Source organism: Hemiscyllium ocellatum, chromosome 15 (genome assembly GCF_020745735.1).
Source record: "Hemiscyllium ocellatum isolate sHemOce1 chromosome 15, sHemOce1.pat.X.cur, whole genome shotgun sequence".
Lineage (NCBI taxonomy): Eukaryota > Metazoa > Chordata > Chondrichthyes > Orectolobiformes > Hemiscylliidae > Hemiscyllium > Hemiscyllium ocellatum.
This window is the reverse complement of record NC_083415.1, coordinates 68,402,722-68,619,668: the sequence shown is the minus strand read 5'-3', so window position 1 is coordinate 68,619,668 and position 216,947 is coordinate 68,402,722. Positions and strand designations below refer to the sequence as shown.

The window sequence follows — 216,947 nt, the reverse complement described above, 5'->3', positions numbered from 1 at the left end:
CTCACCCCCTCCCCACCCCATTCCCCAATCCCCACCCTCACACCCCCTTCATCACCCCCTACCCTCAACACCCCACCTGACCCCGATTCTCCCCCCCGTGGGGACTGTGATGTCCTGCCCCACGGGGGCTCTGTCTGGCTCTGAGGATGCTGTTAGAGATGGGGGGGCGGTTGGCAGTGAGAGATGTTGTGGATTTTGGAGCCCCCCCCCGCCCCGGAAATTGCTGCTGATTCTCCGCTTTTGATCGAATCCATTCAGCAGGCAGCTATAAATAGCAGGAGGAGTGATGGGCCGGGCGGGCGGGGGGGCTGTGTCTGCAGTTGATGCTGCACACTGTGATGCTCTTTTACACAGGGATGTGTTCAATGTGGCGATTCTGTGAATGAAAGGTGGGAGTGTGCGAGCTGGTTACAAAAACACCAGCCTCAGATCCCTGTTTGCTATCCGGAGCTGATCGCAGATCCCAGCCTGATCCCGACTCATTGCAATAGAGTAATCTCTCTCACATAGAGTAAATTACTGTGTTTAATGCAGATCTACAACAGCGGGCTCGGAGATCCTCAGCGAGAGAACCATGTTGGACAATAGCCGCATGTTGGTGTTTATAGTGACGCTGAGCCTGTAATGATGGCTGTGTGTACACCCACTTCAGCACTGACCCTCTCAGCTCCAATGACGATCAACGTTGTCCCGGTGACTAATTGATGGGCGTGTCCTAGTGGGTGTTTTGGGGGTGGAGGTGGGGGGGGGGGGGGGAGATGCTAGAGCATTTCCAGGCTGGCTTCTACAGTTGAACCACATTTGACCTTGATACTTTGATAAATTTCCAAACCCACCAGACCGCTTCCATCTGGAAAGACAAGAGCAGCAGCTACTTGGGAACACCACCACCTGCAAGTTCCCCTCCAAGCCACTGAGCATCCTGACTTGGAAATATATCTCTGTTCCATCAGTGTCACTGGGTCAAATTCCTGGAATTATCTCCCTAAGGGCATTGTGAGTCTGATTTTGCTGCTCCTCGGATGCTGCCTGAACTGCTGTGCTCTTCCAGCACCACTAATCCAAAATCAGGTTTCCAGCATCTGCAGTCGTTGTTTTTACCTACAGCACATGGGCTACAGCGGTTCAAGAAGGCAGCTCACCCCCACCTTCTCAAGGGGCAACTAGGGACGGGTAATAAACGCTAGCCCAGCCAGTGATACCCACATTCTATGAATGACTGAAGAAAACGCTACGTCCTGACGATACTAGAATCAATTGTTACATTACCTCAAAACTGTCTGTAGTCTTTCATCTCGTCACCCACACCATCCTCTTGTCTTTCTGGCTGGGACTGCTGTCATGTGCTTTCTATCTCAGCTATCCATTTACATCAAAGGGGTCTCCACATAGGGCTTAGGTTCCTGCATTCTCACCTGGTGATTCCTCAAAGATTACTGTGAATTCCATCTTCCTAATGACAAAGTTGTCAACAAGAGTAGCTTTAGACATTGAGACACACTCCACCTATACACTGACAAAACCCAGCTCTCCCTGTTTATTACCAATTTCTCTGTTGTCTTTAATGAATCTGGCTTTGAATATATTGAGTACCACGGTCTCTCCAGCCACAAACTCAGTATCAGTAACACAAATCCCTGTCTCAGGGAGAGCTGGTACTGCTACAGCCTTACTATTGTTAAAGCTTTGAATATCTACAGATCTCAATTTTCCCAATTTTACTAGACAATTCCCATTTACTTCACCAGATCACTGCTGCCCAAATCTAATCTTATTCCTTTGATCTTCCTTGAATCTGCTGCTCACTATCTTCCCTTCCTGTAGCTTATTAGAGCTGATGTAATTAATGGTTTTCTCTCTCTAGCTATTGGTCTTCCCTTTAAATCTGTAATTCACACAGTGCGGTCCCATCTCAATGCCTCTTCTTCCTCTAAAATCCTTCAACGCGTTGTTGCCTCCCAAATCTATTCCCCTCTTTCCTGAACTCCATGTTTGAATCCTTCCAACAAGTCTCTGCTGTACCCCAGTACTCTTCTCAAAATCTGCTCCTGTCTGACTGTGGAACAGGATCACTTTTCCTCCATGTCCTCCTGACTTGTCTGTAGCCTTTGACAAGATTGACACTATCCACCCTCTCCACGGTCATCCAGGTGTGTGTGTGTGTGTTGTCACCCAGTTCCATTCTTATCTGTCCAATGTAGCCAGAGAATCATTTGTGATGATTTCTTTTCCTGTTCCCACACCGTTACCTCTGATGTTCCCCAAGGATTTATCCTTGATCCTTCCTATTTCTCACCCACATCCGAACCCTGTGACATCATCCAAACTCAGTGTTAGTTTCCACGGGTACGCTGACACTCTCCAGTTCTCCCTCATTCCTCCACTCTCTGGGAACTATCAGAAAACTATTAGCTTTCAGATAAATATTTGCTGTTTGAGCAAATATTTTTGGAAATTAAATATTAGGAAAACTGAAACCATTGGTTTTGGTCTCCATCACAAACTCTGTTCCTTAATGACAGACTCCATTCCTCTCCCTGGTGATGGTTTAGGCTGGACCAGAATTGTTCAAATCCTTCTCATTTTTGACTTGGTGAGCTTCCAATCAGATATTCACATCTAAGACCACTAAGTCAATATCCCCTCCCCACTACCACCACTCCATCCAGTCTCATGTCATCTGCTGTTAAAGTCATCTTGATACCTTGATCTCCTCTGGATATGTCTACAATCTAGCTGGTTTCTATCTGCTATCCAAGTCTCATTGCTGTGCTTTAACTCAGTGCCATTTCCCTGTAGCCCTTCCGTTCACTGACCCAAATCCACACCAGTTCAACAAAGTTCAATTTCTTCCAGTCTCTTCAGGGCCTAGCCTCACCCTTCATGATTTTACCTGAGCTGCCATTGGGTGCCATTCCTTCAGTTACCTGAGCGCTCAGCTCTCAAATCCCAGTCACTCAGACTCTCCTTCCTTATATAAGATGGTCCTAAAAACTTGCACTTTTGACTAAGCTTTCAGATATCTGGCCTAGTTTCATTAAATAATTTCTGATTTATTCTCCATTTCTGCTCCTTTAAAGTACCTTAGGACATTGTGTTATGTTTAAAAGCATCACATAGGAACCTAGGAGCAGGAGGAATTCTATTCAGCCCTTTGAGCCTGTTCTATCTTTTGAGATCACGGCTGATCATTTGCCTGAACACCACACTTGTCCTCATATCCCTTAGCCATTAGTAACCAGAATGTACTCAATCCAGAATGTACTCACTGGTAGACCCTCCACATCCTCTGGGATAGAGAATTCCAAGCGTTCCTGAAGAAGGGCTGATGCCCGAAACATCGAATCTCCTGTTCCTTGGATGCTGCCTGACCTGCGCTTTTCCAGCAACACATTTTCAATTCCAAGCGTTCACCAACCTCTGAGTGAAGATGTTCCTCTTCATCTGAGCCCTAAATAATGTGCTTGTATTCTTGCAATCCTCTTCCTGACCTCTCCGCCCCCACCCCACTCCGGCCTATCACCCTCACCTTGACCTCCTTCCACCTATCCTACCTCCATCGCCCCTCCCCCTAGTCCCTCCTCCCTACCTTTTATCTTAGCCTGCTTGGCTCTCTCTCTTATTCCTGATGAAGGGCTTATGCTCGAAACGTCGAATTCTCTATTCCTGAGATGCTGCCTGGCCTGCTGTGCTTTGACCAGCAACACATTTGCAGCTGTGATCTCCAGCATCTGCAGACCTCATTTTTTATTCTACAAGCCACAGCTGAGAGAAATATCCTTTTTATATCTAACCTACCTTTTCAAGAATTTTGCAAGTTTCTATGAGATCATCTCAGTTTTCTAAATTCCAGAGAATCATTGACTCCTCATTGGACAGTCCCACCGTCCCAGGAACCATTCAGGTGAACCTCCACCGAATTCCCTCTTTGGCAAGTCCATCTTTCATTAGGCAAGGGATCAAGCTGGACAGAGTGCTCTGGGTGCTCTCTAACTAGTGTTCCATACAACTGAAGCAAGACTTCATTGCATCAGTCTTCACAATAGAAGACACCAGCACTATACTAGATAAGAGTGGTGCTGGAAAATCGAATCCTGTATTCCTGATGAAGGGCTTTTGCCCGAAACGTTGATTTTACTGCTCATCGGATGCTGCCTGAACTGCTGTGCTTTTCCAGCACCACTCTAATCTAGACTCTGGTTTCCAGCATCTGCAGTCATTGTTTTTACCCTGTTTTAACCAGCAGTATACCAGAACTTCAAGAGAGTTGGGTTAAGAAGTGTGTATAGAGCCATCATTAAGGAGAAGGTGCTGGGGAAGTTGAAAGATCTGAAGGCAGATACATCACCCAGACTGGATGGATTACACACCCGAGTTCTAAAGGCGAGAGCTGAGGAGATTGTACACACATTGGTGATCTTTGGAGTTAAGGAGTACTGAAAAATGGCTAATGTAACCCTCCCCACCCCACCCCAGTTTAAGTAGGGAAGGCAGCAAGTTTTTGGCCAGTTAGCTTGACCTTAGTAAGATTTCCGAGACCGTTATTAAGGATGAGATTGTGGAAGACTTGGAGGTGCATGGTAAAATAAGGCTGGGTCAGCATGGCTTCGTCAAGGGGAAGTCACACCAGACAGATCTGTTAAAATTCTTTGAGGAGTTTCAATGATGCAACTCTGAAGGGAGTACGGGGGCAGAGGGATCTTGGGGTTCACATGCGTGATCCTCTAAAGGTGACCAGGAAGTTGGAATAGCTGTTAAGAAGGCTTGTAGGATCTTTGGGTTTATAAATAGAGGCATAAAGTATAAAAGCAAGGAAGTGATGCTAGACCTCTACAAATCAGTGGTGAGACCACATTTGGAGGATTGTGTTCAGTCTAGGCACCTTATTTAAGGGAGGATGTTAAAGTCTTGGAAAGAGTTCAAAGGTGATGCCAGGAATGGAGAATTTTAAATACAAGGAAAGATTAGAGAGATTGAGTTTGTTCTCCTTGGAGCAGAGAAGATTAAGAGGTGACCTTATGAGGTGTTCAAAATTATGAATAATTTTGACAGAGTAAAGAAAGACATTCTGTTTCCACTAGTTGGTTTGTCAGTAATTGGGATCACAATTTCAAGATTGTCAACAAGAGAACCAGGTGTGAGATGAGAGAAACTTCTTTACTCAGAGAGTTGTTTGAATTTGGAATGTGCTGCCTGGGAGAGGGGTGGAGGAAGATTCCATCGGAAGTATCAGAGAGCTGGAGATATATTAGAAAGTGATGAAGTTAGACAGATATGGAGATAGGGCTGGAGAATGGGTCTAGCTGGATAGCTCTTTTGGGAGCCAGTATAGAATGGTGACTTGAATGGCCTACTTTTTCACTGTAAAATTCTATGATTCTAAAAGGATTGGTTTAATAACAAGAAACAAAGTACAAATATCAGTGGCTTCCTTTACAGTTATGTTGTGGAATGCTACAGTGGTCATTTTGGGACCTCACATATTTATAATCTCCCCCAGTAATTTGGACAAATGGGAGCTTCATTCATCAATGACACAGATTGGCAGGAAAATCAGTTTTGAGGAGGACACAAGGAGTTTGCAAAGAGATATAGACAGGTTAAGCAATTGTAGTGGTTGGTGTGTATCATGGGTTAATATGAATGTCCCCACTTTGGCAGGACAAATAAATACACAGACTATTTAAATAGGGTGAGTACAGTACTATCTTGGTGGTACAGAGGGATCTGGGTATCGCAGGAAATTAGTATGCAGATGTAGCAGATGATTAGGAAGACAAATGGAATATTGTCAATTATTGCAAAGACAGTGGAATATAAAAGCAGAACACTTGGTGAGACCACACCTGGTGTACCATGTACAGTTATAGTTTCATTTGAAAATCAATATAATTACTTTTGATGTAGTTCAGAAAAGGTTCACTTGACTCATTCCTGGGATGAAGGACTTTACTTGTGAAGAATATTTGAACATGTCGTAGGCCAGTATCTACTGGAGTTTAGAAAGATAAGGAGTGGATCTTATTGAAACATGAAAGGTGCTGAGGGGACAGGAACCGGGGGGGGGGGGGGGGAACTAAAACCAGGACACACGGTTTAAGAATAAGAGATTCCCTCTTAAGGCTGAGGTGAGAGTGTTAGTTTTTGGTGTTTGGAAGCATTGTTATTCTGTGGAATTCATTTACTCAGAAGGTGCTCAAGGCTGGCCTTTTAAATCCAGTCAAGATCAAGTTGAATAGATTCATGATCGACACGAGAGTCCAGGGTTAATGGGGGCCAGGCAGGAAAGTGGAGCTGACACCACAACCACATCCGCTGTGATCTTTAATAAATAGCAGAGCAGGCCCAGAGAGCTGAATGGCTACCTCTTGCTCCTGAGTCTGATGTTCTTTTACATGTGAGACAGTCTAGCTACATGTTACAATCATGGCTTATACCTTGGTCAGAATGGGTAGCAGTCTCCGTCATAGTGAAGTCTGTCAGTTACAATGGCCAGCCACAATGATCCCATTAACAAAACAGAAATCATATATTTTTCCCAACTCCTGATGGGGAACGAGTGATTGAATGAATGTTTGTTCCTATTGGATTTGAATAGGATCCAGTAAGCAGTTGGGAATCTGAGCCTAGTCCCGGACATGAGGAATGGAATCTAGAGACTGACAGGAGCCTGTGGGAACACAGCCAATTGGAAACTGTATCAGAATTCTACTCCTGCGCCCCCTTCCCCACCCTCCCATCCCCAAACAACTTGAGCAGAAATGCTGTCCTTTCTATGCTTCATGTCAACTCTGATGACGAATCATCTAGAATGTTAGCTTGCTCTCTGTCTCCATGGATGCTGTCTGACCCACTGTGATCACCAGCGTTTGTTGTTTTAAGTCCAGATTGCAGCTTCTTTAGTAATTTGTTCTGACTAGTCTCACTGTCCCACACTAGGCCCAAAGCTTGAGTGTTGGGACATTTCAAGTGACATTTCCAGGTACTTTTTAAAGATTGTGAGATTTCCAGCTCAGATACCCTCCCAGGGAGCACATTCCAGACCCCCCACCACCCTCTGAGTGAAAAACAAATTCTTTAAATCCACTCTAAACCTCCTTTCACCTTAAAATTAAGCCTCTTTGTTATTGACCCTTCAACTTAAGGAATTATCTGCTTCCTATCCACCCTGTCCATGCCCCTCATAACCTGAGAGACCTCTCTCAGGTCTTCCCTCTGTTAAAAAGAACATAACCCAAGTTATCCAGCCTCCCTTCATCGCTGAAATGCTCCATTCCATATAACATCCTGGTGAATCTCCTCTGCATACCCTCAAGTGCAATTGCATCCTTCCTACAGTGTGGGGACCAGAACGGCACACAGTGCTCCAGCTGAGGCCTAATCAAAGTTCTGTACGGCTCCAACAAAACCCCCTCTGCTCTTATCTGTGCCTTCACTGATAAAAGTAAGTGTCCTGTAAGACTACTTAATCACCCTATTAATCTATCTATCACTGTCAGAGATCTGTGGACAAGCATCCAAGATTCAAAGAGTCTTACAGCACGGAAACAGTGCTGTAGTCAACTAGTCAATGCCAACAATCTTCCCAAACTAAACTAGTGCCACCTGCCTGCACTTGGCCCATATCCCCTCAAACATTTCCTATCCAAATGTCTTTTAAACATTGTAAGTGTACCCATATCCACCACTTCCTTTGGCAGCTCCTTCCATGCATCAACCACACACTGAGTGAAAAAAAAAGTTGCTCTTCATGTCCTTTTTAAATCTTTTTCCTCTTACCTTTAAAAATATGCCTCCGAGTTTTGAACTCTCCTACCCTAGGTAAAAGACCCTTGTTATTCACTTATCTGTGCCCCTTGTGATTTTATACACCTCAATCTCATATTCTTCTGTTTCTCTGAGCTTCCTAATGTCCTGCCAGTCACTGAGCCATTAAATGGAGAGAAACTACAGGGAGCTGCAACACAGAGACTTGGGGTGGGGTGGGGTGGGAGAACCGGAATTGTGCACACAACACAGAAAGCTAGTACACGGGGCAGCAGGGAATCTGGAAGGGTCATGGAATGTTGGCCCTTTATTTCAAGGGGGTATAAGAGCTGACCAAGGTGCTGGTGAGACTGCATCCGGAGGGCTGTGAGCAGGTTTGGTCCCTTATTTTAAGAGAAAGATATCAATTAATTGGAGGCAGTTCAGAGAAGGTTCGCGAGGATAATGCCCTGGATAGAGGGCTTGTCTTATGAGCAGAGGTTAAACAGGTTGGAACTCTAATCCCTGGAGTTTAGAATAATGAGAGGTGATCTCATTGAAACATTCACGGGCTTGACAGGGTCAATGCTGAGAGGACATGAGAGAGTCTAGGAACTGAGGGCACAGTCTCAGAATAACGGGGCACCCATTTAAAACTGAGATGAAGAGGAATTTCTTGTCTGAAGTTTGAGAGTCTTTACAACTCCTTGTCACAGGGAGCTGTGGGGGCATAGTCCTTGTGTATTGTTAAACCGAAGATAGATCGTTGGTCAGGTGGGCTTATGGTGAAAGGGGCAAGAAAATGGATGTGAGAAATGTTGGCTCAGCCACGATCCTGTTGAATGGCAGAGTAGGCTGGAGGGGCTGAGTGGCCTCCTCCTCTTCCTACTTCTTGTGATCTTGTTGAGTTGTTGTGTCACCATAGCCTTACCAGGTCATAGGGATGTTCTCTCATTAGAGAGAATGTGCAAGGATTGAACTCAGAGTGTTGGCATCATTCTGTGTCACAAACCAGCTATCCAGCCAACTGAATAAATGGAGTACTCCCTTGTCATGTTCCTTCTTACAAAGTTGCCGTGGTTGTGGGAATGGTTCCAAAGTGCATCATCTCACATTTATCACAGTTAAATTCAATCTGCCACTAATCAGCCCATCTGACCAAGCCATCTATATCCTTCTGTAACCTATGACCTTTCACATTTGCTGTCCTCCAGTACTCTGGCTCCTCCCCTGTGGCCAGAAATCATTTGAAACTTTGGGTCAGGGCCTCTGTAATTTCCTGTCTTGTCTCCCACTACAGTCTGTGATGCAACTCCTCCTGACTTGGGGATCTGTCCACTTGTAAATCCGACAAAATCGCCAACTCCTTCTCACTTCTGATAACAATCTGCTCAAGGACCTTTCAGTCCATCTTCCTGAATTCTGTACCTCCAATGTGAAGGCAGATGGGAAGTACTTGTTTAACTCCTACCAACGTTCTCTGGAGCCACACCCACATTACCCTCTTCATGTCCAATGGGCTCTCTTCCTGGTTCTCCTCTTCCCCTCGACATATTTACAGAACATTTACAAATTCTCCCTAATCTTACACACCAGTGTTTTCTCACGCCTCCTCTTTGTTTCCCTAATTACTGTCTGAAGATCCGCGCTGTACTTCCTGTCAGACTTCCGTGCATTTGCTCCCCTTGTACCTGTTATACCTGTCTCTCTTTACCTTGTTATCTAATCCTGAATATTCCTGGACATCCACAGCTCTCTGAGCTTGTTGTTGCTACATTTCACCCTAAAGGGAACATATTGGATGTGTCCTTTCCCCAATTCCTTTTTGAATGCCCCTCTCTATTCTGCTGCGCTTTCCCCCTCCGGTCGTTGTTCCCAGTCTACTTTGTGCAGACCCTGCCTTATTTTAATAAGATCTGCCTTTCCCCAATCCAAAACCCTTTTCTTGCAGAGCCTCTTTCTCCTTTTCTATAACACACATTGTGGTGATCGCTGTCACTAAAATGCTCCGTCCTTGTCACCTCAGACTCCTCAAGTGGGGCTTCACTCCCCAGAATGAGGTCCTGCACTGCACTGTCCCATGTTGGACCATCTACATGTTGATAGGAAACGCTGTCCTGAATACATTTCAAGAAATCGGCTCCCTGTTAACCCTTTACACTATGACAGCACCAGTTAATGTTGGGGAAGTTGACAGCACTTAATGTAATTATATATGATCGTGTTTCCACACCTCAGTGAATTGCTGCATATCTGCTCCTCCACTGCCCACTGACTGTTTTGGGGGTGGGCTATAATACACCAGGCAGGAGTGGGTACTGCGGATGCTGGACATTAGACTCAAGATTAGAGTGGTGCTGGAAAAGCATAGCAGGTCAGGCAGCATCCGAGGAGCAGGAAATCGACGTTTCTTCATCAGGAAGAGCTTTTGGCCAAAATGTCAATTTTCCTGCTCCTTGGATGCTGCCTGACCTGCTATGCTTTTCCAGCATCACTCTCTAATCTTGGGCTATAAACACCCCTAACAGTGTGACTGCCCCCTTTTCATTCCTAAATTCTCCCACAAAAACTCATCTGATGACCCTTTCTAAATATCTTTGCTCTTTACTGCAGTAACTCGGCCCTCAATTAATATTGTGACATTGCCACCTCTTTTATACCCTCCCCTGATGATGCTGTACCCTGGAATGTTGAGTTTCTGGTCCTCGCTCTCCCTCAACCATGTCTCTGTGATCCCAACAAAATCTCTATTCTGTGTGTTAATCCAAATCTTTAATGCCTCTGTCTTACTTTTAATATTCCTCACAATAAAGTAGGAGCATCCAGCCTGACCTTTCTCCCTTTGAAATCCAATATGGCTGAACTCCCTCTGCCTGGGCTCCTTATCTGAGGTATAACTAATGCCAGGCCATTGATGTACATCAAAAAGAAAAATGAATCCAAAACCAAACCCAGGGAACGTTACTGTAAGCATTCCTCCTATCTGAAGAACAGTCGTTCACTGCTTGCAGCTACCTTCTGCAGGTTTCTATGCATCTACAGTCTTTCAGTTTTAAAAATGAATCTGATTTGTGGTTCTTTGTCAGTTTGGAAGTCTATAAACACAACATTGAGCACAGTCACCTGACCGATCATCTCCATTCCTTCAGCATAGTGTTGCACCTTACTTGTGAAATATCAGTAAACGTGCTGGCTTTCACTTATTAACACATTTCTCCAAACATCAATGATATTTCCCTCAGATTAAAGTCTCTCAGGCATTTACCCACCACAGACATCAGGTACAAAAACACAAAAGCAAAACACTGAAGATGCTGGAAGCTGCCAGGTTCAGATGTGGATCCACAATGCCATTAGGTAGGGAATTCCAGGATAAAGACTCCGCAACAGTGTAGGAGCAGTGTGATATATTTCCAAATCAAAATGGTGAATGGCTTGAAGGAGAACTTGCAGGGGCTGGTGTTCCCATGTATCTTCTGCCCTTGTCCTTCTAGATGGAAGTGGTTGTGGGTTTGGAAGGTGCTGTCTGATGATCTTGTGTATTTCTGCAGTGCATCTTGTAGATAATCCACACTGCTGCTACTGAGTGTCGGTGGTGGAGGGAGTGGATGAATGTGGATGTGGTGCTAATCTAATGGGCTGCTTTATCTGAGATGATGTCAATGCAAATGTTTCGTGCTTCTTGTCAACTCAAGTCTGGATATCGTCCAGCTATTGTTGCATTTGAACATGGGCTGCTTCAGTATCTGAGGAGTTGTGAATGAAGTTCTGGCTAAAGATTACTGCGAATGCTTTAGCATTATGTTTTGCCCTGGTGTGCTGAGTTCTTCCATCATTGAGGATGGGAATGTTTGTGGGGCCTCCTCCTGCAGTGAGTTGCTAAAACATCCACCAACATTAGCGACTGGATGGGGCAGGACCGCTTAATTCAGATCCAATCCATTTGTTGTGGGATCGCTTAGTTCTCTCTCTTACTTGTTGCTTATGATGTTTTTTATGCAAGTCGTCTTGTTTGGTGGCTTCACCAGGTTGACTCCTCATCTTCAGGTGCTGGTGCTGGTGCTGCTCCTGATACCCCCTCCTGCACTCTCCATTGACCCAGGGTTGATCCCCTGGCCTGATGGTAGTGGTTGAGTGGGGGATGTGCTGGGCCATGAGGTTACAGATTGTGCTGGAGTACAGTTCTGCTGCTGTTGATGGCCCACAGCGCCTCATGGATGCCCAGTCTGGAGTTGCTAGATCTGTTTGAAGTCGGTCCCATTTAGCACAGTGATAGTGCCACACAACACGATGGAGGGTATTCTCACTGTGAAGGTGGGACTTTGTATCCAAAAGGACAGTGCGGTGGTCACTCTTCCCGATACTGTCATGGACAGATACATCTGCAGTCAACAGATTGGTCAGTATGGGGGTCAGGTATGTTTTTCCCTCTTGTTGGTTCCCTCACCACCTGCTGCAGACCCAGTTGAGGACCATGGCAGCAATATTGCTGCTGGGGAATTATAAAGTTTTGCTTATGGCTTTTTACAAATTTGTCTCTAACTAAAATAAATGTGAAGGTTGTGGTGTGCTACTATAAGACATAGGAGCAGTGTAGACCATTTGCTAATATTAATCACATCTTCTCTGGTTATGTCCAGCGCCTCAAATGGCTTTGGTTAGGCCCCATCTGGAGTCAAATGTAAGGTCTTGTTCCCAGTGGGGTCACTCAGGGCCTGGTGAGGGGTTACACTGGGGTCACAATGAGTTCTGAGTTCCTTTTGTTTTGTTTCAAGTGGGCTAAAATGAAGAGCAGAGATGTGCTGTTGAGGCTGTATAAGGCTCTGGTCAGACCACATTTGGAATATTGTGAGCAGTTATGGGCTCTGTATCTAAGGAAGGACCTGCTGGTGTTGGAGGTGGTCCAGAGGAGGTTTACAAGAATGATCCTGGAGGTGAAGGGCTTGTCATATGAGGAGTGGTTGAGGACTGTGGGTCTGTACTCGATGGAGTTTAGAAGGATGAGGGGGCATCTGATTGAAACTTACAGAAAACAGAGAGGCCTGGATAGAGGGAACATGGAGAAGATGTATCCGAGTAGGAGAGACTGGGATCCAAGGGCACAGCCTCCGAATGAAGGGATGACCCTTCAGAATGGAGATGAGGAGGAATCTCTTCAGCCAGAGAGTGGGGTCTCTGTGGAACTTATTGTGACAGAGGGCTGTGCAGGCCAAGTCATTGAGTGTGTTGTAAGAGAGAGATAGATGTGTTGATTAGTAAGCTGGGTCAAGGGTTTACAGGGAGAAGACAGGAGAATGGGGTTGAGAAACATATCAGCCATGATCAAATAGCAGAGCAGACTCAGTGGGACAAATGGCCTAATTCTTCTCCTATATCTCATGGTCTTATGGTGTTTCAGTTATTTGGACTTGAATGTAGGTGTCCGGACAATCACAAACATGACTGGTTGGTGGGGCTGGGTTAACAGTTAACTGGATGAAAATATCAGTGACTGGTCACATCGGCAGAAAAGTAGCAAATGGAATTCAATCTGGAGAAGTGTGACGTGATGCATCTGGGGAGGTCAAACAGTGCAATGGATTATAGAAAATAAAAGGGAGAATACGGTGAAATGCACAGGAAGTGATGGAACTTGGAGTGAATGTTCACAGGTCCTGGAGGACAGCTGAATAGGTTGATAAAATGGTTAAGACAGCATATGGGAATCTTTCCTTTCTTAGCTGAGCTATAGAATGTAAGAGCAGGAAGATTACGCTGCAAATGAATAATCGATCACAGCTGAAGGCTGGTCAACTCCTGAGGGAATAGCTATAACAACACAAGATGGAGGAGGTTGTGAAGATGTCCCAGGACTGGAGAATCCCACTGATTAGGAAAGATTAGAGAAGCTGAAATTGTTTCACTTCGGAGAGAGAAGGCTGAGGGGAACAAAGTTAAGTGTGTAACATTCGGGCAGCTCGAGTGTGTGTGTGTGTGAGAGAGAGAGAGAGAGAGAGGTCTTCTTGTGAGAGGTGGGGTCTGCCCTGTAGATTGAGGAGGAAAGCAGCAGGGAGCCCTTTCCATGGCACACCCCCCACCAAAATTCAAACACCCAATACAGTATAGCCAATGACAGCCTTGTTGAGGTGTAGTCACTGTTGTAAGTGGATAAAATGTGGCTGCTAGTGGTGCACAGCAAGATTCCAATAACAGCAATGTGATGACCAGATCAATCTTTACTTTCCCCAAGTAACCAACAAATAGTCACAAGGGAAGACAGCTCACCTCTTTAAACGTTTACAAAGAGACTCAATATATTCACCCATCACAGATTAATATCGCAACTGAAAGGTAACGCATCGGACAGTCCGATGCTCTCTCAGCTCCCTCCTGGTAGCCATGTTTGCAGATGGCACAATGGTAGGTTGGAAATATGTTGTAAAGAGGCCCTGAGCAACATAGAGACAGATCTCAAGAGATTGTGTGAATGGCAAAACTCTGACTAATGGAGTATAATGTGGGAAATGTGAAATTATTCAAGAAGAACATAAAAACCGAATATATTTAAATGGAGAAAGACTACAGAATTCTGATGTGCAAAAGCATCTAGAAGTTCTAGTGATGGGTTGCTAAAAGAGTTGGCCAGAAGTACAGCAAATAATCAAGAAGTTTAATGCAATGCTATCTTTTATTCTGAGAGAAATTGAACATAAACGTTCAGATGTTATGCTTCTGTTATACAGGACATTGGTGAGACCACATTGTGAACACTGTGTGCAGTGTTCGTCTCATTGTTTAAGGAAAGATGTAAATGATTTGGAGTTGCTTCAGAGGAGGTTTATGGGATAGGTCCCTGGAGTGAGTGGGCTGCCTGATGGGGAGAGGTTGGGTGGACTGGGCTTGTTTCCCCTGGAGTTTTGAAGAGTGAGGGGAGACTGGATTGAAGTGTCTAAGATCCTGAATGGACAAGGTGGATGTGGGAAGGAGGTTTCCTCTTGGGCAGTCAGTCCAGAACCAGGGAATGCTGTTTTAAAACTAAATCACATTTTCTCTGAGGGACATGCGACTTGGGAACTCTCTGCCTTGGAGGTGCTTCTAGAATATTTTTCAAATGGAGGCAGATGGATTCTTGTTAGGCAGGGACTCGAAATCAAAACTCAAATAAATCAGCTGTGGTTTTCACAATGGCAGACAAGGCTGGAAAAGGAAAGGTAGACAGGCAGAAGAATGGAAGAACACAGCAGGCCAGGCAGCATCAGGAGGGGGAAATGTCAATGTTTTGGGTGTAACCCTTCTTCAGGTGGGGTAAGGGGAGCTGCAGATAAAGGGGGTGGGGAGTGGGGATAGGTGAAGACAGGTAGAGGGTACGACCTGGTTTAGATTACTTACAATGTGGAAACAGGCCCTTTGGCCCAACAAGTCCACACCGACCCGCCGAAGCGCAACCCACCCAGACCCCCTATATTTACCCCTTACCTAACACTACGGGCAATTTAGCATGGCCAATTCACCTGACCAGCACATCTTTGGACTGTGGGAGGAAACCGGAGCACCCGGAGGAAACCCATGCAGACACGGGGAGAACATGCAAACTCCACACAGTCAGTCGCCTGAGTCGGGAATTGAACCCAGGTCCCTGGCACTGTGAGGCAGCAGTGCTAACCACTGTGCCACCGTGCCGCCCACTGGTTGGTCGATGGGAGGAATGAATCCAGTTGGAGGAGAGGCAGGTGAACCTCTGTCTCACCTGGAAGCACTGTTGGGGCCCTGGATGGAGGTGGGGGAGCGGTGTACTGGCAGGTTTTGCATCTTTTCCAGTTGCAAGGGAAGGTACCTGAAGGTTTGGGGGCATCGGTGGGGAGAGTGGAATGAATCAAAGATTGGCGAAGGGAATGGTCCTTGCAACGTAGCCAACAAAGAGGGAGGTGAGGCTGTTGCCCATCCTGGGTACCAGTGGCCACCCTCTGGATTTGGAGGAAATGGGAGGAGCTAAAGGAAAAGTGCAGTCCTTGTACATGACTACACCCCACAAGGATGGCCTCCAGGCCCTCTGCTTCTTCCTCTCCAACAGACCCATCCAGTCCCCCTCCACTAACACTCTCCTCTGCCTCACCAAACTGGTCCTCACCCTCAATAACTTTTCCTTTAACTCCTCCCATTTCCTCCAAATCAAGGGTGTGGCCATGGGCACCCAGATGGGCCCCAGCTACACCTGTCTCTTTGTCAGTTATGTTGAACAGTCCCTCTTCAGTACCTACACTGGCACTGTGCCCCACCTCGTCCGCCATTATATTGATGACAGCATTGGTGCAGCGTCCTGGACCCAGGCTGAAATGGAGCAGTTCATCGACTTTACCCACAATTTCCACCCTGCCCTCAAATTCACTTGGTCCATCTCGAATACCTCCCTCCCCTTTCTTGACCTCACCACTTCCATCTCCAGTGACAGTCCCCAGACGGGTGTTTACTACAAACCCACAGACACACATAACTACCTGGACTACACCACATCCTATCTGGTATACTGCAGGAACTCCATCCCATTCTCCTGATTCCTCTGCATCTGCTCAGACAGGGAGACTTTCCAATCGCGAGCATCCCAGATGTCCACCTATTTTGAACAGAGTTTTTTTCCCTCTTCTGTCATCCAGAGAACCCTCTGCCACACCATCTCCATTCCCCACTCCACTGCTCTAAACCAACCCTCCCCCCACCTTTAAACACAACAGAGACAGGGTCCTCCTTGTCCTCACCTACCAACCCACCAGTCTCCGCATCCAAAGCATCATCCTTAAACACTTCCACCAACTCCAACTAGACCCCACCACCAAGAGCATCTTCCCCTCCCCACCCACTCTCCCCACCAACCCTCCCTGAACCCCTAAGTACCTTCACCGCGACCATCCAGGGCCCCAAACAGTCCTTCCAGGTTTTTCACCTGGTTCACCTGCCTCTCCTCCAATCTGGTTTGCTGTATCCGGTACTCCCGATGTGGTCTTCTCTACATCGGGAGACCGAACATAAACTCAGGGCACGTATTGCTGAGCATCTCAGCCGAGCCCACAGGGGCCGACCTGACCTCCAGTTACCACCCATTTTTATCCCCTTTCCGACATGACCATCCTTGGCCTCCTCCACTGCCACAGCGAATCAGACCGCAAATTGGAGGAACAACACCTCATCTTCTGCCTGGGCCTGCAGCCCAGAAGAATCAACATTGAGTTCTTCAATTTCAAATAACCTCCCTTCCCATCCCCCAACTCCCTTCCCAGCCTTGCCCCTCCCTTCCATTCCTTTCACTGACCCCTCCTTCCAACTAATAACTGGACTCATTCCTCCCATTGACCAACTAGGTTGTACCCTTTACCTGTCTTCACCTATCCCACCTTGCTACCCTGCCCCGCCACCCCCTTTATCTGCAGCTCCCCCCACACCCAAAATGTCGACCTCTCCACCACCTGATGCTGCCTGGCTTGATGGTTCTTCGCGCCTCCTGCTTATTGACCTTGGATTCCAGCATCTGCCGTTTTGTTTTATCTCAGACCAGGTTAAAGGGGCCGAATGGCATGCTCCATGTTTCTTCCGGAATCTCAGAGCTGCCTTTCCCAAAACAGGAGGAGCAACATTTGACATATGTGCAACAGGTTGTGTTTAATATTTTGACAGAGGCGGTGACCTCAGGTAACATTTACAAACTTTTAACACATTAAAAATATAGCATTGTCTCAGCTGTTGCCTGTGAGTTCAGTACAAACACACATGAGGAATAGGTTACCAGGAGTGACTGAGAGTCTGGAAACTCTGGCTCTGACCCTGTGTTTTTACTAAAGTGAGTTTGTCACTAACAGACCTGTCAACATCAATCACGTCACATTCTCACTGTCTCCCTGGAAAGCTGATGTCATGGAGGTAAAACCCATTTCACCAATAACAATGCTGTATCCATTTTTAACAACAACGTTCACCCAAAACAGCACCAAAGCAAAATGCTGTAGATGCCAGAAATCTGAAAACAAAGTTGAAAATGCTGGAAATATTCAGCAGGCCAAGCAGCACCGACAGAGACAGAGACAACTGTTTAGGGCTTTGAGCTTTCACTGCGGAAAGGGAAGAGAAGGGCAGACTGAGGATGATGGTCATCGATGACACTGGGGGTGGGATGGGTTAGGGAATAATGTGATGGAATGTGGAGTGAGAGCAGGGTTGGTGCTCTCACTGGGGCGATTAAATCCTGATTGGGTGACCAATTAGTGTACAACTCTGTCCAATCATTGCCACTCCAAGTTTCAGGTCCCAGTTATTTTCATTCTCTGTCCCTCTGAGCCTGGTGTCTCCATCCTTTGTCGGTGGCACAATGCAGTGCTCCTCATGTCACACCCTCCACATCAACATCAACAATTCCAGGCTCTAACCTCAGAGTCTTCCATTTTTAGGACAGCAAATTTTGTTAATGATTCACCTCCTTGAACCAATCTTCTGTTTTTAACCTGTTGCTTGACCCTCCTCTTTTCCCAGGTATCAATTTTCCTTTCGTTATTTAATCTCCCTGATCTTAATTCCACCTCCTCTGATCCATGCAGAGACTGATAACTTGTGGAAAACAAAGGTATTCTAGAAATTCGATGGGAGGAAAACTGCTTGATGGGATTTTACTTGAACAAAGTAAACAAACATCTTTACTAGAACAAAGGGATTAAATCAGCAAAAGTTTTGAACAGTTGAAGATTATTTGAAGCAAAAAATGTTAATTTTAAACAGTTAATAAATCAAAGCTTTTACATAGTTACAAGGGCGCATTACTTTCTGCACCAGTCTAGGACTGTGGCAATTTAGCAATCTCTCTGATTTCCTGCTCAGCTGCTGCTGTGCAGGGTCCCTGACCTGCTGCTGAATTGTATCAGTTCCTGAGTCTCATTCAGAAGCAGTTGTATTCCAATTAAAAATCCAGACACTGTTAAAACTGACAAGGCCTACGCCTGTAACCCCCTCTCCTTAAATCATAACAGTCTTGATGGCACAGAATCCCCAGAGGCTTCCTTTAAGTAGATCCAGTCATCTCTGACCATACAGAATCAGCAGCAAAGTATATTAATGATCCACAAAACGTTGTACTTCCTGTCATCAGTTCTATGGCTGGCATTCAAAATGGAATCAGGGTCAGTATGGGCTCAACATGCCCCCTTTTGAGGGAAATGTAGGAGCAACATGTCCAGAAAATCCTAGATGTCCAGAAATATTCAGGATTGGATAAGAAGGAAAGGAGAGGTTTATAACAACAGATACAAGGGCAGCTGATCAACAGAGATCCTGGTGGAGATGGAGGTGGGGAGTCCTGGGTGGGAGCAGGAAGCTTACGAAATGAATTAGGAGAGCAAACGGTTGACTTGGGAAACACTGATACATAGGATTAGGGAGACTTCAAAACTGTTCTGTAAATTTGTCAAGGGGAAGAGGATAAACCAGGACAAGAGCCCATAGGGGACAATCTGTGTATGTGTATCTGAATAATATTGATTAGCTGTTAAACAAGAAGTCCATCTGTCTTCAGTTTGGAGAAGGAGGATATAGGAACAGAAATCAGGAAGAGCGACTGAGGGATTCTTGAGCAGCTTGAACAGAGGATTGTGGAGGTTTTGGCAAGGATTAAAACTAGACAAATCCCCAGGTCGGGATGGCTTATATCTCAGGTTGTTTTGAAGATGAAACAGGAAGTCACTGGGATCCTGACTGGCCATGGGAGGTGAAAGGGGACTGGAGGATGCAGATGTGGTTCCACTTTTCAAGAAGAGAAATCCAGGAAATTACAGGCCAGTGAGCAGGGAAACTATTGTAGAAAACTCTAAAAGAAAGGCAAGGTTTGATCTGGCTTTGTCAGAGGGAGGTTGCGACTAAGAAATTCAATTGAATTGAATATTTCAAGGAAGTAACTAGGGGTGTGTAGACGAGGGGAATGCAGTTGATGTAGTTTATAGGGATTTCAGTAAAGCCATTGACGCAGTCCCACGTGGGAGATTGATAAAGAAGTTAGAAGCTCATGAGATCCAGGTAACTTGGCAGGTTAGATCCAGAATTAACTTAGTAGGAGGAGACAGATTGTACTGCAGTGGATTCATCAGGATGTTGCCTGGGATATCACCTTTAGTCAAGGGTGTTAGTAAGAAAGGAGCATAATTTTAAGGCGAAAGACAGGAGGTTTAGTGTGGATTTGATTAAAAATATTTCTACCCAGAGAGTGGTGGGATCTGGATTGCATTCCCTGGGACGGTAGTTGAGGCAGGGAACCTCGCAACCTATAAAATGGAGTTTGGTCAGAACTTAAAATGTCATAAAGGCTAGAGACTAGTGCAGATTTAGAGCAGATTTTGTCAGAGTCGACTCAATGGACTAAATGGCCTTATCTATGCAGAATGATTCTGTAACCTGTTTAAAGACCAGGTTATATTCAAAACTGTCAAACAGAAAATGTGTTATTTGTAAACATCGCTCTTGCTCTTGCGCTCTCTTTCTCGCTCCCTCTCTCTCTTGCGCGCGCTCTCTGTCTCTCTCCCCCTCTCGAGTGCACACTCTCTGTCTCTCACACACACTTCCTCAGCCACAGGTGCTTCCTGACCTTGCTGAAAAGGGAATGGTCTTTGACTAATTTATTGGGGTTATTGGAGCATGTAATGGATAATTGGGAACGTATTGATATGGTGTACTTGGATTTCCAGAAGGTATTTGATAAAATTGCACATCCAAGATGACTGCACAGAATGAGCTGATGATATGAGCTCCACTGGGTGGGGAGACCCTGGGTGGGGAGACCCTGGGTGGGGAGACCCTGGGTGGGGAGAGAATTGGTTAGCAAACCGGAAACAAAGGAGAGTTAAATGGGGAGTGATTGGGTTGTTGAGTTGTGATGACTGGAGTGCCACAGCAATTGGAGCTGGAACCTCAGTTATTTGTGTTTGATGTTAGTAACTGTGATGAAAGAACTGAAGTGATTAGGAAGGCAAATGGAACTTTACTATGGGTAGGCAATGGCCTTGTGGTGTTATCACTTAATCCGGGGACCTGGGTTCAAATCCTGCCACAGCAGATGGGGGAATTTCAATTCAATAAATGACAAGTCTAATGATGACTATAAATCAATTGGCAGAAAACCCACCTGTTTCACTGATGTCCTTTAAGGAAAAAGTCTGCCATCCTTACCTGGTCCGGCCTACATGTGACTCCAGACCCACAGCAATGTGGTTGACTCTTAACTAACCCCTGAACAGTTAGGATGAGTAATAAATGCAGGCCTAGCCAGAGATTTCCACATCCTGTTAATGAATTATTTTTAAAAATTGAGAGGGGAATGAAAAATAAAAGTTGGAATGTTTTGCTTTAGCTGGACAGGTGCTATTGAGATTACATTTGAAGTCCAGGGGACAGTCTAAGTTCCTTTATTTAGTAAAGGTCAGAATTGCATTAGAGAAGGTTAACTCAACTGATTGCTGGTTTTGTGTGTGGGCCAGGGGTCTATCTGTGAGAGAGTCTGAATCTATTGATTGGAGCTGAGAAGAATGAGTGTGATCTGATTGAACCTTATCAGCTCCTGAGGGAACTGAACAAAGTGGATGCCAAGTGGATATTCCCCCTCATGGGAGAGACTGGGAACTAGGGAACACCATTTAAAAATAAGCAATTACCCCCATCAAGACAAAATTGAGGTGTATTTTAAGGGTTGTTAGTCTGTGGAATTCTTTTCTCCAGAGAGTGGTGCAGGCAGGGAATTGCATATTATAAAAACAAAAGTTTGTATAGTCTTGACTAACAATGGAGTCAAAGAGAGGGAACAGTGCTGCACTCTGGCCTAGACTCCAATCCAGACAGGCAGGCCTGTACCTTTAAGGCAGCTACATAACATCACAGCATTTGATGTTCTAGCATAAAGGCATTCACCTCACTTTCAATTTCTTTGTCTCTTATTTTCTCTCTCTCTCTCTCTCTCTCTCTCTCTCTCTCTCTCTCTCTGTCTCTGTCTCTCCCTCGGGTCTGTGTACTGTGTTCAGCCAGTCAGTTTTGTCTGTGAATGTATAATAACATCAGAAAGCACAGAACCTGGATTAGATGTGTCTATCTGTCAATTGTTAGTTTGGTAAATGAAAGTAAAGATATCTGACTCAAAATAAACTAAGTATTTCTATAATTTATGTTGGCTAAAATATAGAAAACCACACAAATGACTCCTGGTAGCAGTAGGACGGGGTGATAATATTGAAGTTCACAATTACAGGATGGTGAAGCATCTGGATGTAGGTTTGCTCACTGAGCTGGAAGGTTTATTTTCAAATGTTTTGTCACCATACTAGGTAACGTCTTCAGTGAGCCTCCGGATGAAGCACTGGTGGTGTAGCCTGCTTTCTATTTATATGTTTGGGTTTCCTTGGGTTGGTGATGTCATTTCCTATAATGATGTCATTTCCAATTCTTTGTCTCAGGGAGTTGTAAATGGCAGCTGAAAATGTGTTGCTGGAAAAGCACAGCAGGTCAGGCAGCATCCAAGGAGCAGGAGAGCCGACGTTTCGGGCATGAACCCTTCTTCAGCAACACAATTTCAGCTCTGATCTCTAGCATCTGCAGTCCTCACTTTCTCCTAGAACGTTGTAAATGGCATCTAAGTCAGTGTGTTTGTTGGTAGAATGGGCTCAAAGGGCTGAATTGCCTATTCCTGGTTCTAATTTCTATGTTCCTGTGATTGTAACAGGGAGCACACTGACAGATTCCTGAAGACAGCAGGCTGGTTGAAGAGGTAATTGGAAACCAAGTAATATACAAACAGAACATTGAATATACGAACAAACATTCTGTAAACCTTTCCAAATCGCTGGCCATTTCTCAGAGGGAACACAGTATCTTGTTCTCAGCTGCATACTTTCGGAAAGATATCAAGGCCCCTGAGAAGATGTGGATCATATCCAGAATAAAGCAGGACTAAGGGGCTTCACGGTTTAGCAAGTTTAGAGAAACTTGAATTGTTTTCTTTAAATTAAAATGAAGTTAAACAGAGGTTTAGGAACTCAAAATTATTTGCCATTTGAGACCAATCAGGAGAAACCTTCCCTGGCAAGTGAGTCAGTGACCAGAGGGTCAGGGTTTAAAATATTGACAAAAGGAATGAAAGGGAGAATGAGGAGAATAATGTTTTTGACCCAGAGAGTGGTTATGTCTGGGCCGCAGTGATGGAAGAGGTGTACGTGGAAGTCTGATCTTTCAGGTTATGGTGAGCAAGCTGGGAGTTTCAAACTAACCTGAAGGGACAGTACGATGGTCATTTCAAAAGCTGTGAAATTGACAGATTGGCTGAGTTCAGATTTGGAGATGCTGGTGTTGGACTGGGGTGTACAAAGTTAAAAATCACACAACTCCAGGTTATATTTGGGTTATTTTGAAGCACTAACTTTGGGAGCGCTGCTCCTTCATTAGGTCGTAACTCAAGGAGTATAAGGTCGTAACTCAACAGAATTTATAACAAAAGTTTACAGTGTGATGTAACTGAAATTATATGTTGAAAAAGACCTGGATTGTTTAAGTCTCTCATCTTTTAGAATGGCCGTGTTGGTTTCAATTCTCTCATATGTAAATTGTAACTTTTAAAAAAGTTTTACATTCTCAAGTGACCTTTAATGACAGGTGCCATGTCGGCCCAGATACTGCATTGAAGGTGTGAGCTGCCCTGTGTGAGGCTGTCTGTGCCCAATGGGCAGACTGATTCTCATCTAAACAACGGATTTACAGAATCTTACATGAACTCATGCAGTTTGTGAGCAAAATAAAATGTAACTCTGCATTACAAATTCACCCCAACCTTGTGTGGGTCGGGGGAGGGAGGGAGGGATGGTTGGTGGTGGCGGGGGTTATTAACTTGGCTGAGTTAAAAACAGTTTTGAAATGTTAAACATTTCTTTTGAGCTCAGGAAATGGGTTGGTAGGCACCTTTTGACCATTTCTGGCCAGAATTTCAACTCTGAAATCACTGTGTATACAAAGCAAAAATCTGGCTTTTGTACTTCGCATTTTCTAATGTAAATGTGTGATGAGTGTAAATACAACACTGGGCGACTTAGCACAATCAAGCCTCCAGGAATACCCCAAACCACAGTGACACCACCTCTCTTGTCTCTGTCTCTGCCACAGCTGTTACCAAGGTCACAAATAACTTGCCCAGCGCGGTGGTTCAGAAGTTAGCACTGCTGCCTCACACTGCCCTCTCCGTTGTCACCAGTTCGGGACAGGGGGATGGGGGGCTGCGTACGGTGGTGGATGCTGTCCTGAAACTGTCCTTCGTGAGCACAGAATGCAAGTTTGTATTCAGTGGGTTTCCCTTTTTCCTTTGTCCCCTAATTCTGTTTCTGACTGTAAGGGACCTATATTTGTTTTCAACAAACCTTTTCTTCTCTCATACCTTTAGAAACCTTCTAGTCAGTTTGTATGTTCCACAAAAACTTATGCTCAAGTTGAATTCTAAACTGTTTCCATTTCCTTGGTCTGATGGGTTTTTTTTTGGCCAATTTGTGTTCCTCATCTTTGGATGTGATATTATCTGTAATTTCCTTGTAAGGTGTGGTTAGGCCAACTTTCCCATTTTATTTTTTATCCTTTGAGATGTTTAACTCTGCACTCTTTGAGAAGATTTGTAGCTCAGGTTGTGAGTCAAGTTGTAAGTTTTCTCACTGAGTTGGAAGGTTTGTTCTCAGACGTTTCGTCACCATGCTAGGTAACATCATCAGTGAGCCTCCAGTGCAGCGCTGGTGTTCTGTCCCGCTTGCTATTTGTGTGTCTTGGTCTGTTGATGTGGGTGATATCATTTAGAATCCATAGAAGCCCTACAGTGTGGCAACAGGCCCTTCGGCCCAATGAGTTGTTTTTCAGACTGGAGGCCTGTGACCAATGGAGTGCCACAAGAATCGGTGCTGGGTCCTCTACTTTTTGTCATTCACCTAAATTATTTGGATGTGAGCATAAGAGGTACAGTTAGTAAGTTTGCAGATGACACCAAAATTGGAGGGGTAGTGGACAGCGAAGAGGGTTACCTCCGATTACAACAGGATCTTGATCAGATGGGCCAATGGGCTGAGAAGTGGCAGATGGAGTTTAATTCAGATAAATGTGAGGTGCTGCATTTTGGGAAAGCAAATCTTAGCAGGACTTATACACTTAATGGTAAGGTCCTAGGGAGTGTTGCTGAACAAAGAGACCTTGGAGTGCAGGTTCATAGCTCCTTGAAAGTGGAGTCACAGGTAGATAGGATAGTGAAGAAGGCGTTTGGTATGCTTTCCTTCAACGGTGAGAGTATTGAGTACAGGAGTTGGGAGATCATGTTGCAGCTGTACAGGACATTGTTTTAGGCCATTGTCGGAACATTGCTTGCAGTTCTGGTCTCCTCCCTATCGGGAGGATGTTGCGATACTTGAAAGGGTTGAGAAAAGTTTTACAAGGATGTTGCCAGGGTTGGAGGATTTGAGCTATAGGGAGAGGCTGAACAGGCTGGGGCTGTTTTCCCTGGAGCATCAGAGGCTGAAGGGTGACCTTTATAGAGGTTTACAAAATTATAAGGGGCATGGATAGGGTAAACAGACAAAGTCTTTTCCCTGGGGTGGTAGAGTCCAGAACTAGAGAGCATAGGTTTAGGGTGAGAGGGGAAAGATATAAAAGAGACCTAAGGGGCATCTTTTTCACGCAGAGAGTGGAACGTGTATGTAATGAGCTGCCAGAGGATGTGGTGGAGGCTGGTACAATTGCAACATTTAAGAGGCATTTGGGTGGGTATATGAATAGGAAGGGTTTGGAGGGGTATGGGCCGGATGCTGGCAGATGGGACTAGATTGGGTTGGGATATCTGGTCGGCATGGACAGATTGAAATATGCTGTACATCTCTATGATTCTAAGTCCTTACTGACCCTCTTAAGAGTAACCCACCCAAACCCATTCTCCCACCCTGTTACTCAACATTTCCCCTGATTAATGCAGTTAATCTACACATCCCTGAATTTCATGGGCAATTTAGCACGGCCAATTCAACTAACCAGCACATCTTTGGACTGTGGGAGGAAACCACAGCACCCACAGGAAACCCCCGCAGACACTGGGTGAATGTACAAGCTCCATATAGTCACCCAAGATTGGAATCGAACCTGAGTCCCTGACGCTGTGAGGCAACAGTGCTAACCACTGAGCCACCGTTTTTCTCCAGTTCTTTTGTCAGAGGTTGATATATAGGGTCCAAATCAATGTGGAGTTCCAGTTTGAATGCCAGGCCTCTAGGAATTTCTCTGTGTGTCTCTTTGATCCTAAGATGGATGTGTTGTCCCAGCCGAAGTGGTGTTCTTCCTCATCTGTTCAGGATCAACAGATCAGTTGTGGATTTGGGTGAGCGCAGATGATACTCTTAAATTTTGTATTTGTTCAGTTGTGTGTAAGAGCACTTCTGGATATAAAGAACAGCTAGGTTCTACAGGGTTTCTGTGGTGTAGTATCCCTACTTCTGAGCCAGGAGGCCTGCATTTTGCAGAGATGTGTAATACAGACTGTGAACAATTGGAAATTTGAAGTGAGCTGGGTTCTTGCATGGCCTCAGGGATTGGGGATTTGTCCAGAGAGGTGAGTTAGCTCCTGGACAGGGCAAGCATTGGAAAGGGAAGGATTAAAACTGGTGGTTATGCTAAACTACAGACTCACAATGGCCCCCTTCTAAATCTCTACTTGTATTGTTCTACTGAAAGTTATTTATTGCCCATCGTGCCTGGTCTGCCTGGTGTTGACCCACAGTACCCAGAGCATTCTAGAGGGAAGCAGCTCTAGAGTCCCAGCTGCTTCCTGACACATCACCCCTTTTGTGCTCACTCTGAGTTTCCAAGAGACCAGTAACTCTTTCCTGAGGTTCAGGAGCCTAGTTCCTCCTGATGGACTCTAACCAGAGCTGTTTGTAACAGTAGTGAAGTCTCCTGCCCTTTGTGTTTTCACCCCCTAAGACCAGAGCAGCTTTTGTACTTGATTTTTTAGAGTCTGTGAAATGACTGCTGTATGTGGATTGCCAAACTTCGCCAGGGCACCTCACACCACCTGAGTCCCCTCTGCTTCCTCACAAACTTCCTGCAGCTTCTACCCCTCGTACGGGGATTGGGGAGGGAGCAGAATGATGAGGCTTCACAGCTTTTAGTGCAGTAAGTCCTGAGGCAGTAGGTTGCACAGTTGTTGTTCCGAGATTTGGAATGAATGTGGTTGTTAGTAACGCTGCTGTTGGATCCATGGGTATCAACAGAAAATATGTCAAATGCCAAAGTAACTGAGAGGCCATTCAGTCAGCCAGAGCAAGGGGTCACATCACTGAAGTTCAAAAAGTGGTGACAAGTTATTGAGTGATAGTCTGTGTGTTCATGTGAAGGGGTCTGGGGGAGAGGGGAGGTGATGGAAAGGGAGAGGAGGAGAGGTGGGGTGGGGCAAATGCATGATGAGTCAGTCTATCTCCAAAACCTGATTGTATTTCGTGAACAGCGACTCTAACCCTGCAGTGGGCGCCATGACTTGGATGAACCCAACAGTTTTTGCATGCACAGTAAGATCCCACAAATAGAAGTGAAATGGAGTATGCACCAAACACTTATTTCTGATATAGACTGACATAGGACTTAGCAAATTTTCAAAAGATTACCAATCACTTTCTTGTCAGTGAAGTAGTGTTGAAGTGTAGCCATTGTTCATATTAGATGCTGAATGTTTGAAGACCTTCCCGGGATGTGGGCATTGCTAGGGGTCAGTATTTCTTGCCAATCCTGAATTACCCCTGCAGAGGATGGAGGTGAGCTGCTGCTGCTGTCTTTGGGATGTTGGGAAACCCAGTCAGGGCTGTTTACAAGGGATTTGGAACATTATCCAGTGATCACACTGAGATGTTTGTTTGGGGATGAATATTGACTGAGGAGAGCATTCCTGCTTTTTTATATTGAATCATGGGATCATCTCTGGAACAGTATAACCCAAACCCAGGGAAGTAATTACCCCAACCTTCTTCCTTCATCCTTGGAAAGCCTCCTGGGGTTTTAATTTACAATTGGATGTTGAAATAAAATCAAAAACTAATTTCTCAATTCATTACCATTTGAATTTTCAAAACAGAAAGAGCAAGAAACAAATTTGATGTCGTCAGAATTCTATGAGAGAATTTGTTTCTCTTCTCAAGACTGATGTAAAAATAATCCTGAATATTGCTTTATCCTTTTCCATTGGTGTTTCTTGCAAATCTCCTGAAGAGTGAATGACAAAGAGCTTCAAGAAAGTGTTTTTATTTTCAGTAAATGCTCGTGTCCTGCACAACCAAACAACTAAAAATAATCTGATTGTAAAGATATCTGCTGTAAACGCAGCATCGATTCATGCCCCTCTGGAGATGTCCTTTCTCAAGGTCATTCCCTCTCAGAGGCGAGGGATGTTGGGAAGAATTGCTGAGATCTGCTTTGGTTCATTCTGCTGCGACGGGAGGGATACAGTTGACACATAGGTTCCGCCAGTTAGACACTCTCTCACACAAACACACAGGCTCTCTCTCTCTCTCTCTCTCATGCACACAAGCAGATCCCTCTCTCTCTCTTACATGTGCACACACATAAATGCAGACACTCACACAGACGCTGTCTCTCTCATGTCCATACGCATGTGCAGTCACAAACACACACAATTTTACACGCACACACTCACACATACAAGTTCACACAAAGACAAAGTGCTGGAGAATGTCAGTAGGTCTGGCAGCATCTTTGGAGAAAAAAGCAAGGTTAATGCTTTGGGTCTTCAGTTCTGAAGAATGATTACTGGACTCTAAATGTTGACTCTGCTTTCTCTCCACAAATGCTGCCAGACCTGCTGAGTTTTTTCCAGCAGTTTCTGATTTTGTTTCTGATTTTCAGCATGTGCAGTTCTTTGTGTGTTTTTTTTATTGTCAAGTTCTCACTCAGACTGTGGCTGAGTTGAGGAGGAATTTCACCCAAAGGGTTATGAATCTGTGGAATTCCCTGGCCAGTGAAGCATACCTTATGGAATGTTTTTAAGGCAAAGATTTTTTTTGGAACCATGAAGGGATACAGCAAGAGGACGGGTAAGTGGAGCTAAGCCCACGAAAAGATCAGCCATGATCTTATTGAATGGTGGAGCAGGCTGGAAGGGCCAGACGGCCTACTCCTGACCCTGGTTCCTATGTTCTTATTTCTGTGTTATCCCACCTATTTTTGTGTCATCCACAAACTTGATAGCACATTCAGCTTCATCATCCGTCAGTGATATAAATTTTAAATAATTGTAGCCCCAGCACTGATCCCTGCGCCCACACCATTAGTTACAGGTAGTCATCCTGAAAATGACCCCCTTTATCCCAGCTCTGTCTTTTATTGATTAGCTAATCCTCTATCCTTGCTAATATACCTAACATCACAGGCTCTTATCTTATTAAGCAGCCTGATGTGTGGTACCTTATCAAACATTTTCTGCCAATCCTAATACACTACAACCACTGCTTCCCCTTTCTCTGTCCTACTGGTTAGCTCCTGGAGGAAAGCAGTGTTTGAAGGAGCTCCAGTCTGCTGAGTGTCTTTCTGGACGAGAGACAGGAGGCAAAGCTAACACCATCTGGCTGCTTTATCTGACAGCCGCCCATCTTTGTCCTTGTGTGATTTTTATTAAAATGGGTTTTTAGTGGAGTCAGGTTCACATTCTCTCTGATGAAGGAGTCTTTGCTGAAGACTGTGTCTGAATGCAGCAACCAATTGAGAAAATTAATTTGCGAGTCATAAGTTGCAGATGATAAATTCAGTAAAAATACAATGTGATGAAAGGCGATAAGTGGAGGAATTCCGAATCTCTCTTGATATCAGGATGACCTGAATGTACTGATGGTGTGAATTGAAGGGAGCAGAAAGAGTGAAATCTGATATCACTAAGATATTTGAGAAAGTGGAGATGTGCGCGCCCCTCTCCCCGGAGAGTGGGATTACTGTGGGTCAGCAGAGGGACAGTAGACATCAAGAGAGAGAGGGAGAGAGAGCGATAATTGCAATGGTCCCCTTCAGCACCATGCACTCATAGAGACCACCTACCGTAGCACAGAGACCGATTGATTGGAGTTACAGTCAGACAGCTTAGAGACAGTGAAGTTAAAAATCACACAACACCAGATTATAGTCCAACAGGTTTAATTGGAAGCACTAGCTTTCGGAGCACTGCCTGATGGAGGAGCGGCGCTCCGTAAGCTAATGCTTCCACTTAAACCTGTTGGACCATAACCTGGTGTTGTGTGAGTTGTAACTTTGTACACCCCAGTCCAACACCAGCATCTCCAAATAGAGACAGTGAGTGTACCTTCAGGAGAAAAGCAGCAGCCCTGCCAACTCTCTGATACACATACGCTGCCGTGTCTCTCTGTTGCAGTCAGTCAGTGTAATACCATCTGGAGAGAGGTTGAACTGAAAATTAATGCAAATGTGATGCAATAAATTGATCTGTGTTTCCATAGCAACAGATCGGAAGGCAGGTTACTCAATGCAGGCAGTTCTCACACACAGGGCTGAATGTTGTTAGTTGTGTTCTATCGGCCTGCAGCTTCAATACTAGGCTGCACGATCACTGGCGCTTGTTGGTGCCTCAGTGATTCAGGAAACCCTGTGTTCACAGCTCAGAAACTCTGCTCCATAAGGAGTGGACAGTAAGCTTCAGGCCAGTTACTATCGCTTCTCCTGGAACACAATATTACATTCGATTATTATCGATTATGGTGACAGGACACTTGGAAAATCACAACAGGATTAGCCAAAGTTGACACTAATGAATGAAAGAGAATTAGTGTTTGTGAAATCCACTGAATATTTTTAAGGTTGTAACTAGCAGCAGGATGGATGACGGGGCCAGGGCATAGGATTTAGGTTTTCAAAAAGCATCGGAAAATCTGACACACAAGAGAATTTGACACAATATCAGAGGGCATGGCACTGGGGGAGAGAGAGGAGTGTGGAGAGAGGATTGGTTAATGTGCACTAACAGAGCAGAGGAAGCAAATGTTCTCCAGAACCAAACCAAACCAAACACACAGAATGCTGGAGAAATTCAGCAGGTTCTGGCAGTGTCTGTGCAGAGAGAAACAGTTCACATTTGGAGTGTGCAGACTATTCTTCATGTTGTCGGATTGTGAAGGTTGGAGTGCAGTAATGATCAGTACTCCACAGTGAGTGAGTGACATAGAGTCTAAATGCAGGTAGTTGAGGTTCCAACACTGATCGCTGAGGCACACCACAGGTTACAACTTAGCAGGCTGGAAATGAGCTACTGATACCTAAACGTTTTTTTTTGTCATTAAATTGATCCTTTATCCCCTCCATCACTTGACAGTGAGTTGACCGACTGAGTTAGAGGAGAAGGAAGCTGGGAGGAGGGATGTGGTCAGATCGAGAATGTTGTACCTGGACTGCAGTATCACCAAGAGGGAGGTTATTTACTTCAGGAGGGAGAATGGAAAAGCAGAACCTTCCTAAAGAATGTGAAACCATAAAATGTCAGGGTTTATAAAGATTTGGTCATTGTGCACACACCACAGAAACTTAACGTAGGCATAGCAAGCAATAAGGAAGCAAAAACAGGTTAGTGAGGATTGTAAGGTGGAGACAGGATGTCGTGAAGAGACCATACCAAGGGATAGTGAAAGGTTCGGTGATGGTAACACCATTGAATGTCATAGGGCGATGGTTAGATGCTCTCTAATTGATGAGATTCTCTACAGTATGGAAACAAGTCCACACTGACCTTCCTTATGGACATTACCTGGCATTGAAATAGCATGAATGAAACTTGTCAGCCCAAATCTGGGTATTGTGCAGATCTTGTTGCACTTGGACACAGACTGTTTCAGTATTGTCTTGATTGCCCCCTGAAAGGAGGATTTATTTGCTTTCAAAGTTCTTTAGTCATGATCCAGATGGATTCCTGAAATGAGAAGCTTTTATGAACAGAAATGAAGTAGATAGAATGTGCAGTGCTGTCTGAAATTGAGAGGACCAGTAGATGAACTCAGTGAAACAGATTTATAATCTGGTCATATTCTCAAAGACCAGGAGAGACTGCTGCTGAAGATTCCAGAGCAGAGTCCCAGATTCCGAATGAAGAGGTCAGTCATTTCAGATAGAGACAAGGAGGACCTTGTTCAGCCAGTGGGTGATGAATCTTCAGGATTGTGTCCCCAGAGACCCCCGGAGACTCTGTCAGAGCTCAACATTAGGCTGTTGGATGGTTAGGTTTCAGGAGAATTGAGGGACACAGGGATAGTGTAGGCTGGGGAGGATCAGCTGGGATCTCATTGAAAGGTGAATGTCCTCCTCTGCTCCAATTTTAATTCAACACATTGATTCTGATGGGGTGGGGTGGGGGTTGCGATCACTGCCACAAAACTCCCCTGAGCAGGTGCTGTCCTCCCAGCTTCGAAACAGTAGGCCAGCCCCAGGTGGGACACAGGAAGTGCTTCAGGGATACCCTCAGGACCTCACTGGGGAAGTGCAGCATTCCCACAGACACCTGGGAATCACTGACCCCAGACCGTCCCAATGGAGGAGGAACATTGGGAAGGCGCTGAGCGCCTCAAGACTTGCTGTTGGGAAAAAGTGGAAGCCAGAGGGAACAGGAAAAGGAACACACTGCCTCACCAATGCTCCACACACCCCCCTCCTACGACCACCTTCTGCACCAAGTGTAACAGCCTGTGATAATCCCATCGGTCTGTATTTGGACTTACAGACTCGCCCTGAGGGTGGGAGAGAGTCATCCTCGTCTGTGAGGGACCACTGATAGATGGATGGATGAATGAATGAATGAATAAATAACTGTAATCCAGAGTAGGTCCTGACTCAGTTTCAGTGGGAAGCCTGTCCCAGTTGAGAATTCAGAGACGGATCTGTTGGTGCTTGGAGCTGGAGTCACACAGTGCTTATCCCGACTTTTTAAACAGCTCACTGCCTAGGTCAAAGTTAAATCCATTTTATTAAGTATTCATAATATCACCAGGAGCTTTCTCCTCATAAGATCTTTCCATTGGTTAGTGTTTGTGATCCAGTAAATACAGAAGGAGTACCACGCTGTCGGAGGGTCAGTGCTGAGGGAGCGCCGCACTGTCGGAGGGTCAGTGCTGAGGGAGCGCCGCACTGTCGGAGGGTCAGTGCTGAGGGAGCGCCGCACTGTCGGAGGGTCAGTGCTGAGGGAGCGCCGCGCTGTCGGAGGGTCAGTGCTGAGGGAGCGCCGCGCTGTCGGAGGGTCAGTGCTGAGGGAGCGCCGCGCTGTCGGAGGGTCAGTGCTGAGGGAGCGCCGCGCTGTCGGAGGGTCAGTGCTGAGGGAGCGCCGCGCTGTCGGAGGGTCAGTGCTGAGGGAGTGCCACGCTGTCGGAGGGTCAGTGCTGAGGGAGTGGGCACATTCGGAGGATCAGTGCTGAGGGAGTGTCAAACTGTCAGAGGGTCAATTCCTAGAGAGCTTCTTCCTGGCATACAGGGATCAATTGTTATCCTTGAGTCAACATCACTGAGCTTGCTGGTTGTTGTATTTCAGCACTGCTTTTGGGATCTTGGATATAGTTTGACAGTTGTGGCTTCTTATTTATGATAGTGAGTGTGTTTCAGGAATATTTAAATAAGATATTTTAGGACACAGTTTCCCATCATGATGTTGTCTGGGATTGAGTGGAATGACTTTTTTTTTGGAGAGTCACAGTTGTGGCACTGGGATCTGGTAAGTTGTTGGATTTTGCTGTTAGTTCAAGATTCTCACTTACACCACATTTTGGAGTTTTGTTAAAGTTAAATATGGTTTTGGGAATCTGGTCTTGATTTGGAATTCTCAGTCAAGACTCTACCTTCTTTGTGAACTCCAGATTGGTGTCTGCCTTGTGACTTTAGAATATAGAACCCAGATCAGTACAACACAGCAACAGGCCCTTCAGCCCATCATGTCTGTGCTGACCATGATGCCATTCTAAACTATTCCCATCTGTCTATGCATGGTCCGTATCCCTCTGTTCTCTGCCTGTACATGTATCTGTCTAAATGTCTCTTAAATGCTGCTACTGTATCTGCTTCTATCACCTCCCCTGGCAGCCTGGTCCAGGCACCAGTCACCCTTGCTGTGAAAAAAAAAGTTTTCCTCCCACTTTTTCTTTTAAATTGCCCCCTCCTCCCCTTAAACCTATGCCCCCTAGTGTTTGACATTTTCACCCTGGGGAAAAGACTCCCACTTTCCATTCTATCTATGCCTCTCAATTTTATATTCTATCAGCTCACCCCTCAGCCTATGACGCTCTCACGAGAACATTCCAAGTTTGTCCAACTTCTCCTGATAGCTATTACCCTCTAATCCAAGCAACATCCTGGTAAACCTCTGTGTTGCCTCTCCAAAACCTCCACTTACTTCCTATAGTGTAGTGACCAGAACTGCACACAATACTCCAAATATGGCCTGACACAGCTGCAACATGACTTGCCAACTTTTATACTCAATGCCCTGACCGATGAAGATAAGCATGCTATCTGCCTCTTTACCACCTCATCCCCTTGTGTTACCTTTTTCAGGAAGCTATGGACTTGGTCCCCAAGATCCCACTGTATATCAATGTTCCTAAGGGTCCTGCCACTTGCTGTATATTTTCCTCTTTGCATTTGACTTCCCGAAATGCATCATCTCACGTTTTGCCTGGATTAAACTTCATCTGCCATTTCTATAGAACATTATAGTGCAGTACAGGCCCTTCGGCCCTCAATGTTGTGCCGACCTATCATACCAATCTGAAGCCCATCTAACCTACACTATTCCATGTACATCATATGCTTGTCCAATGATGACTTAAATGTACTTAAAGTTCTCTGCCCAACTTTTCAACTGATCTTCATCCTGCTGCATTTTTGACAACATAGAACATAGAACAATACAGCACAGAACAGGCCCTTCGGCCCACGATGTTGTGCCGAACATCTATCCTAGATTAAGCATCCATCCATGTACCTATCCAATTGCCGCTTAAAGGTCGCCAATGATTCTGACTCTACCACTCCCACGGGCAGCGCATCCCATGCCCCCACCACTCTCTGGGTAAAGAATCTACCCCTGACATCTCCCCTATACCTTCCACCCTTCACCTTAAATTTATGTCCCCTTGTAACACTCTGTTGTACCCGGGGAAAAAGTTTCTGACTGTCTACTCTATCTATTCCTCTGATCATCTTATAAACCTCTATCAAGTCACCCCTCATCCTTCGCCGTTCCAACGAGAAAAGGCCGAGAACTCTCAACCTATCCTCATACGACCTATTCTCCATTCCAGGCAACATCCTGGTAAATCTTCTCTGCACCCTCTCCAAAGCTTCCACATCTTTCCTAAAGTGAGGCGACCAGAACTGCACACAGTACACCAAATGTGGCCTAACCAAAGTCCTGTACAGTTGCAACATCACTTCACGACTCTTGAATTCAATCCCTCTGCTAATGAACGCTAATACACCATAGGCCTTCTTACAAGCTCTATCCACCTGAGTGGCAACTTTCAAAGATCTATGTACATAGACCCCAAGATCCCTCTGTTCCTCCACCTGACTAAGAACCCTACCGTTAACCCTGTATTCCGCATTCTTATTTGTTCTTCCAAAATGGACAACCTCACACTTGGCAGGGTTGAACTCCATCTGCCACTCCTCAGCCCAGCTCTGCATCATATCTAAGTCCCTTTGCAGCCGACAACAGCCCTCCTCACTGTCCACAACTCCACCAATCTTCATATCATCTGCAAATTTACTGACCCACCCTTCGACTCCGTCATCCAAGTCATTAATAAAAATTACAAACAGCAGAGGACCCAGAACTGATCCCTGCGGAACTCCACTTGTAACTGGGCTCCAGGCTGAATATTTACCATCTACCACCACTCTCTGACTTCGACTGGTTAGCCAGTTTTCTATCCAATTGGCCAAATTTCCCTCTATCCCATGCCTCCTGACTTTCCGCATAAGCCTACCATGGGGAACCTTATCAAATGCCTTACTAAAATCCATGTACACCACATCCACTGCTCTACCCTCGTCCACATGCTTGGTCACCTCCTCAAAGAATTCAAAAAGACTTGTAAGGCAAGACCTACCCTTCACAAATCCGTGCTGGCTGTCCCTAATCAAGCAGTGTCTTTCCAGATACTCATAAATCCTATCCCTCAGTACCCTTTCCATTATTTTGCCTACCACAGAAGTAAGACTAACTGGCCTGTAATTCCCAGGGTTATCCCTATTCCCTTTTTTGAACAGGGGCACAACATTCGCTACTCTCCAGTCCCCTGGTACCACCCCCGTTGACAGTGAAGACGAAAAGATCATTGCCAACGGTACTGCAATTTCCTCTCTTGCTTCCCACATAATCCTAGGATATATCCCGTCAGGCCGGGGGACTTGTCTATCCTCAAGTTGTTCAAAATGTCCAACACATCTTCCTTCCTAACAAGTATCTCTTCTAGCTTACCAGTCCGTTTCACACTCTCCTCTTCAACAATACGGTCCCTCTCGTTCGTAAATACTGAAGAAAAGTACTCATTCAAGACCTCTCCTATCTCTTCCGACTCAATACACAATCTCCCACTACTGTCCTTGATCGGACCTACCCTCGTTCTCGTCATTCTCATGTTTCTCACATACGCATAAAAGGCCTTGGGGTTATCCTTGATCCTATCCGCCAAGGATTTTTCATACCCTCTCTTAGCTCTCCTAATCCCTTTCTTCAGGTCCCTTCTGGCTATCCTGTATCCCTCCACTGCTCTGTCTGAACCTGTTTCCTCAACCTTATGTAAGCCTCCTTCTTCCTCTTTACTAGACATTCAACCTCCCTCGTCAACCAAGGCTCCCTCACACGACCATTTCTTTCCTGCCTGATAGGTACATACATATCAAGGACAAGTCGTATCTGTTCATTGAAAAAGTTCCACATTTCCACCACATCCTTCCCTGACAGCCTATGCTCCCAACTTATGCTCCTCAAATCCTGTCTTACAGCATCGTAATTTCCCTTTCCCCCAATTGTAAAATCTACCCTGTTGTGCGCACCTATCTCTCTCCATAACCAAGGTGAAAGTCACAGAATTGTGGTCACCATCACCAAAATGTTCACCCACTAACAAGCCCATCACTTGTCCCGGTTCGTTATCGAGTACCAAATCCAATATGGCCTCCCCTCTGGTTAGACAATCTACATACTGAGTTAGAAAAGCTTCCTGGACACACTGCACAAACACCGCCCCATCCAATCTACTTGATCTAAAGAGCTTCCAATCAATATTTGGGAAGTTGAAGTCGCCCATGACTACGACCCTGTGGCTTCTGCACCTTTCCAAAATCTGTTTCCCAATCTGTTTCTCCACATCTCCAAAACCTTCCAAACTATCTACAACTCCACCAATTTACATATCATCTGCAAATTTACTCATCAGATTTTCATTCAAATCTACATGGCTTTGTCTGTGGGAAATTATGTCTCACTAACTTGATTGAGTTTTTTGAAGAAGTTACAAAGAGGATTGATGAGGGCAGAGCAGTGGATGTGATCTCCACGGTCCTCAGTAAGGTATTTGACAAGGTTCCTCATGGTGGACTGGTTATCAAGGTTAGATCACGTGGAATACAGGGAGAGCTAGCCATTTGGATACAGAACTAGCTTGAAGATAGAAGACAGAGGGTGGTGGTGGAGGGTTGTTTTTCAGACTGGAGGCCTGTGACCAGGGGTGTGCCTCACGGATCGGTGCTGGGTCCACTGCTTTTCATCATTCATAAAAATGATTTGGATGTGAACATAAGAGGTACAGTTAGTAAGTTTGTAGGTGACACCAAAATTGGAGATGTAGTGGATAGCGAAGAGGGTTACTTCAGATTACAACAGGATCTGGACCAGTTGGGCTAATGGGCTGAGAAGTGGCAGATGGAGTTTAATTCAGATAAATGTGAGGTGCTGTGTTTTGGGAAAGCAAATCTTAGCAGGGCTTATACACTTAATGGTAATGTCCTAGGGAGTGTTGCTGAACAAAGAGACCTTGGAGTGCAGCTTCATAGCTCCTTGAAAGTGGAGTCGTAGGTAGATAGGATAGTGAAGAAGGCTTGTATGCTTTCCTGTATTGGTCAGTGCATTGAGTATTGGATTGGGAGGTCATGTTGCAGCTGTACAGGATATTGGTTAGGCCACTTTTGTAATACTACATGCAATTCTGGTTACCCTGCTATAGGAAGGATGTTGTGAAACTTGAATGGGTTCAGAAAAGATTTACAAGGATGTTGCCAGGGTTGGAGGATTTGAGCTACAGGGAGAGGCTGAGTAGTCTGGGACTATTTTCTCTGGAGTGTTAGATGCTAAGGGGTTTTAAAAACCTACAGAGGTTTGTAAAATCATGATGGGCATGGATAGGGTAAATAGATAAGGTATTTTCCAGGGGCGGGGAAGTCCAAAGCTAGAGGGCATTGATTTAGGGTGAGAGGGGAAAGATATAAAAGGGATCTAAGGGGCAACATTTTCATGCAGAGGGTGGTACATATATGGAATGAGTTGTCAGAGAAAGTGGTGGAGGCTGGTATGATTGCAACATTTAAAAGCAACTGGATGGGTATCTAATTAGGAAAGGTTTGGAAGGATATGGGCCAAATGCTAGCAAATGTGACTAGATTTATTTAGGATGTCTGGTCGGCATTGACAAGTTGGACTGAAGGGTCTGTTTCCATGCTGTACGACTCTGACTGTACTCAAATTGGCAGGATGACCAGTGGTGTCCCCTGGGATCTCTTAAGGCTTCAATTATTTCAATGATTTACTATTGACTTCAATAATGGCAGTGTGATGTCATTTATCCAAACTTGCTGATGACACAAAGTTAGGCAGCAAAACATACAGTGTGGATGATAGCATAAAATTATAAAGAAATATTGACAGATTAGGTGAATGGACAAAGCTGTGGCAGATGGAGTTTAATTATGTAGGAGGTTATCCATTTTGGATGAAAAAAGGGTAGATCAGGGGAGTTTCTAGATGGTATGAAGTTAAATACAATGGATATGCAAAGAGACTTGAGGATTCAGGTGCATAGATCTTTAAAACCTTTACAAACAGGTGCAGAAAATAATCAAGAAAGCTAATGGAATGCAGGAGTATAAAGATACAGATGTTATGCTGCAGTTGTACCAAAGTCTGGTTAGACCCCACTAGGAGTACAATGAGCAGATCTGGGCACCATATCTTGGGGAAGGGTAGATTGGCCTCAGAGAAAGTACAACATAGGTCTACAAGAATGACACTTGGACTTCAGGTATTAAGCTTTGAGATGAGATTATTCAAATTAGGTGTGTTTTGCCTAGAATTTAGAAGGCTAAAGGGTGATCTGACTGAAGTCTTCAAAATATCAACAGGAAAAGACAGATTAGAGAAACTATTTTCACTGGTTGGAGATTCTAGAACCAGGAGGAGATTACTTAAGAATTAGAATCAGACCATTTCAGGAGAGAAATTAGTCAGCACTTTTCCCCACAAAGGGTGGTAGATGTTTGGAACTCTCTCCCATAAACAGCAGTGAATGCTGGATCAGTTGTTAACTTTGAGATAAATGCATTTTTGTTCAGCAAATATATTCGGGGATATGGGCCAAAGGCAGGGATATGGAGTTAAACCACAGGTTAGCCATGATCTCAATGAATGATAGAACAGGTGTGAGGGGCTGAATGGCCACCTCCTGTTCCTAAATGCGAGCCAACCTTGTGACTTCTGTAATCAGAAATAGCATTCTGATCAGCACAGGAACCAGCTCCTCAGACCCTGGAATGTGGACCACTCGACTGCTTTCCCAGTTTCCCTCCATCCATAACATCTACGTTTTTTACCCCCTGTGTGTGTCTGTCTGTCTGAGTAAAGCAGAATTTCTAAAGGGATTAACCGTTTTACAAATCTTTACCGCTGGCTACACTCTAATTATTTCTAATGAATAATAATTCTTAAATACGGAAACTTGGTCTGTGCTTTTAGTTTGCAAATGAGGTAAATTGAGGAATTTTGTGTAGTTTTGTAAAATCTTTAACTTTTTTTAAACTCTGGGAATAGCGAGATTTGATTTTCAGTGTGAAAAGTGACAGCATCCAGTCCTTAGTTCAGCCAGCTCTCTGTTATTGTCACAACACTCTGTGACTCCTTGATGTTGTTCTCCATACTCTCCACATTCACTCTGTACAGTGTAACTAGGATTCAATTTCTTTACTTACTCCCTTGCTCCAAATTCACTCCAATATTCAACATTAATTTACTGTTCTGTGCTGCTGCTCTCTGCTTTCTAAACATGTTGTGTACCTGGTATTCTTCTCAAATACTCTGTCTTGGTTCCCACCCCTTGCCAGATTAGAATAAAGCCCTCCTAATGCCACCAGTAAAATGCCCACAAGGACCTCAGTACCAGCTCTAAATGGGTATAGGTTGTCTGGCTTGGAGAAAAACCAGCTTCCCCAGAGGACGCCTGGTGTTCCAGGAATCCACAGTCTCCCACTGCATCATCTTTCCAGCCACACCTTCACCAGGATGACCTTTTTATTTCCATACTCCCTGACCTTTGGTAGTTTTCCAGAGGTTGCTACTCTTTGAAGTCCTGCTTCTCATTTTCTACCAGCACAATGAGCCAGCAGCAAACCAGACTATTCAGCCAACCAGGTCTGCTCTGCCACTCATTGAGATTACTGCTGATCTGATCATCCTCCACTCCATTTTCTTAGCTTTTCCTCAACCCTCGATTTCCTCCTTGATTAAAATATCAGGTTATCTCAACTTTGAATACACAAAATGAATCGGCCTCAACAGTCCTCTGTTGTACAGAATTTGATAGATTCACTCCCCTCTGAGAGAAGACATTTCTCCTCACCTCTGTCCTCAATGGGCAAACCCTTGTTCTGAGATGACAGGCCGCCTACTTGAGGAACGTTTCAGAGAACACCTCTGGGACACCCGGACCAACCAACCCAACCGCCCTGTGGCTCAACACTTCAACTCCCCCTCCCACTCCACCAAGGACATGCAGGTCCTTGGATTCCTCTATCGCCAGACCATAGCAACACGACGGCTGGAGGAAGAGCGCCTCATCTTCCGCCTAGGAACCCTCCAACCACAAGGGATGAACTCAGATTTCTCCAGTTTCCTCATTTCCCCTCCCCCCACCTTGTCTCAGTCGAATCCCTCAAACTCAGCACCGCCCTCCTAACCTGCATTTCAGCTCTGAGATGGCACTGTCTGGTCTGAGACTGTCCCACACAAGGGGGAAACTACCTTGTGTCAAGTTGCCTCAGAATCTAGTGTGTTTCAAAAGGGTCTCCTCTAAGTCTTCTAATTCCCTGAATGACAGTACAATTTTCATTAGGTAAGGGATCTTGAGCTGTGGTGTGACCAGCTGTCTGAGCAGGGCCTTCTCAGCTGTACAGATGTACCACAGTAACGCCAGCTGCTGCTCAAGCTCTGAAAACCAGAGATGAAGTTTCTGCAGCTGGTGGTCATCTGGAACACTGAGAGGCACATACCTTCCCACATATTACAGGCCTCAGTTTCCTCTGGACTGAACTGTGCTGCCATGTCTTTGCTTTACTTCCCTTAATTAACTTTATTCTGTTTTGGATTGCTTATGTTACTTTATTGTATTAACTTCCCTATATTCCTGGTGCTTCTCAATTAAATCCAAGTGTAACTACTTCATTAAAAAATACACTTTTCTAGTTCACACCAATTTAAAGACAGTCCCTAATACCAGTTTCTGACCAGCTAATGAATTTAATAAAGAAAGACAAGAACAGAAAAGTACCTTCTTTCTGCCATTCACCAAATTCCCCACTTGACCCACCCTCGGCCCACCCATGGCACACTGCCTCCGCACACTACTTCTGCACACTTTACATCTTGTAAATGTAAACTAAACAGAGGAACCTTGATTTTCCAACATTCAGTTATCTAAATATCGGATTATCTGGCAAGATCGCAAGGTCCTGATGCTTGGCTAAACTATGTTATGTGGCATTTGATTCATCGAGCAACATACTGCCTGCCCGTATCTTTCAGATAATCCTCTGTATTTCAATGTGAGCGACAGCTCGTGTTTGGGGCGAAGTGCTGCCATAATCCTGCTTCCTACCCTAATAAACTAAAACTGAAACAGCGGAGATTTGAAGAGACCGCTCTATCATCATCCTGAGAGCAAGCTGCGTGGGAGAGTGCATCATCATCAGCTGATAGTAACATTTTGACAGGTTTCTGTTGACTGTGTGAGTTTTGTCCTTGCTGAAAACAACAAACGTTGAAGATCACAGCGGGTCAGGCAGCATCCACGGAGAGAGAGCAAACCATCATCTAGACTCCAAACATTAGCTTGCTCTCTCTCCACAGATACTGCCTGTCATCCTCAGCATTTTTTGTTTTCAGTCCAGATTCTAGCTTCTGCAGTAACGTGTTCCTGCCCCCTGATATTTGTCCTTGTTACAGTGCTGTCTAATCTGTTTAAGGTTTAGTTTTAAAATCTTCACTATTTTAATCATTGTGTTTAGGCATGTTATGACACACGCTGGGGCAGGTTGGACTTGAACCTGGAGCCCCTAGGCCAGAGATAGGGACAGTACCTTATAAGATTCTCTTGTACGTGATCTAGAGTAAAACATTGCTGAGATTCAGTGCTGACTCTGATACTGATCTGAGACTAGATTAGAGTGATGCTGGTAAAGCACAGCAGGTCAGGCAGCATCCAAGGAGCAGGAAAATCGATGCTTCGGGCAAAAGCCCTTCATCAGGAATAGAGGCAGGGAGCCTCCAGGGTGGAGAGAGAAATGGAGGAGGGTGGGGCTGGAGCTGGGCTGGGGGGAGGTAGCAATGAGCACAATAGGTGGATGGAGGTGGGGATGGAGGTGAAGCAGATAAGTGGGAAGGAAGATTGCCAGGTAGGACAGGTCATGAGGATGGTGCTGAACTGGAAGGTTGGAATTGGGGTAAGATGGGGGGAGTGGAAATGAGGAAGAGTTTCAGGGCAGAGGAGATGACCTGGGGGTTGCAGTGAGAGAGAAACTCACTGAGATTCTTGTAGAGAGAGGAGGAGATCTATATTGATCTGTTTATTCGTGTGGAAGACAAAGCAGCATAATTGAATCTTAATGAGAAGAATTGAAAAGTGTGCTGCTGGACAAACAGCAGGCCAGGCAGCATCTGAGGAGCAGGAGAATCGACATTTCGGGCATAGGCTCTTCTTCAGGAATGAGGCTGGTGTGCCAAGCGGGCTGAGATAAAATGTAGGGGGGCGGGGTGCTGGGAATACGATAGGTGGAAGGTGGTGAGGGTGAGGGTGATAGGCCAGAAAGGAGGTGGGGGCAGAGAGGTCGGGATGAAGATTGCAGTTCAAGAGGGTGGTGCTGAATCTGGGGGTTGGGACTGAGACAAGGTGGGGGGAGAGGAAATGAGGAAGCTGGAGAAATCTACATTCATCCTGTGTGGTTGGAGGGTTCCGAGGCGGAAGATGAGGCGCTCTTCCTCCAGGCATCGTGTGGGCAGGATCTGGCGATGGAGGAGGCCAAGGACCTGCATGGCCTTGGTAGAGTGGGAGGGGGATTAAGGTGTTCAGCTACGCGGCGGTTGAGTTGGTTGGTGAGGGTGCCCCAGAGGTGTTCTCTGAAACGTTCCTCAAGTAGGCGGCCTGTCTCCCCAATGTACAGGAGACCACATCGGGTGCAGCGAATATAGTAAGTGATGTGTGTGGAGGTGCAGATGAATATGCGACAGATATAGAAGGATCCCTTGGGGTCTTGGAGGGAAGTGAGTGGGGAGGTGTGGGCGCAAGTTTTACACTTCTTGCAGTTGCAGGGGAAGGTGCCGGGAGTGGAGGTTGAGTTGGTGGGGGGTGTGGACCTGACGAGGGAGTCACGGAGGGAGTGGTCTCTCCGGAATGCTGATAGGGGTAGGGAGGGAGAAGAGGTAATTGTCTCAATGACAAGGTGTAGTTTACTGGAAGGTAGATTCCAGTAGACTCCTGAAGAAGGGCTCATGCCCGAAACATTGATTCTCCTGCTCCTTGGATGCTGCCTGACCTGCTGCGCTTTTTCAGCAACACATTTTCAGCTCCGATCTCCAGCATCTGCAGTCCTCACTTTCTCCTGGAAGGTAGATTACACTGACTAGTTCAGCATTGTTACAGACAGGAGCCGGGAATGGTCTGTCTGTTTCCATTAGGGAGCCTTCTCCACCCACGGTCTGTCGTCATCAGATTGGGTGGAGCTTTCAGAACAATTGACATTTACAACAGAGTGGTAGGGTCAGTATCTGAGGGGCTCATTATTTTTCAGGGTGGTGCCAGTATTTAAAAACTGAAAGAACAGCAGATGCTAGAAATCAGATACAAAAACAGAAATTGCTGGAAAAGCTCAACAGGTCTGGCAGCATCTGTGGAAAAAAAAAGCAGAGTTAATGTTTCAGGCCAAGTGTACTTCCTCAGAACTTGGCCTGAAACATTAACGTTTTTTCCCACAAATGCTGCCAGACCTGCTGAGCTTTTCCAGCAATTTCTGTTTTTATTTGGGGGGTCAGTATTTAATATGCTCAGTATTTGGCAGGGTGAGGTTAGTTTTTTTTCTATCACTCATGGGATGTGGGTGTCACTGGCTGGTCAGCATTCATTGCTCATCCCTAATGGCCACTTGAGAAGGTGGGGGTGAGCTGCCTTCTTGAACCGCTGCGTCCACGTGTTGTAGGTCTCCCCACAATGCCCTTAGGAATTTGACCCAGTGACAGTGAAGGAACAGTGATATATTTCCAAGATGGTGAGTAGCTTGGAGCAGAACTTGCAGTGGTGGTGAGGGGGGTTCCTTCTTATCTGCTGCCCTCGTCCTTCTAGATGGAACTGGTTGTGGGTTTGGAGGGTGATGCCTGTGGATCTTTGGTGAGTTTCTGCAGTGCATTTTGTAGATGGTACACACTGCTGCTGGAGTGGAGGGAGTGGTGTTTGTGAGTGTGGTGCCAATCAAGAGGGCTACTTTGTCCTGGATGGTGTCGAGCTTCTTGAGTTGTTGTTGGAGCTGCCCCCATCCAGGGCAAGTGGGGAGCATTCCATCACACTCCTGACTTGTGCCTTGTAGATGGTGGATAGATTTTGGGCAGTCAGGATGTGAGTTACTCACCCCAGCCTCTGACCTGTTCTTGTAGCCACTGTGTTTATGTGACCAGTCCAGTTCAGTTTCTAGTCAATGGTAACCTCAGATTTTTGACACGAGTGGGAATTCAGTGATGATAACACTATTGGATATCACGGGGCAATGGTTAGATTGTCCCTTATTGGAGATGTTCATTGCCTGGTATTTGTGTGTTGTGAATGTTACTTCCCACTTGTCAGCCAAAGCCTGGATATTGTTCAGATCTTGTTGTATTTGAACATGGACTGCTTCATTATCTGAGGAGTCTGAATGACACTGAACATTGAGCAATCATCAGTGAACATCCCCACTTCTGACCTTATGATGGAGGGAAGGTTATTGATGAAGTAGCTGAAGATGGTTGGGTCTAGATCACTACCCTGAGGAACTTCTGGAGCTGAGATGACTGACCTCCAACAACCACACCCATTTTCCTGTGTGCCAGGTATGACTCCAACCAGCAGAGAGTTTGCCCTGATGCCCTCTGATTCCAGTTTTGTCAGGGATCCTTGATTTCCCACTTGATGAAATGCAGCCTTGATGTTTAGGGCTGTCCCTCTCCCCTCCCCTCTGGGATTCAGCTCTTTTGTCCATGTTTGAACCAAGGCTGTAATGAGGTCAGGAGCTGAGTGGCCCTGACAGAACCCAAACTGGGCGTCGCTGAGCAGGTGCTGCTTGATAGCCCTGTTGATGACCCCTTCCATCACTTTACTGATGATGGAGAGTAGACTGATTGGGCAGTAATTGACCGGGTTGGATTTGTCCTCTTTTTATGTACAGGATATACCTGGGCAATTTTCCACATTGTCAGGGAGATGCCAATGTTGTAACTGTACTGGAACAGCTTGGCCAGGGGAGCGGCACGTTCTGGAGAACAAGTCTTCAGTACTATTGCTGAAATGTTGTCAGGGTCCGTAGCATTTGCAGTATCTGGTGTCTTTGACTGTATCTTGATATCATGTGGAGTGAATCGAACTGGCTGAAGACTGGTATCTGTGACGCTGGGGACCATTGGAGGAGGCCTGGATGGGTCATCCACTTGGCACTCCTGGCTGAAGATTTGATGTGCTCAGTTATTTGACAGGTGGGGGTCATTATTTAATATTCTCAGTATTTGGTTAGTATTTGGCTGGATGAGGTCAGTATTTGGATGGGGTCAGTATTTAGCAGGGTTGTTGGGTGAGGGGGGGGGAGGGGACTGTCATTCTGCTGAGTGACAGACCATATCTGGCAGGATCAGTTTTTGTCACTGAGTTAAGGTCTGTATCTCTGCCATACTGTCCCTCATTCAAATGATTGGACACTGTAGAAAGTTGGGAATCTGCTGATTTGTACTTGGGACAGGGAGATGGTGCTCTTTGAAACAGGAAGTTATTTTCCCAGGAAAGGTCCAGGAGCTGTCAACTTCATACAACATTGAAACATCTGTTAGTGTGGGACTGTAGTTGCTGTGAGACTCAACTCACTGACACAGCTTCCCATGTTTACAGACGTGCCTGGGAATGTGGAATAGGGAGGACAGAGTCTGGAATATTCACCTCCTGGGCCCAGTTGCGATTTTAAAAATGAGAATGCACAGCAACAGGGGATGGAGACTTGGTTTCCTTTCCCACTTGTTACTCAGGACCATCCTGGACTTGCTGGGACCCCTGTCTCAGAGAGTTACTCTGAGTAACCATTGGCTGTGATTACTCCTGGAGCAATGATGCTTCATATTTGCTGCTTTACATTGGTTTATTAATTTATGCTGTTCCATTAGTTTTTTAAATTCATCAATTTTTACTCTTTTGACACAACCCTTTTGAGCCCCACATCTCCACAGAACATTGTGTGGTGTCCATGCCCAATTCCTGGGAAAAAAAAATCAAAGGACTGTGAGGGAACAGGCAGGAAATCATGGATTCAGTGGGAAGGTTACCCAGTCTCGATCTAACAGTGACCTACAATATCACCAGCTGTTCAGCAGCACCAAGCTCCAACCTGAAACCTGTCCTCATCTGAGTTAACCCAACTCTCAGCCGGACATCATCCTCTCCGTATAAATGTAGCCAGTGCCAGAGAGACCTTTAGATTAATAGCATTGGCAGAGTATCTATTCTGGGCGAGTGTGTGTGTGAGGGTGTATAGGTGGGGGGGTGTGTGTGTGTGAATGGGTGGTGATGTATGTGGGGATGTCGGTGGGTATTGCTGAAGGATTATTTTCCTGTTGTTTTTCTCCTGCATTACTTTAATCTCAGGCAGTAACTGCTGCAGGATCGATGTTTGATCTTTCAGAGAGCCAGCCGAATGTGAGCACTCCGTTACCTGCTGGAATCTCACTCAACTGTCACAATTGCACCTTAATAATAATTGTGAGAATTGGAGTGTGAACTGCACATTGCAGCTTTGGACAACAGAGAGTACTGCCCACAACAACTCTCCCTTTGATCTGAACACTCCCATCACTCAGTGACAAGACATCAAAAAATAGAGAGCTCCTGGAGCTAAGGAGTGACATTATATTCTTCTCAGCCTTTTCCAGTCTTTCTGTTCCCAGGTCACGTGGTCCACTGAAGCTTTCCCATCACTAGTTTATGATAAACAGGGTCCAGATAGTAAGCCCCAGTTCCTATGAACCTCTGACCCTCCCAGTTTGCCTTCGGCTCATTTCAGCTGCAAGTTGTAATTGTTGCAGAAAGAGAGCACATGAGCTACAGGATGAGACTGAGCTGAGCGGGTCCTCTCTCAGTCTCACTGACTCATGATGTGGGCGTGCTGGTATTGGACTGGGGTGAGCAAGGCCAGAACAACAGGTTATCATCCAACAGGTTTATTTGAAATCACAAGCTTTCGGAGCACTGCCCTTTCATCAGGTGACGTGAAGAAAAGCACAGGCAGAGAGATCAAAAGATCATGCAAATGGTGAGAGTGGAGTGTTGAACAATAAGTCTCTGCAGGTGATCAAAAGTGTCAGATGGTGTGTGTAAAGTGTCAACAGCTGAATAGTAAATGAAGGGGATGGTCTATAATCTGATTAAATTGAGGCAGCGAGGTGATTACAAAAAATTTAAAATAAAGTGGTGATGGAGGCAAACCAAACAGCTGGAATAATATGTTAGGTATAAGAGTCACATGCCAAGGGTCTAACCAAAGTGACAAGTAATCCAAAACTGTACAAACTAATTAAGGCAGAGAGATCATAACAATTTATCAAGGTGATGGTGTTAAAACAACAGGTGAGGAAGATTTTACAGATACAGAAGTGTGGTGGGGTCCCATGGAACACAATATGAACCCAGATCACAGTTAAGGCTGTTTTCATGGATATAGAACTTGGCTATCAGTTTCTACTTGGTGATTCTGCGTTGTTGTGTATCTCAAAGGCTGCCTTGGAGGATGCTTACCCGAAGATCTGAGGCTGAATGTCCCTGCCCGCTGAAGTGTTCCCCTACGGGGAGCGAATGTTCCTGTCTGGCAGTGGTTGCATGGTATCCATTCATCCATTGTCATAGTGTCTGCTTGGTCTCACCAACGTACCATGCCTCGGGGCATCCTTGCCTGCAGCGTATGAGGGCGACAAACACTGGCGGAGTCCCATCAGTACCTGCCGTGTACATGGTGGGTGGTGTCCCCACGTGTCATGGTGATATCCACGTTGATGATCTGACATGTCTTACAGAGGTTGCTGTGGTAGGGTTGTGTGGTGTTGTGGTTGATGTTGTCCTGAAGGCTGGGTAAACGATGCGAACAATGGTCTGTTTAAGATTTGGTGGTTGTTTGAAGGTGAGAAGTGGAGGCCTAGGGATGATCTTGGCAGGATGTTTGTCATCATCAATGACATGTTGAAGGCGTGGTGTAGTTTCTCCACTCCAGGGAAGTACTGGATGATGAAGGGTGCCTTACCAATCATGTCCTGTGTCTGTCTTCTGAGGAGGTCATTGTGGTTTTTCGCTGTGGAATGTTGGAACTGGCGATCGATGGGTTGAGCATCGTACCCTATTCTTATGAGGACATCTTTCAGCACCTTCAACGTCCATCATATTCTTCTTCATCTGAGCAGATCCTGTGTATCCACAGAGCTTGTCCCTGGGGTGGCTGCTTTAACATATTTAGGGTAGAAGTTAGAGAAGTGCAGCATCGTGAGGTTATCCGTGGGTTAGTGGTGGAGTAAGATACTTGAATTGTCCTACCTGTCCAGCTTCCTTGCCATCTATCCGCTTCACCCTCTGCCCCAACCTATCGCCATCACACCCTGCATCTACCTATCACCTTCCCATCTACCTTCACCCCATCCCCACCCCCTCCCATTTATCTCTCAGCCCCCTTGCCCCCCTGCCCACATTCTTGATGAAGGGCTAATGCCCGAAACATCGATTCTCCTGCTCCTCTGATGCTGCCTGACCTGCTGTGCTTTTCCAGCACCACACTTTTTGACTCTGATCTCCAACATCTGCAGCTCTCACTTTCTCGTGATATCATTGTGTAGTCATTTCAGTGGGTCCTTGCCATGAAACAAGATGAAGAAAATTTTATCAACTTATCTGGTGTATAGTATTAGTCGGAGGTCCTGTGTAGCAAAGAAGTCTTGCTTGAACTTATGCATGAAAACGTTATATTGGGTGCAAATTCGGTCCCCATAGCGGTTCCCTGTGTCTGTATGAAGAACTGATTGTCAAAGGTGAAGGTGTTGTGGTTGATGATGAAGTGGATGAGCTGTAGGATGGTGCTTGGAGATTGGCAGTTGGTGGTATTGAGTACTGTGGCTGTTGCAGTGATGCTGTTGTCGTGGGGAATGTTGGTGTAGAGTGATGTGAAATGTTTGGGGCGGCATGGTGGCACAGTGGTTAGCACTGCTGCCTCACAGCGCCAGGGACCCGGGTTCAATTCCAGCCTTGGGCAACTGTAATGTGTGGAGTTTGCACATTCTCTCCCCGTGTCTGTGTGGGTTTCCTCTGTGTGCTCTGGTTTCCTCCCACAGTCCAAAGATGTGCAGGTCAGGTGAATTGGCCAAGCTAAATTGCCCGTAGTGTTAGATGCATTAGTCAGGAGTGAATGTAGAGGAATGGATCTGGGTGGGTTGCTCTTCAGAGGGTCAGTGTGGACTTGTTGGGCCGAAGGGTCTGTTTCCACACTGTTAGGGAATCTAATTTGACTGGTCTGTGGATGCTGTTTTTTATTTGTAAGGACTCTGTAATGTCATGACAGAAGCTGCCGGGGGGGGGGTGGAATTCCCTGTACAATTTCAGGATGATGTCATCATCTTGATAAATTGTTATGATCTCTCTATCTTAATTAGTTTGTACAGTTTTTTGGATTACTTGTCACTTTGGTTAGATCCTCGACATGCGAATCTTCTATCTATCATGTTATTCCAGTTGTTTGGTTTGTCCCCAGCACCACGTTATTTTAAGTTTTTGTAATTATCTCTCTGCCTCAATTAATCAGATTATAGGCCATCCCCTTCAATTACCATTCAGCTGTTGACACTTTACTGACACCGTCTGACACTTTTGATCACCTGCAGAAACATAGTATTCAACCGTTCACACCATCTCTCTGCCTGTAAATTCTGTGCCTGTGCTTTTCTTCACTTCACCTGGCGAAGGGGCAGCACTCCGGAAGCTTGTGATTTCAAGTAAACCTGTTGGAGTGTAACCTGGTGTCATGTGACATCTGACCTTGTCACTGGGTCCCTGCACAGAACCCAGACTATCTTGAGCTTTCGGGATTGGGTGCTATACAGTTCAGGAGCTGCCTCAAAGAAGGGTTCATATTGTGCTGTTTATCTCCAGTTTTATAAAGACACATTTGAGGTAATATTTGTTCTGTCTTTGCAGAATTGGTTGAAGACCTATGGTTATTTCCTTCCCGGCGACCTTCGTACGTCAGCTGTGCGTTCTGCCCATTCTATGCAAGCTGCTATTGCAGCAATGCAGCGATTCTACAGGCTGCCCGTCACAGGAGTGCTGGATGAGACCACCGTAGAGTAAGTCTGACCGATCTCCTCCCTGTCCAGCGAGACAATGTTCACTCAGACATACTGAGTTGTTGGACAAGGGCAACACTGAGTTTGGGACCTGTCACAGCTGCTTGAGGCACAGAGGGAGCAGAGGATGACAGATAGGAACATGGCAACTGGCCCTGATCTACTGCTTGCATGAAAGATTCTGAACTGCATGCACCCATCGGATAGCTCTTTAATTCTAGGAATAGAGGCAGCACGGTAGCTCATAGCACCAGGGACCTGGGTTCAATTCCAGCCTCAAGCAACTGTCTATGTGAAGTTTGCACATTCTCCCCGTGTCTGCGTGGGTCTCCTTCGGGTAGTTCGGTTCCCTCCCACAGTATAAAGACAGGAGATTAGGGTAGATTGGCCACGGGAAATGCAGGATTGCAGGTAGGAGGTGGGTCTGGTTAGGATGCTCGTTAGATGGGTGGTATGGACTTGATGGGCCAAATGGCCTGCTTCCACACTGAAGGGATTCTACCCTATGATAGGAGTAGGACACTCAGCCCCTCCAGCCTGTCTGACCAATCAGTAAGCACATGGCTGATCTGTGGCCTAACTCCATAGACCTACCTTTGGTCCATATCCCTTAAGGCTTTTGCTAAACAAAAATTTATCTCAGATTTAAAATTAACAACTCAGCCAGCATCCACTGCCATTTGCTCAGTTCGAGGACAAAGAGTGAAAGATGAAGGGACCAGACTAGGAACAGCCTAATTCACCAACTGACATGATGTGGTTCTGAATGAACAGAACAGAAAGCTGCCTTCTGGGATTGGCAAGGTGCTGTCAGCCATTGTATGGCCCAATACACACGCAGGCTATTCAGCCCATTGTCAGTGCTGGGTTTTGGGAAGAGCTTTCCGATTAGTTCCACTACCCCTCCATTACAGGGGAGACAATGGCCCAAAGGTATTATTGCTGGAGTGTTAATCAGAGATCCAGGTGATGTTGAAGGATCTGGGTTCAAATCTCACCATGGCAAATGGAGGAATTTGTATTCAATTTTTTAAAAGCCTGGAATTAGGGATTTAATGATGACCATGTATCCTTTGCTGATTGTTGGAAAAACACACCTGGTTCACAAATGTCCTTCAGGGAAGGAAATCTGCCATCTTTACCTGGTCTGGCCTACATGTGACTCCAGACCCACAGCAATGCGGCTGACTCTTAACTACCCCCTGGGTAATTAAGAATGAGCAATAAATGCTGCCTGGCCAGTGTTGCCCTCATCCTATGAACAAATAATAATTAATGAACCCCGATATTTTACGATAAAACATTTCTCTTTTGGGTATTTATGTAATTTCCTCTTTAACCTGTGTCAACTGTCAACTCACTGTCTCTGCTTTACAAAGTACAATCCCAACCTCCTCAGTCTCTGTCTGTAATTAAAATAGCTCATTCCTGCTTCCATTCGAATAAAACCCTCCCTGCAGCTTGTTAGAGAGCCTGACACCTTTACTAATTGAACACTGGCCTAACCAGGGTTTGTAAAGCACAAGACAAATAAACTGAAACATCTGCAGATGCTGGAAAGCTGAAACAAAACAGAAATTCCTGGACAATCTCAGCTGGTCCTGCAGCATCCATGGAGAGAAATCCGAGTTAACATTTCAGGTGCAGTGACCCTTCCTCAGAACTGGTTATGAAGAATGGTTGCTGGACCTGAGACAATAATTCTGTTTTATGTCCAGGGATGCTGTCAGACCTGCTGAGATTTTCGGGCAATTTCTGTTTTTGTTTCCGGGTTTGTAACGGTTTAAAATTATTTTTTTTTACTCTGGACCTCGCTTTAAAAATGGAAGGATCCCATAATCATTTTTCACCACTTTCCCAACCCGTCCTCAGACATTCGGGTGTGTTCACCTCCTGGTCTCTTTGTTTCTGCTCTATCTTTACAAGTGTAACGTTTGGTTTATATTGTCCCTGTCTTGCAACCAAAAGGAATCCATCTGCATTCACTCTGTTAATCCCACCTGCTGTGTCTGTCCATTTCACCAGCCTGTTTGTGTTCCCTGGAATCTGCTACTCTTCCCCTCACTGTTTACTACATTTCAGACTTGTATATCAACTACAAACTGTGAAACGATACCCCATATATCCAAATCCAGGCAAAGGTATCAAAACAAGCAGCAATGTAACTGCAGCCTCTGAGACTTCCCTCCACTCTGAGAAATAACCATTCGTTGTAAATCTCGGCTTTCTGTCCCTTTGCCAACTCCATATTCAGGTTTCCACTCTCTTTACATCCGTAGGCTTCAGTTTTGCTCATCAGACTGATCACAATCTCCAAGCGGTTAGGAGGCCTTTCCATCCATTGTGTTTTTTCCTCTATTCATTCACGGGGATGAGGGTGTTGCTGGCCAGGCAGCATTTATTGCCCATCCCTAATTGCCCAGAGGGCAGTTAAGAGTCAGCCACATTGCTGTGGGTCTGGAGTCACATGTAGACCAGACCAGGTAAAGATGGCAGATTTCCTTCCCTAAAGGACATCAGTGAACCAGATGAGTTTTTTCCAACAATCATCAAAGGATACATGGTCATCATTAGATTCTTAATTTCAGATTTTTATTGAATTCAAAATTTGCCACCAGCTGTGGTAAGATTTGAACCTGGGTCCCTGGAATGTAATCAGGATCTATCACCTTTATCTCCACCTCCATCCACCTACTGCACTCTTAGCTACCTTCTTCTCAGTCCCACACCCTCCTATTTATTTCTCCACCCCGGAGGCTCCCACCTTCATTCCTGATGAAGGGCTCCTGCCTGAAACGTCGCTTTTCCTGCTCCTCGGACGCTCCCTGACCTGCTGTGCCTTTCCAGCACCACTCTAATCTAGACTTTAAATTAACAGTCCGGCAATAATACCACTAGGACATAGCCTCCCCAGATGGTGTCTGTGCCATCTCTCAAGTCTGATGTGATACTACTGTCAAATATATTTTGATCATCAAACTCACCATCCCCATTCGCGGCTTTGTCAAAGCCAACAAAGGGACAGCAGCCTCTTCTCCCCGGCTTCACTCTCAATAACTGCCTCATAACGATTTTCCTGCTCCTCGGATACTGCCTGAACTGCTGTGCTCTTGCAGCACCACTGATCCAGAATCTGGTTTCCAGCGTCTGCAGGCATTGTTTTTAACCTATAACTTCCAAACAGTCAGTGGGTCCCAATTCTGAAAACTTTCCTTCTTTATCCAATTGTTCTTGACCAAGTCCTAACATTTACCTCTTCAAAACCCGGTCAGTGATATATCACAAGAACAAATTCAAATAAATAATCAAATATGAAATGGGTGGTAGAATTCCCATTGTGTGGACACGTGGCACATGAAAGGAGCAAGGTTCTGTGGACCATTAGATTCAAACTAAAGAGAGCCCTGTGTTAATCGCACTGACCACGAGTGCAGGATGTTTAACAGTCTGTTACAACCAATAAACACAGTCACTGATGTAGAAACCTTTAAAAATTAAAAAAAAATGTTCTTATTATGATCTACTATTTGCCCACAACACCTGGTCCACATTCCCCTTCTGTTGCAGCAACGTTCTCCATTTGAGGTTCTTCTAGAAATAGGAAAATTAGAGAGAAAAATGGGAAAGGATTAGCGCTGGATATTAACATTGTTATCGAGTAGGGTTTGATACACATCAAAAATGAAGTTAAAAATCTCACAACACCAGGTTATAGTCCAACAGGTTTAATTGGAAGCACTAGCTTTCAGAGTGACGCCCCTTCATCAGGTGATGAAGGAGCGTCGCTCCGAAAGCCAGTGTGCTTCCAATTAAACCTGTTGGACTATAACCTAGTGTTGTGTGATTTTTAACTTTGTCCACCCCAGTCCAACACCGGCATTTCCAAATTATGATCAAAAATGAAAGGATGGTTAAGGGGAGGAGTATTTAGAATCTTTTTAATGCATTCCTGCTACACAGACATCACTGGCTGGGCCAGCAATTATTGCTAACTGTTATTATCCCTAACTGTTAAGAGTTGGTACCATTGCTGTGGGTCTGGAGTCACAGGTAGACAATGGACAATAGATGCAGGAATAGACCATTCGGCCCTTCGAGCCAGCACCACCATTCATTGTGATCATGGCTGATCATCCTCAATCAGTATCCTGTTCCTGCCTAATACCCATAACCCTTGATTCCACTATCCTTAAGAGCTCTATCCATCTCTTTCTTGAAAGTATCCAGAGACTGGGCCTCCACTGCCCTCTGGGGCAGGGCATTCCACACAGCCACCACACTCTGGGTGAAGAAGTTTCTCCTGAACTCTGTTCTAAATGGTCTACCCCGTATTTTTAAACTGTGTCCTCTGGTTCGGCACTCACCCATCAGCGGAAACATGCTTCCTGCCTCCAGAGTGTGCAATCCTTTAATAATCTTATACGTCTCACTCAGATTCCCTCTCATTCTTCTAAACTCAAGCGTATACAAGCCCAGTTGCTCCAATCTTTCAGCATATGATAGTCCCACCATTCTGGGAATTGACCTTGTGAACCTACGCTGCACTCCCTCAATAGCCAGAATATCCTTCCTCAAATTTGGAGACCAAAACTGCACACAATACTCCAGGTCCCTGGTGAGACCTCTTTGCTTCTATAGGTCAGGCAGCATCCAAGGAGCAGGAGAATCGACGTTTCGTGCATGAGCCCTTCTTCAGGCATGAGCCATTCCTGAAGAAGGGCTCATCCCGAAACGTCGATTCTCCCGCTCCTTGGATGCTTCCTGATCTGCTGCGCTTTTCCAGCAACACATTTTCAGCTCTGATCTCCAGCATCTGCAGTCCTCACTTTCTCCTCTTTGCCCCTATATTCAATTCCTTTTGTTATGAAGGCCAGCGTGCCATTAGCTTTCTTCACTGCCTGCTGTACCTGCATGCTGGCTTTCATTGACTAATGTACAAGAACACCCAGATCTCACTGTACTGCCCCTTTACATAACTTGACTCCATCTAGATAGTAAGAGAAAGTGAGGACTGCAGATGCTGGAGAAGAAGGGCTCATGCCCGAAACGTCGATTCTCCTGCTCCTTGGATGTTGCCTGATCTGCTGTGCTTTTCCAGCAACACATTTTCAGTTCCATTTAGATAGTAATCTGCCTTCCTGTTCTTGCCACCAAAGTGGATAACCATACATTTATCCACATTAAACTGCATCTGCCATGCATCATCCACCCACTTAACTTGTCCAAGTCACCCTGTATTCTCATAACATCTTCCTCACATTTCACCCTGCCACCCAGCTTTGTGTCATCAGTAAATTTGCTGTTATTACTTTTAACACCTTCATCTATATCATTAATGTATATTGTAAACACTGCGGTCCCAGCACCGAACCTTGTGGTACCCCACTGGTCACCACCTGCCATTCCGAAAGGGACCCGTTTATCACTATTCTCTGCTTCCTGTCAGCCAGCCAATTTTGAATCCAAGTCAATATTTTGCCCCAATACCATGTGCCCTAATTTTGCTCACTGATCTCCTACCTGGGATCTTATCAATGTGGGTAGATAAAGGCAGAGGATGTCCTTCCCTAAAGAACATTTGTGGCCTAGATCAGAGTGTTTATTTTAATGATTATATGAACAAAGGCTTTAATTCCTGATTTTTGTTAAATTTAAATAATGTCATCTTTCTTGGTGGGTTTTGATGCCCACCTTCATTGGCCTGGGATTCTGGATTACTGGGAACAGTGACATTATCACCAAGTATTGCCTCCCCCAAGGGAAAGACAATTGCATTGTTTGAGGGAAAGTTAAATAAATACTTGTAGTGGAAGCAGATACAGAATGATGACTGGAATAGGAGCGCTGACACACACAGTGGACCGAATGGCCTCCTGAGCAGCAAATGAGAAATTGCACTTGTCTGATATTAAATTACAGGAGATTTCTCAAACATTGTTGTCTCCCCACATTGACATTGGATTAAAACCCCAGTTTCATCCCTTAAACCAGAGACGCACACATTCAACAATTAGTGAGTGGGGGGATGGGGTCCTGTACCCCTTAGGGTGAGGTGGGGTGTGGGGGGTCACTGTGAGTATGGTGCTGCCCCACCAGGGGCTGACCAAGTGGGGTACACGTTACAGATAGTCCCTCTGTCAATGCCAGATGCACGGGAAAATTGAGAGAGGAATTTGTTTGAGGTGGTGCTTTGGAAAGCAGTGAGTGAGTTGATCCTGGTTGGAAGGGGAGTATTCCTGTACTAACTTCCTTTTCTCACTGTTAGGTGGATGAAGAAACCTCGGTGTGGTGTCCCTGATCAGCCTCGGGTCACTCGCAGACAGAGGAGTAAACGCTATGCACTCACTGGCCAGAAATGGAGGCAGAAGCACATCACCTACAGGTACCGGCCCCTCCACCCACTGCCAATCTGAGGTTTGCTGCTCCTCCTCTGGGTCACAGGCCTAGCTCCACCTTACAGTGATTTCCAAAAGGCAATTGTTTCCTGTGACACAGAACAAGTGTTTCAAAATGAGACATTAAACATGAGCCAGTCTACAGAGTCACCCAGCCTCTGGGAAAAGTCAACCATTAAAGGAAAATCAAGTTTAACTTAAGCAATAATTTTCATTGGCCATTATGGAATTTTAACTGTGAGGAAGTTGGTAAATCTGGTCAATCATTTGTAATTATAACACCCTTTAGTTGTAATGTTACATCCTTTTTCTTGAATTAATTTATGGGATTTGGGTGTCGCTGGCTGGGCCTAGGATTTATTGCCCATCCCTAGTTGACCCCCTTGAGAAGGTGGGGGTGAACTGCCTTCTTGAACCACTGTAGCCCATGTGCTGTAGGTAGACCCACAATGCCCTTAGGGAGCGAATTCAGGATTTTGACCCAGTGACAGTGAAAGGACAGCGATATATTTCCAAGTCGGGTATAGTGAGTGGCTTGGAGGGGAACTTTCAGGGGTGGTGTTCCCATGTACCTGCTGCCCTTGTCCTTCTAGATGGAAGTGGTCGTGGGTTTGGAAGGTGCTGACTGAGGATCATTGGTGAATTTCTGCAGTGCATCTTGTTGATACTGAGTGTCAGTGATAGAGCATTTCAACACGGTGTTCCAATAGGGCTACAGTATGGGAATAACAGCTCTAGTAACATGAGGACCCATCACCACCATAATAACACATCTGCTGAGGAGACATTAGGACAGAGGTCCAAATGCTTGAACAAAGCGATTTGCAGGAGCATCCTGAAGGAGGGAGTGAAGTTGAGAGATTTAGGAAGAAGCTTCCAAGGCCTCAGGCTCAGCCTCCACCTGGTCCAGCAGTTCAATGGGGCCTCAATAGCCCAGATGAGATGAGTGCTGAGACCTCAGAGGTTTAAAGGGCTGTGGGAGATTACAGAGAGAGGGAACAATGAGGTGATGAAGGCTTTTAAAACAAAGATAAAATTTGTGGCATTGTGCAACAGAAAGCTCAGGTCGGTGGGTGCTGGAATGATGGACGTGAGGTCGGACCTGGGGGCAATGGCCCAGGTTTATGTTAGTAGAACATGGAAGTGTGTGAAATAATGAGGTTCGAGAGATTAGCGATGAGCAGATTGGCTGAGAGAGGAGCACACTTGAGCAATGATGGAGAAGTTTAGGGCTTGGTTCGGTGATTACGGAGAGGGACATTTCCCTTTTCAGAGAATCCGGATCCAGGAGGTACAAATTAAAAATAATGGTCTCCCAGATGTGACAGAAATAAGGAGAAATTCTCCTCTGGGAGCTATTGCCGTGTGGAATTCATTTTATTTAAGAGAGCAACAGAGAATGGGTCTTTGTCTACCCCAACCTTGAATATATTCAAAATATATCGAGGGGAGTCATGGCGTGTGGGGGCTGACAGGAGAGGAGTTGAGGCCATAATCAGATTGGTTAAGAATTTACTGACTGCTGGAGCAGATTCGAGAGGCTGAATGGTCCAGAAAGTGATCTTAGTGGCAGAGTGTAGCTCTCATCTCCAAATCAAACAGCATTTGATATGATTTGATTTATTATTGTCACATGTACAGAGATACAGTGAAAAGTATTGTTTTGCGTGTACCAGACAAGCCATACCTTATATACCTCCGGGTAATAGAACAGAATGCAGAAAATAGTGTTACAGCTATAGAGAAGGTGCAGAGAAAGATCAACTCTAATATACAAGAGGTCCGTTCATAAATCTGGTAACAGCAGGGAACAAACTATTCTTAAATATATTGGTACGTGTTTTCAAACTTTTGTATCTTCTGCCCGATGGAAGAGGGTGGAAGGGAATATAACTGGGAAGGGAGATGTCTTTGCCTCTGGAAGGCAGCCAATATGATCAGCGGGAAGTGTAAACCGAGTCAGTGGATGGAAGGGTGGTTTGTTTGAAGGACTGGGCTGTGTAATGTCTAGACTCTTGGGCTGAACAGTTGCCGAACCAAGCTGTGATGCACTTGGATAGGATGCTTTCTATGGTGTATCTATAAAAATTGGGAAGAGTATTTGTGGACATTCTGCATTTCTTTAGCCTTCTGAAGAGGTAGAGGTGTTAGTGTGTTTTCCTGACCATAGCATCGATGTGGACCAGGACAGATTGTTGGGGATATTTAGTCCTAGGAGCTCTCAATCACCTCCACCTCAGCAACGTTGATCCAGACAGGGGCGTGTCCACTGCACTTCCTGAAGTCGATGACCAGCTCCTTGGTTTTGCTGACATTGAGGGAGAGATTGTTGTTTTTACATTGACCTGGTTGGGAATAGTCTGGTCCAGGTGTAGTCATTAGGGATAGGGAGGGAGTCACAAGTAAGGGAATGGAGTTTGTGGCAAAGGCTGAAGCCCAGGGAGGTTGAGGTCAGAGAAGCTGAAGAAAAATTCCTCTGGCTGCAGTCACAAACTGACAGAAAGAAAGTTGGCAGTGATTTTCAGAGACTTTTCATTGGAACCCATTGACATATCTCAGGTAACGACTTCCCCTGCTACTGAGGAAAAACCTGAGCAGAATCTTCACCATTTTGTCAAAGTTCCCTTTGTATCCTGTGTCTCACCACGACCCACACCATAACGGTGACCATTCCAACAGGGTACAGCTGATAGCCCCTCATAAACTGCAGTGTGTCCTTTTCACTCCCCCCACCCTGAGGTCTCCCACCCTCTGTCCTTATCAAACGAGTAACAACAGTGGGTTTGAATGAGCTTTGTCTGTCAGTGAGTTTTGAGAAGATTTGTAGCTCAGGTTGAGGTTCTGGATGTAGGTTTGTTTGCTGAACTGGAAGGTTCGTTTCCCTCTGTCTCCAGTTAGGTCAGTGTTCACTGGGGCTTGGTGTGTTCTTAAATCAAGTGTTGATTTAGGTCAGGTCATCTGATGTTATGTCAGTTATTCTTTAATGGTGTTTGTAGAAACTGTTGACTAAGAAATTGGTTCCTATCATTTGTTATTAAATATTATAATTAATACAGTGCCCAGTTTGTGACAAACTCTCTGAAACCTTAGTCTGTAAGGGCCTGAACTCCCTCTGCCAATTGGTCAATGATAGCTTTTGCTGAGTCAGCTGTTTGTACAGCGGATTAACTTAATCTTGGTCACAGCCAATAATTGGTTGGGTATTACAAAAATACTCGTAAGTGTCAGCAGGGTTGTAATTTCTCAGCTGAATCTTTTGTGTCCCTGTCAGTGGAGTGGGCTGGGATGGTCAGGTGATAGTTGCTGGACTGCGTTAACGATGCTGGAATCAATTTCGTGAAGGGTTAATTTTTTTAAAAATCTGCTTCCAATGAATCATTTGTTCCTTTCTCGAACAGCATTCACAACTACACCCCAAAGGTGGGAGAGTACGAAACTCGGAGAGCTATTCGCCGAGCATTTGATGTCTGGCAGAAGGTCACCCCATTGACTTTTGAGGAAATTCCTTATCATGAGATTAAGAGTAACAGAAAGGAAGCGGACATTATGATTTTCTTTGCCTCTGGTTTCCATGGCGACAGCTCCCCGTTTGATGGAGAAGGTGGATTCTTGGCACATGCTTACTTCCCAGGGCCAGGAATTGGAGGTGATACTCATTTTGACTCAGACGAACCCTGGACATTGGGCAATTCCAATCACGATGGTGAGTACTCGTTCATTTAACTCCTCGTTACACTGAGCGATTATATTCAAATAATGAACAAATCACAAGATGTGCACCAAACGATGCAAAAGGCTGTACACATAAACCCATTGTATGTCATGTCAACATTCATTGGGCTTTGTCTTCATTCATAGGAAACACAGGAACCGCTGTTTGAGTCAAGTATAAGAAAAGGGATTGAGGAAAATCCTCAGATCCATTATGTACCGGAGAGCTGGTCCAACATTAGCCAAAGCTCAAACTTGATGCTATGTTTCAGAGTAGGGAGAGAACAATGAGATGTGCTTCATTCATTAAAAATGCAAACTTCCTTTTAATTCCAGCCAGCAGCATGTTGTTGGCGGCTGGAGTAAAGGAATGACAGGTCTCAGAGACTTGGGAAAATGTTCCCGCCTCTCATCGCTTGCAAACTCAATAGTTTTAATCTTTATTTCAAATTTCGATTCTAAAAATGTCAACACAGATTCAGAGACAGCGTGTGATTGAGTTACAACAAGTTGACAGCAGCAAATGAACCAGTTGGTTGAACTGAGTTCCTGCTGTGCAGCAGCCCCTTTCAGCCTCCTCTTCCTCTGTCAGCCTAACCCCTTCTGTTCCTCCCCTCTTCCCCGCCTGTATCTCCAGCTTCTCCTGAAGTATGCCAATTTGATTCTCCTTAACGATTTCCTGTGGGACCCAGTTCCAATTCTGTCCACTCTCTGGATAAAGACAATCCTGATTGAGTTTATATATCACCACCTTGTAGTGATGTGTTCTAGTTTAATACTCCCAGATAGTAACATTTTCTCTCCATCTTCCATATCTAACTCCTCTGTAATTTTAAGTACCATGATACCATAAGGAATAGGAGGAGGCCTTTCAGCCCCTCGTGCCAGCTTTGACATTCAATAGGATCATTGGCTGATCCAACACTCCTCACATCTACTTTCCTGCCCTTTTCCCATAACCCTTGATTCCCCGACTGATCAACAATCTTTCTCTCTCAGCCTTAAATGTACACAAAGTCTCTGCCCCCACAGCTGTCTTTGATAAGGAGTTCCAAAGTCTCCCAACACTCTGAGGGAAGAAATTCCCCTTCATCTCAGTCTTGATTTGATGCCCCTTTAATCTGAGACTGTGCCCTCTGGCCCTAGACTCTGTCATGAGGGGAAACACCCTCGCAGCATTGACCCTGTCAAACCCTTAAGGGAGAAAGTGAGGTCTGCAGATGCTGGAGATCAGAGCTGAAAATGTGTTGCTGGAAAAGCGCAGCAGGTCAGGCAGCATCCAAGGAGCAGGAGATTCGATGTTTCGGGCATAAGCCCTTCTTCAGGAATGCATTCCTGATGAAGGGCTTATGCCCGAAACATCGAATTTCCTGTTCCTTGGATGCTGCCTGACCTGCTGTGCTTTTCCAGCAACACATTTTCAGCCGCTTTCCTACTCTTATACTCCACCCTGACCTTCAAATAAAGACCAACATTCCATGAGCTTTCCTGACTACTTGCGGCACCCTGTGGCTTTCCCTTTGTCATGTACAAGTCCCCTGAAGTCCCTTTGTGTTGCAGCTTTGTTTGTTTCCTTTCCAAAATGAACAACTTCATATTTTCCCAAATTATATTCTATTTGCTAACTTTTGTCCACTTTCTCAAACTATTAATTTCTTTGTAAACTGCTAGTATCTCTCTCACAACCTGTGTTTTCATGACATCTGTAAATTTGGCGACAGTACATTCACTTCCTTCCTCTAAGTCATTAATATGTACACATTGCCAGCCTTGATCCTGATAGAACCCACTGGTTACAGTGACCAACCGGAGAAAAAGCCCCTTCTCCCCACTCGCCGCTCGTTAGGATCGGGAGACAGTCTCACATTGTGGGGGTTTTGGTCATGATCAGGATTTTGCCGGTTATTAACAAACTCCAAATCTAATCCGTTTCATTGAGGGGAGTTTGTGGAGATGAAGATTTGTTTGGCCGTGGTTAGTGCAGGTCGGGGGATGGACCTGGGAGCTGCATTGGCTCTGTGTGTGTGGGGGGGTGGGGGTAAGGTGTGTGTGGGGCTGCGTGTGTGTGGGGGGGGTGGGGCTACCTGTGTGTGGGGGGGGTGGGGCCGCGTGTGCATGTGTGGGGTGGGGCCGCCTGGGTGTGGGGGGGACAAGGTGTGGGTCGGGCCGTGTATGTGTGGGGTGGGGCTGTCTGTGTGGGTGGGTGGGGTGGGGGCAAGGTGTGGGTGGGTCCACGTGTGTATGTGTGGGGTGGGGCTGCCTGTGTGGGTGGGGGGGGGTGAGGTTTCTCCTATCTTGCTGCTTTAATTGTTGACTTCGGCTGCTCCACCGATGATGTCATTGCTGCTAATAGCTTAAATAAAAAATATTCCATAAACACATTAACGGAACAACAGAGAGAAATAGGGACTGAAATTTGACCAGAAATCAGAGCAGTAATTCAGTGTTGTTTTTAGAGAGACAGAGAGGAATAATGCTGAGTGACATCATCATTAAAAATAAAGCTGTGGCCTGGGCACCAGCTGGGAATCTGCAAAAACACACCGCTCCCTATCGAGGGGTTGCACTGGGCCCTGGGTAACTCCCTATCGAGGGGCTGCACTGGGCGCTGGGTAACTCTGGGACAGGACAGCTCCCTATCGAGGGGCTGCACTGGGTCCTGGGTAACTCCCTATCGAGGGGCTGCACTGCGCCCTGGGTAACTCCCTATCGAGGGGCTGCACTGGGCGCTGGGTAACTCCCTATCGAGGGTCTGCACTGGGCTCTGGGTATCTCTGGGACAGACAGCTCCCTATCGAGAGACTGCACAGGGCCCTGGGTAACTCTGGGACAGACAGCCCCCTATCGAGGGTCTGCACTGGGCGCTGGGTACTCTCTGGGACCGGACAGCAGCTCAATACCAACAACAATACATGGAATACACACACCAAACAAAGCTCCCACCCTACACTGCTTCTCCAATCACAGTGAAACAAATACTGACTTTTCAGGCATGGTGTGTCTGAGCTTTAGCCACTGAGCTTAGCAAAATGGATGGCACGGTGGCACAGTGGTTAGCACTGCTGCCTCACAGCGCCTGGGACCTGGGTTCAATTCCAGCATTGGGCGACTGTCTGTGTGGAGTTTGCACATTCTCCCCATGTCTGTGTGGGTTTCCTCCGGGTGATCTGATTTCCCCTCTCAATCCAAAGATGTGCAGGTTAGGTGAATAGGCCAGAGTGTTGGTTGCATTAGTCAGGGGTAAATGTGGGCCGGGGAATGGGTCTGGGTGGGTTATACTTTGGAGGGTCAGTGTGGACATGTTGGAGTAAATGGCCTGTTTCCACATTGTAGGGAATCTAATATAATCAGATCAGCTGAGTGGGCACCTGCACTAACCACGGCCAAACAAATCTTCAAACTCCACATCAGTGAAACACATTCGATTTATGGATAATCAGCAAAATTCTGATCACGAGCAAAACCCCCCGAAACGTGAGACTGCCTCCCGATCAAGACGCCTCCTCTGGGAGTGAACGGCGAGTGGGGAGAAGGGGCTCTTTCTCAGGTTGGTCACTGCAACCAGTGGGTTCCATCAGGATCAAGGCTGGCACTGGATCCAGTAAATCAGTGTATTCAATAGGCCTGAAGGGGAGGGTGTACACTGTGTGTGTGGGATGGTGGGGGCTTAGTGTACATGGGGCTGTGGTCATTCCCTATTGAGTTTGGGCTTGAGGAACACGGGCTGGAGAGAAGCTGCTTCTGGAAAGGTCCTTGTTCTTGATCTGAGTCCATCTGTCTGCCTGAGCCCCATCTCCTCTCTCTAACTAAGTGGTAGGTTGTGCCTCATTTGCACACATTGTGCCTGGCTGAGTTGGAGCTGTGCTGGCTGAGATAGTGAGCTGCTGTCTTGTTTGTGTGATGTTGCCAGGCAGAGTGAGTCACACACAGTCTCAGGTGTGTGTCTCTGACTGGGAGATACCTGGGGACTTGGCATGCTGCCACCTCGTTGGAAGGAGGTGAGGTCAGGGTTTATTTCTGTTGTGATGTTTGTTTACCTCCACCTCCTTGTCTGAAAAACAGCAGAACACAGGCTGGAGCTAAATCCATTTCCCCCAATCCTCCTGACACTCTCAGCAAACCCCTCATTGGCCAAATCCACCCATTACCACAAGGAGCTTTTAGTTTTAACTATTTCTTCCTGAACCAATCCTGGCAAATGTATGTAATATTCTTCACATCCTCTGCTCATTTTCTACTGATCATTTAATCTTGTTCCTCTCTAACTCCAACTGCTCTTTCTCAATGGAGAGAGCTTCAGGTTTCAACAAAATTGGGGAAGTTAAAGAGATGAAACAGACTTTCAGAAGCCTAGAACTGGGAACGTGGAAGATGGAGATGGAAGTTCTGTAATAGGCTGGATGCCAGGAAAATTAACTTACTGAAAAGGGGTGGTTGGTGCATAGGAAAAGAAGCGGGTGAGGGGACTGGTCAAAACCAAAAAGAAGGTGAATCATTAACTAAAGCAGCGGTCCTAAAAATGAAGGAGTCCGAGTTTAAGGCCTGAAATTGGTGTTGGTGCAGAGGGCTGTGATATGAGGAGTCAGACTGGGAACCTGTCTGACAGATCCTGCAGTGAAAAGGTGGTCGAGGACACTGTGTGAGTGAGGTCAATTAAACTGGGGTACCACCAGAAGACCATGGTCATCTTTAGAGACTGGGTAGGAGTGTTCCCCAGGACAGTCTGCATTTGAGGAACACCATGACATGGAGGAGACCAGATAGTGAGCAGCCAATCAAATGAAAGTAGCTGTAAATCATTTTTCAGCCCAGAAGGAGAGTTTGTGGTCTCAGTCAGTCAGGAGATTTGTCAGAGCCCATTCTTCTGAAGGGCTGGAGACTTTTAGAAACCGATTGATTCTCAAACAATTCTGATTGTCTTTTCTTGACAGGAAATGACCTGTTCCTGGTGGCTGTGCACGAATTAGGCCATGCCCTAGGCCTAGAACATTCCAATGATCCCAGTGCTATCATGGCTCCTTTTTATCAGTACATGGATACCGAAAACTTCAAACTACCGCAGGATGATTTACAGGGCATCCAGAAGATTTATGGTTTGTATTCTAAACATTCACCTTTCCATCTCTCTCCATCAGTCTGCATTAAAGCACCTACCTATAGTGTCATGTAACTGTGTAGGGCACTATCCGGCTGACTGTGGGAGGCATCACACTGTGCTCCTGTGTGACTGGTTTCTACATTGACACTGAAAAATGTGTTGCTGGAAAAGCGCAGCATGTTAGGCAGCATCAAAGGAGCAGGAGGTTCGATGTTTCAGGCATAAGCCCTGCTTCAGGAATGAGGAAGGTGTGCCAAGCAGGCTAAGATAAAAGTTAGGGAGGAGGGACTTGGGAGGGGCGATAGGTGGAAGCAGGTGAGGGTGATAGGCCGGAGAGGGGGTGGGGGCGGAGAGGTCAGGAAGAAGATTGCAGGTCAAGAAGGCGGTGCTGAGTCTGAGGGTTGGGATGGAGTTAAGGTGGGGGGAGGGGAAATGAGGAAGCTGGAGAAATCTGCAATCATCCATTGTGTTTGGAGAGTTCCTAGGCGGAAGATGAGGCGCTCTTCCTCCAGGCGTAGTGTTGCCATGGTCTGGCGATAGAGGAGGCCTGAAGAAGGGCTTATGCTCGAAACGTCGATTCTCCTGCTCCTTGGATGTTGCCTGACCTGCTGCGCTTTTCCAGCAACACATTTTTCAGCTCTGATCTCCAGCATTTGCAGTCCTTACTTTCTCCTCCTGCATTGACACATCTAGTCTGTGGCTTGGGTTGTGTGAGGATTTTTTTTGCAGAGATTCGATCTATTTCTGAACTTGATGCTCTGACAATTTCTCTCCACCTGAGAATACCTTCCCTTTGTAAATCACTGTCGCCCGGTTGTCTAAATCTCCTCCTTCACTGTGACACCGTGTGTCAGACTTCCCAAAGAAAACACAACATAATGAGGCCATTCAGTCCTTAAGCCTGTTCTGAATTTTAATGAGATCAGATTAATTTGTGGTCAAACTTCCTGAATAGCTACAATCAGAGAAGAAGGAAGAACTAACCATCTATAACTGGGGGGAGGGCATTGCTGGCCAGGCAGGGGAGAAGTGTGTGTGTGTGTGTGTGTGTGTGTGCTGGGGGGGGGTCTGAAGAGGGAGGGGTCGGAAAACGATCTGTGCCATCTGCTCCTGAATTTCTATTTGGCGCCCCATCTTCAGCCACAAACCCCCCAACAGCTCCTCCAGCTTCACTCTCCGCTTTGAAGTTGAGTTTCATCATCGCTGCGCTGAAGTTACAGGAATTAGACTTGACTTTACTCCAAGTTTGTACAGACACAGACAGACAGTTAGCAATGTAGTTTAATTGCAGCAATGATTCTCTATCTCATGATCATCAGGTCCCCCAACTGAGATCCTGGAACCCACAAGACCCTTGCCGACCATCTCCGCTCGCAGGATCCACTCCACCTCTGAAAGGAAGCATGACCGACAATCCCGACCCCCCCGGCCCCCCTCTGGGGAGAGACCTTCCTACCCCGGCTCTAAACCCAACATCTGCGACGGACATTTCAACACGGTGGCTTTGTTCCGAGGGGAAATGTTTGTCTTCAAGGTGAGTGCTCTGAAATAGTCATGAGTTTAAAAAAGGTAGGAATTTTGTTCAGGTGATTGTTTGGGCCGTGAGGGAGGAATGTGCTTCCAATCCAGCCCCATTTCCCCACCATTAGTGAGGCTTCAGTCACCAAAATAGCCAGTGGTTTGTCCTCTGTCGCACAGTCCAGGGTAAGAGACTTTAACTTGGGTTAATTGTTTTAATGAGCCTAGAATAATCGGTTTGTTTTATTCTTAAAACAAGTGGCTAACTCTGGTTGACATTGGAAACCTGGAATTAAAACTGTATCAATTAGTCACACACAGACACACTCTCGCAGCATAAAGACACACGTTTCCACAGAGACAATGTTTTGCTTTAGAAAAAGAGGCGAAAGGGAACAAACTGCTCTCTTGGCCAAAGGTCCGGAAACAAAAGGATAAAATAAATGTGACAACCTCCCACATCGCTGCCGCCTTGCTGATGAGGCTGATTGCTGTCAACTCGAGATGAAAGCCCAGTTCTGATTCTGATCAGCTTGGATTTGAGTTTCTAAAATGTGGTTGCAGTCCAACTTTTCAGGTTTTGCCAGGCAGACAGAATAACGGTATTTGAAAACTCTATTAGATTCTCTGAAACTTCAGGTGAGAACAGGATTTCATGAGAGTCTGGCAGATTCCGAGGATCCTCCTCACTCTGACACCCCCATCCCTGGTCTGGAACAGAATGTTTAAATCCAGAGAGAGTTACTTACAACTATTAGTATATGGACCCTCAACTTGAGGTTTTTCAGTAATTGAGACAATAAACCATCTCTTATCACCTTGAAAGCTTTGCTTCGCTGTTTCTCCAAAGATACTTGATTTTCAGTAAACAGCAGGAAGCACAGGATGGTTTCATTTCTAAGAAATCATACGGTAAAACCAATTTCAATCCCACACATGTCCAAACAGTTAAAAATTCTCTCTCTCTTTTTTCACATAATCCTTAAAGATGTATTCCCAACATCAACTGCAGACATTCAGGATGTATGAGGCAAAACTGAAGCATCAGACATTGGCTGTTCCTCTTAAGAAGAGTACCACACCTTCTGCCTCAAGTTTGCTGCAATCTCAGATGGAATTGAAAATGTGAACAGTTCCTGAGTGAAGGAGTAAATGTTGAACAGCTGAAGTGTGGATAAAGAGTTTGGTGTGGGCAAGAATGGAAGTGTTGGACCTTGCACAGGAGCTGGAGTTGGAAAGGGATTGCTTTATTGATGTTGCTGGGGTAGGAATGGGATTGAGCTGAGGTGTTCCCAGCGTGGAGACTTGTGACTAGGCTTATGCTTACCATCTGACAGTGTCCCCAAACTAAGACGAAGGTCATTGAGAAAAGAACTCCTTGGGGTTTTCTGAACACAGGGTTGTAACTGTAATTTTCTTTCCACAGGATCGTTGGTTCTGGCGCCTTCGTAATAACCGAGTACAGGAGGGTTACCCGATGCAGATCGAGCAATTCTGGAAAGGACTCCCTACCCGTATCGATGCAGCGTATGAAAGATCAGATGGAAAATTTGTTTTCTTTAAAGGTAAGATTGATTTATGATAACATTGGCCCAATGTACCCATCGGTCTGCACTAGCTCATCTGCTTCAATCATAGCGATTGTAATTGAAAACAGAAATGGTGACGGTCCTGAAGATCTACAGTATTAACTGAGAAGTGAAGAAAATTAATGTGAATGTAGGATGATTAATATGAAATAGGAGCAGAGGGACATGGAGAAGGAGCAGCATATTTTCTCATTCATCCCTCAGAACAGATTGGTTGAGGTTTACTCCAGTAAGAGTCACTGCCAAGTTATGGCTTGCCGCTTGGAGACTGGGTCACCTTTGTCTGTCCAGGGACTACACTTCAAATTCTATTTTCACTGACACCAGCTCAAATATAATGGAGTTCAGTGATCTGGGACTCGGTGGATGCTGAGGCAATATGAGGCCTGGACAAATAACAAGTCCAATATTTGCGGACAGGCATTTTGATGGAAGAGTTGGCCATTGATTCAAGAAAAGGGAATGATCAAGGAATTCCTGGGCTAGTGGGACAATGAATGACTTATGCACTCACTTGAGAAATGATGTCCAAACCTGGTGTTCCCAATTAAAAATGAGTCAGATCAGACAGATAGGAGCAAAATTAGGCCATTTGGCCCTTCAAGTCTAAGCCACTTATTCTCATTCTAATGCTCTCTCCTTGATCCGTTTACCAGTCAAGAATCTATCCATCTCAGTCTTAAAGACACTCAGTGAGTTGGTCTCTGCAGCCCTGTGAAGCAATGAGTCCCACACAGTCCCCAGCATCTGGCTGAAGAAATTCCTCCTCATCTCAATTCTAAAGGGTCATCCCTTCACTCTGAGGCTGTGCTCTCGGGTCCTAGTCTATCCTACTCAGCAACATCTTCTCCGTGTCCACACTATCCAGGCCTCTCCGTATTCTGTAAGTTTCAATCAGATCCCGCCTCCCCTCCCCCCCCAGCCTTCTAAACTCATTACATACAGACCCAGAGTCCTCGATCGCTGCGTGTATGACAAGCCTTTCATCCTCAGGATCATTCTTGTAAGCCTCCTCGAGACCCCCTCCAACACCAACACGTTCTTCCTGAGCCTTATACAGCCTCAGCAGGACATCCCTGCACTTGTATTCTAACGCTCTTGAAATGAATGCTAACATTGCATTTACCTTCCTAATCACCAACTGAACCTACATGCTAACCTGAAGAAAATTCTAAGTCCTAAGTCCTTTTGTGTTTCAGATTGCTGAAGCCTCTCCCCATTTAGAACAAATTCTGCATCTCTATTCTTCATAACCTCACACTTTCCCACATTGTATTCTAGCTGACGTTTGTTGCCCAGTCTCCTAACCTGTTCAAGTTCTTCTGCAACCTCCCCATTTCCATGACACTACCTGTCCCTCCACCTATCTTTGTGTCATCTGCAAACTTGCATCAGTGCCCTCAGTTCCTTTGTCTAGATTGTGAATGTATAAAGTGAATCGTTGTGGTTCCCATCATGGACGCTTGCAGAATTCCACTAGACACCGGCGGCCATTCTGAAAAAGGCCCCTTTATTCGTGCCCCCTGCCTTTTGTCAGTCAGTCAGTCAATCCTCTGTCCATGCCAACACCATGGGCTCTTACCTTAGTTAACAGCCTTCTGTATGGAATATTGACAAAGACCTGGAAATCCAAATAGACATTCTCTGGCTTTCCTTTGTCTAACTTGCTCACTATCTCCTCTCAAAGAATTCTAATAGATTTGTCAGGCACAACCTCCTCTTGACAAAGCCGTACTGACCCAGCCTGATTTTCCCAGTCCACCTGCAGATTGAAATCCCAATGATTATTGTACTTCAGTTGGTTCTGAAATAACACAATAGTTCAGTTCTTGTACAATCCTGTGTTACAAAAAGATCGCGCAATAGCCACACCATTTAAACTGATGGGGCCAGAATTGCGTTATAGCTAATACAGGTAAGGAAAGTTCGTGTTCTAGAAATAATAGTCTAAATTCTTCGACTGAGTTAAAGCCAATTTGTGTTGAAGAAACGCACATTATAGCAGAACAGACTGTCGTGCCTTTATTACATGCCTTTTCTATCTCCTAATTTAATTTCTTCCTAAATCCTGATTACTGCTAGGAGGCCTGTACATCATTTCCATTAGGATATTTTCCTTTTGTGTTACCTTACCTTTACCCACACCGATTCTATGCCTTGACTCTAATTACTATTTCCTGTTGACCTAATTTCATTTCTTACTAACCAGGCAATCTCTCACCCTCTGCACATCTGCCTGTCCTCTCAACAGGATGTGTATTTTTGGATAGATTCCCTACAGTGTGGAAACAGGCCCTTCGGCCCAACAAGTCCACACCAACCCTTCAGAGACTAACCCACCCAGACCCATTTCCCTCTGACTAATGCACCTAACACTACGGGCAATTTAACATGGCCACTTCACCTGACCTGCACATCTTTTGACTGTTGGAGGAAACTGGAGCACCAGAGGAAACCCACACAGACACAGGGAGAATGTGCAAACTCCACACAGACAGTCGCCCAAGGCTGGAATTGAACCAGGGTCCCTGGCACTGTAAGACAGCAGTACTAATCACTGAGTCACCATGGTGCCCTTGTTCCCAGCTTTGATCCCCTTGCAACCATGTCTCTGTGATACTCACAACGTCGTACCTGCCAATTTCAATCTGTGCTACAAGCTCATTCACCTTGTTTTGTTTACTGTGTGTATTTAATTACAACACCCTCAGTCCTGTGTTGACTGCACTGCCACACCCCTTCTCATAGTTGTCCCCTTTTCTGCTGTGCCGAAAGTTAGATTCCTGCTGCTTCCCATACTCTCTGTCCTATTACCTGTTCTGGAAACTTTAATAATCGCTGCTCAGTCCTTCTCCCCTTTAACTTATTCCCTAACTTTTTGTGCCACTGAACTTGGTTGTACACTTTATCCTGTTTTGGTTCCAAATCTTCCCTGGACATTTAGATGTTTGTAGTTCAGAGAGTCAATAAAATGTGGACCCTTCGAGGGTCCTGCCCGAAACGTCGGCTCTCCTACTCTTCTGATGTTGCCTGACCTGCTGTGCTTTTTCTAGCTCCACGTTTTGTCGACTCTGACTCTCCCAGCATCAGTGGTCCTCACTATCTCCTAGTTCAGATAGAGACACTGATTTTTAACGCCTCTGCCAAGATCAGTTCCATTAAAGCCTCTCCGACTCTCGTGCACGTGTCTGTGAGTGCGTGTGTACATGTCTGTGTGTGTATGTGAGTATGCACGTGTGTGTGTTTTGGGAGGGTGGGGGAATGGGTGCATGTACCATCATTGGGCCAAACCCCTCGAGTCTTGAATATGAAGAACCGTGACGCTGAGGACCCTCCGTTCCCACGTGAATCTGGGGTCCTTCAGCTGAGCAGAGAGTTTACATTGATGACCATAATGGGGATGGAATTGTCTCCATTCTCTAAATCCAGTTGGGAATAGGATGGGATTGGCTGGACCTGACCAGGGTCATTGACAAAACATGTGCAAAGTGTAAAGAAAAGAGGAGAAACTCACCAAAGGAACAGCCCATTGTGAGGGTGTCTTCAGGCAGCATGCCTCATGGCCGTTCCTTGTCCAGTAGCTGAGCTGCTGCGTGGACCCTCTCTCCCGTTTCACTGAGCTGTGGAATCTCCCTGAGCCAGCTCAGAGAGAAAGGGCATTTCATCACATTGGCATTGCACCAGTTTTCCTCTTTGCTAGATTTTTTTTTAAAAAGGAGGTTTATCATTATTGAAACAGCTCTGTTAGGCTTTCATTAAAACGAATGATCTAATTAATATTCAATGTTCCTGGTTTGCAGGAGATAAGTATTGGGTGTTCAAGGAGGTTACAGCTGAACCTGGATATCCTCATGGGTTGGTGCAACTAGGAAAAGGCCTCCCTCGAGAAGGAATTGACATGGCCCTGCGCTGGGAACCTGTGGGAAAAACCTATTTCTTCAAAGGAAACAAGTAATCTAATTTTGTTTGTGTTCTGTAACAACAATAATGTTGTAACTATACTGTTCCAAAGTATGATAAGCACGTAAAAATGGTTAGAGTTTAATTTTCATGGAGAATAATCCTTGCATTATACATATGTCTGTTTCATTTCTGGTCTGAGCTGGACTCAGCTGTTCACAACCCTGGCTAAACCAGAAGGTTAAAATCGAAGGTTTAACTGGAGATCCGAGCTCCCCCTCTCCACTGACACTCCTTCCCAGGCAGCACACACTCCTTCACACACAGCTTGTGGGCCTCATGTCAAATCTGAATTCTGCCCGTCCCATTACTGCAGGACAGACAGTGCCCTGAGTATTGAGGTCAATCCTCCACCTCCAATCCAAACCATCAAGAGCACATCTCATTGCTGTCTTATTAAGCAGTGTGGCTGAGCAGGGAGCAGTCATTTATTGTTAGCTTACTCCTGGGAGAAACTGCTGAAATTCATGTGAAGGTGCTATGTAAATGCAGCTTTGCCTTTAACCCATTAGAAGCTGATCACAGGGTTTCAGGTGTCTCAGTGGACATGGGCATCAAGACCAGGCCAGCATTCACTGCCCATCCCTAGTTCATATAATCATAGAAACCCTACAATGCGGAAAGAGGCCATTTGGCCCATTGATTCTACACTGACCCTCCGAAGAGCATCCCACCCAAACTATTTAGGGAAGGAATCTTACCACCCTCACCTGGGTCTGGCCTACATGTATCTCCAGACCTACAGCAATGTGGTTAACACTTAAAGACAATAAATCCTGGGCCTAACTAGTGATGCCCTCGTCCTGTAAGTGAACTTTTAAAAAAAGACATAACCTCTCAACATCGGGGTTTGCTGTGTGTGTGTGTGTGTGAGACTGATGATGGATGCTGGGAATTCAGTGAGGGGATAGTGAAATGATGATGTTTGTTTCATAGATACTGGAGGTATAACGAGGAGAAGCAAGCATCAGATCCTGGCTACCCGAAACCCATCACCATCTGGAAGGGAATTCCAGAGGCACCTCAGGGTGCCTTTGTGAGCAAAGAAGGAAGTGAGTATATAGATGGGAAACTGAAGTGGTTCTACCATTCGGTGAGTTGGTTACTGGAATCTGTTGGGCAATTATCCAGAGGTCTAATTCCACCAGGATATTGAATTCTGGAAACTGGCACAAGGAGAAAAGCAACAGAATGCAATGAAAACACAGAGGGCAGGTGTGCCACTGAGGGCCAACATTGGATCAACTGTCAACCTCTCAAGGAGCAGGATTTGATTCAGTCACATCTGTCCGTGTCTGAGTGAGACCTTGAGGCAGTCTGCAGAAAGGAGATGTGCAGAGAGATGCTGTCTGTCGTTAATTGTTACACTAGGGTTTCTGCTGTTGAATAAACAACAGAGATATCCGTTCACTACTGAGTGTATCCTGCACAGTTCAAACAGCAGGAAAGGCAGAGAGGAACCAATTTTCAGGGAAATTACAGAGAGGTACAAAAACTGTACAGAAGTTAATGAGGACTTGAACTGGTCCAGGAATATTGCGAAGTTTGTTCAGGAGAATTTACTAGATCAAAATATTTATAGTCCAATCAGAAAGTGGATGTTTCTGGATGCATCAGTGTCTGTTTGGAGGTTGGAGGGTCAAAGTGCTGGGGTATGGAGGCCATTGATGACTGTATCGTAAAGTTCAGGGTTAGTTATGGAAAAGGACAAGGAACAATCTACAGTAAAAATAATGAATTGGAGGAATGCTAACTTCATTGGGAGTGAGAATGGATCTAACCCAACTAAACTAAAATAAAAAAACCCAAAGAACTGCAGATGCTGGAAATCAAAACCAAAAGCAGATCTTGCTAGAAAATCTCAGCAGGTCTGGCAGCATCTGTGAAGAGAAAGCAGAGTTAATGTTTTGGGTCCTGTGACACTTCCTCGGAAATGGAATCAAAGGTCAGTAATAAAATTATAACTGATCAATGCACTGCCTTTAAAGAAGTGATAGTTTGAGTACACAGAACATAGAGCAGTACAGCACAGTCCAGGCCCTTCGGCCCATGATTTTGTGCCAAGCATTTATCTTAATCTAAGATCAACCAAACCTACACACCCCTCAATTTACTGCCGTCCATGTACTTGTCCAGCAGTCACTTTAAATGCCCCAATGTCTCTGACTCTATACCACTACTGGCAGTGCATTCCATGCAACCACCACTCTGTGTAAAGAACCTATTTCTGACATCCCCTATAACCTTCCTCCTATCACCTTAAAATTATGACCCTTCATGATAGCCATTTCTGCCCTGGGGAAAATTCTCTGGTTATCGACTCTATCTATATCTCTCATTACCTTGTACACCTCTATCAAGTCACCTCTCTTCCTCCTCCTCTCCAGTGTGAAAAGCCCGAGCTCACTCAACCTCTATCATAAGACAAACCCTCCAATCCAGGGACCATCCTGGTAAATCTTCTCTACACCCTCCCTAAAGCATTTACATCCTTCCTATAATGAGGCGACCAGAACTGGACACAATATTCCAAGTATAGTCTAACCAGGGTTTTATAGACCTGCAGCAAAACCTCGTGGCTCTTAAACTCACTCCCCCTGTTAATGAAAGCCAAAACATCATACACCTTCTTAACAACCCTACCATCTTGAATAGCAACTCTGGGGGATCTATGTATGTGGATCCCAAGAATCCACTATTCCTCCACACTGCCAAGAATCCTGTCTTTAACCCTGTATTCAGCATTCAAATTGGACCTTCCAAAATGAATCACTTCACATTTATCAAGGTTGAACACCATCTGCTGTTTTTCAGCCCAGCTCTGCATCCTATCAATGTCATGTTGTAGCGTGCAACAGCCCTTGACACTATCTATACCTTTGTATCACCGGCAAACTTACTAACCCACCCTTCCACTTCTTCATCCAAGTAAGTTATAAAAACTTCAAAGAGTAGAGGCCCAACTACAGATCCCTGTGGGACACCACTGGTCACCGAGCTCCAGGTGGAATACTTTCCATCCACTACCACCTGCTGTCTTCTTTCGGCCAGCCATATTTTCCTGTATCCCAGAACCTCCTAACCTCCCATACCTACCTACAGTTAAGGTATATTCTCACCAGTGTCGTGGATCAGACCAAATCCCCTTCAATACATCAAGGAGATAGCCCAAACTTTAACTTTTATCTTATTTAAAGGCAAGTATAAGATGCTGTGATCCAGATGTACTTCGATTGGTTACACAACTTTGCTTGAAGCAAAACATGCTTTATTCTTATTCTACAATTAAAATACAAACAAAAGAAAGAAGAATTGCTTAATTTAAACTGTGTTGGAAACTTAACTGAATAATAGATTATTTAACTACTAAACAGCAACTGTTCCAGTGTAGTAATATCCTATAAGCACACCTTTGGCGAAGGCAAATTCAGTAAAACAGATTGTCTCGCATGTGATTCTGGCAGCAGGAAGAGAGCCCCAGCTTTTAGCTGTAACAGAGAGAGGAATAAGGGCTTCCACATCCAGCTTCAAAGCCCCAGCAAAGGCTACTGAAAGCTAAACTAAAACCCTGGTTCTGGAGGAGACTAATTCCACCCATTCGGGCTGATCCTATTGTTCCAACTTTTAAAAAATACACGGCCTCACAAGCTGTTTACTTTATTGGCTTGGAATAGACCTCTCAGTACCTCTATCTCTCCACTCTTCATAAAAAATAAGCAGGACAAAATGCACCTCTTAAAGCCATAGTATTGTCACACCAGGGGGAAAGTTAGAGCTAACAAGTCCTGAGTCTGAAAAATGATGAGAATTATAGAGGCGAAGCTGGAGAAGAGCAAGTTCTTCTTCAGGGATTGGAAAAGCTGCAGTTGCCCTGCTAAATTTATTAGAATTGCTTGAGGATGTAACGAGCAGGATGGACAAAGGGGGAAAAGTGGATGTAGTATATTTGGACTTTCAATAAGGTACCAGATATTAAGCTACTTATTAAGTGCTGGATGTAGTATGTTAGCATGAATAATGATTTGTAACTAATAGATAATTGGGATAAGGGGAGTTTTTCAGGATTACAACCTGTAACTAGTGGACTGCCACATGAATCGGTGCTGGGGCCACAGTTATTTAGAATAGATATTAATGAAGTGGAAGTACAATCACCAAGTTTGCGGCTGACACACATCGGTGAGAAGGCAAGTAGTGAAAATGACACCAAGATTGTGCAGAGGGATATCGACAGGTTACAAGACTGGGAGAAAACTTGACAGATGGAATATAGTATGGGAAAAATGGGAGGTCGTGCATTTTGATAGAACGAAGAGCTGAATATTATTTAAATGGAAAAAGACTGAAGAAAGCTACCGTACGGAAGAGTTTGGGAGTCCTTGTGTATAAATCACAAAACGTTAGCATCTAATTTCAGAAGGTAATTACAGAGATAAATGGAATGTTGCCTTTATTTCAAAGGGAATAGAATATGAAAGTAGGGAGGTTTTGCTAAAAATTATACAAGGCACAGGCAGACCACAGCTAGAATAATGTGAATGGTTTTGGACCCTTCACCCAAGGAAATATATACTGGCAGTGGAGGCTGTCCAATGCTGTTCTTGGGTACGGAGGGAGTGTCTTAAGAGGGGAGGTTGAGTAGGTTGGGCTTATACTTATTGGATCTTAGGGAAAAACCGACCTTATTGAAACATACAAGAGTCTGATGGGATTTGGCAGGGCTAATGCTGAAAGGTTGTTTCCCATTTTGGGCGAGGCTAGGAGCATAGGTCACCATTTCAGATTAAGGGTTGACCATTTAAGACACAAAGAGGAGTTTATTCTCAGAGGGACTGAATCTGTATAATTATTTTCTTACCACAGAGGGATGTTGAAGCTGAGCTATTAAGTATGTTCAAGGCTATGACAAGATGTTTAATCAATAAGGGAATCTAGAACAATGGGGAAAAGGCAGGAAACTGGAGTTGAGAATTATTATATAGAGTCACAGTGTCGTTGAGATGTACAGCACGGAAACAGACCCTTTGGTCCAATTTGTCCACACCGACCAGATATCCTAAATTAATCTAGTCTCATTTACCAGCACTTGGCCCATATCCCTCCAAACCCTTCCTATTCATATACCCATCCAAATGTCTTTTAAATGTTGTAATTGTACCAAACTCCTCCACTTCCTCTGGCAGCTCATTCCATACACTCACTACCCTTTGTGTGAAAACGTTGCCCCATAGATCTCTTTTATATGTTCCCCCTCTCACCCTAAACCTATGCCCTCTAGTTCTGGACTCCCCCACCCTCAGGAAAAGACCTTGTTTGTTTACCCTGTCCATGCCTCTCATGTTGGGCCATGATATCATTGAATGGGGGAGCAGATTCGATGGGCTGTATAGCCTATTGCTGCTCCTACACCATGGTCTCATGTTGTCCTTAGAGAAATTTAAGAGGAGATTTAGTGGAGTGTTTCAAAATCATTAGGGGCAAGACAGAGTAGGTAGGGAAAGTTGTTCTCATTGGTGAAAGAATTGAAGTCAAGAGAGCACTGATTGATTGGCTGAAGGTGTAACATTTTCTTTAGGATCTCTCTGCTGCCTGAGAGTGTGCTGAAGGCAGATTCAATTACAGCTTTCAAAAGGTTACTTAATAATGAACTCTTGGAAGGAAAATTCCTTTGGGGATAGGGAACTGACGAGTCGGTGTCACTGTCTGAGCTGCTTGTGCAGTGAGCCAGTGTGAATTCAGCAGGCTGAATGGCTTTCTTCTGTACTATAATGCAGCTCTATGGTAATAAGAAGTGACATTCATGACAATGATCCAGAGAAACATCCAGTAACTGTGGCTGTTTTAGCTCAATGTGCCTGTGCAACTACCTGGCTCAAGCAATCCTGGGCTAATCCTACTGTGCTACCCATTCCATTCAACCTTGTACCTTAATCTCCTCTTTACCTCAACCAGTCCCAGTAGCAAAACTCTATATTCCAAACACCATTAAAAATTTGAAGCTGCAGATGCAAAGATCTTCCTATTGGTTTAACTTTTTTTCTTTCCTTTTCAATTAGCTTATACATATTTTTACAAAGGGAAGCAGTACTGGAAATTTGACAATCAGAAGTTGCTTGTGGAGCCTGGCTATCCCCGCTCCATTGTCAAGGACTGGATGGGATGCAATCACAAAGATGTCAACACGAGCAAAGACCGTCGTCGACCTAATGACGATGTGGACATCATGGTCCAGATCAATGATGTGCCCAGCACAGTAAATGCCATCGCTGTAGTCATCCCTTGTATCCTGTCCCTCTGTATCCTGGTATTGGTTTACACCATCTTCCAGTTCAAGCAGAAAGGGTCACAGCAGAACCTGGTGTCCTGCAAACGCTCAGTGCAAGAGTGGGTTTGAAGATCTGAGCACAACAGGACAGGCATTTTTAAAATGTCATTGGTTCAAATGAGGGCTATTTGTGAATGAGGCAGGAATCTTCCAACCGTGGGAAAGATGACTCGAGAGCCTAGAATCTCTGAACCTTGGGGTATTTGTGGTGTTTCTACCGACTGAACAAGGGAACCGACAGGGAACTGGGAGCCTCCTGCAACACGCACATCACGTCTTTACTACAATGCCTCATTCATGTTTTCAGTGTGCCATTCTGTGTAGGCCCAGTCTGTGTGTGTGCTTTAACACATGGATAGACCTTCTGTCATGAAGAGGGAAAACCGCACAGGAGAAATGAGAACAAACTCCATATTTTTAATTCTTCATTCTACAAATCAACATCTTCAGTGGAGTTGAAAGTTTTCTTGTTTGGGATAAAGCTACACCACAAAATATTCCTGGAAAACTAATACCATCAAAAGAAGAAATGTTGAATAAGAAAGGATTTTGCTGGTCATGATGAGAGACCGTATAACGTTACTTGAACAGAGATTTTGAGTCTTAAACAAGAGTGTAATTATATTACACATTAACTGGAACAATCGGAATAAGCGAAAATGTGGATTCATGAATCCGCAGGGGATTTTAAAAATTTCAATGTATTTTGAAATAAGTGGGGGCCAAAATATCTACAATAGTTAAACAGCCTTAAAACATTTTCTTTTTGTTAGTTGTTTGGTCAAGTCTTTGAATGTCAACATTAACGAGTCCTTGTGAACCTTCATCAGTATGTCATTATGAAACTGTGACTATGGCAACAAGAGGCCTGATTACATTCAGGACTAGGCCGAGCATGCAAAGCAGTCAGTGTTAGCAATACCTGTCTTGTGTACTGGTAGATCCAGATCCAGATGGTGCCACATATCCAGTGTCCTCAAGTCATTGAACAAACAGAAGTACCATTTGATGGTCCCGGAAGGAAGCTGGAGGAGTTACTATCTGAAAGAAAGAACAATGACTTGGAAATGACCAGGATTTGATGGCTGATCTAAATCACAGTATTATTATACAGTTACCACTTAGTCTTTGTGAAAATTGACTGAGTGACTGATAGTCAGTTAATGACTTAATATAGATAGAGCTTTTAAACAGCATTTCAGAGGAAGCTGATTTGCCAGTTGTTAAAAGTTTGTGTAGTTGAGCTGCTGTTGCTGTTGACTGTCAGTCACAATGCTGCTCCATTGCACTGAGTCTGGTAAATGTAAATGTTTTGAAAGAGGTTTGCAATAGGACATTAATTGAAAGCATAGTAAAAAGTTCTGATGTACAGTTAATCTTTTACTAAACAGGTTTGCCATTTCATAGAAAGTTTTTTTTTATCTAGTCAAACCATACTTGGGAAAGAAAGAAAATGACGTTTTACATCAGACATTTTAAAGTTTGTTTTTGTGACCAAAATTCCAATTGGCCCATCTGAACTTGGTCATGCAGTTTAGACAGTGTTTCTTTGAGACTCGGAAGGTTCAGTGTCAAGTGATTAGAAATGGATTGTGACTGACTGTTCTCACCCAACAATAGTAACGTGCTTAATGGAGGAAAATGGCTGGCCATTAAACCATTGCTGATTAATCAGAGTAGTCAGTGTTACCTGGCTCCATTTAAAATTTACTGTCCCCACAGACTCCAACTGCAACAACCGTCTTTTATTGGGTTTATAGGAGCTACAGAATGAAAGGTGCCAGCTATTTTGTCAGAGGTGGCCAAGATTATTAAAACATCACTTCATGTCTCCTGACAATATTGTCCAATGCTTTTAAAATCTGTATTGATTGTATAATTGAGTTTTTAAATATCTCCCTACAAAACTGATAGAAACACATTCAAAACCATGGATCAAAGGCGTCTATTGATTTTTGTAAGTTTTTGGGATGAAATTATGGATCTTCTTATGAAAGTGTTTAAGATAATTGTCGACAATGACACCTAATTGTACAAATATATTGGTACCGCGGTCGGGTATACATGACAGTAACTGGATAGAGAGAGTCTTGCTGCATTGAAGCTGCAATCATCGATAAGCATTTGGAAGGTTTAAATAATAACCAATTGTCATTTATTTTGTAAATGTTCTCCCATTTCTCTGACCTTTTTGTCTTCCTCTGGAGACTGTACTGTATCAGTAAATACTTTAGCAGCTAGACAAAGGACTATTTCAATTGTTGCTGTCCTGATGGTCAAGAGGAACAAGTCAATATTTCTGTAACTTCTCAATTAATTTAAGATTTATTTTTGCATCAACTGATTTTTGTATTGGTTTTGAGTGATCCAATGACACTGATTTAGATACTTCCTCTGTTTGTTTACACAGACCAGCCTTCAGGTGTTACACAATATATCCAGGTGGTTATCAGCTGTAGCTGAATTTTAAGTTTTAAATTGTTCAATTTTTAAGTGCTTATTTGTTAAATCCATTCATGTTCATTTGTGACACAGTTTCTGTTTTAAACATTCCACACTCTGTAGCAGCCACTTTCACACTCAACATGGCTGCCAAAGCTGCTGATCAATCAATATGGTGGTTGGCCTAAAGTTTGTTTGTTTGTATTGAAAGAATCTGATTAATCGGTAATGTTCAATGCAATCTAATGTTTTGTGCTCCAGTGGAAACATTGAGCTGAGCCTGAGGCTTACACAGATGTAAAAGATGATGTAGGAATTCTTTGCAAAGTTTAACAAAAATCATGGAAAGTTTCACTTAAGATTGTCAGGTTTTTATTCCCTCAACTTTCCAGTTGTTGTTATCATGTAAGGAGAATGTTAAATAGTTATGCAAAGTTTCCTTCGAGAAGAAATGAAAAACTTGATATTTTGGGGTTTATTTATTGTGTAATTTGGCAAAAGAAATTACTCAATGGAGGAGAATCTCAGCTGAGCCCAAGACATCTTGTTTGTACCCAACAAGAGTCCTGGCTAAATCCACTCCCCACACTGTCAAATAAAACTCAGGAACCTGCTACTCCAAAAGCAACACCTTTTAAGAACTTTGTCTCAGTATCAGGACCAGTTGAGAGGTTGTTAAATCAAATTAAATCCTTGCATTTATTTATTAATACAGTACAAAAGCAAGGGAGTAATGCTAAACTTTTATAAACCTCTAGTTAGGCCCCAGTTGGAAAATTATATCTAATTCTAATTGTAGACACTACACTTTTGGGAAGGTGAAAAGGTCTTGGACATTTGAATGAGGAACTTCAGTTAATGAGATGAGACTGGAGAAGCTGGAACTGATCTCCATAGAATAAAGATGATTTAAGAATGATTGAATTTATTATTTGTTGAAAGGGTTTTGAGATAATAAATCAGGAGGATAGGTAACCAGAGGAACACAGATTGACAGTGATTGAGAAACACCAGCGGAGACAAAAGGATAACTTACTTTACGAGGCTAGATGCTGTGATCTGGAATATAATGTCTGAAAGGATAATGGTAACAGATTCAATCAGAACTTTCAAAAGGGAAATTGGATACATACTGGATTAGGAAACATTTCAGACACACGGGAAAAAACAGCGCTGAGTGCGATTCATTGGATAGCACTTTCTAATAGCTGCCACAGAAACATTAATGACTTCATTTATGTAGCACCTTCTAATATAGGAAACCACCTCCTCATGGCATTTCAAAGACATAGCAGAGAAAAATGTACAGTCAACTAACAACTTGGGTAAAGGAGTGAGATTTATGGGGAAATGCTTGAATTTAGGGTTGTGGGTAACTGAAGGTATGGCCACTATTTGGAGTTTTACAGATTAGGATTACTCCAGAGATTAAAACTGGAGAACTTTATTTAGATTGCAGAAGAGTATGGGACTTGGAAGGGACTGCAAACAATTAAACGGAATTTTAAAATTGTAGTTCACGAAGTATGAGGATTTCAGCAGCAGAGGGAGATGGCAGGGGGAAGATAGATGCCTTGACAGAAGGGAAAATAAAGCGTATGGTCAAAATGTAGGAAATATGGTTTTAGAAGATCAGCTCAGGGTCGAATGGAACACAGAGACTGTGGACAGTGGCTCAGCTTGATTCAAAAGCTGTTACATTCCTAGAACCCACTCATAAACCTGTGGCAGAACTTGTACAATAGGATATAACCATATTCATGCCATTATCTGAACAAGTTTAAAAAATGAAATGAAATTCCCTTTTCCATTTTGGTGTGAGGATCAGCTCCTCCAGTTTCTGGTCTCAATATCCTTTCATTTTCTCTGTAAATGTTGTTTGGCCAGGTGCAGTTTTCAGTGTCAAACTGAGTTCTTTCTTTCACTTTGAGCCTGGCAAACTGTTAGTTGCTCTGAAAGTGCTTGGATTAAGGAGATTAAAGTCAGTACTGGTTCACTCTCTGTTTCAGGATTTACATTTTTACTGATATGAAAACAGACTGACTCTCCATAATGTGTACGAACAAACCATACAGAATCAGGACAGGCAATAAGAACTCAATGGTACAATTTAAAAAAGGTGTATGTACTCAAATTGTTAAAGATGATAACACAAGCTGAGAAGGCTGTTTGAAAAAGTAGACTGGTTCCTTGCCTTTATTAAATGAATACTGGAGTACAAAAAAGCAAGGAGAGTATGCTAAATCTTTTTCAAATGGTATAGGCCCTAGCTGAGGTATTATTGTCCACTTCTGGCACTGCACTTCAGGCAGGATGTTCAGGCCCTCAATAGCAGGAATGGAGACTTCAGTTACGTGGAAAGACCAGAAAAGCTGGGATTGTTCTCCTCCAAGCAAAACCATTTGAGGAGACTAAAGCAGAGTGTTCAGATAGGATCTACCAATCCTTCCTTTGGTATACAGTAAATCCTCACAAAGTATTGGTTGCGTTTGTGAAACTGAGACCTTAACATGAAAAAAAATCAGAGGTTCCCAATGACATCTGGGTTAAAGCCAGCATTGGGTTCCTTCAGATATTTCTCACCTGGAGAAAAGAATGTAAAACTTGAAATACTATACGTGTACAGTGCTGTGCATTCTCAACTGAAATAACTTACAAGATAAAATACATCACTAAATAAAAAAGGAATACTTAAAAATTGCTAAAAGGAGACAAAATGTTGAAGCTTTTGTCATATTCTACACGTTCATCAAGACCCACATACAACATTCAGACGCGCAACCCCACAGCATGGCCACGAGCTCTTTCAAAATCACTATCTTTTTCCAACATATTCCTCATAGAAGCCATTGACATTTGAACTATGACACTATACAACAGAGATCGAGATGTGGACTGGTGTGCAATTCTGTGTTCATCAAAGTCATGAACGTCAAAATGAATGCAACTGTATTAGTTTCAATAATACCATGCACTCAAGTAGCTGAGATTGTTCCATGGTCCCCTTCGGGCCCAGCACTTGCTAACAATTTTATTGGTTACCAAATCAAGCAAAGCTGTGGTGAATGATCCCTTAACCCTTACATATTTCTGATTTAAACATTGGCAATACTTGAAGAATCTGTAGCTGCATCAAATAATTTTTTTTACCTTTATAAAGTCCATGATGTACTCAAATTTCCAACTGAGATGGAGCAATCAAACGGGCTCGCTTTCCTCAATGTTGAGCAATCTCGAACTGAGTTCTATCTATCCGCTGTCTGCTGAGAGCCTATGTTATAGGGTCATACAGCATTGAAACAGGTCCCTCAGCCAACGTGTCTATGCCAACCAAAAAAACACCAAACTACACTAAACACATTTACCTACACTTGGTCCATAGCCCACTGTGTCATGGCATTTTAAGTGCTCATCCATGTTGTGAAAGGAAGCACTTCCACCACCCTCTCAGGCAGAGTGTCCCATGTTTCCACTATCCTCTCAGGTAGAGTGTCCCATGTTTCCACTATCCTCTCAGGCAGAGTGTCCCATGTTTCCACCATCCTCTCAGGCAGAGTGTCCCATGTTTCCACTATCCTCTCAGGCAGAGTGTCCCATGTTTCCACTATCCTCTCAGGCAGAGTGTCCCATGTTTCCACCATCCTCTCAGGTAGAGTGTCCCATGTTTCCACTATCCTCTCAGGCAGAGTGTCCCATGTTTCCACCATCCTCTCAGGCAGAGTGTCCCATGTTTCCACTATCCTCTCAGGTAGAGTGTCCCATGTTTCCACTATCCTCTCAGGCAGAGTGTCCCATGTTTCCACCATCCTCTCAGGCAGAGTGTCCCATGTTTCCACCATCCTCTCAGGCAGAGTGTCCCATGTTTCCACTATCCTCTCAGGCAGAGTGTCCCATGTTTCCACCATCCTCTCAGGCAGAGTGTCCCATGTTTCCACCATCCTCTCAGGTAGTGTCCCATGTTTCCACCATCCTCTCAGGCAGTGTGTCTCATGTTTCTACCACCTCTGGGTGAAAAATGTTTTTCTCAGATCTTTGCTAAACCATTTGCTTCTCACTTTAAAGACATGGTGTTTGGTCTTAGACGCATCTGCCACAGGGAAAAGGTTCTCATGATTTACTTTGCCTATGCCTCTCATAACTTTGTATCCCTCAATCATAGCCCCCTTAGCCTCCTCTGCTCCAGGGAAAACCAAAATCAGCCTATCCAGTCTCTCCTCATCCCTGAGACTTTCCATCCCAGTCAACGTCCTGGTGCATGACCTCTGCATTCTCTCCGGGTCAGTCATGTCCTCCCAATAGCGTGGTGACCAGAACTGCACACAGTATTCCAGGTGTGGCCTAGTCAATGTTTTATTGATCAACACTTGCTTCTATATTCCATGTCCCAGGCAATGAAGGCAAGCATCCTGCATGTCTTCTTCACCACCCTCTCTACCTGTGCTGACACCTTCAAGGATCTCCAGATTTTCAAAGTTTGGGAGAAGATTTGTAGCTCGGGTGCTCGTTGTTGTGGTTCTGTTCGCCGAGCTGGGAATTTGTGTTGCAGACGTTTCGTCTCCTGTCTAAGTGACATCCTCAGTGCTTGGAAGCCTCCTGTGAAGGGCTTCTATGATCTTTCCTCCGGCATTTGTAGTGGTTTGTATCTACCGCTTCCATTTGTCAGTTCCAGCTGTCCGCTGCAGTGGTCGGTATATTGGGTCCAGGGACGGACCCAAAGGACAGCTGGAACTGACAACTGGAAGCAACAGATTCAAACCACTATAAATGCCGGAGGAAACATCACAGAAGTGCTTCACAGGAGGCTCCCAAGTACTGAGGATGTCACCTAGACAGGGACGAAACGTCTGCAACACAAATTCCCAGCTCGGCGAACAGAACCACAACATCTCCAGATTTGTACATCAAGGCCCCTTTTTTGCCTCAGTACTGTCTAGGGACCTACCATTCATTATGTACATCATTTCCTTATTACGTCTCCCAAAATACATCACCTCCCAATTCACAGGATTAAATTCCAACTGCCATTGCTCTGCTCAATTTACCAGGTGGTCGATATTAGACTGTAGCCTGAGAACATTTTCTTCATGATCAACAATGCCCCCAATTTTCATGTCATCTGCAAGCTTACTAATATCTTCTACCTGCACACTGAAGTAGTTAATACATATGAAAAACAGCAAAGGGCCCAGCACCGATCCCTGTGGTATACCAGTGGTCACAGGCTTCCAATTACAAAAACAACTCCCCAACATCACTCTTTGTCTCCTATTTGTTAAGCAGTTTTGGATCCAGTTTGCAAACTTGCCTTGGATTCCATGGGCCCTTACCGTTCGGAACAGCTTCCATGTGGGACCTTGTCAAAAGCCTTTTACTGAATGCCATATACACCACATCGACTGCATAACGATCATCAATAGATTTAGTCGTCATCTCAAAGAACTCAATTAGCCAGACAGGATCTCCTTCTAACAAATCAATGCTGCTTTTCAAGTATTGATTAATCCTGTCCTTCAAGGTATTTTACAATGATTTCCCTCTCACTGACATCAGATTATCGGCTCTGTAATTACCTGGCCTATCCCTGCTCCCTTCTTGGACAAAGGAATCACACCAACTATCCTCCAGTCATCTGGCACTTCACCTGTGATCAGTGAGATATTAAATATCCCTTGCCAGGGCACCAGCTCTCCACCCTTGCCTCCCATAATAGCCTGACATACATCACATCAAGCCCTGGGGATATATGCAACTTTATGTGCACCAAAATTTCTAACACTCCTGCTTATTAATGTTCATTTGTTTGAGAACCTCACCATCCAAACTGAAATCCCTGCTATAATGTCTTTCTCCTTTGTGACTATAGAAGTATTTAAGATCTCATTGATGTCCTCTGACTCCATGCAGAGGTTGCCCCATTTGTCTCTAATAGATCCCACTCTTTCCCTGGTAATTCTCTTACTCTTAATGTACTTATAAAAAGTCCTGGGGTTTTCCTTTATCCCAAATGCCAAAGATATTTTGTGGTCCCTCTTTTCCCTCCTAATTTCATTTTTAAGCACCATCCCTTCCCCCAAACACACTCTATGCTTTTGAAGTTCATCCCTTATTTAATGGAGAGGTGTCAGTCTAATCTCATTATCTCTGGACTAAACAGATATAATGTCCTGGGGATCTGGATTCAAATTCCACAATGACAATAAAAATAAATAAATTTGGTATTAAGAGTCTATTGATGGCCATGAATTCATAGCTAATTTCAGGAAAATTCCACCCTGTTCACTAATGTCCTTTGGGGAGGGAAACTGTCATCTTACCTGGTCTGGCCTACATGTGACACAAGACCCACAGCAATGTGGTTAATTAGGGATGGGCATTAATGCTGGCCTGGTCAATGATGTGCACATCCTATTAATGAATTTTTAAAAAACATGCTGTGCTTGACACCTCTCAAGAAACATGTTTGTGTTCCTACATTCCCACATGATACAAGATTAATCTTATTGACAACCTCGTGAACAGGACTGTGGCTATCTGCTCACTGTTACGCTTGATGTTGTGATTGGGCATATCAAGACTGTCCTGCATGATTACCCTGCTCTAACCATCACTCATTGTAAATGGTGAAAACTCAAGGGCCTATGTCCACTGCTTTTGATGTTGACCTGAACCCAATCTACCTCAGATTAGTCTGGAAGGGGAAGGTGCTTCAACAATTGGAACAACAGGCAAAGCAAGCTGTGTCACCTGTGACCAAGTGGTTTTCCCCCATAACAGGATACTGATTTCCCCTCCACATAAATGAGTGGTGTGATTTGAGTCTCACTGATGGTGCGGTCACAGTATCTAGGCCATAGGTCCCAACAGCTGGCAGACCTTATTGAGCAACACGTCCTGTGGATCATTCACAGCGAGCCAGTCATGCTCACCCAGACCCTGCTTGTAAACCTCTGGAAAGCATGCCCACCATGAGATGTGAACCTGCTATTGGGAGCAGTTTATTGAATGATGTGAACTCTGCCTGGAGTTACACAAGAATCAATTAAAGACCATCAGTAGAGCAGTGGGATGTATTTGTACCTGCTGGAAGTTAAATATATGCAAACCCAGGATCCTCTTTTAATAAAGTAAAGGAATTTGTAAATAATTGCACCTTTTCCATGAGAAATATCCTGGGGACAAGCAATTGCTGCTGCATCCCCATGGTAATACCCTGACCAATCAGAATCTCAGTGACTAGACTGAGATTGAAGACTGACAGTTAACTGCTGCCTCTGAAACCCCACGTCAATGATGACTCAACCAATCAACACACTCTTCTCATGCTGTTTAAAATGATATTCATTAGCGAATTTCAAGAAAACTGATGTTCATTTTTACATCTGTTTCTCTGTCCTCATTTTGATGAATACAAGACAAAAAGCTTCAACTTCATGACTCCTTTTTAGCAATGTTTAGGTTCTGAACTATCAGGTATTTATGAATATATAAACATTAAAAGTATGTATTATACAGTACTATACTTTTAGACTAACTGGGCTCCATCTAGTGACACTAACTGGTCAGTGCAGGTATCAGCTGAAATCCTAGGATGACCAGCACTGACCAGCTCCTCCCACTAACTGGCACCCAGGATGTCAGTGTGAGCTCAGGAGAGGGCCCCCAGACAGAGGGAAGGAGACTAGGCCTGGTGAAACAATACTGGGGAGCAAGTTCCGAAGAAAAGGCAAAGCCTGGGAGGAATGCCCAGGGCAGGAAACTGAGGCAAGGCTGGAGGGAGACCAAGGGTAGCGGGGAGGAAGAGAGACTGAGGGCCAGAACAGAGGTGGCAGGGGCGAGATTGTGAGACAGGACAGTCCATAGAAGAGGATTCTGTCAGAAAGTAACATAAGCAGCATTCAATGAATATACTGTCACTACTTTATGAATGACATTCAGCAGGATGACTTTAAATCAACAGTTCCTGTAAAATGAGGAGGTGTTAGCCAAGTAGTATTATCTGACTATTAATCCAGAGAGGAAGTGAGGACTGCAGATGCTGGAGACAAGAATTGAAAAATGTGGTGCTGGAAAAACACAGCAGGCCAGGCAGCATCAAAGGAGCAGGAGAATCGACATTTCGGGCATAAGCCCTTCTTCAGGAATGAGGCTGGTGTGCCAAGCGGGCTGAGATAAAAGGGGGGGGGGAAGGGAATTTGGGGGAGGGACGTTGGGAATACGATAGGTGGAAGGAGGTGAGGGTGATAGGCCGGAGAGGGGGTGGGGGCGGAGAGGTCGGGAAGAAGATTGCAGGTCAAGAGGGCGGTGCTGAATCCTGGGGTTGGGACTGAGATAAGGTGGGGGTAGAGGAAATGAGGAAGCTGGAGAAATCTACATTCATCCTGTGTGGTTGGCGGGTTCCTAGGCGGAAGATGAGGCACACATCCTCCAGGCGTCATGTGGTCAGGGTCTGGCAATGGAGGAGGCCAAGGATCTGCATGTCCTTGGTGGAGCGGAGGGGGAGTTAAAGTGTTCAGCCACAGGACGGTTGGGTTGATTGGTGAGGGTGTCCCAGAGGTGTTTCCTGAAATGTTCTGCTTCATTGGGGAGACAGGCCGCCTACTTGCGGAATGCTTCAGGGAACACCTCTGGGACACCCTCACCAACCAACCCAACCGCCCTGTGGCGGAACACTCTAACTCCCCCTCCCACTCCACCAGTGAAATGCAAGTCCTCAGCCTCCTCCATCGCCCGACCCTGACTACACGATGCTTGGAGGAAGAGTGCCTCATCTTCCACCTAGGAATGCTCCAACCACACAGGATGAATGTAGATTTCTCCAGCTTCTTCATTTCCCCTCCCCCCACCTTATCTCAACCCCCGGATTCAGCACCGCCCTCTTGACCTACAATCTTCTTCCCGACCTCTCCGGCCTATCACCCTCACCCTCACCTCCTCCACTTATTGTATTCCCAGCACCCCTCCCCCAAATTCCCTCCGCCTACCCTTTATCTTAGCCTGCATGGCACACCAGCCTCATTCCTGAAGAAGGGCTTATGCCCAAAACGTCATTCTCCTGCTCCTTGGATGCTGCCTGGACTGCTGTGTTTTTCCAGCACTACATTTTTCTGTTAATCCAGAGACCCAGGTAATGTTCTGGAGACTTGGGTTCAAATCCCACCATGACAGATGGTGAAATTTGAATTCAATAAAAATCTGGAATTAGGAGTTTAACAGTGACCATGAAACCTCTGTTGAAAAACCCTTTGTGTTCACTCACGCTGTTTAGAGAAGGAAACTGCAATCCTTACTCCAGACCACAGCAATGTGGTTGACTGTAAACAGCCCTTTGGGCAATTAGGGACGGACAATAAATGATGGCCCAGCCAGTGACCCCCACATCCTATGAATGATTCTAAACAAAATTGTTTTTCAACATACAGTAACCACATTCAGAACTCACTCAAAATCCAGAGGATTGAAAAGAATGTAAAGATGAGCCCAGCATCCACGGGGAAATTAGTTTTATTTCAGGACTAAGTAAACTTCTCAAAATAATAATTGGGGACAAAACTTTATAGTTACTTGGGATGAATGCAGGTTAATTGAGGGAAGCAGCATGGAATTGTTGAGACCAAACTGTGTTTTAATAATTGGGGAGTTGTGTGTTTTTTGAAAAGGTAGCAGACTGGATTGATCAGGGTAATACTGTTGGGTACTATTGCACACAGACCTCCTCAAGGCACTTGATAAAATACTGCACAACAAACGTGGAATCAAAGAGACAGTGACTGACTCAGTGACAGAAACCAGAGTAATGGTAAATGTAGTTTTGGGCTGGAGATTGGTTTGTAATGGAGTTCCCAAAGAGATGGTTTTATACCTTCTGCTTTTCCTGATATACACAGGACTTGCTTACAAAGTTCAGCTGACACAAAGACTGGAAGCACTGTGAACATGATGGGGATTGTGGAGGAGATGAAGAATGTGGGGAAAATCCAGAGCAGAAAGCCATAACCTTAAAATCTGAGCCAGGCCTTTCAAACGTCCCCAAAGTGGAATTGGAGTCTCTATCTCTCAATAAGCAACTGAGACCAAGTATACATTTCAAACCTGAGATTGAGAGATTGTTGATTAAGGGGGACTAAGGGTTACAGAATCAAGGTGGGTGAATGGAGTTACAAGACATCCACCATGATTGATCTGAATGACAGAAGATGTTAAAGGGCCCGAACAGCCTCCGTTTCCCCTTGTGTTCAAGTCTCTGGTTCTTTCTGAAGGGGATCAAAGGTTATGGGGAGAAGATAGGAGAATGGGGTTAATGAACCTATCAGTGATGATCAAACAGAACAGCAGGTCTGATGTTTCTACCTATACCTTATGGTTGAATTCCTTGATGGATGAGGATCTGTGTTCTCAGGCAAAGAACAGGTCATTCCATCCAAATATAATCAAACCATGCAGCAAACTGCCATTTCATTTATTTATGAATGATGTAGTGCTATTAGAGTACAGACAGTTGTCTGTTATGAGCAATGTTGTTGTTGAAAATGACACTGGGGCTCCACTTGTCCTCCAGAAGTCACCTGTGAAGTCTCCTCTTTATGAACAGATTGGTACAAGGTATCAATGCTGTGACATGATGGTATCCAAACCCAATCCACTGATGACACTCACAGGTTGCACTCTATCACCTCCTCGCTCACCCTCAACTTGATTCCTGCTGCAGCCCAAGGCTCAGTACCAGTTCGTGCAAGTTATCATGAAACGCATGTCATCCACCATCTTGCCCCCGAGGGGTATTTGGGGAATGTTGCCAGGCTCGGTTTGGCCTTGCGAACGGAGGGGAGCAGCTGGCTCTGGTGTCGTCATTTCCATTTCTCTACCCCGTGTTCCCTGGCTTGGATTGGCAGCTTCTTTGTGTTCGTTGCTCTGCTCTCCACCCATTGGCTGTTAAGGAATTATGTCAAACCACAACATTAGTTAAAATCAATAAACATTGGACAATAATTAGCCAAATTTATTTCTGCCAGTCACGAAGGTTGCTCTCTCCTACTGCTGACAGTGCATGGTCCCGACAGCTTTTAAACTGTTTCTTCAGGTTTCCCACTCAAAACACAAGGCTGGCTCGTAACAGAGAGTAGTGGAGGGAAGAAGCAGCTAGTGACATCTTTGAAGGTCTAATTTGGGGTTGCGTAGGATTAAAGAGGAATGGAGGGGAGAGACAGCTAGAGATGGTGTAGTTGTAGGACCACATGTGGTTTGGAAGATCGTAGCGGTGGGGGGCAGGTAAGAGACTGGGAGTTAGGGTGAGCAATTCCACTGGCAATAGGTTGGCTTGGGGCAGTGGGGAAGCACTTTGTTCCTCTTAGTCCACAGCAGTGCTATAAAGGCATTTTCCCAACAGACTGGCATTTCTCAGCTACTTTTACCTCCCAGGTTTCCCCAAGATCACAAAAACACATCTTATGGAGGCAATCTCCTGAACAGCTTCTACCAATAATTCCACAACATGCAAATAATTGTTCTCCCAACCCATGGCAGTCCTTTTGGTTTCCAGGGAGTAAGTCCTCTGCACGTCCCCCTATCTTAGAACATATACAATGCTGCAAATTGTGGGCAGGAGTGGATAAAGAAGAGGAGGGCTTGATTCTGATTCTATGAGATAATGGTGTAAAGGTGTGTGTATGAGATGAGATGCCATTGGTGGAAGCACATTGGGAACATTTGGGGATATTGAGGTTCTCAGCCTGGACTGATAACTAAGTCAGAAGAAATCAGAGCTGGACTGTTCGAATTTAACGTGACTTTGGTTATGAGACAGGGTAAACCTCCCTGTTCAATTTAACCCAGCAACACAGAAAAGATTTATCCCGCATAGTAATCTGAAAATTCGATAGGACAAGAACTAGTTAAAGTAAAAATTAATAACTTTATTTCTTAAAGTATAAAAGAGAATTATTAACTAACAACTATTTACAACTCGTTCCTCTAACCTATCTTTTACCTTCCCCTTGGACAATACTGGTCCGATAAAAATCCCGACTAAGATTTACAAAACTTCTTATCTCAAAACCAGGCAGCTTTTGCTTCTTCTCTGTATTCCTGTCTTCTTTTCTTCTTCTTGGGGATTCTGCTTCACCGGTTACTGATCAAGAAAGGTAGCTTCAAGAAAGGTACATTATTCTAACATACAGCTAGCTTTAATATAAAGGTGCCTAGGTTCAAGGTGTCTCATCTAGGCTACACAGGAACTTGGAGTAGGAGGAGAAAGATCCAGTTGTCATAGTCTACCTACATATGAATGATGTAGGTGAAAACAGGCTCTTCTGAGGGAGTGTGAACAGCAAAGAGCTGGGGGAGCACAGAGGTTCAGTTGTATAGAAAAATCACGGGAAAATGTAAAGGGGAAGACGGCTCAGCAGAGGTTATTAAAGTTTCTTAAACAAGTAATAGGATGCAATATGGAAAGGATCAGGAATCTAACGTCAGGCACAGCAGATAAAGGGACAACTATGAGAAGGGGGTGGGGGGGTCGGCGGTCTGCAGGACTGAGGGTGTTGTACTTCAATACACACAGTACAAACAAGGTAAATGAGCTTGTAGCGCAGATTGTGATTGGCAGGTACGACGTTGTGGGTATCACAGAGACATGGCTGCAAGGGGACCAAAGCTGGGAACTGAATATTCGAAAGTACACGTCCTAGTGAGAGGACAGGCAGATGGGGAGAAGGGGGTAAAGATTCCTTGTTAGTAAGAACTGAAACTAAATCAATAGCAAGAAGTGATTTAGGGTCAGAAGGTGTAGATTCTGTGTGAGTAGGTAAGTATGATGAAGCTGCTCTTTTAACAAGGTTATGTTGTCCTTTGATTTTTTTTCAGGGAAGTCATAAAAGACACAGAGTGTGAACAGTCAGGGAATTTAAGGGTTTATGGGCCAGTTTGATAATAGCTAACAGATATTGCCCTGGGCAGAAGGCTTTCAAATTTAAATAAAACACACTTCTGCAATGAAAGGGGAGTGGCCAGTTCTCCCAGCTCAACTTTTCTCTGTTTTGGTTTGGTTTTTATGACTGGTGTCATTCTGTATTCTGCTTTCTTGTTTGTGTTCATTACTGAATGAAGCAGACGCTGATGGGAGTTGTATACAGCCTTCCTTGGATATGGGGCAGAAAATAAAGCAGGAGGTAGAAATGACATGTAAGAAAGGCATTATTACAATAATGATGGGGGACTTCAATATGCAGGAGGACTGGGAAAGTCACGTTGGTAGCAGATGTCAAGAAAAATAACTGAAAACAACAGATGCTGGAGATCACAGTGGTTGGCCAGCAACCATGAAGAGGGAGCAAGCTAACATTTCAAGTCTAGATGACTCTTCATCAGCTCTGAAGAGTAGTCTAGGATCAAAACTTTAGCTTGCTTTCTATCTCCATGGATGTTACCTGACCTGGTGTGATCTCCAGCGTTTTCTGTTTTCAGTACAGATTCCAGCTTCGGCAGTAATTTGCTCCAAGAAAAGAAATTTCTGGAATGTCTACAAGGTGGTTTTTTTGGAGCAGCTTGTGGTTTAGCCAACTAGAAAATAGGCGATTCTGGATTTGGTAATGAGTAATGAGGGAGCCTTCATTAGTGGACTTGAGATAAAGGTGTAGCTAGGGACTGGTGACCTTACATGATAGAATTCACACCTTCTTAACCACCATATTTATATATGAACCACTGGGTCTCTCTGTTCGTGAACACGACCCAAGGTCCTACGTTTAAGTGTATGTCTTGTCTTTATTTCTTTTACCAAAATGCAGTACCTCACATTTATCCAAATTAAACTCCATTTGTCACTCTTTAGCATATTGTCACAATTAATCAAGATCTCTTTGTAATCTCAGATTACCTTTTTCACTGTCCACGATACCACCAATCTTGGTGTCATCCACAAACTTACTAACTATGCTTTCTATATTCTCATTTAAATCATTTATATAGATGACAAACAAAAGTGGAAGCAGCACTGATCCCTGTGGAACATCGCTGGTCACAGGCTCCAGTCCATAAAACAACCCTCCACCATCACACTCAACCTCCTGCATTAAGCCAATTTTGTATCCAATTGGCAAACTCACCCTGAATCCCATGTGATCTAACGTTACTAATTAGTCTACCGTGCGGAACCACGTCAAAGGCTTTCCTAAAATCCAAGTAAACAATGCGTACCAGCTTCACCCTCATCAATCTTCTTGGTTACTTCCTCAAAAAACTCAATCAAGTTTGTGAGACATGATTTCCCACGCACACAACCATGCTGCCTATCCCTAATCATTCCTGGCCTCTCCAAATGCATATAAATCCTATCTTTCAGAATCACTTCCAACAACTTACCCTCCACCGATATCAGACTGACAAGGTCAATAGTTCCTAGGCTGCTCCTTACATCCTTTCTGAAAAAAACATTTGCCACTCTCCAGTCATTCGGGATCTCATCTGTCGTTACAGACGATATACATATAGACGATATATAGATGACATATAGACGATATACATCTGCCATTACAGACCATATACATATAGACGATATACAGACGATATATAGACAATATACATTTGTCATTACAGACGATATACAGACGACATATAGATGATATACATCTGTCATTACAGATGATATACATATAGACGATATACAGACGACATATAGATGATATACATTTGTCATTATAGACAATATACATATTTCTGCAAGGAGCCCTGCAATTTCCTCCCTAACTTCCTACAAAATCCTGTGATACACCAGATCACATCCTGGAGATTTATCCAACTTCATATTTTTGAAGACCATCAGCTCTTCCTCCTCTGTAATGTCAACTGATTTCAAAACATCAATATTTACTTCCCCAGTTTTCGACCATCGATTTCTTTCTCCGCAGTAAAACTGATGCAAAACATTCATTTAATATCTCTCCCATCTCCTAAGATTCAACACAAAGGTGACCTCTTTGATCTTTAAGGGGACCTACTCTCTCTCTTGCTTTTAATGTACTTGTAGAATCTCTTTGGATTATCCTTAGCTTCACTTACCAAGGCTACCTCATGTCCCCCTTCTGCCTCCTGACCTCCTCTTAAGAATGCCCCTATATTTTTTATACTCTTCAAGATATTAATTTGAACATCGTTGTTTGTATCTAATATATGATTCTTCTTATTCTTGACTAGAACCTCAATAAATGCAGGGAAATTTGGAAAATTATAATGTTCCATCTCTCAAACCAAACTAATTAACGGCTATTGATCTTTTTATGATTTGTTTGATCACATTTCCTAACCCAGGTCATCAAGACCAACTGAAGAACCATTAATGCTGCTCCCCTAAGACATAACAGAGCACAGACTGAGGACTGAAGATGAGGCTGACTACGGTGGTCTGTCTGGCTCAGTTCCAAGTGAATAAAAGCAATGAGAAGCCAAGATCACATTCTGCACTAACAATTGAGAGGCTATGGATGTGTGTGGAGGTAGCCCCAGCATGATCCTCCAGCCTTAGTAAGAATCTTATTGCAGCTTGAGGTAGGATTTTTCAGGAAGACAGTGGGGTAATTTTACTTCTCAGATGGAAGGATGTAATCTATTCCCCCCAGCAGTTCTTCAGTAATGGGAGTTGCCATCTACCGGAACCGAAAGCTTTCTTGTACATCACACCAGACTAAGTGACCTGTGCCTGACGTCCTTGAAACAGAACCTGAAACAAGGAGAAGGGCACTGAACCAGGTCTTTATTTTTATTCCAGACATTCTTTTTGGGAAGAGGATAATTACTCACCATTAGATCCCTTAGGTCTGGATGTAACAAAAGCAAAAGTCTAAAGTCACCAGAAACTAAGTTAGATTTGTCTGAAACCAGATCTGTACAGACAGTACAGATTTCATTCTGGAGTTGAGTTTATTCCCAGATCCCAGAGATAAAAAGACAGTGTTTAACCAGCTGCACAGGCAAATCCCCTTACTCCAGCTTTCCTCAATCAGTCAAAACAATGCCTTATGTGACAGCAACAAGCTCGCAGTCCGCTAACAAATTATATCAAACCTTCAACAGAAAAGCTGCATTGAACACCATGCCAAAAATATTGGTTTCTCAGCATCCGTCTGCTGCTGTCAATATCACTGGGATTACAGTTATCAACAGACTTCACTGATATTCATCCTCACACAGTCCCTTTTCTCTCCAAAATGGAATGATTATTTGGTGTCCGGTACAACTTCCTGGTCACTCTTCCTGATGTCCAGTTCAATGAAAACTGGTCACTGGAAAATCTAGTTCAACAGGGACCGGTCATTCTCTCCGAAGTCTTGTTTAATGAATGCTCGTCAGTCTCTCAGACCATTCTGAAGTGGCAACAATCATTTGGAAAAGTGGTCATATTGTAATGGATCCCTCATTGCCATCCAGAAAACCTGGTTATGGCCAAACTCTTAGAGTGGACAAAAAGCTCTATTTGGCAGCAGCCAGTCGAGCTATTGTGTAGTGTGAGTGGGTTGATCTTAACATAATACAAAATGAGAAATTCTCAGAGATACATCGGTTATATTCTAGGGCAGGTCACACACATAGGACTTGTGTTCCACTGAGTTGCAAAGATTAAGGGATGGTCTAATTGAGGTGTTTAAGATGATTAACGGATTTGACAGAATAGACGGAGATATGTGTGTGTGTGTGTGTATGGGATGTGGGGAGTTTGTGTGTGTGTGAGTATCTATCTGTCTATGTCTGTGATGTGGGGGTGTTTGTGTGAGTGTTGGGGCGTGTGTACCTGTCTATCTGTGTGTGTGATGTGGGGGTGTTTATGTGAGTGTTGAGGTGTAGGTATGTGTGTGTATCTGTCTATCTATGTGTATGATGTGGGGGTGTTTGTGAGAGTTTTGGGATGTGTGAGTGTGTGTGTGTGTATCTTTCTATCTGTGCATGTGATGTGGGGGTGTCGGTGTGAGTGTTGGGGTACGTGTGTGTATGTCTATCTATGTGTGTGATGTGGGGGTGTCTGTGTGAGTGTTGGGGTACGTGTGTGTATGTCTATCTATGTGTGTGATGTGGGGGTGTTTGTGTGTATCTGTGTGTCTATGTGTGATGTGGGGGTGTTTGTGTGAGTGTTGGGGTGTGGAGTGTGTATCTGTCCATCTACGTGCGTGATGTGGGGGTATGTGTGTAAGTGTTGGGGTGTGTATGAGAGTGTTGGGGGGTGTGTGTGTATGTGTGGAAGGTGGGGGGGGGGGGGGGGGGGCGCATGGAGTGATGTAGCATTTCCTTACATACAAGAGAATAGAAATCAGGAAGTCTCTACCACAAAGTCTCTGCTGAGGCTGGATATGGAGGAAATTCCATAGCTTGGGATCCATGCAGCTCAAGGTTTGACTGTCAAAGGAAGAGAAGTTAAAATCAGGAATGCTGAGGCACCAGACTCAGAGGGATATATGTATTGTAAAAGGTAATGATGCTTGAGATGATAGCAAGGTGCAATGGCTAGTGGGATTTGCTGGTCACACAACAGCTCAATGAGGAGCCAGTGTAGATTAGTGAATACTTTCCTGTCCACTCCATCAAGCTTCTCTCTCTCTCTCTCTCCAAGTTTATGTCTATCTCTTTTACTACTTTCCAGGCTTTGAATCCTTTGCAAGTTTTGAACTTGTGCCATGTAGCAAGTCTGAATCACTAATATTTATTAAAAACAACAGGATTGTGAAGTCGAGTGTATACCCTCCTTCCCCGGTCACTAAACCAGTCAATGACACAATGGTTACTTTCTTCATTCTTCAGATAATTTTGCAATAGTCACACAGCCAACAGTATTAGAATGGCTCCAGATACCCTGCAATTCCCTGTCAAATTACTCAAACATATTGTTCTCGTTTAGTAATCCATGATTGTCCAAGTGGGTAAATTTGGAGGACAGTACAAAATTCCAGTTTTCAGATGACACACAATAGTAGCAACTGGTAAGGAAGGCATTAACAGACTGTCTGTGCACAGGGACAGATGGGAAGACAGATGGCAACTGAAATTTAAGATGAAGCAGTATGAACTCAGGGATTTTGGACTGCAGAAACTATGTGGTGTAAGACTGTAGAATGGTATTGCTTCTCTGACAATTAGTCAATTCCTCAGCACTGCCTCCCCAGAAATGCAGCACTCCCTCAACACTGACCCTCTGGCAGCACGATGTTCCCTCAGTACTGACTCTGCGACAGTGCGTACTCCTTCAGCACTGACCCACCGACATTGTGGTGCTCCGTCACTACTGACCCTCCAACAGCGAGGCACTTTCTCAGTACTGACCCTCTGGCAGTGCGATGTTCCCTCAGTACTGACCCTCCGACATTGTGGCACTCCCTCAGTACTGACCCTCCAACAGTGCAGTGCTCCCTCAGTGCCGACCCTCCGACAGTGCAGCACTCCCTCAGCACCGACTCTCCGACAGTGTGGCACCCCCTCAGTACTGACTCTCTGAAAGCGCAGCACTCCTTCAGCACTGACCCTCCGACAGTGGGGTACTCCCTCAGCACTGACCCTCCAACAGAGCCCGTTCCCTCAGCACTGACCCTCCAACAGTGCCTGTTCCCTCAGCACTGACCCAACTACAGTGCAGTGCTCCCTCAGTACTGACCCACTGACAGTGCAGCACTCCCTCAGCACCGACTCTCCGACAGTGTGGCACTCCCTCAGTACTGACTCTCTGAAAGCGCAGCACTCCTTCAGCACTGACCCTCCGACAGTGGGGTACTCCCTCAGCACTGACCCTCCGACATTGCACCGCTCCCTCAGTAGTGACCTTCCGACAGTGTGGAGCTCCCTCAGTACTGACCCACCAACAGTGCGGCGCTCCCTCAGTACTGACCCTCCGACATTGTGGCACTCCTTTAATAGTGACCCTCTGACGGTGTGGCATCCCCTCAGTACTGACCCTCTTAAAGTGCAGCATTCCTTCAGCACTGACCCTCCGACAGTGCGGCACTCCCTCAGCACTGACCCTCCGACAGTGCGGCACTCCCTCAGCACTGACCCTCCCACAGTGCGGCACTCCCTCAGCACTGACCCTCCGACAGTGCGGCACTCCCTCAGCACTGACCCTCCGACAGTGCGGCACTCCCTCAGCACTGACCCTCCCACAGTGCGGCACTCCCTCAGCACTGACCCTCCGACAGTGCGGCACTCCCTCAGCACTGACCCACTGACAGTGCGGTGTGCCCTAACTCTCGTTAGTGCAGCAATCTCTAAAGTATCGAGTGTATCTCTGGTATATGTGGTCCTCTTTCTGCAGTTAAACCAGGAGAAGCTAGACTGAGAAGGTGTTATGTGATCCTTCCTTTCCATACAATTTTAAATGAAGATGGAGTGAGTTCCCTCAAAAACACATCGGTAGGTGCGACAAAGAAATAATAGGAACATCACACGGGAGCTGGGATTTGTGCAATATTGGGATCAGTGTGATTTTCACAGAATTATAGAAAAGTGCAAATCTGGTGGAGGCCATTGAGCCCTTCATCTCATGCTGGTTCTTTGATAAATCTCTCCAGTTAGGCCGACTGCCCTATTTATTTTAAGTTACTCTTTTTCAACATTGAATACAGAACCTAGATAAGTCCAAAACAGGAACAGGCCCTTCGGCCCACCATATCTGGTGCTGACCATGATACAACCCTAAACTCATCCCACCTGCCTGCACATGGGTCGTATCCCTCTATTTCCTGCCTGTTGGTGTGTCCAACTAAATGTCTCTTAAATGTGGCTGTCACCTCCCCTGGCAGTGCTTTCCAGCTACCTACCACCCTCTGTGTCAAAACCCTGCTTCACTGTTGGTTTACTCTCAAACAGAGCCACACTCCATATCATCTCTCCAGTTCCTGCCTAATACTGTTGTAATGAGTGTTTCCCCATTTAGCACTTTTATCTGAGGACTACTCTTATCCTTATCCATACCTATTTTAAAACTTATGGAATTATGACCACTGTTCCCATAATGCTCCCTGACTGAAACCTTGAACACATGGTCAGCCTCAATCCCAGTACAAGGTCCAATAGGGCCTTTCCCTAGTTGGACTACCTACAAGTTGTTTCAAGAAACCCTCCTGGATGCACCTAACTAATTCTGCCCCATCTATGCCACTGACTAAAGGAGTCCCTGTCAGTATTTGTGAAGTTAAAATCACCCACACCACAACCCTGTTTTTGTTTCATCTTTCAATAATCTGCTTACATATCTATTTCTCTAATTCCTGCTGGCTATTGGGAGGCCTATAGTATAACCCCATCATAGTGACTAGATGAACCCTCCAAAATTTCCTCTCTCAGTACATCTGTGACATCACCTTAATTAGTAATGCATTTCCCTCAGCCCTTTTACATCCCTCTCTATCACCCTGAAACATCTAATCCCTGGATCGTTAAGCTGCTAGTCCTGCCCTTCTCTCAGCCAAGTTTCTGTAATGGGTACAACATCATGGTCCCATGTACTAATCCAGGCTCTATACTCATCTCCTTTATTTGTTACACTCCTTGCATTAAAATAAGTAAACTTAAGATTGCCAGTCCCACTGTGTGTATTAACCTGGCCTTGCTGGTTCTTCCTATTAGACTAAATTGATTTAACCTTTACTTTCTCCTCAATCAGATCATACATCAACCACCTTTCATAACTGGATGTGACAGGTGAGTAGTCCTGTTTGGTGGCTTCACCAGGTTGACACCTCATCTTCAGGTCTGCCTGGTTGCTGCTCCTGGTGTGCCCTCCTGCACTCTCCATTGAACAGGGTTGATCCCCTGGCTTGATGGTCATGGTAGAGTGGGGGCAGGGGTATGCTGGGCCAAGAGGTTATATTATGATTCTGCACCTTATGGACACCCAGGCATAATTTGTTTGAAATCTATCCTATTTAGCACAGTGATAGTGCCACATAACACGATGGAGGATATTCACTCATCCCGATACTATCTTCAACAGATATATCTGTGGTAGACAGGTTGATGAGGATAAGGTCAAGTATGTTTTTCCCTCTTATTGATTCCCTTGCCACCTGCTACAGACACAGTCTAGCAGTTATGTCCTTTAGGACCCATCCAGTTTGATCAGGAGTGCTGGTGCTGGGCCACTCTTGGTAATAGACTTTGAAATCCTCCACCCAGACTACATTCTGTGCCCTTGTCCTCCTCAGTGCTTCCTCCAAGTTTTGTACAACATGGAGCACTGATTTATTAGCTGAGGGGGAGTGAGAAGGCTATATGTGGTAATCAGCAGGTTTCCTTACTTGTCTTTGATCTGAAGCCATGAGAATTCAGGGGGTCCAGAGCCAATGTTGAGAACTCCCAGAATTACTCTCTCTTGACTGTATATCATGGTGCTGCTACCTCTGCTGGGGTGTGTCCTACCAGTGGGACAGGTCACAACAGGGATGGTGATGCTGGTGCTGATATGACTGTGTGAGTATGCCAGGTTGTTGCTTGACCAGTCTGTGAGACTGCTCTCCCAACTTAGACATTTGCTCCCAGCTGTAGGTAAAGATGTTGATACCCTCAACATCCTCACCAATATAAACTTCACCAAAGAAGAGAACAACCGACTTCCCTTCCTGGACATTATAGTTGAACACAAGGCCAACGGTAAGCTCCACCCCAGTGTATACAGGAAGATCACCCACACAGATCAAATACACAATTACAACTGCAACCATCCCAACACCCACAAACAAAGTTGCATTAGAACACTGTTTAAGTGAGCTGTAACACACTACAGCACCCCAGAGCTGCACGAAGCCGAAGAAAAACACCTATACAGCGTCTTCAAAAACAATGGCGACCCAAAAAGCATAGTCCACCAGTACCTACACAACAGGAAGACACATGTCCAGATACACTGGTTATCCTGCCATACATCAAGGACATATTGGAAATGACCACCTGACCCCTAGGTATCATGATAGCCCACAAACCAACAACTACACTATAACAACTACTAACGAGTATAAAAGACCAGGTTGTAAGTTTGCTCTCTGAGCTGGAAGGTTGTTCTCAGAAGGTTTGGGCGGCACGGTGGCACAGTGGTTAGCACTGCTGCCTCACAGCGCCTGAGACCTGGGTTCAATTCCCGACTCAGGCGACTGACTGTGTGGAGTTTGCGCATTCTCCCCGTGTCTGCGTGGGTTTCCTCCGGGTGCTCCGGTTTCCTCCCACAGTCCAAAGATGTGCGGGTCAGGTGAATTGGCCATGCTAAATTGCCCGTAGTGTTAGGTAAGGGGTAAATGTAGGGGTTTGGGTGGGTTGCGCTTCGGCGGGTCGGTGTGGACTTGTTGGGCTGAAGGGCCTGTTTCCACACTGTAAGTAATCTAATCTAATCTACTGCTACTGAGTATGTTTTGTCACCATGCTAGATAACATCATCAGTGAGCCTCCAATGAAGCGCTGGTGTTCTGTCCCATTTGTTATTTATGTGTCTGGGTCTGTGGTGGTGAATGATATCATTTCCAGTTCTTTTTATGAGAGATTGGTAAATGGGGTCCAAATCTACATGATTGTTACTGGAGTTTTGGTTTGAATGCTCGAGTGAAATTAATTTTGTATCTTTCACCAATCTACAAAATTTTATCGATTGGTTTTCAGGCTATCCAATATAATAAATATCACAGAAGAGGGAAGTTATCATCTAATGTTTTAGCTTGCATTTCTTTACAAGAGCTTAACGCTGAAATATTAACCAATCCACAGACACAGAGTGTTTGCTTCATTTTCTGCTGACTTATGTCACGGAGGCTCCACATCAATTTCAGAATCCTGTAGATTTCTGATGCGTCCGGTTTTAAACACAGAACTGTTCTTATACAAGGCAAAAATCACACAACACCAGCTTATAGTCAAAATGCTTGACATCAATAGTGGAAAAACTGATGGAGGCCATAATATGAGATAAGGTAAATATATACTTACAGAAAAATAAATTAATACTAGATAGTTAACATGACTTTGTCATGGTAGGTCATGTTTGACAAATTTAATTGAGTTCTTTGATGAAGTAACACAGAAAGTGGATGAAGGTAGTGCTGTGGATGTTGTATATTTGAACCTTCAGAAAACATTTGATACACAACCATATGGCAGGTTGGGCAGCAAATTCGAAATGTTTGGAATTGATGGATTGTTGACAGCAAAGATTAGAAGTTGGCTACAAGACAGGAAACAGAGGGTTGGCATAGACAGGCATTTCTGGGATTGGACACAAGTTGAAAGTGGTGGGACCTTTGGTTTTTCTGATTTATATAAACGATTTGGAGATGGGTATTGAGGGGAAAATCTCTACATTTGAAGAGGATACTAAGCTAGAGAGAATAATGAACTGTGAGGATGTTGCTGAGCGACTTCAGATGGACATTGACATCTGAAGTAAGTCATATGAACTAATGCATTTTGGTAGAAGAAACACAGATAGACAATACAGGCTCAATGGTACAGCTCTGAGGGGTGGGAACAATAGGTCATGTTGGTAAGAATAGGGAAGATGGATGAATAAAGATATTGAGGTTCTAGTCAAGAATAAGGAAGAGTCATATAAGGAAGCGATCTAAACAACTGGGATCATATGAATCTCTTGAAGAGTATAAAGTGTGTAGGGGTATTGTTAAGAGGGAATTCAGGAGGCAGAGAAAGGATATGAGGTAGCCTTGGCAGATAAGGTTATGGATAATCCAAAGAGATTCTATAAATACATTAAGAGCAAAAGAACAAGTCAAGAGAGAGAGAATAGGGCCCCTAAAAGATCAACAAATTTGTCAGTGTGTTTAACTTCAGGTGATGAGCATTTCATATCTGTTTCTCCTGTGGACAAAGAAATATGTTGTGTGAAACTTGAAAGGGTTCAAAAAAAGATTTACAAAGATGTTACCAGGGTTGGACGGCTTGAGCTATAGAGAAAGGCTGAATAGGCTGGGGCTTTTTTCCCTGGGGTGTCAGAGGCTGAGGAGTGACCTAATAGAAGTTTATGAAATCATGAGGGGCATGGATAGGGTGAATAGCCAAGGTCTTTTCCCCAGGTAGGGAATTCCCAAAACTAGAGACTATGAGTTTAAGGTGAAGGGGGAAAGATTTAAAAGGGACTGAAGGGGCAACATTTTCACACAGAGGGAGGTGCATATATGGAATGAGCTGCCAGAGGAAATGGTGGAGACTAGTCCAATTACAGCATTTAAAAGGCATCTGGATGGGTAGATGAATAGAAGAGTTTAGAAGGATAAGTGCTGGCAAACGGGACTAGATTAATTTAGGATATCTGATCAGAATGGATGAGTTGGACTGAAGAGCTGAAAAGCATGCAAACAGACCCTATGACTCTATAAATGGGGGCTAGAGAACTCGGGGAAATAAATATTGATGTTTTGAAAATAATTCACATTATAGAACAGGTGGTGTTAGAAATCTTAGAAAACATAAAGGTGAATAAATGTCTGAGACTTGATTAAGTCTATTCCAGGACATCGTGGAAAGTCATGGAAAAAAAATGCAGGCCCCCTAATACCAATATTTGTATATCTATAATCACGGGTAAGGTGCTGGGGGACTGGAGGGGAGCTAATGTTGTGCCTTTATTTAAGTAAGGCTGTAAGGAGAAGCCTGGGAACTGTAGAACTAGTGAGTCTGACATCGATGGTGGGTAAGTTGTTGCAGATGATTCTGAAAGATAGGACTTACATGCATTTGGAGAGGCAAAGACTGATTATGGATAGTCAACATGGTTTTGTGAAAGGGAAATCCTGTTTGACATGGTCTGAATGAAGGCAAATGTGCTAAATGCTTTTTGACCAACCTATCTACCTGTCACGCAAATTTCAAAGAATTAAGTACCTGTTGTTGACAATACTGCCCAGGGCCCTACCATTACTTGTATACATTCTACCCTTGTTTGATTTACCAAAATGCAAGACCTCTCATTCATCACCACCCTGTCTTCAATTAAGGAAGTGACAAAAAACATTACAAGTGCTGAGTGGTAGGTGTTGTCTACGTGGTCTTTCCTAAAGTGGGATGTAGATTTGCTCACTGAGCTGGAAGGTTCATTTTCAGATATTTCATCTTCAGTGAGCCTCCAGATGAAGCGCTGGTGGCCTGGCCCTCAACCTGAGCTACAAATCTTCTCAAAACTCGCTAACTTTAGTAAAGCCTTTGACAAGGTTCCACAAGGTAAACTAATTAGTAAAGTTAGATCACATGGGATTCAGGGAGAGCTTGCTAATTGGATGCAAAATTGACTTGATGGCAGAAGACAGAGGGTAGTAATGCACATTTGTTTTGGACTAAAGGCCTGTGACCAGCAGTATTCCACAAGGATCAGTACTGGTTCCGCTTTTGTTTGTCATTTATATAACTGATTTGGATGAGAATATAGGAGGCATGTTTAGTAAGTTTGCAGATTACATCAACATTGGTGGCATAATGGACAGTGAAGAAGCTTATCTAGTATTACAAAGAGATCTTGCTCAATTGGGGCAATGGGCTGAGGAGTAGCAGATGGAATTTAATTTGGATACATGTGAGTTATTGCATTTGGTAAATCAAACAAGGGTCGTACTTATACTACCTTTGTGGGCGGCATGGTGGCACAGTGATTAGCACTGCTGCCTCACAGCGCCAGAGACCCGGGTTCAATTCCCGACTCAGGTGACTGACTGTGTGGAGTTTGCACGTTGTGTCAGTGTGGGTTTCCTCCGGGTGCTCCAGTTTCCTCCCACAGTCCAAAGATGTGCGGGTCAGGTGAATTGGCCATGCTAAATTGCCCGTAGTGTTAGATATGGGGTAAATGTAGGGGAATGGGTGGGTGGCGGGTTGGTGTGGACTTGTTGGGCCGAAGGGCCTGTTTCCACACTGTCAGTAATCTAATCTTATATAATTAATGGTAAGGCCTTGGGTAATGTTGTTGATTAGAGAGACCCAGATGTTTGGGAGCATAATTCTGTGAAGTTCACATCACAGGTAGACAGGCTGGTTAAGAAGGCAGTTAGCACACTTGCCTTCATTCAGACCTTTGAGTATAGAGTTGGAACATCATGTTGAGGACATTGGTGAGGCCTCTTCTAGGGGACTGTGTGCAGTTCTGATCACCCTGTAATAGGAAGGACATTATTAACTGGACAGGGTTCAGGAAGATTTACCAGGATATTGCTGGGAAGGCAGGTTTTGAGTTATAAATAGTTTGGGGCTTTTTTCATTGGAATGTAGATTGAGAGGTGACCTTATCCAGGTTTACAAAATCATGAGGGGCATACATCAGGCGAATAAAAAAAGGTATTTTCCCCAGAGTAGGGAGTTCAAGACTAGGGAACATATGTTGAAGGTAAGAGAAGCACATTTTTAAAAGCACACGAGGGGTATTTTATATCACACACACAGAGTGGTGTGTGAGGGCATTCACTGACGGCTCTTGCCTGACTCTGAAGCAGCTCAACCCGCGACTCCTCACGCCGGAAGCTCAATGCGGCCACTTCCGGTTTGTGTCGGGGCGGGGCCGTTTGTGAGGAAACGGAAGTGAGATATCGGAAGTGCGGACCACGTTGCCGGGAGAATTCAGTGTGACCCTTGACCTTGCGTGATGGCGGTCAGAGCATCTTTCGAGAACAACAACGAGGTCGGCTGCTTCGTCAAACTCACCAACACATACTGCCTGGTGGCGGTGGGAGGGTCCGAGAACTTCTACGGGTGAGCGCGGGGGAGGGGAGCGGGAAGAGGGGGAGCCGGGGGTGGGGGAGGGGAGACGGGAACCCGGGGGTGGGGGGGGGGGTGGGGGAGGGGAGACGGGAACCCGGGGGTGGGGGGGGGGGTGGGGGAGGGGAGACGGGAAGAGGGAGGCCTGGGGGTGGGGGAGGGGAGACGGGAGAGGGGGACCCGGGGGTGGGGGAGGAGTGAGAAGAGGGGAGCCCGAGCCCGAGCCCGAGCCCGAGCCCGAGCCCGAGCCCGAGCCCGAGCCCGAGGGTGGGGGACGGGGGACGGGGAACGGGGAAGGGAGACCCGGGGGTGGGGGAAGGGGAAGAGGGGGGGCCCGGGAATGGGGGAAGAGGAAAAGTAGAGGGGGCCCGGGGGGGAGGGGAAGGGGGGAAGTAGAGAGGGCCCGGGGGTGGGGGAGGGGAAACGGGAAGAGGAGGGCCCGGGGGTGGGGGAGGGGAGACGGGAGGGGGAGAAGAGAGGAGGGGGAGGAGGGAGGGGAAGAGGGGTACCCGGGGGTGGGGGAAGGAGAAGAGGGGGGCCCGGCCAGCTGGATGTTTCCGTTCCCTCTTTACAGTTCTTAAATGCTTTCTGCAGGGTTTTGCAAAGCCTCGAGTCTGTACTGGCTATAGTGATGGTGATGAAAGGTATTGGAATGGTCAATAGCCCTATCAGGTGTGCTAAGGTTTGAAAAAAAACCAAATAAAACTAAATTGAAACAAAAACAGAAGTTATTGGAAAAGCTCAGCAGGACAAACAACTTCTGTGAAGAGAAATCAGTTAATGTTTCAGATTCGGTGACCCTTTCTCAGATGAGGGTCATTTGATCTGAAACATTAACTCTGATTTCTCTTCACAGATGCTGCCAGACCCTGCTGTGCTTTGACTTTTGTCTTGGAGAACAGATTAGTTCGTAGATAAGCCTGATGCCTGTTGATTATATTGCAAAGCCATGTTGTGCAAGCTACAGTCTACCGACTTATCTCATGGCACCTGATTTTCATCTTAGTGATGACACTTTTGATGTACCTGACAGTTCTTGACTCCATTTAAACTTGAAGCCAGGGTACACATGGAAATGATTGATTTTCTCAGTGTCACAGTACTGGCCAAAGGAAACACAGGAGCAAAAGCTTTTTCAAAATCAATGACCCACAAAAAGCCATCACCTGAAATACACCTTTGAGATTAATCAAGTCACGGCTGATTTGTTTCCTTCACATTTTACTATGCCGTTTTACTGCTTCCCAGATCTTGATCTTGGATTGAAATTTAGTAATTGATGCAATGTTCCTTACAAAATTGACTGCCTCCTCTGATAGCTCTCACGTAGTCTGACGCTGGAGATCCCATGTCCAATTACAATGGGCTGAAGGGGTTCCTCTCTTGAAAGTCTTGTGATTTGTGAAAATTTGTTACCTCAGTGATTTCAAGTGTTCCAAGTTTACTTACAATTAGGAACTGTCAACAGTTCCTTTGTTGACAGGCTTGACACTGTTTTCCCTTTCTTTTATTCCCTCGAGGAACATAGGTGTTGCTGGCTGGACTAGCATTTATTGCCAGTTCCTAATTGTAGTTGAAAAGATGTGCTGTTTAGGTGGATTGGACATGCTAAATTGCCCACAGTGCAGGGGTGCCTAGGTTAAGTGCATTGGCCAGGGGTAAATGTAGGGTAGGGAAATGGTCTAGGTGGGTTACTGTTCGGAGGGTCGGTGTGGACTTGTTGGGTTGACGAGCTTGTTTGCAAACTGTAGGGATTCTATTCTTTAAAAAAAAAGATGGTGGTGAGCTGTCGCCTTGAACTGACAGAGTCTCGCGTACAGACAATGCCTTTAGGGAGGGAGTTCCAGGATTTTGACCCACTGAGTCTGAAGGAACAGCAAGATATTTCCAAGTCAGGATTGTGATTCGTTTGTAGGGAAACTTGCTGTTGCCATGCACCTGCTGCCATTATCCTTCTCATTGGAATTGATCATGGGTTTGGAAGGTGCTGTCAAATGCTCTTTGGTGAATTTCTGCGGTGCATCTTGTAGATAGCACACACTGCTGCGACTGAGTGTCCGTGGTGGAGGGAGTGGATGTGGTGCCAATAAAGTTAACTGCTGTGTCCTGACTGGCTAACTCTCATTCAGGCAGTTGAGAGTACTCCGCATACACATTGATAACTTGTGGTTTTAGATGGTGGACAGGGTTTGAGGAGTCAGGAGGTGAATTACTCACTGTATTAATCCTAGCCTCTGGCCAGGAATAGGAGGATAGAGCAGATGAATGCATGGCTGAGGAGCTGGTGTATGGGAGAAGGATTCACATTTTGTGATCATTGGAATCTCTTGTGGTAGAAGTGAGCTGGACAAGAAGGACGGATTGCACCTAAATTGGAAGGGGACTAATATAATGGCAGGGAAATTTGCTATAGTTGCTTGGGAGGTTGGGGGGTGGGACCTGGGGAGATGGTGAGGAAAGAGATCGATCTGAGACAGGTACAGCTGAGTACAGAAGTGAGTCAAACAGTCAGGGACAAGGCAGGACTAATAAATTAAACTGCATTTATTTCAATGCAAGGGGCCTAACAGGGAAGGCAGATGAACTCAGGGCATGGTTAGGAACATGGGACCGGGATATCAAAGCAATTACGGAAACATGGCTCAGGGATGGGCAGGACTGGCAGCTTAATGTTCCAGGATACAAATGTGACAGGAAGGATAGAAAGGGAGGCAAAAGAGGAGGGGTGGGGGGGGTGGCATTTTTGATAAGGGATAGCATTACAGCTGTGCTGAGGGAGGATATTCCCGGAAATACATCCAGGGAAGTTATTTGGGTGGAACTGAGAAATAAGAAAGGGATGATCACCTTATTGGGATTGTATTATAGACCCCTGTAATAGTCAGAGGGAAATTGAGAAACAAACTTGTAAGGAGATCTCAGCCATCTGTAAGAATAATAGGGTGGTTATGGTAGGGGATTTTAACTTTCCAGCCATCAACTGGGACTATCATAGTGTTAAGGGTTTAAATGGAGAGGAATTTTTTTAAGTATGTACAAGTCAATTTTCTGATTCAGTATGTGGATGTACCTACTAGAGAAGGTGTAAAACATGACCTACTCTTGGGAAATAAGGCAGGGCAGGTGACAGTGGGGGAGCACTTTGAGGCCAGTGACCATCATTCTATTAGATTTAAAATAATGATGGAAAGGGATAGACCAGATGTAAAAGTTGAAGTTCTAATTTGGAGAAAGGCCAATTTTGACAGTATTAAGCAAGAACTTTCAAAAGTTGATTGGGAGCAGATGTTCGCAGGTAAAGGGATGGCTGGAAAATGGGAAGCCTTCAGAAATGAGATAACGAGAGTCCAGAGACAGTATATTCCTGTCAGGATGAAAGGAAAGGCTGGTAGGTATAGGGAATGCTGGATGACGAAAGAAATTGGGGATTTTATTAAGAAAAAGAAGGAAGCATATGTCAGGTGTAGACAGGATCGATCAAGTGAATCCTTAGAGTATAAAGGAAGTAGGAGTATACTTAAGAGGGAAATCAGGAGGGCAAAAAGAGGACATGAGATAGCTTTGGCAAATAGAATTAAGGAGAATCCAAAGGATTTTTACAAATACATTAAGAATAAAAGAGTAACTGGGGAGAGAATAGGGCCCCTCGAAGATCAGCAAGACGGCCTTTGTGTAGAGCTGCAGGAGATGGGGGAAATACTAAATGAGTTTTGTATCGGTATTTACTGTGAAAAAGGATATGGAAGATAGCCTGTAGGAAAATAGATGGTGACATCTTGCAAAATGTCCAGACTACAGAGGAGGAAGTTCTGGATGTCTTGAAACTCATAAAGGTGGATAAATCTCCAGGACCTGATCAGGTGTACCCTAGAACTCTGTGGGAAGCTAGAGAAGTGATCTCTTGCTGGGATATTTATATCATCGATAGTCACAGTTGAGATGCCAGAAGACTGGAGGTTGGCTAATGTGGTGCCACTGTTTAAGAAGAGTGATAAGAACAAGCCCAGGAACTATAGACCAGTGAACCTGACGGTGGTGGGCAAGTTGTTGGAGGGAATCCTGAGGGACAGGATGTACATGCATTTGGGAAGACAAGGACTGATTAGGGATAGTCATCATGGCTTTGTGCGTGGGAAATTATGTCTCTCAAATTTGATTTAGTTTTTTGAGGAAGTAACAGAGGATTGATGAGGGCAGAGCGGTGATCTATATGGACTTCAGTAAGGCGTTCGACAAGGTTCCCCATGGGAGACTGATGAGCAAGGTTAGATCTCACAGAATACAGGGAGAACTCGCCATTTAGGTGCAGAACTGGCTCAAAGGTAGAAGACAGAGGGTGGTGGTGGAGGGTTGTTTTTCCTCTACATTTTGTCATTTGCATAAATGAATTGGATGCGAGCATAAGAGGTTCGGTTAGTAAGTTTGTAGATGACATCAAAATTGGAGGTGTTGTGGACAGCGAAGAGGGTTACCTCAGATTACAACAGGATCTGGACCAGATGGGCCAATGGGCTTGGAAGTGGCAGATGGAGTTTAATTCCGATAAATGCGAGGTGCTGCATTTTGGGAAAGCAAATCTTAGCAGGACTTATACACTTAATGGTAAGGTCCTAGGGAGTGTTGCTGAACAAAGAGACCTTGGAGTGCAGGTTTATAGCTTCTTGAAAGTGGAGTCGCAGGTAGATAGGATAATGAGGAAGGTGTTTGGTATGCTTTCCTTTATTGGTCAGAGTATTGAGTACAGGAGTTGGGAGGTCTTGTTGCAGCTGTACAGGACATTGGTTAGGCCACTGTTGGAATATTGCATGCAATTCTGGTCTCCTTCCGATCGGAAAGATGTTGTGAAACTTGAAAGGGTTCAGACAAGATTTACAGGGATGTTGCCAGGGTTGGAGGATTTGAGCTATAGGGAGAGGCTGAATGGGCTGGAGTGTCGGAGGCTGAGGGGTGACCTTATAGAGGTTTACAAAATTGAGGAGCATGGATAGGATAAATAGATCAAGTCTTTTCCCTGGGGTGGTAGAGTCCAGAGCCAGAGGGCATAGGTTTAAGGTGAGAGGGGAAAGATATAAAAGATACCTATGGGGCAACGTTTTCACACAGAGGGTGGTACGTGTATGGAATGAGCTACCATGGGAAGTGGTGGAGACTAGTACAATTGCAACATTTAAGAGGATGGGTATATGAATAGGAAGGGTTTGGAGGGATATGGGCTGGGTGCTGGCAGATGGGACTAGATTGGGTTGGACCGAAGGGTCTGTTTCCATGCTGTACATCTCTATGACTCTATTGTCCATGTTTGAACCAAGGCTGTAATGAAGTCAGGAGCTGAGCGGCCCTGGGAGTACCGAACCTGAGTCTCACTGAGCAGGGTATTGTTAAGCTGCTTGATAACACTGTTGATGACATGATGGTCAAGAGTTGACTGGAGCAGCAATTGAACAAACTGGATTTGTCCTCTTTGTGTAGAGGACATATCTGAGCAACTTTTCACTTTATTGGAAGATGTCAATGTTGTAGCTGTACTGGAACAGCTTGGCTAGGGAAGTGACACGTTCTGGAGCACAAGTCTTCGTACGATTATTGGAATTTTGTCAGGGCCCATCGCCTCCAACTGTTAACTTGATTTCACGTGGAGTGAATCAAATTGGCTGCAGAGTGGCCTGTGTGATGCTGGGAATCACTGGAGGAGGTTTCCCTGAATACAATAGGAAATAGCCCTGGAAATATTGGATTCATTGGTGATCATCTTCTAAAATTCTGTAGACTCTGGAGCTGTTTTTTATTCATTTGTGATAGTGTCATTTGCTGGATCAGCATTTATTGCTGATCCCTAGTTGTCCAGAGAGCGTTTAAAGTGTCAAATACTTTGCTTTAGGTCTGGAGTCACACATGAGCCAGGCCAAGTTAAGACAGCATGTTCTTCTGAACCATATTAGTGCATCTGATCAATTCCTATAGATGACGGGTTAACATATGTAACCCGACAATTTAAAAGAGGGAGAGAAGAAACAGAATTTAAGTCGAGTTCGCCTAGCATCGTGGAGAAAATGCTCAAGCCTTATTGGTTCCATGATAACAGAACACTTAGAAAACATAAATGGATTAGACAAAGGCAGTGTGGGTTTATGAAAGGGAAATCAGCTTAACTGATCAAATGGAAACACAAGAATGTAACTAGTAGAATTGATATGGTGTATTTGGATTTTAAGAGCCTAATGGGCAAAGTAAGAACACTTGGGCAGGTGTGATATACTGGCATGGATTGAGAATTGGTTGACAAGTTAGACACGGATGAGGAGTAAGTGTTCTTGTTCCCGTGGTGACCAATGGTGTACCACAGGGATTAGTGCTTAGGCCCCAGCAATTCATAATATATATAAATGTGTATATATATATAAATATAGATATAGATGAGGGAACCAAATGTGATATTTCCAACTTTGCTGATGACACAAACCAAGGTGGGATTCTGAGTTGTGAGCAGGATACAAGGAGGCTTCAGATGATTTAGACAAGTTATCATGAATCTGCAAACTGGCCCTCTGTTTTAGGCTTCAATGTAAAAGGTTCAAAGGTGGCTCGGTGGAGTTAGGTATAGATCAGTCATGATCTGGTTAATTAGAAGCAAAAAGAACTGCAGGGGCTGGAATCCAAAATAGACAGGCAGGAGTCTCCACCTCATGATCTGATTGATTGGCAGTATATCTGTCAGGGTTAAATGGCCTCCTGGTCATCATTCTTTGACAGTCTGAGCTGAGTATAATCCCAGGGACCATAAATCAATGTCTAATCTTCTCCATCATCTGAATATACCCAAAACCTTGATTTTCCTGTTCATCAGATGCTGCCTGACCGGCTGTGCTTTTCCAGCAACACACTGTCGACACTGGAACTTTTCATGGCCTACCATGTGCAACAGAAACTGCATGTAGGAAGAGGCTGAGTGAAGTGAGAACTACTTAGGGCGGCACGGTGGCTCAGTGGTTAGCACTGTTGCCTCAGCACCAGGGTCCCAAGTTCGATTCCAGCCTCAGGTGACTGTCTGTGTGGAGTTTGCACATTCTCCCTGTGTCTACGTGGGTTTCCTCCCACAGTCACAGTGATGTGCAGATCAGATGAATTGGCCATGCTAAATTGCCCATAGTGTTAGGTGCATTAGTCAGAGGGAAATGGGTCTGGGTGGGTTACTTTTCAGAGGGTTGGTGTGGACTGGTTGGACCGAAGGGTCTGTTTCCATGCTGTAAGGAATCTAATCTACTTCTCCCTCTCAAAATGGACTGTAATGTGTTCTTCTTTTCTCCAGCACTTGTTTCTGGAGCTCTCTAGTTAGTCATTTTAAAATATTTACCCAACAGTAGTGTATTTGAGCAAACTTCATTATCTAATGGCAGTACACTATGTAGAGTCTGCCTGTGACCTATTGTGGGTGTCTCAGTGGTGCAGTGTGAGTCATACAGTAATCTGACTGCTCAGTCAGTCCAGACATTGCAGTCCTATTGCACATTGTAATGATTAGCTGACAAACTCCATTTTATCCTCCTGTTATTGCTGTACGTGTCAGGATGATACCCCCAAGTGCTGCAATAATAGATACTAATTTTCTTATTCCATTCAACCACAGGAGCATCACAACTGTAGTGAAAGGGATCCATGATTTGTATTCTTGTAGAGCGCTAGCTAAATCTGATAGTCCTGATATTGGAGGGAGGTTTGCATGAACAGTAAACTGATTCCAGTTCAGAAAGCAGACCTGGGCGAACAGCATATTCTCAAGTAGAAGGCTCCAGGTGTTTGGTGCTCAAACTCAGCTTATTTCTCTGCAGATAAATGAGTTGTATTTGGGAACGGAGAAAAGGCAGAATTGTAGGTAGGGCACAAGCAGGTAGGTGTGAGAATTGCAGGTGCAATGTAACAATGTGAGGATGTATGTGGACAGAGGAGAAACTCCAGGGCTGGAAAATGTGTTGCTGGAAAAGTGCAGCAGGTCAGGCAGCATCCAAGGAGTAGGAGAATCGACATTTAGGGCATAAGCCCTTCTTCAGGCTTATGCCCAAAACATCAATTCTCCTGCTCATTGGATGCTGCCTGACCTGCTGCGCTTTTCCAGCAACACATTTTCCAGCTCTGATCTCCAGCATCTGCCGTCCCCAGTTTCTCCCAGAGGTGAAACTCCAGTCTACTCAGTTGAAAATCACACATCACCAGGTTATAGTCCAACACCTGAAGACGGAGCAGTGCTCCGAAAGCTAGTGCTTCCAATTAAACCTGTTGACTATAACCTGGTGTTGTGATTTTTAACTTTGTACACCCCAGTCCAACACCAGCAGCACCAAATTATGTCGACAGATTTGTTGCGACTGACTGGAGTGGTGCTTTGGAAATTGAGCTCGCCCTTCCTAGAGTTGGCAAAAATTTGAAAGTTTGGTTAAACCGTTAAATTGCCATCATTTTTCCTCACTGTCTCATATAGCTTAAAGGAATATGTGCCCAAGGATTTTTCAACAAAATAAATCATTATTTCATAGAATCACTACAGTGTGGAAGCAGGCCATTCAGCCTATTGAGTCAACACTGGCCCTCCAAAGAATACCCAGCGCAGAGCCACTCCCCCATCCCTGTAACCCTGCATTTCCCGTGGCTGATTCAGCTAACCTGCATATTGCTGGACACCATGGGCAATTTAGCATGGCCAATCCACCAAATCTGCCGATCTTTGGATTGTGGGGGGGACCCCAGAGGAAACCCACACCGACACAGAGAGAAAGTGCAAACTCCATACAGACAGTTGCCTGATGCTGGAATTGAACCTGGGCCTCTGGTGCAATCAATTTATTGTAATCAAACTTTTTTTTAACCAATGTCAGGAAAGAAACATGAATTGCTAACTAGTAACTCCATAACTCTATCCCTTTTTCATCTCCCATACATATACACACAGGCATGCAAAGAGACAAGATGCAAGTATTATAGGTTTTGGGGGGGGGGGGGGGGGGGGGTGGAGAGCCAGAGAGAGACCATTCTAGCACTAGTTTGGATTGCAGCCACTGACAGCTTGAGGTTGGTGCATTGATTCTCCATCTTTCATTCATTGGTTGAAGATTTGACCGTTCAGGTGGTTAGAAGGTGGTGTTTCCCTTATTAGCTAGGGAATTTGCAGGGAGCAGTCTATGGGAAAATGTTGAGTAAGAACAACAACCAAGAGATTTCCTGTGCCGTATATAGGAGGGAGGGAGGGAGGGAGAGATGTTGAGGTGCCATATCTTTACAGACTAGAAGTTTCACATACAGAGTCATACAGCTGTACAGCATAGAAACAGACTAACTTATCCATGCCAACCAGATATCTTTCCTTGGTTTAAATTATTATCTTTTCCATTTTGCATATTCCAGAAATATTAATGTCCTTTCATGTTTGCAATCTTGGGAGGCATGAAATGCCATTTCAAAAATGCCTTTCACCCCAAGGTTTATGATACAGGCAACATTACATGAGACTTGTGTCCATTCGTTTTCAATAATCCCTTATGCAAGTTTTGGGCAGTCTTTATATCTTTTGTTTTTGAACTCTTAACTTCTTCCATCATTTTTATGGGCAACGCTTTTGCTATCTTTCTTTGTTTACATTGCTGGGAAAAATAGTCTACCGGTAAACTCCAGCTGAACAATATCACAGTGGCGTGAATGTTTAACCTTTCATTGAATACTGATGGGTTATGATCGATTTAGATAAATGTTTCATTATAACCGTGCTAGACATTGGCTCTTCATCACTTTGTAGTCTATGATAACCCCAACATCTCCCTCTGTACAATGGAGTGTTTCCTTTGAAATTGGTTGAGTTTCGAAGAAATGTACCCACTAACCCCTCTTCCTGTCGGGTGTGAGGATGAACTGTGGGGAGTATGCAGGGAAGTTGGTGCTTTTAGCCAAGTTGAGTGAGTGGGCAAATGTGTGGCAGATGAAGTATAATGTGGCTAAATGTGAAGTTATTCACTTTGGTTGAAATTCAGCTTCTCAAGATTTACAATGTAGTCATGAAGCTGAGATGTGAAAACATTTGGGAACCTGATAAAGTTTCAACGAAAGAGATTGTCAGGAGAGAGAGAGACTTGCTTTACTACAAGCTTTGTAGTTCCTTCCTTCTAACTCCCTAGGATCTTGAAACAGAAACCAAGACCTTAAATGGTTGCACATGACCCCATAATCTCTTTATCCAGGTTTTCTACCAATCAATGGCAATAAATCATATATTATCCTCCTAAAAGCTTTACCAATTTTCTGAAGTAATTTGACTTTCTGAAATCTGCATGTAGCTATATTAACCGTGGTCTTTTTTCTTGATAAACCCTATTTTATCCTGGCCAGCTCAGCAGCATCTTTTCGAGTCAGTTAGAGTCAGCAATAAATGCTGGCCAAACTAGCATCCCATGAATGAAAACAAAAAGTCCAGAAAGTGTCCAAATGGTTCAGTATCTTAAATCCTTTTTCACAGTTCATAAATATAGATTTGTAGCCCTAACAGCAACCTCTGTGTCCTTCTCCCAGCTTGCATTCTAACCTAGGTTTGGATCATCAATAAACTTGGACAGAAAGTGATGTGTTCAAGTTATTACTCTAAATTTTTAAATAGTTCTCACCCTAATTATGATCCTTATGACAGTTCACCAGTCACAGCTTGCCAATCTGAAAATGTCCCAATTACCTTTGTTCTGTTGCTTGTTCGTTAACCAGTCTCTATCCATTAATCAACATTACTCCCCTATCTCATGGCCTTTATTGTTTGATGGGGTGAGTGTATTGTTGCTGGGGCCACCATTTGTTTGCCATCCCTTATTGTTCTTGAATTGGGCTTCCAAAGTGATTTCAGAGGGCAGTTAAGAATCAACTACTTTGATGTGTGTCTGGAGATGCATGTAGTCCAGAGCGTTTTATTCTGTATTTTTGATGGTGGACTAAAATGGAAAAATTACTGTTTCACCATCTAGGACTGTGGATGACATTGCTGCACTTGTGTAAACAAGTTGCTGGACCTCATTGTGAGTTATGTTTACACTGTTGATTTGCAAACCTTGTGGGAGGTGTAATAAAATGACATGGTACTGGGGCCTTGTGCAGAGTGTGATTGCTCCAGGGACGGGTTACTGATTGGTTTGTGCAGTTGACGCAAGTTGTGCTTGGCCGAGGTCATCCTCCTGAACATAACTTGTTACTGGACAGTGCGTGTAGTTGTAGTGTCCAACCCTCTCATTGAGGGCATCTGAGTTCATATCCCTTCTGTGGTGTGCAATAACAGGCTGATCAAATATGTCTATAAGCATTCTGCATGCTTTATTACCTTTGAGCCAGGAGGCACAGATTCAAGTCCAGTCTGCTCCAGATATCTACATATATAGGAGATTTCCAGACTGAGTGAAGTAGAAAATGTCTTTATCTTGGCAAGCTTGAAGGCATTCAGTTATTCGTGCCTACCATTTGGTATAACCTGTTGTCTCTAACCACGGACTGGGAAAATGAACGATTGTGTAAGAAAGAACTTGAAAGGATGTAGATCAGAGAATAGAACGTCTAGGGAAGAAAAAGGGAGTACCTTTATTAAAGCCTGTGGACTGGTGCTATTGAACTGTGATTTCCCTAGTATTCTTTCCTCCACTGATAAGACCAGTGATTTTTTTTCAGTGTGTGTGTATATAGAGGTTTTAAAAAGGAATGAATTTTAACTAGTAGAATTGTATGTTAAACTGAAAGAACTTGGGTGCTGGAAATAAGAAACAAAAGCAGAAATTACAGGAAAAACTCCGCAGGTCTGGCAGCAACTGTGGAGAAAAAGCAAAGTTAACATTTTCAGGTCCAATGACCCTTCTGACATCTACTGTTTTTTTTCTTTGACATTTATTATATCCTGAAAACCCCAAACAATACAGCTCATTCTGCTGTAATGCGTGTATTGTCAATGCAAATTGACTGTAATAGAACATAGAAGGATACAGCGCAGTACAGGCCCTTCGGCCCTCGATGTTGCGCCGACCGAATCCTACCTAACCTATACTAGCCCAATAACTTCCAAATGCCTATCCAATGCCCGTTTAAATGACCATAAAGAAGGAGAGTTCACCACTGATACGGGCAGGGCATTCCATGAACTCACAACCCGCTGTGTGAAGAATCTACCCCTAACATCTGTCCTATACCTACCACCCCTTAATTTAAAGCTATGTCCCCTAGTAACACCTGACTCCATTAGCGGTAAAAGGTTCTTAGTATCTACCCTATCTAAACCCCTAATCATCTTATACACTTCTATCAGATCTCCCCTAAACCTTCTCTTCTCCAATGAGAACAGCCCCAAGTGCCTCAGCCTTTCCTCATAAGATTTTCCTACCATTCCAGGCAACATCCTGGTAAACCTCCTCTGCACTCGTTCTAAATCTTCCACATCCTTCCTATAGTATGGCGACCAAAACTGCACACAATACTCCAGATGAGGCCTCACCAGAGTCCTATACAACTGCAACATGACCTCAGGACTCCGGAACTCAATTCCTCTGCCAATAAAGCCCAGTACACCATATGCCTTCCTCACAGTAATGTGATTGAATAGGGAACATTGTGTCTAAAGCGCGAAATTTTAAAGTATGCATTGGCTAACACCACTGGTCCAGAATCTGGTTTCCAGCATCTGCAGTCATTGTTTTTACCTCTATATCCGGTCATCAATTTGTGTCTCTATTGTAAAGACACAGGAGAGGTTTTGCAACACCGAAAGAGGCCCTACAGCCAATCATGTCTGTGCTGGTCATCAAACTGCCAGCTATTCTGATTTAACCTGCTCGTGACTTGTAGCTTTGTATGCTAATAGTTCTTTCTGTAATGCGATGGTTGTGTTCTTGTGCAGCCCTGCGTTATAGAAAACTCATACTTTAGAAACAACCTTTAAGGTGCTGATGATGTAATTGTGTTAGCCAACATGCTGTGAAAGTTCATGCTTTGTCAATCACATTGCAGCAAATTCACATTGACAAAACACACGTTATAGCAGAACGACCTGTACTCTGTCTCCTATCTCCTCCAGTCTTTCAGGCATTGAATTCCAGATATCCAAAACATTCTGGATGAAAGATTCTTTTCTGAAGTCCCCTCTAAAGCCCTGCCTTAAAACTGTGCCTCTGGTTATTGCCCCCTATAACTAAGGGGAAAAGTTTCTCCCCATCATCTGCAGACCTTTCTATCTCAATCAGATCCTCAGCCTTCTCTGTTCTAAGCAAAGTAACCCTAATGTATCTGGTCTCTCTCATCAATGTCTGCTATTTCCTTGAACCTTGTAATGAATTGTCATGTCTGTGCTACTTGGGGGGGGGGGAATCATTATTTTCGTGACTTTTCTTTCTGTATGTGCTCTCTTTGTTTTTGTATTCCTTGCTTGTTTATACTCCAATTCTATCGTTTTCCTTTTCCTAACCTTTGCTGGTTTCTAAAACGCTCCCAGCTCTCCGATTTGTTCCTATTATTTGGACTGTTATAAGCCTCTTTTAATATGATTTAACTTTTAATAAGCCATGAAATGTGTTTTGGTTGAACCGTTTGGATGTTTCCCACTGCCTTAATTATTGTCATGCCTTTTAGTCTATTAACTCAATAACCTGGGCCAGCTCTCACCACCTGACGATGCAATGTTTTGCTTAATGCTTTAAATTTTAATAATCGTGTCTGTAATTGGAGCAAGTCACTTCAAATTTCTCAATTCAATTGTAATATGATCACTGTTTCTCATTGACTCTTTTCACAAGTGGATTCCTGAGGTTAAAGGGTTAATCCAGGTTCATTGCACAATGCTAGATTTAAAATATTTTTAACCTTAGCTGGTTGTATAACATTTTACTCCAGGAAACGCTCAAAACAATTCTACAAACTCATCTTCCACATCACTTCAGTTTTCGTACGGTCTTTGAAGATTAATATCTTTCATAATTATTACACATCACTAAAGAAGAAATAATTGCATCTTGCACATAATGTCTGTCCCATGATTTTGCAATTAGGGGACCTATAAACCTTGCTATGAGGGGATCTGTAAACTCTTTTCTACTGTATTTTCTGATGCTTGTTCCTTGTCTCCATGCATATTAATTTTACTCCTTGGTCCTTTGGGCCAAGATCCTTTCCCAGATTGAAGTTTGGATGAAAGGAGAGGAGTTTATGCTTGCTAGCTGTCATAGCCTCAATAAGTAGAATGTAGGGTTTGCCCTGCAGCTCAGCAATGCAGCATGTCCAAGTTTTCACAGGCCTGGTTGTGATACAATCTTGATCAAAAGATTTCCTTTCATGCACAGTATGATTTCTTTGCCTTTCCTAGTCTCTGTTTGCCAGAATGCTGTGTAAGTCAAACTGGTGACAGCTTGCTGCTAACAAACTATTTTTCTTGCAGTGTTTTTGAAGGCGAATTATCAGAAAGTATTCCTGTAGTCCATGCTTCCATTGCAGGATGCAGAATCATTGGAAGAATGTGTGTGGGTAAGCTCTTTTGTTTTTATGCATAAGTTTGTTTTTGATACAAATCAAATGGTTCATTCATCCTGAATGGTCTAAATCTTATTAATGCTGCACAAAATCCTGCTGCCATCATACAGTATCTCACCTTGCCATTGCACCCTTCTCTTCATTATTGACTGTCTTCCATTTATGCACCTGACTCCTTCACAAGTGAAAACAGACTTTGTGACTGTTTTACAAATTAAGGTGTTATAAGCAGTGGTGAGAAGTGATTTCAAAAGGAAATTACATTAATACTTGAAAGGAGTGAATCTTATGAATTATGGAGATAATACTGAGAAAAATGTTGACTGGATTGCTATAGAGCCAGCATAGTTTTGATGGGCTGAATGGTCTCCATCTTGGGGTAATGGCTTTGAAAAGAAATGAATCTCAGCTTAACTGTCTTCCATGTGCAATATAGTTAAATGCCATCGTTTGAGAGAAACGTTAATTTTCTTTATTTATCTCATTCTGACCAACACAGATTTGTCAATATCATTCCTCATTGGGATAGCATGGTGGAAGTCCAGCCCCGTGGATATCACAAAAGTCACATGTTTATCAAAGTATGCAGAGACCCCCAATTCACCTGTTAGATGGATCCAGACTAGCAGAAACCATGGGCCAGGATTCTGTACTTAGCAAGAACTACTATTTTCCATACAGTGAGTTATAGTATGATGGCAGGAGGACTATGTATAGCATTGGTATGATTTTAAACATAAGTATGCAACTGAATTGTCAGCTGCCAGTTAAAATCCTTACCCTCTTGTAAATCCTCTCCCATTACAAGCACATACAGAATGTCACAGATGTGGGAAATTGGTTCGATGAGTGAAGAAATGTGGGAAGCAATTCAGTGACCTCACTCTACATGGTTTTGTGCGATGCTCCTGCTGCTTATCCAGATTTTTTTTGTTTTCCACATTCTTTTCACTTTACACTAGACACAGGTAATTGGTCCATCAATTGCACAGTCTCCTCTTTACCTCTAAACTCCATTGAGTACAGACCTAGAGTTCTCAACAGCTCTTGATGTGATAAACCCTTTATGTCCAGGACCATTTTTGTCAATCCACTCTGAACCCCTTCAATGCTTGCACACCCCTTCCTTAAATATGGGGCCAAAAACTGCTCACAATATTCCAAATGTGTCTAGATTAGAGTGGTGTTGGAAAAGCACAGCAGGTCAGGCAGCATCCGAGGAGCAGAAAAATCGACAATTTTCATGCTCCTCGGATGCTGCCTGACCTGCTGTGCTTTTCCAGCACCACTCTAATTTAGACTCTGGTTTCCAGCATCTGCAGCCCTTATTTTTACCTATTCCAAATGTGGTCTGACCAGAGCCTTATACAGCCTTAGCAGTACATCTCTGTTGTTGTATTCTAGCCCTGTTGGAATGAATGCTAACATTGCATTTGCCTTCCTAACTGTCAACTGAACCTGCATGCTACATTTAAGAGAACCTTGAACTAGGATTCCCAAATCCCTTTGTGCACCAGATTTCTGAAGCCTATCCCCATTTGAAAAATTAAGGCCCTTTTTTCATACCAAAGTGCATACCTCTCACATTCTTGCATTGTTTTCCATCTGTCACTTTTTTGCTTACTCTCCTGGCCTTTACAGCCTCCCTACTTTTTCAATATTATCTGCATCTACACCTATCTTTGCGTCATCTGCAAACTTAGCAACAATGCCCTCACTTATTCATCCAAGTCGTTAATGTATATTGTGAATAGTTGTTCCAACACTGAACCCTGCGCGACTCCACTAGTCACCTGCCATCCTGAAAATGTCCCCTTTATCCCTCCCCTCTGCTTTCTGCCAGTCAGGCAATCCTCTATCCATGCCATTACTTTGCTTCTTAGCAGCCTTCTGTATGGCACCATGTTAGAGACCTTTTGGAAATCCAAATAGATGACTTCCACTGACTCTCCTTTTGTCTTACTTGTTCTTTACCCCCTCAAAGAATTTGAACAGACTTGAACTCCATTTGCCACCTCTCAGCCCAGTTCTGTAGCTTATCTATGTCCCTCTGTAATCTACAACATCCTTCGTCACTATCCACAACTCTACCAACCTTAGTGTCATCCACAAATTTACTAACCCATCTTCTACACCCTCGTCCATGTCGCTTGTAAAAATGGCATACAGCTGTGGATCCAAAACCGAACCTTGCAGTACACCATTAGTAACTGAACTCCAAGATAACCATTTCCCATCAACCATCACCCTCTGTCGTCTTACAACTAGCCAATTTCTGATCCTAACCGCTAAATCACCCTCAATCCTATACCTCCGTAATTTGTGGAGTAGCCTTCCTGTGGAGAATCTTATCAAATGCTTTATTGAAATCCATATTCACCACATCACCTGCTTTACCCTCATCCCACCTTTTTAAAGAACTCAATAAGGTTTGTGAGGCATGACCTACCCTTCACAAAACCATGTTGACTATCCCTAATCAACTTATTCCTTTCGAGGTGATTGTCAGTCGTATCTCTTATAATCTTTTCCAACACCTTACCCAAAATCGGAGTAAGGCTCACTGGTCTATAATTACTGGCTCTACTCCCCTTCAAAAAGAGAACAACATTTGCAAATTCCAGTCTTCTGGCACTATTCCTGTAGACAATGACAACATAAAGATCAAAGCCAAAGGCTCAGCAGTCTCCTCCCTGGCTTCCCAGAGAGCCCTAGGATAAATTCTATCCAGCCCAGTGGACTTATCTATTTTTACACTTGCTCACACCACCTCGTGTCAACCTGAATCCTGTCCAGTCTAGTAGCCTGTATCTCAGTATTCTCCTTGACAACATTGTCTTTTTCTAATGTGAGTACTGATGAAAAATATTCATTTAATGCTTCCCCATCTTCTTTAACTCCACGCAAACCTTCCCACTACTATCCTTGTTGACTGTCATTGTACCCTAGTCGTTCTTTTATTCCTAATGTACCGATAGAACGCCTTAGGGTTTTCCTTGTCCTATCCACCAATGACTTCTCATGTCCCCTTCCTGCTCTTAATTCTTTCTTTAGGTCTTTCCTGGCTAACTTGTAACCTTCAAGCACCCTAACTAAACCTTCACATCATGCACTTCCAATCTCACCCTTAATAACGGGACTCTTAAAATCTTACCAATGACTGAAGTCAGGCTAACTGGCCTATAGTTTCCTGTCTTCTGCCTCCCTTCTTAGATAAGGGTGTTAAATTAGCCATTTTCCAGTCCTCTGAGATCCAACCTGACAGCAGGGTACTTGGAATTGCATGGTAATATCGGCACAGCTTCATCAAGGGGAGGTCATCGCTGATACCAGTGATTCCTAAAAGATCACCACCAATGCCACCACATTCTTCAGAACTCTAAGGTGTAGTCCCTCTGGTCCTTTCAGCCTGCCCAGCACCTTCTCCCTAATAATAGCCATTGCACTCACCTCTGCCTCCTGACCTGTCTTGCAGTTCAGGTTAATTTATGTGGTGATGCTAATGCTTCTGTGCTATGCACTTGACTCCCCCATGATGATCTGAGTCCCTCATCTATTTGTCTTATCTGGTGAGAGATGTTTATGAAATTGTCATTGCTTGATTGTCCTCGCTAACATTCTTCTCGTCCCTATCTGGTTAATTTTGCTACACACCTGACCATTGCCTATACTTTCGATAGTAATTCACTGTGATACACTGGAATAAGTTTTACTGTCTGTTTTTGATGATTATGGAAAATCTCTGCTTGCATTAGTAAGAGATTGTTTCTACAAATTGAAAGCTGAGATGGTACAGAATGCACCTCAGGCTATGTGCAGTTAGTGCTGTACTATACGATGAGTCTGGTGATTACTGTGAAATATCCTAGGAGAACTATAGAAATCACCCTGTCAGTTCATGTTATAGCTGTAATCTGATATCATAGCTCTGATAGTTATTCCATTGTGTGCTGTTTGGCTGCCACTGATGTCCTACGCTTGCATGTGGATCTTGTTTAAGGAGATAGAAAGAAGGGTTTGTAGTGCCTTTTATAAATTCAGGAAGTCCCAAAATCTCCTACAACTATTGAAGTGTTTCTGTCATACCGTAGGAAGCACAGCTGCCCATTTGAATACAGCTGACTGTGAGGCCCACTCAAGTGATGTCTGCATTTCCAATCACCTTCCTATATCTCTCCATTATTTGCATGTTTGTAGGAGGGCAGTTAATGATATGCAGTAAGTGCTGGCCTAGCCATCCTCGTCACATCCTGTGAATGAATAAAATAAATGTAATGGAGCTAAAATCGGATATTTAATTGTATCAATTTGAAATTTACATGTTCATCTCATTTCACCCAATCATTGTCTTGCCTTTTAAAGTGACATTTCTGAGTGTTAATGGAAAATTTTAATGGTTTTACTGGTATGATCAAGAAAGAGGGTTTTGTATTACCTGGATTACACACTGAATTGAATTTTAGATAATTGAATTACTTGAATTGATTTTTAAAAATTAGTGGATCTTAGAATTCTTCAAAACTTTTTAAAATACCTTCCTTTGCAATCCGTATCTGCACGTGAGATTTCTCCAAAAACACTGCCTTGTCAATTTGTTCTGAATCTATAATCTGCCAGTGGAATTCTTTAATCCTGAAACAGCTCTGGTTTTGTATAACCTGCTGGGTTGGATGGTCCGTTTCTGTACTGTGATAATCCTTTCTTTTAAATCACTTCAGCTAGTTTGTATCTCAACCAAGATGTTTTTAGATTTAAAGGATCAAATCAATGACTGTTCATTGATCAAGGGGAAGCAGAGTGTTGATGTGAGTCTGCATAGGTTCAGATCGATGGTTGAGTGTGCCTGCAGGCATGCTAGACAAAGCAATAATTCACATGATGAGGATATTGCGCAAGTCTGTGCTGTCTGTCCTGCATGTCCCCTGGATAGTGAATGTCAATTCTTCTTAGCCAGAGTCTTAAAGCATGTCGCTCAGAAATGCTAGCAATTCAATAGTATATTTGATAGTTTGGGCGTTGAAAATTGCAGGTTCAAATAACCTTTCAACAAAGGTCTGAAATTGGATCCAGTTAATCCTGCTGGGCAGATTGTGGAATTGAGGTCACCTTCTCCTCGGTTTGATCCCACATGAAGCTGCTCCGTCTGCGTGTTATCCTCAATAATAGATGAAGGTCCCATTTGAACCTGCTGTCTGTCTGAAGGCTGATAATACTGCAGACTCTGCTTGTGAATGAAGAAATTGTTTTCCTCTGATGCTGAGGAAATTGTTTTTATAGTTTTTTTTATGCCCTGTAGTTGAAGGTACTAGGTGTACAACCTGCTCTTTCTCCATACCCCTACAACTTTCCCCTTTTACATGTATATTCAGTTCTCTTTATTCTTTGTTTTCAAAATTAATGTTTTTTCCCTCTAAAACCAACCTTTCATTAAAACCCTCCCAGGACCTAGTGCTAAGGTTGCATTCCCATCTCTGTGGCAATTCCAGGATTACTGTATACTCTGTAGCTGTATCTCTAGCCAAGCTTGCTGTTGTATAATTTATCCTGCTGACTGCAGCAGGAGCTGATGGAAGTGACAGCCATGAATATTTTATCAGTTCTGTTTACAAGGCTCAGTGGCTGACTCGGCAGGTGTGTTGAGAGGCTGCATGTGAATTCTCCTCCAAGCTGTGATCAGAATTGGTTCATCTTTTCCCTTTTTTAAAATCCTGACCCTTTAATAAAGACGATTATCTGGTGCACTAATTTTTTCCATACTTATCGAGGGTGAGGGGTTTGAATTTGCTGTCCTCATGCTCCTAAACAGGACAACCAGGATTATTACTACTGCAACTGCTTGCTTGGTGGCACTAAGCAGTCTGCCTTCAACGTTTAGAGTCAAAGAGATGTACAGCACAGAAACAGACCCTTTGGTCCAACTCGTCCATGCTGACCAGATATCCCAACCTAATCTAGTCCCATTTGCCAGCACTTGGTCCATATCCCTCTAAACCCTTGCTATTCTTATACCCATCCAGATGCCTCTTAAATGTTGTAATTGTACCAGCCTCAACCACTTCCCCTGGCAGCTCATTCCTCTGTATGAAAATGTTGCCTTTTAGGTCTCCTTTATATCTTTCCCCTCTCACCCTGAAGCTATGCCCTCTAGTTCTGAACTGCCCCCACCCCAGGGAAAAGGCAATGTCTGTTTATCCTATCCATGCCCCTCATGACTTTATAAACCTCTATAAGGTCGCCCCTCAACCTCTGCTCCAGGGAAAACAGCCCCAGCCATTGAATCTCTCCCTATAGCTCAAATACACCAACCCTGGCAACATCCTTGTAAATCTTTTCTGAACCCTTTCAAGTTTTACAACATCCTTCCAATAGGAAGGAGACCAGAATTGCATGCAGTATCTCAAAAGTGGCCTAACCAATGTCCTGTATGGTCGCAACATGACCTCCCAATTCCTATACACGATGCTCTAACCAATAAAATAAAGGATACCAAATGCCTCCTTCACTATACTATCTACCTGCAACTCTACTTTCAAGGAACTGTGAACCTGCACTCCAAGGTCTCTTTGTTCAGCAATACTCCCCAGGACCTTACCATTAAGTGTATAAGTCCTGCTCTGATTTGTTTTTTCAAAATGCAGCACCTCGCATTTATCTGAATTAAACTCTATCTGCCACTCCTCAATCCATTGGCCCATCTGATCAAGATCCCATTGTAATCTAAGATAACCTTCTTTGCTGGCCACTACAACTCCAATTTTGATATCATCTGCAAACTCACTAACAATAGCTCCAAATCATTTATATAAATTATGGAAAGTCGTGGATCCAACACCAGTCCTTGTGACACTCCACTGGTCACAGACCTCCAGTCTGAAAAGCAGCCCTCCACCACCACCACCTACTGTCTTCTACCTTCAAGCCTTGTATCTAAATGGCTAGTTCTCCCTGTGTTCCATGAGATGTAACCTTGCTAACCAGTCTCCCATGGGGAACCTTGTCAAACGCCTTACTGAAGTTCATATAGATCATGTCTACCACTCTGCCCTCATCAATTCTTTTTGTTACTTCAAAAAACTCAATCAAGTTCATGAGACATGATTTTCCACGCACAAAACCATGTTGCCTATCTCTAATCAGTCAATGCCCAACCAAATTCATGTAAATCTGTCCCTCGGGACTCCTTCCAACAACTCGCCCACTACTGATGTCAGGTTCATTGGTCTATAGTTCCCTGGCTTATCCTTATAACCTTCCTGAAATAGTGGCAACCCATTAGCCACCTTCCAGTCTTCTGGCACCTCACCTGTGACTATTGATGATACAAATATCTCAGTAAGAGACCCAGCAATCACTTCCCTAGTTTTCCACAGAGGTCTTAGGGTACACCTGATCAGGTCTTGGCAATTTATCCATTTTTATACATTTCAAGGCATCCAGCACCTCTGTAATATGGACATTTTTCAAGATGTCACCATCTATGTCCCCACTTTCTATATGGTCCATGTCCTTCTCCACGGTAAACACTGATGCAAAATACTCATTTAGTATCTTCCCCCATCTCCTGCAGCTCCACACAAAGACAAACTTGCTAATCTTTGAGGGGCCCTATTCTCTCCCTCGTTACCCTTTTGTCCTTAATGTATATCTAAAAGCCCTTTGAATTCTCCTTAACCTTATTTGCTAAAGCTATCTCATGTCCCCGTTTTGCCCTCCTGATTTCCCTCTTAAGTATACTTCTTCTGCCTTTATTCGCTTCTAAGGATTCCCTCGATCTATCCTGTCTGTACCTGACATATGCTTCCTCCTTTTTCTTAGCCAAAACCTAAATTTCTTTAATCATCCAGCATTTCCTACACTTACCAACCTTTCCTTTCACCCTAATAGGGATATACTGTCTCAGTACATTCATTATCTAGTTTTTGAAGGCTTCCCATTTTCCAGCTGTCCCTTTACCTGTGAATACCAGCCCCCAACCAGCTTTTAAAAGTTCTTGCCTAATATTGCTTCCTAATTAGGCTTCCTCCAATTTAGAACTTCAACTGTTAGATCTGGTTTATCTTTTTCCATCACTATGTTAAAACTAATAGAATTATGGTCGCTGGCCCCAAAGTGCTCGCCCACTGACACCTCAGTCACCTGCCTGCCTTATTTCCCAAGAGTAGGTCATACTTTGCATCTTCTCTAGCTGGTGCGTCCACATACTGAATCAGAAAATTTTCTTGTACACACTTAACAAATTCCTCTCCATCTAAACCCTTAACGCTATAGCATCCCAGTCTATGTTTGGAAAGTTAAAACCCTCTACTGTAACTACCCTATTATTGTTATAGATAACTGAGATCTCCTTACAAATTTGTTTCTCAATTTCCCACTGACTATTAAGGGGTCTATAATACAATCCCAATAAGGTGATCATCCCTTTCTTATTTCTCAGTTCCATCCAAATACCTTTCCTGGATGTATTCCCAGGAATATCTGCCCTAAGTACAGAAGTAATACGATCCCTTATCAAAAATACCACTCCCCTCCTCTCTTATCCCCCTTTCTGTCTTTCCCATAGCATTTGTATCCTGGAACATTAAGCTGCCAATCATGTCCATCCCACTGGCCGTGTTTCTGTAATTGCTATGATATCCCTGTCCCATGTTTCTAACCATGCCCGGAGTTCATCTGCCTTCATTGTTAGGCACCTTGCATTGAAATAAATGCAGTTTAATTTATCAGCCCTACCTTGTTCTCTGCTTTGTTCCTGCCTGCCCTGACTGTTTGACTCACTCCCTTTCCCAACTGTACCAGTCTCTGATTGATCTGTTGTCTCAGTCATTCCCTGGGTCTCATTCCCCACCTTGGTAGTTTCAATCCTCCTGAGCAGCTGTAGAAAATCTCCCTGCGAGTCTATTAATCCCAGCTTCATGAGTTGGTTTACAGTGACACCCCACACGCACCAGCCTAGGCATCACACCACACGTTGCCCAAGGAGTCTGCAACGTTTTCTCCGAACCCTTGAAGCAACACTACCTAGAGTCATACAGCATGGAAATAGGCCCTTGGTCAAGTCATCCTTGCTGACCAGGTATCCTAAACTAAACTAGTCTGTGTTTGGTTCATATCTATCTGAACCTTTCCTATCCATGTATCTGTCCAAATGTCTCCTAAATGTTGCATTTGTATCCATCTCTACTACTTCCTCTGTTTGCTCATTCCATACATAGACCACTCTCTCTATGAAAAAGTTACCCCCGCGGCCCTTTTAAATCTTTTCTCTCTCACCTTAAACCTATGCTGCTGGTTCAAGAGAATTCTTTGCTCCTGTAAGTACTTTACTGAGCGTTGTTTAAGCATTACCTGGGAAGATGTAAATCCATAGAATGTTATTGGCCTCATCTTCACTGATATACCTGAAGGTAGGTCTTGAGGATGGGACTGATCGCTGCACACTCCTTGTGAAAACTGATGCATTCTGTTTAAAGTGACTTTACCATTACAGACCAGAAGCTAAATATTAATATCTGGGGAACTCTGCCTCGAACAACAGCAGAATTCTACATCATCTTAATCTGTATCACCTGGCACATCAATTCCTTCACATTCATCTGCAATTAACCAATTTGCATTATAAGAAGCCATGCTAAGTAATCAGTTATATTTGGGATGTAGTTAGAGAGGTAGCTGATGTTAAATCCAGTGGGGATATGATGGCATTATGATGGTGTCATTGGAGTCCTTCGAGGACCGATCTGATGCTGTCAGGAACTGGTTTCAAATCGTACCTTGGCAGCCAGTGGCATTGAAATCTAATTATCTGCGATTGCAAGCTCATCTCTGTAATGGTGACCATGAAACTACTATTTGTTGTTAAAAACCCACCTGATTCACTAATTTCCTTCAGAAAGGAAATTTGCTGTCTCTACTTATTCTGGCCTCAGTATAACTCCAGACCCACAGCAGTGTGGTTGATTTTAAAATAAAAACAGCTGCAGAAACCTGCAGCTCTGAAGGCATTTGTGGAGGGAGACAGAGTTAATACCGAGACCCGTCCAATAACAATTCTTCTGAAGATTGGACTCCAAAACATTAACTTTTTTCTCTCTCCAGGGATGCTGCCAAAAACTGTAAAGTTTCCTTGCTTACTGTTTATATTTCAGGTTTCTGGCATCTGCAGCACTTTGCTTTTATCAGAGTAGTTGATTCTTGACCTCTCTGTCCAGGGTCAGTTAAGATGGATAACAAATGCTGACCTTGCCACTAACACCCACGTCATCAAAGAATAAAGAATCTTCCAAGGTTGGGTAGAGAATCCATTACTGGAGGATGACAGCTGAGTTGGCTGGTGTGGGCAGGGGAGGGTGTTCAGAAAAAATGGTTGAGAAACAATGACAGAGCCATAGAGATGTACAAGATGGAAACATACCCATTATTCCAACTTGTCCATGCTGATCAGATATTCAAAATAAATCGAGTCTCATTTACCAGCATTTGGCCTACATCCTTCTAAACCTTTCTTATTCATATACCCACGTCCAGATGTCTTTTAAATGCTGTAATTGTACCAGCCTTCACCACTTCCTCTGGCAGCTCATTTCATACATGCTCCACCCCCTGCATGATAAAGTTACCCCTTAATTCCTTTTTCACATCTTTCCCCACTCACCTTAAATCTATGCCCTCCAGTTTTGGGCTCCCCTACCCTGGGGAAAAGGTCTTGTCTATTCACCCTATCCATGCCCCTCATGATCTTATAAACCTCTATAACGTCACCTCTCAGCCTCCAACGCTCCAGGGAAAACAGCCCCAGCCTATTCAGCCTTTCCCTATAACTCAAACCCTCCAACCCTGGCAACATCCTTGAAAATCTTTTCAAGTTTCACAATATCATCTCTATAGCAGAGAAACCACAACTGAACATAGAATTCCAACCGTGACCGAACCAATGTCCTTAAGAAAATAGTTTGTGACTCAGCAGGTTGCTTTTCAGACTGGAGGCCTGTGACCAGTGATGTGCCACAAGGATCAGTGCTGACTCCACTGCTTTTCTTCATTTATATAAATGATTTGGATGTGAACATAAGTATAGTTAGTAAGTTTGCAGATGACACCAAAATTGGAGGTGTAGTGGACAGAGAAGATGGTTACCTCAGGTTACAGTGGGATCTTCATCAGATGGGCCAATGGGCTGAGGAGTTGCAGATGGAGTTTGATTTAGATAAATGCGAGGTGCTGCATTTTGGAAAGGCAAATCGGAGCAAGACTTATACACTTAATGGTAAGGTCCTGGGGAGTGTTGCTGAACAAAGAGATCTTGGAGTGCAGGTTCATAGTTTCTTGAAAGTGGAGTCACAGCAAGGATAGTGAAGATGGTGTTTGGTATGCTTTCCTTCATTGGTCAGAGCATTGAGTACAAAAGTTGGGAGGTCCTGTTGAAGTTGTACAGGACATTGGTTAGGCCACTATTGGAATATTGTGTGCAATTCTGATCTCCTTCCCTTCAGAAGGATGTTGTGAAACTTGAAAGGGTTCAGAAACAATATACAAGGATGTTGCTGGGGTAGGAAGATTTGAGCTATAGGGAGAGGTTGAACAGACTGGGGCTGTTTTCCCTGGAGTGTCAGATGCTGAGGGGTGGTGACTTTAGAGGTTTATAAAATCCTGAGGAACATGGCTGGGGTAAATTGACAAGATCTGCTCCCTGGGGTGAGAGTCCAGAACTAGAGGGTATAGGTTTAGGGTTACAGGGGAAAGATTTAAAAGGGACCTAAGGGGCAGAGAGTGGTGCATGTATGGAATGAGCTGCCAGAGGAAGTGATAGAGGCTGGTACAATTATAAAATTTAAAAGGCCTCTGGATGGGTATATGAATAGGAAGAGTTTGGAGGGATATGGGATGGGTGCTGGCAAATGGGACTAGATTGGGTTGGGATATCTGGTTGGCATTGGCGAGTTGGACTGAAGGGTCTGTTCCTGTGTTGTACATCTCTGACTCTATGACTCAGATGCAACAAAGATCCTAGAAAGGGAATAAACCAGCCATGGCTAAACAAGGAAGTTTAAGAATGGTATCAAATTTAAAGGAAAAAAAAAGAACATGGCAAAGAGTGGTAAATCAGAAGATTGGGAAAGTTTGAAAAGCCAATGTAAGATGACAAAAAAGGGGAAGAAAATAAACTGTGGACAAACTAGCAAGTAATTTAAAATGGGTAACAAGAGCTTCTTTATTTGAAAAGAGGCAAAGTGATCATAGACTCCTTAGAAACACGACCGAGGAAATTATGGCAGGAAATGATTAAATATTTTGCATCAATCTTCATCGTAGAAGACCCTATTAGCATTCCAAAATTACTAAATAATCAAGGGGCCTAAGTGAAGAGAACATAAACACAACAATAACTGGTGAAGCTATTAAACTGTAACACCATACCTGATTTATGGTGTGGCCAACAGCAGAAGGAATCATGCTTGGTTGAACCTGTTCAGAGGAATGGTGTATTTTTCAGTCTTTGTCTAATTGGTGGATTTGTCTTCTCTAGGTAATCGACATGGGTTAATGGTCCCTAATAACACGACAGATCAGGAGTTACAGCATATCCGCAATTGCCTGCCAGACTCTGTGGTCATCCAGAGAGTTGAGGAGCGTCTTTCTGCACTCGGAAATGTAATCGCCTGTAATGACTACGTGGCTCTGGTGCATCCGGACCTAGACAGAGTATGTGTGCTCTTCCTGGGCTTTTCTTTTAATATAGGGATTATTTTATTGAGAAGCTAACTGAAGGGATGAATGCAGATTTCTCCAGCTTTCTCATTCCCCCCCCCCCCCCCCCAAACCTTTTCTCAGTCCCAACCCTCAGACTCAGCACCGCCTTCTTGACCTGCAATCTTCTTCCCGACCTCTCCGCCCCACCCCCTCTCCGGCCTATCAGCCTCACCTTAACCTCCTTCCACCTATCGTATTTCCAATACTCCTCCCCCAAGTCCCTTCTCCCTACCTTTTATCTTAGCCTGCTTGGCACACCCCCCTCATTCCTGAAGAAGGGCTTATGCCCGAAACGTCGATTCTCCTGCTCCTTGGATGCTGCCTGACCAGCTGCGTTTTTCCAGCAACGCATTTTTAAGCTCAGTTTATGCTGTCTGTTGATGTTTCATTTGAATTTATCCCTTCTGTCAATATCAATTGAATTGATGCTCAAGTCCTGAAGTGAGACTGGAACCCACAACCACCACCACCTGAGGTGAGAAGAATTCCAACTGTCCCATTCCCTAAGGCCTAACCTGGAGTCTGCAGGACCTCATGCCCCCTCTGTAGTATTCCCTGCTTGCTCCACCACAACAGGCAGCACCTACCTTTTCTCTATTCGGTCCACTATGACAGTTTGTCAGCAAGCCTGCTAAGGTCTGGCTCTTGCCTCGTCTCCTTTGGTCTGAGCAAGTCCATTGGTAAATGCTCCTTCATTAGCGTTCTTTATAACCGAGTGAGCTATTTACATGTAATTGCTGTCAGTCCTTTTGGAGTGCTGTTGGTTATTTAAATGAGAGATCCTGCTCTACCTCAGTTGTTTCATGAGATATGAGCATCACTGTCTGGGCAGGCATTTATTACGAGTTGCTGTGGAGACATTGAGTTTAGGGTAGTTAGATACATTATGTTGTTAAGGAGACATCCAAGAATTTGAAGCAGCAACACTGAAGGAATGACAATGTATTTCCAAGTCAGGGGGGTGAGGAGTTTGCAGGTGATTGTGTTCCCATGTATCTTTTGCTCAAATCCTTCTAGATAGAAGTAGTCGTGTATTTGCAACATGCAATCTAAGGATCTTTGAATTTTTGCAATTTTGATTTATTTGTACACACTGCTGCCACTGAATGTATGTGGTGAAGGGAGTAGATGTTTATAGATGTGGTGCCGATTAGTTTGGCTCCTTTGTCCTGGGTCGTGTCAGGCCTCTTGAGTTGCACCAATCCAGGCATACGGGGAATATTCCATCACACCCCCTGACTTGTGCTTTGTAGCTGGTGGACATGCACTGCGACTCGAGGTGAGTTATTTGCGGCAGGATTCCTATCGTCTGACCTGCTCCTATAGCCACAAAATCTCTGCAGCTAGCCTAGTTCAGGTTCTGATCCGTGGTAAACCCCCTCCTCCAGATGATGATTAAAATCATAAAGATGTACAGCATGGAAACAGACAGTAAGTGCAGGAGTAGGCCATTCTGCCCTTCGTGCCTGCACCACCATTCTTTATGATCATGGCTGATCATCCTTAATCAGTATCCCGTTCCTGCCTTATCTCCATAACCCTTGATTCCACTATCCTTGAGAGCTCTATCCAACTCTTTCTTAAATGAATCCAGAGACTGGTCCTCCACTGCCCTCTGGGGCAGAGCATTCCACACACCCACCACTCTCTGGGTGAAGAAGCTTCTCCTCATCTCTGTCCTAAATGGTCTACCCCGTATTTTTAAGCTGTGTTCTCTGGTTCGGCACTCACCCATCAGTGGAAACATGTTTCCTGCTGCCAGAGTGTCCAATCCTTTAATAATCTTGTGTCTTAATCAGATCCCCTCTTCTAAACTCAAGGGTATACCAGCCCAGTCACTCCAGTCTTTCAGTGTAAGGTAGTCCCGCCATTCCAGGAATTGATCTCGTGAACCTACACTGCACTCCCTCAATAGCCAGAATGTCTTTCCTCAAATTTGGAGACCAGAACTGCACACAGTACTCCAGCTGTGGTCTCACCAGGACCCTGTACAGCTGCAGAAGCACCTCTTTGCTTCTATACTCAATCCCTCTTGTTATGAAGGCCAGCATGCTATATTAGCCTTCTTCACTACCTGCTGTACCTGTATGCTTACCTTCATTGACTGGTGTACAAGAACACCCAGATCTCTCTGTACTGCTCCTTTACCTAAATTGATTCCATTGAGGTAGTAATCTGCCTTCCTGTTCTTGCCACCAAAGCAATAACCATACATTTATCCACATTAAACTGCATCTGCCATGCATCTGACCACTCGCCTAACTTGTCCAGATCACCCTGTAATCTCCTAACATCCTCCTCACATTTCACCCTGCCACCCAGCTTTGTATCGTCAGCAAATTTGCTAATGTTATTACTAATACCATCTTCTATATCATTAACATATATTGTAAAAAGCTGCGGTCCCAGTACTGATCCCTGCGGTACCCCACTAGTCACTGCCTGCCATTCCAAAATGGAGCCGTTTATCACTACTCTTTGTTTCCTGTCAGCCAACCAACTTTCACTCCAAGTTAGTACTTTGCTCCCAATACCATGTGCCCTAATTTTGCTCACTAACCTCCTATGTGGGACTTTATCAAAAGCTTTCTGAAAGTCCAGGTACACTACATCTACTGGATCTCCCTCTTCCATCTTCAGAGTTACATCCTCAAAACATTCCAGAAGATTAGTCAAGCATGATTTCCCCTTCATAAATCCATGCTGACCCTGCCCTATCCTGTTACTACTATCCAGATGTGTTGTAATTTCATCCTTTATAATTGACACCAGCATCTTTCCCACCACTGAGGTCAGACTAACTGGTCTATAATTCCCTGCTTTCTCTCTCCCACCTTTCTTAAATAGTGGTATAAGATTAGCCACCTTCCAATCCGCAGGAACTGATCCCGAATCTTTGGGTCCAACCCGTCCATGCCAACTAGATATCCCAACCTAATTTAGTCCCACTTGCCAGCACCCGACCCATATCCCTCTGAACCCTTCCTATTCATTTACCCATCCAGATAGTTGGGGAGTCCAGAATTAGAGCGTTTAGGGTGAGAGGGGAAAGATATAAAAGAGACCCAAGGGGCAACTTTTTCACAGTGTGGTATGTGTATGGAATGAGCTGCCAGAGGATGTGGTGGAGGCTGGTACAATTGCACATTTTAAGAGGCATTTGGATGGGTATATGAATAGGAAGGGTTTGGAGGGATATGGGCCGGGTGCTGGCAGGTGGGACTAGATTGGGCTGGGGAATCTGGTCGGCATGGGCGGATTGGACTGAAGGGTCTGTTTCCGTGCTGTACATCTCTGACTATAAATGTTGTAGTTGTACTAGCCTCCGCCACTTCCTCTGGCAGCTCATTCCATGCATGCACCACTATGTGCGTGAAAAAGTTGGCCCATTGGTTCTGAAATCCCCCACCCCAGGGAAAAGACTTTGTCTATTTACCCTATTCATGCCCCTCATGATTTTATGAACCTCTAAGGTCACGCCATAGTCTCAGAAGCTGCAGGGAAAACAGCCCCAACTTGTTCAGCCTCTCCCTATAGCTCGCATCCTCCAACCCTGGCAACATCCTTGTAAATCTGTTCTGAACCATTTCAAGTTTCACAACATCCTTTCGATAGGAAGGAGACCAAAATTGCATGCAATGTTGCAAAAGTGGCCTAACTAATGTCCTTAACAACTGCAACATGACCTTCCAACTCCTATACTCAATACTCTAACCAATAAAGGAAAGCATACCAAACACCTTCACTATCCTAACTATCTGTGACTCTATTTTCAAGGAGCTATAAACCTGCACTCCAAGGTATCTTTGGTCAGCAACACTCCCCAGGACCTTCCCATTAAGTGCGTAAGTCCGGCTAAGATTTGCTTTCCCAAAATGCAGCACCTTACATTTACCTAAATTAAACTCTATCTGCCACTCCTCAACCCATTTGGCCCACCTGATCAAGATCCCGTTGTAATTTGAGGTAACCTCCTTCGGTGTCCACTACACTTCCAATTTGGTGTCATCTGCAAACTTACTACCTATACCTCTTATGCTGACATCCAAATCATTGTGAATAATTCCGAGATCGTAACACTGTTGAATGTCAAGGGATGATGGTTCAATTCTCTCTTGTTGCTGATTGTCTTTACTTAGCAATTGTGTGGCTTGAGTTGGCAGCGATAGGGTTTTTGTCCAGGTCTTGCTGCAATTGGATATGAATTGCTTTGGCATCATCTCATATGGAAAAAATTCTGATTTGAGTTAATTAGGTTTGAAATGTTGTATAATTGGGGCACTAGTCATCCATAGGGTGAGTATTTTATGGAGGGTAGCTAAATCTGCATTAAAACTAAAGTGAAGTTTTGAATATTGGTTAAATAGTTATTTTGCAATCATCAGTGAACCCCCGAGTTCTGATCTTCTGATGGAAGCTAGGTGATTGAAACAGTTCAGGAATTCCTGCAGAGATGGTGTGGAGCTGAGATGGCTGATGACTTGAGATGTCTGAGCTCAGCAGTTACCAGCCTATAATTCTGCCTGTAGTGCAGCTCTGGTTTTGTGTGGGAGTCCCAACCACGCTGTGTGGTTTGTTTTGTGTGGTCTGACTTTTCAAAGGAGCTGATGTTTGCATTTGCCAGTTTGATTAAAATGAGTTTTGATTCCCACCCTTATGCTGCTGCAGCCTTGAAGGAAAGCATTTGAAATGTGATAAATCTCATCTTCTCTTTGGAAAAAGCTAGCTTTGATATTGTGACAATTATAATGTTAATTTCATTTGGGGAGATAATTCATGCAGCCAAAGTGTCAGGGACATAGTGCAGGTCCATGACTATTTATTCTCACCCTCGTAGCTCCTGGAAAGAGTTGCAGATAGATAGAACAGTGAAGGAGGAGTCTGGTATGCTTGCCTTTATTGGTCAGTGCATTGAGTGTAGGAGTTGGGAAGTCATGTTGCAACATTGGTTAGGCTGCTTTTGGAATACTGCATGCAGTTCTGGTCTCTGTTATAAGAAGGATGTTGTGAATCTTGAAAGGGTTCAGAAAAGATTTACAAGGATGTTGCCAGGGTTGGAGTGTTTAAGCTACAGGGAGAAGCTGAATAGGCTAGGGCTGTTTTCTGTGGAGCAACGGAGGCTTTTTGAGGTTTATAAAATTGAGGGACATGGACAGGGTAAATAGACAAAGTCTTCTCTCCATGGTGGGGAGTTCAGAACTAGAGGGCCAAGGTTTAAGGTGAGCAGGGAAAGAAATAAAAGGGGCCTAAGGGGCAAAGTTTTCTCTCACAGGGTGGTGCCAGCGGAAGTGGTGGAGACTGGTACAACTACAGCATTTAAAATGCAGCTAGGTGGATATGAGTAGAGGGGTATGGGCCAATTGCTAACAAATAGGTCTAGATTAATTTATGGTGTCTGGTCAGCGAGTTGGACCGAGGGGTCTCTCTCCATACTGTGCAGCTCTGACTCTGTGAAGGCACAAGTCGCAAGAAAATAGAATTCTCATGAAGAAGCAGGTAAAATTAGAATACAAATCATTAAACTAGGAGTCACAGGTTATTGTATTGCATGCAAGGCTACTGTATTTCCAGTATCTAACTGTATTACACCAGAATGAATCCAGTTTAAAGAGCAGGGGTATTACAATAATGAATTAATTCAATAAACTACTATAGTTGTGGCATCATGTGTTGTCATGCTAATGAAGCATGTGACAGCTCCTGGACACTCAAATGCTCCTAGGGAAGCACGTTGATTGGGCAAGTGTTTGCAGCTCAAGGAATTTTGGGTCTGAGCTGAGGAGCAACAGATGTTCGTCCATCACAAGGGAGAGCTACGTGGCCACTTGGCTTCACGAGATGTGTTACATCAGTTAATTCAATCTTGGTCCTTGAACACAGACTGTGTGTAACTGCAGGCAAGACAGCTATTGGGATCCAATGGGCAGCCATCAAGGAGCCCGTTCCCTGCAGTTGCCAGCTGTGCAGATGAGGGTCAGACTGTCAGGGTGATGAGTAAACTGACCATGGTGCCTTAAGTTGGGGAAGGAAATAGGAACACAATCGTGGTATAGTTAGGGGAATAGCTACTGTCCTCTGAAGGTGATGTTCCCTGCCAGGGTTTTCATTCAGCATTGGAGAAGAACTTAGAGTGGGAGGAAATGGTTAAGACAGCAAAATAAATGGCTCTTTACTTAAATATGTAGTAGTTGGAACAAAATAAATTAATAGTGCATGCAGAGGGAACCACTACACAGCCATAATGAAGACATGGTTACAAGATGAACAGAGCTGGGAACTAAGTTAGTTAAGGATGTGTGACTTTTTGAAAAGAAAGACCATTTGGAAAGTATGGTTGTTATTGAGAGAGAATAAGTACGAAAGCAAGAAATGATCTAGGATCAGAAGATGTGGAATCCATGTGGGCGGAGATGAGAATTAAAAAGGGGAAGAAGACAATGGTGAGAGTTGCTTGTAGGCTCCCTAGTAGTTGCTGTACTGAAGGGTATAATGAGGACATTTAAAAAAAGACAGCACATTAATCATGGATAAGACTCTATTCATGGACATTGACTGGCAGAGGTAGCCATAAGAAAGAATTGAGTATATTTGGGGAAGTTTCCTGGAACGGTCTAAGAGATCAATCCCCAGGAAACAGTGACCATAGTGTGGTAGAATTTAGCATGAGAGTAGAAACATGGGTAAACGGGAATAAAAATTAATGATAAACCAGAGGATTGGGAAATTTTTAAAAAACCAACAAAGGATCACCTACAAAATAGAGAAAGAAATTAGACTTTGAGGCTGAACCAGCTAGTAATATTAAAAAGGCTATTCTTCAAATACATTAAAAAAATGAGATAAGGTGCAGAGAATGAAACCTAGGAGCTATAAAATAAATACTTTGCATTATTCTTCAAAGTAGAAGACCCTTGTACCATTCCATTCATTCACGGGGGTGAGGGTGTCGCTGACTAGGGTAGCGTTTATTGTCCATCCCTAATTGCCCAGAAGGCAATTGAGAGCCAGCCATATTGCTGTGGGTCTGGAGTCACATGTAGTCCAGACTAGATAAGGATGGCAGTTTCCTTCCATAAAGGGTCTTAATGATCCAGATGAGGTTTTCCAACCATCAGCAATGGATTCATGGTCATTGTTAGATGAAAAAATTCCAGATATTTATTCAATTCAATTTCCACCATCTGCTGTGGCAGGATTCAAGGCCAGGTCCCCAGACAGTTACCTGGGTCTCTGAATTAATCGTTCAGCGATGACCCCACTAGGCCATTACCTCCCCTGAATAATTAAGGAACCACAGTAGGGAGGAACTAATTAAAATAACTATCATGAGAGGAAAAAGGGCCAAAAACTAAAGGCCAGTAGGTCCCTTGCACCTGATCGGTTGCATTCTATGATAAATTTAAGTACCATGGAGGTAGTAAATGCACTGGTAGTGATTTCCCAAATATAATAAACTGCCAATGTAACATCTTTATTCAAAAAAGGAGGAAGACCAAGAAAACAGCAATTTGGTTGGATTAGCATCTCATTGTAATAATGTTAGTCTATTATAAAAGCTGTAATAGAACTTTAGAAATACTTAATATGAATAAGGCAAGTCAGCATGGCTTCATCATGGGAAAGTTATCCCTAACAAAATTAAAATCGTAATGGAAAAGGATAGACCAGATATAAAAGGTGAAGTTCTAAATTGGAGAACGGCCAATTTTGACAGTATTAGGCAAGAACTTTCGAAAGCTGATTGGAGGCAGATGTTCGCAGGTAAAGGGACAGCTGGAAAATGGGAAGCCTTCAGAAATGAGATAACAACAAGAATACAGAGAAAGTATATTCCTATCAGGGTAAAAGGTAAGCCTGGTAGGTAGGTATAGGGAATGCTGGATGACCCCCCCCCACCCCAAATTTCCCTGCCAGTATATTAGTCCCCTCCCAATTTAGGTGCAATACATCCTTCTTGTACAGGTCACTTCTACCCCAAAAGAGATTCCAATCATCCAAAAATGTGAATCCTTCTCCCATACACCAGCTCCTCAGCATTCATCTGCTCTATCCTCCTATTCCTGCCCTCACTAGCTCGTAGCACTGGGAGTAATCCAGATATTACTACCTTGAGGACCTCCTTTTTAAATTTCTGCCTAACTCTCTGTAATCTCCGTTCAGAGTCTCAACCTTTTCCCTTCCAATGTCGTTGGTTCCGATGTGGACAATGCCCTCCTGCTGGCCCCTCTCCCCCATGAGAACATCCTGCACCCTCTCTGAGACATCCTTGATCCTGGCACCAGGGAAACAACACACCATTCTGCTTTTTCTCTGCTGGCCACAGAAACATCTGTCTGTACCTCTGACTACAGAATCCCCTAATACAATTGATCTCTTGGAAGCCGACATACCCCTCATTGCATTAGAGCCAGTCTCAATACCAGAAACATGGCTGTTCATGCTACGTTCCCCTGAGAATCCATCACCCCCTACATTTTCCAAAACAGCATATCTGTTTGAAATGGGTATATCCACAAAAGACACCTGCCCTAGGTGCTGACCTCTCTCACCCTTCCTGGAGTTAATTAGATTACTTACAGTGTGGAAACAGGCCCTTCGGCCCAACAAGTCCACACCGACCTGCCGAAGCGCAACCCATCCATACCCCTACATTTACCCCTTGCCTAACACTACGGGCAATTTAGCATGGCCAATTCACCTGACCCGCACATCTTTGGACTGTGGGAGGAAACCCACGCAGACACGGGGAGAACGTGCAAACTCCACACAGTCAGTCGCCTGAGTCGGGAATTGAACCCGGGTCTCAGGCGCTGTGAGGCAGCAGTGCTAACCACTGTGCCACCGTGCCGCCCACGATTAACTCATCTATGTGACTGTATCTGAGACTTTCCCCCTTCCTATAACTATAAGATGTCCAAAGATTCTCTATCCAGTGAGTAAAGGCAATTCTCCTGATCTAAGAGGCTTGTTTCTTACTCTGAGACTTTGTCTCCTAGTTGTAGACCCTAAAGCCAGGGGAACCACCTTGCAGCATCCACTTGGTCAATCTCCTGTCAGAGAGTGGGATTGTTAATGGATTTGGAAAAGAGTAGTCATGGGCAAGTTGATAATGGGACATTGTAGCCAGGTGTATGAATACTGGCAGGGTTCATAGTCAGTGGAGATCAAAGATTAATGGCAATTGGTGAATTAATTGAATCATGGCAGGGTTCAAAGCTAGGGTGCTGCAAATGTGTTGCTGGTTAAAGCACAGCAGGCCAGGCAGCATCTCAGGAATAGAGAATTCGACGTTTCGAGCATAAGCCCTTCATCAAAGCTAGGGTGAATGAGTACTGGAAAAGATGGCTTAAATATAGTCAGCTTCCATCAAGAAAAATAACTTTGTATATTTACTGTAATGCAGTTCCTCCTGACTTGATATCTCAGTACTGATTCACAGTGTCAAGCCTAAATTGAATTATCTTTAAATTGCTCTGTAATTTGAATGCCAGTGGAAATGTTGACTTTTCATTGCTTGCGTCTCCAAATTTACTTCATCTCCTGAGAGCTGTCCTCTACTGGAAGTGGAAAGAAGCAAGTAGTTGTTAATATCCCTGTTCTCCACTCACCGAAAAATCTATTAGCAATGCCTGTAGCAAATGTTTCCTGAAGCTCTGGTGTAGTTCATGGAACTAAGAATTATTCTGAGGTTTTCTATCAATGGGTTCACGACCAACTGGATTTTTACATTAGTTACTGGGCAAAAGTGAGGACTGCAGATGCTGGAAACACTCTGCACCCTCTCTGAGACATCCTTGACCCTGGCACCAGGGAAACAACACACCATTCTGCTTTTTCTCTGCTGGCCACAGAAACATCTGTCTGTACCTCTGACTACAGAATCCCCTAATACAATTGATCTCTTGGAAGCTGACATACCCCTCATTGCATTAGAGCCAGTCTCAATACCAGAAACCAGAGTTTAGATTACAGTGGTACTGGAAAAGCACAGCAGGTCAGGCAGCATCCGAGGAGCAGGAAAATTGACGTTTCTGGCAAAATCCCTTCATCAGGAATAGAGGCAGGGAGCCTCCGGGGTAGAGAGATAAATGAGAGGAGGGTGGGGCTGGGGAGAAAGTAGCATAGAGTACAATAGGTGAATGGGGGTGGGGATGGAGGTGATAGGGAAGTGTAGAGTGGATCAGTGGGAAGGGAGATTGGCAGGTAGGACAGATCATGAGGACAGTGCTGCGGTGGAAGGTTGGAACTGGGGTGAGGTGAGGGGAGGGGAAATGAGGAAACCGGTGAAGCCCACATTCATGCTCTGGGGTTGAAGTATTCCGAGGCAGAAGATGAGGCGTTCTTCCTCCAGGCGTCGGGTGGTGAGGGAGCAGCAGTGAAGGAGGCCCAGGACCTGCATGTCCTCAGCAGAGTGGGAGGGGGAGTTGAAATGTTGGGCCATGGTATGGTGGGGTTGATTGATGCGGGTGTCCCCCTGGTCCTCACTTTCCACCCTACCAACCTTCGCATTAACCGCATCATACGCTAACGTTTCCGCCATCTCCAAACGGACCCCACTGCCAGAGATATATTTCCCTCCCCACCCCTTTCCGCTTTCCGTAAAGACCATTCCCTCCGTGACTACCTGGTCAGGTCCATGCCCCCCAACAACCTACCCTCCTATCCTGGCACCCTCCCCTGCCACCGCAGGAATTGCAAAACCTGCGCCCACACCACCTCCCTCACCTCCATCCAAGGCCCCAAAGGAGCCTTCGCATCCATCAAAGTTTCACCTGCACATCCACCACTGTCATTTATTGTATCCGTTGCTCCCGATGCGGTCTCCTCTACATTGGGGAGACTGGTCGCCGCCTCGCAGAGCGCTCCAGAGAACATCTCTGGGACACCCGAACCAATCAATCCCACCGCCCTGTGGCCCAACATTTCAACTCCCCACTCTGCCGAGGGCATGCAGGTCCTGGGCCACCTCCACTACTGCTACCTCATCACCCCACGCCTAGATGAAGAACGCCTCATCTTCCGCCTTGGAACATTTCAACCCCAGGGCGTCAATGTGGATTTCATCAGTTTCCTCATTTCTCAACCCCCCCACTTACCCCAGTTCCAACCTTTCAGCTCAGCACTGTCCTAATGACCTGTCCTACCTGCCAATCTCCCTTCCCACCGATCCGTTCCACCCTCCTCTGGTCTATCCCCTCCATCCCCACCCCCATCCACCCTGTAGGCTGCCTGCCTCCATTCCTGCTGAAGGTGTTTTGTCCGAAACGTCGATTTTCCTGCTTCTCGGGTGCTGCCTGACCTGCTGTGCTTTTCCACTGGGAGCATTGCATGTTCATGTAAATCCAAGATTTCTGCTGAATGTCAAAACTTCACATTTTAATGTATCCACGTGGAATCATAGAAAATAGGATCATGGCTGATGATCCAAATTGGTACCCTGTTCTTTTTTTCCCTCCATGCCCTTAAATATAGTTCTTCAGACTAAAATAATTATTCTTTTCCTTGAAAACATTCAATGTTTTGGCTTCAACTACCTTTTTGGTAAAGGATTCCACAGGCTTATTACTGTCTGGTGAAGACATTTCTCCTCATTTCAGTCCGAAATTGCTTCCCACCTATTCTTAGATTGTAGCCTGTGGTTCTGAACTCTCCTGCTTTTGGGAGCATCTTTCAAACAAACACCCTCTCTAGTCCTGTTAGAATTTTATAAGTTTCTATGAGATCCTGCCTCATTCTTCTGACCTCCAGCAAATATAATCCTAATCAATTCAATCACTCCTCATCTGCCAGTGCTGCCATCCCAGGAATCAGTCTGGTTAAGTCTTTGCTGCACTTCCTCTACAGCAAGAACATCCTCCTTCAGATGAGGCGGTCAAAACTGCATAGAAAACTCCAGGTGTGATCTCAGTGAAGCCCTGTACAATTGCAGCATGCCATCCTTGTTCCTGTACTCAAATCCACCCACTCTGAAAGCCAACATCCTATTTGCCTCCTTCATCGCTTGCTGCATCTACATGCTTACCTTCAGCAACTGGTGTTCAAGGATACCTAGGTCTTGTTGCTGACCCCCTACCCATTCTGTTGTCATTCAGATAATCTGTTGTGCTGGTTTTATTCCAAAGTGATAGCCTCACATTTTTCCATATTATTCATCTGCCCCACACTTTGTCTCTTACTGAACTTGCCTAAATCACATCTGGGTTTTATCTTACACTGACTAGCAGTAAGGCTGGGCTGGTGGGAAATGTGAAATATAGATCCTGAACACTCAAAGGAAACATCTCTCTCTAAATGCAAGCATAGAAGTGAAGGAGGAATGCTTTCCCTGCTCCTTTATATTGCTCCCAAGATTTGCTGGGCCTCCTTGTAATGATAACAGTTGGATGCTGAGCTACTTGTGGTCTCTCGCCTCGATTGGTTTACTCTGGGGTATGTAGGCCTTGGCACAGTTGTTTGGTATGCCATTGGAGCTGGGGGTAAAAGGAAGGAAGTTTTTAAAGTTGATTCTGGGTGCTCAGGGCAGTTCTCACTCACTCAGTTGTCAGCAAAGCTCTGTGTCTGAAGGAGCCTGGCCTGGGAACACACTTACGGGAGTGGGTCAGTGAGGAACTATCTAGCACAAGGCAGAATGTGGAGGTAGAGCCTAATTTGGCTTGGGTGTAGTAGGAGAGTAGGTTAAGTTGGAGCATTGGCAGTTATCTATTTTAAATTTGCAAGAATCAATGCACAGAAATGTCAGCAGCCACCAGCTGGAGTGCAGTTCCCAATGAACTTTGCCAAACCTTCCAAACACACTCCTGGCTGCTGCTAGTTGTTTACAGATCTAGATTTTTAACTCGAGGATTACCTTCATCGGTTTAGTTGGATGGTGTAGGTTTCTGGGAAAATTAAAATAACGTCATCCTTTTTCATTATTTCTGCCACTTAATCTTTCTCGCCCTCTCTTCTATCCATCTTTCCCACACTTCACCCTGTCCTGGATTTGTTCCCCACTCTTTTGGAAATTTGGAACTTTGAACCATCAACACAGCTGCTACCAATATAGCATTTGGTCAGTCCCATGTTTGCAGGATGAGGTCATCTGACCTTCTAGCAGAGATATCAGCAAATGGAAGCCCACAGCCTCTGACCAGAAGCCCCATGGTATGGTGAACTCACCCATAGACCTGCAGATACTTGGTGTGGATTAGGGATCCTATGAGTGCCGTGTTGTTTGGAACATACAGCCATCATTGTGCATGGGTGAATTTTGGTTCCATTCTATATTTAGCCAGAGAATATCTTGTTGCTCTCAATGGAATGTTGAAAATGGGGTAAAATTACATAGCTCCAGAGTGATCACTATTTTCAGACATTTCCCTTGATATGTGAAAGATTTCCCACTTCACTTGTAATAGATTTTATGCAAGATTACCTAAATTCAGTTGGGCTAAGGAGGTGAGTTTGGCTCTGTTAGTAATGCTGTTGGCTCTGAATATGAAGTCTGCTTTTAAACTCCCATATAGTGACCTGAAGGTTTGTCCCAATGGAGTATAGAAGACATTGATCAGAGCTGCAATCCTTTGTATGTTGTGCTGATCCTTCTGAAGTCAGTTCTATTGAAAAATGGATTAATTCATTACTATTCTGTTTGAGGCGTTGCTAAGCACAAAATGGCTGCTGTCTTTTACATGTTCTGTTTCAAGGGATGTTAAGTTGTTTTAAAATGTTAGAAACCTGATGAGGATGTGAGCATCTGGGAGGTAGGACAAAATGGCTGGAGGAGCTGCACAAAATAGCTTTTGCATTGTTGAACTGCACTGACGTAGAAAGAAACATGAAACCACAGACTGATGTAAATCTGATTAATTGCTGGGGTATTGGTTTAATCCTGACCACAAGTCAGGACAGAGACAATTGTAAGTTTACAAGAAATTGTTTCTAAGAAATCATGATAGGCTAATGCAAAAATGCACGTGGGCCTCGTGCAGTTTGATTGTTACTATGCAATCCTGTTTCGTGCCTGACTGTGAACAATGTATCTTAAACCCAAGCAAACTCTTAAGTCGTTGGATTCTTTTGGTGGTCTAGGAGTACTCCTACTTCTGGGCTGATCAGAGTCTACCAATCTGGCTGTATCAAAGAATAAACGATTGCTTGTGCGGATGACAAAGTGTCGTTTACAGGTGTGTTTTTTGACCAATCGTGGAACAGAGAGACACCCCACCCCCCAGAAAAGGGTCCAGCTCTTCACCTTGTGCCGTGACTCTGATTCGGTGTGGACAGCGGTGTAGGAGCCATGAGTCCTCCACCACTGAGGAATCGGCCAGCCATACATGAGTATTTTCTCCGTGTGGTTTTTCTGACATTCAAGTTGTGACTGACTCAACACCTCTCTGTTCATTGTCAAAGTCCAGCCGAAAAGGATTGGTCTTGGTAAAAGTTGGTTATAAAAAGACTTGTTAAAAAAAGGAGTCATGGACTTTCCTTACAAGTCCAAAAGGAACAGTCACGTGTGTCATTTGGAAAAAGGAAGTTGTAGTTGTTAAAAAGAGAAAGAGATTTTGATGTATGAGGGACAAGTTTGGTTTAAAGACTGTGGGATCTATAGAGAACAGGTGGTTCGGATTCTGAAACAAGTCCAATGTGACACCAGTTAGTGGATTAGATTCTGTGATGGGACACTGACTCTGTGATAAATTGGTCAAAAAAGGAAGCGATTGCGAAGTTGTGAATATTCATTACGGGCATTTGTAGGGACTGAGTTACTTGGACGAATAGAAATATAAGGTAGAAGTTATAGATCCTGTGGATATACGTATGTAATTGAAGAAAAAAGTGAATCAGTGTAAATTTGGGAAGAAAATCTTCAGTTTGGGGATAGAGTTAAAATAAATTCCAGTTGTATATTTTCCTGCGTCGCAGACAAATGAGACAGCATCAAAAACATGTTCTTAAGTAAATAATGAAAGAGGAAAATGTTAGAGAATGTGTCTTTGAGAGAGTGCGCAGAGACTTACCGCTGTTTGTTTCCTTTCAGCCTGTAGAAAACTTAACTCATTGTTGTCTGGTTTTTATGCACACTTGTTTGTGGGTGTTGAATGTTTGTGTCTTGTTTTCTGGAGCTCCAAATGTAAAATAGTTATCTTGTTTAAAGAAATTGTGATTTAGACATTTAAATTTGATTTGAAAATTGTATTTTAAACATTTTAAATTCACTTTTTAAAAGTCTTTTAATATTGTGTTGTTGTATATGTTGAAATATTCATCTGTTTTAAATTGGGAGAAAGTGAGGTCTGCAGATGCTGGAGATCAGAGCTGAAAAATGTATTGCTGGAAAAGCGCAGCAGGTCAGGCAGCATCCAATGAGCAGGAGAATCGACATTTCGGGCATAAGCCCTTCTTCAGGAATGAAGAGGGTGTGCCAAGCAGGCTAAGGTAAAAGATAGGGAGCAGGGACTTGGGGGAGGGGAGTTGGGAATGCGATTGGTGGAAGGAGGTTAAGGTGAGGGTGATAGGCCAGAGAGGGGATGGGGGCGGAGATTGGGAAGAAGATTGCAGGTCAAGAAGGCGGTGCGGAGTCCGAGGGTTGTGACTGAGAAAAGGTGGGGGGGGGGGTGAGAATGAGAAAGCTGGAGAAATCGGAGTTCATCCCTTGTGGTTGGAGGGTTCCTAGGCGGAAGATGAGGCTCTTTTCCTCCAGGCGTCGTGTGGCCAGGATCTGGTGATGGAGGAGACCAAGGACCTGCATGTCCTTGGCGGAGTGGGAGAGGAGTTAGTGTTCAGCCACGGGGCGGTTGGGTTGGTTGGTCCGGGTGTCCCAGAGGTGTTCTCTGAAACGTTCCGCAAATAGGCGGCCTGTCTCCCCAATGTAGAGGAGGCCACATCGGGTGCAGTGGATGCAGTAAATGTGTGTGGAGGTGCAGGTGAATTTGTGAAGGATATGGAAGGATCCCTTGGAGCCTTGGAGGGAAGTGAGGGGGGAGGTGTGGGTGCAAGTTTTGCATTTCTTGCGGTTGCAAGGGAAGGTGCCGGGAGTGGAAGTTGGATTGGTGGGGGGTGTGGACCTGACGAGGGAGTGGTCTTTCCGGAACGCTGATAGGGGAGGGGAGGGAAATATATCCTTGGTGGTGGGGTCTATTTGGAGGTGGCGGAAATGACACACGATGATGCGATGTATCTGGAAGTTTGGAAAATAAGAAATAATGGAAAATTATGTAGATTTTCCCGTTGAGAAGGGTTGTCCTTTGCAGGCGTTATGTGATAAACATTTGGGGGGAAAAATCCTGAAGTTTTAGACAGTTTTCTCGTGACCCAAACGAAAAATTGGGTGATGAACAATGGCTATTGGGAGGTCCAAAGAATTTAGACATGAAGTCAGCCCAACAGCAAATTTGGCGGGAAAAAAAATGAGCTTGAGAACTAAAGAATTTGACTTTGGCATCAATATTGTCAGGAACTTAAAGATAATTCTTTACTAACCTCTTGGTATGAAAATGCGACTAAATTGGGCATCAAATTGACTGCAGAGGGTATTCTTAAACCAGTTGAAGTTCTTAAAAATGAATATAACCTTTTCTCGTGCACAATCTGAGATCTCTCTATGTAAATGTAATGACAATACTAAAGAACTGCGCAGTTAATGGTTGGCCTTAAATTAACAAGGGAGACTTTGAATAAGTGGATGTTAATTATTGGACATCAGTAATTAAAAAGAGGGAACTGAATCTACATGGAAGGTCCCATAAAATTCCATTTAAGTCAAAAGACAATGTAGCTCATTGGGGATACTGTTGATAGTCAATTAGGACTCCCTGCTGAGGTGACACCATTAATAGGAAAGCAACAAAACAGTCACTTCTGCAAGTAACAAAGATGTAATGTGCAGCAGTTTGTGACATTACTGAAAAAGAGGGGATAGGTGCAAGTAAACAACCTGTTCTTAGAATTGTCTTTATCCTGACCTGTGGTTAGGATTAAACTGTTACTTCTGCAATTAATCAGATCTACATCAGTCTGTGGTTTCTTGTTTCTGTTTGGTTCAGTCAGTTTAATAATGCAGAAGCTATTTTGTCCTACCTCACTAGCATGGAGCTGGTTATAAATATTCGTGTTTCTTGCTTTCTCCCCATAGCTTGGGTCCCCTCTCCGGATAAATATGGATAATAATCTCAGTTGATGTGCTGAGATATAATATGCTGTTTAGTCAATAATAATGAGGCAATTGTAAATATTGTAGTTTCGTAAATCTTATTTCCAAAATGTGTCTTGTTCTGTAAGCTTGCAGGAAGCCACAACACTGGTTGTGTTCTGTAGTAATGCCAAGAGAGACTACATTCAGAACAGGATTGGGCACAAAATCAGTATTAAACCTTTGATTGCTGTATTCACTTCAGAGTGTTTGATATACTTAGGACACAAATAATTGCTAATTATAGATTGACTTAGAATCATGGAATCCCCACAGTGCAGAAATAGACTGTGGCCCAGCGTGTCTGTATCAACCCTTCAAAGAGCATCCCACCAGACTCAACCTCCACCATATCCCTGTAACTCCACATTTACAATGGCTAACCCACCTAGTCTGTACATCCCTGGACACTATAGGGCAATTTAATGTGGGCCCATCCACCTAACCTGTACATCTTTGGACTATGGGAGGAAACCACTGCAGTGGAAACCCATGCAGCTACAGGTAGAACATGCAAACTCCATACAGACAGTAGCGCAAGGCTGGAATCAAATCCAGGTCACTGGTGCTATGAGGCATAGTGCTAACCAGTGAGCAACCTTTATGCATAATGTATGTCCAAAACATTAGGAGTGCATTACTTTTTGCTTATTATCGTTTGGTTTATTATTTTCACATGTACCAAGATACAGTGAAATGTGTTGTTTGCTTGCCATCTAGACAAACCATACCTTACATAAGTACATCAGGGTCATAAAACAGAATACAGAAGATAGTGTTGCAGCTACAGAGAAGGTGCAGCGAAAAGACCTCTGCTATTATAATTGTTTTGTGGGGGTAGGGAGGAGACAGTGGGGCAGGAGTCCCTGTTCATTCTTAGTCATAGTGCCTGACCCCAAGGCTCCTTCACCAGACTGGACTGGCATTCCATATTATGGCAGTTCCCCAGCCAATCCAGGCCCTTGTTACTTACTGAGTGAAGCTGCCAAAACACGAACTAAGGATAAGCCAGCTTTCAATGTATTTGTCTGTTGCAGTATGCTTTCAGACCCCTCTTCTCAGTTCTGTCTTTCCAGTTGGAAAGTGCCACATTTAATAGCACATTGACACCTTGCCAAATGACCTAGGGTGTCAATGAAAATCTCAGCTTGAATCCTATCTCTGCTGAGTTTGTGAATCTTTGTCAGACAAGGCAGGTAAGTATTGTTAGGGTTACTGGTCATTATTACAACTGTATTCTGTGCAGTTCCATGCCTTGTGTTAGTCTCTGAACAGGAAGGGTAACTGCTTAATCAGCAAGTGCTTTCTAAACAACCTGCACGTTTCTGTGTGCATTTCCCTGGGAACATCTGTTGCCAATTTAGGATCCCCAGTTCCTACCTAAAAGCATTGTATGCACCTAATGTGTCATGGTTACAGGCCAGGGGTGGTGAGGGGAGTGCCAGGGTGTTGAAGAAAGGACAAGAGCAGATGAGACCTTTTTTTAGGTCAGGGCATTGGACAGGATCTTGAACCAGATGAGCTTTAGCAACAGACAGGTCGTCTGTCAGATGTTTTAACACCACTCCATCTGGTGTATGATTCATAGAATCCCTACAGTGTGGAAACATGCCCTTCGGTCCAACCAGTCCACACTGACCCTCTGAAGAGTAACCCACCCAGATCCATTCCCCTACCCTATTATCCTATATTTACCCCAAACTAAAGCACCTAACCTGCACATCTTTGGATTGTGGGGGGAAACCGGAGCACTCGGAGGAAACCCCCGCAGATGTAAGGAGAATGTGCAAACTCCACACAGTCATCCGAGGCTGTAATCAAACCTGGGTCCCTGGCATTGAGGCAGCAGTGCTAACCACTGAGTCACCGTGCTGCCTGATAGAAATCATAGAATCCCTACAGTGTGGAAACAGGCCCTTTCACCCAACAAATCCACACCAACCCTCTGAAGACAATCCCAACCAGACCAGATCCAGACACTCTATACAGTCAACACAAGAATTCCTGGACATCATCAGAAATATACACATAGACAAGGAAGAAACCATGGTCTCATTTGATGTAACGGCACTGTTCACTTCTATTGACAAAACCCTAGCCAGAGAAACAATATCCAACCTGCTGGACATACACAACAGACAACAAGACGTTGAACCTATCAACAAAGACGGCATACTTAAACTACTGGACCTGTGCCTCACAACACATTTCACATTCAACAACCAGATATATGAACAAATCAACGGAACACCCATGGGCTCACCGATCTCCGGACTCAAAGCAGAAGCAGTAATGCAAAGGTTAGAAAAAACAGTTCTAACACAATTACAACCCAAACTCTGGGTTAGATACGTGGACGACACCTTTGTAATCATTAAAAACACAGAAATAGAGAACACACACCGGATCATCAACGCCACACTCGCAGGAATCCGATTCACGAGAGAGGAAGAAAAGGACAACCAGCTCCCATTCCTAGACGTGATGGTACGAAGAACACCGAATGGAGAATTCACAACGAAGGTATACAGGAAAGCCACACACACAGACCAAGTCCTGAACTATGAAAGCAACCACCCCAACACACACAAACGAAGTTGCATCAGGACATTATTCAAAAGGGTCACAACACACTGCAGCACACCTGAACTACAAAAAGAGGAAGAAGAACACCTATACAAGGTATTCACCAAGAACGGATACCCGAGCAATTTCATCAACAGATGCCTTAAGGAAAGACAACGAAATGAGGACATGCCACAACCCAAAGGACTGGTCACACTCCCATACATCAGGAGCATTTCTGTACGGACAGCCAGACTGCTGCAACCACTAGGACTCATAACAGCACACAAACCAACAGCCACCCTCAGGCAACAACTCACCAGGACAAAGGACCCGATACCCAGCATGAGCAAAACCAATGTAGTGTACAAAAGCCCATGCAAGGACTGCACAAAACACTACATAGGACAAACAGGAACACAGCTACCAACCCGCATCCATGAACACCAACTAGCCACGAAACGACACGACCAGCTATCCCTAGTAGCCATACACTCAGATGACAAACAACACGAATTCGATTGGGACAACAGAACTATTATAGGGCAGGCCAAACAGAGAACAGCCAGGGAATTCCTAGAGGCATGGCACCCATCCACAAATTCTATCAACAGACACATCGACCTAGACCCTATATACCGGCCACTGCAGCGGACAGCAACTGACACCGGAAGCGGCAGATTCAAACCAGTATAAATGCCGGAGGAATCAGCACAGAAGCGCTTCACAGGAGGTTCCCAAGCACTGAAAATGTCACCTAGAAAGGGGACGAAACGTTTGCAACAAAAACACCCAGCTCGGCGAACAGAACCACAACAACGAGCACCTGAGCTACAAATCTTCTCTCAAACTTTGAAGACCCATTCTCCTATCCTTTTATTCTATATTTTCCCCTAACTAATGCACCTAGCCTACCCACCCCTGAACACTGGATAATTTAGCTTGGCCAATTCACCTGACCTGTACAACTTTGGGCTATGTGAAGATCCTGGAGCACCTGGAGGAAACTCCACACAGCCACTTGAGGTTGGAATCAAGCCCAGGTCTCTGGCACTGAGAGGCTGTAATGCTAGCCACTAAGCCACCGTGCCGTCCATGAGCTCAGTGCATGTCTTTGGGTATACTGCCTGTCCAGATAGATTCAGGTGCTGTTTAGCTCCTGATGAATGATGATCTGATCCCAGCTGATGTTAATACGAAATAAGTCCAATCTCATACTGAAACCTGTGTTTATATTATAGATCATATCATGGTCACCAGCGAGACTCCAAGATAGTATGTTGCCTCCCAGATGCCAGGGTCAGGGATGTCTCTGATCGAGTCTACAGGATTCTTAAGGGGAAGGAGACCAGCCAGAAGTCATGGTACACATTGGTATCAAAGACATAGGTAGAGAAAGGGAGGAGGATCTGAAAAGAGAATGTAGGGAGTTAGGTTGGAAGCTGGAAGGCAGGGCGAGCAGAGTAGTAATCTCAGGATTGTCACCAGTGCCACAGGCTAGTGAGGCGAGGAATAGAGAGCGAGTGCAGATGAACACTTGGCTGTAGGGCTGGTGTAAGAAGAAGGAATTAAGATATGTGGATCATTAGGATACCTTCTGGGGAAGATGGGATCTGTACATGAAGGACGGGTTGCATCTGAACTGGAGGGACACCAATATCCTGCGTGGAAGATTTGCTAGAGCTCTTTGGGTGAGGGGAGGGGGGTTGGGAACCTGAGCTATGGATCAGATGATTGAGTAGGTAATGAACAGCCAGGTGTAGCGTGCAGAGTCTGTGAGGAGGGATAGGCACTTGATAGGGCAAAGATGCAGTCAGTGTGATGGGTTGAAGTGTGTCTATTTTAATGCTAAAAGTATCAGGAATAAGGGTGACGAACTCGGAACTTGGACCAGTACTTTGAACTGTGATGTTGTGGCCATTACCGAGACTTGGATATCATGGTACAGGAATGGTGGTTGGATGCTCCAAGGTTTAGATGTTTCAAAAGAAATCAGGGAGGAGAGTGGAAACTAAATTGGTGAGAGGCATTGCTAATCAGGGATGGTATCACAGCTGCAGAAAGGGAGGTCATTGAGGAGGGTTTTGTCGACAGTCAGTATGAGTGGAAATCAGAAACAGAAAAGGAACAGTCACTTTATTGGAAGTTTTCTACATGCTCCCCAATAGCAACAGAGACACTGAGGAGCAGATTGAGAGATAAATTTTGGAAATGTGCAGAAGTAAAAGGGTTGTTGTCATGGGTGACTTCAACTTCCCTCATATTGATGGGAGAAAATGAGGACTGCAGATGCTGGAGATCAATGAAGAAGGGCTTATGCCTGATACATCGATTCTCCTATTCCTTTGATGTTGCCTGACCTGCTACGCTTTTCCAGCAACACATTTTTAAGCTCTAATATTGATGGGAATCCAGTTAGTTTGAATAGATTGGATGGAGCAGATTTTGTCAGGTGTGTCCAGGAAGGGTTCCTGACTCAAATGTGTAAATGTGCTGGCTAGAGGGGAGGCCATATTGGATTTGGTGCTTGGCAATGAACCATGGAGAGCATTTCAGTGATAGTGATCACAGCTCCATGACCTTTTACAATAGTCATGGAGATGGATAGGACCAGACAGTAGAGGAAAGTATTTAATTGTTGGAATTACAATGCTATTAGGTAGGAACTGGGGCTCCCAAATTGGAAATAGATGTTCTCAGGGAAATGCACAACAGAAATGTGAAGGTTGTTTTAGAAGCACTTGCTGATAGTGGGACAAACTGTCTAGCACTGAGGCAAGGAAGGGTTGGTAGGTTGAAAGAACCTTGGATGACAAGAAATGTGAAACTTCTAGTCAAGAGGAAGAAGGAAGCAAGGTTGAGGAGACAAGGATCAGACAGGACTTTAGATGGTTACAAGATAGCCAGGAAGGAACTGAAGAATGGAGTGAGGAGAGCGAGAAGAGGGCATGAAAAAGCTTTAATGGGTAGGATTAAGGAAAACCCTAAAGTGCTCTATACTTGTGAGGAACAGTGGGTGGCCAAACTGAGGGATGATGGAGATAACTCTCACTTGGAGTTAGAGGAGGTAGGGGAGGTCCTTAATGAATACTTTGCTTCAGTATTCATTAGTGAGGGACCTTGATGTTTCTGAGGACAATGTGAAACAGACTGATCTGCTTGAAGAGATTGATCTTCGGAAGGAGACATAAGGTTAGATATATCCCCCGAGCCACATGGTACCTATACCCTCGGTAACTACAGGAAGCGAGGGCAGAGATTGCTGCACCTTTGGCGATGATCTTTGTGTCCTCACTGTCCACTGGAGTAGTGCTAGATGATTGGAGGGTGGCAAATGTTATTCCCTTGTTCAAGAAAGGGAATAGGGATAATCCTGGGAATTACAGACCAGTCAGTCTTATGTCGATGTTGGGCAAAATATTGGAGAGGATTCTGAGAGACAGGATTTATGATTACTTGGAAAACTGTAATTTGATTAGATTAGATTCCCTACTGTATGGAATTGGGCCCTTCGGTCCAACAAGTCCACACCGATCCTCCGAAGAGTTATCCATCCAGACCCATTCCCCTACATTTACCCCTGACTAATGCACCTAACACTATGGGAAATTTAGCGTGGCCAATTCACCCTGACCTTCACATCTTTGGATTGTGGGAGGAAACCGGAGCACCCGGAGGAAACCCACACAGACACGGGGAGAATGTGCCAGCTTCACTCAGACAGCTGTCCAAGGTGGGAATCGAACTGGCGCGATGAGGCAGCAGTGGTAACACTGTGCCACCCTTAATTAGAGATTTGAGATAGAGATTAGATGTAGTCGGCTTGGCTTTGTGAGGGGCAGGTCAAGCCTCTCAAATCTTATTGAATTCTTTGAGGATGTGACAAAGCATATTGATGAAGGGAGAGCAGTGGATGTAGTGTACGTGGATTTTAGGAAGGGCTTTGATAAGGTTCCCCTTGGTAGGCTCATTCAGAAAGTAAGGAGGCATGGGATACAGGGAAACCTGTCTTCTGGATACAGAATTGGCCCATAGGAGACAGTGGTAGTAGATGGAAATTATTCAGCCTGGAGCTGGGTGACCAGTGGTGTTCCACAGGGATTGATTCTAGGACCTCTGCTCTTTGTGATTTTTATAAATGACTTGGATGAGGAGATGGAAGGGTGGGTGAGAAAGTTTGCCAATGACATGAAAGTTGGTGGAGTAGTGGGCAGTGTGGAGGACTGTTGTAGGTTGCAATGGGACATTGCCAGGATGCAGAACTGGACTGATAAGTGGCAGGTGGAGTTCACCTGGAAAAGAGTGAAGTCATTCACTTTGGAAGGTCACATTTGAATGCTGAATGCAGGGTTAAAGGCAGGATTCTTGGCAGTGTAGAGGAGCAGTTCTGGTCGCCTCATTATAGGAAGGATGTGGATGCTTTCGAGAGGGTGCAGAGGAGATTTATCAGGATGCTGCCTGGACTGGAGGGCACAGTCTCACAAAAGGTTGAGGGAGCTAGAGCTTTTCTCATTGGAGCAGATAAGGATAAGAGGTGACAATCGAGGTGTGCAAGATGTTGAGAGGCATAGATAGAGTAGATAGAGACTTTTTTCCCAAGGCAGAAATGCTATCACGAGGGGCATAATTTTAAGGTGATTGGAGGAAGGTTTAAGGGAGATTTCAGAGAGTGATGGGTGTGCGGAATGCACTGCCAGCAGTGTTAGTAGAGTCAGAGACATTAGGGACATTTAAGCGACTCTCGAATAGGCACATGAAAGATAGTACAATGAAGGATATGTCGGTTAATCTGATCTTAGAATAGGATGAAAGGCTGGTGCAGCATTGAGGGCTGAAGGGCCTGAACTGTACTGTACTGTTCGATGTTCTACATTTTATTTTGGTTTTGACAAAATGGTTGTCACCAAAGCGCAACCACATTGTGAATTATGTTTTGACAATAAAACAAATTTATTAAGCAAAAGAAATTAAGACAAATAGAAAAAAACCAATCTATTTATAACTCAATTCAGAGTTACATAAAGTAAAAAATAATCCCATTAATCCCAAAGCATACCTTTACCAATTCAAAAAGAAACGAGCCCTCTTATACAAAACCCAAAAGCAATTCTGATACATTACTCACGTCAGAATGTCTTTCTGTTACATCTCAATAGGCTTAAGGTAACTTTGACTTTTAACTCCTGGAATGGAGCCTCTGATACATTTATTCTTAAAGCAGCCATATACCTGAGTTTAAGCGAATTCAGCTTCCAGTCCTCCTCAAGGTTTTATCCCAACACTGGGACCTTAACTAACACCTTACTGTTCACTATGTTCTCCCCTTCGAAATCAGTACAAAAGGTTATAGTTACACAAAGGAAGATGAGGTGGTCGGGAGCAATGTTAACACATGAAAGACTGAAAATAGGGATATTGTCAATGACTGTGGGGAAATGGCAGATGTTGAATAATTACTTTGCCTCAGTATTTACAGTAGAAAAGGAGGATATCTTGCTGGACACCCCAAGGAAATTAATAGTGGATCAGAAACAGGGACTAAATAAAATTGGCATAAGTAAAATATTGTTAGAGGAAATTAATGGAAATAGAGTGACAAATCCTCAGGACCTACAATTTCCATCCAAGGGTCTTAAAGGAAGTGGGAGAGCACATTGTAGATGTGCTTATTCTTTTAAGCATTCCCCAGATTCAGGAGTCATCCCTCTCGATTGAAAATTGCACGTCTCTGCACTTTTTCAGAAGGGTGAAAGAGGAGAACTAGGGAATTGCTGATGACACAAAGTTAGGCGGCATTGCAGACAGTGTAGAAAATAGCGTAAAATTACAAAGGAATATTGATAGAAAAAGTGAATAGGCAAAACTCTGGCAGATGGAGTTCAATGTAAATAAGTTGGGGAGTTATTCAATTTGGACCAGAAAAGGATAGACCAGGTAGTTTCTAGATGGTATGAAGTTAAATGCAGTAGACATGCAAAGAGACTTAGGGTTCAGCTATATAGATCTTTAAAATGCTATAAACAAATGAAGAGAACAATCAAGAAAGCTAATGGAATCCTGGCCTTTTATATTTAGAGATCTGGAGTATAAGGATGCAGCAGATTTGCAGTTATACAAAACCCTGGTTAGGCCCCACTTGGAGTACTGTGAACAGATCTGGGCCCCACACCTTAGGAAGGATATATTGACATTGGAAGGAGTACAATGTAGGTTTATAATGATACCTGGACTTCAAGGGTTAAGTTTTGAGGAGACATTGGACAAATTAGGTCTGTTTTCGTAGAAATTAGAAATTAAGGGGTGATTTGATCGAAGTCTTCAAAATATTAGAAGGAAGCAACAGTGAGGATAAAGATAAATGATTTCCATTGGTTGGGGATTCTCAAACTAGGGGGCATACTGAGAACTAGGACCAGACCATTCAGGAGGATGTTAACAAACACAGAAGATGGTAGATGTTTGGAACACACTTCCAGAACAGCAGTGAATGCTGGATCAGTCATTAACTTGTAAATCTGAAATTAATTTTTGTTTAGCAAACGTATTAAGGGATATGTGCCAAAGGCAGGTACACTGAGTTAAGCCACAGATCAACCGTGAGCTCATTGAATGGGGCAACAGGCTTGAAGGGCTGAATGGCCTACTCCTGTTCCTTTGTTCCTGTATACTGCTACGTGCATGTATGTCCATGCAAGGACCTTGCAGAACTGCCCACAATGTAAAATTGAGGAATGTTTTTCTATCTACTTGTTTCTTTTGAACTTAAAATATTCTCAGTTCAGTCATTTCTAACAGCCTTTTAAACATCCTGAATTAGCAGGAGTCCATTTGGCTGTTGAAGAAGCGCTCTCCATCTGTTGCATAAGAATTCATCATGGTCACAAATACAAATAAATTACTAATTTCAGGTCCACACTACTCATGTAGCTAACTCAAAATTCAAAAACAAACTTAAAAATAATGATTTTAGTAGTTCTTAAAACCATTTATATCTCAAAGAAATATTAAATGTATTTAATTAAGTTTGTCTTTGTTTCACAGCTTGGCCTTGTATATAAACTTATTGTATGTATTCCAGTCAACTTGTTCCTGAACTGGCTATCTAAAAATAGTTTCAAGTGCTTCACCTTATTTTCATCCCCGCTGTTATGCTTGATCATCTTCGATCCTCAACTTGTTGCAATACATTAATGTACATTTAAAATGTGGAGCAGAATCCAGTGCTGCCACTTTGCCCATAGTGTGGGTGTCCTGTGTCTGCAGGTGATCCCTGTCACTGACTCTGAATCTGATTACCTGAGACTCTCAATCATTGACACTGACTTTGCACAGCTACATTTTAAACTCTGATTCTATACTGCAATTAGTGCATTAGATTCAAGAGTGTGTTGCTGGAAAAGCACAGCAGGTGAGGCAGCACCTGAGGAACAGGAGAATCCACGTTTCGGGCCGGAGCCCTTCATCCAGCAACACCCAATCAACTCTGATCTCCAGCTTCCACAGACCTCATTTTCCCCGAGCATTACATAAGTTGTCATACATATACCCCAGTCTGTTTCAAAGGTATGAAAATGAGGAATAGTGAATTCTGTGCAATAAGTGAACAAAAGCAGAATTACAGAGAAATCTCTATTATCTGAAAAAGATGGGCGGGCACTATTTCGTTCAGATAATTGATTATTTGGTTAATTGATTCAATGCCTTCCCTCTGAGGCTCGGTGTTTTCTGCTAAGTCCGCTGTCCATTCAGCAGATGAGGAAACCTTCCCCCACTCCACGCCCCCCCCCCCCCCTCAAAAACTGTTCAGCACTGCTCCTGCCCCTCAACCCTGACCATCACCGCCCCTGCACCAACCAACCACATCCACCTCCTCCCCCTCTCTGGGCCAGCTGAACTAGACACCAACAAGCCTGCTGGTGTGTTTGTGGGGTGAGTCTCCAAATAACATGCGTGCGCACATGTACAACTTTTACTGCAACCTTTGTACAGGCCAATGTTGGAGAGTTTATCTGGGGAAGTGGGGTTTAGAGTATACCCCTGTGTAGAACTCCAGGGAAAGTGTGGTGAGGGAGAGAGGGCAGACAGTCAGTCATTTGGAGATAGTGCCTGGAATCCCATTGATGTCCAGGACTGTTCTCAGCAGCATTTCAGTAAGCTGTGTTCACTTTTAATCACTCAACAAACCCTTTGATGTAATGTTTCCATCAGGACCTCCAGATCACCTTCAGATAATCTGACATTTGGATAATTGATATTTGGATAATCAAAGTTCCTCTATAAATGGAATTGCAGGTAGTACAAGCGCAGCTGTGGACTGAATGGCCTCTCTCGATTGTGGTTTCGCTCATTTATATAAAAGGAGCTGGAATTAACTGACTCACTGGAACCTTATCTCGTAGTATCAAAGAGGCTGACTCAACCATTCATTGTCTTCTGAAACCTTTGTAACCGTTTAATGCACAGGTCTGGCCAAGTGTGTTGAAATTGAAGTTCACAATGTGGAGGTCATGGTGTTGGACTGGGTTGGACAAGGTCAAAATTCACACAACAACAGGTTTATCTGAAAACACTAGCTTTTGGAGCGCTGCTCCTTCAGTGGGTGCTAGTGGGAGAGGAAGGCCTTAGGCACACATCTTATACGGAAAAGATCAAAGTGGGGGGGTGGAGAATTTGAGTTGGGGGATGAGGACAGGGCATGGGGGAGGACGGTGCGTGTGCGGGGGGGGGGGGCTAGTGGGAGGACGGTGCGTGTGCGGGGGGGGGGGGCTAGTGGGAGGACGGTGCGTGTGCGGGGGGGGGCTAGTGGGAGGACGGTGCGTGTGCGGGGGGGGCTAGTGGGAGGACGGTGCGTGTGCGTGGGGGGCACGGGGGAGGACGGTGCGTGTGCGGGGGGGCCACAGGGAGGACGGAGCGTGGGCAGACCGCACAGGCGAGGCGTGGGGGTGGACTGTGCATGCGCGGGGGTGGGGGGGTCAGGCGGGGAAGGACAATGCGTGTGTTTGGGTGGGGGGGGAGAGAACAGTGCATGTGTGTTGGGGAGCGCGGGGGAGGACAGTGCGTGCACGTGTGTGGGAGCGCAGGGGAGGACAGTGCACGCTCACGGGGGGGAGCGTGGGGGAGGACAGTGCGCGCTCACGGGGGGGGGGCGTGGGGGAGGACAGCGCGTGGGGGGGGAGCACGGGGGAGGACCGTGCGTGCGTGTGTGTGGGGAGCTCGGGGGAGGATGGAGCATGTGTGCTGGATGGGGCGTGTCCGTGTGGTTTGGGGTTGGGAGAGAGGGATATGTGAACACACAATCCCTGTTGAGGCCATCCCCATGGGTGCTGAATTTGTCTACTGGCCTCTGCTCGGTGACTCTGCGTTGTTGTCTAATGTCTGCCTTGGAAGACATTTATCCGAAAATCTGAGACTAAATGTCTTTGACCGCTGAAGTGCTTTCCTGACTGGGAGGAAATGTTCCTGTCTGGTGATTGTTGTGCAGTGTCCATTCCTCCGTTGTTGTAGTGTCTGCTTGGTTTTGCCAATGTATCATGCTTCGGGGCATCCTTGAAATATACATTTGGCTGACACGAAGGTGACTTGTCCATTATCAACTTGAGACACCTTTATAAATCATTGCTAGTTAATGTCTCCTGATTCCTTTCCCTTGGTTATCCATGATGCCTAATGCTTTGGTAACAAAGAAAATGTGAATTCCCTAGTCATTAAAATGTAGCTATTTAAATAAAATGATTCACCAAAAAAATTACAGGAGAACAATCTCATTATTCTTGAATTTTATATTTTGTTTTAGGGAGAAAGAATGGGTCAGGGTTAAACAAGGGCCATTATGGGGACGTAGCTACCTCAAGTGGTGGGCAAATTAGGTTCAAGGAAAGGTCTGTACAAATACAGTGCCAGACTTATTTTTTTCTATCATGGCATATGGACCTGGCAGGCCGAGTCAGCATTTATTGTCCATCCCTAGTGGCCCTTAAAATATGCTGCTTCCTTGAACCATGAATGCGTTTGTACTGGAGCAACACAGTGCAGTTAGGGAGGGAAGCATAATGTTTTCTAGTGCAGAAGATAAATCCCAATGAAAAGGCATTCCATTCTTGGTTAACTTCAATAAAAGTTAGCTACTATCAGACTCTAAGGAAAAGCATACAATTGTACAAAATTGTATGGAGGATCAGAAGATTGATCAGATTGTATAAAACAATAAAAATGATTAAAAGGTTAATAAGGAGAGTACACGAGGTCGTAGAAGTATAACAACAGATCGTTAGAGTTTTTATAGATCTTTTCAAAAAAAGTGGTCCTATTTTTTAAAAAAAATGTGGGGAATTAATGGACAAGAAGGAGATGACAGATAATTGAACAGTATATTGCATTGGTCTTCACTGCAGAAGATACTTGACATCCTTGACACTCGGGAATTCAAAGAGAGGGAAAATTAAAACAAAATTATCCTCCCCCCAGAATTGACAGCAAGCAACGTTTTGGAGTTATGGACTGACCAGGCTAACAAGGATATCTGGAAAGGGAGCAATCTGATCACCCATGTTGTTGAAAGGTGGAGCAGGCTCTTGCTGCGAATTCATGTTTACATAAATATATCATACAGAAAAAAGCAAAGGGCCTTCCAAAGCATTTTACAGTCAAAGGTTATATTTGTCAGGCATAGTTGGTATTGTCAAGGAATTACCAAATTAATGGACAAAAAATAACTTAATAACAATTACTTAAAAATGCACTCTATTCAGTATTTGAATAAATTACAAGCAAGAAGTACAATAACACCATATAGAAAATGCAAGACTTTAAGCAAGCAGGGAAGTGAGCCAAACAACTGTGGAGAATTATTTGAACAGAAACAGTGTAAGAAAAGTGATGAGACTAACTTATGTGGATATATAAAAAACAAAAGCAGGCAGTTGTCATAAGGCATTACAGGATAACATTTGCCACTAAAATGTCTTGTCAAGGTTCAGACATAGAATCTGAAGAAACTGAATTGTAAATACAGTTTTATTTAAAACTTATTTGTTTGCTTGTCTAAAAGTTATTTTTGAAGGTAGGTTTAAACATATTTAAATTTGAAATAGAATATTCATGTTATAAACTCAAATTCTATAATATTAAAATCTAATTTAGAATAGATTCTTAATAAACTTTTATAAGTATATAACTTACATCTTGTGATTAAATCCTCATTAGCTCTAAATTACAATATCTGAGGATTTTTCACTTAGAATCCTAAGCGCTAACATTGGTAACCACAAAAGCAGCTGTTTCTGCTACAATATACCTTTAGACAGATTCTATCCAGAGATCGTTTTTGCTGACTTGAAAACTTTTGGGGGAAAGGAAAGCTCATCTCAGGACCAAGTCTATCACTGAGTTTTTTTAAAAAATTACAAAGTCCCTTTAATGATCTGAAATTCCTCATTTGAGGTTTTAAGCTGGTAAGTTTACCTTGCCAGTCGCTAAAGATAATAACACTATAATGTAGGAATAAGACATCAAAGCAACCATTGCAATACTTGATTGATTTACTGCAGCTGTGCTTCATACAAGCTGTAGAGTTGTTCAGTTCTGAGGCAATGCCTGGTTCAGCTAATTATCAATCAGCATCAATCGTACAAGTATGTGAATAAGGAGAAGCAGTTAACCATTTGACCCCTCAGCTGTTGAATATGACTATGACTAATCTGACTGTAAACTCAAATCCATGTTCCTGCCAATGCCTGATAGCTTTGAACTGAAGACTGGTATCTGTGATGCTGAAGACCAAGATAGATCATCTTGGCAATTCTGACTGAAGATTGCTGTGGATGCTTCAGCCTTTTTTGCGCTGATGTGTTGGGCTGTCACATCATTGAGGGTGGGCATATTCATAGAGCCTCCTGTAGTGAGCTTCTAAATTGTTCATCACCATTCACTGCTGGATGTGGCGGAGCTTAGACTGATCCATTGGCTGTGGGATTGTTTAGCTCTGCCTGTCATTTGCTGCTTATGCTGTTGTCATGCAAACAGCTTCACCGAGTTGACGCCTCATTTTCAGGTATGTCTGGTACTGCTCCAGGCTTGATGGTAATAGAGGGATATTTCAGGCCATGAGGTTCAGATTGAGCTGGAGTATAATTCTGCTGCTGTTGATGGTCCACAGTGACTCATGGATGCCCAGTCTTAAGTTAGATCAGCCTCATTTAGCATGTGGTAGTACCCCCCAGGTCCACCTATCCCACCTCCATCACCCCTCCCCCAAGTCCCTCCTCCAAGTCCCTCCTCCCTACCTTTTATCTTAGCCTGCTTGGCTACTCTCTCTCATTCCTGATGAAGGGCTTATGCTCAAAACGTCGAATTCCCTATTCCTGAGATGCTGCTTGGCCTGCTGTGCTTTGACCAGCAACACATTTTCAGCTGTGATCTCCAGCATCTGCAGACCTCATTTTTTACTCGTAGTACCACACAACACAATGGAGGATTTGCTCAGTGTGAAGGTTTGCTAACCTGGTCATGCTAAGACAAGTTAACAACTCTATTGTTTCCACTTCAGTCAGGTTTGATCTACATTCTCTCTGGTTTGATTTTTAAAAAATCATTTTTTTCTTGATTCTTTTATGGGGTGCAGGCATCCCTAGCAAGGCTTGCAGTTGTTTTCAATCCTTCATTGTCCTTGAACGGAGTCGTTTGCGGGCCATTTCATAGGCCTATTAAGAGTCAAACACCACAACGTTTGGAGTCTTATTAGGCCAAACCAGCCTAGAGAACAGATTTCTATCCCTAAAGGACATCAGTGAATCAGATGAGTTTTTACCCCATTCAATGATGGATGTTATTTCACCATTAAATTTATAACTTAAATTCAAATCCACCAGCTGCCATGATGGGATTTGAACCCATGCCCAAGAGCCTTAACCTGGTGCTGTCAGTTACTGGCTCAATGCTCTTTCTGGGAAAAAGTGAGGACTGCTGATGCTGGAGATCAGAGTCGAGAGTGTGGTGTTAGAAAAGCACAGCAGGTCAGGCAGCATCCGAGGAGCAGGAGAATCAACATTTCTGAATGAAGGGCTTATACCTGAAATGTTGATTCTTCTGCTGCTCTGCTGCTGCCTGACCTGCTGTGCTTTTCCAACACCACACACTCAACTCAATGCTCTGTCTGTCATGTTCTCCCCCATAAGACTTTTGTGAAAGGCCATTTGGGAATCAAACCGTATATGATAGAGGAGACTTGTGCTGCTATGATTGGACTTAATGTGTTAATTCCATTTAGTGGAATTACTGTTAACAGTTCAATATTGCTACAAAAACTGTACATTTCAATTAAAACTGTAGCTTTCAAATATTTCAGAAATTGAATTGGAATGGCAAATGGCAGCAATAAAGTGAATTTTTACTCAAACTTTAACTAGTGATTCCCCTCCAGTGTAATATATTACTGATGTGGATTCACTATAGTGTCAACTTTCAGATAGCATCAAATGAAATCCTCAGCTCCTGACCTCATTGCAGCCTAGGTTCAAACATGAACAGAAGAATTGAATTCCAGAGGGGAAGTTAGAGTGACTGTGTCCTTGATACAGAACGTAAACATTATAGTGCAGTACAGGCCCTTTAGCCCTTGAAGCTGCATCGACCTGTGGAACCAATCAAAACCTATCTAACATGCACTATTTTGTTTTCGTTGATACATTTGTCCAATGACCATTTAAGTGCCCTTAATGTTGGGCATTCCAGGCAGGGCAGGTTAATACAGGCAGGGCATTCCATGCCCTTACTATAATCTCAGTAAAGAGCCCACCTCTGACATCTGTCCTATATCTATCACCCATCAACATAAAGCTATGTCCTCACGTGCTAACCATCACTATCTGAGGAAAAAGGCTCTCACTGTCCACCTTATCTAATCCTCTGATCATCTTGTATGCCTCTAAGTCACCTCTTACTCTTCTCGCTAACGAAAACAGAATCGGGTCCCTCAGCCTTTCCTCATAAGACCTTCCCTCCTTGCCAGGCAACATCTTCTCTGCACCCTTTCCAATGCATCCACATTCTTCCTATAACATGGCAACCTGTATGCCATACTCCAAATGCAGCCGCACCAGAATTTTGTACAGCTGCAGCATTGTTCTGAAACTCCACCCTCTACTAATAAAAGCTAACATACCGTACGCCCTCTTAACAACCCGATCAACCTGGGTGGCAGTTTTCGGGGATCTATGCATGTGGGTACCAAGATCTCTCTGCACATCTACACTACGAAGAATCCTACCATTAGCACAGTACTCTGTATTCCTGTTATTCCTTCCAAAGTGAGTCAGTTCACATTTTTCTGCATCAAACTCCATTTGCCACCTCTCAACCCAGCTCTGCAGCTTATCTATGTCTCTCTGTAACCTGCAAATATCATTCCGCACTGTCCACAAATCCACCGACCTTCGTGGCATCCGCAAATTTACTAACCCATCCTTCTACACCCTCATCTAGTATGGCCCTAAACAGGGTACACCACTAGTAACTTAACTCCAGGATGAATATTTCCCATCAACCATCACTCTGTCTATTTCAGCTAGCCAATTTCTGATCCAAACCACTAAATCGCCCTCAATCCCATTCACACTAGAAGAAGACAATGGTGGAGGAGAATATTGAGATACAGGCTACTAGACTAGATGGGATTGAGGTGTGTAAAGAGGAGGTGTTCACAGTTCTGGAAAGTGTGAAAATGGACAAATTCCCTGGGCCAGATGAGATTTATCCTCTGGGAAGCCAGGGAGGAGATTGCCGAGCCTTTGGCTTTGTTCTTTAGGTCGTCATTGTCGACAGGAGTAGTGCCAGAAGACTGGAGACACTATCTACATTGTGTCAGGAAAACCTCCTGCACGCATTGGACAAAACTCACTGTTCTAAAGTACTCAAACTATAGCGTTTCTAGTCAATATTTGGACCATTAAAGTCCACCCTAACAACTACCTTGTTACACTCGTTCCTATCCAGAATCATCTTTGCAATCCTTTCCTCTACATCTCTGGAACTTTTCAGAAACCTATAGAAAATAGGTTCAATGCCCTAGCAGGGTTGGTAGTGGAACAATGCCAGCTATTTCTGGATATAATGCAGAAGGTGCAGAATCAGTTCATCCCAAAGAGGAAGAAAGATCCTAAGGGGAGGCAGGGGCGTCCATGGCTGACGAGGGAAGTTAAGGATTGTATAATAAAAAAGTGAAGTATAACTTAGCAAAGATGAGCGGGAAGCCGGAGGACTGGGAAACTTTTAAATAGCAACAGAGAACTAAAAAGGCAATACGCGGACAAAGAAAAATGAGGTTCGAAGGCAAACTGGCCAAAAATATAAAGGGTAGTAATAGCTTTTTTAGGTATTTGAAAAAAAAAGCTATTACTAAAATTGGGTCCATGGTGATCCAATCCCTGTACACCTCCATCCCCCATCACGAAGGACTCAAAGCCCTCCGCTTCTTCCTTGCCCGCCGTACCAACTAGTACCCTTCCACTGACACCCTCCTTCGACTGACTGAACTGGTCCTCACCCTGAATAACTTCTCTTTCCAATCCTCCCACTTTCTCCAAACCAAAGGAGTTGCCATGGGCACCCGCATGGCCCCAGCTATGCCTGCCTCTTCGTAGAATATGTGGAACAGTCCATCTTCCGCAACTACACTGGCACCACCCCCCACCTTTTCCTCCGCTACATCGATGACTGTATTGGCGCTGCCTCGTGCTCCCACGAGGAGGTTGAACAGTTCATCCACTTTACCAACACCTTCCACCCCGATCTCAAATTCACCTGGACCGTCTCAGACTCCTCCCTCCCTTTCCTAGACCTTTCCATTTCTATCTCGGACATCTATTATAAACCGACTGACTCCCACAGCTACCTAGACTACACCTCCTCCCACCCTGCCCCCTGTAAAAATGCCATCCCATATTCCCAATTCCATCGTCTCCGCCGCATCTGCTCCCAGGAGGACCAGTTCCAATACCGTACAGCCCAGATGGCCTCCTTCTTCAAGGACTGCAGATTCCCCCCAGACGTGATCGACGATGCCCTCCACCGCATCTCGTCTACTTCCCACTCCCTTGAGCCCCGACCCTCCAAACGCCACCAGGACAGAACCCCACTGGTCCTCACCTACCACCCCACCAACCTCCATATACAGCGTATCATCCGCCGTCATTTCCGCCACCTCCAAACGGACCCCACCACCAGGGATATATTTCCTTCCCCTCCCCTATCAGCGTTCTGAAAAGACCACACCCTCCGTGACTCCCTCGTCAGGTCCACACCCCCCACCAACCCAACCTCTACTCCCGGCACCTTCCCCTGCAACCGCAAGAAATGCAAAACTTGCGCCCACACCACCTCCCTTACTTCTCTCCAAGGGATCCTTCCATATCCGCCACAAATTCACCTGTACCTCCACACACATCATCTATTGCATCCGCTGCACCCGATGTGACATCCTCTATATTGGGGAGACAGGCCGCCTACTTGTGGAATGTTTCCGAGAACACCTCTGGGATACCTGGACCAACCAACCCAACCACCCCATGGCTCAACACTTTAACTCCCCCTTCCATTCCACCAAAGACATGCAGGTCCTTGGACTCCTCCATCGCCAGACCATAACAACACGACGGTTGGAGGAAGAGCGCCTCATCTTCCGCCTCCAACCCTCCAACCACAAGGGGTGAACTCAGATTTCTCCAGTTTCCTCATTTCCCCTCCCCCCACCTTGTCTCAGTCAAATCCCTCGAACTCAGCACCACCTTCCTAACCTGCAATCTTCTTCCTGACCTCTCCGCCCCCCACCCCACTCCGGCCTATCACCCTCACCTTAACCTCCTTCCACCTATCACATCTCCATTGCCCCTCCCCCAAGCCCCTCCTCCCTACCTTTTATCTTAGCCTGCTGGACACACTTTCCTCATTCCTAAAGAAGGGCTTATGCCCGAAACGTCGAATCTCCTGTTCCTTGGATGCTGCCTGACCTGCTGCGCTTTTCCAGCAACACATTTTCAGCTACTGTCTAAATGGAGTCAAGTTAGGTAAAGGGGAAGTACATGAGATCTAGGTTTTCTTGTACATCAGTCAATGAAAGCCAGCATGCAGGTACAGCAGGCAGTGAAGAAAGTTAATGGCACGCTGGCCTTCATAACAAGAGGAAGTGAGAATAGGAGCAAAGAGGTCCTTCTGTAGCTGTACAGGGCCCTGGGGAGACCGCACCTGCAGTACTGTGTGCAGTTTTGGTCTCCAAATTTGAGGTAGGACTTCTGACTATTGAGGGAGTCATACCCAGTGCAATTGTGATAGTTGTTGGCGGCCAATCACCAGAGCTTCAGTGTATCTCAGAAAGATTTCCCCAGGGTAGATTTTTTTTAATCAACCTGTTTAGAAATATTATGACACATCTTTGGAGCAAGTGGGACTTGAATCTAGGTCTTCTAGTCCAGATAACTCATCGCTACCACTGTGTCACAAGAGCTTAGTATTGGTTTGTAGATATTCTGAATCAACCTGTTCAAGAATGTTATGATGCACCTCTGGAATAGGTAGGACTTGAACTCTGGCTCTGAGATGGAGATACTATGACTGTACCACAGAAGTCCTTGTTGCTCAGGGTAATGTGCTAGGCCCAACCATCTTCAGCTGCTTCATCAACTTCCTTCATAATAAGGTCAGGAATGGGATGTTCGCTGGACAATGTTCAGCATCATTCGTCACTTCTGATACTGAAGCAACTCGTCCAGAAAAGAAATGGGATCAGGAGTTGGCCTCTCAGCTGTTCGAGCCTACCCCACCATTCACTGAGATGATACCTAACTTTCTGTGTCACCATCTTCCTTCACTATTCCCATGTCCTTTGTTTTTAATTTGTAGAAATCTATTGATCTCAGTCTGGAACATGCTCAAAGACTGAGCCCATAGTGCTCTGGGCCAGGGAATTCCAAAGAATTTGAATGAGATCATATCTCCTAAACTCGGGATAGTAGGTCCCTCCATCCCAGGGATTACTTTAGTGAACCGAGGTTGCACTCTCTTGCAAACAAAAATCTTTCCTTGGGTAAGGAGACTAAAACTGCACACCATGGTCCTAAATGTAATCTCATAAAGGCTCTATTTATTCACAATCTGACACATTTAGTCCTATACTCAAATCCCTCTGTACTAAAGGCCAGTGTAGCAAGACTTAGATGATGATTGATAAATGTCAGTAGCAACAAGCCAATGTTAGCGAGTTTTGAAAAGATTTAGGTTCTGGATGTAGGTTTGCTTGCTGAGCTGGAAGGTTCCTGTTCAGACGTTTCATCATCCTACTAGGTAACATTTTCAGTGAGCCTCCGGATGAAGCATTGCTGATGATTCCTGTTTTCTGTTTATATGTTTGCGTTTCTTTGGGTTGGTGATGTCATTTCCTGTTCTTTTTCTCAGGGGTGGTAAATTGGGTCCAACTCGATGTGTTTGTTGATAGAGTTCCGGTTGGAATGCCATGCTCCTACGAATTCTCGTGCGTGTCTCTGTTTGGCTTGTCCTTGGATAGATGTGTTGTCCCAGTCAAAGTGGTGTCTTCATCTGTATGTAAGGATACTAGTGAGAGTGGGTCATGTCTTTTTGTGGCTAGTTGGTGTTCATGTATCCTGGTGGCTAGTTTTCTGCCTGTTTGTCCAATGTAGTGTTTGTTACAGTCCTTGCACGGTATTTTGTAAATTACATTAGGTTTGCTTGCTGTCTGTACTGGGTCTTTCAATTCATTAGCTGCTGTTTTAGTGTGTTGGTGGGTTTGTGGGCTATTGTGATGCCAAGGGGTCTGAGTACTCTGGCAGTCATTTCCAAGATGTCTTTGGTGTAGGGAAGAGTGGCTCGGGTTTCTGGATGTGTTTTGGCTGCTTGTTTGGGTTTGTTGCTGAGAAATCAGCGGACTGCGTTCATTGGGTACCCGCTCTTTTGAATACATTCAATAGATGATTTTCTGTACAGGCACAACATCAAGTGGCAGAAGGGCCTGTACTGTGCTGTACTATTCTATGTTCTACATTTATAACCTTGAGTATTTTTTTGAGAGAAACATCCAGTCTCACATTATGTAAAATTTTTGAATTCCTTGTAGAACAAATGATTTGGAGATGCTGGTGTTGAACTAGGGTGTACAAAGTTAAAAATCTCACAACACCAGGTTATAGTCCAACAGGTTTAATTGGAAGCACACTAGCTTTTGGAGTGACACTCCTTCATCAGGTGGTAGTGGAGGACTCGGTCGTAACACAGAATTTATAGCAAAAATTTGCAGTGTGATGTAACTGAAATTATACATTGAAAAATTGATTGTTAAGCTGAAAAGAAGTGAAACTATCACTGTATTCTAACAGATGAAAGGCTTAACAGACAATCAATTTTTCAATGTATAATTTCAGTTACATCACACTGCAAATGTTTGCTTTAAATTCTGTGTTACGATCGAGCCCTCCACAATCACCTGATGAAGGAGCGTCGCTCTGAAAGCTAATGTGCTTCCAATTAAACCTGTTGGACTATAACCTGGTGTTGTGAGATTTTTAACTTTGTAGAACAAAGGGTGCTCAAAGAGGTTCTTAGTCACGTAATCAAGAATCTATAAGATGATCTTGTTTCTAAAATTTACGTTACAAGAAAGTAAAGTTGTTTCATTAGCAGCATTGCTGAGATCGCAATTTAATAAATTTGTTCTTCCATTGTGCAATGTAAAAACATAATCTTCTCTCAAATTCTTTAAATGGCACTCCCCTGCTCCACTTGACAACACTCTAGCCCTGTCCCTAATTTTGCAGGAATACAGTCTGCAACTTGGAGCTTTGCCACAGTTTACTATAGTAATAAAACAGAGCAGATATCTAGAAATTACAGATTCCTGGTTGAGCTGTTGTTTTAAAATTGGCACAGGCTTTCTATCACAGTTTATGGCGTAATCTCAATTGCTTGCTGAGATTGCAGCCCGTAATAACTCTGGCTCATTCTGTCTAGTAGTCAAAGCACTGCACTTGTTAAAAATTAATGTTTTATGCTTCAGGCTAGCAGTCGTGTGATTTCCAGGAGTTTAGATGAAAGCAGTGTTGGCTTTTTTTTCTGTTCCCAAGAGCTTGATTCATTCCTACTTTTGCTTTTGATTTCACTAGTGCCAGGCGCCCTCTGGTGTCTTTCTGTATCCAAGTATGTTTATTACCAACATACTCATAGTTATAATGCAAAAGTAGGAATTAACTGAACTGTTTAGTTTACAGCCCTATCCAGAGCCATGTGATTCACCAGTTGGAGCATGGCCCATTGGACCAGCTCCTTTACTCCCCAGGACTGGTACAAATAGAACATAGAAAAGTACAGCACAAAACAGGCCTTTGGCCCATGATGTGGTACCGAGATTTAAGCCTAACGTAAAATATAGTAACTTAACCTACACACCCTTCAACTCTCTGCTATCCATGTACATGTCAAGCAGTTGCTTAAATGTCCCCAATGACTCTGTCCCATGAGTTTGAACTTGTTTCTCCCACACCAATCTTTGAGCCATAAATTTATCTCTTTAATCTTGTTGACCATGTGCCAATTAGTTCACAGCACAGATAGTAATCCAGGGATTATCACTTTTCAGGTTTGGCTGCTTAATGTAGCCCTGAGTTGCTCATGCACCCAGAGCAGAACCTCTTTCCCCTTTCTGCTGGTATTGTTGGTATCTACACAGACCACAATAACTGGAATTCCCCCCACCCCCCACCCCACCCCACCCCCCCAAACAAAAAAAAATCAATCAGATGAGACATTCTGAACCCAGCCACTAGGCAGACCGTGCAGCCTTCGGGATTCTCGATCCTGGCCACAGAGAACAGTGTCTATTATCCTGATTACAACTGTCATTTTCTTCCCTCCCCCTCTTCAACAGCTCCCTGTATGACCCCTTGTTTTTGAGCCCCTCAGTAAAGGGGAACAACTGTTTTCTATTCACCACATCCATGCAGCTCATAATGTTGTTAATCCAAAACACCTCCAGTTCTCATTTCAGATTTCCAACATAGAGTCATAGAGATGTACAGCATGGAAACAGACCCTTCAATCCAACCCGTCCATGCCGACCAGATATCCCAACCCAATCTAGTCCCACCTGCCAGCACCCGGCCCATATCCCTCCAAACCCTTCCTATTCATATACCCATCCAAATGCCTTTTAAATGTTGCAATTGTACCAGCCTCCACCACTTCCTCTGGCAGCTCATTCCATACACGTACCACCCTCTGTGTGAAAACGTTGCCCCGTAGGTCTTTTTTATATCTTTCCCCTCTCACCCTAACCTATGCCCTCTAGGTCTGGACTCCCCGACCCCAGGGAAAAGACTTTGTCTATTTATCCTATCCATGCCCCTCATAATTTTGTAAACCTCTATAAGGTCACCTCTCAGCCTCCGACACTCCAGGGGAAACAGCCCCAGCCTGTTCAGCCTCTCCCTATAGCTCAAATCCTCCAACCCTGGCAACATCCTTGTAAATCTTTTCTCAACCCTTTCAAGTTTCGCAACATCTTTCCGATAGGAAGGAGACTAGAAATGCACGCAATATTCCAACAGTGGCCTAACCAATGTCCTGTACAGCCGCAACATGACCTCCCAACTTGTGGAGGAGAAAGTAAAGACTGCAGATGCTGGAGATAGAGTGAAAATGTGTTGCTGGAAAAGCGCAACAGGTCAGGCCGAATCCATGGAGCAGGAGAATCGACGTTTCGGGCATGAGCCCTTCTTCTCCCAACTCCTGTATTCAATACTCTGACCAATAAAGGAAAGCATACCAAACACCTTCTTCACTATCCTATCTACCTGCGACTACATTTTCAAGGAGCTATGAACCGGCACTCCAAGGTCTCTTTGTTCAGCATATTCATTCCTAGGACTTTACCATTAAGTGTATAAGACCTGCTAAGATTTGCTTTCCCAAAATGCATCTATAGTTTGTTTATTCCAGCAGTTAGGGCCAACCACCTTGCTGTGGGAGTGCAGTCACACTTAGGCCACACCAGGTAGGAATGGCAAATTCCTTAAAGGACATTAGGGAACTAGAGTTTTGTTTTTAACCCCATGTCTCTGGAGCATTAGCCTGGGCTGCTGTGTTACTAGCCTAGTGATGTTGCTACTGCATATGTATGTGATGACCCCACTGGCTATTATTTTTGAATACCTGTTTAAATTTCTAGAATAGTGAAGCTCCATTTCTTCAGTTCCTTGTGTGTAAGCACTGTGTGATATTTGTTTAGCATTATATCTATTATGTATTTGTAAAGCAATGAGACACTGAATAATTAGACTAGGTCAAACCGTCTCAGTTTTTGATATTAGTAATGTTTATACTTTGTTAGTGGTAAATTACCTTTCCCTTCTCATGAACCAGATTTGTTATTAATAAACTCTTTGAGCAGCTTCCGGTAGATCAGATCCTGGAACTTTAATCTTATGATTTATGTGAATCTCTGCTCACCTGTTGGGAATATAGCAAAACACAACCTTGTTAGTGACTAAACACCTCAAAACCTGAAATGCTGTCAACCGGATCCTGGTATCACATTACTCTCTTCCAACTGGATTGTTTAAAACTCTTGGCAAAGCAGCCGGAGCTGGTGACATCTGGTTGTTTCTCTATCCTGATGGGACTGCAAAATATAAAAAACATAATAGCCTTTCTTCTCCCAGCCTACCACCATGTTCGGTGTACTGCTAGTAAATAGTAATCTTTTGAGTTGATACTTCCATTTTTTCCCTCCCTTTTTGGTTAATTGTTTAAGTATTATTCAGAATTTGTAAAACAATTACCTTTGAAAACCCTGGTTTTCTTCATGTCATAGGGTATAATAAGGACAGTCCTTGTCGATTTCCAAGTTTACAGAATAATGACACTTTAAGTAAGCCCAGTCACCCTGTCTGTAAGCCATTCTTTTTGCAAGTATTCTTCCTCGTCCAGGAATGCCGAGTGCCACCATTATCTGTATTGTTATCTCCTCCAGTCTCCCCACAGTGGAAAGATTTATTGAACCAATACAAAAGCAAACATAGAGTCGTAGAGACATACAGCATAGAACCAAACTCTTCAGTCCAACTCATCTGTACCAGCCATGTTTCCCAAACTAAACAAGTCCCACTTGTCTACATTTAGCCCATTCACTCTCTTAGGCGAAAGTGAGGACTGCAATGCTGGAGATTAGAATAGAGAGGGGGGTGCTGGAAAATTACAGTAGATCAGGCAGCATCCGAGGAGCAGGAAAATCGACGTTTCAGGCAGGAACCCTTCATGGTGAAGGGCTTTGCCCGAAACATCAATTCTCCTGCTCCTCAGATACTGCCTGACCTGCTGTGCTTTTTCAGAACCACACTCTCAGCCCATATCTCTCTAAACTTTTCTTATTCATGTACCTGTCCGAAATGTTGTAATTGTACCTGCAACTACCACTTCTCTGGAATTTCATTCCACATACCTACCCCCCTCTGTGTGCAAAAGTTGTCCGTCAGGTCCCTTTAGAATCTGTCTCCTCTCACCTCAAAAATATGCCCCCTAGTTTTGAATTTCCCCCCTTCCTAGGGAAAAGACTTTTGCTATTTACCTTATCTATGCCTCTCATGATCTTATAACCTCTACCACCTACACTACAGGGAATGAGGTTCCAGTCTCTCCTTATAACTCAAACCCTCCTGTCCTGGCAAAATGCTGGTAAATCTTTTCTGACCTCTCTCCAATTTAATAATATCCTTCCTATAGCAGGGTGACCAGAACTGGGCACACTACTCCAGAAGAGACTAACCAATGTCCTGTACAAGCTCAACATGACATCCCAACTCTTCTACTCAGTGGTCTGAGCAATGAAGGCCAATGTGCTGAATGCCTTCTTAACCACTCTGTCTACATGTGAAGCAACTTGTACCTGAACCCATGTCTCTCTGCTCCAACATCCACTACCCTTTAACTATACAAGTAAAGCCCTTGTTTGTTTTAACAAAATGCAATCCAGGTGGACAACCATTTATCAGAAATCCGAAAAGCTCCTCTGTGAAGTTTTTATCTTATTAACAAGATTACTTGGTGTTCAGTTAACCCAAGCCCACACCTACTCGATATGTGTGGCTCTGATGCGATGTGATGTGAGTGGGCATGGCCCAGCACTGGCTGGCCTCTATTCTGTCTCAGGTACTCAGTGAGTCTGCTGTTTGGGAAGATTTTTAAAAATTTTACTGTTGAACTGACACTTATTCCGAAGTCGAAAAATTTCGCAAATTCCGGAAACTAGTTGGTCCTGAGCATTTCGGAAAAAGGATTGTGTTCTGTATCTTGCATTTATCCAAATTGAACTCCATCTGCCACCCCTCAGTCCATTGGCCCAATTGATTGAGATCCCTTTATAATCTTAGATATCCCTTTATAATCTTTGCTGTCGACTAGACCACCAATTTTGATGTCATCTGCAAACCCTGGGCTGCAGTGGAATGATGTTGCTGAACCCCTTTTTAAGCAGGAGTCATTTAGAATCAAATGAAAAACTCCATTGATGTAGTTGACACTGTCAGATGTGCTGGAGGATGTCAAGGATGCCTTTAACAGGTAAGGAGGGGAACTCGAAAAGTAATTATTAATGTTGGTTATTGACCAATAACTGAATCAGTTGGAAATGTGTTGCTGGTTAAAGCACAGCAGGTCAGGCAGCATCCAAGGAATAGGAAATTCGACGTTTCGGGCATAAGCCCCTCATCAGGAAGGGCTTATGCCCGAAACGTCGAATTTCCTGTTCCTTGGATGCTGCCTGACCTGCTGTGCTTTAACCAGCAACACATTTTCAACTGTGATCTCCAGCATCTGCAGACCTCATTTTTAACCAATAACTGAATCAAGCTGCCTCTTCATTTTCTGTTTCTGCAAATTCTAAATTTCTTTTTTTTTTCCCTTGGTGTACAGGAGACCGAGGAGATCTTGGCTGATGTGCTGAAGGTGGAGGTTTTCCGACAGACTGTTGCTGGGCAGGTTCTAGTGGGCAGTTACTGTGCTTTCAGTAACCAGGGAGGTTTAGTACATCCAAAGACATCCATTGAAGACCAAGATGAGCTTTCATCCCTGCTTCAAGTTCCACTGGTGGTATGATCCTTTCTTTATATTCCTCTGCCCATGTAACATTTCAGTTTTGCTCATTCTGAAGATAACGACCAACAGCCTGTTGGGTGTTTGACTGAAGCTGAGAAAGCTATCCTGGCCTCAGTCTGTAAACATGATCGTACTCGGATTTTGTCCTTGTGGCTGGCCCAGTGATTGGTTCAATTGATTTCCTATCAGTTGCACCTTTACCAATATGGAGAGGGAAGGTGCCAGGAATAATATCTGGGAAATGAGTTAGCTTGATGGTGAGATTGTGATGTTGTTCCATAACCTTGATATAACCAGATGTGGGAATAGATCACTATCAGACAGGAGCAATCATTCATACTGAATTCATCACTGACTGGATTCAGGATGCCTGGTTTGCACAAGTATCCCTCACTTCACACACTCACTCTACCTTCATTTATCTGTTTATCATCTTGTATTTATTCAAGGGACATGGGTATCTCTGCTGGACCAGTATTTATTCCCTGTCCTTAATTGCCCCTTGAAGTGGTGGTGAACTGCCACATCCACATACTGTAAGTTGACCCATAATGACCTCAGGGGATTTCAGGATTCTGACCCAGTGACAGTGAAGGAACAGTGATATATTTCCAAGTCAGGATGGTGAATGGCTTGAAGGAGAGCCTGCAGATGGTGGTTTTGCCATGTATTTGCTGTCCTTCTAGATGGAAAGGGCTGTGGATATGAAAGATGCTGCCTGAAATTCTGTAAGGCCCATAAGAAATTGGAACAGGAATCGGCAGTTCAGCACCTCAAGACTGTTCCACCAGTCAGTACGGTCGTGATTATGCCCTCTAGTCCTAGACCCTCCCATGACAGGAAATGGTTGAGGCCAGAACATCTTGCTTTCAAAGAAGGGGTACATACACCTCTTGTGGCTAAAGGGGTTAAGGAATATTGGGAGTGGGGCATTAGGACATTGAGCTCAATGTTCAGCCATGATCATAATGGGGGAGCAGGGTTGAGGGGTCAAATGGCCTATTGCTATGTTTCTAGCCTCTCGGCATTTACCCTATTTGGCCCCTTACGAATCCGATTTATTTCAATGTGATCACCTCTCATTCTTCTAAATTCTAGTGCATAGAGTACCAATCTGTTCAACATTTGTTCATAAAACAAGCCCTCCAGACCAGAGATCATCAAAGTGAACTTTCTCCAGTGAAACAATACTCTTCCTTAAATAAGGGGACTGAAACTGCTCATTGTACTCCAGATACTCCTAGTGGGAGGTGATGGCCTCACCAGAGTCAGTTACAGTAAGACGGGACTGCACAGTGGCTCAGTGGTTAGCACTGATGCCTGGCAGCACCAGGGACCTGGGTTTTGATTCCAGCATTGGGTGACTGCCTGTGTGGAGTTTGAATGTTCTCACCATGTATGTGTGGGTTTCCTCCAGGTACTCCAGTTTCCTCCCATAATCCAAAGATGTGCAGGTTAGGTGAATTGACTTAGATACAATTGTCCCTAGTGTTCAGGGGTATGTAGATTAGGTGCATTATCCAGGGGAAATGAATATGCTAAGTCACCTCTCCGTCCCTGGCACCAGAGAGAGACATGGCACTGTCCTGGAGTTATGTCTGTAGCTGCAGAAAGGCCGGTCTGTTCCCCTAACCCGTGGAACCCCATCACTGTCACTCCTGCTTTCCTCTTCCTCCCCTCCTGTACAGGTCAGGCTGCTTGTGGTACCCGAAGCTTGGCTCAGGCTGCTCTCTCTTAAGGAAGCAGTGCTCTCATCAGCTTCCAAAATGGAAAAGCAATTTGAGAATAGGACCCCAGGGGTTTCCTACTCTCCCTGCCTGACTCTCTCTGACTACGTGCTGGTCACCCATTCCCTTCTTTCCTCCTTACCCTTGATCTGCAGTGTGCCTACCTGTAAATATGTTATCCATGGAACTCCCAGCCTTGAGTATGTGGCACTGTGTCCCCAGCTCTCTTTCTCCCCACCCCACCTCGCCAAAGCTCTGAAACACCGAGCTCACGCCCATGCACTTGGGAGCATTTCCTGCAGATGCTGTTATCCTGGATGCTGCTGGGGTCGATGACCTCCCACATGTTGGCAGTGCAGTGTGTAACCTATCTATCTGCCAGCATCCCTGTGTTGACCTGCCCTTTAACCTAATGCTTTGTCCCACTGAACCCACTGCCAAAAGAAAGATCAGCAATTAAAGCTGCAATCCAGAGGAATTTCTCTTGTTTTGTCAGCTGCTGGTGAAGCCAGTGACCTTGTTGGAATCTCTGCCACTGTGCTAACATGCATTAATTGTATCTGTTCAGCTTGTTGCCATGGTAACTGAGCAGAGCAGCCTTTCTGTTTTGAGCAGTGATGGTATAACGTGTTGATTGCCCTGTGTTGTGGTGATGTAAATGATGCTGCAGGGTTTGTACTGAAGGAGCTGCCAGCTGCCTTCAACATGGGCCCCAAGATCAGGCTGCAGCTGCCCCGTCTCTCAATCCCCAGGGCAGGGGCCTATCTCAGCATGGGGAGGGTGTGTGTGTGTTGTCTCACCACCTGCCGCATTTCACTTCAGGTGGTTATATTATTCCCTCGTATAACAATATGTTTATACAACCATAGCAGCAATAGAAAGCCATTCAGCACACCAAGCCTGCTTCGCCATTCAATCTGATCAAATGCTTCAACACCTTTTATCCACCCTATTTCCATAACCCATTATGCTGCTTTGATGTAATCAAATACCCATAATCACTTCAAGAGATTTATAAGACAACAGATAGCAGCAAGCCACAAGCAGGTATTGGGTCGTATGAGGAGAAAGTAAGGACTACAGATGCTGGAGATCAGAGCTTAAAGCTGTGTTGCTGGAAAACGCAGCAGGTCAGGCAGCATTAAAGGAACGGAGAATCGACGTTTCGGGCATAAGCCCTTCTTCAGGTCATATGAGCAAAATCTTCATCAAAGATCAGTGTAAGAGTAAATTGAAGAAGCAATGAGTTAGAGACATGGAGAGATGTAGAAAGGGAAATCCAGCACATGCAATCATTAAAGTCTAATATTTGAGAAGCACAGATATCCCTCGGAAAGCTGGAGGATATTATAAAGGTGGGGAGGGTGTGACCATGGAGGGATTTGCAGGCCAGGATGACAATTTATTAAGACATTGCTGTGAGCACTGATATGTGTCAGCCAGCACAGATAGGTGAAAGGGATATACAGCACCGGCATTGGAGAATTTGGCTGAATTGAATGCAACAGTGGATTGGAGTTTCGGAAATCAGGCAAGAGTTTATTGGAATAGACGTTCCAGAGGTAACAAAGAAATGAGTAGTAGGGGTTTGAGCAGTAAATGAATTGAGTGGGTGATGGTATGGGTGGAGGAGGAAATTGTGTCATTAGTGCTATGGACATACGGTCAGAGCTCATCTCCTGATTAAATGTGACATCGGTTGTGAGACTGGTTTAATCTCTCTGCCAGAGGAAGGGTTGGAGTGCGGAGCGGGGACTGAAAACAATGGCCTCTCGATGTTAGATTGGAAGGGGAAAGTGCAAATTCATTGCTGAATCTCAGAGAATCAATCTGAGAACTGAGTGATAGTGCACAAGCAGAGAGCTGGTGTTGAGGCTTAGCTGGGCTGCTTTGTTCAAAACCAAACATTGTTTTGGATGATGTCCAGGGGTAGAATATAGATACAAATGGGAGGGATCAACAGTGGACACATCTGGTTGAGCGGGTGGCAGGTGGGGCTGCAAGAGTAACAGTTTGCAAACAGGAGAGTAGGCCCTGCTGTTGGTTAATAATTGAGATGTGCTGGAAGAAGATGGTGTGGTCACATCAGAAACCACATACAGGTCAAGAAGGGCAGAGAGTGAAAGGTTAGCTTTTGTCACAGTCACTCACACGGGATAGATGTCATTTGTGACTTTGATAGGAGCTGTTTTGGAATAGGATGGGAGGTGATGAGGGGTTTGAGATGGATATCTCATTGTTGAGAAAGGTTTGGGGTTATAAGAAACAGGAAGAGGAGTAGGCCTTTCAGCCCCTTGAGCCTGCTCTGGCAGTCAATAGGATCCTGGCTGATCTGGCACTGCTCATGCCCACTTTTCTGCCCTTTCCCTGTAATCCTTAATTCCCTGACTGAAGAGTCTATCTGTCTGTTTCAGCCTGAAATATACAAAAGTACTCTACCCCCAAGGCTGTGTGTTAGGGGAGGCTTCAGTGATGGTAATGCCATTGAATGTTAAGGGGGGATGAATAGATTCTCTTCTTGGAGATGGTCACTTCTGACGTGAACATTACTGTTTACCGGACCGAGCCATATTGTCCTGATCTTGCTACGTTCAGTGCCTCCGGAGCAGTTCATGTTGCTGAACATTGTCCATACTGATGAAAGGGTGCTGCTTATCATCATTGAACTTGCGGTTTTTACCTGATCCACCATCTGTCAGGCCAATCAAAATAGATTAATAATCTAAGTACTGTAACACTTTGCGGCTCTCGGGTGAGCTATATGAAGCTGGTGATGACTGTGGAGGTAGGGCCTGACCTTACTCTGTCTCCCTTTTGTCTTTGCCCCAGGCTGGTACAGTGAATCGTGGTAGTGAGGTTATCGCTGGCGGGATGGTGGTGAATGATTGGTGTGCTTTCTGTGGACTTGACACGACCAGCACCGAGCTATCGGTTATTGAGAGTGTTTTTCGATTAAATGAAGCCCAGCCCAGTGCAATTGCAACAAGTATGAGAGATTCACTGATCGAAAGGTGAGTGCTGCTCTTGGAAAAACACTGACGCAAAAATGTAAATTAAATGAAAAGTTTGAATTAGGTTCTGAAAGAGAGAGATTATGTTTTAGCCAGGACATCTCGACTTTGCAATGTTCTCGGTGTGTGTTGTGGATGTTTTGGTATTTTATAGTATCCATGTTTTTGTTTAATGATGAGCTTACCATCCGTGTGCAGTCTGAGACACCGGGCCTGTTCATGTTGTCACACAGCAACCCGTCCCCGTGTCACACAGCAACCCGTCCCCGTGTCACACGGCAGCCCGTCCCCGTGTCACACGGCAGCCCGTCCCCGTGTCACACGGCAGCCCGTCCCCGTGGCGGTCCCTGTGTCACACGGCAGCCCGTCCCTGTGGGGGTCCCTGTGTCACACGGCAGCCCGTCCCCGTGGGGGTCCCTGTGATATGGTGTGGTGTGCCAGTATTTAATGTTCATCTCCAATTAGCCTGAAGGTTATGATGCATTCCACATTGAGCTAGAGTCACATGGAGGCCAAGAAGTAACAGGTCCCCCCTGGAAGGTATAACTGAACAACTTGCAGTTTGAGATTGGAGGAGGTTTCATTCCAAATTACCATGCTTGTTCAATTTGTCAACCTGGATTTGGACAGATGTCCAGTCCAGAGCCATAATACAGAGATGGGGTGGTGATGGCCTTAGTAGTATTTTGTCACTGAACTGTTAATCCAGAGACCCAGGTCATGTTCCGAGCACATGGGTTTGAAACCCCCACGGCAGATTGTGAAATTTGAAATCAATCAAAATCTGGAATTAAGTATCAAATGCTGAACTCGAATCCTTTGTCAATTGTTGGAAAAACCCATCTGGTTCACTCAAGTCCTTTAGAGAAAGAAATCTGTGCCATCCTTACCTGGTCTGACCTACAGGAATGTGGTTGACTCTTAACTGCTCTCTGGGTAATTTGGGATGGACAATAAGTGCTGGCCTAGCCAAAGATGCCCACATCCTGTGAATGACTAAAAATAAAAGACGCAGCAACTATAACTCCTGCCAGTGCTGAGAACAGCAATGTGCCATACTAACCCTACTGATGTCTTCCTGCCCCGGTCAGATTAAGCTTTGTAGAGATTTGCATCCTCACTGGGTCCAGCTCATCAGAAAATCCATATTTCTAACTGGACTATTTTTGTGGCTGGTTTCAGTTCTTAAACAACAAATTGGGCAAACTGTGTCTGACTAACTTGTGAGCTAAGAGGGTTGAAGAGGGTAATGCATTTGATGTGGTGAACATGGGCAGCTGGCAAAATGTCACATAGTGGTCTTGTTAGTAAAGTTAGAAGCCAAAGAGTAAAAAAAAGGATCAATCCAATGTTCTTGAAAGATCATTTTCATCAAAAATTAACTCTGTTTCTCTCCACAAATGCTTTCTGAGTGTTTCCACCTTTTGTTCTTGTTAGAATTCCAACATTCACAGTATATTGATTTCGTATTCTTTACAGTGAATCTTCTCTGTAGCCTGTTCAATACCTTGGTGTCTTTCCTAAAGTGTGGAGTTCAGAGCTGAACACTGGCCTAACCAGGGTTTGTAAAGCGCTGGACAGAAAAATAAAGGTCTGCAGATGCTGGAAAGCTGAAACAAAACAGAAATTCCTGGACAATCTCAGCTGGTCCAGCAGCATCCGTGGAGAGAAATCCGAGTTAACATTTCAGGTGCAGTGACCCTTCCTCCGAACTGGTTATGAAGAATGGTTGCTGGACCTGAGACAATAATTCTGTTTTATGTCCAGGGATGCTGTCAGACCTGCTGAGATTTTCGAGCAATTTCTGTTTTTGTTTCCGGGTTTGTAACGGTTTAAAATTATTTTTTTTTACTCTGGACCTCGTTACATCTGTTCCTGCCTCTTTCTGCTTATCTTTTCACTAATCAGCACACTGTCCTTATGCTTCTGTGTTCTCTTTAGATTTCTGCATCTCCTTTTCCCATTCCATTTTGCTCTTATTTTTGCCTGTTGACAAGGGCCCTGATAATTCCCTGTTCCCATTGTCTGGCGCTTGAGAAAAGCCAGCCTTCTGCAGCAACTGCTGTGATTAGTGGAAGGGATTGAGTTCTGTTCCCAATTGTTCCAAAGCAATAGTGCAGCAACACCCAATACCAGACTGAAACTGGCAGCATTACCAGTGGGAGCAGAGCAGACTGTATATCAGCAGCAGCTTCAGCACTGCTTTGCCATGCACCTCATTAGCAGTAAAGTGGTGAACATGCAGTTAAAGCAGAACAAGTCTCTATATGACTGCTACTGCCTTGCAGCCCTAGTAGATACAAAACACTGAAATATCTGAACAGGTTTTAAAAGTCCACTTGAGGATTGAGATAAAAAATGGAATCCCAGTGTGTGCTCATCTCCAGTGGTCCTGATGTCATCCCACAATCATTCTGTTCCAAGGTCGAACCGTGTCACACAATTTGCTGCCATACCTATGTTTCATTTATCAGCGAATCCATCTCCTTCTCCAGTTGCTGCATCAGCAATAACAATGTGCAGTAATAAAAAGGGAGGCTTTCATGTCTGTAGCACTATTCGCATACTTGGCACATTCCAAGGTGTTTTACAGATAATGAAGAATTTTTAAAGTGTAGTCACTGCTAACTCCCCAAACAGCAACAAAATAACTAGTATGGTAAATGGATATTTAGTGATGTTGGTCAGGAGACGAGAGGTTAATAAGATTTATTGTTATGAAGGAAAGACAAGACTAAATGCATTCTGCTGCTGTTAGGTGGGTGTTGAGAATGACAAATATATTTTGTCATTCAAGCAGAAAATGGGATTGAAGGGAAAGGCCACAGCTGATTGAGAAATGTGCAGCAATCTGTAACAGTAAATTTGATCAACAACATTGAATTAGAGCACTGGCAAGTGATTTTTTTTCATTTCTGAAAACCCTTTGTTAGCCTATATTCATGCTCCATAAACAACCAGCTTTCCCATTGGCTTGATTGGGGTCAGGATATTGTCACATATCTGTCACTAATTAAAGTGGCATTTTATTATCAAGAGATGGACAGGCAAGTTCAGCTTTACCTGTTTCCACTGCCCTACCTGCTATTTATGTAAATATTTGTTTCACAGTAGTTCATGAAAATCTGACCCAATAGTCCAAAGGTATTTGGGGACCAGTTCCCAAGTTACTAATTGCAAACAGTCTTTTACTGCAGCACTTAATTACTGCAGATAAGCCAGGGCAAAGATGACTGTCGGAGTGTCACGCTGTAGGAGCACTCTCTCTCTAAAGGGTTGAACTGAGGCCCTTCCAAGTGGATGGAAATCTCAGGTTTGGGGATTTATCACTGGCATCCAGGCCAATATTTATTCTTGAACCAACACCACTAACAGATTCTTCAAGGTTGTTGGAAAAGCAATGTGACTGCATAACAGACATCCAGAACTCCATGTCCATCCCCAATCATTGCTTCTGGCTTTTGGTCAGCTTTCTGCCTTTCTTGTAGTCATCCTGATGTCATTGATATTTCTGTTTCTGCTCTAAGTTAGAGTGTTGTACAGTAGTGTTGAAGAGTTCTTGACAATTTGCTATAGTTGACATTGCTACTATAGTATGTTGGCGAAAGGAGTGGACAGTGAGATCAGGGAAGGGCACCAGTTATTTATGTCCAGGCTGGAGGTCTGCCCCATTGGCAGCTGCTGTTACTCAGTCAGCACAGTCCGGTCCGGTCTATTTGTTGGTCATTATTTTGGAGAGGTGACTGGGACCTTGTCCACACACTGAAGACCATTGAGAACTTCCGTTGGGAAGGGCTGCCAAATTATTTTCCAATCAGACACTTAATTGGCCAGAGGCAGGTCTTTGAGGTTGTACCCCATGAGAGCTGCCAATCACACAAGCTGGCAGTTTCAGTGGGGAGCTGGTATAGATGTGTCTCACAGCCAGCCAAGGGTTCATATCGCAAGGGAGCCCAGATCCAGGGTTGGTATGTGTCAGGGTTAATGTGGTGAAGGGAGGGAGATAATGAAGACTGATAGTTTTGGATTAGTGCCAACACCCACCCACATATGAATGTTCCAGTACCTGATGCTCTAGTTGATTGCTTTGAGGCTGCTTTGTTTTCAGATCAGTATCACTGGTCCAGAGCTGCCTAATACCAATCTCTGTGAATGAGCTAACCTGCAGTTGTTGCCTGGGTAACCCTAATTCTCCTTCTCTCCCACAGTCTAACATAAAGGAACAGGCATGGATCAAACCTCAGGAGGGCAATGTGCTGCGCTGCTATTTCGACAGAACAGACACGAGACAGAGAGAGAGAGAGAGAGAGAGAGAGATCATCGTTTGCTCTGAACTGATTCGCCATTCTTACTGTAACTCCAATCAATTTGTAATCACCACACAGCCACAATAACCTATAAGTTGCCTTCTCATTGATTATTTAACCTTAAAGAACATCTGAATGTATAAGAAATGAGTTGGCGAGATTGTCAGTATGTTGATTAAACAAGTCACTGCTTATGAATAAATAAATCCTTGTTCTTTTAAGGACGTGCGTCATTCTACAGAATTGATGTGCAGTGATGACTCTATCAAATCACACAGAACATTTGTGACTTGAAGTGCTCTCCTGGAGAATGTGAGAATAGACAGCAGCTCTGGAGTGTCTGGATGCCACTAGCAGGAGGTATCAATAATATTCTCACCCAGGCATGTGAAAGCTGAAGTACACCACTGTCTCCTTCTGGAGATTAGTGTGAGCCATCTCCAGATTGCCAACTAATTTGTGCTGCATCTTGTTTATCCTGGTAACTGGTTGACCTGCTGTGTCTTCAGATGAGATGTAAAAACTTTATCAGCACAGCCTGAAAAGGAGGAGTATGTTGGATCCAATGACAGCATACTGGAAAGCTGACCCTTGGCCTAGACGTAGAGTCTTCCTGAGTGCTACACATTTCCAGGCAAGACACTGGGAAGGTCTAGGCCTAGGAGGAGGTATATGGCCCATCACTTCCATGCTGGCCCTCTATAGGGCAAACCAGCCAGTCACCCCCATCCCACCAAAGACACAAACCCTATAGCCCTTCCAGTACACCCCCAATTGCACACCTGCCCCAGTACACCCCCCCAGTGCACACCTGCCCCAGTACACCCCCCCAGTGCACACCTGCCCCAGTACACACCAGTTTCCTTTTGGAATCTGTTATCATCTCTACCTCCACCATGCTGGTGAGCAGAAAGTTTCAGATTGTTACCGTGCTTTGCATAAGAAAGTTTCAGATTGTTACCGTGCTTTGCATAAGAAAGTTCTTTCTTGTGGTTCCTACATTTCTTGCCCAAAATTTTAAATCTGCATTTTCTAGTCTGTGTACTATCAGCTAGTAGGAACAGCTTTTCTATATCTGCTTTATCTCAATCTATCGTTGTCGTTTACACCTCAGTCACATCTCCCCTGGGAGAGGGCAAAGGACAATAGGAGAAAGTGAGGACTGCAGATGCTGGAGAGTCAGCGCTGATAAAGTGTGGCGCTGGAAAAGCACAGCAGGTCAGGCAGCATCCAAGGAGGAGAATTGACATTTCATACATCAGGACTGGGGGCTGAGAAAGAAATGGGGGGTGGGGGGCTTAGAGCTGGTAGAAAGGTAGGTGGGATGGCAATGGGTGGGCGCAGGTAGGTGGTGATTGTGATAGGTTGGTGGGAGGTATGGAGCAGATTTGTAGGAAGGAAGATGGACAGGTAGGTCCGGTCAAGATGGTGATGTTGAGTCGGTGGGTTGGATATGGGATGGGGTGGTAGGAGGGGAGATTTGGAAACTGGTGAAGTCAGTGTTGAAGCCATGTGGTTGTAGGCTCTCAAGGTGGAAGATGAAACATTCCTCCACCAGTTGGTGGGTGTCCTTGTGGAGGCAGCCCAGAATGGACATGTCATGGGGAATGGGAGGTGGGATTGGTGGGTACATACGGGCCAGAGATGTTCCCTGAACCATTCTGCAAGTTTGTGCTCGGTCTGTCCGATGTAGAGGAGACCACATCAAGAGCATCAGATGCAGTAAATGAGGTTTGAGGGTATGAGGTAAATCTCTGCCAGATTTGGAATGATCCCTTGGGCCTTGGACAGAGGTGAAGGGGGAGCTGTGGGCACAGGTTTTGTACCTCTTGCTGCGGCATGGGAAGGTGCGGGGGGTGAAGACAGGGTTGGTGGGAAGCGTGGACCTAACAAGGGAGTTGCGGAGGGAACGGTCCCTATATAATACAGATAGGGGTGGGAGGGAAATATATTGGTGGGGTGGTCTGACTGTAGGTTGTGAAAATGGCAGATGATAATACGCTGGAATTGGAGGTTAGTGGGTGGAACTTGAGGACCAGAGGGACTCTGTGGTTGAGGGGTTAGATGCAGGAAGTGGAGGAGATGTAATTGAGGACATTGCTGATCGCAGGGGGAGGGGAAATTATAGTCTTTTGAAGTAGGAGGCCATCATCCTCTGCCATTTTCGACACCTACACTGTGACCCCACCACCAAAAATACATTTCCCGCCCCACCGCTATCTGCATTCCGTAGGCACTCTTCCCTCCGCAACTCCCTTGTTAGGTCCACGCTTCCCACCAACCCTGTCTTCACCCCCCGCACCTTCCCATGCTGCAGCAAGAGGTACAAAACCTGTGCCCACTGCTCCCCCTTCACCTCTGTCCAAGGCCCCAAGGGATCATTTCACATCCAGCAAAGGTTTACCTCATACCCTCGAACCTCATTTATTGCGTCTGTTGCTCTTGATGTGGTCACCTCTACAGCGGAGAGATAGAGTACAAACTCACGGAATGGTTCAGGGAACATCTCTGCTCTGTACACACCAACCGACCCCACCTTCCTGTGGCCATCTGTTTTAACTTTCCCCAAATAGTGTCCATCTTTGGCTGCCTATACAAGGCCACCCATCAACTGATGGAGGAACTTCTCATCTTCCACTTTAGGAGCCTACAACAACACGGCTTCAACATTGACTTCACCAGTTTCCAAATCGCAGATCCAACCTTCCAGTTCAGCACCACTCTCGACCTATATTACCTGTCCCTCTTCCTTCCCACCTATCCACTCCATCCTCCCCTCCAACCTATCACCATCTACCTCCCCAGACCAGAGGAAGGCTTATGCCCGAAACATCGACTCTCCTGCTCCTTGGGAGCTGCCTGACCTGCTGTGCTTTTCCAGCACCACACTTTAGCGACTCTGAGGACAACCCGAACTCTAACGTTGTAACTAAAATACTTCACCTCTGCAACATTCTGAAGAATCTCCTCTGCACTCTCAACTAAGCTCACATCTATCCTATACTGTGATCAGAGTTAAATTTAAAGCATTAGTTGTGAGCTGATTATAACTTGATGATGCAGATGGTTAAACCTGATTTGTTCCTCCCAGGTGCTTTGAGCTTGGACTGACCTGCTGATGGAAGCTTTGCTGTCCATGTGCTGTCGCAACACCGACTGTTATTACAGACGGAGCTCCAGAATCCAGTGTTGCTGAAGGGAACAATGATGTAATTCCAAGTCGGAACAGTCTATAACTTGAAGAGGAATATGTTGGTGTTAGAAACCCACCTGATGCTAGTATGGGCAACTCAGATTCTGGAGTTAAACCTGGTTGTTATTTCGTTAAGAAAGGTCTTTGTTGCTGTGGTCTTAGTTATTGATAGCCTTGTGTGAATATGTACAATGCACATTTAACAATGAAACAGGACCAAGGAGGATGGAAGTGACTAGCCATACTTACACTGTGGCTACAACAGCAGTGCAGAGGCTAAGAATACTGCAGTGGGTAACTCCCCTCCTAACACCTCCACTTCTACACAGCACAAGTCAGGAGTGTGATGGAATACTCCTCACTTGCCTTGGCTGGGTCCAATCCCAACAACATTTAAGAAACTTGACACCATCCAGAACAAAGCAGCCCGCTTCGTTGGCACCGCATCTACAAGCGTCCACTCCTCCAGCCCCCGATGCTCAGTAGCAGCAGTGTGTACCATCTACAAGATGCATTGCAGAAACTTATCAAAGATCCATAGGCAGCACCTTCCAAACCCACCCACAACCACTTCCATCAAGAAGGACAAGGGCAGCAGATATATGGGGACAACATGATCAGGTGCATGGATGGAGGGAATGGCTAAGATCTTTTTCCTAAATTTGAAGGTTTGTAGCTCAGGTTGAGGTTTAGGGTGGAGGTTTGCTCACTGAGATGGATATCAAACCTAAATCTTTCTCCTAGGGTAGGGGAGTCCAAAACTAGAGGGCGTAAATGAGAGGGGAAAGATCTAAAAAGGACTTGAGGCATAACTTTTTTATGCAGAGGGTGGTGCATAGATGGAATGAGCTGTCAGAGGAAGTGGTGGAGGCTGGTACAATTACAGCATTTACAAGGCATCTGAATGGATACATGAATAGGAAAGTAAAAAATGAGGTCTGCAGATGCTGGAGATCATAGCTGCAAATGTGTTGCTGGTCAAAGCACAGCAGGTTAGGCAGCATCTCAGGAATAGAGAATTCGACGTTTCGAGCATAAGCCCTTCATCAGGAATAAGAGAGAGAGAGAGAGCCAAGCAGGCTAAGATAAAGGGTAGGGAGGAGGGACTAGGGGGAGGGGCGATGGAGGTGGGATAGGTGGAAGGAGGTAAGAGTTTCTGTGCAGAGGAGATGACCTGGGGGGTGCAGTGAGAGAGGGACTCACTGAAATCCTTGTAGATGGAGGAAGAGAGCTTCTTCAAGGAAGGCATCCTTGTAAGAGGATTCGCAGTAGGTTTCTTCAAGGAAGGCAAGGTCTAGAGGGGTATAGGCTATATGCTGGCAAATGGGACTGGATTTACTTAAGAAATCTGGTCAGCATAGACAAGTTCTGTTTCTGTACTGTATGACTCTCTGACTCTATAACTTCCTCTCCAATCCACTCGCCATCCTGACTTGGAGATATATCACTGTTCCTTCAGAGTTGCTGGGTCAAATTCCTGGAATTCCCTCTATCCAATGACCCTGCATTGTGGGTCAAACTGCACCAGTTCAAGAAGGCAGCTCACCACCACCTTCTCAAGGGTAACTGGGGACAGTCAGTGAACAAATAAAGACAGTCATTTTCAGGCACTCGTATGCAACAAATGCCTCCTGCCATTAATTAACCTAATGATCTGAATGGTGTCCAGACCTTGCTGCAGTTGGTCTACGCTAGTATCTGAGGAGTGGCCAATTCTGTGAATCTTCTTCCAGTAGGGTGTTTTATTTGATGCTGCAATGTAATGTTATCTCCAGTAACATAAACTGGATCTGAATGTTGTGGTATTGAAACATCCAACAGACATTTATGACAACTACGTACGTGCATTAATATTAAGCTCATAAGTTATAACTGAGTCACATGCTTTCAATTGCATCTTATGCTTGAAGTGGCCCTAAGGTAAGACAGAGTATGAGATCTTTCTGCCCTCGGGTCACGTGTCCATTCAGCTATCACATCATCACTGGGTCTTTTAAAGTTGTCCTGACCATGACGTTTTTTGTATTCATGTATGGGATGAGGCATCGCTGGTTAGGCTGGGAATTTATTGCCCATCCCTAACTGAGGTTAAGAGTTAACCACATTGCTGTGGGTCTGGAGTCACATGTAGGCCAGACCAGATAAGGATGGCAGTTTCCTTTCCTAAAGGGCATTATTGAATTAGATTTTTTTTTGCAACAATCACCAATGGATTCATGGTTATCATTAGACACTTAATTACAGATATTTATTGAATTCAAATACTGCCATCTGCTGTGGCAGACTCAAGACGGGTCCCCAGAAGATGAGCTGGGTCTCTGGATTAATAGCTCAGTGATAATGCCATAAAGTCATTGCCTTCCCATGTATGTATACACAACTAAATGGGGTGAGGGGTTCACGTAGGGGAAATTTTAAAAACCTGAATTAAAGGAGGATGTAAAAGTACAGAACTCAGGAGAGGCTATTACAATCTCCAACACAAACACGGTGTTTGGAAAGGGTCAGGAATCAAATTTCAAACACGCTGGATAAACAAATGACAAGAGACGAGGAGAAGAGGACAATTAATACAGGACTGATGGTGTTATATTTGAATGAACACAGTGTAAGGAATAACATAAATGAGTTTGTGTTGCAGGTAGAAATTGGCAGGTATGACATGATGGGCATCACGGAGAAGTGGCTGCTAGGGGATCAGGTTTGGGAGCTAAATACTCTAGGATATACATCCTATCGAAAAGATAGGCAGATTGGCAGAGGGAGTGGGGCTGCCTTATTAGTAAGAAATAAAAACAAATCAATAATAACAAACAAAGTAGAGTCAAAGTAGAATCTGTGTGGGTAGAATTGAGGAATTGCAAAGGTAAAATTATGTACAGGCCTCCAACAGGAGCTGGGGTGCGAGATATACCAGGAGATAGAAAAGATGTGTAGGAAAGGCAGGGTTACAGTGATCGTGAAGGACTTCACTGTACAGCTGGACTGGAAAATCAGGTTGGTAGTGGATCACACGGATAGGAATTTGTGGGATGTCTAGGGGACAGCTTTTTGGAGCAGCTTGTGGTGGAGCCCACTGGGAAACAGGCAATACTGGATTTAGTGTTGTGCAATGAGACAGACTTGACAAGGGAACTTAAGGTAAAGGAACGTGAGGAGGCAGTGATCATGCATTGGTTGAATTTTCTCTGCAATTTGAGAGGGAGAAGATAGAATCAGGAGTAACGGTATTACAGCTGAATAAAGGCAACTACAGGGGGAGGAGCTGGGTAGAATTGACAGGGAGAGGAGCTTAGCAGGAAAGACAGTGGAACAGCAATGGCAGGAGTTTCTGGGAGAAACTTCGGAGAGACAGCAGAGAGTCATCCCGAGGAAAAGGAAGCATGGTACAGGGAGGATGAGGCAACCATGGCTGACTAGGGAAGTCAGGGACAGCATAAAAGCAAATAAAAAGCATATAATATGGTGAAGGGCAGTGAGAAACCAGAGGATTGGGAAGCTTACAAAAACTGACAGAGGGCATCAAAAAAAAGGAGAAATTTAAATAATAGGGTAAGCTAGACAGTAATATAAAGAAATACTGTAAGAGTTTCTTTAGATATATAAAGGGCAATAGAGAGGCAAAAAGTGGACATTAGTCCACTGGAAAATGTCACTTGAGAGATAGTAGTGGGAAACGCTGAGGAACTGAATAATTTCTTCACGTACATCTTCATGGTGAAAGACACGAGTAATATCCCCAAAATTCAAGAGAGCAAGAGGGCAGGGTTGAGTATGGTGGCTTTCACCAAGGAGAAGGTGATGGAAAAATTGAGTGACCTGAAGGTGGATAAATAACCTGGGCCAGGTGCACTACACCCCAGAGTGCTATGGGAGATTGCTGAAGAGATGGTAGAGCCATTAGAGGCGATCTTTCAGTAATTGTTAGAATCAGGGAACATCTCCGGGACACTCGCACCAATCAACCCCACTGTCCTGTGGCCCAACATTTCAACTCCCTCTCCCACTCTACCGAGGACATGGAGGTCCTGGGCCTCCGTCATCGCCGCTCCCTCACCACCCAACGCCTGGAGGAAGAACACCTCATCTTTCGCCTCGGAGCACTTCAACTCCATGGCATCAATGTGGATTTCAATAGTTTCCTCATTTCCCCTTCCCCACCTCACCCCAGCTCCAACCTTCCAGCTCAGCACCGCTCTCGTGATCTGTCCTACCTGCCTATCTTCCTTTCCACCTATCCACTCCACCATCCTCTCTGACCTACCACCTCCATCCCCACCCCCACTCACCTATTGTACTCTATGCTACTTTCTCCCCACCCCCCTCTCATTTCTCTCTCCGCTCTGCAGACGCCCTGCCTCTATTCCTGATGAAGGGCTTTTGCCCGAAATGTCAATTTTCCTGCTCCTCGGATGCTGCCTGACCTGCTGTGCTTTTCCAGCACCACTCTAATCCAGACTCTGGTTTCCAGCATTTGCAGTCCTTGTTTTTACCTTGAATCAGAAAGGGTCACAAAGGGTTGGAAAATCATTAATGTAACACCCCTGTTTAAAAAGAGAGAACAGCAAAAGATGGAAAATGACAGACCAATTAGCCTAACTTTGGTCGTGGGTAAGATTTCGGAGTCCATGGTGAAAGATGAGATATCTGAATACTTGGAAGTGTATGGTACAATAGGGCAAAGTCAGCAAGGGGAGATCATGCCTGACAAATCTGTCAGAATTCTTTGAGGAAGTAATGAGCAGTTTAGACCAAGGAGAACCAATGGATGTTATCTACCTGGACTTCAAAAAGATGTTTGACAAGGTGCTGTACAGGAGGTTCCTGAGGAAGATAAGGGCCCATGGTGTTAGAGACAAGGTACTAGCATGGATTGAAGCTTGGCACCAGGGACCCAGGTTTGATTCCAGCCTCGGGTGACTGTGTGGAGTTTGCACATTTTCCTCGCGTCTGCACGGGTTTCCTCCAGGTGCTCCGGTTTCCTCCCACAATCCAATGCTGTGAAGGTCAGGTGAATTGGCCATGTTAAATTGCCCATAGTGTTAGGTGCATTAGTCAGAAGGAAATGGGTCTGGGTGGGTTACTCTTCGGAGGGTCGGTGTGGACTGGTTGGGCCAAAGGGCCTGTTTCCACACTGTACGAAATCTAAAATAACTCCAGCCTATGCATCCTGCTGAATTTGAGTTCCAACTAAAAAAGATCACTGTGTACTGACCTTCTGGACCCTCAAGATCATGTAAATCTATGTCCATATTGAATGCAAGAGTAGGGAAGGGGGTGTTTCTGTTATACAAGGCCTGGTGAGCCTGTATCTGGGGTTACTGTTTGCAGTGTTAGTCTTCTTACTGATGGAAGGATGTAAAGATATTGGAAGCAGTTTAGAGCAAAGATTTGTTGCAGCTCATTTTTATAAAGGCTGTATTTATGGACAAAACAACTGTTCGATGGAGAAATATGCACTGATGCAGAAGCACAGTGCCTTAGCGCAGATCCTCTCTGGAAACAAGGTGGTAGCATCCAAAATATCAAGTCCTGAATACTCTACAGCACATCTTCAACTGCTGGGCATAATGTATCAAGAAGCAGTTTGTAATCTTGCCAGGAAAAGCTATGAGCTCACTCTGACAACGGAAGAATTGGCAGATTATATTCCTGCGTGGTAGGCAGGAAAGAATCGGGGAAGGAAACATTGTGTTTTTAATGAATGCCTGGAGCAGACAGACCTGTTTGTATCTGTATACTTCAATTCAGGAAATGCTTGAGTCTCTGAAAGGCCAGTGTGGAGCAATACCTGTGGGGTGACAGTGTAGAGCAATACCTGTGGAGTGACAGTGTAGAGCAATACCCGTGGGGTGACAGTATAGAGCAATACCTGTGGGGTGACAGTATAGAGCAATACCTGTGGGGTGACAGTGTCGAGCAATACCTGTGGAGTGACAGTGTAGAGCAATACCCGTGGAGTGACAGTGTGGAGCAATACCTGTGGGGTGACAGTGTAGAGCAATACCTGTGGAGTGACAGTGTAGAGCAATACCCGTGGAGTGACAGTGTGGAGCAATACCCGTGGGGTGACAGTGTAGAGCAATACCTGTGGGGTGACAGTGTAGAGCAATACCTGTGGAGTGACAGTGTGGAGCAATACCCGTGGGGTGACAGTGTAGAGCAATACCCGTGGAGTGACAGTGTAGAGCAATACCCGTGGAGTGACAGTGTGGAGCAATACCTGTGGGGTGACAGTGTAGAGCAATACCTGTGGGGTGACAGTGTAGAGCAATACCTGTGGGGTGACAGTGTGGAGCAATACCTGTGGAGTGACAGTGTAGAGCAATACCTGTGGGGTGACAGTGTAGAGCAATACCTGTGGAGTGACAGTGTAGAGCAATACCCGTGGAGTGACAGTGTGGAGCAATACCTGTGGAGTGACAGTGTAGAGCAATACCTGTGGAGTGACAGTGTAGAGCAATACCTGTGGAGTGACAGTGTGGAGCAATACCTGTGGGGTGACAGTGTGGAGCAATACCTGTGGAGTGACAGTGTAGAGCAATACCCGTGGGGTGACAGTGTAGAGCAATACCTGTGGAGTGACAGTGTAGAGCAATACCTGTGGGGTGACAGTGTAGAGCAATACCTGTGGAGTGACAGTGTGGAGCAATACCTGTGGAGTGACAGTGTAGAGCAATACCTGTGGAGTGACAGTGTAGAGCAATACCTGTGGAGTGACAGTTGGGTTGTCAGTGCCTTGAGCTGCACAATTGGACCTTGGTGTCATTTATAACATTTCACTGGCAGAGGGAACTCTCTGTTGGGCTTCACAAACTTGGTGTTTGGAGGAATACACTAATAGGAGCTCAATAGGAGCAGAAAGAAAATTAACCAGCTCCTCTGCTTACTAATACAGGAGGAGTAAAAAATAGAATAATTCAATTTATCTCACTCCACCCATAGCAAGTCCATTAAGCTGCTCTTCCAGCTGCTTGTCTTGTCTGAATTGTCTACCAATGCCATTTTCTTAAACTATCCCTAGACCTAGAGACCTCTTTAATTTCTTCAAATCTATCAATTATTGTTTTGACGTGAGATCAATGACAGAGAGACCCCACAACCCCCTGAAGAAAAGATTTAATTTTAATCTCAGAGAAAGGGATTGATGACAGAGATGAAGAGGAATTTCCTCCCAGAGGTGAGTGAATCCACGGCCTTGTTTACCACAGAAGGCTGTCGAGGCTGGGTAAGTCAGAATGTTCAAAGCTGAGAGGGACCGATTTTTAAATGGCAAGGGAATGGGGGTTCGTGGGAAAAAGGCAGGAAAGTTGAGAATAATCAGAGAAGTCATGACTTCATTGAATGGCAGAACAGACCTGATGGGCTGAATGGTCTACTTCTGCTGCTATGTTTCATGGTCTTAGGGATGCCATACATTGTCTCAGTTTGAATTGAAATCATTGCTCATTATTCTAAACATGTCCAGATTCAATCTCCTGAATCTCCTCCTAGAACAATCTGCTATTGCAGGACTGAGCCTGGTAAACCTTTATTGCATTCCCTCTGTGTAGATATATCCTTCCTTAGGGAAGGAGACCAAAGTTACAGACATGAAGACAACTCACCATCATCTTCTCAAGGGTAGGAGAGGATGGGCAGTAAACGCTGGCCCACCCACTGACACTCACATCCCATTTATGAAATGTTAAAAATATGTTCCAGATGAAGTCTCAACAACTCCTTCAAGACACTGTTACCCTGTTACTCAAATCCTCTTACAATTAAGGCTAATACAATGTGATTTCATAGTTGTTTGTTCTACCCTTGTGTTACACTTTCTGTGAGATATAAACACTGGGGTTCCTCGAAGTATCTTTTATTGAATACCAACATTTCCTTCTGATTGAGGCAGGTCATCAGTTTGTTCTGATTTGTCTCTCCCTTCTGCTTTACTTGCTCATGTCCAATCTGCAGGAACCATTCCAGAATCTATAGGGCTTTGAAAAATGGTCAGTACAGCCACAATTATTTCCGCAGCTGCCTCTTTTACTACTCTGGGACATATCAAGGGCAAAAGGGAGGCAGAAGTGGACATTGGGCTGCGGGAAAATAATGCTGGAGAGATAGGAGTGAGGAATAAGGAAATGGCTGAGGAACTGAACTTTGCATCAGTCTTCATGGTGGATGATACGAGTAATATCCCAAAAGTTCAAGACAGTGAGGGGGCAGAGCTGAGTATGTTGGCCATCACCAGGAGAAGGTGCTAGAAAAACTGCATGGCCTGAAGGTGGTTAAATAACCTGGATCAGATGAACTACACTCCTGAGTTCTAAGGGAGACAGCTGAAGTGATAGTGGAGGAGTTAGTGGTGATCTTTCATGAATCACTAGAATCAAGGAGTGTCCCAGAGGACAGGAAAATCACTAATGTGACACCCCTGTTTAAAAAGGGAGTAAGGCAAAAGATGGAAAGTTACAGATCAATTAGCCTAATGTCCGTCATGGATAAGATCCTGGAATCCATTGTGAAGGATGAGATTTCTGAATAAATGGAAGTGCACGGTAAAATAGGGTAAAGTCAGCATGGTTTCATCAAGGGGAGGACATTCCAGACAAACCCTGTTAGAATTCTTTGAGGAAGTAACGAACAAACCAGATCGAGGAGAGCCAGTGGATGTGATCGACCTGGACATCTACCTGGACATGGTGCTGCACAGGAGGTTACTGGATAGGATAAGGACCCATGGTGTCAGAGGCAAGGTATTAGCATGGAGAGAAGCTTGACTGTCTGGCAGAAAACGGAGGGTGGGGATGAAAGGGTCCTTCTCAAGACGGCAGCTGGTGACAAGTGGTGTTCCTCAAGGATCAACTTTTGGGACAATTTTTCATTTTATACATAAACAATCTAGATGAAGAAACAAAAGGTATTCTGGCTAAGTTTGCAAATGATACAAAGACAGGGACAGGTAGCACTGAGGAGGTGGGGAGGGTGCAGAGAAGGATTTGGACAGGTTAGGAGAGAGGGCAAAGAGGTGGCAGATGGAGTACAATGTGGGAAAGTGTGAGGTCATGCACTTTGGTCGGAAGAGTAGAGGCATGGACTGTTTTCTAAATGGGGAGAAAATTCAGAAATCTGAAGTGCAAAGAGACTTGAGAGTTCTAGTCCAGGATTCTCACAAAGTAAACTTGAAGGTTGAGACGGTAGTTAAGAAGGAGGAAGTAAGGAAGCAAAGAAGGTGTCCGGTCTCCCTGATGTAGAGGAGACCACACCGGGTGCAACAGATGCAGTAGATGACATTGGTAGAGGTACAGGTAAATTTCTGACGGATGTGGAAGGATCCCTTGGGGCCTTGGACGGAGGTGAGGGGAGTGGTGTGGGCGCAGGTTTTGCACTTCCTGTGGTGGTAGGGAAAGGTGCCAGGAGTGGGCTGTGGGCTGGTGGGGATGTGAACCTGATGAGGGAGTCGTGGAAGGAATGGTCTTCTTAGAACGCTGATAGGGATGGGGAGGGAAATATATCTCTGGTGGTGGGGTCCATTTGGAGGTGGTGGAAGTGGCAGAGTATGATGCGTTCCACCTGGATACCCCACACTGGCCTGTTACCCGCCCTTGATCTCTTCATTTCAAACTGCCACCGTGACATCGACCACCACAACATGCCCAACTGCTTAACCCACTCCAACCTCTCACCCTCACAACGCACAACCCTCCACTCCAACCCCAACCTCCATCAAACCCACAGACAAGGTGGGGGGTTGCAGGGGTAGTTTGGTGCACTGACCTCTACACCGCTGAAGCCAGGCACCAACTCACAGACACCACCTCCTACTGCCCCCTCGACCATGACCTCACCTCCCATTACCAAACTGTCATCTCCCAGACCATCCACAAATTCATCACCTCAGGGGATCTTCCATCCACAGCTTCCAAGCTCATTGTCCATGAACCCCATACACCCGATTCTACCTCCTACCGAAGATACACAAATCTGACTGCCCCAGTCGACCCATTGTCTCAGCCTGTACTTGACACCATCCTGTTCCTCTTAGTCCAGGAACTCCCCACCTACGTTCAGGACACCACCCATGCCCTTCATCTCCTCAAAGATTTTCATTTCCCTGGCCCCCAACGCCTCAGCTTCACCATGGACATCCAATCCCTGTACACATCCATCCGCCACAACAAAGGTCTCCTAGCCCTCCATTTCTTCCTCTCATGTCGTCCCAATCACTGACACCTTCATCTACCTAGCTGAACTAGTCCTCATGTCAAGATTAGAGTGGTGCTGGAAAAGCACAGCAGATCAGGCAGCATCCAAGGAGCAGGAAAATCGACGTTTCAGGCAAAAGACCTTCATCAGGAATTTCTAATGAAGGGCTTTTGCCCGAAACATCGATTGTCCTGCTCCTCGGATGCTGCCTGACCTGCTGTGCTTTTCCAGCACCACTCTAACTTTGACTCTGATCTCTAGCATCTGCAGTCCCCATTATCACCTATTGAACAGATCCTCACCCTCAACAACTTCTTCCAATCCTCACACTCCCTCAAAACCAAAGGAGTAACTGTAGGCACCTGAATGGGACCCAGCTATGCCTTTCCACTCTGCAGGCACCCTGCCTCTATTCCTGATGAAGGGCTTTTGCCTGAAACGTTGGTTTTCCTGCTCCTCGGATGCTGCCTGACCTGCTGTGCTTTTCCAGCACCACTCTAATCTAGACTCTGGTTTCCAGCATCTGCAGTCCTCATTTTTACCCAGCTATGTCTGTGTTTGTCAGATATGTGGAATAGTCTATCTTCTGCAGCTACACCGGCACCACACCCCAGCTGTTCCTCCGCTCCATTGATGACTGTATCGGTGCCATCTTATGCTCCAACGAGGAGGTTGAACAGTTCATCAACTTTACCAATACCTTCCATCCCGATATCAAATTCACCTCGACCATCTCATCAACCTCCCTCCCCTTCCTGGATTTCTCCATCACCGTCTCTGGCGGCCGACTAACCACAGATAGAAACAACAAACCCACCGACTCCCACAGCTACCTGGACTACACCGCCTTCCACCCTGCCCCCTGTAAAAACACCATTCCTTATTCACAATTCTCCACCCTCTGCCTCACCAGTTCCCAGGACGGACTAATTCCACATCAGAAAGTCTCAAAAGGCTTCTTTCTTCCTTGATCACAACTTCCCTTCCCACGTGGGTGATGATGCCCTCCAGCGCACTTCCTCCACTTCACCCACCACCGCCCTTGAACCCCACCCCTCCCGACGCAACAAAGACAGAACCCCCCCCCCCAGTCCTCATCTCCACCCCACCAACCTCTGCGTACAATGCATCATCCTCCGCCACTTCAGCCACCTCCAAACAGACCCCACCACCAGAGATATACTTCTGTCCCCATCCCTATCAGCGTTCCAGAGAGACCATTCCATCCACAACTCCCTCGTCAGGTCCATGCCTCCCACACCAGCCCATACCTCACTCCTGGCACCTTTCCCTGTCACCGCAGGAAGTACAAAACCTGTGCCCACACCATTCCCCCCACCTCCATCCAAAGCCCAAGGGATCCTTCCATATCCATCAGAAATTTACCTGTACCTCTCCCAATGTCATCTACCGCATCCGTTGCACCCGGTGTGGTCTCCTCTACATCAGGGAGACAGGATGCCTTCTTGCGGATTGTTTCAGAGAACATCTCTGGGACACCCGCACCCACCCACCCCACTGCCCCGTGGCTGAACCCTTCAACTCTCCCTCCCGTTCCATCAAGGACATGCAGGACTGTTACCACCCGATGCCTGGAGGAAGAACAGCTCATATTCCACCTTGGGACCCTCCAACCACATGGAATCAATGTGGTTTTCACCAGCTTCCTCATTTCCCCTCCCCCCACATTATCCCAGTCCCAAGCCTCCAACTCTGCACCACCCTCTGGACCTATCCATCACTCCCCCCCCCCCCTCCCCCGCCCAACCTATCACCTTCTCCCTCACCTTCATCCATCTATCACTTTCTCAGCTACCATCCCCCCAACCACCACCACCACAACCACCCCCTCCCCCCCCCACCCCATGTATCTCTCAGCCCCAGCTCACAAGCCTCATTCCTGATGAAGGGCTTATGCCTGAAACGTTGATTCTCCTGCTCCCTGGATGCTGCCTGACCTTCTGTGCTTTTCCAGCACCACACTCTCGATGCAGTAGTTAGAAAGGAAAATGCAATAATGGCATTTATTTTGAGAGGACATGAATATAAAAGCAGGGATGTATATCTGAGACTCTATAAGGCTGTGGTCTAACCATGTTTGGAGTACAGTGCGTGGTTTTAAGCCCCATGTCTCAGGAAGGATGTACTGGCCCTGGAGTGCGTTCAGAGGAGGTTCACGAGAATGGTCCCAGGACTGAAAAGCTAAATATATGAGGAATGTTCAAGAACTCTGGGTCTATATTTGATGGAGTTTAGAAGGATGAGTGGGGCATCTAACTGAAACTTACAAGATACTGAATGGTCTGGGCAGAGTGGATGTTGGGAAGATGTTTCCATTAACAGGAGAGACCAGGACCCGAGGGCACAGCCTTAGAGCAAAGGGAAGACCCTTCAGAATGGAGATAAGGAGAAACTTCTTCAGCCAGAGAGTGGGGAATCTGTGGAATTCATTGCCACAGAAGGCTGTGGAGGCCAGGTCATTGAGTATATTTAAGACGGAGATAGATAGATTCTCGAGTATCGAGGGGGCCAAGGGTTATAGGGTAGAAAACAGGAGAATGAGGTTGACAAACGTATCAGCCAGGATTGAATGGCAGAGCAAACCCGATGAGCCTAATTTCTGGTCTTATGTAGATTACCATGTTCAGGGAATTTCCCAGCTTTCAAATTCATTGTACTAATAATTACTAATTGTTACCAGTAATAATTTCTTTAGGTTTCTCATTCTCGTTAGTGCCTTGGTTCTCCAGTATTCTGTATATTCCTCTGTAATTCTGTCATCTCGTTAGTCCCCTTCATAAATTCTCCGGCCTTTCTCAATAATGGGCCCGTTTGTCTTTGTTTTAATGTTGTTAATATCCAAATGACTGATGGCCCGTCCACGATAAATATAGCCTGCCTTTCCAGCACCTACTCCCGACCAATTTTAATCCCAGCCATTACCTCCACCCTTGCCACTTGTGATGTTAATTTTGTCAGTAACCCTGTCCTGAGTAAATACTGATCATACGATCTCATTGAATGCTCCAGCCTTGTCCTATCCCCTTTGTGTATATCACCCTTTTGTCCATGATATGACCCAACCTGTTTAATATTTACTCATCAGTTGAAGATTTTTGGGTTTCCTTTTACATAGAAACATAAAAACACAGCAGCAGGAGTAGGCCATTTCGCTGCTTGAGTCTCCTGCACAATTCAATAGGATCATGACTGATCATCCAGCTCAGTAATCAGTTTCTGCTTTTCCCCTCTGACCTTTGACCCTTTAGCCCTGAAGGCTATATTACATTATACACCAGCAATGGAAGCTTGCCTGCCTGGTAGAGACCAGAGTACATGCAGAAATGGGTCTTTGATGATTGGCAGCATATGGCGAGGGACTGTGCTCAGGCCTCAACATTTCACACTTTATGTTAAGGAAAGGATCGAAAGTACGGCAGCTAAATGTGTAAATGACACCAAGTTTAGTAGGAGAGTATGTTGTGAAGAGAATGTAAGGAGGATACAGAAGGCTATCGATAGGTAAGGAAGTTTCCGAATCTTTGAGTATAATGTGGCAGTAAGAATAAAAAGCAGATTGTGATTTAAGTGGAGAATGGGTGCAGACACATTGAACATAGAACAATACAGCACAGAACAGGCCCTTCGGCCCTCAATGTTGTGCCAACCTGTGAATTAATCTAAGCCCATCCCCTACACTATCCCGTCATCATCCAAGTGCTTATCCAAGGATTGTTTAAATCTCCCTAATGTGGCTGAGTTAACTACATTGGCAGATAGGGCATTCCACACCCTTTCCACTCTCTGAGTAATGAACTTGCGTCTGACAACTGTCTTAAATCTATCACCCCTCAATTTGTAGTTATGCCCCCTTGTGCAAGCTGACATCATCCTAGGAAAAAGACTCTCACTGTCTCCCCTATCTAATCCTCTGATCATCTTGTATGTCTCTATCAAATCCCCTTTTAGCTTCTTCTTGCCAATCAGAACAGGCCCAAGTCTCTCAGCCTTTCCTCATAAGACCTTCCCTCCAGACCAGGCAACTTCCTGGTAAATCTCCTCTGCACCTTTTCCAATGCTTCCACATCCTCCCTGAAATATGGCGACCAGAACTGTACACAATATTCCAAATGTGGCCGCACTAGGGTTTTGTATAGTTGCAACACGGCATCACGGCTCCAGAATGCAATCCCTCTACTAATGAAACCTAACACACATCTGAGTGTTTTACAACATGGGTCAGTATTCAGGTACAGCAAGTTATTAAGAATGCTAACAGGATGTTAATTTTTGTTAAGAGTGAAATTGAACATTAAAGTAAAGGATGTTTTGTTTCAGTTATACAGGGCATTGGTGAGACCACATTGTAAATACTGTGAGCAGTCTTGGCCTCCTTATTGAAGAAAATGTATAAATGTGTTGGATGTGGTTCAGAGGAGGTTTACTGGATTGATTCCTAGAGTGAGTGGGCTGTCTGATGAGGAAAAGTTGGACAGACTGGACATTGTTTCCCCAGAGTTTCAAAAGATCTAGGAAATTAAGCAGGAAATTTAAAAAGGAGGTCCTCGAGGGTAGTAATATCTGGCTTACTCCTGGTGCTACAGGTTACTGAGGGTAGTAATAGGAGGATAGAGCAGATGAATGTGTGGCTGAGGAGCTGGTGCAGGGTTCACATTTTTGGATCATTGGAATGTCTTCTGGGGTAGAAGTGACCTGTACAAGAAGGAGGGATTGCACCAAGAAGGGGACTCATATTGGAAGAGAATTTGCAAGAACTGCTCGGGAGAATTTAAGGAGTGGGGTGGGTGTGGGTGTGGGTGTGGGGAACCAGGGAGATAGTGAGGAAAGAGGTCAGTCTGAGACTATTACTGAGAAGGTGGTGCTGGCTATCTTAAAATGCACAAAGGTGGATAAATCCCCAGGACCTGATCAGATATACCCTACAACTCTGTGGAAAGCTAGGGAAGTGATTGCTGGGGCTCTTACTGAGATATTTGGATCATCAATAATGAGGTGCCAGAAGACTGGAGGTTGGTTAACGTGGTGCCACTGTTTAAAAAGAGCGGTAAAGACAAGCCAGGGAACTACAGACCGGTGAGCCTGACGTCGGTGGTGAGCAAGTTGTTGGAGGGAATCCTGAGGGACAGGATGCACATGTATTTGGAAAGGCAAGGACTGATTAGGGATAGTCAACATGACTTTGTGCATGGGAAATCATGTCTCACAAACTTGATTGAGTTTTTTTGAAGAAGTAACAAAGAGGACTGATGAGGGCAGAGTGGTGGATGTGAGCCATACGGACTTCACTAAGATATTTGACAAGGTTCCTCATGGGAGACTGGTTAGCAAGGTAAGATCACATGGAATATAGGGAGAACTAGCCATTTGGATACAGAACTGGTTCGAAGATAGAAGACAAAGAGTGGTGGTGGCCACTCAGACTGGAGGCCTGTGACCAGTGGTGTACCACAAGGATCGGAGCTAGGTCCACTACTTTTCACCATTTACATAAATGATTTGGATATGAGCATAAGAGGTACAGTTAGTAAGTTTGCAGATGACACCAAAATTGGAGACCGAAGAGTGTGTTGCTGGAAAAGCACAGCCGGTCAGACAGCATCCGAGGAGCAGGAGAATTGACATTTTGGGTATAAGCTTTTCATCAGGAATGTGTCTGTTAAAAAGCTTATACTTGAAACGTCGATTCTCCTGCTCCTTGGATGCTGCCTGACCAGCTGCGCTTTTCCAGCAACACACTTCAACGCTGATCTCCAGCATCTGCAGTCCTCACTTTCTCCTACCAACATTGGGGCTGTAGTAGACAGTAAAGAAGGTTGCCTCACAGTACACCCGGATCTTGACCAGATGGGCCAATGGGCTGAGAAGTGGCAGATGGAGTTTAATTCAGATAAATGCGAGGTGCTGCATTTTGGAAAGGCAAATCTTAGCAGGACTTATACACTTAATGGTAAGGTCCTAGGGAATGTTGCTGAACATAGAGACCTTGGAGTGCAGGTTCATAGCTCCTTGAAAGTGGAGTCGCAGGTAGATAGGATAGTGAAGAAGGCGTTTGGTATGCTTTCCTTTATTGGTCAGAGTATTGAGTACAGGAGTTGGGAGGTCATGTTGTGGCTGTACAGGACATTAGTTAGACCACTTTTGGAATATTGTGTGCAATTCTGATTTCCCTCCTGTAGGAAGAATGTTGTGAAACTTGAAAGGATTCAGAAAAATTTAAAAGGACGTTGCCAGGGTTGTAGGATTTGAGCTACAGGGAGAGGCTGAACAGGCTGGGGCTGTTTTCCCTGGAGGTTGAGGGGGTGACCTTATAGAGGTTTATAAAATCATGAGAGACATGGATAGGGTAAATAGGCAAAGTCTTTTCCTGGGGTTGGGGAGTCCAGAACTAGAGGGCATAGGTTTAGGGTGAGAGGGGAAAGATATAAAAGAGACCTAAGGGGCAACTTTTTCACGCAGAGGATGGTGTGTGTATGGAATGAGCTGCCAGAGGATGTGGTGGAGGCTGGTACAATTACAGCATTTAAAAGGCATCTGGATGGATAAATGAGTAGGAAGGGTTTGGAGGGATATGGATCAAGTGCTGGCAAATGGGACTAGATTAGGTTGGGATATCTGGTTGACATGGATGAGTTGGACCGAAAGTTTCTATGCTACACATCTCTGACTCTATGAGTGAGGGGAGACTGGATTGAAGTGTCTAGGATCCTGAATTGTCTAGACACGGTAGATGTGGGAAGGAGGTTTCCTCTTGGGGAGTCAGTCCAGATCTGGGGTGGGGGATTGCTGTTTTAAAATTAAGTCACATTTTAGGAGAGAGATAAGGAGAATGTTTCTCTGAAGGACATGCAGCTTGGGAACTCTCTGCCTCAGAAGGTGGCAGAGGCGGAGTCACTGAATACCGTTAAGACAGGGAGACAAATCCATGTGAGGTGGCGGGAGGCGGGTCAAAGGGCATTTGAAGAAAATGGGATGTGGAATCCAAAACATAAATAATCAGCTATGATCTTATTGAATGATGGAATATGTTTGAATTAGTGGCAGAGACCGAGGGATTTTCATTGAGTAGGTGCCTGGTCTTGAGCTGTCCTCTGATGAACCTGAAGCAGTTCCCCCTTGACCAGCTGAGGGGACATGGAAGCGATCTGCTCCTGAGGCTAACCTGGATGGAGGGGACAGTCTCCGAGCTGCTGGGGGTGTCAGTGAAAATGTTGTCACCATCTGCTCAGAGAGAGAGGTGGAACTGCCCTCTTCCTGGCAGATGTTCCATGGCTGCTGCGAGAGGAGAGGGAATTAATTGTGAGAAATGGACAACAGATTAAAAATGAGTTAGCACTGGTGGTATGGGGAGAGCAGTGTAACATAGCACAAGAACACTGACTTGGTTGGGGTTTCCCTTTCCCTGTCTGACTGATCATGCTTAGCTCCATCTAGATTGAGTACTTTCCCCTCTGAGGGAGTGAGGAGTCTGTTCCTCCTCCTCCTCCTCCTCCTCCTCCTCCTCCCGCCGTCTTGGTCTGGATTTGGGCCAATGGCAAAGGGAGAGATTGTGTATTGAGGAAGGTGGATGTAAGAGCAGTCAGGAGAAGGAGAGAGTTGATGGCTGAGTGAAGTTATCACTGGACTGTTAATCCAGAGATCCAGGGACCTGGGTTCACATCCCAGCATGGCAGATGGTGGAATTCAGTAAATATCTGGAATTAAGATACAAATGATGATCATAAGGTTGTTGCCAATTGTCAGAGAAATCCATCTGGTTCACTAATGTCCTTCAGGGAGGGAAAGTGCTACCATAACAGGTCTGGGCTACATGTGACTCCAGACACACAGCAACTTGATTAACTCCGAAATGCCATCTGTGTTGGTGCTCTCATCCTGTAAATGAATGGATGATAAAGAAAAAACAGGCTCCCACACACTGACTCTCACAGGGATACAAACCCACACATACTTACTATCACTGGGCTTTAACCCCACACACACTGACTCTCACTGGGGTACAGGTCTAACATATACTCACCCTGATTCGGGTACAGCTCACACACACACTGACTCTCACTGGGGTACAGGTCTAACATATACTCACCCTGATTCGGGTACAGCTCTCACACACACTGACTCTTACTGGGGTGCAGTCCCACCCACACACACTGACACTCACTGGGGTACACTCTCACACACACTGATTCTCACTGGGGAACAGTCCCACACACACTGACTCTCACTGGGGTACAGTCCCACACACACTGAATCTCACTGGGGTACAATCCTACGCACACTCTGACTCTCACTGGGGTACACGCCCACACACACTGACTCTCACTGGGATACAGCTCTCATACACACTGACTCTTACTTTGGGTACAGTCCCACACACACTGACTCTCACTGGGGCACAGTCCCACACACACTGACACTAAGGGGGTACAGCTCCCACACACACTGACTCTCACTGGTCTACAGCTCCCACACACACTGACTCACACTGGGGTACAGCTCCCATACACACTCTCACTTTGCGTACAGTCCCACACACACTAACACTCACTGGGTACACTCCTACACACACTCACTCTCAATAGGGTACATTCCCACACACACTGACTCTCACTGGGCTATAACCGCACACACATTGACTCTCACTGGGGTATATTCCCACACACACACTGACTCTCACTGGGATACACCTCCCACACACACTGACTGACTGTGTATAGCTCCCACAAGCACTGACCCTCACTGGCGTATAGCTCCCACACACACTGAATCTCACACGGGTACAATCCTACGCACACTCTGACTCTCACTGGTACAGCTCCCACACACACTGAATCATACTGGGGTACAGTCCCACACACACTGACTCTCACTGAGGTACACTCTCACACACACTGACTCTCACTGGGGTACACTCTCACACACACTGACTCTCACTGGGGTACAGTCCCACACACACTGACCCTCTCTAGGGTACAGTTCCACACACACTGACTCTCACTGGGGTACGGTCCCACACACACTGACCCTCTCTAGGGTACAGTTCCACACACACTGACTCTCACTGGGGTACAGTCCCACACACACTGACCCTCTCTAGGGTACAGTTCCACACAAGCTGACACTCACTGGGGTACGTGTCCCACGCACACTGACTGTCACTGGGGTACGTGTCCCGCACACTCTGACTCTCACTGGGGTACAGTCCCACACACACTGACTCTCACTGGGGTACAGTCCCACACACACTGAGTCTCACTGGGGTACGGCTCCCACACACGCTGACTCTCACTGGGGGACAGTCCCATATACACACTGACTCTCACTAGGGTCCAGCTCCCACACACACCTACTCTCACTGGGGTACAGTCCGACACACACTGATTGTCACTGGGGTACGGCTCCCACACACACACTGACTCTCACTGGGGTACAGTCCCACACACACTGACTCTCACTGGGGTACGGATCCCACACACACCGACTCTCACTGGGGTACAGTCCCATACACACTGACTCTCACTGGGGGACAGTCCCATACACATTGACTCTCACTGGGGTACGTGTCCCACACACACTGACTCTCACTGGGGGACAGTCCCATACACACTGACTCTCACTGGGGTACGTGTCCCACACACAATGAGTGTCACTGGGGGACAGTCCCATACACACATTATATAATTGAGAATAATGATTGAAGGGAGGAAAATGCATTACATAAGAGATAAGTATCAAATAGGGCAAAGGGAGGGAGAATTAGTCTGTGAGACAGAGTGGGAGAGATGCTCTTCAGTTGCGCTCAGCAGGGTAGCAATTAATAATTTGAATATTCTATGATGGAGGAAAAGGAATTTAATCATTTCAAACTCATTCAAGTTTCTTATTTCTTTTGAAAATCTAATACAAAAGTTTCACAAGCTGATGTCATTTTTCATTTATATTCCTGGAATTTTTCATGCAGAAATTAATTTTACAATAACTTTGCATGTCTTTTCAGTTCTTTTAACCTTGGTTTTTAAAATGTGTTTCTTCAGATGATTATGTAAAGCAGTAATATTTATTGTGAAGGTGAGCATCACTGCGGGTAGGGGATCAGGCAGCTTTACCTCAGAATGTGGCCATTCTAATGATGCTACTTTTCTTCATTAGTTTCTGCCTTTCTGACTCCATCTTTCCCTAAACACACCAATTCCTGAGCAGTCACTTTGGGAGGCTGTAATTTTACATTCTTTCATGTGATGTGATGGAGATGGTTATTGCCTGACGTTTGTGGGGCATAGGTATTACTTGCCACTTGTCATCCCAAGCCTGGATGTTGTCCCGATCTTGTTGCATTTAAACATGGTTCAGTACCTGAGGAGATGTGAATGGTGGTGAACACTGTGCAATCATCAGCGAACATTCCCACTTCTGACCTTATGGTGGAGGGAAGGTCATTGATGAAGCAGCTGGAGATGGTGGGATCTAGGATACTACCCTGAGGAACTCCTACAGAGGTGTCCTGGAGCTGAGATTATTGCTGAGAGAGGCAGTGTGATTCTGGTATAAATATGATGGGCTGAATAGTATTCTATGCTATGACATGTGAGTGATTCTGTGGAATGTGGTACAGCTGTCTTACTGAGACAGCGCCTGTTATCAATCCTGATCATCATAGGGAAAAGTGGGACATTCAGTTCTTCCAACTGTAATCACCATTCAATTAAAACTCAGCTCTCCTACATTCCAAATGCATGTACTCCAAATTCCTTGCTATCAATCTGTTCATCTCAAAGTTTACAATTTACCCCACATTTAGCAGCTTCTTGTGGGTTTTTTTGGGGTGGAGGGTAGAGTACCAGATTTATCTCAGTTGCCTGGACAGTTGTTTTCTGAAACTGTGTGGGTTCAATTCCCATCACCAGCTGAGGTTATGATGAAGGACTCTCCTTCTCAATCTCTTCCCTCGCCTGAGGTATGTCACCACCAGTCATCTCTCCCTAATGAGAACTGCCCTATGGTCTGGTAAGACTATGGTGACACATAGTTGTCTTGGGTGTTAGGGAGGAAATTGCAGAGCCCCGTGCAGAAATATTTGTATCATCTATAACTACAAATGATGGAGAGCTAGAGGGTAACTAACGTTGAGTCTTTATTTAAGAAAGGCTGTAAGGAGAAGCCTGAGGACTATAGACCTGTGAGCCTGACATCAGTGGAGGGTAAGTTATTGGCAGCAATTCTGAAAGATAGGACTTATATGCATTTGGAGAGATGGGGGATAGGCAGTATGGTTTTGTGCAAGGGAAATCATGTCTCACAAACTTGATTGAGTTTTTTGAGGAAGTAACCAAGAAGATTGACGAGGGCAGAGAGGTAGACATTGTTTACTTGGACTTTCAAAAGGCCTTTGACGTGGTTCCGCACGGTAGACTAATTAGTAACGTTAGCTCACATAGGATTCAGGGTGAGTTTGCCAATTGGATGCAAAGTTGGCTTAATTCCAGGAGACAGAGGCTGATGGTGGAGGGTTGTTTTCGGACTGGAGCCTGTGACCAGTGGTGTTCCACAGGGATTGATGCTGGGTCCACCTTTATTTGTCATTTATATAAACAATTTTTTGAGAATATAAGGAGGCATGGTTAGTAAGTTTGTGGATGACACCAGAATTGGTGGTATAGTGGACAATGAAGGTTATCTAAGATTACAAAGAGATCTTGATCACTTGAGTAACTGGGCTGGAGTGGGAGATGGAGTTTAATTTGGATAAATGCAAGGTATCACATTTTGGTAAAAGCAAAGGCATCACTTATTCAGGTCGGGCCTTGGGGAGTGTTGTAGAACAGAGACCAAGGGGAGTGTTGTAGAACAGAGACCTTGGGGAGTGTTGTAGAACAGAGACCTTGGGGAGTGTTGTAGGACAGAGACCTTGGGGAGTGTTGTAGAACAGAGACCTTGGGGAGTGTTGTAGGACAGAGACCAAGGGGAGTGTTGTAGGACAGAGACCAAGGGGAGTGTTGTAGGACAGAGACCAAGGGGTTCGGTACATAATTCTTTGAAGTTTGCATCACAAGTAGACAGAGTGGTTAAGAAGGTGTTTAACATCACTGCTCAGACCGGGTATCGGAACTGGGACATCATGTTGATGTTGTGCAAGACATTGGTGAGGCTTCTTCTAGAATGCTGTGGTAAGTTCTGGTCCCCCTGTTAGAGGAAGGATATTATTAAGCTGGAGAGGGTTCAGAAAAGATTAACCAGGACGTGGCCAGGAATGGAGGGTTTGAGTTATAAGGAGAGCCTGGGAATTTCTTCACTGGAGCAAGAGGATATTGATGGGTGACATTATAGGGATTTATAAAATCATGAGGAATACAGATAATGTAGATGGCAGGTGTCTTTTCTCCTAGGATGGCAATTTCAACACTACAGGGCATATTTTTAAAATGAGAGGAGAAAAATGGAACTTTTTTTACACGGAGCGGTTCATGTATGGAACGAACTTCCAGAGGAAGTGGTGGATGTGGGTACAATTAAACATTTAAAACCGACACGGTGGCTCAGTGATTAGCACTTCTGCCTCACAGCATCAGGGTCCCAGGTTCAATTCCAGCCTCAGGCGACTGTCTGTGTGGAGTTTGCACATTCTCCCCGTGTCTGCGTGGGTTTCCTCTGGGTGCTCCAGTTTCCTCCCACAGTCCAAAGATGAGCAGGTCAGGTGAATTGGCCATGGTAAATTGCCCATAGTGTTAGGTGCATCAGTCAGAGGGAAATGGGTTTGGGTGGGTTACTCTTCGGCGGTCAGTATGGACTGGTTGGGCCAAAGGGCCTATTTCCACACTGTAGGGCATCTAATCTAATCGAAACTATAGTTCAGCTGCTTAAAAATTGTTACAACAGAGAGAGAACAAGCCAAACCAATTCAGACTCCCAATCACTGGATTCACAGCCCAGTGTTTTTAAAACATTCCAAACTGACCCTCAAACTTGCCCCATTGTTCCTACCTAGACTCTATGAACAGCAAATCTTCATCATCAAGTTTATAACTTAAACAAAAATTAACAATTTATTATTAAGAATATAATTTTGCAGAACAGATAAACTACAGGGTACTCAAATTGATATTGTTTTTATTAATTTGTGGGATGTGGATATCCCTGGCTGGGCCAGTATTTAGTGCCCAATCCTAGCTGCCCCTTGAGAAGGTGGGGGTGAGCTGCCCCCTTGAACCTCTACAGTCCATGTGCTGTAGGTAGACCCACAATGCCCTTAGGGAGGGAACTCCAGGATTTTGACAATGACTGAGTGGCAATATATTTCCAAGTCAGGATGGTGAATGGTTTGGAGGGAACTTGCAGGGAGTGGTATTCCTTTGTATCTGCTGCCCTTGCCCTGAAACATGGTAGTGGTCACAGGTGTGGAAGGTGCTGTCTGAGGATCTTTGGTGAATTTCTGCAGTGCATCTTGTAGATAGTACATACTGCTGTTACTGAGCGCCAGTGGTGGAGGGAGTAGAGTTTTTTGGATGTGGCATCAATTAAGCACCTTTGTCCTGGATGGTGTCAAGCTTCATTAGTGTTGTTGGAGCCACACCCAACCAGGCAAGTGGGGAATATTCCATCACACTCCTGACTTGTGCCTTGTAGATTTAGGGAGTCAGGAGGTGAGTTACTCGCTGCTGTATTCCTAGTCGTTAACCTATTCTTGTAGCTACTGTGTTTATATGGCA

The 216,947-nt window shown here is 44.6% G+C and overlaps 2 protein-coding genes, 2 long non-coding RNA genes and 1 pseudogene across 5 annotated transcripts; 3 read left to right on the top strand and 2 right to left on the bottom strand.

The window, feature by feature from the left end:
* The window catches only part of LOC132822858 (elastin-like), a 66,493-nt pseudogene extending 54,706 nt beyond the window's left edge, over positions 1-11,787 (bottom strand).
* A 39,041-nt stretch (positions 11,788-50,828) lies between these two features.
* Positions 50,829-79,792, top strand: mmp24 (matrix metallopeptidase 24). Of its 2 annotated transcripts, none has more exons than XM_060836203.1 (9): positions 50,829-50,920; positions 57,186-57,302; positions 60,714-61,018; positions 65,958-66,119; positions 67,444-67,658; positions 69,069-69,207; positions 73,032-73,182; positions 74,128-74,243; positions 79,248-79,792. In XM_060836203.1, exons 1-9 carry the CDS (start codon positions 50,844-50,846, stop codon positions 79,583-79,585), a joined length of 1,620 nt encoding a protein of 539 aa, XP_060692186.1. In that variant the 5' UTR covers positions 50,829-50,843; the 3' UTR covers positions 79,586-79,792. The 2 variants fall into 2 exon arrangements, with proteins under 2 accessions (XP_060692186.1, XP_060692187.1); XM_060836204.1 differs by having other exon boundaries at positions 65,958-66,160; positions 67,527-67,658.
* Positions 79,793-92,380: 12,588 nt separating this feature from the next.
* On the bottom strand, positions 92,381-94,080 carry LOC132823039 (uncharacterized). Its single transcript, XR_009645487.1, has 2 exons — positions 93,942-94,080; positions 92,381-92,884 (listed from the first exon to the last, which is right to left on the bottom strand). It is a non-coding gene; the product is annotated as an uncharacterized LOC132823039 (long non-coding RNA).
* Positions 94,081-108,510: 14,430 nt separating this feature from the next.
* eif6 (eukaryotic translation initiation factor 6) lies at positions 108,511-190,063 on the top strand. The gene is made up of 6 exons (XM_060836601.1): positions 108,511-108,649; positions 123,081-123,166; positions 135,696-135,871; positions 180,615-180,791; positions 185,354-185,535; positions 189,744-190,063. Exons 1-6 carry the CDS (start codon positions 108,543-108,545, stop codon positions 189,751-189,753), a joined length of 738 nt encoding a protein of 245 aa, XP_060692584.1. The 5' UTR covers positions 108,511-108,542; the 3' UTR covers positions 189,754-190,063.
* A 50-nt stretch (positions 190,064-190,113) lies between these two features.
* LOC132823040 (uncharacterized) lies at positions 190,114-193,170 on the top strand. The gene is made up of 2 exons (XR_009645488.1): positions 190,114-190,202; positions 192,934-193,170. It is a non-coding gene; the product is annotated as an uncharacterized LOC132823040 (long non-coding RNA).
* The last annotated feature ends 23,777 nt before the right edge of the window (positions 193,171-216,947 follow it).

Coding starts and splice junctions, on each gene's coding strand:
- eif6 (XM_060836601.1), top strand. CDS start 108,543: ATGGCGGTCAGAGCATCTTTCGAGAACAACAACGAGGTCGGCTGCTTC. Junction 108,650..123,080: donor GGGTCCGAGAACTTCTACGG/GTGAGCGCGGGG, acceptor TTTTTCTTGCAG/TGTTTTTGAAGGCGAATTAT. Junction 123,167..135,695: donor CATTGGAAGAATGTGTGTGG/GTAAGCTCTTTT, acceptor TGTCTTCTCTAG/GTAATCGACATGGGTTAATG.
- mmp24 (XM_060836203.1), top strand. CDS start 50,844: ATGCAAGCTGCTATTGCAGCAATGCAGCGATTCTACAGGCTGCCCGTC. Junction 66,120..67,443: donor GGGCATCCAGAAGATTTATG/GTTTGTATTCTA, acceptor CATGATCATCAG/GTCCCCCAACTGAGATCCTG. Junction 69,208..73,031: donor AAAATTTGTTTTCTTTAAAG/GTAAGATTGATT, acceptor CCTGGTTTGCAG/GAGATAAGTATTGGGTGTTC.